This window comes from Ciconia boyciana, chromosome 3 (genome assembly GCF_034638445.1).
Source record: "Ciconia boyciana chromosome 3, ASM3463844v1, whole genome shotgun sequence".
Taxonomy (NCBI): domain Eukaryota; kingdom Metazoa; phylum Chordata; class Aves; order Ciconiiformes; family Ciconiidae; genus Ciconia; species Ciconia boyciana.
Window position 1 is genome coordinate 91,847,481 of NC_132936.1, and position 246,494 is coordinate 92,093,974.

Sequence of the window (246,494 nt, forward strand, 5' to 3'; positions counted from 1 at the left end):
CCAGTGCTGCTGCGATACTACAGCCCCGTGAGAAGGGGAACAATAACACACGCTATTGTGGTACAAAGAGAGTACACAAATTAATTTCTGCGGCACAGGAGATTACAGGAAATAAACTGCTTACTCCTGCAGAGACGAAGCACGTGGCACCAGCAAAGAATTTCGGTTTGCACGTGGAACGGACAGCCGTGCCTGACACCAAAAATCAAGGACTTAAAACCTACACTTCTATCCGAAAATGTTATAGTGACAATTTACATGGATTTAAACCATCTGTTTGCTTGTAGCATGTAGCAGCTCTCTCAGATCTTTATAAAAGTCAAGCTGCTAATAAAAGGTCAGTATAAAAATCTCACTTTATATGCAGAAAGAATAGTTTGCTAACTCTGTCTCTTCCCTAACATTCAAGATTTTTCGAGTATTTGTGGCAGGGAAAAAGTAATCAACATTCTTTCAAATAGGCATTTGATTTTAAAAGGTAAAATAGGATCTGCACTGGGAAACACTGAAGGAGGGGCTTCTTACTAAATTTGTACTTGACTTAGCTGGGATTTAAGCACGTGTTAATGTAATGCATATACTTAACTGCTTTCCTGGCATAAGGGTAACTTCTGCTATGGCAGTCTGAAGGATACAGATGGGAAAATGTACTCTGATAAACAGAGATCCAGCATATAGTTTAGGAGATTTAATACTGAGTGGTCACTAGTTACCAGTACTGACTGGGACTGCAAATACTGAATTAATGGAAATCTGACAAGGAGAAAGCTCAGCAAAACTCATACTCCAGCCTAACCCAAAGTAGAAACTTTTGGTTTTGTTTTAATGGGATCTATTCATTTGGTAAAGGAACAAAGGAACAATAGCTTTGTGTTTAATAGTAAAGTATCATTCTTGATCTACAGATCATTCCCAAACCTCCCAGTGGATCTACACAGACTAAAAAGCCTGTCGTATGCATGGATTGGAGCCCTGCTTTCCCTTTGCTTCCCAGAAAAACAAAAAAACCCACTGTTTCATTCCAAGCTGTTGCTCCCTTTACCAGTTTGAAGTAGCGGATGCCATGCTAGTGCACAGTATAGGAGATCTCATACGGCTTAAATCAGGTGACTCCCGAGCTCAAAATACAATGAATGCACACAGACTTCCCACAACGGAAAGCTTGGAGCCTCTAAGCTGGACACTTAATGGTGGGCAGTGTAAATCTTCTTGCCCTTTCCCCCATGTGACAGCCCAAGGTCTGAAGGCCAGGACCCCCCTTGAGAGTGTTGCCACCAGAGCTGTGTCACAGGATGTCTGTGCGTTTTTCCTGGCATGCTAATGCCTAATGTAGAAATTAATATAGCGGCAAAAATAAGTTTCTTTACTATTAGAATTTATTTCCATCAGGATACTAGTATAAACTGCACCAGCAAAAGTACAGAGTCCACAATAGGATGCTTTTGTGTGTAGCTATGACAACAAATCTGTTAAGTAAATCCAACAGCCTTGTCTAAATGCTTCTGTTAACTCTCTTATTGATAAAATACCTGTTATTGCAGACGAAGGGGTCTGCTGAACTCATTTGCCCCTGACAGGCTTTACATATGAACTCCATTTAGATTTCTTGGCCTCTTTCTGTAGGAAATTCATAATATTTTAGGAAAAAAAGCCCACTTTCTGTTGCCTTGAACAGCAATGCCACCAACAGACTAGGTAGAGATTGCAATTGCAGCCAAGCCTGGGGCAGTGCCACCCAAGAGGACCGGGACGGCTCCTGGGGCGGCTGGCCTTGGCCGGGGGACAGCAGGGCTGGGGGATGGCAGGGCCTTCAGAAAGCAACGAGAAGGCTTGCGCAGCACTGGTGGTACAGGTGGGTATACATTTTGTGAGACAGGAAAAGTTAAGTGGTATAGGACTCTCTCCACAAAGCACACAGCAATGCACCCATGAAGCTAGCTTTTACATGGATCCTGTACCATCTCAGACCTTTTCTACTCTAATTAAACTGGAGATGAAAATCCCTCAGCACTGAGCCAAATACTGTCAGGACAAATTCTCACAGATCTCTTTAAGTAAAGATGCCACTGCTGAATTTATTCACTGTAGATTTTGGGAATGCTCATATTAAGATGCGTTTTCCAAAGCCTAAGTCAGTGCCAGTATAGTCTTTAATGGTGCATGGTGGTGCTGCAAGTGACTTGCAACTCTGATTCTGCCTCTTTTTCTGGGATTGACCTGAAGTGAGAACTCATTGCAGGGGGGCAATTTTTGGATACCTCTGACGTGGTGATGGGTTGAGACATATAAGTGAAAAGAATAGCATCTGAGCGAAGTTCCTCTGAACTCTCTTCTACAGCTTGTTACTATTTCCTTTAGCAGCTTCACAGTGGAAATACACTGCAGTAAATGCTTAAAATGGATTTTTCTTCCAGGAGATGGGCAAGGTTTTTTCACGGAAACTAACAGTGACAGCAGAATATTGCCACATAACTGCTCTTGCTGCTATGGCTTGTACAGTCTGGGGTCACCCCAGCTGCACTGTCCATCGTTTTGCAGAAAGACACAGTCACTGTGTGAAGCCACTTTCCACACCCCCAGGATTCAGTTCGGTGTCTTCTGAGCAACATCTGTTGCTTTCAGCTTTAGCAGCCTAGCAGGAGGACTGTTTTAGGGAGATCATTAAGGAAAGACATAGTACTATTAGGAAGTGATACTGTTAGTATGTCCTGGCATTTGAAGTTCTCTGACCATAGCACTGAAGCAAAAATCAGAGGTGCAGCTGGTCCATATAAAAAGGGTTATAAATTATATAGCCCTAGAAGCGGCTGAGCTCAGTTTAGTCTAGGATACCATTTTAGTCATTCCCACTCAAGAAGCATGTGGCTTGCTTGAAAAAGAGGAGCAATTAAAATAAAAAATGTGGAAACATTGTATATGAAGACAGATTGCAGATTTTTTTCTCTCTCTCCTGTATCTGCCTTGTCAGTCTAAATTTCTTTCTGGGACAGCTGAAGCCCTGGTTCTGAGTATACTAATTGCTATGTGAAATCTGCCACTGCCATTTTTCCAGGAGGCAGATATCTTGCTTTTTGTGATCATTTGCAGCTTTAACATTCCATATATTTTCTTCCTTGATAGCAAGTTAATTTTTATTTTAGTACAAAGCTTTCCATTTGTAACCATGTAATCAGTTTCTTTGAAGACCAAGTTTATTTTGATCCTTGAGTGTTTCCTGTACAACACACAAATATTTTCTCCCTCTCAGACTTTTTACTCTGATATTTGTCAAGCATCTTGTAGTATTTTAATGATTAAGATTAATTATGAGCGCCCAACCCAGGATTCCCTCAATGATCACCAAATAACTGCAAAAGCAGCATGGGAGGTGACGCTCAGGAGGAGCTGAGAGGGTTTATCTCTGATAAGTTTGTGTTCTTGTAGCCTGGACAAGAGCTTCAGGTCTGCAGGGGTCAGGAACCACATATGCAGACCCAGAAACAAACATTGTCCAGATGTTGTGACAGAGTCCTCTTAATTTCAGGTGCTCACATGCGAGCACACACACACATCCTCAGAAGAGGAAAGAAACCAGTAATTTGGCTCACAAATGATGGCATGATTGCAAGATACTTCATGAAACATCCTTCAGGAGTGAACGGACTTATATTCCCGGTATCTTTATGAGATTACGTGGTGCGGTTTGATGTGCAGACAATACAATTCTCCTTATGTCTTGAAGAGTAGTGAATGAACTTGAATAGCTGTCAGAGCATGTCCATACCCATCATGCCCTCTCCTGCCACTGGCTTCAGAAATAAGTATGTGGAATTACATCTTGGTTTCCTGAGGCAAAAGGCAAATCTTAGACAGAAGTAAAAAATTAGTCCATGGGAGTGCCACAGCCCAAACATCATCTCCTCTGGGACATCAGCTACTCTACAAAGCATGAGAAGAGGATGCAGCATGTGAGGACTGTGAAAGGTTGAAGAAGAGTGAACAGTCCCTCTTCCCCCACCATTCCAGTGTCATCTGCCATATCTTGGAATGCAGCGTGATGTACTCTTCTTTTTCTTTACAGTGCTCCTTAGTGACACATCCAGATTTTGCTTTACTCACCATGAAGGCCACAGTCATTGCAATCTTCTTTGGTAAGTACAATTGATGTGCTGTAATTAGTAGTTTGTGGGTTTGTACTCTCCTGTCCTGGCTGACCAGTGGCCGCTGGGTTCTTCTCTTCCCTTTAGACTCCATGGTTGATGAAGCTCTCAATGGCAGGTGACAAGCCTTGGCACAGCTTGTCAGAAACGGGCTACCCAAACTTCTTCACTTTGGCATAGAAACAATATTAATTACTTGCAGAGATCTCTAAGTACATGACCAGCTGCATGCAGTCCATATCAGATGGCACAACTGGGCCTGAAAAATGTCTGTAATGTAAAGATTTCCTCCAAAGAAAAATCAGCTGTTTTTTACATGGGAACATCCCTTCCCCATTTTTCTCTGTGTTCTTGCTCTTTCCATGAACAAGAAGGTGCCAAAGGAAAAGGGCTATAAACGTGTCTTATTTTCTTTCCCCTGGCAGTCAGACAGGATCTTGCTTTTTGGGAACATGTAGAGACTCCAGAATTTGCAATTCATCTTACATGAACACTCTGGTTGATCAAGCACGACTACTTAGTGTACTTTACTTACATGTCTCCCTTTGATGGAGATCCAGCCACGACGTAGCCTAACAGTGCCGTATGACTTTAATTGTGATATTCACAGGCAATATTCCCTCTAGCTGGGATCCTCAAGTCCAGCAGGGTAGCCATTCTTAGTTCAAATTAATAGCTAGCTGTGTAGTTCTTCTGTCTTTACTAAGAGACCAAATTACTTTCTCCACATTAAGTTATGCCCTAACATTGCATGCAGTTGGGACTTTGCATTTTATTTTCCATTGGTTCACTCCTTTTTTTTCTAACTACACTTTTGCCTTGGTTACACAACTGCACCACTGACAAAAGGCCCCAATACTGCATTTGTACACTGTTGCTTCAGACACTGTGAGACTGATTTTTCTTTTGAGCAAGTTCTAGGAATGATTAAGTCTGCAAACTCTCTTCAACCAGTCTAGGGGTAGAAGAGCATAAAACAAAGAAATAAGACTGCTGTTGCATATTCTGGTAGGATTAACTTAACAAATGATGAGAGGATCAGCCACCACATCATAGAGACTTTCAATTCCCTCTGAAAGCTCAGAGAAGGGAAAGGTGAATAGGAAAGTCAAGATATTTGTAATGAAGTTATTAATTACCCATAACATAGTGCTTATAAAATAAGCACAGAGAATGAAGAGGTTTTGTATGTCATGTACTTAGCAAGTAAACCTAAGAAGGTAAGCTATATGCATATATTGTGATGTATGTTTTAACATAACAGTGTATGTCTCTTTTACTATGACACTTCTCAAATCATAAATTCTACTTACTGAAGAAAACCAGTGCCCTTGCTGGGACAGGATACTGGGACATGCCACACTAGAACCTCATATGGTCTGTAATGCTGCCCAGTATCCCATACCCGCTACCACCAGTGACTGAAATGCCACAACGCACGATTACAGGATAACCTCCCCGCTGGGCTATTGAGAAGGATCTTCCTCTCCCTAACTTCCCAGTTGCTTTATGCACAGAGCATGTTGTTTCACTGACACCTCTATCACAGCAATTACAAAGAGTTTCCACCGCTTGTGGAAATACCGGGGCCTTTTGTGGTTTTCTGGACCACATGGACTCAATGGCATCTTTTGATAGTGAGTTCCACAGATGAATGTGTGAGCTGAACCGCTCTTTTAATCGCCTTCAAAAAACTGCCCCACAGTAGATGCCATTTTGACTGTGAAGTTAACCGACAAGTGGAAACCTAGCTGTGGCTGAGAATATTCCCATTTCATTTTCTCAACCTGTTGATTCAAATTTGGGAAATCTCACGCACAGGAGCTTGTGGTGACTGATGTTGATAGTTCCCCCTTTTTCCTGATACTATGTTTTCTTTGTTTTAGGTGTGTTTCTTATGTGTACATATGCAGCTAAGGAAGCCACAAAGAAGACGAAAAAGGCTAAGCTATGTAAGTGGTCCCAGTAGTATTTTTGGCTGCTTTACAGCAGGCATGTCTGATGCATAAAAAAAGTGCAAAGTGAGGTTATATTCTGGTAACTCTTCAGAATTGTCTGCAGAGTCAATGGGAGCATATGCTAACTAACAGATTCTTTTATTGAAATCAAATCACTAACTAAGTAAAGTGTGTGATACTGAACGTGTGTAAAGGGGAAATTGCGTACTTCACTGCTAGAATGTGTCTTCATAGGTCATTAGGTACCACACAGGGATCTAAGCAAGCACTAAGGTTTTCACGGAGAGAGACATAAGTGTGTGAAATGGACCTGCTGTAACACAAAGCGTATGTAGCTGATAGCATGAGACAAGTGGTGCATGTCCTAAGCACTAGGATGTATAACTTTTAACTATACTGCTGTAAGAGCATTTCTGTCCACAGATTATTTTGTTCATTTAGTTGACAAACAAGCCTGCTGCAAGGTTGTGAACTCACACTTAAACCCCTTGTCCAAAGTAAATTGTACTCAGCAAATAGTTTTAAAAATCAAGGAAAAGATAATGGGCTGTGGCTGCAGCCTGGCGCTACAGATGGAGCGGAGACACATGAGCACAGCAGGAGGCTTGGGAAGCATCCTACCTTGTGTGTGCACAGTTCGTCCCAGTCCTGACTCACAGCCACCTCTCCCCCTACCCCCTCCTTCCCACGTGTTAACCACAGCCTGGGTGACTACATTTCTTTCTCCAGCAAAGTGTCATAACGAATATTTCCTTCAAAGAACCAAGCATTGAAGGTCAGAAATATCCTCAGGCTTCTTTATTCCATCCTTAGTTCAGCCACATCCCTCAGTATAGGGGTTATTATGTGTTATATTGTAGACGCAGAACACATCGACATGTCTTGAATCCCAAAACCATTGATACGAAGGCATAAGAGGAGGGCATCCCTGTCACTCAGTTACTCATTGTTTCATGACAAGATCATTCAGCTATGAAAACATTCAATCTGACTTTACCAAGATTTTGCACTCACAGATGTACCTCAGATTGATTGCGATGTCAAGGCGGGGAAGATAATCAATCCAGAATTCATTGCAAAATGCCCTCCTGGATGTCAAGATGTAAAATACCGTGTTTATGGCACGGACATTTATGCTTCCTTTTCCAGTGTGTGCAGTGCTGCAATTCACAGGTGAGTGACTTTAAATGAGCAAGGCACTCGGACAAAACCGTCATTTCAGTGTAGGGAGCTCTCAGCTTTTCAAACCCTTTAAAGTTCCCACTGCCTTGTAGGTTTGATTGCAGGCTGCTGTTCTAGTAGAAAAGCTGCGAGAAAGACCATGTGTGATGCAATGGATCCAGTCTTACAAAGTGCTGTCAATCCTGTATTCCTATTGAAATCAGTCATGTTTGAAGATGTTTCTCAACCTTTGGAGAAGTGTCTTGAGATCTGCAGATCTCTCATTCATGCATAACAAATTACTATTGTACTATTATTATTCAAGTGAAAGATAGGGATGGAGCTGCTGCTACTAATAAAGCTTCAGAAAAAACCAAGCATATCACCAGTGATGAATACATATAACTCTCATACTCCTGGGATTGGTTTTGGTTCTCCAGTTTTTAACTGTCCTTGACATCAAAGGCTGAGTAATGTGCTTTCCTGCCACAGAAAAGGACACTGGACAAGAAAATGTATAATACAAAGTTTATAGCACAAATTTTGCTGAGTTTTATTAGCCATGCAAAAATGTGCATAAAATTTTAATGGAGAATAACTTCACAACCAAAACACACCATAATTGTAGGCAGGATGCAGAGCCAGGATTCAGCTGAATCCTGAAATTCAGGATTCAGCTGAAAATGCAGTAAGAACTTATAAAGCCTGATTGACAACTTGACTCCATTCGGAGTTATTCGAGCTATTGCAGTGCTTCCAGTTCTGTGAAATAGCTGGGATCTCGAGTAAAGCTGAATAGTTAAGGCTGTGGGACTTTATACCTTACCTCCGCCCTGCGCAGCGCACAGGCTACGTGCCTGTGGGCATAGGGCTGCCACCTCCTGGCTGCAGCCCCGTCTGCTCAGCCCCTTGCTGGGGCGATGACTGCCAGGTCACTGGCTGCCAAACGACAAATTCTTCCTTCAGATGCTAGTGCATAATGGAAGTTGTTTGTCTCTGCACGCAGAGCTTGTCCCAAAGGAAAGTTGCAAAATACTGATAGCGACTGCAGTTTCCCCCGTAGTTCAGATGCTGGCTGCCTGTCTTGTTGCAGTGAGGGCTTCAGTTTTCCTCATTTGCCAGCTGCGTTTCGCTTTGTTCGCTTATATGTTGCATTTCCGCAGACAGTGACTTTCCTTACAGTTATTTTACTAGCCCCTTCTTGCAATCATCAGAGAAAGCTACAGCTCTAACATGTTCTTCACCATCGCTTGCTGCCCGTTACTTATTTTCCTGCCCGGTGTCATTACTGCCAGTCCTACCACCCCTCTAGAGTCGCAGTCGCTTCCCGGTTTGCCTGCTTTCCTAATGAGGCCACAGCAGGTTGCGTACACTGATGGTTTTCTGTTTGTCTTGAGATACATGTTATGTCATACGTCAAACACCATTTAATGTGCACCGCACATGGAGCCTGCCAGGTTTTCTACAGCTTCCAGCAATATTGTGTTCAGTTTATCCCAGGCTGAGGTGAGAACCAGACTTAGTTTTTTTCAGAAGCATACTGGAACTCAAAGAAAACATTAATTTTTTACAAAAGAAAAAGTCAAGCGAGTGGGAGGTTTGCCTCAAATTTGTATTTCTGTCACATGGTTGGCCCAAAAACTCCTCTGAGTACCTCTCCCTGTATCTTCAGTCATTCGATCAAGCTCGCAGGAATTTTAACGTAGGTAGTAGCTTGTTCTTGTGTGCAACCTTAAACACAGGACCAGCAGATCAGCGGGAAGAGCAAACAGATCCCGACAGCACTTTGTAACAAACTGTTCTTCTCTATGTGGAAGAAGCACAAGTATTTCTTAGCAGCAGACTTAGTAGTAGCATCACAGCTCCACTACAGCCCTGGTTTAAAGGCAGAAGTGAACACTTCATACCTCTTGCATTGCTGAACAGTTTCTAAGTTTTGGGGGGGAATTTCCGCCTTCAGACACCATGTTTTCCTCTTGCAGTGGTGTAATCGACAACACAGGCGGGAAGATCCTCGTCCAGAAAGTCGCCGGCCACTCCGGTTACCGCGGGAGCTTCTCCAACGGGGTCCGGTCCCTGTCACTGCCGCGCTGGAGGGAGTCTTTCCTCGTGTCAGGTACCGTGGCGGAGCGCCCGAGCCCCCTGCCCTCCGGGGCTGCTCCCCGCTGCCCCACCAGCCAGGCAGCAATGGACGGAGGGGGAAGCCTTCGCATTTTAAAGACCTGTTTAGGCACCGCAGGCCCACCCCACCTAGCTTTAGCATGAATAATGCGCTTGAGACAGTTTTTATTCTGGGCTTCCTGTATAGCCCACAAAGAGACGTACACCCCGCCAGCAGTGTGCTCAGTTCAGTCCAGTGTGGGTCTGAGCCCACTGTGGGAGGTGACAGGCGGTCTGGATTGACTCTCTGAGGGCACCTTAACTCCTGCTATTGATGCGTAAAATCCGAGCCTCACTTCTCATGGGGAGGTGTTCCTATTGCACTTGCTCTCTACCCTGGTAAGTAGTGCTGCTAAGGGAACTAAAGGGCCTTTTGGCCATTTGAAGCATCCTCAGCCTGCACCTGAGTTCACATCTTCTGAAGCGACTTCTGACTTCTCTCAACCCATCTCAAGCCACATATAGCTATACTGTATCTATGCAAACCCTGTATTAAGCAATTCTAGTGGTGCATCCCAAGTATGTTATGAATTCTCTCCACCTCTGTTAGCCAAACAGTGTTGATACCTACTCAGTGCAGGGAAAGCCATCTCAATTTAATGCTCATTCCTTTTTTCTCCCCATAGTACATACAGCAGCTCACTTGCATTCACTGACAAAATCCACTTTTTTTTTTTTTCAAATTAAATCCCCTTTACACTAGCTTCAGATTATCTTAAACCTACTTGTACTCATTCTAACTGTGTAAAAGGAAGGTCTAATTTACATTGCTTTACATACAATTTCTAAATCTAACTTCTTGCTGCATCCACACAGTGGGTCAGTTCTTGCTGGTCCGCACTTTAGAGGTTTAGGATAGGTATGAGTAATTGATGTTAGTCAACTACATAATTCCTGGCAAAATCAGCAGCTCAAGCAACTGAACAGCCACTAAAAATGTAAAAATTTGTGGACAGCAAAGGAAGTCTCAGAAACTGACCAAAACGAACTGTCATCTGAAGCTTGCATTAATATATTTGGATGCACTTTTTACAGCATTCTGCTATGGGTACACCACATTATGAGAAGGAGTTATTCTGGATGAGTAGGAATTTCCTGGAACAGCTGAATTGCTACTTGTACTTGTTGCTGTTTTTTTCCCCAACAAACAGCACATTGTAATTCTGGTACATAAATGGGAAATAAGATTTTTTTTTTTTTACCTCAGCAACTGCTCAGTTGTTATCCCACAAAACTGTAGGAATTTTTGATTTATAGTAACAAATCTTTATTCTTAATTAATGAGACACTATAAAAGAAGATACAAAAGAAAGTTACAGGCACATGTAAGAGGGGATGATGAGAAATCTGGATATGTGTAGGCATGAAGAGATTTGTCCCTCATGCACTTAATTTTATGCATGCTGAGTGCTCTCACTGATGTCAGTGGAACAACTTAGCTTATAAACTAGCTCAAGCGTAAATCTAACATAATGTATCATATATCATATATCATATCATATTTCATATATCAATAGGAAGAAAACTCTCATTATAACTACTGAAAATGTGGGAATTTTGGCATTTTAGAGACTTCTAGAGAATTTTAGAATTAGAAAAATTTAGAAGACTGAAACCCCAGGAAGGCCGTGCTATTCATCTCAGCAGCCTGAGGCTGAATGCAGACAGACCTCACTCTCAAAAAGAGATGAGTTGGGTTTTTTTTACAATTATGAGTCATAAAAAGACAGAGCTGCATAAAGCATTCCCCAATAAAAATACAAAGTCACCTAAGGCATTAATTTCAGGACAGCTTTAGAGCTTGAACTGAATCCCCTATTCTCCAGCCAAATTGCCTTTCAGCAGACCAGACCCATATGCGCTACGGTACCCTGGAAATGTGCCAACAGTTTATTCCTAGTTAGGATATTGTCACCAAGAGTTTGTGATGTTTAAATTGTGAATGAGTATCCACACAAAAGAGCACAGAAGAGGAATCCTTGGGGGACCCAGGCAATGAAGTGGCGTGATTTAGGGGCAGAGGGGGACGAGGTCTGTCCGCTGGGATTAAAGCAGCCACCACACCAGGAGGTATGCAAATGCGCTGGTATTCACTTTCAAGCACTGAAATGCCTTGGCACTCAGTTGAATGACTCCATTCAGTTTAGTGGGAGTTTTGCAGCTAGTGGGTTAAGAAAATAGAGTCCTAAACCTCTGGGTTTGCTAGTCACAAATAAGCGTGAGAGTGTGAGCAGCCACCACCCCATAGCTTGTACTTCAACGGCCAGAATTTGAGGTTTTCAGCCCACATGTAAACCCATTTTTAAGTATGCTAAGCAAGCTCCAACCTAGATGCAATGTTTTCCAGACAGTGGACAAGACATATTACCATTGCTCCAGAGAGCAGGGCCACATTCTGGTCAGGCCTCAGACCTACCTCTTGATCACATATGGGATGCAAGTTGCTGTTGATCAAAAATCCCAGAGTCCGGGAGCAGCCAGCCCCCATACCAGCTACTTTATTTGCACAGCAGCGGGCTTCAGGTTTGCATCAGAAATCAGATTTGCACAGAAATATTCTAAATTAAAATCAGATTATTATGCTATTGCTGCATCTGTGTAACAACCACTCATACCTGACAACTCTGCCTCTGTTGGGGATAAAGAAATGCATTTAGAAATAATCTGCAATCCTATAACTTTTCTGTCTTTCTACCAAACTGGCAGAAGAGCTCCCTAGTCCTGCTTGGCTCTTGATCCCAGTTTTGGCTTGGAGGGAAGTGGAAGTGAAGACCTGCTGCCCTTCACTTAGTCCAGCTCTGTGAGAGACCCAAGGGCCAGGAGGAAGCTATTTCCAGCTTGTCCTTGCATGCTAACTTGCCAGCTCTGATCTTTGGCAGATCTGTGTTGACTTCAGTGGAGCTGCTCTCAGTTTATACCACTGTAAATGAGAAATGGATTAGATCCTTACTTCATTAGTATCTCAAACTAACTTCTTCATCTAGGGTTTTTTAATGACATCTGAAATTTCAGAGAGGAGTACAACAAAGGAGAAAGAAACATGAAAAGGGACAAAGGACAGTGTCTCTCCAGCTCTGTGGCCATCCCGGCACATAGAGGACCAGTTCCTCTGGCATATACCCTTCTTTGTGTGCCATCACCAGGGAAATAGTCCCCAGTTCCCAGGAGTGGCTCAGTCTGTAGCAGCTAATTCTGTTCAGTGCCGTTGGTCTCCAGATTAATCACCCAAAATGACAACTGGCATGTTTGCAGTGCCGTATACACCTTCTAAAAGAATCCACCGAAGGAATAAAGGAAAGCAAACCTAGCATCACCATCATGACTCAGGTTTTGCAGGAGGTGGAGGTAGGTCTCACCTGAGGTGGTCCAGATGCGTGACACAGCACAGTGTCTTGTAGAGACAGTCACCAGGGTCCAGAAGTCCTACATCCACCAGCTCCTAGAGGCCAGAGCAGTCTTCCCTACACTGGGCTTCTCTGCAACACTTTTCATTCAGTGATATATGGGAATATAAAAACTGCCCCCAAGAGACGGAATTGCATGGCCACATGTACCAACAGAGATGACATGTGATGTGGCCCTAAAAAGATTTGCAGTTCAAAGCTTAACTGGGAAACGTACCTCATTGTTTTAAGACAGGACCCTCATTTTAGATCTAAATATAGGTACCGTATGTTCCCACACACAAGCACAGCCTTCTCCCACTGTTATTACTGCAAAAGACTGTTGCCAGAAATGGCATGTTGCAAAAGTGAGGTCAGAGAAGAATGCCGTGTGCGTGACGAAATGAATCCCACATCAAACATGCTTTCTAACTCAACTGCATAGCCAGGCACTGGAAAAGGCTGCCTAGGGAGGCAGCGGGTTTAAGTACAGGTTATACAGATGTCCTTCAGGAACGGTACCCTTATGCTTAACATGATTTGAAAGCAAAGGAATGAACTAACTGACCTCTTCAAATCCTTCCCAGGACTGCATTTTTATGCTTTCTAACTTTTTGGTTTATGATGCTGGATTTAGGAATTGGTATTTTTAGTGGCATGGTTTTGAGATTCTGCCATCAGATGAAAGAAATCTTCAAGAAAATGAGTTGGGCAGTAAAGAAGTGGGGTCTGATTCTGAACACATATGTTAGATGGGAGTTTTGTTGCAGGAAAACTTAGAAATTTTTTGTGATGCTTTTTAATGATTTTTTTGTAGAGGGCAAGCCGAGAAAAGGTGTAACATATCCATCAACTCTTGAATATTCTTCTTCAAAAAGCACAGCTGTTAAATCAGGCAAGTAATTATGACTGACTCTCCCTTACATCCAGTCACAACTATCTGTTGTAGCTTCTCAGTTGTGTAATACAAAGATATAATTATTCAGAGTCAGAAGTCAATGCATCCCTTAGTATCTCATCCAAATCCCTCATGGTATTTTTTTGTGTTGAGCATATGGAAATTATCCCAGACAATTTCTGGTTTTTGGTCATACCATGTTTCACAGACTTCTGTTCCCAAGTACTCACTGTTAATGAGTATGATGTTGAACTGATTATATGAAAGCATTTGAGGTTTTACATGTTGACTTTCTCCTAATGTTATTTATGTTATCTTTTGGGATATTCAGTGTTGAGAGTATAATAATAAATAATAATATAATACTAATGACACAGATGGCAATGCACTGCAGCTTTAGCTAAGGATGATATGATAAGGAACTACTCTGTATAACCATTTTAGTCAGCATCCTGCTCTGTAAGACTCAACTCAGTTTAAATAATTTAGGTGTTTTCAGAGGTCTTTGATCAAGTCTCACACCAGGTGGTAGCTGATATTCAAGTGTACATGAAGTGCCTCCATCACTGAAATGACACTTGTTTGTGCCCCCTGTAACAACCGTGTAATGTTCAAACTCTTCCTTGGGGGTGTGAACGAAAACAAAATGAATGTCTCCTACTACTACACACTTCCCTAACACGGCCCTTTTGCTGTTTGCTGAGCCTGAGCCTTCCTGAGCTTATCCTCTGTGAGCTGTGGTATAACAAAATGTGCTGTATCTTCTCCGTGAACTCAAATGCCTGTCAGTGCATCCATCCAAGGCCACACAGAGGTTACGTGGAGTCCTGCTCTTCTCCTGCCCATTATTGTTTGGTCCATGGAAGCAAAGTACAGAGCTCTTTCCTCATCTTTAGGCTTTTACTTGCACAAAGGCACATTTTCATCTGAACACTGTAGCTGTTCAGACGGAATATCCATCACTCAAAGCCATGACTTTAGTTTGCAATACCTTTGCATTTACAATCAAGCAGGTAGATTTGTATATGCATCTTGACCAGGTACACAGAAATTACTGACCCGGATATGCACTGCTAGAAGGGAGGCAGTACCTTAGAAATTTTGGCTTTTTCTAGGAAACAATCACAAACACCACATCTCATCATTCCCAACTGTACCCACACGTGAAGTATCAGCCCAAATGTCTCACACCAGACCAGGGACAATCGCAGCCAGGGTAGAGCTCAGCGGCCTGCAAGCAACAATTTCTTCCACCAGTGCTAAAACCCACATTTCGTGATAATCAGTATAGGAATGGGGAGTGTCATCAAGTCACGTCTCAGACACACAAACTACCAGGACACTGTTCCTGCAGCAAACCAAAGATGCAAGAGGTTTCCTTCACTTTGTTCTTGAATCAAACACTGTGAATGAAAATGTTAGGATCCTAGCAAAAAAAGACTGTGCATTCATGCAGAGAAAAACCAGGATGAGCAAAGGAGCAAATAATAACAGTTACATCAAACTCAGTGCTTGAGGATGCCACTGCCTTGCTTTGCCCAGCCCTGTCCCACAGGTAGCAAAGAGATCTGATGGTCACAATCCATCTTCCCCAAGCCCCACTTGGCCCTGTCAGCCCTCCTTAGTGCTGCCGCCCGAGCCCAGCAATCTCAGCTGGACTTTGCTAGAAACAGCTTGTTCTTAAGAGAAAAAATCCCTGTAATATGGTGCTGGGGCCATCTTGTGATAGAGGATTTCCTACCTCTTTCTTAAGTTTAAAAAAGCTACCTTTTTCTTCTGATTTAAATTATAGAGACCACATTGCACACTTGGATACTTAAACCCATCATTTGTAGGAGGTAAAGGCAGTCCTTTGAGGATTACACTCACTTGCTGCCAGATTAGTGAAAACTTCAGCTTCACACCTGATCAGCTGTCAGAGATGCAATTTTGATCCTCATCCCAGGCATGCCAGAGATTCATAGTGCCTGACATTTCTTTTCTTTACATGCTGCTGGTGGTTACACTGCTTCCCAAATGCTGGGCACAGCAAGAAAAACCTTCCCAAAACTGTAACTATTCACAGTTGGTAAACACAATCAAAAGCTGTTGTTTTAAAAAATAATACAAGTTTTTAGGAAACCATTAACCCTGGGGTAGTTTCTCAAATAGGTCAATGCTGCCAAAATAGCTAAAGAAGAAAAAAATATGGAAGATCAAAATCCTCCAGTACTCAGTCAGACATAAAAGCAGAGGCAGATTCTTTTGCAGGGTAGCAGTAAATGAACTATAATAAATGTTCCAAGTACTTTGATGACTTTGGGTCTTGGAAGAAAAAAAGGACCAAAAAAATCTTCCTTTTCCTTCTAAGCCAGTCCATGGCATTCAGGATTTGGCTCCATGATGGTCTGACAATGTCAGGCAAGGAAGAACTACATCTGAACGTGAATTAGTGACTGAAATATTGCATGTTAGCTGGTATTCCCCAAACACCCTACACACACCGTGACCCTGATTCTCGGGACACGCTGCTACTCAGAGGAAAAATCAACAACATGATGCATTAATCTTATGAGTATTGGTTTATTAGTGGTAAAAATCCATATTTATTGCTCACTTCAGAAATTCTGTTGACATTGGCAGGAGCTTTTGGGCAGTAAAAACGCCTAAATTTGGCACCAAATTATGGGGTGACTACACTCTAGAGGCACCCAGCCATCACTTTTTCTCGCTTGGTGAGAAAGCTCTCATTAGACTGACTGACCTACCTAATGCCAGGGGATGGGATGCCCTCCTTTGGGGATTTATAATCTCCTTAATAGGAGACTATTATGTCCATAATAGTCCATAGTCTCCATATGGAGATTATAGTCTCCATAATAGGAGACTATAATCTCCATATAGGAGACTATAATAGGAGACTTAGAATTATTTTCTTCCAGAGATGCATTTCCTAATGTGCTTAATTTTGCTTCAGAGCCTAAAAAGCCAGAGCAAGACCTAAAAGCCACGAAGAGTGCAGATACCACTAATGCATCAGAAAAAGCATCAGAACAAGGTATGGTTGGGGATCTCTGTGCTCTTTTACGGTATCCCTCCCAGTCTGATCTGCCTGCAGTGCTTATAGGAAGCAGTTTGACACTGGTACCACATACAGCTTTACCTCCCCTGTCCAACCTCCTCTCTACCACCTCTTTCCCACCAAACCAACCCCATTACATGAGCGCCTGCGACAGTGCTTGAAGGGCATGTGCCAATTCAGAGAAGAGAGGGCACCCTCTCAGTTTAATTTCTGCCTGCACTTTGGGTGAGTTGAGGTGCCACGAACTTCAAAAGCCTGCGTTACAGCTCTTGGCAATTTCCTATGCAGGGCATGTGCCCTGCAAACCCTTTGAAGATACCGTGAGGGAGATGGGCACCCTGCCTGCAGGAGCACTGGGAACGGCTAGCCCTCGAGAGCCCTCCTCTTGTGTTAAAGGCTCCACCAGAAACAGCCAACATGCACCAAGGCAACATCTTTGCTCTGCTCTTACTGTGCTGCTTCCTTGGGTTTGCTGCTAATACTGCTAGCTCCCAGCTTCCTTGCTCCTTGCAGCCTGGGGTATAAATCCCACCGATGTGCCTGCTCCCCGCTCCAGCAGCACCCAATCTCCGGGGAAGACTCACTGTGTCCTCTGTCTTCTTTCTTTTAGCGCAGCAGCGTGGAGCAGGGCACCGTTCAGCCCAAAGAGAGCCATTCATACTGATTTTTTCAGCTGAGTTGTTTTGTTTTTCTTCTGAGCTCTCTTTCAGCATTATCCCATTAAAACTGTCTGAGATCTGAGTTTTTCACTGGCTAGCATTAGGTGGTAATTAATCCACCAGACAGTTTCATGATGATGCTTTCCAAAAGGAGAACATCCAGCAATAAAATACAAGCTTGTGCTGTGCAGCAATGAATAGACTGCACACCATTCCCTTTCAGCGCACACAGCGTGTCAGGCCATCCCCAGGGCTATGGGCAGGGAGGAGAGGAACGAGACCGAGGTGAACATGGAATATATTTTAGGGCAGTTTTTTGTAGATAGATGGAGGAGAAAACGGTGAAGGCTCTTTTTCAAGACAATGACTTGAAAGAGCTGTAAGCATGTCAAGAATTTCATATAAGGATATTTAGGATGCAAATTTTGCAGCTAGAATTGTCTCTGCTCTCACAACAGATGATACATATTAAAAGTAGTAGCAACTGTGAGATGAGTCAAAGTTAGATGAAATCGGCACCTCCCATGTGGTGCTCCCCCCGGCTCCCCTCAGCCAAAGCCCTAACGCTCCCTGCTCCGACTCTGATCCGCTGCCCAAATCACCATTACCTGAAAGCTGTCTTTCTGCCAAAAGCATTTCAGTGCTGTGGTGGGCAACAGATATTTTATTCTGGTCTGTGACTCAGAATGGCCATCTTTTATTTCCAGATATCAGCTGATTTCCGTTTATATGGACTTTCTAACTGCTTAATTACACTGAGAAAAGATGATGACAAAATGGAAACTGCAACTGCAACTGGCTGGTTGAACCATTTCATAGGTCTGAGACATCTGTCAGGTTGATAGGTGTTCCGGGCCAAAGCAGAGAGAGTATAGGGGAAACCCTAAGGCTACAACAGGCTGCTGTCAGCACCCTCCAGTGCGCGGTGTGACGCTGCGCCACACAGGCACGCGTGCTACGCATCTGTACCGCAACGGAGGCACTCAGGGCTCCACAGATGAGCGTGCTTGTAGACATCCTGAGGAGAACACCGGTGTCTGGGTTGCCTTAAAGAGTGAGCACTATTAATGATGCTTCCATGCGTGTCACACATCCAGCCGCAGTGATCGTGTCAATGTTCCTACAGGGGACACAGTCCGCAGAGAGTATCGGACATCTTCAGTGCCGACACCAGCTACACAAATGGCCACCACAACCCCAACACCAACGACCACGACGACGGATCCTTCCACCACAACACCAAAGCCAACCACAACACCTGCAACAACCAGAACCACAACAGTTGCAGCTGCAGCCAAGACTCGAGCCGGACTGCATAGGGTCAGAGATATAGGTCAGTAGCGTGGATGTTTGAATTGCTTTCCTCCTGACCTATAGCTTTCCTAAAATTTAAGGAACAAGAGATGCAGTTGAATATACCCTGATTTAGTAAATCATGAATTCAGCAATTCAATGTAGACATATTAGGAGTGGATAAAGAAATTAATTCCAGCAGATGGGCTGGAGTTAGAGTTGTGGTATAGCCTTCAAGATACATACAAACTCAGTGTGTCTCACATAAACCCAAACGTGTGTAGATTCTCCGAGATGAGAGTTCATCTGCAGTAAGCAGTACAACAAGCAGATGGTCTTTATACTGGCATATAAATTGATTCCTGGGGGAGTAAGCTCTCCATCCCCATATCCTGTCAGGATTTTCAGGTATAGGAATCAACAAATAGTTCTTTGATTCATGTGTCTGGACTGAGAGTTCAACAAATAGGTCAAGACTCATTTTAGAATTAATTTTGTGATAACTTTCAATAAATGAAAGTAAATGGTTTTTTGTAAGAGCTTTTGGATTTTAAAGATTAAAACACTGTGAAGGAATTATCATGATTTTTGCACACCTGGTTTTCCTTCACCTTTTCTTCTCTGTTTATTCTTATTCATTAACATTGGGGTTTTTTGGTTCAATAGCTGAAAATTAAAATCTCTTATTTTTAGGTTCTAGCAGTGTTCACCCAGCGTATTCATCTGTGGTAGCTGCAGCATCAAGTAAGTATGGTGAAGAAGTATGTGCCACAAGGCATGCAGTACAGTGTATTTGAAGGCAGCAATGATTCAATAACCTTTCAAGCTGCAGCAAACTCAATGACTGCATCCAAGTCTGTATTTAAACTGAAAAACAGACGCTTGGCCTGAATGTCAGAGATGCTGATCACCCACGGCTCTGGGGAAGCCTTTCTAGTGCATATCTGCACATTTCAGCCTTGACAAAAGCTGGGTTTCGCAACACTTGAGACAAAGCTTGTGCTATTTGAATCGTGTTTTCCTATTGCTTCCTTCTGTCTTACTCTCTCAAAGGGAGACTTGATTTAGTTGGAAGATACATGATGCAGAGGGCTGCATAGCCATCTAAATTTAGGGCTGAGAGATCTGAAATTCCAACTTTCGTTAAACCAATGCTCTTTCGAAAACCTCAGGCTGTGGTTCTGAGTCTGGCATAAATGTGATGTTATTCCTGGCATGCCACTTGTGTTATTGACAGCAGAGTGGCAGCTGCTCAGAGCTCTGCATCTCGCTCCAGAAGCCTGCTCCCATTCCAGCCCACAGCCTGCAATGCAAGTATTTAGAGGTGTTTTCCCGTACAATGTGTAATTGCTCAGCTGTGTGGTCAGGGAAAGGAGAATATTTTTAACTGTTTGCAAGTTTCTGAGCATAGGGATATGATTGCTTCTGAGTGAAAGGGGAGCTGGGCCATCATTAGGTTTTATGCTTTGTCGCTGTTTCTGAGTGCCTTGGCTCGGCTTTGCTCTCACATAAATAACTGTGGCTGTCCCTGCTGCCAAGTAATTCAGAGTCAAGCACATGGCAGGGCAGGTATCTTTTGGGCAATTCAGGTCTTGAAGGAAAGCATCATGAAGTCAAATTCAGCTGTGAGCCCAGAATAAGTGCAAGGGCTGGAGGGGTTAATCTTACCAAGTCAAATGTGCAGGTATGTGTATGGCAAGATTTACAGAAGTGCCAACACAATTCAAAGGGGTTTAAATTCAGAGGGAATGTGCATCATTCGGTACCCAGTGTGCCTGTAAACCTGGTCCTGCTTGTTGCTCTCTTTTCTATTTCCTATTCTCGCAGGCTGAGCACAGAAGACGCCATTATTGTCTTTCCTAGCAATTAGGAAACCCTGTTTGAGGCTCCCCAGTCAGTGAGAAATGCCTGTTGAGGGTAAAGTTCTGGCAACACTGAAATCAGTGGGAAGGTTATATTTGTCTTTAATAAGACCAAACCTTTAGTCAAAAAATAAAAAAAATAAAATAAATAAAATAACTTAAAAAAAACACTCAATTTTTCAAGTCTTTCAATGGTCACTTCGTTGCAATTTGGATCCCTCTTTCCTCACAATTTTCTTTACTGAATTTCTAAGCATAAATTAACTCCCAAAAGATTAAAGTGATCAGACTTAGAGACAGGTTATTGTGAGCTGGAAGAGTGGTGGAGACCTACTTCTGATTCCACAGACTTCATTTCTAGGACCATGTCCAGCACGTGTGCACTCAGTATCTGGCTACCTGAATCCTCCTGATCTCTTGATTCTAAAAGAGAAGAACTGGCTAAAAAAGAATACAGAAAGTACAAATACAGTTTTGAAGCGATGACCATACACAAACCAGTTTATCAGTTTTCTCTGTCTGAGGAGCCTTTAGGACTCACTCCTATTATTCAGGCCAGAGTTTCTGGTGATGCTGTTGGCCTTAACCAGAGTTTGGCTTGACTGGACAGAAGCAAATGTTCTCCTGTCCATCTTGGCTCACAGGGACTTGCACATCTGCCTCGCACAGGGCATTGGTAGTTTGCCTGCAAAAGATACCTCAAAAGTAAATAGCCTTGAAATAGAGCATAGTCAGAATGAGCACGGCTGTGGCTGCTGCTAGCTCCGGCATTTCCATTTCCAGCCACTGGCGCTGGCAAAAGTTCACAGGGGCAAAAGAAAAGCAGGACTTGCCGCTTAGAGCATTAGAGCAGGGGCAAAACCCCTCCATCCTAGCTCTTGCTCTTCTTTCCCCTTTATCTTCTGTTTGTCAAAGATACAGAAACAGGAAAAATATCTGAGACTCTGCTCCATCATAGGACCCCTGCTTTAAAGACTCGATGCGGCAAAACTGCTAAATGAAAAGTCTCTGATGCAACGAGCATGACACTTGGCAGCTTATTCCTATCTGCCCTCGTAGCGAGTGTAGCACTTCACCAGTGCAGCACAGGGTAAAGGACAATCCTGAGGGGGAAGCGGCAATGGCGGCGGGCTTTGAAAGTAGATGCAAACTCTCCCCTGCTCTGAGCACAACTTTAACTTCAGCCACGCTCTGGCACAATGACAGCTTCTGCCTCTTTCCAACAGCAGCTCGCCAAGCACGCTCCCAAGGGCCGCAAACCCACCTGCCCTCTCCCATCCCAGCTCTTCAAGCAATCCTTTCTTGCACAGCTGCTTGGACCCTAGATGAGGATTGGGAATAAATCCAGTGCTCCTGTGAACACTGCGATCGTAAGCCATGTCGCGATGCTCGGTGCCACGCTGAGGTGCTGAGCTGGCAACCAAGCCTCAGGCAGCGAGTGCCTGGGCATCCAACCACCCCCCTACCCCGCCCCGTGCTTGCCCCAGCCAGTGAAGGCATGGCAGAAACCAGCTTACTGGGCACACTGGTAACACGCCTTTGGGGGTACACGAGGGAACAGCCCTGAGGCCCAGCGCAGTCAGAAGGAGCAGAGAGAAATCCAGGTTGCTAACATGGGTGTGGAGGGTAGGGTTAATTAATTTAAAAAGTGGCATAAAATACTTCTGGTACTGAGCTAATCTCTCTCTTACCCTCTTGTACTCTGTCCCTGCTGACCTTGTAAAGAGTGTTATATACACATTCGGGCTTGGTTGGGGCAAACCCGAAACAAGGCGAGCTCTCAGGCTCAGAGTTCATTTTCTTCCACCTCTTTGGCACGTACCGATCTCCCGTGTGGAAAGCGTGCCCTGCACAACCCCATTCAACACTGCTGCACAGACAGACTCTTCCCTCCACAGCCTGAAAACTCAGCCTGGGCTAGCCGTGGTCCATCTGGAGCCAGAGCTACAAGCTTACAGAGTTTAAAAGCCTTGCCAGTTTTGGCAGATGAGCCTGTTATTTCCTTAAACAGGATCTCTTTGGCTTCTGGGGTTTACAAGGTCTCTCAGGACAGCTCCTAGGAATCCCATCAAAGGGCTTCCAGTGGCCTGTAAAGGTTCGAGTTTGGGTCAAACGCAAGCTATTTGCTGTCACCTAATTTTGCAATATCAAGTTCCCAAGGAGCAGCAGTTCCTGTTTTCTGAGACAACCATTCAAAATGGTCTCGTTTATGATATCTTATTGATGAAAATATCTCAAGGGGCCCCTGTCCAGTGTTCACAGGACTCAGCTAGAACATTCCCACTGATTTCGCCAGGCTTTGAAATTAATCGTTCTGGGAAAACTAATGAATAAAGGCTTGTTCAAGGATAGGTTTGTTAACAAGCTTCTTAAGAATAATTAATGAAATGAAAAGCATGATTAAAGATGTGGTTTTCATCTGCAAATGCTTTGAGCCTTCAGTATTTTTGAACAATGGGAATTTAATAACCCAATCACCTTAAAAAAAAGCCTTTTGTGTAGAAGGTGGTGAAGACATTTCAGACACATGAATTCTCCTACATTATTTTTGTCATTGGCTCATTGTTTACAGTCTGCCTGCTTGCTTGTGTCCACTCACTCTCTGCAGAGAGGGTAGTGTCTGGTCTGGGGGGGTGTTTTGGGTTTGGGCCTTTTTTTAACCTTCCTTACACAACCAGCACAATTGGATGGTACTGAAATAGAAATAAACATAGATAACCAGTGTGAGTGAGAGAAGGGAAGTTATAAGGGAAAGCAAACAACAGCAGTAACAACAAACCTTTTAAATGCAGGCCAGAGACCTGTAGTATTCATAACTGAAGGGAGTATTAACTAGGCTAATCTATACGACAGACAGAGCAAGGCAATCCTTTTTTTAAGCTGGCTCAAAATATACAGAGTTAACATCTGAGAACGTATATTAATGAAAACTCTCTATATATGAACCATTAACTCTGACAGCTATAAAATGAGACTCAGTGACAAAGCCAGGTAGCAGTAGTCCTGAACCAAACATGGTATATAAATCACACTTTTCTATTCTGATGTCTACTTAGGACAGGTTCAGGCTGCACAAGGAAGAGGACAGAATACAGGTATGTCTTAAATTAATAATAACTAGTAATTTGTATTGCTAGAATACTAGAAAACCTTGTGTTTAAGTTACATGTACTAACCAATATAATATTTTCAAAGCATTCAGGGGCACTTCCACCTCTGCAAGCAACAGGAATGTTTTACGTCCCAGTACAGGTAAAGGCATTACAATCCCTTCTCTAATTCCTCCCCATAGCTAGTTCCACCACTCGCATCTACTGAGTCACGCAGTAATGCACTTTTTCACTCCTAACCACATTTGTAGCAGGATGCAGTGAGAGCAGATATCATACTGGTTATTGCGTGACAATAGTGTAACTTTTAGGAAAAAAAAGAAACAGGAATAATTAAAATTAGAATTGTTCTCAAAATAGTATTCTAAAACCATTTATAAAGGTCTTTTACAACATTTGCTGTTGCAAAATGAGAAGGGAACTTTGTGTCTGTGTATGTTTGGGGGCTGAAGGCCTGACCCTGAGAGGAGATGTGTGCTTTCAGGTTCCAGGCCCTGGGCACGATCAGCGTCTCAGGACCCACTACCACTTGTTCCAGTGCACAGGTGTATAGCTACACTGCTCAGCACCTACTAACACTTAAACTCTTTTCTTCTGCTTCTACCAACCTCTTTCAGCTTTTAAATGCCAATTTTTTTAAATCCATGGTTTCCATCTTCCTTTTCCGTTTGGTTTGAAAACATGCAGAAAGACAGTTCGGGGCCACCGCATCCCTTGCAATCGTGTTTCTCTCTCCTCGCCCGCCGTGTCTAACCTCTCGTCTCTTTGTCGGACCATGCAGGTACTCAGCGCCAAGAGCCTGTTGCTGCCTTCCGGAGGGCCGCCGGCTCTCCAGCCCACCTGGGTGAGCAAGATTGCTAGCAGCAGATTTTCTGCTCTCTTTCTTAGTTTTAGCAACCCAAAATTAGCCCTCGAGCAGTACCGCAGATTGTTTTCATGTGTCCTGGAGGAGGACCAGGGCAAGCCTCACGCACTGAATGCCAACTAGCAGCTTCCTGAATGTGAAAGGCAAAGGACAGCTCGGTCACTGGCAAGCTGTTGTTTCAGGCCGTGGGAATCAACATCTACCGCAGTGTTTGCCATTTTCCTTATTTGTTAGTCAAAATTAGGAACAAAAAACCAGCTCTGTGCAGGCTATCAGGTCTTTGGAGCTAAATGTTCTGTTCCCGTTGTTCCCAGGAGCCTCCAAGCTGATTGCAACCAAGGAGGTTGCCTTTAATACTGAGCGTAGAAACATCACCTGTAGTTTCTTTCCTCCCTGGCTGTGCAGTTCACCATCCCTCACCAGGAAGCAGCCCTGTCAGCAGGCGCTCTGCAAGGCCACTGGCAACTTCCCGGGGTTCCAGAGCGCCCTGTGTGCACACAAACACTAACTCTCCCTTGAGAGGACAGCAAAGTTTCTCAGAGACGGATTTTGCCCGGGAGCAGCCAGAGCGGGGTGAGGGACGGGAGCCGGGGTGGCAGCAAGGGCTGCCTCTCCCTGACAGGGGCTGCAGACCCACAGAGCCCCAACAAGAAGAGCAGAACGGGTCCAGCAGTGGTACCTGGGGCCAGCTGACAGCCCAGGCTGCCAGGCAAGTCCCCAGCGATGAGGCAGGTCTGACCAACTGAGGCAGGACACCAGACCAGCAAGGCAAGGTCAGGATCAGGATAGCAAGGTACAAGACTAGGCACAGATGCAAGGAGCAAAGGCAGGGGTATGCGCTCATGTGCTGTCCCCGAGAAGCACGGGTGGAGGCCCCCCCAGATACTTCCCACAGCCCTTTCTCACACACAGCCCTTGCTCGCTCTTGCACCCAAGCCTGGGCCAGGGTGACAGAGCTGTGCTGGGATGCAGCTGACCTCGAGCACAGGCAGCCAGACGCCCTGGGGAGGGAGAGGCTGCAGAGCCTGAGGGTGACCCGGGGCCCTGAGGGCTTTGGTGAGAGCTGGGAAGCACGGGAGGAGTACTGCGAGAGGAGGGAGCAAAGTGGTTGTTGATGTTGAGGTTAGAGGACATTATTATGCAGTAGGACTTTCTGGATAATACGGGCCAAGTAAGTTTACCCAGCAACCTCCCCATCAAAATGATAATTTGTACTCGACCTAGTTGCAGCATATTCAAAAGGGATACGCTCCTCCTAAGATTTACTCTGTTCCCTCACTTTTATGCCTCTCCTCCTTGTTTCAGTCTCCTTCTCTTCCCTCTGGTTTCCATTCGTGTTTGTCTTTCTCATATCCTTTTGGCCATACCCGTGTCCCAGCCATTTCTTTTTTTCTAATCTCACCATTCTTGTGCTCCCCCGACTCCCTTTGCCCTTGTCAAAATCCAGTGCCCACCTTTAGAGGGGAGGCAGCGGGGCAATATTTGCCTGTGCAGAACAGCAGAGCAAGCATGTTGCCTGTGAACGTGCCAGTCATGGCAATGCACTAATTACATGACAGTACATCTAGGGCAGGGATAGCCTGTGGTGACAGACCTGCCTTCCTGGCAGGGCTGAATTCGGAAGAGCCCTAACATCTGGACTAAAGGATGTGCTGGCTAACCCTCAGGCTAGCCAAATCTTTGCCAGAGAAGCAGGGGAACACAGTGCTTGAGTCTTGTTTAAATCAAAGTCAGAGTTTGACCCCACCTAATCGCTTAAGGCATCTTAAGGTCCCCCTAAAGGTGATTACAAAGCACAAATTTTCCATCATGAATGATTCTGTTTTCTCCATCACAGAACAAGAAGGGGAAAAACCCACAAACACGCATTTGCTATATTCCCAGTGAGTCCTGATCTTTTTTCAGCCCAGGTTTTGGCAGCTCGGATGTGTTGCTTCCAAGCAGCCAATTTTTGTAACCATCAAAGGGAAATTCCTGAACAACTCCTTGCTTTCTTGGAAAGGAGACTTGTTTTTCTTGATCCTACCAAGTGTGTGCATACTGCTCTGCAAACAACAGCGATCAGTTCTGCGGGTTTGGCCGGGCTGTCGAGGAGCTTCCTCTTCATCGGCTCAGGTTAGCAAAAGGGTGTGCTGGGAAAACACCCACCCCGAAACTGCACACCGGTTGCCTGTGCAGCTTCTCACTGCACATTCTTCAGAAGGTCCCAACTCTTCCAAGCTCTTGACAATGCACAGCAACTCTCTTGAAATCCCATACTCACTTGGCCCAGAATTTTTTCAAGATAATTATACTGAAGAGTTGTGGTGGTGGTGTCTTCCTTTTTTTTAAAGACCGGTCTTGGAGTATTTTAAAAATCAACCCTTGATTTTTATGGGCATCATCAAATGAAAAATAAAAAAAAGCCCTAGCTACTTACAAGAATAATCATTTCCTTTTCAGATAGACATTTCATTGAGAGCTTGCTTTGTTATGTGTCTAGGACTACATGCAAGAAATAGAGCTTTTGCCTGGATTTACGGGTCACTCAGAAAGCTGTATATTCTGCATATTTATAGCCAGCTACCCAAAATCCTTGGCACTTATCTAGTGCTTTTCTTCATTAAGAAGGAAAAAACAGGGGCTTTCTCACCACAGAAAGTTTTAAAAGGGTGTGAGCCATGAGAAGACTGCTCAAAGCAGCAATAGGCAGCCCTCACCCCTAGGGATCTGGACAGACTACAGCACCTGTGGTCATCTGAGTTGAAGTAGTTCTTGAGAAGAGCGAATCTAGAAAGACTTCAGCATTGCTCTTACTGACAAAAAGCAGTCTCTTCCTGGAGTTACCAAAAAGCATCTGCCTGTCTTTTTTTGAGCTTAAACAGTGAGAGAAGTTAGAGGAGCCTGTGCTGCAGTCACTGAGGATAGTCCCTGGCAATGAGCTGACAGCAGACGCAGACCTGTGATAAGTGGGACAGGCATGTTCCCTTGCTCGTGTCCTTCAGCTCACATCCCTGCTAACGAAGAAGAGCTGGTAGATCTTTGCACCTTTTCCTCCTGCAACTCACAGAGCAACATATTTGTACAGAAGACTCAAGAAATGCAGGGTCGTCTTCATTATTTGCTCCTTGGCTGTTTTTTTCAGCTGGTGAGGCTGAAAAGTAGCTTCATATGAATCTTTTATTTTCGCAGTCCCTGGACACTTCTCTGCCCCAGGAGGGTGAAGCACACCTTTTGAGATTATCTACTCACAAGTTAGTCTCACTGAAATCTGTTGTTCTTCTCAGTGACAGCGTTCAGGAGACACGTTGGCCACTCTGATGATAACAAATGAGCACCAGCTCTTCTCCATGGATAGGGTCCTCCTGCTCTGCAACCACCACCCCTAGCTCCAGTTGCTGCTGTTTCCTCATGACTCTGCTGAGGGCTGTACAAAATTCTGGCAAACGACCCTGCCCAGGTGGATGATAAACTAAGAATATTCCTCCTGTCTTTCCTCCTGTTTCCCTCCCCGTTACCAAGGCCTGCCCTTCCTTCACCCTCCTTCTTTTCCTAAGCAAAATCACAGCAAAACTTCTGTGTATATCATGACCAACTTCTCAGCCCTTTGTTTTCCTCAGTTTTTAGATTCTTCATAGGGCGTCTAAACAGTGCTCAGCATAAGGAGGGAAAGGGGTCTGGAAAAACCACCTTAGGAATGAAATATGACGGGGTTCTTCCTACCCTAAGGGAGACCACACATCTTATTCAGCCATCTGCCTCATGCAACAGGTCTCCCTCCCAAAGAGAACCTGATAGCTCCTCGCTGGGATGGCAACCTAAGGGCAAGGTCAGTTCTCTCACTGGGCTGGAGGACACTGGCAAGCCCACGACTTTTTCCAAACCTACACTGTGGTTCACCCACCGGCTCTAGTCAAGAGCACACCAGCTGCCAGTCTGGGTACGGAACTCAGGCAATGAGCAAAACTCAATGGGCCTGATATATATGTCTTTGTAAACCACTCTGAACAAACCTGGAGATGGACTGTCAGGGGCCAAGGATCTCACCAGTGCTCCTTGGTACTGTTCTTGTCCCAGTCTGCTGCAAGGGCTTTCATCTGGCTGTAACCCAGAGCAAAACATCACTTTTTGGGAAAGATCTTCAGCAGGCTCCAAAAACAAAGACACTTTGAGGTTTATTTATGAAAGCAGCAATTTTGATTAAGTTTTCCATGCCTGGTAGGCTACAAGCAAAATGTAGACAAGTTCTTTGTGTTTGGACAGGTTGAGGGGATAGAAAAATCCATAGATGCTTGTACATACTTGCAGATTTTCAGTGGAAAACAATCTAAGGCAAGCAAAAGTATATGGAAGTCAGTATACTTGCCTCAATATCAATGCAATTTAGAGGAACAAGACCAAAAGAGATCTAAAGAGGCGTATTTAAACTCGTAAAAAAGATTAGTGCTCTGGAGGCAGTGATACGAGGCTCTTAAATATGGCTTGAAATGTACGCATATAGGTTTCCAGTTTTACTGATTTCCTTAGGTCCTAGTTGTTAATGATAATTCACTGTATGAATTGACCTTTCTAAATTGAGTCAGAGCTTTGTAATCTCTAGTAATTCCATTATTTTCAGTAATAATTTTTCTTCTCTTTCATGTGTGAAAGCAATGGAAACAGACTTGTGGAAACCTGGATTGAGCCTTTTTGACACAGGTAAATATTTAAAGTATCCAGTAACTAGTCTGGGAATAGTTGGTTTCCATCACACATGGGGAAAGCTAACTCTATTCACCAGGCCCATGACATTGCTGATAACAATCTTATTTTAAGGAGTAATTACAGTGTTTAAAATTATAAACGAGGTATGTAGTTTACATCTTAGTAGTTAAAATTATTCTGTGCTTGCATCAGTCTCAAGTTCCTGCCTAAAACAGGAGCAGAACAGATGAGCTCTGGAAAGAGTTGGCAGCTACACTGCAGGAAAGGGGTTCTAACTACTGAAATCCATTTGTAAATAAGAAGGTATTTTGGGAATGCCACAGTTGGGATAGCAGTCTAGAGGTGCAATCAGTGAAGAAGACGACAGATTATTCTGATGTCAATGTACTTAGGAAAGACATTCAGATAAGAAAAGGAGGGTCTAAGCTGAGCGTAAAGAATAATGAGCATCATTGAAATTTTTGGACATTTTAGCCTTAAAAACTGACAATATGGAGAAGACAACAGTCTTCTCTTTATAGTTACTGGTGAGTGAAGGGAAAAAAAACCCCTACATTTGTAGCAGGCTCAAGTAGCAACAAGACCAAGATTTGCACAATCCTTAATCAGGAGCAGTTACCAACTGCAGATTCTACATGTTCGATATTTAAGGGATCCCTTTCCTCGGGAACATTTAAAGCACACTACACAAACTACAGGCTGATTTATTACAGGGTACTCTCTCTCTTATGAGGGGCTGGACCATCCGATATAAGATGTCTTTTCTGTCACCGGTTTTGTTGCTAGAGAGGGCTGTGCTGGTGGCCCTTGTAAAGGCCATTCCCTTGAACACTCTGCTTACTTCAAAGCTGCGGCATGACTAATCCTTGCACTGGCTGTGACCAGCAGCACGGCCCACACGCATTAGCTTGCAAATCCAGTGTCAGCAGCCACCGTCAAAATTTGCATCATCCCAAACATGAACAGATCTCCCTTCTCCAGCAGCGGCAGACTGAGCCACAGAGAGGAGGTGTTTCTATCTGCTGTAGCTTAAGCCTTTGGTGTGCTTATTTAGAAAAAGCTACAGCACGAGGGCCAGGGGTGCAGAGGGGTATTTTGAGGCAGAAAATGACAGATTGCATTAGATGCAATGAGAGGTTGGGCATGGGGGAAGGGCTGTTGTATTAATAGTTTCTCAGCAACTGAAGTGCCTGCATAGACTAGTGTGATAAAGTCTGATGAATTCAGATTGTCACTTCAAAGGAATCGTTTCTAGCGTGGATGTAGTCACTGCTGTCTTACTTAAATGAATGGGAAGTTTAATCAGCATGGACAGCTGTGACAATCAGTGAAGGGAACTTTAATTAGCATGGAGTGGACTGCCCATGCAGCGAGTTGAAATTCCCATGGCAGTAACAACATTAAATTGGACTGGCAGAACAAGGAGGCCCATAGAGCCTGACCACCTCCTCAGTTAGTTGGGGAAGATTATTTGGTGGGTGACCTTATTGTTACACTAAGCACAAATCAGCCAGCTGACCCACAGCCTTCAACAACTGGTAATTGCACTGGCAAACAAAAATGAAATCGCCTACACTTGGGTTTTCCATACCAACAAAGCTCACGTCAGCTGTATGCCTGGGTAAAGCATACAGATTTTATTGGATGCAGGTAAATGCATGGGGCAGATAACTATGAATTCGCTTCCCTATACAATTTAATTGCTAAAACGAATGGCACATGTTAATAGCTAATTTCACTATGGTGTTAAATCCACCTACTTTCTGTTCTGCAAATAAGGCAAGTAGGGGGAACTGCACATATGGGATACCAAGCTGGCACATGTGAGGTATGTGGTGTGCAGGCTGCAGGATGAAGCGTGGCTTTGGTCTATTGCTGAGAAACTGTTATGTGCCCGTGTAATTAAAGCCTGTACTGGAACATACACAGTCAGGAGGGCAAGCTGCCGGCTATTTCAGGTTTTAAAGAAAAAAACACAATCATTCTCATCCATGTGGTTGACAAAGAGGGGCTATGTACGGGTTCAAGTCATTGCTGCCTTTGTCTCTCTCTCTCTCTCTCTCATGTCGCCCATAATCTCTGCGTCAGATAAACCCACCATAAGCCAGTGCTGCCAGCAGAAAGAGCTGTCGTGCCTCCCAGCCACCCTCTGCCCAGGCCTGCATGGCTGGAGGGTGAGCTGCCTCAGGGAGCCGGTCCAGCCCATCATTAACCTTCTTCTTTCTTCCCAGTTTAATTCCTCTCTTTCCCCCCCCTCCTTGCACCCCGCCAACACCGGGTAGGCACAGGAGCAGGGCAGGAGCAAGGCAGGAGGGTGCCTGGCGAGAGGAGGGCTCTGCCTTTGGGCGGTGCGGCTGGTTTGCACCACCTGAAAGCTTCCGTGGGACTGTCCCTGCAGGCATTTACAGAGGCAAAGCAAGGGCAAAGAGCGGCATTGCCCAGTCATACTGGTGAGCTTTTCCTCTCCCGGGTTTGGGAGGCCGTGGCTGCTGGTGGAGCAGCACTCGCCCGACGCGAGTGCACAGCCCAGCCTCAGCCTGCAAGAAACACTTGGCCCTGTGGCCACTTCCTTCAAAGTGCTCTCCTGCAGCTGCTGCTCTTTTGCTTTACTTTGCCTGGCTGCTAAACCACTCTCCTTTGCATTTATCCAAGGAGCAGCCATGGACACACATCAGCCTAAGCCCAAAATTCACTCTCCTCCTCTAACTCCGTCCTGTTTCCCCTCCCTGCGCCACCGCTGCTCGCACCTCGTGCCACTGGAGCCTCCGCAGGTCACACTCGTGCCCCTCCGTGCCTGCAGCTGCTGGGCTTGCTCCCATCAAGTGTTTTCAGTTAAAATACCCCTCGGTCACCCATGCCCACAGTGCCTCACACGGCAGAGGGTTTATCTCCCGGGAGCAGCAGCTGCCCCTGTACAGGATTTGCCTGTGCCCTTCCTCAGGCCAAAGGCAGATTTGGTCCCTGGCAGCAAGATTTCAGGCCTGATACAGGTCAGAAATGTTTGCTGCAGCAGATGTCACTGGACAGAGCTGTTTTGCATCACTCCTGTTCCAAAACCATCACTTTCCTCAGTCAGGAGCCAGTGCCCAGCCTCAGGCAGTGCTGCCCCAGCTCTGATGCCTCCCCCACCCAAATGGGGCTCCTGCGGGCAAGCGCACACTACGTAACTAGAATGGAAATAGGAGTGGTGATGGAGGGAGCTGGGGCTGGTGTTTCCCCCCATTTTCTTGGCTGTTTCCTGCATTATTATGGCTTGGTCATTAATAGCTTCAGCAACCAGCTTAGGCAGTGCATGCACCCAGAGCTGTTACACCTCCCGTCATATTTTGGTGGTGACCTTCACTGATGTCCCTTTGCCGCCTGCTCTCTTTACATACAGTGCTGCTCTCAGGCTTGGCTTGCTCGTGGCTGGCTGCTGTGGAGGGACAAACTCTGTCGCACTTAGTAATTTCATCTTTTTTCTATATTAAGCTCACACTTTCTAAAGGTACCTTTTTACTGTCTCTCTGAAGTCTGTAGTCTTTCCTCGACTTATTTGGTGATGAAGATTTAAAGAAGCCTTCCTCCTTTTTTTATAAAAATGAATATGCAGTTTACAAAAATAATAAGCCATTCTGCTGTTCTTTTGACCAACTGCTTCCTTGGTGAGCGTTCAGTTTGGGGCTTGTCTGATCATTGCTGTCTCTTCTGAGGATTATCCCAGCTAAATCCCCTTAATCTTGCTGTAATGAAAAGAAATAGCTCTTTGCCCTTCCTCAGGAGGGAGATGCTGTACTGTAGGAGACTCTCACCAGACATTCAAGTCATGAGTGAAGTTCAGCATTTTCAAACCTTCTGACGCCAGCCCGATGATGCCCTGTGAGTCAATGCATCTCATAAGGACATAAACTCATGTTCCCAAGGCTGCTGCTATCCAAATATCTCAGCTGGGGTCTCAGCTAACATCCACTAGTGACCCGTGAGACTGTTTCCCATGACTTGACTGTAGCTCTCTGCTACCATTTACCCTGTTTCTTTTGTGCTTTCCAAAATAACCCAGTCCTCGGGGAGCACCTGAGAAGCTGTGGCTTCCATTGCTTCCCCAGCTGTAACACAGCGGGGTGAGTCGCTGCCCGTGCCTTCCTCTCCAGACAGAAAAGCAACACGCTAAATCTGTCGCTTGTCTGCTTTGGACGTTGTGCAGCTCGTTGTAAAGCATGGGTGAAGCACGGCGAGCCAGCGGTGTGGCAGCGCCGGTTCTCTCGGGGGCAAAGCGCTGGGACGTCACCACCCCGCACCATGGCCACCAGCCTCGGCACCTGAGGAACCCTCTACTTGTGCATGCTGCTCTCAAGCGCTTGCAGCGAGGGGACTGACTGGCAAAGGGCAGTCAAAATTGGTGCTTGGAGAGATTTTGGTGGCACTTCTAGAAATGCCTCCACTTGTTTTTTATCCTAGAAGCAACGTAGGTGGAAAAAGGTAAGCTCCCAGGATGTGCTGCCCACACTCGTTTCCCTCCCACGTCAATCCTCAGGCCCGGGGCACTCCGCAGCCACCCCGCCACCTGCTTCCTTCCGGAGCGAGGGCAGACTCCGAGCACACACTGATGGAGCCTTTCCTTCCTTTCTCTAGGCTTCAGTTCAAAGGAAGAATTGAATACGAAGCCACTGGAGTCCACCTCCCAGGGGAACCCCAGTATGTACTTCAGAATTAATTTCATAATTAAGCAATACCATTTTATTAATTACACGTTGCTAGAATGCATTCACATTAAATAGCAAAAGGTAAGTTTTCAAGAAAGCCTAAGAAACTTGAGGAACGCATTTTTCCCTTGCAGAGGAACAGCGAGCGCTCTCCGCCGACCCCTCTCATACGCGTAATTGGTTTTTGCTTCTACAGGGAATGAAATAACAGCCAAGGTTCAGCTTACCTGGGCAGGGAGATGGTGGCTGCTCACCGCTACCTCTTCCCGGGCAGTATCAGCTCCACGTTCCTGGGGCGCAGGGCTTCACTCAGGGACTTCAATGGTGGAGGACAGCAAACCAACGTGTTGCGGCTGGGGTTAGATAAGCAAGCCCTGCTGACCAGAGCAGGCTCCCGTGGCTATGCTGAGTGCAGGCACCCTTCCCACAGCAGTGGGTGGGAGGGAAGGAAACCACCTGAGAAAGGGACCGGGCGCCTGCTGCAGCAAGGAGAGAGGATGCAGAGAGAGCATCGAGGATCCCTCAGCCAGGGATGGAGATGTAGGGTCCCCTGCTCTGAAAAGGAAATCTTCTACAGCCCTTTATAATGAAAGGCAGATTCGCCCATTAACTAATCTTTAGATGGGGCCCAGAGTAGGAGAAAGAGAAAGCAAGCTCTGAGTGGAGAGACAGGGTCATCTGCCACCTCCGCATGGGAAGCCGCCCTGGAGAGGGGGCTTCACCCTCCCACCGGCACCCGGGTCCTCTCTTGCCCATCCTCCAGCAGCTGAATGCCGTCTCTCGCAGAACTGGCATTTCAAGGACTCTTTACATTAACTACTGAACCAAATGTCTATATATTCCCAGGCACTCCTCCTAATACTTAAAAGTATTTTTTTCCCTATCAAAGATGTCAAATACACCTAAAACTGATACAGAAATAAGGGAAAGAAGAAGAAAAGGGGCAGGATCTGCCCTACAGACCCAATTGCACTGCAGGAAAGCAGAGCTGATCGTAGCAGAGACACAGGCAAGCACAGCTGTGTTTCCAGCGGTTGAGCTGAGCTAAGGCACACCAGAATCAAAACTCTCATCCTGCTGATACTTCTAGGACCATAAAAGCTATAACTCAGATCTTGCCTCCCTGCAAATCGGAAAGTGCTCAGTTCCCTGCAGAGCACTTTTTTAGCCTGTGCTCTTGCAGAGTCCCACTAATGTCCCAGCGCCGAAATACTCCTGCTGTCTGAATCCTCCCCAGAAATTAAGTCTGTATATAAGTGTATGTAAATCTTTGCATGCTCGGACCCTGCTGGCTAACAAACTTTCCACATATAGACCGCATGGCGTAGCTCCCTTTGAAGGACAGGAAATTCAGGAAAACTTGGCCGTTAATTGAGGTATTATTTGTTGTGGGTTCCCGGCCTTGCCTCACGATCTGCTGTGAACGAACACGGTTCTCAGTCACGCTTCTATAATTCAGCATTATTAAAATTAGAAAAACAGACAGCTACAGGAGAAAAAATTGAAGGTAATGAGATGGGAGGCAGTTGCATAAGCCAGTAAGAACAATTGGCGCTTTGTAGCCTTCGGGCTACCTAATGATTAAAACACACTATTTTGGACAGTCTGATTGGTAGGAGGCATCATCGGAGGGAAATCAAGAGATGGGGATGACCCTGACGCTGGAGGGGGAAAATGTCAATTAGCGCTCTAGTTAAGCCAAATTTTGATCCCGCTCCTGGTCACAGTCCAGCCGATGAATGTTTCACCACTAACTTGCAGAGATGTAAAAGCCGGCTAGCAGTGATGAAGACAGCGTTTGCAGAAGCACAAAGATGGGGTTCATCTGTGTAATTAGGGGGAAGAGTTTGTTTGGGTGCAGGCGTAGCTTTTCTGGAATATCGCTTTCAGCCCAGAGAGGCAATACACAACAGCAGGCTGCTGCTGCTGCACGCACAGCTACAAGCCTACAGCTACATGTGAAAAGAGCCCCTGCTCAGTCTGAACACACCAAGCGAAATCATCATCCCCGATGTTAGCTCCAGCCCAAAATTAAGCTGCTGAACGATTCTCGCTCAGAAGCACAGAGTGGCCAGGATTGCTGCCAGCAGCTCCTTGAAGAGACCCCACGATGTCCTTTGCCCCAGGGCACATCCCAGGCATCACACATTTAGGGAACTGCGTGGGTCTTCCCTCCCTTCTGAGCAGCATTAACAGTGTGTGAAGAACTGTTCCTGTTATGTCTATTATACCTATTAAGCCCACAAAAGCTTAACTAAGGAAATCCCTGTAGTCTGTGCTCTGCAGGTGGCCAGACCCCAAAATCCAAGGGTCACGTCTGACTTTGCAAACTCTCATCACCTCTGGGCTGTGAATAAAGCGGGCCGAGCCCAAGCCACAGTTCTGAGGGCACAGGACACGAGCCAGCTCGCTCCTGCGTGGCTGACCTCTCCTCCCTAGCCCCCAAACGCGGTGCTCCCAGACTGACCCCTGGGGACAGCTTCTTGCCCTTTTGTCACCCAGCTGGGCTTGAAGTTGTATGGGAGAAAATCATGCCAAGGACCGTGTTTACCAATGAGCAGGACAGACGTGAGCCCCCAGCTGTGACTTGTCCTTGTCAAAGTCTTTGTGGCTTGCGCAGCAGGACAAGTCACTGGATGCAGACTTTTTAGGCCTTTGCTCCTCACAAGAAGCACCGCTATCAAAGGACTACAAATATTTTCCGTGTTTCTGTGTCTCTCCTCAGATTGCAAGGTTGATTTGTCCTTCTTGATGGACGGGAGCTGGAGCATCGGTAAACGCCGCTTTCAGCTCCAGAAGCAGTTCCTTGGTAACGTGGCTCAAGCCCTTGGTATCGGCAGCGCTGGTCCTCTGATGGGCATCGTTCAGTACGGGTAGGAGCTTCTCGTGCAGCTACTCCCATTGCCGCGGGGCACGACTGCACACTCTGGCAGCTGTAGCCCTGCGGCTGATGGGTGCTAAAGGTCTCACTCCAGCTCGCGCTCAGGAGCTGGGTAGCACAGACGGGTCCTACAGCTTTTGTATTTTTGCATGTGAAGCAAAAAGCTGACAATTGCTCTCATTTCTTCTTTCAGTGATGACCCTTCCACAGAATTTAACTTAAAAACTTACGCCAACTCCAAGGACCTAAGAAATGCAATTGAGAAAATCCCACAGAAAGGTGGACTTTCCAACGTTGGTAGGTGATGGGGCTGCTTGCACGTCTTCAGCTCACGGAGGGCTCCAGAGCCTGGGCTGTAGTGAGCCCACACCTCCTCACTGGGTACGGAGGCTGTGACCGAATGGTGCTCGGTGCTAGGGCAGGGCTGGCAAGGGGGTACCGCTCCCACCGTGACCTGCCTGCGTTGGTGCAGGGTGCTGCAAGTCCGTCGCAAGCGGACAGGATTTACCTTTCTCCTCACAGGCAGGTCCCACCGACATGCTGGGGATCCTTGCTAACCCTGCTTGTCACCCCTAGCCCCTCTGGGGCACAGGGAGGGGGCAGAGGGGGTTCAGTGCAGGAGGGCTCAGGAGGCACCGGCACCGACAGCAGCGACCTCCCCTCCTGCTCACACAGCCACGGCTTTCCCCAGCTCTTGGCAGGGCTCCGACACTTGAATCAGCCCTCTGCCTACCATTTCATGAGATATTATAAGGCAGAGTGCTCCCAGACCGGTAACTCACCCTCATCTCCTCTTTTATTCCAGGGAAGGCACTTTCATTTGTTAACAAAAACTTCTTTTCGGATGCTAATGGAAACCGAGGTGGAGCACCCAATGTGGTTGTAGTGATGGTGGACGGGTGGCCCACCGACCAAGTGGAGGAGGCCTCCAGGCTGGCCAGAGAATCAGGGATCAACATTTTCTTTGTCACTATTGAAGCAGCTGCTGAAAGTGAGAAGCAGAACGTTATCGAACCAAACTTTGTGGACAAGGTACTTATTGGGCTGGGCTCTGGCTAGGAGTTTGGCTCTGGCTACATTTTCCAAGCTGTTTCATTCAGGGCATTTCCCTTTCCTTCTTACCACTTCGGTTATTTCTTGTCCTGCATATACTGTCTTGAGGTCTCCTGTACAAAGAGCCAGGCAGCAATGCTGAAGTCAGAAAGGGGATGACGTCAGTAAAGTTCTGGTTTGAGGTGCATCATGGAGCAAATGGCTTTTTACTGACTAAACATTGGCACAAACCTGCAGTCATACTGAACCGAGAGGTTTTCCAAATATACAGTAGCATAACAAAGCAAAATTGCAGCCAGAGCTTTCACGAGCCTCCTATGCATCTCCCACCCGGCAAAGGCTGAGGAGCCCTGTCAGCCTAGTGTCAGTGTTGCATTTACAAACAGGTCCCATACATGCAAATGTTGGGACACTCCCAACACAGGCACATCCCAGTTGTTCAGCTATACTGGATAACTCCAACATTTTGTTTCCACTGTTGATCTGATATGGGTTATTTTTCTGTTATTTCTTTCTATGGCTATGGGCTTCATGGTAGGTCTTGGAAAAAGAATAAATCCCTGCCATGTGCAGCAAAAAAAACCCCTGCCATGTGCAGCAAAAAAAAGAGAACACAAGCCTTGAACCATTTGTATTTGGCACTAATGGTAGCTGCCTGCTCAACAGTGCTTCAGGGCAAGCTGGCCCTCAGTTACGGCAGGAGGTATCTACCAAGTGCCAGACCAGGCTGGGCTCAGGAAGCAGGGTCAAGTTATCTGGTATTTTCAGAAAACAGATTCCCATCTGAGCTGTGTCACTCTGCCATGAAATAATCTCCCATGAGTTTCAGAGCTGCTCCACAGAGCTGCACTGTCTCCGGTCAGCGTTTAATTGGATTGTAGTCTCCTTTGCATTTAATGTTTTTCAAAGGGCAAAGCTACAATGAGTCTCTGCAAACCTGCCAGGGACACAGCAGAATTGGGAGTAGAGTGGGCTCAGAATAGGAAGGTAAAGAGGGAACAGTGACTTGATACTGCTGCATTGTAACACTAAAACAGCAGCAAGACAGTAAGAACAAATGAGAGCAGGACATGGTGAGGAGCCCAGAGTGGTGGGAACTGTAACTCCCTTGGAGCTGTTACGCTTTATGCAAGTCAAGACCAGGCACCAAGAAAATAGTGCCTCGGTCTTTTAAAACACTCAGAAACAGACACAAAAAGTTGATGGATAAAGCCTGGCTTAACAAAACATTCTTACCCAGAGACCTGAGGCATTAGCATTTAGAAGGCGCTAAAGCGAAGGACAATTTGATCCAGCCTGTCCCCACCGCTCCCCCCGCTTGACTTCTCCCACTCCCTCTTCTGTGCCACCCCTACTTCCTACCCACACTCACCACAGAAGCCTCCCGCAGGTCTGCGCCCTACAAGTATTCAGTTATAAAAATTAATGATTTTTTTTTTTTACTATTTGGCAGAGCCAGCACAACGGGGAATCTTTATGGGCTTTTTGCATTTTCACCAAAATTGCCTGCATTTTTTTCTGCTTAGAAGGGTACGAGCCAAGGGTAACCCAACATCAGTCCCAGGTTTCAGTTCAAGGTAGTAGGGTTTGGCAGCAGGCAAAACTTTCCTTGTTGCCCTGAACAATGGGAGCTGAAGTTCCCACCTGGCAAACACACAGGCTCTCACAATGCCCGCTGGAGCCACGCTAACAGCAGCTCTGTGGTTTGGATGCTTTCTCTGCAAACGATATAACTTATCTAAAAAGCTTGACAGGTGGCAAACTTTCTTATTACATTTCTTTCACTACTATAATATCAGCTCCATCCCACAGCTTTTAAAAAAAAGGCAGGAAAAACTGGCTCGTTACACAAGTATCATCTGTGATGTTACATTGACGTCATTTCCCAGGGAAGCAGATGGTGACTGGAGGAGAGGCCACTTCAGACTCCAGCGTTGCTCTTTCCCGGAGCCTATATTTACAGTTTAGCTACATACCCCAGCTGAAACAGGCAGACTGAATTTCCATTGCATGCGTCCTTGTGTTGCTTTGCAGGCAGTGTGCAGGACAAACGGTTTCTATTCCATCAACGTGCCCAGCTGGTTCAGCCTACACAAGGTGGTCCAGCCCTTGGTGAAGCGGGTCTGCGACAGCGAGCGGCTGGTTTGCAGCAAGACGTGCCTCAATTCAGCTGACATCGGTTTCGTAATCGATGGCTCCAGCAGCGTCGGCACCAACAACTTCCGCACTGTCCTCCAGTTTGTAGCCAACATCAGCAAAGAGTTCGAGATTTCAGACACCGACACCCGCATCGGAGCTGTTCAGTACACCTATGAGCAAAGGCTCGAGTTCAGCTTTGACAAGTACAGCACAAAGCAGGATGTGCTGAGTGCTATTAAAAGGATCAGTTACTGGAGCGGTGGGACCAGCACGGGAGCAGCCATCAGCTACGCCTCAGAGCAGCTGTTCAGCAAATCCAAACCCAACAAAAGAAAGATCATGATCCTCATTACAGATGGCAGGTCTTATGACGATGTTAGAGTGCCAGCCATGACAGCTCACCAAAACGGTAAGCTCTTCTATCGTTAGCTGCTTTTCCTATGTGCCTCAGCTTTTATCCAGGTCAGAGAAATGCAGTTTGCTACGATTTGAAGGCACTGGATGGAACTTTAGGAAGGAAGAGTAGCACCTAACCCTGGGGTCTCATTGAGCTCTAAGCAAGACCAGCGTCTTTTTAAAATCTGAACGAGGACCTTCCACAAAAATTCACATAAATCTAGCAAAATGCAGCTATGTGTAGGAGATCTCAGGGGATTTCTACTGTCTTAATAACACATGAAGCCTCCTTTGGCTTTCCAGCCAGGATAATCATACATCTTCCAACACAATTGTAAGACATTTGCATTGGAGCAAGAACCTGTTGTTCAGGAGCCTGTTGTTCAGACCCAGAGCTAGAGCTTTATTATTGTTTAAACCTTTTTGCTGTTGGCAAAAGGTACTTCCAAAGCACAAACTAGGCCTTTCCTCCAATTTGAAAATGTCATTTTTAGAGAGAGCGCACACTGCAACTCGCTTACATTGCAGTATTGGTCTTAAATCAAATTTAAGCAATGACAACTTTTATGCTCACTCTAAACTCTGGCTTTCTTTCCAGGAGTTATAGCTTACGCTGTCGGAGTTGCTTGGGCAGCCCAAGATGAACTGGAAGCCATCGCAACAGACCCCGATACAGAGCATTCCTTCTTCGTCGATGAATTTGACAACCTCTACCGCTTTGTTAATCAGCTCATCCAAAACATTTGCACAGAATTTAATTCCCAGCCACGGAACTGATGGACTCGAGCAAGGCAGAACCCTCAGGTGCCGTGCTGAAGGCATGCCAAGTGCTACAGGAGTAATGCCAGCCCTCAGTTCAAGAAATACTGGAGGTGTTTTTCTCTGGCACTTTCCAGTCAGCAACATTGATTGCAACTCTGTCCCTGTGCATGATAACGCTCTGTGTAGACTATTGATTTTTTTTTTTTTCCCTTGCAGGCTTCAGAAACTCTGATTTGGATGGATAGCAAAAGAGGCAATAAACATGGAGGAAATAACTAGACCTGTTTGAAAAGCTGCTTCCAGCAGAGAGGCCCAGCGTGTCTGATTCCCACCTTTGGGCACACAAAAGGTCCTTAAAGTGTACCACCTGCAGTCCTGAAATGGCCAGGTCCCTTCAGGGAGCAGCCACGCTGCCTAACTGCTGTGGCAGAAGCACCTCCGTGTGGCACTGCCTTCCAGTCGGCACCCAGGTCAGGGCTGAAATACCAGACACTTGGGGGGGGGGGACACAACTCAAATTTGAGTACCTTCTTAAAAGCAGGCACTCTCTCTCTCTGTACAGCTGCCTAGCCAGCAAGTTAAGCTTCAGCTAGTGTAAACTCAAGCATTGGCATTTATCTAAACCCAGAGACTGGAAAGCAAGCGAGAGGAAAGAGTCAAACTGCAGGACCCTACAATCATTTGTCAACCCTAATAAAGCCCCAAATCCACAAAGCAGCCAACATGCAGGAACTGGAACCTAGTCTACAGCACTGCATTAATATTTGATTTTGAGAAGTGTCTTGTCCCCCCAGCTCACTTGCTCTGCTCTTGTGCGGCTCAAGGTCTGCAGGACCGCAAGAGAGCTGCCAGGACAGAGGATACTCTGAGAAAATTGTGGGTTTAATTTGCTTGCAATCAGAAAAGCATTTGAGACCCACCACTCTACCATTAAACCAGAGCTTGGAACAGCTTATAGCAGTTTCTAGTGTGAGGAGAGCTATTCAAGAGCCATTAACAGGATTTAAGAAGGAATTGTCTAAGTTCTGTATTATACACTGGGAAAAGCAGCATTTCGAGCATTTACAGACACCCTCTCCCAAATCTGGGATTGACTTCTGGTTTATGGATTGATTTCAAAATGAACCTACTACAGCCCTGGATTATTCAAAATACACAGTTGTTTCTTCAGTGAAGAACTAGCCGTATCACTAGTCAGTAGGGGAGGAGTGACATATTAAGAAGGTCAGAAGAATTGCACTTTAATGAGGCAGCAGCAGTTGCTGGTTATGTTTCCATCCAGTGTAATTTAAGAAAACATGTTCATTAAGCAAAGTTATCGAAGGAGAGGGATGGAGTTTCAGAGCCAATAAAAACATGTGTGTTCATGCACCTTATGGCAATCAAAACCACACCACGTCAGGCTTGTGGAACTAAAAGGAAATGGGAAGAAATTAAACCTCAAATTTCAGATCTTACTCACAAAGCAGACCTTTAATAGCTTTTATAGTTTTAATAAATAACCATGACCCAGGATGTTTATTATTCACATAAAAACATTAATTGAAGTAAATTGCCATAAGGGAGACTCCTTTCTGTCAACAAAAGTAGCACAATCTTTGAAATTGTTATGTTTGGAAATATGTCTGAAGTAGCTCAAAAATTACCAGTGAAGTAAGCATAATGCAAACTAATGAGAATGGCAGATTCTGCATGATCTCCCTGGTGTGGTAACATAAGCCAGGCTAGGGTCCTCTCAAGAGCTCCTCAAAACTAATCCTGGATGAAACAGCGGTTTTACACAGGGAAGGTTCAGATCTTCCTCTTAAAGAAACATCTAGTTCCAGCTTTAACTGGACATCATCAGTACAATAATGCTACCCAGACAGAAGATGCAGGGCACTGCCAGCTTCCAAAACAAGCAAAACAAAGACATAAAATGTATTTGTATGCAGAGTTTTTAACACTACTCTGTGCTGCTGCACTTCCACAGCAATAGCCTCTTGGCTTGAAAGAAGTAAAGATTAAGGATAGAGAGTTAGGTAGAGCAGAGCAACCCCTGACACCCTCCTCACTACCATTCTGCTGAAAGCATCTTCCTCTGTCAACAAGGACATTACATGGGCTGGACAAATCTCAAACGCATAAACTGAACTTACTGGGGACTTGAGACACCAGATTTATTGTCTGAAAACCTGTTTGCTTGGGGTTTATTTTGGGGCTAGCTGAGAAAAAGACCTAAGTCTTAACTTTTAGCTACTCTTAATATTGTAGTTTAATTTTTAATGCAACAGCTTACCACCGCATATTGTTTTCCATACTGGCTGTACTCTTGCAGCACAGGAGACTGGTAGTCTGCAGAGACTCCCCAATGTTTCGCTTGTGCTCTGCCGAAAGCACAGCACAGACGGCCGAGACATTAGGAACAGTCAGACCCACACGTGTTCTTTAGGATATGCATTTTAATTTCTTCTGAAAGCTTAAACTTCAGGCAATGACAGTGAGCTTTCAATGCTCTTTCACATGGAAGTTGCACAGCTATCTTCTGTGGCAAGCATTTATAAAGGGCACTTCAGGGTTTGCTGTCGTTTAAATCGTTTATCTTAAGTTTACAGAACTATGGCACTTGGTTGCCAATGTGCATTTTTATTAACTTCTTGGGATGACCTTGAAATTGTTGGATCTCAAAGTGTGAAAGTGGTTTAATGTTTAATCCGACTCATCTAAACTTAGATGTCCTATTCATAACACTGTAAACTTAAGCATAAGCCTCAAAACTTGTAAGAATACACCCTTCCATTAACAAAAGCAAGCGAGCGGATCAGCACAGAACACTCTCCTCTTAACCTTTACCTTTCATAGCAATCAAAATACTTGCCAGCTACTAAAGTCTCTAAATACTGTTTTATTAAAAAACAAGATAACTTACATATAAATCTTCATAAATGTTTGAGGCGGTATATTTGTTTGAAGAAAGCAGCAGAACTCCTTCTGTAACATATACAAGCTATTTTGAACTTATCAATACAAGTTGGTGTATCTTTTGCAATAAAATTGTCCCAAAGGCATATGTCATCTTGTATGTGGTTAAAAAATAAACACCAAATATGGTCCATGCCATTTTAGTTTCTGAAACACAGCTGAGGTTCTTACTAGATTATGGAAGACCTAGCAAGGTTGGTAAAGCCCCAGGTGTTTCAATGTCATCCTTTTAAATGCTCAGCTGAAAAAAAAAAGCCTAAAAGTGAGCTAGCAGAGGAAATACCACCAAATTACATATCAGAAGAATCAGTCATTGAAGCAGAGTCTAATGGCTGAAAGGCATCAAAATCATACGTACTTTCCCAAGTCTGCAAGATCACGTCTTACTTGGAAACAGACTTCTTTTGGAAGCTGAAAAAAGTTAACACAGTCTCTACGCACTTTCTAGATGCAGGGCTGAATCAAAGAGGATCTAGATGTCCAGACGCTTGATGCTGGGCTGCTTAGTTTCAGATGACTGACCAGTGCGGTAGAACCTGCTATCTGGCTGACACATCCAAAAGAGAAAGGCACCAAAGGGTTGGACTTGGAGGCAGGCAGCCAGCCAGGGCTGGGAGCTGTCTAAACTAGTCACTGGATACATAGCCAAAAGGGGGTTGTCTGATCACCTTCTCCCTAAGAAATAAGCGTCTTTGCACTCAGGAGTTGGGCTGGTGGCTTATCACTGCTCAGCAATCACAGTGCAGAACACCCACCTAGAAATAAATACAGATATCCATGCTCTGAAAGCCATGGGGGAGCTCTATGACAGCACCTCTTGCCTCTAACTCCAGCATTAGCTACTCGTATCAGGTGAATAACCAAAGTTCAAGTCAAAGTTCAACCATCTCTTCAGAGAGAGGTAACTCGAACCCCTTGTTTCCCAGCAGTATCTTGCCTTGCTAGTCCAGAGGTGGGACACTCAGCACCTCTGCTGTCACTGCCACCCCGCACAGAAGGCATCGCCTGCTGTGTGCACCCCTCTTGCTCCTCAGCTGCTGCCACTTTGCTGGTTCAGCAAAAGGAGGGTTTCCCCATGGCAGCTGCTGAATTTTGCTTTTCTGACAGGCGGGCTGACAAGCTTCCCCTTCCTCCTTGCGTTCCTCCCCCCACAGCTCTCCAGCACATGAGGGGAACCGTTCCAGTAACCAGGAAAAGCTCTGGAGTTAAGCAACCAGACAAGACCAACCCAATCTAAATGCCCTTAGTGGATTTAACACCCTACCTGTAAACCCCACAGAAAATTATCCATGTTATCTACTTGACAAGTCAAAGCAAGCAGTACATATCAGAAATACTACCTAGACACCAACCACTAACTCAGTCTTCTGTGGTATACATACCTTAAATTACTTCACGGTTGAACAAAGTCACTCTATCATTCCTCTAGTTATTTTTCTCTGCCCATCAGCAACATTATGTGAACAACTTGATCCCTTTTCCATTTCAGTTTGAGAAGTCTTGGACAGTATCAGGCCATCTACATTTGCTAAATCCCCTACATATTGAAAACATTGCAACACCTATATAGCTGAGTGCCTCCAATTCCTCAAAGTAGTCTTTTTTTTCCTCCTTGTTAAAAACTTAAACTGTGGGGTACCACAGGTTTTAGCACTGCATCAGCTACCTCGCTCACAATGAGCTGTCAGACATACTGAATGGCAAGAGAAGCAAGTGTTATTTCCTTAACCCAGTTTAACCCCTTCTCTGATTTCTCATAAAACCTCTGATAATGCAGTTCGAGAACTCAACACCCACTCAAAGAAATTACTTCTTTCTAAGCACAAAGAGAAATGGTAAAGTTTCACCATATGGCCAAAGAGAATATGTTCACTTCTCTCACACCCAAATCATTATGGCGACGTCTTGTTCATAGGCAAACACATAAGGATGTTAGGAAGGCCACTCCTACATTGTTCGTGAAATCTTCTTTCTCCCTACCTCAGGAATCTTCTACTGACCCTCTCTGGAGGCAGAACATTGGGGTGAATGCAACTGTATTGCCATTTCATAAAGCAATTCCTCCTTTCCTATGAGGAGGGAAGATGAGTAGGACGAAACCAGAAGGCTTATTTTACCTACCATGGAGATAAGAACTTCACTTACCCCACCTACAAGCTTAGAAAAAACAGGATGGACTCGCTAACAAGTTGTTCTGCTCAGTTCTGTGTAGGTTCCCATACCACCCCCTCAACAGTGCCGTTCTGAGCATCTTCCTGTAGCAACACGACTGCCATCTGTGATGTGTGGTTTGCTCTCCCTCATCCTCTCCCCAAGGGCAGAAGTGTGCACTTATTTTTATGTTAAATGAATGTTCTCCCCAGGAAGTGCACCATGTCTCGCTGCAATCAATGCACCGCTGACAGACCCACTCCTGCACAACGGCACTGCACCCACTCTGCACGTCTGCTCACCCCATGAAGGCACTTGGGACTGTGTGCCTGAGTGCACGGAAAGATGTAGGGTGCCAACAGTGCCAAGATGGCAAAGCAGTACAAAACCAAGACATATGGAGGATAGAAAAAGTGAGACACGACTGTGAATGGTAACGCTTTGCACAGCTCAGAAGGAAGTTCACATGAAGTTACCTCATGCCCCTCCAAACACATGTCTACTTGTCCTAGTCTGAGTGCACTCCCCCATCCTCCCAGCCAAGTACGAGTACACACATCTTGGGATAAAATGCAGAATGATGAACACAATACAAAATGTTGAAAAATAGTATTTATTAGCACCCAATTTACATAATTATATGGTACAAATGACACTTACTTGCTGCTGTAACATTAAAGCTGCTCTTAAAAACCATTGCTTATTTCTGGAAGTCCATGTGATTTTGCTCAGCACAGAATGCGGGTACAGTATACAGATACCCCACTTCACTACTGTCATACCAATACAAACACCTGCATGGTTACCTCAATGTGGTCTCATTTTAAACGGCACACTAACATAAGCAGATCTATATAATTTTAATGACAAAGTATTTACTGGATTTATTCAGGCAAGTGAACGTAGCTTTAAATATAACCTATCCAAGAAGTTTCACAAAATAGGAATTGCAGTGAAAAAGAGAAAATTCAGGGCTGCAATTGAGAATCTCAAAAATATACTGGCATATTTTAAAATAATCTCCCTCTGAATTTTCTATCTTTGCCATTTTAGATATTTATCCAGGATTTTAAAATATTGAATTTTAGTATGAAGTTTAATATTAAGCATTCAAAGCATTTTCATTTAAAGCAAAAATTTATACTTTTTATAATAAATGCTTATCAAATCTTTGGAGAACGAATCACTTTTTCACTTCTCTCATGTCCCATGATTAAGAAGCCTTTCTGAAATCATGAAATACACCACATTTATGGATCCTTACTCCCAAGAAAACTATTTCCTTCACAAGTTCGAAAACAGAGTTTCTCACTTAAATTAACATTCACTTTTGTACAACAGTAGCATTTAAACAAGGTAATTTGGTGGTACTGAAATTCTGACACAGTCTTGTACTGAGCCATACACAAACTGACAAGCAGACTATTACTCAACAAGTAGGTATTTTTCATTTGGATCCACCACTTTGCAAGACACTTGAAGCCCAACATTGTTTCAAAGTAGTCATTCAAAACTGGCGTGCAAAATCATAACCTCAGCATAATTCTGAAGGGGAGTCTTAATTTCCTTTAACTGTTTATATATCAGTCACAGTAGCCTTTTCATGTCAACTATCTGTCATGGAAGTGACCCAAAACAGAAGAGGAACAACTGTAATTACTAACATTTAAGTGGTTATCACCTGTGGTATCTTCTCCGAAAGAGAACCATCAGGTAACTCTAAGTTCAATAGTTATTCTTGTAGAGAGGAAAAAAAAAGCACATTAATATAAACAACAACAAAAAAAATCCAAACTACGGTCCATAAGGCAAAGAAATTCATCCAGAAATTTTTTTTAACCTGACAGTTTCTTTTAAAAGAAAGCAATTGAAGATATTTATACAAAATACAATGCAGGTAGTTGATATGCTGACAAATATTGACAGAAAATCTTACAGCAACAATAGTCTTCTCATCATGGATTTTCTTCTACAAGTTTTTTCAGATGCATGATTCAAGGAAAACACAGCACAAGACAGCTTTTCAGTCTGCTTGGGCTATAAAGGTATAAGAAATTATTAACTAACATGCTCAGTTTGCATTTCCAGAAAAAGTGCTAACACATATGAGACAGTTTTCAAAACCTATGCATGTTTGTAAATGTCTGACTGCAAGGAAACAATTCTAGGAGCCATACACCTGAAAACAAGCTACATTCAAAAAGCACTATCTTGATGACAGGAAGAATAAAAAAATAAATTCTTAATGGAAAAATATTAGCTTGAAGTCCATCATTTATCCCTTATACAATGTTTTTGGCTGCTTTTAGTAAGTAATCCAAAAATAACGAAAATATTTGGCTTGGCAACAAGTTATCCCTTTCCTTTCAGAACAGTACAAATCCAGCTGCATAAATCTTTTCTCAAAGTCACAGTCTAATACTCTGGTGTGAGGACCAAGGGTTCCTTGAAATAGCAAGGAAGTAATTTTGGGAGCCTGCAATTCAAACTGAGGGAATGCAAGTAGGCCAGGCTTGAGGACCGTGTCAACACAAGGCTTTGAGCAGCTTAAAGAGACACACGTGCAGGCATGGTTTAAACCTGGTGTGATCTCCCACGATCACAACATGGCTTGGCAGCATGAGCAGGGCAAAACTAGTTTAACACACAATACCGCAACCCAGGCTCAATCAGGAAGAAAGTTGAGCTAAAAAGCATATATTATTATTAAATGCCTTTTTAGTTCAGCCACAGTTTGGATTTTGTTACCCAGCAACAAATCTCTCCTGACAATGAACCAGCTGAGATCCACAAATTGTACTATTCAACTGGATTTACACCTTCTGTAGTGGAATTCAGATTCTCAAAAACACCTTAAGCGATAGAGCACTTCATAAGTTTTCAGAACAGACTACAGAGCAGCAAAATTAAGTCAGTGGGTGGGGAAGAGATAACTCAGTAGAATTAAATGAACTGGGAATAAGGAGGTACAAATCAGCCCTTTGGTGGTGGGAGGGGTAGGGCTGAAGCTGAAACCCCACCATCCTTCAAAAAAACACTCTAAGAGAAAATCAATAGTTCTTTATGAAGTTTACCCTGCAATGAGAGTCCACTGCAGACGGGATTTTAAGATTCTGAGAAAAAATAGCCTAAAGGAGGATTTAAGTGGGAAGATAAAAACCAGATGTCAAACGGACAGATAACCTGCATAACAGGTATGTTCATCAGCACAGGCAGAGACATCATTTTAAAGGTCTTACTTCCCACCATTCTCCCTCCTGGGATTAGTCCCACCAGCTGAACAAGAGCACTTGCCTGAGCAAGGACTATTTACACGAAGGTCATCCTAGTCCAACCCCACTCCCCAGGTGTTTGTTCATTTCCTCTGTTGTATGTAATACCATCTTTTACAATATGGGTTATTTCTTGTAAAACACCCCCTATACAACTGGATGGATTAACACTGTGGTTTTCATCAGTTTCTCTGCTGCTCAGTAGAAACCCTGCAGAGGTTTTGACTAGCAGTTTACAGGCCATTCGTTTCAGTAACGGTGTTAGTCTCTAAGCTTAAAGACACTGATGATGAAAGAGTCAAGACTGTTCACCTATTGTAACCCTCTTCAACTAAATACATCATCAGATTTAGATAAAATATTCTCAATGCCTTCATGTCCTTATGGGAAAAGGGAGCTTCCTGAAACATCCGAGTAGTTTTTTCAGGGAAATCTTTGCTTTCTTTCTGTCACTCAATACTAACTGCTACGCTGAGCATCCCTACGATGCTCACCAACAGCAGATGCCCAAGAAAACTCAAATTACCATGTCAAAGATTGCAACATCTTATACAAACCAATTTACCATATGTAAATGGTTTACTATCATATTCTGATTTCTTCATTCTTAACAGTGTAGTCCAAAACAATTTCCACTAAACAGCCACAAATTGCAGAATGTTTTTAAATGCTATATTATAAGCAGCATCATGTTTTCACAGTTATTTCCATGAATCTTATCAGCTCACCTATGAGAAAGCTGAAAGAATACATCCTAAGTGAGTCACAAATTACCTGGAACCACCGGTCCCATTCACATCTCATTTCTATGAGAAAGTACTGACGGAGTATTTTTTACAAAATGGGATATTTAATGTGAAGTGAATCATACGGATGACACTGTATGTAATACATACCAAATATGTAGATTACGACTGAAGGAAAAAAAAAAGAAAAGAAAAATTAGAAACAAGCCTAAAATTCTACTCTGCTTCCCAAATTTTGTGGCTTTGATTCAATACTAATGGACATAATGAGACAAAGTCTTAGTCCTGCAATTTTGTTTACAAATAAGCATTTATCTGGAAGCAAAAGAGCAGTCCCACTACAGTGTCAGAGGAACTTATCATCACATAACTGGGTCCCCAACATGAAGACTATGTTAACAGAAGAGTAAGTTCTGTTCTTAGAATTTAAGTAATAAGCTATTACAAATCTCCTGCCATCTCCTCATCTAAAGTGACATAGTTTTGAAATTTGAACAATCTCCAGCTTTTACTTTGACACAGGAGTGCATAATTTAGAATCTGGATATATAGTAGATTTTGTCTTTCATATAACCTGCAGCCAACGGATGAATGAATAAACCTGAAGAATCATTATGGGAAAGCCTCACTAAACTTGCTACTCTAACCTTTTAATGTTTTGCTTTGTGATACCATTGGGCTAAACTCCGCACTGCTCCCCCGCCCAATTCTCCTAAGATGACACCAGTCACATGGAGGGCACATCAGTTCTGGCCATTTAACCTACTATCTGTCCCCTACAGATATGGTCAGCAAATGGTCTCCCTGCTTCCCTCACTGTTCAGCACACAATCCAATGACTGCTACCTACAGATCTTCAAAGTAAAAATACAAACAATCTCATTTGCAGATACTCCCACACTGCAGAAATTACTCGTGTTAGACTGCAAACCTGATGCTTCAGCAAAGAGGACTCCAAGGAGAACACTGCTATAGCCTCTTGCCATACAGGCATAATGGCTGCATTTTCTTCCTTAACTCAACCCACGTTACTAGGTTTTACTAGGTTTACCAGATATTTCACACGGGTGTCAAGTAGGCTCCCTCGGACAGTCTGCAAAGCCACTGCCAAACCACAGCCTGCAAATGCTTCCAAATACACAACTTGAAAGGCATTAAAAAAACCCAAAACTTGCTTATCTGATGGTTATGCCCGCTTTTTAATTTTTTGTTTCCTTTGGGATGGCCTAACACTTCCACCAATCAAACACTGCTCAAATGACACATCAGTTTATGGAAATTGCTGCTCCCCAAAATTACATTGTTAAACCATGAGAAAGGAGGTAGGGAAAGGGGACACTTCTGTGATCGAACAGGTGTACTGAAAAAGGTGGTGTAACTAAGTCCTTTATCTCGTACATATTTATTCAAAAGGACAAGTTTCTGGTTACTTTAAATTCAGAAGTGCAAAATGGTGTTGTATGACCTAATCACAAAGCTGTATGGTGAACATCACACACTTATTCAAACACATTACATATGGGACTGCTTTAACTAACATTATTTGAAATCATATGGCCTAATAAATAACCTACAGTATGTGGCATATAGTTGTACAGGCTTCTTGCTAAAGAACATTTTATCAAAATAAAGATGAATGAGATCCCAAAAAATCACCTGATGGATATTCTTACAAGTAATAAAATCTTTTACTTGGTACGTCAAAAGTTCTCTTTGAGGCACAAAAATAAATGCAGACACTAGGATTTTGTAAGAGTGAAGAAGATGTTTTCCACAATATAATTATATCTAGAGCTTCTTCCAGGCCACTCCAAATCATTTTGTGCAAGTGTTTTGGTAACTGAATCAAATATGTGAAAGCAAACAGCACAGTGAAGTAAATTAGAAATAAAAATGAGAGTATTTAAAACTAGTGGACCAATTTTCAACATACAGAAGGACTGAAAATTCTCCCATTAAATTACTTAGTAAAACCAAAATCAGTAGCACAGGCTAACATACACAAAAAATTATATGAGTTAACCATTAAAAAATGTACCATGTAAATCAGATATGGGAAAAATAGTAATGGTAAAATGCCATATACTGATGTTGCACAAAAATGCTTTTTTGCAAGAATAAGCATTAGGTCCAGGTTTGTTTACATCTTCAATAGATGTTATGTATCACATTAATGAAAGTTACCAATTACATTGAACCAGGAAGAACTGCACATAAAAGGAAAAAAATAAAAATCATTTAGTGCTCTCAGAGATCAGAAGTTCAAAGCTTATAAAACCCAGGATAATCATGAAACAGGAATTAAGTATCTAGCTGCAAAAGAATCATAACAACATACTGAAAGTGAAGAAGAAACTTGAGAAGCAGCAATGCTCCAAGTTATTTAAAAAAGTTGTCAGAAGTAAAGAAATACAATTTGGGTTTGTGAGACACTAGCCAGAAGACCAAAAGTCTGGTCTTCCTACACAAAAGCATCATGTTACAGAGGAAAAAAACAAACAAACAAAAACCACACTTAAGAGATGACCTTCAGACTAAGTCCAACAACTCATGCATGTGGAATGGTGTTGTGGGCACCAAGATATGGAGAACTGAGCTAAAAAGCTAAAAACAAGAAAAAGTTGTGTAAAAAGAGCAGACTAAAAAATAGCTTGAAGAAAGTGGAAAGGAATGGACATACACAGCTAGAATCAGTGCATGCATGCAGCTTCCAAATTACAAAGACGATGAGGAATATGTAAAATGGCACAAAACATGGCTTGGAATACTGGCATGAAGTTACAAAAAGAACTACTAAATATCATGTAAATCCTCCTGTCACTGAGACGCAATCATTTAAATAATCCTTGAAAGGAAGCCTAATTGTTTAGAACATATATAAAACCTCACTGGCCAAGACAATATTAAAATGCACAAGTCTACAACCCTGCTTTAGCAAGCAGATGGACTAGATAACCTAAATAATTTTTTCATCCCTAACTCCTATGATGATGTTCAGAAGATCTGACAGGCTCATGCACAATACCCTGCAGTCCTACAAGTATGTGAGCAAGTACAGTAAAAAGACATTGACATCAATTATGAAGACCAGCACAAAAATATATATACTCCACAACCTCTTTGTAAGGCTACATTTGTTTTGTTTTTTTAAAGGCACCTCATCCTCTAGCTATTGCCAGCTTTTAAAAAAATCACTTTTCAGTTTGAGCAAGAGCTCAATAGCGAGAAGGAAACATCTTTCAATTCACATTTGAACAGCCACTTCTTACATTCCAATTGTAATCAGAATGACAGTCTTTAAAAACAAGCATGCCGGCCTATTAGTTTTATGTACAGCAATTTAAACAACTGTAACTACATATTGTATTGTGTAAGCAAAAGCACAACATTCATTTCATACTCACATCATTATCCTTTGTATACACAAACTCAAGAGAACTCTTAATACTAAAACATTAAAATGCACCCATAGAGTCTTCCCTTACTAGACACATTTAATACATGTTTACAATATATATACACATATATAATATACATAACTTTTAGAATTTTTCAAATAAATCTTTGTAATTTCCTCTTCAAAAAGAAATAAAATAATGACACTGAAAGAATATGTCAAGTACACAGAACTCTCACAAAGTTGAATGCTCAGTTTTGCAGCCAAGTTTCTCCCTTTCCATCATAACCAAAACACTTTATAAAAACTAAATAATCTGAATTACTATTGTAGTCATCTGTTTCATGGTAAAGGTTCTAATCTTATCTATGGAAATATATTGCATATCAATATAATGAAGTGACATATCTGAATATTCTGAGCAATAAAAGGTATTCCAGGATATTTTAGCAGTAAATATAATGTGTTGCAGGCTCAAACAGCACAGGTCAACCTTTTATTCTAAATAATATAGTTGATTTAAACTCTGAGATCAGCTTCAAATGTGGTCCCATCCCCAAATACCACTCTAAAAACAACACAGTCAAACCCTATGTTGATATCTTTCAATGACACTGTTTTAAAAAATGTCAGTTTAAAGGTAAAGATTTATTTATCAATTTCCAGTCTTAACCTCAAGCTGGTATATGGAGGAGTTGCATTGGGTTCTTTCCTGTTCACATCAGCACCAGAAATCATCTCCAGCAGAAATTCTGCCTTGCATTCCCATTAGAAGAAAACACCAACTTCAGGCTTATGAGCAGTAATAACTCTGATGATGACACATAATAGAAAAGAATCCACTCACCTTCCTTTAAGAAGGGATAAAAAGACTAAAAGATCGGATTTAAAGTTATTTGTCATTCAAATCAACAGAGAAGCTCTGAATAGATAAACAAAGCATATCTGTTGAGTAATTACAAGAAGCACTCATTCTTCAGGTAATCTAATCAATGGCACGATATGCCCAGTGAAGTGGACAAGTTAAAAAAGTTCCACAAATGGTGAAGTTGGGAAATACTTCTAGAAGTAGCAGAATCTCTGAAACTGATGGAACTTTGTATAGTTCCCACCTATTGCACTTAGTAGGACTCATACAAAGCATCAGGTATAGGTTTAACCATCAAAAGAAGTATTTCACTGTTATCCTTAATGCCCAGAATGATACCCTTTTTAGCAGGAACAGAAAGAGGAGATGAATGTTTGATAGTTAAATTGTAGGACAGCTTCTTTGGAAAGCTTTGTGATAATTTCTTGTGCCAGATCTCCAAGAATAAACAGCATTATAAATCTGAATAAGTTAAATCTGCTACTGCAGTATACACAGACTGCTTGAGTCTGTTGTTAATTGGGACTAGACTAAAGGCTCAGCTTCTAGCCACACGCTAATACAGTCTTTAAAAAATCATATAAATTTTTTTGCAAACTAAATATTTACTGTATAACACAAGATGTAACAACAACTTTACTGCATTTTAATTTATGTTAGTAGTTTGCTTTCCTTTAACTGCATTTATCTTAGGCTGGCAGCCAGGTGGCTGAGATTAACTATCCACTACTGCTCTCTGAACAAGATCTACTTTATTAATACCAAAGGGATGACCAAAGCGCCTCCCACATGACACAGTAATGAGCATGTGAACTGACACTTTTTCCAGGTGATTTAATTTTAAGTACATTAAGATTCCTCAGTAAGAAGCATCCTAGGAAGTTTCCCTCTTTTCCTACTCCCTGATGCAATTAGACCCCTTCTTTCCAGCACTCCATTTTATTAATAGAGAATACATAGACCTAGTTTCACCCAAGGCCTGCCTGGACGAAAATTCACACCCTCCAAAATAAAAGCATTTCTTTTGTTTTTTTAACTATTTGAAACTGAGAGTTTCCAAGCTCTCAGCACCAGCTGAGCTCACAGAAACCAGAACAAACGTCAATTTAGAAAAGAGCACCCTGCAAAACTAAACACTTACAAACATTCTCTGAATTATAGGGCAGGATAAGAAGACTCATGCCCTCCTCTTCTCTTTTGTGCAGCTGGTTAAATATATACAAAGCTAGAGTTGAAAGGGAAGCATTCTGTCATACAAACACTTTAGCCAGGGCATCTGCTCCTGCGCTGGCAATATAACATTTGGAGGGGTGGAATGCCACATCATGAATGGACTCATCAAATTTTTTGCGATGAGCAGTAAATTCTTGGATGCAGGTCTTGCTTTCAAGATTCCACAAGCGAATCGAACAGTCATGACCTAAAGAAAGGGGAAACAGTTTTCTTTATAATTCTTATGTCTGCCGCCATTATGAGAAAAAGAAAATGAAATCTGAATGTACTTACTGCCAGACATCAAATACAAGCCATTAGGATCAACAGCTAAACTTGTAACTGCATCTAAGTGAGCTACCATGGAGTGGATCAGTTTTCCTTTGAAAGAAAAGATTTATTTAGATTATTTTCTGCAATTCACTTTGTTATCTGTATTCACTGCTTAAACACTACCACAAGCCCATATTATAAATACAAGATCTTGTCCCATGACTGAATCATTAAAATTACACAAGAAGTCATTCTTTCAATGTTTACAGTCTCAGGAGAGCCACAGTACCAATATCACCAACTTTGTCAGACCTTTGTTTTATGTGTGCAAAACCACCACGAAGCTGCAATCACTGTGCATTTTAAATATCTGTCCCTTAAGTGAATTAGGTGAGTTCAGGAGTGAGATCTTGACTGGGAAGGAGGAAAGGGGCTGAGTATACTAATAAGCAATGACTATAAACTACATAAGGATGTGGGATAATTTTAGTCTTATTGTATTTATTATATAAGACTTATTATAGTTTTATTATAGACTATATTATAGACTAAGACTTATTATATAAGTCTTATAATAAATACAATAAGACTAAATATAATAAGACTTATTATAATTACAGTAATGATTTCATGTTAAAAATAAGAAATCATGGGGTTTTTTTGTTGCAGAAGATAATAAAAGACACACAAAAAAGAGCAGCTGTTTCCTCTACTATTTATTACAGAACTATATCATCAAACAAATCAGCTATTTTCAGCTTTTTCCTCAGCTTCCATTGGGTCCTTTCACCTCTTCTTATTTAACATACATCTGGGGAGTAGCAAACTTAAAATCAACAAGAATATTGAAAGATCTCAATTTAACTTTTAAGACAGCGTGATCTGGAAGCAGAGAAGTCACAAACTGAAGATTATCAAGATTCATAGTCAGAATACCAGATTAATATGACCATTCCTATCAAAAAGTCCTTTAAAACCTAAGAGATTCATAATTAAACATCTCAGCACAACTCTCACTACAAATTAGAAAAAGTATTATAAGCTGTCCAGCTGTTTCTGCAGAAGTAAGAAATTTGGAGAAATACAGCAGACCAAATTGAGAACGATGCCTACAAGGGAACTTCTACCTCCAGGCCATCAGACAGAGGTCTTGGAAGCACTAAAGGAGAGCCAGAGCTTCCTGCCCTCAGATCAAAGTAACACAGACAACACAATAGAAGAAACATGAACATAAGCACATGAACGTTTTAAAAAAGCTTCCTTTTATGTTAAATATTGATAACTCCCATACAAAAGGCATTTTAAAAGAACGGACGGAGAATGATGCAGGTTCCTTATCACTGTGCCAATAAAGTTTTAACTGGGCTGGCAATCTTTGGGCTCTCCTGGTGCTGAGAGATTCCTGTTTCAGAGGATATACAATTCTTAACATCCCTCAGCATTTACGTGAATAATATTAATCATAATGAAATTCTGTTTATGTTCTACAACCACTATGACTAGGACCTGCTGAAAAGATGCATACCTGTATTGTTGTCATAGAATTTGATGTGTCTGTCTTCATGAGCAGTGATACTAATTGGAAGAGTTGGATGGCTGATGACTCTGTTTATCTGGCAGGAGGAACTGACTGCTAAGAAAAAACCCACATATATCAATACGTGTAAATTGCTAAGTTCTTTGAAAGATTGCTACTAAGAAATAAATATGTAATCAATCTTATCTGCAAAATAATTCATACTGTTATATAATGGAAACTCTCAACTAGCACCTTATGTAATGTGGTTTACTCTAAAATACTTTCCAAATTACACACACAGAGAGGCATAAATAAGCCATATGTATGAGTGTAAATACAAGCAAATAAGGTCCAGCTTTTGGCCACAGTTTTAGATGGCCACATCAGCCGAGAATGTGAAGCCAAAAACTTGAGTGAAAATACCTTTTTTGCACTTCCCCACCTCCACATTCCTCCTCTGGTCAAGCCAAACTTTCTCCATAACATACAGACAGTACAGGAAAACTAACATTGCAGGCAGTATGCTTCCAAGCAAACAGGATCCTGTGCCCTCAACCTTACAGAGCAAAACCCACCTACTATTATTTGATATACACAGATTAAAATTCTTATTGAAGAACAGGATGCTAGACTATTCATAGGAGAGCTATTTTCCTAGCCTTCAAGGATCTTGAAATATCATATATATACATACACACACACACAAAAAAGTACAGGACTTTTTTGGTTAGAAATCTAGGCATTGCTGTGACTAGCACAGACAAGTGCAAGAGTGGTCTTAAGAGGCATAGATTACCACAAAAAAACACAGATAGCCACTCCACAGAACATCAAAATACAACTATCTTCTTTCATGTGGGAGTTGACTGTTTTTAGTTAAACTGCTACCAAAGAACACTCACATCATCTAATCAAAATTCTCACTAAAATAAACAAAATAGAATACTACTATAGGATCACTTGCTACCAAGGCGGTAAAGACTTCAATTTACATCTTCTATAAAAATCTGAACCTTCAAGTAGTGTCAGCATCCACAGGACACTTAAAAATTATGAAAGTGTAAATTAAGGAAAAACACATCCATATTAATAAACCCCCCTAAAAAGTACTAAAAGCACATGAGACTGCATCACAGCCAGCTATCCTCACAGTTTTAAAATGCCAAGCAGAGCGAGGCTTATACTGAACAGTGGAGTCCCTAAAGTGGTGGTGGTAGGGCATTTCAGGTGACTCATTTTCCTCTTGCCTAGTTCTTGCAGAAATAATTACTTTTTTTTTTTTAATATATGTAAGCTTTATCGTACTGTTACATAACTAAGGATACTAAACAGGGACTGCTGGTTGCCATACACCAGTCTCATTTTCTTAAAGGAATATTACTGAATTACAGTAAGGAGGAGGAGGTGAAAAAAATAGAAGGAAAATAAAAAACAAGAAGAAAGGTAACGTCCACTGAATACAGAACTGATTTAGGACTATTTTTTCAGACAGGAGCAAAGATGTGGGTTTAAAAAAATGAAATCCTGCACAGCAAAAAATAATATAAAGAAGGGAGATGGCACTTTCCATTCCCTCTTATAAAACGACAGTCATTCAACTGTTTAAAAACAGACAAGCAAAGCCAACAAGAAGGGCTTATTATGTTTTGAAAATATAATTAGACAGTAGAATTCACTGACATAAAACTTTTAGGGGAAAAAAATATCAACATTTTAAAAAAGACTGAATGTTTATATTGTTAACAGGTTACCATTTTGGCCTGAATATGAAACCTCATGCTTCAGCTCATTCTGGTCTCTTTCCTAATGCTGGGGTAAAATAATTTACTGATAGCAGGCTCCTTACAGTTTCCTCTAAAACTTCTGATATTGGCCACTGCCATGATCCAAGGCATTACACGGGACCTTGTGAATACCCTTCCACTGGAGCTTTGCTTTTCTCCTACAGTGAAAACTTCAACTAAAGCCCAACTGCAAATGAGCCAAAAGTGTGTATAAAACTTAGAAAAGGGATACCTCGGGGGGGGGGGGGGGAATATACACACACTCCCAAATTTTTAATAAATGCAACTTTAGATTTTCCTGATATTATCTCTATCTTGCAATTTTGGACTGAAGAGACAATGGAATTTTGAAGCTGCAAAGATTTCTGGGCTCTATTAAAGAAACCTGTGCTTTGCCTTGTGCTACTATTCCTTAAAGAGGAATTCAGATAGTGTGGGCTTGTTTCTTCTACCTTCTTTCAAAAGTATGTGCACCCTTCTGCTACTGAAACACCCACGAGGTCTGTTGTAGTAGTGATAATTTACTGTTACATCTCAAAACACAGCTTGTAACATCATTCATGTTATAATTTATCATGACACTGCCTAATTGTTTGGAAACACTGAAAAGACTATCAACAGTATCAATCTTAAACAAGCAATTCTTTTGTTTTTGAGGGTTTTTTGATACATACTAGTATCTACACTGGACTCCAGGGTAAGAATTCGTTGTCGTGTCTCCATGTTAAAAATGCTAGTGTGTCCACTGTTAAATGATGCTACCATGAGGCTTGGGTCACTGCTCACAAGATCTACTGATGAAGGGATTCCCATTTCTAGAAAACAATGTAGAGAACATTTTCATAAGATTTAGTTGGTGTGAAGAAAACCAAAAAAACAACCAAAAATCTCAACCAGTAAGCACTTTATTATGAAAAGGATCATGATTATGAAAGGAAGTGTTGCATTTTAAAATCTACATTATACCAATATAAATAGATTGCCCTGCATGATCACTATTTTAATGCTATTTTTCTGATATGTCTATCAACAACATTCTTTACTAAGATGCTGTAACCGGAACTGCAGCTGGACAGAAATCTACTTTGAAATTAAGAAAGCAAGAACTCCCTGCCCCCTTTTCCTTCCTTTAACTGCAAGAGTAATTCTCAACCAAACCTCCATTGCATCAAGTAAAAGGACATGAAATTGAAGTAGTAAAATCATTTACATGACAGATGATTAATGTTATTATTAACCTGGGCAAATTCAGAGCCTAAAAACCCCCAAAGCTTTCCAGGTGCAAATTTTATATGCTGACACTGTCAGCATGAAAAGTTACATAAATACATTATAAACTCACATTACAAAGCTTCTTCCATCCTGCCTATTATGGTATACATCCTATCTCCTAACACTGTAGCTATCTGAACACTGCACAACAGAAGGCCAAATCAGCAGAGCTTTGGTACAGGAAATATCCCTCAGAAGTTTTCTCCTTGAACGTCCTGTTCACCACCCGTTATGTGAAAGAACAACACCGGTTGCAACATATGCCAGGAGGAGGAGGACGAGGTAGAGAGTGAGACACTGAATGTTAAGCAACCTAATGTCCGTGGATCCAAATAACGTAGAAATATCATCACCTCTCTCTAAACCTAAGATTCATGGGAGAAACATCTTTCTTGGAGATGCAACCTCAGGAATGGTGGTACTTACCTAAAGACACTCAAAAAAAGCCAAAAAGGATTGGTGTGAGAAGAAAAAGTATTGTTTCTAAAGTGACCTTTCTACTACCACTGCCATGCCCGCTTATCTGCAGCTTCCTGGTAAGCCTACAATGGTTAATCTAAAGGACTTAAATGATGACTGCTAGATATTTTAGAGAGTTTGTTCAAGGTTCTCAATAAACCATAGGAAAACTCAGTTTCAAAGGAGGATCTTTGAATTTCACAACTGGGTTTCATTCCAGTTTAGAACACAAAAACCCCAAAGATTAGGTCTCTGATGCAACACTACTCCCTCCTCCCCCTTAATTTAATAATTAGAACCAAACACAACCAAACAAAAAACCCAAAAACCAAAACCAAACAAAAAAACCACTACCAGGAAGTTTACAAAGTCAACAGGTAGGCAAGCTGGCAGCAAACCAGTTGTTTTTCACAGAACCCTGCAGACCTTTGGAAACATAGTTCTGCCAGAAGTAAAATACATGTAAGATTTCTATTTTGCTCAGTCTATTTTAACTAAGAAGTAATCACAGATCTGACCAGCTTTACGCCATAATTCGATAAGTCTGTTCAGTGGCATTCCTCAGGGGTCAGTACTGGGACCAGCGCTGTTTTACATCTTTGTCAGCAACATGGACAGTGGGATTGAGTGTACCCTCAGCAAGTTTGCTGACAACACCAAGCTGTGTGGTGCGGTCAACATGCTGGAGGGAAAGGATGCCATCCAGAGGGACCTTGACAGGCTTGAGAGGTGGGCCCGTGTGAATGTCATGAAGTTCAACAAGGCCAAGTGCAAGGTCCTGCGCATGGGTCAGGGCAATCCCAAGCACAAATTCAGGCTGGGCGGAGAATGGATTGAGAGCAGCCCTGAGGAGAAGGACTTTGGGGTGTTGGTTGATGAGAAGCTCAACATGACCCGGCAAGGTGCGCTTGCAGCCCAGAAAGCCAACCGTATCCTGTGCTGCATCAAAAGAAGTGTGACCAGCAGGTCGAGGGAGGTGATTCTCCCCCTCTACTGTGCTCTCATGAGACCCCACCTGGAGTACTGCATTCAGCTCTGGGGTCCCAACATAAGAAGGACATGGACCTGTTGGAGCGAGTCCAGAGGAGGGCCACGAAGATGATCAGAGGGCTGGAGCACCTCTCCTATGAAGACAGGCTGAGAGAGTTGGGGTAGTTCAGCCTGGAGAAGAGAAGGCTCTGGGGAGACCTTATAGCAGCCTTCCAGTACCTGAAGGGGGCCTACAAGAAAGCTGGAGAGGGACTTTGTACAAGGGCACGCAGTGATAGGACAAAGGGTAATGGCTTTAAACTGAAAGAGGGTAGATTTACATTAGCTATAAGGAAGAAATTCTTCACTGTGAGGGTGGTGAGGCACTGGAACAGGTTGCCCAGAGAAGTTGTGGATGCCCCATCCCTGGAATGTTCAGGGCCAGGTTGGATGGGGCTTTGAGCAGCCTGGTCTAGTGGAAGGTGTCCCTGCCCATGGTAGCGGGGTTGGAACTAGATGAGCTTTATGGTCCTTTCCGACCCAAAGCATTCCATGATTCTATGACTGTGCCGAAGCTTATTTTGCCTCAAAGTTGTTCTGAAGAGCTAAGGTACTGTCTCAGTTCACGGGTTGCCTTTAGACCATCAGCTCTAAGAGAGTCTGGCAATGTCAATGGGCTCATTCTAGAGCACTTACTCAAACAGCGACTTCAAGAAATTAGGCTCTAAACAATAGGATTTTGATTTGTGCGTGACATTTCAGTAAGTAAATCCAAAGGACTAAATTTTTTCAACTAGCAGTGTTTAGAATTACTAGCTTATTGCTATTTAGTTAATGCGCAAACTCAGAAATTCAACTAAAATCTCGGTGTTAGAGACACAAGGAACATAATCCAAGAAGGTACGATGACCTGAAGGTACTGGCCTGAGCCAAAGCACTGGCTACTCCAAACCTCTGTTGGGGGAAGAAAGGGTTTTTTATTCCAGACAAACCAAAAGCAAGGGCCTAATGGAAACTCAGCTTGAATCTGAACAATGGAGTTGATACAGTATAGTCCATGGTTCTAGTAACATCAGCAGATCATTTGCAGCAGTTGGGTTTTAGATGTGTGTGACTGTCCCCCTGCATGTAGGTATCTATTCAGCTGGTGTCAAAGGACAAGGGACCCAAAATTTACTCTTCCCATAAACATTCATAACGATATAAAATCCAGCAAAACAAACAAGAAGGATTTCTATTCAGTAGCCAAAATTATGGCAGTCTGAACAGTGATGCTTATGAACTTTAAGGTAGGGCAATTTTCTGTACCTTGATTATCATTAAATATATTGAGAGCTGGAGCAATTTCTGTAGCTTTCCATAGCCGTATAGTGCCGTCTGCTGAACAGGACAGCAAACGCTGGTGTGCTCCACTGTAAACCAGACCCCACACCGCATCTGTATGGCCTACAAAAGCACCTCTTAGAACAGAAGGATCTGTGAACAAAACACAACAAACCACATTTCAAAACAAAATTTGAATTAAGTCAATAGTTCTGTCTTGGTCTGTGTTTATGGACCAACCTCAAGAAGCTAGTCCATAAAAAAACCCAAGACCAATCAGGTCATATCAATACAGAAGTCTCAATTATTCCTGTATGTAGATGCTTGAATTTCATCAGCATACATAGCATTCAGTTACCCAGTTTACAACTAATGGAACAAAACAAAATTCCAGCAGAAGGGATAGTGTTAAGGTTAGCAAAACACACTTTGATTTTAAAATTCACTCTCAAACAGCCATTAATGGCCCATCAGTCCCTTTTTTCCTAAAGCCAGCTTTGAGGCCAACTGCATCTGAAGCTACAAGAAGTGAAAAATGTTTTAAAACACAGACACAAGGCTGACATCCATTCAGATCTGGTAAATCTTACCGAACTGGGCCTTTTTAGCTGTTTGCAGACAACATTAACACCTTTGGTCTCAGACTATACAACCTCTTTTTATCCCAACTGCACAGAGATTTGTTGAAGAAAAGAACATTAAAATACACATTTGCTGTACTTGCCAAGTATCAGGTTTAATCCTGTACTTTTTCAACCTAGCTGTTTCTCAAAACTGTGATGAGATCAAGGCCTTTGTTAAGAAAAAATGACAAATGTTATCTTCTCATCAACCAGCATCAGTATTAAAACAGAAATTTATGTAAAGTAATTGAAGCCAACATTCAATTCTCTCTTTTAAATTTTCAAAGAAGCATTACCTACGAATTATACTATTTTAGCCACATAACATTAATGTCACTAAATGTATCATTTCACTGGTGTGTGTGACAGCAACGTACCATAAGAGTCATAGGGGTCGATGTTTGGGTTGGTTGTATTCCAGCCATGGATGAGGCCATCTGTTCCCCCACTGTAACACTGTTCACCATTACTGCTCATCACCACACAGAGCACTGGTCCGCTGGAAGAACATCCCCCCAAAGAAACTTTGACTTTTAACATTTCCGTTACATGGAAAACAATATCAACAGAATCTTCAAATTTCCCTGTTAGATACAATTCACTTGCTGCATGGACTGCAACAAAAATTCTGCATAGTCAGATCATATGCTACAACACTTCCCACAAAAAAACATCCACAATATTTAGTAACGTAACTACAATCAGGACAATTTAATCATTATGCACATGAAATATGATAAGTGTCACACTTTTAAACTACAGGCTTTGTTATTTTGCATAAACAGCTTTTTTCCCTTTTTTAAATATCTAAGGCTCTTTCATGAAACTGATTCAGTAGATTTTAATTCACTGCAAACAGCTTCATTCTACAGATGCACATATCTGACAAAAAGGCAAGAGCTGCAATGATGAACAGAACACCTAATTGAATTTGAACTGTATAATTAGTAGATTTTTCTTTTTAAAACTGTGGTGTAGCTAGCTCCAGACATAAATAATTATGCAGAAAGGAGATGAACATATGCAGATATTTTAAATAACATGAGAACTAAAAGCATCACATGAAATCACTAGTTGACAAGGTGGAAATTACTTTTTAAAAAAAAAAAAATCTGTGTTTGCTTAAAAATCATATATTTCTCAAAATATGATAATGTTTCTCAGGAAATACTCACTTATGTGCTCTGAAGGTATATATTGGCTCTACATCAAGAGAAGCACTCCTAAATGAAGTACACGAAAATGTTAACATGTATGTGAACTTACACAATGCTTTACAAAAATGTGCCAGAATTGCTAAATTCTTAAAATCACTGCTACGTCTTTTGAAGTGTTTCTCCCACAACTTCCTCTCCCAACATGATTTTTCATATGTCTAAGAATTCTTTGCATTCTTTCAAAATATGATAGGATTTGTTTGTTTGGTTTATGTTTTGTTTTTTTGTTTAAAGACCTTCAAGGTAGAGAGTCCACAAACTCTCACACCCCAATCAAACCAGTAGGTAGGTACATCAATGGCGGGGAATGAGTGGAGGGCCATCAGTATCACATGGACTATATCATTAAGCGTTCCCAATTCCTATCAGAGGAAAGGAGCTTATGACACCTTGTTTTTATACCAATGCTGTAGCACAGTTACAAACCACTTGAAAAACTGCTGCTCTGGACTTTACCAATCAGGTGCTTGTTACAGACTGCAGGAAGACCAGATGCTTTGCCCAGTCCTCCTAAAAGGTATGATGTACTCCCTTACTATATTAGCCCCGCTAAGAATTTGCTCTCATTTCTGCAAATCCCCAGCAACATGCAAGACACAGTGTACAAAGGAACCTAGCAACATCTCTGTCAAAGTTTAAAGCTGTACACACGTATATGCATGTATGTGTATACATATATATGCATATATATATAAATGCATTTTTATGCATTTATATACACATGCAAGCACATTAACAGGCCACATACAAATATTTTCACTAGTAAATTAATTTGCCATGTTATCTACAGGAAAAATATAAAAAAGTGAACGGTTTTCATTTTCACAAACAAAACACATTCACAAACATGCATGGATTTCTTCTGGCACTCTTTAAAAGTCTCTATCCTTCTCTAAGAGCTTGTTTTCCTACTCTTAAATTCAAGGAAAAATTTCCATTAACCCCAAGGGCCATCCAGTGAAGTGGCATCTACAACTTTTTTTTTCTTCATAAATGAAAATGTTCTTTGAAACAAAGCAAAAAAAAAATCTTACTTTTTTGCTGGGGCTGTTTTTTGTAAATTCCACATTTTTAATGTATGGTCCTCTGAAGCTGTTATTAAGACTGGTTCAACCGGATGAAAAGCGAGACCTCTTATTCCATCAAAGTGACTTCTTAATGTGAATTTGGGGTTCCAAGTCTTTCTCAATGCATCCTTATTGTTTGCTATCTAATTAAAAAAAAAAAAAAAGAAGTCAAACTTGTAATTAATCTGGAAGGCACAAGGAAAGGAAGAAATCAGAAATTTAGTTTAGCATTTTCAGAAGATGTCAAATTACCTCACCCACTTTTCATAACGACCTGCTCTTGAGAAACAGGCCATTTAACACTGATCAGGCAATTCAAAATGAGAAGGAATGTAGATGTATTCTACAAAGGCAACAAGTAATGTCGTGTCCACAGTAATAAATTCCGTGCAAATCTGAAATACTGCATGTCTGTTAAATTACACAATTTAAAAGCTGAGAAGTACCTTTCTGATTGATACTGCTGTGAACTCAGTTTGGTATTTGAAAGTTGATCTATATCTACTGGCTCATTCATTAACACTGGGCCTGACTCAACCAAGCTGTGGTCCCTGAATATCCAAAGTACCACTGACATGGCAACTCTGAAGTAAAGATCTAAGAGAAACAGAGAAGTGTCTAGCAGCACAGAAAGGAACACAATCTAACTTAGTCACCTAAGGCAACACAAGCTCTGCAATAATGCAAGACAAGTAAAGCTTGCCAGAAAAAAGAAAAGAAAAAAAAAGGGAGGGGGCAAAAAGGACTTGGCTACACACTAAGAATAACTGGCAAGCAATAAGCTACCGTATACACGGACACAATTATTTGGCAATAAATGCATTTTTAGCAGATCCAAAAAAGAAAGCCCTTAAAAAAATAACAGTTTCTTCAACATTGCTCCTCTGAACAAATGTTGATGTAAAATGCTGACGAGACTTTTATCACTCTGTCAGTCAACACTGTCATAGTTAAATTTACTGTCCCATAACCACTGCTGATGGTGGTTATGGAAAACCAGGAAAACAAACAATTGTAACTCAAATATTGACATAATTTCATTTATGTTGAAACCTGCAGATAAACCCAAATAATTTAGCCTCATCAACTGCAGAGACGAGACAACTGTTTTGAGCCACTTCAAGAATCTACATTTTATTGGGGGGGGGGGAGGGGAGGCAGTTAAGAACAAAAGTGCTTTTTCTTAAGTTACTTCTGGATTTAGTAATAAAAAATATGCTTCAATTAAGAGGTTCTATAGATTTTAAACAATAAGAAAGGAGTCATAACAAACAGCAGGTTTAGTCTCATCATATTTCTTAGTAATTATGCACTGTCTGCTCAGGGAGACAGCTCACTTTTTTCGCCAGTTTACTGAGCTAAGTTGGCTCAACAAGGGAACAGACAAATGCTGGAGGTGGTGCAAGGATGGGGCAGGACTGCAAAGTTAGCAGCTCTGGCAGATTTTCTGGAGAGTGGCCAAGAAAGTCTCGGCAAAAAGGGTACAAGACATATAGAGTATTCACAGATATCTGGAGAGGAATTTGGTTGCCTCAACACAGGCATCTAATGCCAATTAGGTGACAGAGGGAACCCTGCCTGCCCTCCAGCTGCCATACCAGCAGCACAGGTCCCGTGTCACATCTGCGAAAGCCACACAGACACCTCAGATGGCCTAACAGTGCACACCAGTTCTGGCAGGATTAATATTCTCCGTTTGCTTCTCATTCATTCAAAGATGTTCTTCCAAAGGACTCCAAGATGATTAGCTTCTAAATTGGGAAGTAGATAGAGGGCAGTCCCAGCCAGCAGACCAGTGGCAGAGGTGGAAACAGATCCTAGCCCTGACGCACCGCCTGCCTGGCTGCACCACCATCACTCCTTTTCACCCACCAGTCTCTCGCAAGCTGCGAGAGGCTGGGTTACCAACATGGCAGCCGTCCTCCTTCTCTCTCTCCCCACTAAAATACAACAGTGAGGTACTCTGACACTTGAAAAACAGCTGGGGGACAGGGGGAGGAGGGGGAAGGAGGTTCAAACCCAAAATTAGCACCTGATCTGGATTTGCCAGTAATAGTAGTATCTGCGTCCATACAGACAACTTGAAAAACTCCAGAAACAGCAATGACATGCAAGTAGAATTATGGACGCTTCTCTTGTTCAAAGTTGCAGGTAATCAAGAAAGAGCCTACTGCAAAGTCCAAAACCTCCAACTCAGTACACAATATTAAATGTAATGATTTTGTATGATACTCTTATGTTCAGTACTCAGTCTATTATAATTTTATGAAGCTTCTTAATCTACCCAGGTTAGGGAAAAAAAACAGAACCAACCAAAGTGAACGTTTGTTAATACCACAATGTGTAAAGGAAGCAAAAAGAAAAGATAAACTTAAGATATTGGCTAGCAATCTGGGAAATTTCATCTTGTTAGATACTCTACAAACTTACCCACAAAAGGAAAATTTTCTTTTTTAAGTAATAAATTCGTATTCTCCATTACCAAGTGAAAACCATTCTTTAATTTACAGACAACCAAAGCAACGTGTTAGAAACTTAAACCATGAAATGAGGTAGGCTAATGCTGCCATGTTTTAGAAGAAAAGAATCCAGTAAAAGTGTCAGTGGAAAGAAAGGGACTGAAAATAGGAAAGTGTCTGCAACTCTTGAGACCAAATACCTTTAAAGACTCATTCACATGAAATCTTTCAACTTCATTCTCTGTATGATTCAAAACTGACACTTAAAAAAACCATACTAAGTTTCCACTAATCCTACCTGATTGACATTTGACAGCTGGAAGAAGGTATGAAGTAGTCCAAAATAAAAACAGATTATATTATTTCTAAGCTAAACTTCCAGTGAAATTTGAAATGGAAAAACTAGCCTTTCATTTTGCTTCAATAAAGAGCACAGTGACAAGAGCAAGGAGCTTTGTAAACAATTTTTTTAAAATTGTCAGCACTATAAAAGATAAGAGGTGCGGTAAGCATGACTGAATTCCTGATCACAGGACTTCATAAAGGCATTTAACAAATGAAAAAACAGAAGTTAATATTCTCAACCATGCAGAAAAGGATAGGGGTGGATAAAGAAATGCTAGATTCCATAAATGAAAGATATTAGTTCAGGATATGGAGACGTGGATAAACACTATAGTTTACATGGACACTTGAACAATGAAGTCAAGCAGTGAAAGCATTAAGCTCTTGTACAGATGGGTTAGGTTTGTCATGACCTCTGAATTTAAAAATTCAGCATTGAAGTTTTAGGTGTAACTGTAAAAGAAATGAAATTTGTACACTATCTTACCCCTTTTTGGAGACAAAGTTATGGAAGATTAGCAAAAAAATTAAAAGCTGAGCCCAAATTAGGAGATAATGCTAAAATACTGATTTTTAGCAGAGATGTTCTACACCATTGCAATCCTGATGATTCACAACACATCACATGCTCAGAAACTTGCTATTAGTAGTACAGCACGTCTACACTGTCACTCTCAAAATGTGTGTAAACCTTTATTAACTATGTAATTTATTGCTTTACAAGTACATACAAAGGTAGAACTTCAAAGTAAGGACCTGCAGGTTATTTCTGAAGTCTCAGATTTGATTTGTGGTAGTAAAATCCCAGATGGCAATTACTTAAGAGTCAGATTTACTGAAGGGTATGATTCCTCCCCAACACGCAATGCTAAAAATTAATCTCTGAAATCCCTCAACCTTGACAGAGCTGGACAATGCAATAGCAAGATTAATCTGAAGTTGACAGATCACAAAGGAGCAGATGATTAAAGTAATACCTGAAGTATCTTTTTCCAAGAAATCAGAAATACAGACAAAAATTGCATATGACTGCAAAGAAGCAATTTTAAGAAAGATTTTTCATAAAAAGAAAAAGAAGCCATAGGCTACACACATAGCCACAGAAGTACTAGCCACAAAAGCCTCCTAAAAAGTCTCCGGTCCAGCTTCCCATTTGAAATAAGACTATTGTCCACACCAGGTAAAGTAAGCCACAACTCTCCCCCAGCCAAGTCTTGAACATCGCCCTGGAGAGGGATTCCACAGTTTCTCTGGGTAACTTGCTTCAGTACCACCTTCTACATAACACTTTTTCCCATAATGTCCAGCCTGAACCTCCCAAGCCATAATTTGCTACTGTTTCCTCTTGTTTTAATACCTGTCACTATGGAGAAGCTTGGCTCTGTCATCCTTGTAAGCATTCTTTCAATATCTGTAGGCTGCTATTCGAGCACCCCTTAGCCTTCTAACAACTGAACAAGACTAGTTCCTCAACATCTCCTCATCAGTCACATGCTACTGGACTCTCTCCAATTTCTCCACAACCCTCTTGAAGTGGAGGGGTGCAAAACTGCATGCAAATATGGCCTCACCAGCCCTCACATTAACTTCCCTCAATCTGCTGACCATGCTACTCCTAATTTTGCTCAGCATCACTGGAGCTACAAGTACCCAGCTGTACCACTATCACTAATTACATTTACTTTCATCTTTCAACTATCTGAATGACATAGCAGGCAAATGAGAGAGAGAGGGAAGGAGAGGAGCTTGCAGAGAGCTTCAAGGCTGCTGTGTATGGGAAGAACAGATATGTCAAGTAAAAATTTGTGACATCCTTTGGCAGCATAATTTTAACAGGAAAATGTTTTCTGCTGAGTCTACACACATGTAACTTGCAACTGCCTTCAGCAAGTAGACAGTAGGACCTTCAGTTACCATTAATAACCACTTACATCATAAGTCAGTGAATCTGCCTCATTGGCTACTGTAAGGCCTGCCAGTTCTCCAAGACCCAGCTCATTTTCAAGGGCTTCATCTGTTCCCATAATGAAAGATTTCCCTGAAGAAGGAGGGAATGTTAAGGCTTCCACTGCAAGAAAAAAAAAAAAAACAAAAAAAATCTTGAAACATGGCTTTATGCAACATTGATTAATAGAAGCATATTTTCTGCTTCCAAAATACTAATCATCTCTCAAGTAGCTGAGGGCAAAACGATATAAAAGGATGCATAAAAAAAATAGCTATTCTAAAGATAATCACCATACTTAACAATAAACGGTATCCTCTGAACATACTACTTACACTTGAGGTGTGCATGACTCAAGACAGGAAGTGTAATTAGCCACAGGAGGGAAGAGTACACTACCATCCACCCGTACATAATGCAAAAGTAACACAGAAAAGCTCAGGCCCTTCCTCAACTCCACTATAAAATATGCAAATAGTCTCTGGAGAAGTAGCAAAAATGTAGACATGAATAGCTGGTGGGAGCAGCTGGACTCTTCCTTCCTAACACTGTATCCACACACGTCCAAAAGCATGTCTGCTAAGAAGCTGTTTACATGCACTCCAATCTAGCAATACAACTGAAAGCTGAGAATTCATCACTACTTGTAAAGTCAGTTTAACTACTAAACAGGTTAGTCAGCACAGGTTTTCACTAGCAGTACCCAAACTTACTAGTTTACAGCTGCTATAGCATGCCTATAGGAGCTCCAGTCACTGCAACACAAACACATCCATAGGCAGATTCACTAGAAATGGGAGGATCAAAGGCTAAGAGGAATACAGTTCACACACTTATACCACATAAGGCTCTGCGTCAAGTGGTAGGACTTGAAAGAAGCTGTGCCTTTACCAACTTCCCTGTACAACAGCTCTCCAAGTCTATACATCACAAAAGGGGGACTGAATAGATGAAAATGTGTTATCTTCTGGACACAAGAGACTTCACTCAACTTTATACACCTTTTGTCCCAAATTACAAGGATCTTTTAGTAAATTACAATTTTTTCCCCCTTTAGCTCCATTGTAAATACAAGCCTTGGCAAATACTCAGTGTCTTATTCAGTCTAACAGCACCAAGCAAACTATGGTTTACAATGAATAGCCTGATCTGTTCAGGCTGCTTCACTCTTGTCCCGAAGGCATCAGGTTCAGATGCTATTCAATTCCCCTCCAGTCCACCCAGCATAAAGTAAGCTAATCTTTCCATGGTCTTTCCGTTCCACACTCATACCTCTACTGAGTGTCCTGTTTGCTTTCTACTACTTTTTACAACCAAATAAAAGCCCTTCAAGCTCTGCCATTTGATTAGGTCTCTTAGTTATTACCTTTTAATCACAAACACCTCTTACCTTCTTCACCCTGAAATCTAAACTACCATTCTCTTTTTCTCTCTTTTGAACTCATGATGTAATAGTCTACTCAACATGCAATACATACAGGACATCAAATTTTAAAAGTTACTAGAATAAAAAAATTGTATGCCAAAAATATCAGTCTCAGATTTATAAAGGTAATAGTTTGTAATACTGAACTCAGACTGTTAACAACCAGTTGTCCTCTTCTGTTTTTGTGAGAGTCCATCTGAATCTCTGAATTAAAAAACACATGCTTGAAAGGACATGAAAATAGAGCTCTGTTAATATGGCTCTCAGTACATGTGAGAAAAGTTGGAAAGGAAACATTAAACAAAAAAATTCCTCCACTTCTCAAAGTGTTGCTAAGTTACCCCCTTCTTCATAAAGAAAATCACTAAGCATGTAGGAAATAGAACTACTGAGATCTTTGGTAACTATGCCACACGCCAGGGCTTTTTGTGCATCTTAATTATAACTTGGCCGACCTACTTTTTCACACTCTCTGAAAGACTGCTAAGTGAAACCCGTGTTTTGCTCATTTTTCAAAAGACATATTTACCATTTAAATAAAGAGCACATGATATGATCTTCTACAAATTAACATAGCCTCATATATTTATTTTATTATGCTGTGTATTATAGCAATTCAAATGTTGAATCAAATAGATGATTTAGCAACTTTCAGACATAGTACTAATGAAGGTAATCACATGCCTCATTGCAAAGATGCGTGGCTTTCCATACTTGGACTAGCTGCTATGAGAATTTTTTTTTAATTTTTGGAACACATTATGGAAATTAATACACTGGCAAGCCGTAAGTTGTTTGGTATGATTCACTACACAGTATACCTAGTCACTTGCGTTTACCTGCAAAACCTCTATCTTTGCACTTAAAAAAAGAACACATACATATGTGTATGTGTATATATATATGTATATATAGATACATTTAAAATTACATTCATGGGGAGAAAAACAGATGCTCTTATGTCCTGAGAGTTTATGTTCCACACTTGACTACCAGGCCTGAGCACAAACAAAAGCAAGTGACTTAAGATCCTCATGTTACAAAGCCACGAAGTGCCAAATGAGTTTTTTCCATCATGTTCAAAGTCATTTAGTCAAGACTTTACCTAGGCAGGTGTCTTGACCTTACTAACAGTGACCGGAAGGGAGGAATGGGAATGCCATTTATCGCACTTAGACAGAACTCATAATGCTGAATCAGTATTTGTAAAGTGCTTGGAAAGTCTTAGAGGATAATCTTCAAGCAGAAGCTACTATAAACATCTACCCTTTACAAAGGCGTACACACATTTTTAATACTTACCTTCATCTGTCCTGTTTATCTCATGCTCAATGAGCCTTGAGCTACTGGGCCTAGAAGAAGGTGCAACAGATGGCTGTAATGAAGGAAGATCATCAACATCTCTCAAGTTTGCAAGCATATCTTGCAGCTTTGACCTGTTGGGCCCTAACCGGAAAAAAACAAAAAATTAAATGGTTTATGCATAGTTCATGACGGCACTACTTATATCAGATAGGCTACAGCAGCACATGCAACAATGGATCCTACCTTGCATTATAACATTACCACAGAAAAACTAATGAGCACCTATTTTCAGCATTAACTAATCATTCAGCATGAAATGAATTTCTTGAAAAGAAAGTGACAGAAGCAACTGAGAACTGTGAACACACAATTTTCCCGACACTTATAAACTCATACTGCTACTTGCATGGGATGCTGAAGAATGCCTCCAACTGAGTCACACTGATTATTAGAATATTTACTTTTCCAAAACAATAGCTGACATTTCTGACTATTTTAAAATTTGTGCATCAGGTACTTTGTGCAGCATATTCTTATGACAACATTATTATTTTAAATTTATTTGTGCAGTAGTGTAGTATCGTGAACCATATAATCCAAAAAGTTACGTTAAAATATAAATGCAACTGGATTCACTGGCCTAATTCCTGAAGCTACATACGGTGAAGACCCATGCCCTTCTTGACACTTACCTGTGCTTTGCTCCATCATTTTCCCACATCCCTGTTTTGACTGTTTTATATAGGATTGAGGCTGAAACATATCTTCGGTAGTTTTTCCTGTTGTAAGTTTAATTAAGAATGGGAAAATGTCTTACCCATAGTCCATTATGTTTTTTCCTAGACCAGTAAATAATACAGCTATTTTTAAGCAGCTTTAACACAGAAGTGTACTCTAATATATGTATTCTCTCATAAAACCATTTTATGATTCTATGATTCTCTTCTCTTATTACTTCACAGGAGCATTTACTACAGCCTTGCAAAATCGTAAGTTTACTAATGCAGTTGCAAACTCTACTTTGTCCACCCTAACCATAATGACAGATAATAAATGAAATTGTATTTAACTTGTCTCTCACAAAAATATTACTTGATTCAGGAAAACAGTAAGGAGGATTTTGCAAGATTGTTTTACTATAATATCTGATTTATAAAACCAATATTTTACTTAGTAGCAGTTCAGTGTCTAAGCACCATTTATGACGAGCTTAAAGTCATAGAAACAACCTTTGTACAATTTAATGTGAAGATATTTAGTCCCTTCTTTCTCCCCGGACTTCCTTCCTCACATTCATCTTCACTACGTGCAATATCATGAATAGCTGAAAACAGGCTGTGATTCTTCCTGATTTTTCTGCATTGATTCTTTTCCAACGATGGTTTGTCCATGGAAAGATGCTTAATTTCTGTACTGCAGTAAACCATTTAGTCTCCCAAGATCAAACAAATCAAATCAATCCAAAAGGTACTGTAAATGTACTAAGCAGTAGTTATCTTCATGAGGGAGCACTGGATGTCCAAGTGCTGCCTTACATCAGGAATTTTTCTTCTAAACATATAAAACATGTTCCAATAATATCTATGTCAATATTAACAATTAAATATTAAATTTTATTATAAAAAATAAAAAGGACCCAACAGCTGTTCAAGAATATAATTTCAACCGTTTGATTAAATAATTTCTGCTAAGTCAACCCTACAACTATTTACTCTGAACTACATAGCACGTCTGTGTATTTTAAAAATAACAGACAAGTTACAAAAACCAATTTCACTGAAGTCATACATCGGTATGCCCTCTTATCTTAATTATAAGGAAATCTAGAATCAAGTTTATGAACTTGAACACTTTAGTTGGCCAGCTCAGCTTCTCGTCAGACTTGCAATTAATTTCCAGTAACTTAAGTGATTCCAAAGATGACAAAAATATCACTTGAGAAATTTAAAGCATGGTAATGATTTACTTTTTTTCATAAAAAAGAAAAAAAGGAGGTTTAGTTTGTATATTTGATAGCATAATTTCAGCAACATAACTAACTGCTGAGCAGCAGCTTATCACAGTATCAATACAAAAAGTAACAAAACAAGTCAGCCTCAATGATGTGAGTATCTGACACCTTTTGCATCGTTATGCATGTCTCTTTGGAAGTGAGAGTTTTCTTGGTATTCATAAGCATCTTCCCACAAAGGGAGAAACATCCCTCAAATTTCTTACTGGGCTACATGCAATATTATTAATTTACATCATTCACACATGAATGCTCAATATGGCTAGATGTTTGAAATATAGCTGTGAATACAGTGTTTCATTTTAAACATGTCATTTGAGTTCAAAAAGTTTTAAGGCTTACTTGTGAAAAAACACTGATTTTACAAAACAGATTTGTATTTCAAGAAACGTAACAAAAAATATAATACAGGGCTAGAAACTGTATTTCAGAGACTGATCACAGTTTTTTGTTTGGATAGCAATATCCAACATTTTTAAAGGCTAGTCCCACAGGTATGAAAGTCAATAAATAAATCCTGTGATTTACAAATAAACTGATGGTCAGAGTTGCTTCCTATTTCGAGCCCTGCATAACAAATTATGATGACAGCATGACTTTCATGTTGTGAATGTTAAGTATAAACAGGGGTAGAAATTAACTGGTTTTCTCCCTCTGTCATCTAATAGCATACTCAAGACAGTTTCTATTTTGTTTTATTTATTTGTTTATTTACATACCAGACTTTAACTCTTCCTGTAAAACTGGCATGTTTCCAGCCAAGAAAGGGTTCTGAAGTCTTCTATATTAAAAAGTGTGAACTATTAAACCAATGCCTTTTACAATTTAAGTTTCTAAATAACAAAAGTATAATCCATGCTCAAAGCAAGAATTTTTAATTAATCCAACACCTGGTTGGAAGAAGTTATATCTAATCCAACTATTTATCAGGTAACTTGATTGACTGTCATTAATTTCAACCCCTGAAAACTGGTGAACAGGAAAGCAGTCAGGAGCAGCAAAGTAAAAGAGTAAGTAATTTTAGGAAAACATTGAAAGAGAGATAGAATTAAGGGTGTGAAAGATGTGGGATTTATGATTTTAAGGTGCAATGTTTTCCACTTACTCTTAACCCCCTTTTTCCCCTTGCGCTCCTTTTTGTATTGTTCCTTGAGTTTGGTTATTACTCCCTGGTCGACATTCCAAGCTTCAGGCATGAGACACTGGTCTTCCTTTTCTAAACAAAGTGAAACAAATGAAACATCCTTTTTCAATAATGTCACCAAGTGATCTCCACTGAAGGAGGTAACAGCTGCTGTCAATGGCATTTGTCTTTTATTTTAAACAGACAGAAATAGCACCAAGCTTGTGAAAGCTGCAAAACTGCTACTCACATTCCACTTATTTGCTTAGAATTTTCTTAACAAAAAATTGAGAAGAAATTTCACATGCCTAATTTCTATAACCAAGCATATAGCTATGCATAAATGTAAGCAACATTTACTTTATAATAAATCAGGACATATTTTTCAGGTTTTTCTTTCCTCCAGGGAAGGAATTATTATATCTAGAAGCAGCAGCTATGTTACCGGTCAACAAAACTTTACAACTCAGACATTGCATCACTGCATTTCAAATTCTCATTTCATTGTCTTTGTGCTATGCTGTCATTTATACAAAGCAGCAGCACGTTTAAATCATTTTGGAACATAGTATACATGTCACCAAGATTTGAATAAAATCTTAAAGCACTAAAGCCACGAAATTTCACAAAAAGGGAAAGGCCCGAGTTATTAGTCTTTGAAAAAATACACAAAACATTTCAACATGCCTAATGAAAAGAAAATCCCCACTTTTTTTTTTTTAAAAAAACACATCTCTCAAATTGCTTCCCTTGTGACATGATACAGCAAAGAAGTATTCTTCCAGTAGTACGGCATTTGGAGATTTTGAACAAAACATGTTACATGAGTTCAAATCTCCCAAGTCATTTTTTCCATATATGGAAAGACTGTACTGAGGCAGCTTAGAAAAATAACTTGCAAGAGGGAGGGAGGTAATACAGCTTTTCTTCACATATATTTATTTTCATGACCATTACAGCTATAAAATTTTTTGAAATGCATTATCTTTTTGCTTTGTTTTACTCATTAAAATCTCAACCTTATTATTTAAAAATTAATTCCTTTCAGACGAAGTTCGCTTTGTACATCAATAAACTGTTCTAGACCTTTTAAAATACAAACAATAATAAACTTATCCTTAGACTAATATGCAGAAAGGGTTATTAAAATGTCTGTAGAGGAAGCACAACAGTATCAATCACAATCTGAAGGAGTCACTATGATTGGACAGAAGATACAAAACCAGACATGGGTTATTATGGGGACTGACTTGTTAGAAATTAACTATGCTGAAAAAGACCTAGGGATCCTCCATCAACATCAAATTGAACAGTTGTCAGCAGCATACTCTTGCAGCAAAGGCGACCAACCATATCCTGGTTAACCATATCCTGTATTAACAAGAACATAGCCATATTCCCCTCTGTTTGGCACTTGTGAGACCACACCTTGAGTACTGCATCCAGTATAATATTTTTTATACTGGGAAACCTTGTAAGTATAATGCTAAGTACCTAGTATTGATGTAGTATAGCAAGTCCAGGGGAGCCACTAAGATGGGTAAGGCAGCTGGAGCAGACGAGCTACAACAAGGGGCTGAGACTACTGTGAGTGTTCAGCGATGGCCAAAGAGGCATCTTAGTGCCGTCTACAACTACATAATGGGAAGGTGTAGAGAAGACAGAAGTAGACTCTGCTTGGACTTGCATCACAGAAGGACAAAATACTTTTTACCACAAGGACAGTCAAATACCAGAATACTGCCCCTGAGAGTTTATAGGAACTCCCTTCTTGGAAGATATTCAAAACTTGACCAGAAGAAGGCCAGAGTAACCTGCTGCAAATGGACCCGAGCAGGACTAGATAATCTCTCACTCCTTTGAACCCTCCAGTCACGATCCTATACTCATGAGTGACAGATTAATTCAAGACCCAAAGTCTTGAGACATTAGTCTTTTTGCAGCAGCTATGAAAATAGAGAGGTATTAATAAGCTGAAGAGAGACTCTAATAAAATAGACGGTCTGTGGGTTAAGTCATGTCCTCTTAATACATATGCCCAATTAACTACCAGTAATGATCAAAAATTGTGTGAAGAACTCAAAAAAGGTAGGAGAAAATCACACTTGAAAGAAACAAGTATGTATGCTTTCTGGGACAAAGTTATAAGTTTTAATTGTGCTTTTCCTCCCTGGCTAGACAAGATTTTTTGCTCTGCTCCAACAAAAAGTTTAAACAGATTTATATTAGATTGTATTGTTGCCAGGAAAATACTTAATACATTAATTTTCTACAGACTGTCCCAGGATGCTTCCTGCATGCCCCACAGGTTCTGTTCAACTTCACAAGTGGATCCTGAACTACTATTGTGCAAGTTCTTTATAGTTTAAAAATTACCTGAACACTTCTGAGGACCTTTCAAGCCAAATGCGTTCAACAGATTACTGTAACTGATCAGTAATGCTTGGTATCCAAAATGAAGCAAGGATTTCCTCTTTTTGCTTCTATCCTCACTACACAACATCACTCTTCTATGCTACATTTAAGAGTTTCACTTAAATCAAATTAACGTGATTCATAATGGCAGTTCCTTGAAGCAGTTTATTCTTATATGCAGTTTCCATAACAGACATAGGTTGAGAAACAAGTAACTGAAAAGCATGAATGTCCATAACTCAAAAAACCTTAATATTTCTAGAAATGAAACTACTACTTCCCATGACAATTTATTTTTAATGTTAGACTTTTGCTCATTTGTACTCATCTGTCATCAATGAAAGTAAAAATAAACCAGAAGTGTGAATTTGAGAACCAAAAGCTCCTGTTGCCATACTAACTTTTCAGTGAAACAAGCAATAGCTACACTTATTAAGCAAAAATGGATAAAATTTTAATGTTAAAGAGAAGTATCAGAACAGCCTAAGAAAAATATTTTTCATAAAAAGGAGTAGCATTCCTAAATTTTTGGTGAACAGAAATTGTTTGGTGAACAGAATACTGACTGCTGTATCTAACGGTATTGAGACACATGCTCTTAAGCAGAGAGACTTCATCACACTGAACAATAATTTGGAGTCCAACCAAGAGCTGGACATGGCTTCAGTGAAATACAGCATCTTGGAGCTGTTAGCTCACGTGAGAGCCACAGCTACCATGGCTTATTTGTCTGTTAAGGTTTCAGTTCCATTATAAAGCTCAATTATTTCCCATTCATCTTCCATAGCTCCCTCTGTGTCCACTTATGCTTAGGACTTTACCCAGTGCAGCTTAAGGAGGAAACAACTCCCCATCAAGATATTTAACCAGTTCTCTTCCTTCTTCCCTTCCCTATGCAGTGGGTTTATGCGGAATAATTACGTCAAGGTAAAGTGGATGCTGGCATTCTGGGTTGCAGGACATGAACCTCAAAGGACAGAGAACAGTTTGTGAAATGTCTCTCTATGACTAGGGGGCTTAAAGATATAGTCTTCTGATAAATTATAAAAGAAAATTTGAGCAACTGAATAGTTCATATTGCCCACATTGCTAACACACAATAAGAGTACAACTAATTCAGTCTTTATGACTCACATTACTGTCTGTATCAAAGTGGGAGAAAGTAAAGAAGATGAAATAACTTTCATGTCATAATTGTAAAATACAGCTTTATCAGAGCCCTTCATTAGCATGGGTCACTGGAAAAACACATTGAAATTCCACTCATAAAATTCAAATTCTATCTGCCTTATTATTAAAGAAAAAGACAATGACCAGAAGCACAAACCTTAAAGAATCCTTACATTAAAGCAGTATACAGAAAAATGAGACTATTCTGTCAAGAGGATTTCAGTCTGCCAATTATTTACTGTAAGAATATTCAAAAGAATATCCAATATGCTGTGATTGTGAAAGAGATCTCAATCAATCACTCACAATATATTCTTAGCACAATTTTTTTTCCTCCTGGTAAAATCCATTAAATTTCCTTACCCCAGTCTGTTCCATCTCCTGAACTTCTTGATTCCCCATCACCTTCATCTGAGGTAACCAAAAAGTCAAACTCTTTCAAAGCTTCTTCTGTATCTCTGTCTTCACTGCTGTCAGACAGCACTCTTTTCCTTACAATCTGAAAGGTCAGGAAGGAGAGAAAAAAGCTGAATTAAGTTACACGCACATCTTTATACCGAGCAGTACTGTCCTGTCTTCTATGCAAAATCCTAACAGGAAGCTGAAGCAGCAGCAGAGGTATACATTAACAGGCAAATCTGGAATAAGCATACAGATTTTGTTCAAATTTCTAAGTCAAAATGAAATTTGTCTGTAGATCTTTCTTCTTGTGACCACCAATAATCAATAACTTGATAATGAATCTACACTGATCTGGACCACTACTACTTTTTAATACCAGAAAAGTACAAACTTTCTCTTTATACAGATTAAAAAAAAACCCACACAAAACCCACAAACAAAAAACCCAGAATGCTGTAGAAAGGACTTCATCAAAACCAAACTCACTCTGCTTCTCTGAAAATAGCCTTTTTATCTCTCACCTCTGAAATCACTCTACACGTGGACCAAAAGACAAGTCTAGAAAAAAAGCCCCACAACTGACAAGAGTTAATTTGCTTAGATTTGGCAAAAATCAATCCATCCTGAATACTTCTTCAGGTATTACTGTTATTTAAACATGGTACTTCCATGCTTAAACTGCATTTCCCTTTCAAATTCAAAAACAAATTTGGTAAAAAAAATAAATTGCCAAATTTTGGTAAAAGAAAAAAAAATACATGTTTTAATGAAGGACCTCATTGTATGCTTTCTGCAATAAATTTACTTTTCCCTCAATAATCAAAATGGACTAGATGCTTTATAGTTATTTGACAAACAGGTGAGCTGATGCCATGACACATGAAATCCGTAGCATAAATTTTACTTCTACAGAAAAATAAAAATTACATTCATCACAATATTTTGACTTGGAACCTTGCTAAGGGTCAGTCTGAAAAGACCACACATAGGCCAACATCCCATAGTTCATGAGGATGAATGACTGTTTGCCCTAAATACAATGAACCAATTTCAAAACTTGGAGCAATTCTAAACTTCAAGATTCATTCCTTCAGCAGGCTTATGGAACATACTGCATTACAGATGATTTTACAGAAGAGTCTCAGACATTAGTTCACAGCCCATGGATGACAGGAACAAGTTTACAAAGATCCTCTTTACAAATTCTTTAAAACTGATGGTTTTTTAAGTGTTCATTCTTAAAACTGATCATAGACACAATCACATCCATCATAACTCTTATCTGCTTTAATTGTTAGGAAACACAACTCATTGAATAAATATTAATTTTGAAAAGAGGAGGATAAAATTGAGTACTGAGTTTATGTATCTATTTTATGTGATCATATGACAAAATCATATAGCAAAGTATAGATCATGAAGGAGTTTCAGGGATTTGACTGAATAAACAAACAGAAAAGTTCATTAACCACATGTTAAGAGTTTTTCCAGTTATACTTTTTCTTCCTTCCACAAGCTATTTAAAGAGAAATGTGGTATTTTAGTTCTGTATCCTACAAGGATAAATTTCTACAAGTCATTTTAAATATCAATACATTTATATAAATATTCAAGAAACAATGCATTTTTGACATGCAACATTACAAACAATACCTTCAAACTAAGCTGAAAATTGTAAAAAAGGACAACTGCTACCTTAAAAATTGTATCCAATAGTATCAAAAATACTAGGTAGTATGGAATAGTAGAAAGACAATTTAAAAAATTTTCATCTGTCACTGCAAACTTAAAGCAATAAAGATAGCAAAGCTTAACTTGTATGCATGAACTCAGAAATGCATAAATAATTCCTTTTATGCACACATGCTTGGACAGACCATCATAAAGATGCATTAATGATTTGCACGTGTACATACATAGTCATATACTTTGCATATAGGCATCTCATTAATGTCACTTTTTCTGTTCTTCGTAACTTTTTCAATTATTTTTTCCACTCACTGTTGCAGTATCAATGATTGTTTTCTCTCTTCCTTCAATATCTTCTTCATCTTCTTCATCACTAAAGTCTGCAGCTGCATTTTCAAGAAACTTGAAGGTCTCTAGCAGAGAGGCAGAGTCAGTCAATTCAGGTTTCCTAAATAACAACAACCACCACCATCATGAGTCAAAAGAAATCATAACAATGTCACTTTTGCAATTACCAGTCTGTTCTGTATTATGATGTCCAACAACACATGAGACTAAAATAAGCCTACAGGTAAAAATGGACCATTACAGGTAAAAATGTTTGTGGATTAAAAAACTCAACATTATCCATAAACTATCTTATTAGAACCAACAATTATTCTTCATCCAGCTGTAATTACCAGGACAGACACTTTAATTTTTTATTTGAAAAGCATTTTAAAGCAATGTTCATCTGCTATGTGCCCAAAAGCAACACCAATACTGATACACCATCACAGAAAGCCTCAGTAACAAGGACATGAGTTACAGCTACTAAGTTGGCCTCCCATGTGTATATCAGGGTACAGGAAAACTTTGCTGCTGCTATCTGATGTTCCTTCACCTTGCGAGGAAACATCAAACTCTAGATCTATCATTCATTACCTTTTGAGACGTGGTAAATTTGCCACTACAAAATAATATAATGGGAAAATATCATTGATGACTAAATAATGTTAACGTAGATGTCAACATTAAACAAATAAGGAAATGGATGAAGATTGGGTAAAATTATGACTGCACTGGCACAAATTCAGGCAGTGCCTCAGAACAGGAAGCATAAGGATAGTCATATTAACAACTGAAGAGGAAGAATCCAAGAAGCAGGACTGTAACCATTATTAAAACTCTGATTAAAGTACAATTAAAGCAATCCTAAAATTAGCAAGTACTGTGTTTTCTATGCAGAAGACGCACTTCTCCATCAATCCCTCAAAGATAAAGTGGTGGAAAAAAAAAACTATTCAGTTTGAATTGTAATGATTACTTCCAGTAAAACCTTGTACATTCTTTATATGACTTTACAGCAGCAAAGACAAGCTTTATTTTTTTCTTACCTTTAATCAGTAGTCTGTTTTTCATAGTTCATCACTAAATGCACGTCATCTTGATTTTCACAACCACTGAAACAATAGAAGTCTCTCTCCCTCTTTTCAGAATTGTAGCTCTAAATATCTTGTACAGTCACCCTTACTACCAGCAAGTGCCTTGCGAATGCTATATTTTGGTTATGACCCATTTCAAAAGGTTCAATCAACTGACAAGCCTATGCAGTAAGGCCTTTTAAACTCCCTGCAGTGTAAACACTTGATTATCCATCCACCACCCACTTGTTCCAGTGTTTCTTCATAACATTTTTCAAAGGTTTATTACAGGAAACATCGAAGGGCAAAACCTCTGATGCATAATAAGGCATGATAAGCAGCACACTTCCTTCTTTACACAGTCTCTGCTCAAGCAGTTCTATGCTTACATGACAACAATTAGCAGGAGTGGCTTCTTCACAGTCCCAATATGTCTGCATCTCATTAAGATAATTTGCTATTCTGCCCTTTTTTCATTTACTCATCTTTACGGCCCAAAAATACCAATAAAGATTTCCCTTGCCATTAGAAATTCCATATACACAGCATCATAATATACCATGATGCACAGTATGTTTTCATGGTCACTGGTTTTACCGAGAATATTCCTTCCACTTTCCCATATCTTATCTCAGATAAGAACAGTCTCAAACACGCTTCCAATTTGCCTTGCTTCCTGCAGTATTTTGACCCTCTTGTTTCTCTGACAAACCTGAAAGCACCCTGTAATATCTTTTTTCCCTTAAGTAATCACTATTTTGGCAGACTATAATACCTCATGAATCTGTAGTAATAATGTACATTTTCACAGAAATTCTATGGTACTGTTATTTCGCTGTTTCGAACACACAAATCTTGGTAAGACAAAACTTGTAATGTGCTTCACTTGACTAACATCTTGATTGTCAGCAAATTTTGTGTGTCCTAGTCAACTTTTAGTGGACTAAATTATCCGACCACAATTGTGTTTGGTTTTTTTCCCCTGTATTTTGCTGTGTAAAAATCTGCCACGTAAAAACATCATGGCTGCTGATCTATATTAGCAACCATCAGTCATGCTACAGTAAATAGCAGCGTATGAACTAATACTAAATACAGAATATAAAATTTTAAATCAACAGAACGTGTTATTAAAAGACAGATATTCTTCTACAGGTACAAGTATTTGCATTAATTCATACCTAGATTTGGTTTTGTACTCATTTGATCTTAAATCAGGCTCTCTAACACTGAAGTTCAAAGTGACCACCAAAAGAGAAGGTTGTATCTTTTTCAAGTAACTGGACTGAATTCAACTATCATATTAATTATAACATACTTTAGTGGGCAGGATATATACGCAATTGTATATCTCCGTTTACACAGGGGAGTGAAAGGCATCTCATGCATTGGAAAACACAGTAGTTTATCATGTATTTCAAAACTCCTGCACAGTACAAAAATGTACGAAGTCAGCATAGTACCACAGAAGATTACTTGTGCTAAGGCACAACTTCCAAGAAAGAATTCATAAGAACCAAAAAAAGAAAACAGAAGTGACAGAATATTTAAACTATTTAAAGGTTCTACAGGGAAAAGAAGCTTCAAGCTGACAGACAGGTTGATTGGCTATATTGTACCCCAATACACTTTCACAGTCAAATCAAAAGTAACTCAATAATTTAGCTATTTTTCATCCTTTAGCAGCACATAAACATATTGCATTTTAGATATTATTGTCAGCATGAACACTTAGGAATACTGTAAAATATACTTAAGAAAATGTCTAGCCTTAGCTAATTCATGTTATGTACTTTGACAGCAATTTGAAGCTTGCTTCTTTCATTATTTTCCATCTGTTTAGTTTGTTTCTCTTATGAGGTCATTCACAAAGCAACATAAAAAAGCAGAAGTGGCAAAAATACATTCAGAGATAGGGTAGTACAATAAATTACTATAAATTCCACTTTAGAAAAAGAAACACAACTCAACATTGCCAGGGCTTTTGTAGTCTAGAATACTTTTTAAAAAATTAATGGGTGAAAACAACAGAATGGAGCTCCAAAGGTGGGGACTGATACATGAACTGTAGTATTACAGGAGAGACTATTACAGGCATATTATAGTATGGTTCAGGACCTGTTACAAATAAAGGAAGACCAAAAAAACCAAAAAGGTCTCAAAAAGGACAATTCCTCTTTACTGGACTGTCCTGGATCAAAACATATGTAAGGGAGAACATAATTTTCAATGTGCAAGAACTTAGGTGTTGCTTTTTCCATCTTCCCCAGCCATACTGTCTAAAGAAAAACTGCTGGGCAAGAACAAGCCAGAAACCACAGACAGCAGGAGCAGCTACAGCAGCTGCCAAGGCATAGAGTAACCAGATTTTGGCAGGACTTCCTCAACCCTGTGCTCCTCAGCTGCTTGTTCTAAATCTCTTTCCCACTACTCCTTCCTCAATCGTACTCTGCAACAGCACCCTTGCATGGTTGTCTCCCCAGCACCTAACCTTGCCTTCTTTCTTTGAGAGTTTCATTGCAGTTACCGCTTCCTAACCAAACCTTAAAAAAAAAAATAATTCATGTAACCAATGTAACATCTTCTATTATATACTGTTAACTCTGTGCATTACATCCTCCTCTCCACTAGCCTTATTCAATTAGACAGGAAAGTCTTTGGGTCAGAGAGACTACCTGCTACTTGTCTCTGCACATGATTAAGTACAACAGGACTAACTGCTTGTCCCAAGCATAACAAGTACAACAAGTAGTGCCAGAAAGTATAGCTACACTAATGCTGCTGGGTTTTCCATCTTACTACTAATGCATGGGCAGCGCACAGACTTTGTGAATATTACTCTTGACACCAGGAACTTCTGATCCCCAAAGATAAGACACTTTTTCCTGTTTAAAACACAAAATTCTTGTTACAAATGGGCTGGTAACTGAAGTACTTACCTCCCTTAAAGCAACATAAACCTGAAATTATATGGATATTTTTCTCCTCAGGAGAAGTTGCCAGAACTTTCTGCAGCTGTGACGGGCCTGAAAATCTCATCCCAACTTGTATTTTACAGGCTGTTCAGTTATTCAGATTTGTCTTAACCCCTTGGCCCCTTTAAGACTAAAAAGAATAATAATCTCTTCCCATGAAATCTAAGAAATATGATTTATGGATATTCCACATGTACTGTTTTTAAAGCAAGCATGGCTCTCACTGGGCCTCAGTGGGCCATACAGCCAACTTCATTTTCTGCCCTACAGTCACATGGCTCAAGGCAAGTATTTTGTGTAAAAATCCAGCTGGCCCTGACATTGAAATATTAGCAGCTTTACAAAATGTATAGTGTTCAGTTGGGTCTCAACATTTAATATTCAGGATATTAACATAAATCCTGTTTCTCACTGAGTTAAAAGTAGAAACCATAACCTATAGGAAAGGTGAAGTTGTTATGTGGAAACTAAAAGAGCACATTGATGATACCTTTCCTGCTCCCAACATGATCAAGAATGTTTCATATTGCAAAGTCAAGTTTAACTTAGACTAAAGCCACATTACAGACATGTATTCTCTTTGTAACCAACGCATTCAATATTTCTACCATTACCTTCTCCTTTGTTGATAATAACTCTTGGGAGTCTGTGGTCATGTCCAGGGAGACTCCCAAACTTCTCCCATGAAGTGCCCAACCACAAGGCCATTAACTGCCTCGGTCCTACTCACTCCCCCAAAGGAAAAAGTAGAGGGGTTTTTTGTTTGTGTGTTTTATCCAAGACATACACAAGTTACCTTAAATAAAACCAGATTTTATTGATAAATTCAGAAGCAGGAAGAAATACCACAGTAAAGTTAAATAAACACAAGTTCAGCTTAGGCTGAGAAATGTTTCTGGGGGTCTGTACAAGGAAAAAGCCTGTTGTGACCCAGCATTCAAAATGCTATTCTAGCATACTCTTTCTTGAGCCATTTTCTTTGGCTCAGTTTTCTCCTACTATCAAAACGTGCTACTGCAAGGTCATAAGTTTTATTAATTCCCCATAGAATTTAGTTATTTCATGTTTTAACACAGTCTTTTCAATGTGGCTAGTTGAGTTCTTTCAAACTGGACACAGTAAATAAATGCATGCAAATTCAAATGTATTCCTTTCTGTGAGGACTTATTTAAGAACAGTTTGTTAAATCTTCAATACTGTGCAAAATCTTTCATAATGCAGCACAGAAAATATCAAACTAATAATTTATAAAACTATGGAACACTTACAATCATCAAAATTTACACACAAGGAACATGGGGCAGGCTAGACAGTCTGTTACAACCTTTGAAACCTCTTATGAATTCACACCACACAATGCAAGAACCAGTGCAATACATACTACAACTGGTAAGCAACACTTACAAAATGGTTTGGATGTAAATTGAAATCGCAAAGGAATGCCATTTAAAAAGAAAAGACCACTTCTCTTGCCAAATCTAGTCAGATAACTATTAATATGTCAAATAAACAAGCTTTTGAAAGAATAAAAATAAAAAATAAATTCAATGTTTGCAGAACTGAAGTAACTTTTGTAAGTTATTTCTCCATTCACCTTCCCTCTCTTTGCTTCTCTCTCTCCCACAGCACAACTTTCTCTTTCTGCCTCTTCTCTGCCTCTTTCTCCCCATTCCTTCTGTATCATGAGTCTTATGTGACATTTCCAAGAAGCATCCCTCAAACCCTTAAGCCACAGAACTGTGCCAATGAAATGAAAAGAGTGGTCCATTGGTACTACTTTCTTCACACAAAACCCCAATTTATCTATTTTTTTTTTCTGCTTTAATGCATCTTTTGAAAGCATCCAGGTCTGGCCTAAATCAGGTATCTTTAAAATGCCTGTTAGGTCACTGCAAGATAGAGGCAGGGATAAACAGGAGAAAGGTGGAAAAAACCACCCATAAAGGGAATAAGGCAAATAGATTTTGGATTTTTTTCTTTTTGTAATTCATTATTTTAGTCTCGCATACTATTTTGGAAATCTTTTTCATGGTAGGTGTTACCTCAGGTTGTTAAATTCAGAAATATTTTCCCAAATAAACCATTTTATAAGCTAGTCAACACACAACATTCATCAGGCAGTACACAGCGTTTTCATTACATGGGTCAGTGTTAATAGGATTTAGAGATGCAAAACAGTTATTCAAGGCCTTCTGGTATAGAAAGACGTTCATTCACTGAAGTGTCAGTTGGAATGATTTGTTATACATCAGAAAGATAAGGTCTTCAAAATGTTTAATTTTAATCTTTGAAAAGGTCTTTGGATTTGCTCTCAAATGTTGAGGTTTGATGCCTTTTTGCTCATGTAAAGTATAGGCAGTGGAAGCCATATGCGGTTCAATAGGAAAAAAAGGGCAGCAGATCAGTTTCAGAGAGAAACTGATATATCATTCAGGATCATTTTTCTTTAAAAAGTTTCTACTGGCTGTTTAAATATAGTTCTAATGATCAAATCCTTAACAAGAACTCAGATAATTTATCTATATTGTTTTTATATATACACACATTCATATATATGTGTGTACATACATACGCTTGCTATACCCTCGTTCCTTTCCAGTTCTATTCCTTTATTATATTTGCTTCCACTCATATCAAATGGTAGTCAAATACACACCTTCAAGAAGGTAAACTAATTTGACTGTTCAGGTTTCAGTCAGTAAGATAAAGCTATTAAAAAATGAGGTAATAAGTGAACCAAAGATACTTAAATACTCTCAAGTTTTCAAGGCTACAAGTGACATTTGCAGGCAGCTTTCATTTCTGTTTCAGTCTGTTGGGGGAAAGCACCCATTCCTCTCACTGCGGGTGTTAAGAATTTCAACCATTATTATAAAGTTATTATTTTAGTATCTATTTTTGAGTCCAGTCATGCCAAGTGGTACTTATCTTTGTAATGCAAGTGAGCTGATTGAAGAAACTGAAAACAGATTCCCTTTTAAATTCCATTAAATAAGTGGAAACAGGACTATAGCTATCTCAGGTTATCATATTAACATTTCATTTATGGAATCAAAATCTTGCAGGGTGCATTCAAAATCCACATGATGTCTTGAGTGCTAAAGTTTTCAAGAAGATCTGTACATTAGCAAATAAATAGGCAATGTAAGAATACAAGTTTGGCCACAGATGTAGCAGCTAGCAACACATAAAGACTGAGGTTACTTCACCTAATAGTAAGAAGAGAAACTGATTTGGCTTTTGAAGACTTTCAGACAACAGTAGTTTGTTCATTACTGTACCAAAAGAAGAAAAACACCAAAGAGGTGGGGGGAGTTCTCTGATGTAACTGCAACCCTCCAAGATATACAAAATTAAGCTGAGAGGTATGAGGCACCAGATGGCAATTTTCTAAAATAACTGGAGCCTAGCGGAATTCAACTTACATATTGTCTGCTGCAAATAAATATTATTGTCTTAAGTATTTGCACTACAGTAACTACTGTACACTTCTACATATCAAAGTAAACAGCAACAACTTCACAATAATCACCCCAAACATTCTCACCAGCCTTTCCCATAAAAAGGCTTGACTAACTGTTGATATCATAGCACTGAGTGTCTGAACCCCAGCTGCTGAAGTAGGTATAACTGGTATAACAGGCAAGTTCTGGTATCACAGTCAACTTTTAAAAATTTGTAAAAGATGTAGTGAGCTGAGCAGAGGAGGAATATTCTCCCTACCCACCATGAAGTATACACTTCACACATCCCTGGGGTCAGAGGAAAAATGCCAGGGCTTACCCTTACAACAATCAAAGGCATTAAAAAAAAAAAAAAAAAAAAAAAAAGAAAAAGCATGGGTGTCTGCTGTTGTCAGAAGTACAGCCAGAGGTATTGCTGAAGGAGGCTGAGTAGCAGCAACAAGCACTATACACAGATTAATGGGCTTACACAAAAACCATGCTAAAATCAAAATCAGACTGTGTTGAGAAGTATGTCAGCTCTTCTGTTCTTTTACTGGAATTTCTCTCAGTACCAATTTGTTTTGTTCTCCACCACTTTCATTTCACTGAGAAAGTATTGGTTGATTACCAATAAACGATAGTCAAAACATAAAGGAAGTCTTGTTTCCTGTTTCCGTTACCCCCTCTCTCCTCCCAAAGAGGTAACCATATGGCAGCGTAAAAGCATCAAATACCATGTTTTTACTTTCTTTGGGTTTTATCACATGACCGTTCAGTTGTACAGAAGGCAATTTAGCCAATCTGTTCTTTCTGCAATTTACATTGCTATATGGAGAAATCTTTAAGGAAATTTAAAGCTAATGTGCCTTCCATTTTCCTGTTCCTGAAATGCATCATTGTATCCATTTTCCTTCTGTTTTTCACTGTGCCGTTTTCCCCTGTGCTGTACGTTATCTTCATCACATTCACCCACGTTCTTTCCAAACTCCGATTGATTTGTCTTTATTGTTTCTCACCCACAAGCTTTCTCTTTATTCAATCCCCATACTCGGCTTCTGACATTCTTCCTTCCTTGTAAACATTTTTCTAAAACTCATACTTAAAATCCCCAGTCTCAGCTGGGCCGACAATATTATGCAGTTCTTGCAAGATCAAACAAATCAAATATTCTACGAGCTGCGTTTTCTCACTTTAACAGAGGTATTGTTTGCTAGACTACATTCATTTCCATGCATTACATTTTGGCCAGCACTCTGCTCTTCAAATTAACTAAAACATCTTCAGATTGACCACTAGCCTCAGACTTGCTAGCAGATATTTGACTATATAGCAGACTATAGCAGATATATATACATATATCAGACCTGACTATAGCAGATATATGTTCATTAAATGTTTTGAACCACAAAATTTGCCAAACTGCATTGGCTTGAGCAGTTCACAGGCTTCTGTGGTGATAGCAAAGCTTTCTCCTACAAAGAGTTTCACTGTATCCGTACAGCCAAAGAGCGTCTTCCATCTGCTTTTTAGTTTGCAACTGTCCCAATGTCTGGTGATCCTGGCAAACACACACGCGTGTCCTTAAACTTCCTGGGATTGCACTAAAGTTTTGGCTGGTTTCTTGTTCTTCCAATCTCTCACCGTAACTTTCCTCCTCTACTGCCAAACTGCAGGCACTTGTTCATCGCACTCCTTCCAATCATACAAGCTTGCTGTGGCCCCAATCCTCTTCTTACTTTACATGCACGCTAGGAATAACAAGAGGCTGCTAACAGAACCGCCAATCTTTTTGCCCTCCCAGTAAGTAGCCTAGCACTGGTGACGTTGATTCAAAGAGAGTCCCTACCTTGACTGTGAGCCAGAATTTAGCTGAGCCACCTAAATTTTTCCCAGTTCTGCCAACTGGGTAGAAAAGCGTTGAATTAAGTTTTCAAAGACTCAGTAAGAATTCCAGTTGGGATCAGGAGCAAGATGCATGTGCCTTAAATCTTAGTCACCTATTCAATGCTAATACTCTTCAAAAAGAAGCTGTTCTATACATGTTTAAGTAATGCTGACAATAGATGAGGGAGGTAACAGGTGAGTATGAGCTAATCGAGAACAACATCTCATCTCATTTCTGATTTCCCATCTGCCATAAAGCTGCACTTTGAAATCTCAGAGGCAAGCGATGATGCAGTTGGGAGGAGGTGAACAGTGCCACATGCCACAGAAACAGTGAGGTGTAACGTTTTACAGTATCTAGGAGCACAATATGAACTAGCTGTTAAATAACAGGCAGTCTCTGCCAGGAAGAAAGCCACAGAATGCCTCCTGCCTGGAAAATTGAAAGAGATGGTCTGAAAGTGTATTTGAAACACCCAGAAGAATCACAGCATTAAAAGCTAGTCCTGTACTCAGACTGATCAAGGAATTTTAGTAAAATCCCAACTTTTTTCTCTCAGTGAGGGAGATCTCAGCTGACATCCACAAACTCAAAATCGCCCATGAAGACTTATCTGATGATGTTGAACAAGATCCCTGGAAAATTCTTCCACTGTAAAACCCTGGAGTCACTTCTTGCACGTCATGTACCAAAAGCTCCCTTAAGCTTTCTAATACAGTCTGCCATCTTACGCATCACAAGTGAGATGAAAACTGTTTCTCAAAGCATGCAGCCTGACCAGCCCTGCAGCTGACAAGCTCGCAGAGCCACAATGGAAGGGAACTTATTTTTCTCCATCAGTAAATATCCTCAGCCACAGGGTAGACTACAAAGTGTTAAATCTAATATCAGATCTACCCAGAAAGCAAGTAGATAGGAAAGAAATGCAAATGTATCCAAAGCTGCTATATCAAAACCACTGTCCAACCATTTCATCCATCAAATAACTACCTTATAAATATATCCATTTCAAAACTGAAGTAAACATTTTAAAGTAAATTTTAAAGTGTAAGAAGAGAAGCTTTATTTACCCACTTCCCCTGAGAAGAAGTGACACCTTCACCAGAAATCAAACTAAAATTGTTATTGTAATCTATCAAGCATTCCTTGTTCTTCAAAAACAAAGCTGTTGTACATAAACAACATGGCTTGTCAACTATGTAGCAGCGCAATATATTTTAGTAGCTTGTGGGTTTTCTCATATGTTCAAATTTTCCATCTCGCAGCATTAAATTTAATTACATAACAATGAACTTCTGCCCTTACGTAACTTGTTGGCCTGAAGTTGCTGCAGCTATCTGCTGGGTATAACGAAATTTTACAAATGCTTTTTAAAAGACAGAATGTATCATATAATAGTATTAGATCTTAGGAAGAAAAAGGTCTTGAATTTTGCCACATCAGTACAGAAAAGGAAAAAAAGAGGGAGAATCTTTGAGGAAAGCTGTGCTTGCTGATGCAGCACAAACTACTGGAAACAGCTACCTCATGTATTGTTCAAACAAACAATTCTGCACCATTTTCATTATTTTTCAAGTTTTGCAACTACAATATCTTAAACAAGAATAAACAGATTGTTTTCCTGAAGACTCTACAGTTAAGTTTCAGATTTAACTTTCTTTTTTTCTTTTTTTTTTTTTTTTTTAAGCTCTGCATGGAAAAGAGAAGAAAATGGAAAAAAGCCTCTTATGTTTTCAACATTACTTAAAAGCAAAAGTAAGCACAACAAGCTTTTACTCTCCTTGACTGACTTCTCATAGTATTAGAAATATTGAAAGACAGAAATGAATACCTTACATTTCTGTCACATTTACATATGTATATCCATCAGTGGAAAATCAAAAACTTACAGGAATCAGAATGTAATAAGTGACTTTGTTTTTTAGATCCAGTCAAAAAAATCCTCTCTCTCATATAGATTATCATGTCATAGTCAGCACAGACCGGAAGGCCAAAGCCTGTAATCGATACAGTAAAGTTTCCAGCAATACAAATAAACCGCTAACTTGAAACAATGCCGACCTCTAACCACTTAACAATCGTATCTCAAAGAGGCTTGATTTGACTTTGTGCTGCCATCCAACTGGAAAAAAAAAAAAATTACGGTGCTTTTAAGCTGTGAATCTTAAAAGGTACTTCCATACTTATTGCTTAATGTAATAAAATTAGTTAGAATTGCTCTAATCTCCAACTAGGGAAAAAAAAAATCCTGAAATCTCAGTAAACAAAAATTTGTTCTATATTTGTGCATTTATGCAGAAAGATAACAGTGTCATCTTAATGCTTACCCAATCATTGCGTTTTCTTTAATCTGGCCCTCTGTGCCATTTACCATTGGCTCTTGATTTCTGTTTTCCTTCTCTGAAGCATCACTTGAGAGGCCCAATAAAGCTCGTACTCGTTTTGACTTCACATCCAATATCGTGTCAGTGTAGCCCACTTCCTGTAGATACCTGTAGGAACAGAACTCATGCTAATCTTCCATGCACATCTCACTTATTCAAAACAGTAAATGAAAACTTCTCCCTAAACTCATCTTCAACCCCTTAGCTTAGCAAAGCACGGTGCTGTGCTAATGAAACATGCTTATAAATCATCCTGTACCAGCTGCAGAGGGATCGCCTCTTGCAGTACCAGCCTCTACAGTCACCAAGAAAAAAAAAAAAAACAAACAAAAAAAAAATCAAAGAGCCTAGCAGTCAGAGGTTATACAATACGTTATTCATTCATTTACTAAAATGGATGGAAAAGCACTTTCAATTAAAATATTTACAACTGGCTTATAAAAATCACCACAGTTGCATGCACAACGTGGCCATTTTATTCTTCAACATGTGGAAACTACACATGAAGCCTTACAAGAAGTATCAGATATGTTCTTTATGTAAGAATTATTAGAAGCCTAGAAAACAGAGGGAATAAAAACAAATTCCGTAGCTGTAACTACTAGCTATTATTTGTAACACACTAGGTTTGACAAAATCTTTGTCTTGCCTTTTCCTTATTCTGCAACAGATCTGCAAAATATTAATTTGTCTTGCATATAAGGGCTAGGCAGCAAGAATCCTGGACTAGCTTGTATGAAAACGTCAAGGTCTAAAGTTGGCTTTTTCATCAATATGCCATATTGCCTTTGGGGGAAACAGGGGGGAAATAATGACTTAAAAAAAAATGATTAGTCTCTGTCCTTTCCTCTAGAATACGGAGTTAATAGCACTGTCTTCTCAGGAGCACTGGACTGATTAAATGGTCAGTATTCTAGAGGACTCTAAAGAGGGGAAATGCTATTTTACAATAACAGCTGTTACAAATCAAGGACATGCACTTTTCCTGCAAGAACATTCTCTTCCAATTATTTAACAATATCCTCCTCATAACCACATTAGGAGAGAAATACTGATTGTTGGCTATGCAAAAATCAAACAAGTCACCTATGCAAAACAGAGTCCATCAGCAACACACACTCTGTATTCAGCACTGTGTCACTTATTTATGAATTGCACTGAGAAGGAATGACTTGTCTTCAAAATCACTGATCCGAGTCAAGACCACTTAATTTACATTTATTCAACCTACATGCAAAGATTTGAGCTCTTGCAAAAGAAAAGCATTTACAAATCATCCAACAGACAAATTTAACTTTTGTATAATTTATTGGAAAAAGGTCCTTTAATACAAGCTCCAGACTATCCATACTGTCTCCCTCCGCTCCCATTTAATCTTCTGTAACACACCAAAAAAAATTAGAAAGCAGAAGTTTTGCTGGCCGATTAGAAGACCTTAGAATCTAACTATAAGCACGGGGGATGAGGCAAAACAGATAGAGACACTCTGATGAGAGGTCTTTAAAAGACCTCTTCAATTTAAACCAAGGGTTGTAACCAAGGCAAAAAACCCCCACAAAAATATGACCAAATACCTTGGACATTAACTAACTCATTATGACCACAATTCAAAAACTAATTTAGATTAACAGACATTTGCTTCATTGAGATGAACTGAGAATTAGAAAAATTCTAGTCTAATCTTCTGAATATTAGTCTTTTCTGCACCTCGAGCAGGCCAAAATAAAAGTTATCCCTCTCCAACACCAGTTATTTTTATTTTACATAGCTCTTAACAGAATTACTTGTGTAGTTTTTTAATTGCAAAAAGAATTGCAAAGTGTCATGACACACTGTTCTCCCAAGCAGATTGTTTTATTATACACAGTGAAAGAAAAGCAAAGGAGATTAGGTGTTTGTGACTTGACAAGGCTTCTCATCTGAAGTTCTGAAATATTAAAATTTTTCAAAAACCTAGGAAAAGTAGGGCAGAGCTGAATGAACTTCATCACACACACTAACTTTTCTTGAAAGAAAATCTAACAGAAAAAAAAAAATCAAATACCACCATCATCACATTTCATTACCAGATTCTTTCCCTTGCATTCGTTATTCGAGTCCCTTTTTCAACACTTACTGTCTTAGCAGCTGTCGTCCTTGTTTCCATATTAGCTGACTGTTCTGTTGTGGCTGAATCTCTGTCTCATTCCCTTCATCTGGAAAAGATTATTTAATTATGAACATTTTTTTCCTTGTCCTACTTTTTTAAAAAGATGCCCATCCACTTGAAAAGACAAATGTGATTTGTCTTAAAATGATTAGGAATGGTTTAATAACAAAATAAAAGACTCAAAGTTCCAATAATCAATCAAGAGAGAAAAAAATGCACACAGCACGTAACTGTAGTACTACATACACATAAAGATTGTCAGGTACATCCTACTGTATGACAGCAAGTTCCACTAGTCATCAGTGCCTTCCCTTCTGTCTCACATCCAAAAGCCCCATCTTACTCCCTTTTATTTAAGGGCACATAATCACATAGATGATCTGGAGTTCCATTTTTGCATTAACCTTCCAATATAACTGCTGCTTATAATTTAAGTTTGAATACAAACATCTTTAACTGCTAACAACATCAAATGCAACTGTAGCATGGTATCTATTTACAACTTATTGTCCAACCAATTTCCTTAATATTTGACCGTTCAACATAAAACCAACAGACCTACTCACATCAACTTTAAATTCATCCGTATTTGTATTAGTTTTGTGGAAAGAAAAAAAAATACAACAGGGGTGGTTTGTTTATTTTTTAACCTGGAAAGCTGTTGAAAAATTTTCACTACATTTTCCACAACCATAAATTTATATCGAAACAGTACTACTCCAAGAAAATCCACAAAAAAATTATGTGGCTGTTCCGGTGAGAAACCTATCTGAATGCTGGCAACCAACAACTACACATTTATTCCATATATAGCTTCATACTACATGATGGTGGGGGTTTTTTCCCCTCCTCCAGGAGATACATAAGCATATGCTTCCCATGATAAAAGATCTTGGTTTATTATCTATGAAAGCGTCTACAAAACTTGAAACCCTGTGGTCCAAACAGTGAAGGATGAACAATCTTCTTGTGTAAACAAGAATTAAGAACCAGAAAAACCTGTGGTATAATCCTGTGAGTAACTTGATATGTGATGTGGGGAAGCTATTGTCCTTACCTGGAAGTCATTTACCTTTAAACAACTGAATTAACACCACACACAAAAAAACCCACCACCCACCCAAGAAGCTATCAAAGACTAATCAGAATTCACATGCAAGGAGAGCCATATGAATTCTATCCATCTCAAATTCACAAATCCACTTAATAGCAACCATAGGAAATAATCAATTGCACACTTATATTCTGACAACAGCTGAACACAGCTGGACCCAATGCACAACTACCAAAGCTCAGTCTATAAGAATCAAAAAATGATTGAGATAAATCTGCCTGAAAATTCCTTCTGAAAGCAAAAACCCTTCTTCTGAAGGCACTATTAAGTATATCTACAGGCAAGAATTCTCTTTTGCTTAGTCTCCTCAAAACTGATGACCGCTACAGGTAATAGTGGTTTACAGATGAGAATAAAGGGACTTGCATTATGAGCAAATAATAGCAGAAGATATCACAGGAGTTAAAAAAGAAAAAGGCATCCCTTTATCAGGAGATTGAACTCTTTCTTCTAAACTGTATTACTGACTCCCCAAGACATCATAAAGAAAACAAACAGGGACCCATTTGGAAGAACTACTAGAAACACTTCCATGTTTTTTCCTGACTGGGCAGGAAAAACAGGGGCGGGGAGTGGGGGGGAAGACACGGACATAAAAGTATCTATCAAAGACAACTCCAAAGGAGCATGATAATAAAGTTTCTATTTTAAGTGTGTATCTTTAATCAGTCCTTTAATCAAATCTTTTATCAGATTTGATATAGAACAAAAGTATACATTTCTGACAGCTACATATATAGAATGCAATGGGATAAATCAGGATACTGGAATTTCAACAAAGGTAATTCCATTAATGTTCACTTTGCAGAAGCAATGCACTAGCTGGGCAACCCAGGCCTTGCACTACATTCCTCAGCTGGAAACTGGAGCAACATGCTATAGCTGCATCCTGAGGAATTACAAAAAACAAAGATGTCTAGGATCTTGGTATGATCAGGACAAAGTTTTCTCGTGGTCCAGATACAGACTGGGTTCTTCCACTTAGTAACACCAAATTAAACTATTTCTTCAGTTAAGGAAATAACCTCAATAATAATGTGAAATATAATTTCTCAAAAAATCATTATATCTTGGACAAGAAAAGCCTGGTGTAAAGTTTCATCAGTGGTGTGGGGTTGGATTTTTTTGGTTGGTTGGGATTTTTAATGACCTTCTGAATACAATGAGATAAGAATTAACCATGACAGTAAACCAGACCATCCCTTCCACAAACCAAGTGACAGAGCTGAGGTCTGCAGACTTTCTGTATTCTTCCTTTATGTACAGGTGGTTCTAGTTTCGTTGCTGTAGTAGGAGCATCAGGGGACTGAGATATAAAAATCATCACCTGTCACTTCTCCTTTCAAGGGCTTGACCTGTAACCAGGCTTTTGTATCCCTCCTTTTTTTTCTGAGGAAAGGATAGGGAGACAGAGGGATGAAAGGAAGTAACTTAAATTCTTAATTCCTCAAGTTCAGTGCTTAAAACTATTTGTGGAGATGCAACCTCTAGAACAACAAATCAGCTTTTCAGAGACCAAGGTGAAAAACTGTCCTCTCACAGCACAGCACTGAAGTTAGTTGTATGCATTTCCAATGATCACTGGAATTTTGTAAATAAATTCCCCACTCTCCAACTTTCACTTATGTCTAACATGCACTTTCATTATTTTTCTCCTGGAATACCACTGAAGTAATTGAACAAAAAATTATATACTACACATTTCATGTCCTTTGCCATTAACTTTTTGTTCAGAAGAATTATTTAAAGATAAAAGGATTCTATAGCTATAAAGCTAGTACCTCACTGTTCCAAAACATCCATACATTACTAAGGAAGAGAAAAATTATTCTCTCCCAGAGCAGTTTGTTGGTTTGGGTTTTTTTAAATCTAAACTCATTTGATCTATTAATAGACTCTTTCAGAGCATTAGCATATATTTTTAATTTTACAAGAGTAAAATACAGTCTTTATTAATGATCACTATTCCCACTGCTTCCATTAAGTGGCTATTTTATCAACACTATCATTTCAGCATTTGCACAAACCACAGTTATGCTTTTATGCCAGTAATGAACTCATTCTTAATAAATTCTTACCAGAATCATAGTTTGGTGGCTTCATATCTCCCTGATTCAATTCTGTGCCATATTTTAATTTGTGATATTTAGCCCTGAAAGGGAAAAAAAAAAAAAAAAGAAGAAGAAGAAACTATTAGCACATTTAAAGGGTATCTCTAAACACATAAACGTCACCTGTCTTCACTTGAAAAGCCACTCCTTTCTTCTAGGCTAGGAACAAAACAAGTAATTTCAGCAGGACTTCAGATATGTAATTTTGCTTAATTATTTTTTCCAAGGTTGACATGTAATTGCAAAGCAACTGATGAAACACAGGGATCAGTAGACTGCAGATTTTACAAAACGTTCTTGCTACAGAAAAGGTTCCTTCCTTGTGGACATCGTCTACACTCTGCTTCCCTCCCCACCCCCACTTTTTTTTTTTTTTAGCCATCACTATGAAACATTTTTACCACCCATGTCAGTTCAGTGCCATCTACTGCATATTTCATATGGTCACCTCAATTAAGCCAACCTTAGTTTTATTCTTCGAAATGCTGTGCTTTCCAACAGCAGCAGGCCCTTGGTTAGAAGTATTCTAAATGAAATTTAGCACTGACAGTAGCCCATCTAAACCAGTTTCTCTTAAAGCTGCTAGATCTGCCACTTGACCAAGTTCAAAAATGGAGACTTCTCTTCCAAAAATATTTAGCGTACAGAAGGCCTATTGTAATAAACCCCACAAAGCGTGCTATATGATGACAATGAGTAGCTAGAAGAAAAGGGAAAATGCTTTTTAAATTTGAAAAGCTTCATCCTACAGAGTCAGTGTCTATAGACTTTTAAACATACGAAATAATGCCACAGTAGTACAGCATTACAAATGCACATATAAGTTATTAAAGATTCATTAGAGTAGTCTTAGAACACAGTAACAGAGAAACTGAGGCAGAGAGCCTTAGCCAGTTCGCAATCTGTTCCCCCCTTCTCTCACACTCACTGTAACTTTTGTCCCTATGATTGTTTTCTGCCAAACATGAAAATTTAGACGACTCAAAAAATCCTGATTCCCTATAAAGTTTTGTAGACATTCATAACCGGGTAGAAAAGCAGCACTCATACTAGTTCCTACCCTGAACGAAAGGCAGGGAAGAATTCGGGCAATGCTGGGCATGCAGTCTGGCAGTAGTGGGACAACCAACTAGCGCACACACACATGCAGCTCCAATGCAAATGTATGGAGCTAGGTGTAAGGCAGCAAGATACAGGCTACGAAAGACAAAAAGAAAAAAAACAAACCTCACATACACCAACATGAAAATGGGCTTCATTAGCTCCACTACTCACAAGGAAAATCTTGCACTTAAAATTTGTTTTTAAAAAAATTGATGGGTGTGACACTTCATAATTGTATGAGGCAAGTCTCACTAAGCTCGAATGACTGTATCAAGAACAACTGCAGATAATGTTTTCAAGTTATGTGCACCTCTTGATTGCTTCTCAGACATCCTTATTACATTACTGTTTTCTTTTGCCTTTTCCTATTTCATCAAGAAAACTCATTACTTCTAACAAAATGGTGCTGAGGGAAGCGATGCTTGGTAGTTCTTATGCTTCAGTATCAACAGTACTAGTTTCCTACTAATCCAGCTGCATTTTAACTATAATAAACATTTAATTCTGGATGAGAAGGGTAAGTGCAGAGTGAAGAAATGCCTCTTAGATGTAGCAACAAAGACAGATGAAGGAACTGACTTCCTCCTCAAGAGCTAGAGCACTAAGCTCTAACTCAGCTGAGCAGCAACCAGCAAGGAAAGGAAAAAGGATGCACTTGAAATGTATTAACAGCAATAAGTTATAGGGATAAGGATAAAGGATGTGAAGGATAAACATTGTGGTCGGTACAGAAAAGGATAACGAAGAATACAACAAAATTAAAGCTGAATGCTTGATCAAAATATTTATCTTTCCTTTCACAACTATCTGTTTCCTGCATCTCACTGGCAGAGATACATTACCCTGGTAAAACAATTGCATTTCATTATTGTTAAATACTGATGCTATGTATACTTTTTCCCCCACCACCACTAATAAAAAGTAATAACTAATCAAGAACTAAGAAATCCTCTACCCTGACACTAACCTACCACACCAACTTTAAACACTACACTTTGTCAAAAACTTCAAGTTTTTATGCAGTCAGCAATTCAAGTCACCCTACCTAATGTTTAATCCATTTTGATTTATCAAAAGTGAGCAAATGTTAATACTTTAATCTGGATTAATGACCTATACTGTGCTCTACTCAATTCCTGCAAATAATTTCAGCGCAGTTAGTTTTGTGGCATGAGGCATTTGCTTTTAGCTCATAGGTCTCATATAAAGTTCCATTATCCTCTATGCATTCACTAATTTTCTTATCAAAGCTTTGTTAATAATTTTCACCCTAAGAACCAAAGTAAAATATTTGCTAGGTTAACTGAAAGGATCATCCTTTATACCGTTCCTATTCCTCAGATCCCTTGCCTGTTCTCCAAAATTCATTTTTCAAAAATTCAGCCTGCATTTTTTTAAGCTTCTCAATATATTTATTCCAATCTGTTACATCTGTGTATGATTATTTTCTAAATGTCTTTCCCTCTTAAATCAACAGTAATATTCTTCTTTCTTCTTACTGAAGTTCCCCCCCCCTCATTAAAGGCATTATAAAATCAGTTCAGCAAAGTGAGATTATTCACTCTATCCACATTCTAAACTATTAGTAGCAGGTTTTTTAACTGGCTCCTCATAATGCAACAGTTTTTAAAGCCTTTGTTATTCTTCTTTACTTCAAGAGGATAACCTAGATTATATGGTCTTGTACACCACTGGCCCTTAAATTTATTTAAAGGCCAAGCTGGACTAAGATTTCATCTTTCAGAAGATTTACCTTTGTATATCACAGGCATATACCAGCAGAAATACAGATATGGCAGAAGAATCATGTCCTAACAAAGACAGGCAATTGAAGAGCTGACAATCCCAAAAAGCAATCCTGATTTTTAATATTGCTGGGAAAGTTAAAAACAAAAAGCCATAGACCTTTGCCTGCACAAAATGACAAAAAACCCAATGCCAAACTCAAATCTGAATTAATTAGAATCAATTAGTATAAATTCAGGTATCTGAGCAAGACACCAGTTAGATGTGAAACAGAAACATGAATACCATGTCAGAGTACTTGACTCGGTGAACTCACCTTCAGCTATGGTCAGCTTCTAAAGTCCGGAGGAATATTGAAAAAAAATAATCCATATAGATAGCTAACAGTCCATCAAGGAAATATTTTCTACACTTCTTCAGGCAGCAAGTATGAGATTTATTATTAGAAACTTTCTTATGGTACAGTTGAAAATGTCACAGGTATGAAAGACAATCTTCTTTCTAAAGCATACCAAGGAAAGGCCTCAACACAACAATTCAGACTCCAAGACTAGAAGGGAGAGTCTTGACCATTCAGTGACACATATTGCAGTCAAAGGCTATGAAACTTCTCGCAAAAGAGACCTTAATTATTTTCTATACAAATTCTGTATATAGCTTATTCCATTAGCATGTTTATATTTAATCTATTTCTACAATAACAGAATATCTCCTGCCCACCTGTCATGCTTAATTTCTCCGCTTTTTCAGAAATCACAGTCCAGCTATTAACAGCTTTAAACTAGCCCTCTGTAGTTCACACTGAACTCTAGTTCACACGTCACAGCAGTGAGATACTATTATCACAAAAAAGAGCAAATGTATTTTTTCTGTAAATAAGTACAAAGAAAAATCAAAGTTTCTCCAACCTTTGTCTCATCTGGTCAAAAACAAGGACAGTGGTTTTGGGGCAGGAGAAGAAGGAGGGAAACAAATCACAAAGATGAGCCTTTATTATCTGAAACTTGTTCAACTTGGATGATTTACCTTCAATTTCTGAAAATTAAATCTGAATTATTAACAGCATGCAGAGACTGAAAAATTACTTGAAAAATAACTAGCTGAAGGATATCACTTTATAGAAGGTATTTTCTATCTGAAAACTAGCCTTCAAGTTGTTTGGAAGAAAGCTATTTTGGGGCTGTGATACTGTATTACAGGGTAGATGCCCTTACTCAGGTAAGTATAAATATTACCACTGCTTTGGCTTTTGCACTTCATTATGCAGTTCACCTTTTTTGATTAGCAGTATTTTCTTTAAACTATGTGTCTTCTATGCAAACAGTGCTTGGAGACACTCAACATGGCTGCCACAACACTTCCAGAGTTGCTTTGGAAAATGCTAAAAGCTTTCATCCTTCTAAATTTCCTAAGACCGAGAGCAGTGAAACTTTGCTGAATACTTCACAAAGAAACAAGTTTGATCCCGATCAAAAAAGGCCACTATTTCTTGGAAATATCTGTCTCCAGACCTGAAGCATCTGATCCAGCTGTGCTGAGGGAGCTTGCCAAAACATCCATAGAAGATCTGGGAGCCGCCGCCAAACCAAGAGACATAAACAAGAACAACTGCCAGGAACAGCACGGCGAGATATTCTACCCAGGGGAGAAGGCGCCAGCCTTATGCTGATCAGACACACCAGTGCAGAAAACAACATAAAATTAAATCAAATGTTTCTAGAGACATGGCTCAGGAGTCCAGTTCTTTGGTTAAAATATGTTAAGACAGGAAATGAGCTAGACTAGATAAAATAGGACATGTACTTGAGAGAAACAGTACTACATTTCAGCTATCTCCTGAAAATCCAGAGGAAACAATGCAATTTACTGGTGGTGGAGCAAGTATTGATAAAGTAATAAAAAATAACCCTCAACTGTGAACAGCCTCACACTGCAATCTACTGGATGTTGGCAAAACTGTATCAAAACTGCTGTTGAACAAATGACAGTGCTTAACTATTTCCTATTAAGGTCTTTGCTATTTAGTGTATTAAGACTCTTCAGGAGAAATAACTGGGCTTCCTACACACGCAACAAAAAGGTAATCTTACAATTACTAACATAAAGACCGAACATTAAACTAAATTTGTCAGAAAAGCATGATAATCTGCAAGTAAAACTCATTTTCTACCTTACGTAATTTTATAGTGGGTAAGTGCCATGAAATAGAGAACAATGACAATGCTTCCAAAGTTGTTTATTTATAGTAAACTTTGAAAACATTTGGTTGATAAAAGAAATGCTGAACACCCACTATAAGGAACAGCAGCTCATAAAAGCATGTATCTGAGAAAACCAATGTTGCTCATTTCTTGTTCATGGTTTCCTGAGGGTATTGCAAACATGGACTACTCTGGGCCACAATTTCATATTCTGTCCCGTTACTCATAACTTATTTCATCTAGCTAAGAAAGATTGGGTGTGCTGCAAGGCCAGGGCAGAAATGAAGGAATACAGGAATGCTTCCTTGCTCCCTCTCACCCGCACCACCCTTCCCCTAACTTGATGAGAAATGTTTTCCTCCTACCTTGTAGGATCTCATTTTCCAGCTCTGAGATCCCAGTGGAAACAGCCAGCATCCCAACCGACTACTGCCTGAACTGGTCGACGGCTGATTTAGGAAAATGCTGGGAAAGAGAGCAGTGCTTCCAAGCTCAGTATGTTGCCATTCTTTGAAGTATCAAGCAAGAACACTGCTGGGAGACATCTCCAGCAGAAATACAAGACTATTTCTTCAGAAACTGGCAAATAATACTGCTGTTTAAAACCACAAACTCATAAATAGCTGTCTCCAGCACACACCATTCACAAGCATCACACTTAAAAACCATTGCACACCCATACTGAAACTGTCAAACCGGATCAGATCAGCTGTCTGCAGTCTACTGACCTGAGTAACGTAGCCTAATACCATACTCTGCAGAAAAAAACACAAGAAAAGATAAAAGATACACAAGTAAAAACTGCTAATAAGAAACCACCGGGTGTTTTTTCCTATTTCTGACAGTGAGTGCTGCATTAGGATTTATATGTCTTAATTTAGGTGCATTTTACTGAATGCAACTGAGGGACATTTTCACTACCCATTTTGAAGTTTGATTGTTGATTTTTTTTTTTTTAATCTACAAAGCTTCTCTGATAGCACACGGAAATGTCTTTACATAGTCTGGTAATTTTAGATCAATTGCTAATTTATCTGAGCTATGAACATTAAGTATTAGAGATATCCCTAAGTAATCAGGAATAGCTCCCCCAGTTTTGAAATACAAGAAATCTTCCTGAATTTATATACCTTAGAGCGTACCTTTAGAATCACAGAATGGAATCACAGAATGGCTTGGGTTGGAAGGGACCTTAAAGATCATCTAGTTCCAACCCCGCTACCATGGGCAGGGACACCTTCCACTAGACCAGGCTGCTCAAAGCCCCATCCAGCCTGGCCCTGAACATTCCAGGAATGGGGCATCCACAACTTCTCTGGGCAACCTGTTCCAGTGCCTCACCACCCTCACAGTGAAGAATTTCTTCCTTATAGCTAATGTAAATCTACCCTCTTTCAGTTTAAAGCCATTACCCTTTGTCCTATCACTGCATGCCCTTGTACAAAGTCCCTCTCCAGCTTTCTTGTAGGCCCCCTTCAGGTACTGGAAGGCTGCTATAAGGTCTCCCCAGAGCCTTCTCTTCTCCAGGCTGAACCACCCCAACTCTCTCAGCCTGTCTTCATAGGAGAGGTGCTCCAGCCCTCTGATCATCTTCGTGGCCCTCCTCTGGACTCGCTCCAACAGGTCCATGTCCTTCTTATGTTGGGACCCCAGAGCTGAATGCAGTACTCCAGGTGGGGTCTCATGAGAGCACAGTAGAGGGGGGGAATCACCTCCCTCAACCTGCTGGTCACACTTCTTTTGATGCAGCCCAGGATACTGGATTTCTGGGCTGCAAGCGCACCTTGCCGGGTCATGTTGAGCTTCTCATCAACCAACACCCCAAAGTCCTTCTCCTCAGGGCTGCTCTCAATCCATTCTCCGCCCAGCCTGAATTTGTGCTTGGGATTGCCCTGACCCATGTGCAGGACCTTGCACTTGGCCTTGTTGAACTTCATGACATTCACACGGGCCCACCTCTCAAGCCTGTCGAGGTCCCTCTGGATGGCTTTAACTGCCCAAAAATGTACTCCATTGCTTCTGTTTTATTTTAAAGTGACTCTAATCTTTATAATCATGCCTCACATGTAAGCCTTTCCATGGCTACAAACTACAATCTCCATTATGCATACGTTTGCTGTTTTTCTGTGCTATTTGATATAAGATCAGTGCCATAACAAGGCCCGGGCAAAAAGGGTATCTACCTTAAGCATTCCCCTGAGAACTCCCCAAAGGGGAAGCAAGTACGCTGGAGCCCTGAGGCTACTGCTGGCCAGGAAACTGTCTGCAGCTCCATGCTAGCGGATTAATTGGTTGCTACCAGAAAGAGCCAAACTGGATGGTGCAAGGCATATCCCATGTGCTAAAGCAGCCCACATAAGATGAGCAAATCTAAATGCAAAACAGTGATGTACAACTATTAGTGTCCTTTTTAAATTATCTAGCTGCAATATCCTATTCCTCATTTACATATGTATATATTTCTAATCTTATTTCTACTAATGCAAACTAATTAAAAGAGGTTTATTTTATTAATATTTTATTAAAGACAAGTAGGAATTATCTGAAAGGAAAATGGTATGTAAGCAATGATTGCTTTGCAGTAGTACCATAAATATACTCTTTGGTCAAGAATTTTAAGACATTTTACTAATAAAAACAATTTTAAAACTAAACTTGGCCTAAAATAAAGCACTTGAACAGAACAACTTCTGGAAACATGATTAAAAAACCAATTTGTTTGCCTCAAAGATTAGAACAACAGGAAAGTATAAGTAAGAATAAAATAGTAAAGTAGACTGGGGACTTCTACTGAAATCCTCATGAACAAAGAAACAGACATTTGATTAACTGGTAAACATGAAAATTTTTTCACTCCTCACACAATTAGCCTCCACAAGATATTCCTGCAGAGTCTATCATACTGAAAAGACTAAAAACTTAGCAAGATTAAAAACTAGTAATTACTAGACTGAAGATAGGTATTCAAGATTTCAGTTGTCAAGAGATTATTAAACAAAGCTAGTACTTTGAACTAAAAGAGAATACACTATAATTCCAGGGTATAATCTATACAGTTAGGTGGAAATTTACCAAGGAAAATGTATTCATCATTGATCAACTGTGGGTTTTGTTTGCATGTTTTTGAAACCATACTATGTTAGCCATAATGTGGACATTTAGACTACTAGGTTTATTTAGTATAATATTTGTCAATTTGAGATCTGACTATACAGAAGAAGTATATCTTGTTTTTGTCAAATACAAAGGCAAAAGAAAGTAGCAGTCTTCAGAATTTCTTCATCATGTACTCATCACTAAAGCAGCATACCTTTCTTGTTTAAGCGCATATTCCAGCATTTTGATTCTTCGCACTAGATCCTTCTTCAGATTTTCTTGTCCTTTCCTTTCACCTTGAAGAAAGGCGATCTGGGCCTGCAAAAGGAAGTGTTCAATTTAGAATCTGCTTCCTCAAAACCATTCAGCATAGCTCTTAAGTGTGTGTCTCCCCCAAGTTATTTTAAAACTGATTTGTACAGTTCAAAAGAAATTAGCTTACTGGGTTTCATAAACATTAAACGCTTAGACAAAACACTGCATAGATAAGCCTTCTAAACCACATGCTCATTATAGATCCAAAAAAAAAAAAAAGATAAGAAATAAAGCAATTTTAGTTTGTTTGACAGGGTTTATTTCCTCTCTCGGCTAAACATTCAATAAAGGATAAGGAATAGATAAAATAAGCATACGAAAAGCCTTCAGCAGATAAAAGCATTTACCAACAATAAGCAGAAGATGATAAAGTATTTCTGCTCACTAACTGAGGCAGTATATAATTAGTGTACTGTTTTATAGGTATGTTAGATACATGATACTAGTCAAAGAACTGAAGTACAACATGTTCAGCTAAAAGAAAAATAAAACCCTGTTTGTAATACAGTGCCAAGTGTTAATTATAATACTTACTAAAATAGGTTAAGGAAGCTCTCCAGAAATACTGTAATTAAGAGAGAAAAAAATGGAAAACAGGGAAAGGTACTTTGGTGAAGGAGACGAGGAGAGAAATGGCATAGAAGTAAATAAAAGTCAAATGGAAAACAGACACCTAACCTTTATCAACTTCCAGCAGAGAATAAGTATTTAGTTGTCTGTGAAAAATCTCCTTTAAATAGAAAATGATGATATATACAAGATACTCATTCCTAATCATAAAGGCAGAACTACCTGCTGCTTTCCTACCTCATGCTCAGATCAAGTCCCTTATAAGAGGCAGGTTCTTGTGCTTTCTCAACTCATAAATACACTTGTAGACAAAAATACCTACGGGCAGCCACCACTTCACACCTCAGCCTCACCTGCAGTGCAAGCTGCCTGCTATTTTCAGGATCAGAAGCCTTCTGCCGCCTTTGCAGCTAAGTCTCCAAGTATCTCATCTGTCTCTTGAGAAGCACAAACAGGATAAAAGGCAACTGGTCTAGACCATCAGCTGTTGAACGTGAAGACCAGTAAGCCTTTCATTTACATAAAAATCCATTGCAGTTCTATAAGCAGTGTTTTCTGTAGGTACTGCAAGCTGTACCAATCTCTAGGGAAAGCTTGGGAGAAACAAGCAGGAGTATCCTCTCCTCACCTGCCACAGCCTTGCAAGCAGTGCCCAGATATTTTAGTTGATGGAGACAGACACGTCTAAAGAATAACTTACCTGACTTCAGATTTTTACCCCAAAGTGAGAAAAACAGTGCCTGTAAATGCCATTTTCTCTCCACCAACTATGAAGGGAATGCACACAGCAAACTCAGTTAAATTTTGGAGATCAGACAAGATGAATCTTACTCCAAAAGGCCATTTGCTGGTGGCCAGCTATAGCAGCTGCCCTAAAATATGACACCAGCTGACATAATTTCATTGCTCAAGTACAGCCAGTAAACAGCTTGACAGACACCTGAAGAATCCTTACCCACCAGTCACCAACTAGAGCAGCCAGTTTATGACTAGTAGAAAACATTGGCGGCTCTCTAATGAAGTCGGATTTCACCTTCAATGGGAGAAATGCATTTGACTGCCAAAAAAACCTCAGCTGAATCAAAAGAAAGGCTTCTGTCGCTCTGGCATCAAGGTTCTCCTCACTTAACACTCAAACTGGGATAAATAAAAAACAATTGAATTCTAACGTTCATTTTATGCTCAGGTTTAGGGAAAGGCACAGAAGAAAGAAATGCTGGCACTGGAGTCAGCATTTCCTACCCTGAAGAATGTAACTATGCAAGAAGCATGTCAACTCAACGAGGTCACCATCGCTCTCAGTAACAAGAGGAACACCTCAAGCACATACAACTTAGTTTGCGGTAACTGTACAGACACCCAGATTATAATGCATATCACTGTGACAGTAATTTCTCTCTCCCTGCCTCCAAACAGGCCCAGCGGAAATAAACAAGTGCCCTTCTAGCCAAAAAGTGAGAGAACATCAAAGCACTCTATTAAAAATAGTAGCACGTGATGTAAATATACATTTGGCTGGAATGAAAAAGATCATTCAATGCCATCAGGACACAAGATGAAGTGATCTATGATGTGACCTGCTGTCTGCAAGCAATTTCTAGCTAAGAACGAACTGACTGAACAGCCTGGAATGAAGCATTTTTAGCTGTCACGTTGGCAAAGGACAGCCAGTAATGGCCTGGCTCACGCACTGCTCTACTACAAGGGTCAAACCAGCATTACCATGCTAACAATTGAGGTTAAAGTCATCTTCCACTGGTAGCAGCCTAAACAAAGAAAAAAATGCAACTTCTCAGTAGTTTTGGCAGCTTACTTTTGTAAGAAAGAGAGACATAAATGGATTTGATTAAGAAATATCACACAGCACCTCCTTCATGTGAGAATGAGCAGAGTCACGCTTCCAATACAGCGCAGGCCTGGCTCTGTGACTTGTCCGACTAACCATTTGAGAACCCAGATTCAAAACTGTTACCAGAAACTTCTTAAGCACATAAAATAATGTAATTATTCCTAACTCTACCTCTGGAGCTGAAGCATCTACTTCTTATGATTCACATGAAGGAAAAGGATTGTGCTCTACCTCCTCTGGGCCACTAGCAGCCTGTATGTATTCCACACATATTGCACAGGAAGAAAGAGCACTGGAAGAAATATTAATTGATTCTTTGGACATCTTTTATTGTCAGTGGTATGCCAATGTTCTTACTGATGCCTTATAACTTTTCTTCTTCCTGGACTTCCAAGAAATCCTTGTGTTTATTACTCGAAAAACATGCAGCAACAACAGAGTGGAATTCATGGCCCAAGAGCCATCTCTCCAGCCCTACACAAGCTTATGGCCAGGATCTTTCAAGGTTACTATATACTTTACAGATCGGCAGTTTTATTGGCAAATCAAGAAACAGGTAAGTGCACCAGAGTGCTTGAGAACAATTTTGCTCTCTCCTTGGAGGCTGCGCAGTTTCTAGCATAGTTTTTTCATGCTTTTCTTCTGAGTAGCATCCTTATGTCCAATACTCATTATTTTTGAGAAATCCTGGCTCTGAAAATGAGAATGCTTACACTTGGTCATTTTCATAATATATAAAAAGTAAGGAGAATATTCCCCCTCTTTCCACAGGATGTTAGCAACCCTTATCCTTCATTTATTTAAGTACTGGATAATTACAATTAAGTCAGCCTCAGTGTACAACAAAACATCGGTTATATATGTAAGCTCGAATTTTATTTTGGAAATTCTTAATGATAATATTCAGGTTTATTTGTAATGCACATAAGGACAGCATTAAAATAACTACTGAAATTTTATACTAACAATAATACTGTAACAATCCATATGTCATAAGCAGATTTCATTCTTTACAATGTTTGGCAATGAACTGAAAATATGCCAAGGAACCTAAATGTTCATACCATAAATTAAACAGTTTGTAGTATAAATGAAAACTGAATAAATTAATACACTGAGTTTAAATAGCTAAAATGACAAATGATGAGATCTAGCAGTATGTTCTGTCTCTAGAACAAAACAGTGATAACTCTAGGTTCACTGTTTCCGATCAAAATATTTAGCCAATACCTGTCTAAATGTCTGTGCAAACATTTAAAGTGTAAGAGGTCTGGGTTTAAACACAATGAAAAGTATAACTGAACTGTACAACTACAGTTTTCTTATAATTCAGATGCAAACAACAGAATTTTATCAATAGATTGAGACTGCACAGGCCATTTCCCATGGTTGCAGCTTTAGCGCAAGTCACACTTGAAGCCTGCGCTACGTGAGGGAGTAGGAGAGCAAAGGAGGATCGCTTCCACTTTGAATGATCTGCAACACTGTTCTATGCTTGTGCTTTGGCCAATCCTGGGAAGCTTTGCCAAAAATTTCAAGAATTCACAAATATGCCCAACAAACAGGTTCTGTGACAACTGACCTTCTAGCTAGTAAGGTTAAAATGCATCAAGTTGTAGGCTAGTCGTCAGTCACAAACCTCTAAAACGCCTACGGGGATCACACAAAAATTCGTATTGTTCCTTGCCTTATGGGTGGGGCGCATCGTCTCCATAAAGCACCCAGCCCCGCTGGCTCCGCAGCAAGGATCAAGGCAGTGTCCGCCTCAAGTTTATTCCAGGCTAAGTGCTACAAGTTACTGTATTACAGCTCAACTGTGAAATTAAAATCAAGAGAGTGAGAAGGAAAAAAAAAAAAACCAAAAAAAAACCACAGAGAATGTTGGGAAGAGAGATGCCTGGAACAGTCTATTTCAGCTACAATTGTACAGTCCGTTTTTGTTTGGTTTTTTTTTTCACTTTATCTGTTAAAAGTTTTTAGTATTACCAACTGCAACAAAACAGAAGTTTCATGAGCATTCGGTCTAAATTAATAGCACTGTAGTTACCTTAACTATTCCACTTCTTTACCAAGTGGAAACACCAAGTTTAAAAATAACATTCATTCTTATGTTAAAAAAAAAAAAAATCTCATGTGCAACAACATTGTTGTTTTAAGAAATTCCCCAAAAGACTCTAAGGTCACATTACTGCAAAGTAGACAAAAGGGTGAGGCAATGTTTTAGGTAGAAACTGAGTTAGAAACAACATTTTTTAGAATGTTGTTGACTTCCTAATACAGGCTTAGCAGCCATAACAATATAATCAAATAATTCAATTGCATCTTAATAAATCTGGATTTCACCAATGTTTAAAAAAGTAAACTGAAATTTACACTTCCTGGAATCAGCAACCACAACGACAAGGATGTTAAAAAGTATATCTGCACACCTTTTTAGGCTGACACCTTGACATTACAGAAAAGCAAGAGATTAAAAAAAATATTTATCTTTAACAGAAAATATTTAAAAACAAACAGACCTATGGCTGATAAACGATGCATGTTTAGTATCAACTTCTATGAGTTCCTTAATTTTGCAGCTATTTCAACTTAAAAGGCGATTTTTTTTTTTAATTCTTAAGACTCAAGAACTAGAAAAAGCCTTTCCGTTCTTTTCTTTAAAATATTTATCTCAATATTTTAAAGTAAACCTCACTTCAAATTTATGGGCACTTGAAGGTCAGCAGGCATCATTTGACAAAGTAAGAGCTACTAAGACATGCAATTCTGTATAGGCTGCTTCCATAATTCAACAACAAGGTCTTCTTCACAGATTGAGAGAAAGAGAACAAGGGAGGGAAAAAACTGCAAGAAAAGTATTGCAAAAAATACGTAGATAGCTAAAATAACTAAACACATATACGGATGAATCAGCCTCAAAAAGTCATTCTAACCAGTCTACTGAGAACTGCCAGAAGCATTCTGCAGGCTGCTGGGGTGCTCAGTATTTTAGATTATAGTTGGCTCACTGAAGCGCTACGTATTTAAGTATTGTAAATAACTGTAGGTATGCCCGGGGCAGGGGGGCAGAGAAGAGATAAAAAACAGGTACAGGGGAGGGGGGAAGGGAAATATCAGCGGTCTAGTACAACTGGAAACAATTTTTCAGGCACCATACTTAACATTGCAACACACACCCACTAAGCACGCTGTGCAAAGAGAGGCTAGGAAGCTTTTGTAAGCGCCTGTAGCCATTTACAGTAACACAAAACTGAAACAGGGCCACAGGCTGAAACAAGTGGCTAGCACCCAGGCGTATTTAGCTTCTCTCCACACAGAAGAGCGTCATCCCGTTTATCACCTGCACACTCACACTGGATGATACCGCCTCGTGGGACTAATGCACAGCACAATCTGCCACTGGCAAATTATTTTTGCTGGACTTCAGAGATGTCCTAAAACTGGCACCAGAGCTAAGCCCTGAAACAATTAAACCATCCAAAAGAGATTAAAGATTTAGCTTACAGTAAAAAAAGATGGTTGAAAAAGCCATTTACTTACATTCTTCATCTCTTTGAAAAGATTGTTTGAAAAACAATTTATTATCAGTGAATTCAAAACGCCTTATAGATCATCCAGAATCAAAAATTATTTAGTAATTTATTCCTGGCAATACCTTGATTACTAATTTAAGCATCTCAACCAACAGGAAGACTTTTCTTTCTGCAGTTTGAAGTGTTTTACTAGGCAGATCTCTGTTCGGATAGCCAGTTTTTCTTTTATCCACTCTTCAGTGCTGTCTTTCAAGCAATGTATATTCAGCTTATTTAATCATTCTTCATAAGCAAAAATTTTCTCTAATCCTCCAGTCATTTTTGTAGTACACTTACTTAAGTAGTGAGTGTTAACCTTTTTTTCTTCCTTTTGAGTCCCAGGAGCATGCTCCATGTAGACTGATGTAAGGACAAAGAGAGCAAGTTTTAAACGTAGTTTAATTCTATAGGCAACACTGCAATGACATGTCACAAAATAATCGCATATTATGAGCTGGAGTCCAAATTGAAAACGCTCAAATATAATTCCATTCCACTTTCTGTACAAGAAAGGCAGAAATGCAGCAGCAGCAGTCAGCACCAGGACTGATAAATAGACTTATAGCCCACATTTAAACTGAGACAATGGAAGTTCACAGGCTGAATGAATCACTTGGGGTATAGCAAGACAAGGGAGAACAAATCTGAAGGAGATTTTTAGATTTGGCTTTGGTAACAAAAAGAGGAGTGAACCAGACTTGACCACACAAGCATTTGCAAAGGCAATCAGCACACTCCTATTTCTCGCTCCTACAGCCAGGATATACTTGAACACCCCTTGTATTCAAACATCCACCACCACCCTGAACTGACTAGAGCATCAAGTGAAACAGATATAAAAATAACTGATTTTGTTCTCACCTCCTGTTTACAAGCTTGGATATGAATATCGTGCATGCCATTTTTGTTCCGATGCTTTTGCAATCCTGCCCTATGTGACTGCCCTAAAGGGAAACATATTCCTGGCTAAGAGCACAAAAAAATGCAGTCTTTCCACACTGCGATCTTTAACTTAACTTCTTTGATGCTGGGTTAGTTTCAAAATATTCAGTATTAGTTAGCATATAGCAAACTCTTTTCAAATAGGAAAAGACCATCTTCTAGATTAATCCATCTACAGGCCCATACAGAACAGGTCACTATGATAAGGTGAATCTTTTTTTCCACATTTCAGAGTATTTTTATTTCTAGTGTATTGTCCGCAAAGCTTGGATCCTGAGCACTCTTAAGTGATTCATAAGAGCTGTTTCAAATATCTAAGCATTTCTCAGCATTTAAAAAAAACAAAACATAACCATCCTTCATCAATTTCTAAGTCAGTTCTTGCCACTTTTTAGCTAAGGAACTTAGAAAGGAGGACTTGACAAGGCCTGGCAGTGTTGTGAAGCCAAATATGTGAGTAGGTTGCTGACCAATACCTATTTTCTCGGAAAACTGTACAGATATCAATTTTAGTTGAGGCTTGGCATTTGTACAGTCTTACTTCTTTTAGCATTAAATTAAGATGAACCAAAAGGCTCTGGAGATGCATGTGTCCTTCCTTGGGGAATTTTACACAGTCTATTCTAAAATTAGTAAATACACTTTCAGTGTCTACTGAAACGTCAATAAAGGCTGAGTTATATTTGCAACTTGTTGTTCAAACAGTGCAAAGTTACTTACCCCGACGCAATAAAACTGACATGAGCCAAGACCTCCAGCAGAAAAAGGAGGGCTACAATTTGAGTAGGACACAGAGACACTGATTTAAATTATAAATGTGCACTAGTAAAGACACATAGGATGTTTCACCATATGCTAACCTGACATCAAAACCCAAAGTTTTCCACCTAGAACGTAGCAACTTATTTCATTTTTGCTTAATTCAACAATTCTATAGCAAATCATGAAAATCAGAAAATCCTCTTCTTTTTTCAAGTTTAATTTTCTATAAAAAGTGTTTGTAAACTTTAAAGAACGCTTGGAGACAATGTAACATTGCAAAACTCTGTCTGTTCATGCCACCTCAATATTTACAGCAGCACTTTCCTAGAAGAGTTCGGCCCATTTAAGAAACACATTTTCATTACACTTAAACTGAATGACAGGTTTAACAGATTTGAGAAGAATGGGAAAATCTGATGCTGAGAAATGCTCAGATCATTTATGCAATTAAAAAAAAAAAATCAAACTACTATAAAAACCAGGTACAGACCTGCAAAGAACCAGTCTCATAAGTTTCTATTTACATTCTACTTCTCTACAAAAGCTACAAATTTCTCTAACGCACCTCCTTCATCATGGAACATTTACTCCCACTAGTCCTCCTGGCTTAAATAAAACAAGCCATGACAGTTTATCAATGAGTATACTGGGATTAGCTGGCAATCACACGTATAAGCAAACAGGAAAGAAGAGTACAGAAGCTTCTATTCTTGGCTTCACGTGAATTTGGCGACTAGAAAGTTTGCTAAAAAAAAACTTAGCAAAAGAAAGGATATCTGGCAGTCACTGAGACCCATTTAGCATCATCTTTCCCAACTAAACATGCCTCAGTATTGTGACCATGGCTTATTTTCTTCTGCCTTTCTTTTGATTTATCTGATGTATTGAAAACAATGAAGTTGAAAATATTGTCCTTCTGGGGTGGAGAGGAATTTAACATTAATCACTGTTTTCCTTGTAATATCTGCCCTATGAGAAAAAATATTTTTATCGAAGACTTCTACAGCACTTCTGCCAATTCATCTTTCAGAGAGACACTCAAAGATTCGACCCACATCATCATATTTGAAAATCTTATACAAAACTTCTTCAAACTGTATTTTATCTTCTATTTTATTGAACAAACCAAATCTTTTGGGGTTTTCCATTAACTAAATAACTGATTTCATCAACTCACTGCTCATTCCTTTTTCTCTGAACAATATTTGCAGATTATTCAGCTATCAACGATTTTTAACTTAGAAACTTAATCCAATAAGAGGACTGTTATCTAAAAGCCAACAAACTGTAAATATCAACTATTTCTGAATCAAGTAACCAGTGTCCTAAACCACACTATAAATAGCCACAGCCATCTGTCTGATTTGCCCCTTCTCCTCATTACTTTAACTTGTCTATCTCCAAGGACACAATCTTACCACGTAACATGACTGGTTTCACCGCCTCCCTCTTGCCTCAGAAAAGCAGCAGCAAGGGGGAAGATCACCATCCCTGACCCCCCCCAGAGAGCGCTAACATTACTAAATCTGACTTCCATAACCCACCTCAAGTGCTTATCTATTATTTCCATCACATTCCTTCTATTACAGTTGTTTGCTATCACTTAACCACATTTTACCTCATTTCATTAACTCTTTCCCTACCAATTGTTTGTTGTTTTTTTTTTTTTCTTTTGGCACTGTCTTACAAGGAATATTTTTAATGAAGTTGTGGAAAGACAAGCACATTGTATCCACCCATTCTCTGTAATTTCCTTGCAAACCTTTTCAAAGGCAAGTTTACCCAAGAAAAATAATTTTAACGTAACCCTATCAGGTCCCACTACTCCAAACCAGTCTACTACTCTTAAGAAACAGTTATCAGTTAGAAGAAATTAAAACTTTAGTAAGCAAAGAGGACAAGAGCTAGAAAATTATTCCTTAGTAGGATATGGGGTGTCTATACACACAGTTACATACAGCATACACACAGTTACATACAGCATAGCAGTTTGTTGCAATTTAGAACATTTGTGAAATGCGGGGAAATGCCAAAGTCTGCAAATCAGCATTTTTGCCAGAAAAATGTTTGTCAGAAGCAAAACTTTCCACAGCAACATATGCATTGCTTGCAAAGACAAAATTTCTAGTCAAAACAAAAGCCATACACACACAAAAGCCTTCAAGCTCATCCAGCCCAGAAGCCGCAGAGCTCAACAGCTTTGTCACTTGCTGGGACAAGGACGTGCATCGGCAGCGCTTGGCTCCGCAGGGGTCCCAGCCGCAGGGGCAGAGTCCCCATCGCTCTCTCCCAGGGTGGCAGATGGCTAATTAAAAGGGAAATAACATCCGCAACAGAGAATCACCCCCAACCAGTCAGAAGACGTATGGTTCAGGCAAGACACCAATATGGGAGGCAATTCAAACCCTGCTTGCCTCAAGCAAAGATAAGAATTTCAGTGCCCTGCATATGCATTTGATCAAACTCTTGGCTATTTTGGGATGGGCTTGTCCAATACATAATGACAACTCTGAAATGCCTTGGAAACACAGTCCAGAAAAATGCAGAATAAAAAAAAAGTTTAAAACTTTTGCAGAAGAGGAAACCCTTTCTTGTCAACTCTCCCAAGCAGCTGCTAGAAGAACCTAAGAAAAGGAAAATTACTCATTTCTGAAAAGATATGAAAATAAATGATAATGCTATAAAACACAGTTTGTGAATACTAAAATGAGGATTCATAATGCTAGTATTTATTCTAGTGAATTACTTCACAGGGCATCTTGAAAGTTTATTCTTAGGATAATTTTTCAATCTGCAGATGTCAAAGTACTGTAAACAGAAAGCAAGCATTAAAAGTGAAATATGTAATTAGCAGATAAGCATCTAAGGGAATCCTGCATTAATCTGTTTTCGCTCTTATTTGAAATACACAGCTTATTAATGATACTTGCATAGATATAAATATTGACGTCCTCTTTCACCCTGAATGAGGAAGATTATAATAGAGGCAACAATAATTTCAAAAGGTTCAAGAAAATAATTAGAAAAATCAGAGGAAACATGAATATTTGCCAGCGAAAGCAAAATATAGGCACTTGATAGGAAGAAAAACCTTGGAAAGGCAGTACTAGACCAGTAACTAAGAACAGAGTAAGCTGCCTGGCCTGCTAACTCACATATATTATAAACTTGGGTGTGTGTCACCCGAACAAGCATCACATAATGCAACAGAAAGGTACTCTACCTGAGTATCACATTTAGTTCCACATAGTACAAGGAAAAGAAAAAGAGAAAATAAAAAGAAGCCCAGAGGAGAAGAAAAGTAAGATAGGAAATCACAGTGGGACTGATTTACGAGGTGTTTTTTTGAGAGAGAGCATAGCTTAACTAACCAACAACTACAGAGCAGAAGCCAAGCACGCTAATACTGTGCCATAAAGTATCTGAAGTATTTAAATATCACGGCAGGTAAGAAACTGGAGATAAAAAAAAAGTCTACCTCTAAGAAACAAGATGAATTGCAGAAAAAATTTATGGGATACTAAGATGACCATACAAAATAGGTCCTCTGCCACAGAGCCTCCCAAGAGAGCAGATAATCTAACACTGAAATTTACTTTGGATGGAAGACTAGTAAAGTACAATCAGGAGCACTGCATCTTTATCTCAAGAGAGAGAAACTGCCCAACCTCAAATTTCCATTATTTTGTTAAACATTTCCAAATATATAGGCAAACAAAAGGCTTCAGAAGAAGCACGGAACCGGTTTTTAATTAACGCTGCTCATCCTTCATCTGTACATGTACAATTTCTAAAAGCCATCCCGTAGTTGCTGAACCCATAACACAAACCTCTCACAAGGATCACAGAACATTCAACTGCACATGGTCACAGCAGACGTAACACCTGATGTCTATAGAGACAGCCAAGAATTTTGCACCTTTCTGAACGTGACTCCACAGCAGATAAATGCTGTTACAGCTCATGGCAATGCCAACCACAGTTAATTATAACTTTATTGAGATGTTCTGGCAAGAGCCAAAGGCATTCAAGCAAACAACTTGTAATCGGTTTATATTCCCAGTTCTGCCACTGATAACACATGACTTGATAATACATGCAAATAGTTTAAATACTCTGCTTCTTTCCTCCTGTCTCATCCGTAACACTTACCAAGCTTTCGAGGGATACCTGGGAGAGGAGGGAGGAGGAGGACTGGCATGATAGCCTCTGTTGAAGGGCACCATAAATATGCAAAGTGTCATTACTATTAATGCACCGGCAGAATTTCTTAGGTCCTGTAAAACAGATTTTTTTTCTCCAACACAATTTTTGAGATCGTATCAGCTATGAAAAAATGTCAAGATATGTCAAGATATTTATAAGACTCCACTGGATATGTGACACGTGATGTTGTTCTTATACATAGGTAAGCTAGTTACTTTCTACATAGTATTTACTGGATGCAGTGAATAGAAACATGATTCTGTTGTTAACGTATTTTTCATCAAATCATTGAAGTTAAAATAAAAACATTACTCTCTTGTCCTCATGACCACTTCCTTTAAATTCCTACAAGGGAACCCTCAGCAAAGAATGTCACATCTGCCACTCTTCTCAGAGCAGTTGTTTGATGTTATCGTAGAAAGTACAGTTTAAAAGATTACTTCCCTACTAATTAAAAAAAACAAGCAAACAAACAAACAAAAAAAACCAAAACAGAGAAGTGGTTCGCATTGCTAAACAGGCTCAAGATTCTCTTGACAAAGATGGTACTTTCAAGGAAAGACACAGAAAGGAAAGACATGGACAGGAAGCAATAAACAAAGAAAGGAGACCCAGAAAGGAAGCCGAGTAGACACTTTTCAGCCTCAAACACGGCCAACTGAGAACCAAACAGTGGGCTGCTAGTAACGTGGACAGCGTTAAGGTTAACAACAGAGATTTTCTTGTAAACAAAGCCAAAGAGGAACAAAAACGAACGTTGCATTACCGGCTGTTATTAGAGTTAATGTAACGTCAGTTACATTACAGCCAGTGCCCATCACTGAAGTGTCCGACAGTAATGGCTCTAGGCCAGCAGCTCACAAGTTCTTTAACCACAAGATCACTATCAGTCCTTTAATGCATTAATGAGCGTATCAATCCTACCGCTTTTCAACTGAAAACACTACGTAACGTGTCCCGTAATACCAAAGGAGTTGCAGCCGGTCCCGCAGGCCTGGCCAGGGGGCCGAGGGCCCAGAGGGGCTGCGAGCCAGCACCGAGGGCTGGGGGGAGCCGCCCGCTGCGGAGGGGCAGCGGCACAAGCGGGCTGCGCAGCCCGCCGGAGGCAATTTTTAACAGTGGGTTATGAAACTGGTGACAAGTTTCGGCGGCCGGCCCTGGAGAGGCACCCGGAAAACTCCGGAGACGCGGCGAGAGCCGCGCGGCGGGCAGGGGCCGCTCCCCTCAGGGCCGGCCGCCATGTCACGCCCCTCCGACCGGCAGCGGCCGCCCTCTGAGGTGGAGGGAAATGGCCCGCGGTGGAGCCGGGCGGCCGTTCCCTCACGGGGAAAGGGACAAGGGGAAAGCCGGGGCAGCGGCTAGGTCGGCCGCTCCCCTCCGGCTGCGCGGGGCCTGGGCCCGGCGCAGCCGGAGGGGAGCGGCCGCCGGAGCAGGGCGGCGACGGGGGGGGGGGGGAAGGAGGTCGCGGGTGTTACCTGCAGCTCCGCCCGCTCCGCCTCCCACTCGGCGCGCTCCGCCTCGAAGCGGCCCCACTCGTGCTGCAGGAAATGCAGGATGCCCGGCACGCTGTACTGAGCCCGGGACGCCGACACTGGCGCGGCGGCTCCGGAGGCCGAGACACCCCCGCCGCCACCACCTCCTCCTGCTGCCGCCGCAGCGGCCGCTGCTGCCGCCGCTTCGCCCGGCTCCAGCCCCGGCCCGCCCGCCGGCGGCGGCAGAAGCAGGGCGTTATTATTGTTGTTGTTGCTGAAGAAAACGCCGGGCCCCGCTTGCTCGTCCATGGCCGGGCCGGGTCTGCCGCGCTCCCCGCCGCCGCCGCCGCCCCCTCCTCCGCGAGCCGCCGCCCGCACCCAGCCGCGTCCCGGCAGCAGCAACAACCTGGGCGCGTCCCGCCCGCCGTCACCGCCTGACAGCCGCCCCCGCCGACTGCTACGGCGGCCCGGCGGGGACAAGTCCAGACAGCGATTCGCCCCGGCCCTCCTCGCGGCATTCTGGGAAATGTAGTTCCGTGGGGTGGGGGGGCGGGAGGGAGAGGCGGGACGAGGGGGAAATCGCCTTTTGCTCCTCCGCGCGGCCCTTATTTCGAGGAACGACGTTACGGCGAGCGAGACCCATCCCCATGACCTGCCATCCAGGGGTAGAGACCGGCAAGCCGTGGCAGGGGCAGCTGGCAACGCACCCCTGGGCCCGGTCGGCTGGGCAGGGGTGAGGGAGACCGCAGGGAGCCGCCCCGGCTCCAGCCCCGCAAAGCCGCGGCAGGAGAGGCAGGGCATCGCTGAGCAGCAGCCAGAGCACAGATTAATCGTAATCTCCACCTCAGAGCAGGATTTAAATGGCTTTGGCATACTCGCGACCCACCCTGGGGACATAAAAAGGGCAGGTGTCTCCCAGCAGTTCCACAAACTTCAGCCGAGCCCTGCCCTCTCACCCCCGGTTTGTCTGTTTTGCCCATGTTCTGAACAGTGCTCGGCCTCAAAGCGCCAAATACTATAAATCCATCCCAGGATGGGACGAAACGGAGAGCAAACCAGCATTTTTCGGGAACTACCACGCTGCCTCTTCTGCAAGGAAAGGGAAAACAAGATACTTTGAGACTGGCAGCAAAGCCCTGGGCTGAGGGCGCAAGCCGTCAGCAGCATTGCTCTCTCCTACTTCTCCCAAAGACACATAAAGACAAAAAATTAGGCTTACTTTCGAGGCTACATACGTACTAACGCCAGAGGCCTGCTGAAGACCGTGACAAACACACCACTAGCAACAGGCTGAACAGCAGGGCTAAGTGCTACCAGCACCCCTTGCTGCCACTCGACCCCAGGCGGGTGTGACAGATGCTGCATGGCCACCGAGGCTGCTGCGGTAGGGGTGCTGCGGGTGCTGTGAAGGGGCCCCGCCGCCCCTCACCGCACCATGGCTGCACCAGCGGTAAGCCCTGCTGCTTACTCAAGCGGCGCTTCCTGTTTCCTCGTGGCTGTTCCAAAATCGTACTCGCCCGCTTCATAACCCTGCCCTCAGAGGTTAGAGCTGTAGCTGGTGGGTGACCTCTTCATGCTTTTGAAGAGGGAGAGACAACTAAGGAAGCCTACAGAGAGTGTCGCAGAGCAGAGGGGAAGAGGAGCGACAGCACAGAAGAGGGAGCATGCTCGGGGGGACCTCGACAGGGAACCAGGGTAGAACAACAAGGCCCACCCAGAAAGGAAGGAAATGGCAGAGAGAGAGGAAAGACGTGAAGGGGAAACAGAGCAAACGAGCTTCATGAAAAAGCACATTAAAAAGGCCATTAACAAAGAAAAAGATGAAAAGGAGGGTGACAAAGAATAATAAGCACTATGGGCATTTCAAGTTATTTTGGTTTTTTTAATCAAATGAAATTTTATGCCAAAATATTATGTAAAACCACATGGTTATACCTTTAGTATCAGGAGCAAGCAAAGACGCAAACGAGGACTAGAAACCGGGGAAGGATGTATACAAGTGAAAAGTTGAGCATGTTGTATATAGTCACACAGTATACAAAGAAAAACCTCTCCCTTCTCTATCCCTCTACATCTGTCTAGTGCTGTTTTCCCTTCCACTAACTTTTTTCTACCTACTTCTTAGTTATGCTTGATTGCTACAGTTCCCTCCCCCAACCCCTTTTCTGAGTTTTCCGACATCTTGTAAACTAGACTAACCAAAACATAAAAGTGCTGAGATAAAAATTAAGGTAAATAAAACCTGATTATAGTCAAAAAGTTTCCAACAAACACTTTTTCCAAAAAGTCATTAATTACTAGACTACCTGGAGGGGGGAATGGGACAGGACAGACACGACCTAAAACAGGTTATAAAGTTTTCTTAGTTTTATGTGTTTTAAATTTTTTTTTTTAAATTTTACAATTTTTAAAATTTTACAAATTTTTGTGTTCAATTTTGTACTGAAAGTTTCCTTAATACTTTCTCTCAAATGTTAAACAGGTTCGGAACTTCTTCTGAGCAAAATAGCTTTGTAATGCTGGAAACACTTATTAGAAAGTAATATATTTTAATCAATTTAATTCCCACTACACATACAAAGATGAAAAAACTAATGACATTACTTTTCTCCTCATCTACAGCATATTGTTTTTACTTTAGCATGTATCTTTACTCCTGTAGGACAATGGAACAAGACTTGGAAGTTAACAACTTTATGAAAAAAACATTTGAAAGTATGCGCCACTTGTTATGTCCTCACTTTAGTACTGAAATATTCACAGTGAAATAGAAGCTTTTCTGATTTTATATTAAATATTTTGCACACACCAAATACAACAGGGCAAAAGAGCATTGCCGTGTCCTCCGTTTTGCATAGGTACTCCAAGGGTTATATAAGGTCTTATGGGGAAAATAGAGACTAGTCAAGTGACTATGCAGAAATAATGATCTACAAATATTTCAGCCAACTATTAATCATATTGAATTCTATTTACTATCCCTTTGTTATATTTGGGTTGAAGTAGAATCTTCTGAAATGCGCAGTTTTTACAGAGTATCCAGAAAAACATCAGAGATTAAACTCAACAGGCTTAGCTGAGGCTTCTAGTTATGTGGCTTCTCTCTATAAAGCAAAATGTATAGAAAGATCCCTATAGAAGCCCATAAATTCAACAGCAGTGTCATGTAAGTCAGTCTTGTATACACAAGAAAATACACGGTTCTGCACTTCTGCCAATAGGAAGGGTGAGGTCTGGCAGCAGCCAGCCATTGGGAGTCACTGGCTCTGTGCTGTAGGGTTAGCACAGCACTTGAGCTCTAAGCTCCAAAATCTGCAGATCAGACTCACTCAGATGTGAGGGGAGCCACGTACTTTTCAAAAAAGAAAAGACTGGTAGGGGAAGGAAAAACTGGAGGAGCCTGGCTCTCACTTGTGTTCTGCTCCCTTAGTCAGTACAGGTGCAAAGCGCTCAAGTAATTTGGCTCTGCAAACTTTACCAAGGACTGCAGGGAAGATATATCCACTGAGACTAAAATCTTGCAGGAAGGTTAAATACCTAGGAGTCTGGACAAAAGAGCAGAGCATTGAATCATCATATTCAACCAGCATCTGGCAGAATAGGAAGACCGCTAACACACAGCACCTTACAAGAGCCAAAATCTATACCTACAAAAATGCAGATAGCAGGCAGTTCTCTTTATAAACTCAATTTCCAATGCATTCTTTAAAATTTATCTTAGAAGAGATAGGGGATTAGATTCTTTGCATCCTTTATTAATTTTCAAGCATGGAAACGGATCTGAAAGAAATATACACCACATAAATAAGGACAACTCATGAAGACAGCATGCTTGATTGTTCACCTTGAGAAAGGCTGAAAATTTTCAGTTCTTTTTCTCATGCAAGCGGAAATGATCTACAAGGTCTGACAATCCCCTTCCCTACTTTGTTTTTAAAACGAAAAAGTGCACATTTCTACACTTGAAATTCCCCATGGTACATGGTAAGTACTGCATAACAGTTTCCCCTCTTCCCTCCATCCCCACTGTGTTAGTGTGTTGGCACAATGGTGGGATAACAATCACCAGATTTCAAAAACCACTCAAAGGTTTAGTGTAGCTTTTAAAAATAAATAAAACTATTTAGTCAGATAGAGAATTTTTTTTTGGTGGATAATTTATAACACAAATTCATAAATATGATCACATTCCATTTCCTAAAAATCTATACAAATACAAGTAACACCACTTCCTTTGTAATGCATGGATTTCAAGTAATTACACAAAGCTCTATTAGACAGCCTTTCACATACAAATTACACAAAATTACGGACATATATGCAGTAACACATTGGGGATAATGTAATGCTTCTGACTACTTAATGGTCCAAAAATAATAAAAGTAATTCAAAAAAAGCTAGTTTTCAGTTTAATTGTTGGAGTGGAATGTACTGTGGGTGGTGGTTGCCTAGCAGCTGCTTTTGCTTTGCTGGCCTGACTTGCTCGGACTGCAGTTTCTAGACGTGTTTTTAATTCAGGAGCAGCTCCCATTACTGTCTTGAAAGCATGTGGGTAAAGTGGACCAATGTGCATTAGATTCTGAAGTGCAAATTCATGAAGATCCTTAGATGCTGTAGATGCAGAAGCAAAGGCATTTTCATTCAGTAAATAGGAGATCAGAGTGGGAACAAGAAGGGCAAGCAACTGGACTCCTAAAAGTGAAAGAAAAAAAAAATCATAATCATATCAGAGAATAAAACAAAAGAAAATTAATTTTATCAGTTACTAGACTGGTAAGGGTAATTTTGTTTTCAGAATTGACAATAAACACTGTAAGTAGAAATGATCAAATAAAAACCAACTGAAATGTAGATGGTTTCCTGTCCTCTGGTCACTCAAATCTTTCTTACCAGGATTGTGTTTCAGACTTCTATTATTGTTCATCACAGTTACTTTGTTCCTGACACTTCTTTAAAGATGCCTTTGCACCATCTGATTGCAGATCATTGATAAGAGATTGTAAGATGTAGAGTGCCTATTATCTAAAGGATTTCAAAACACTTTTCAGGCAGACAGAAACATTATTCAATTGAATCTGAATATTAGCCTCCCCAGTGAGCAAAACAGAACCGCTATTAGTATGCAAGCGTTCACAAAAAAGTCAGGGGCAGTTATCTGCTATATTACTCCATTCTGGAAGATTCCAATCCAAAAACTAGCACTGCAGCTATACTTGGGCTAGCACGACCTAATGAGGCCACAGCCCAAAAGGGCACAGGGATCAAAAGGGTTTATCTTTAGAACAAAAGAGCAGCTGAACTTAAGCAACAGAGCTAATTTTTGTATCTAGCAAGGATACAAGTATGCCTTTGAAACGTGTAATATGTTAGTTGTAAATTTTAAGCTCAAAGAACTTAAACATTAATGGTAACTCATTTATCTAGAATTTTGTAGGTTATCAAAGTATTAATGATTTTCCCTTGAAGGTTTTTACTAAATTCATACTCATGGGGTGACTGTCTCCAGCCAGGATTAGCAAAAATCAGATGTTTTGCTTCCTCATTCGCTTCAGTTACTCTCTCATTTTGCATGTGTTTCAAACAACTGTGCCAGAAGCAGAATGGGGCTCAAGAAAACATACATTTAGTGTTTCCTCATCAATGAAGAGAAATACCAACAGGGAGTATGTGGGGGGGACGAGGACAGATGGAGACACAAACCCAACAGTAGTATTTTTACAAGGAACTTTATCAGAACTGAAAGCCAAATGTCTGCAGAATAAGTCTTTAGAAAATGCATTGTTTCAGTTAGAGTGTAACTGAACTTAAAGATAAACTATAAATACTGTATTCTATCTACTGAAGCAAACAGGAGGCTCCATCTACAATCAAGATATTCTGACCAGTACAATTCAATTTCTTGGGCTTTTTAGATAAACTTTGTTGAACTGGTAGAAGCAACCTGATAAAAGTGATGAGTCTGCTAAAATAAATAAGAGTTAACAATGGGAAAATGTAAATTTAAATGGTGTGAACTACTCATTTCCAAACAGAAGAAAACATCACTCACTACTGCAGTTCATGTTTAGATTTTTTTTCCTGCAATCACCAGAAATGCAAAGGCTACAGCATATCATACTATATGTGCTATACAAGTCCACGTATACAAAAGTTCTAGTACTGGAATTACAAACGCATGTTGCACAGATGTGGTCTATTTGTGACTATGCCATCGAGTTCCTAACTGCAAGATTCCTAATGTTCAATATTCTATTTTAGCATTACACATTTCTCTAGAAAAACTAAATACTTACTATTCTGCTCCTCACCAAGGGCAACCAATGTTTCAAGGACTTTAATTCCTTCCTGGACTGCTAACAGCTCCAGGTTGTTGTTCGGGCGGCTCCTTTCCACAGCTTTCAACTTCTCAACCATGATAGGGGCCAATGAATGAATATATGGAGTTGACAGGGCACGATTGGTGTGTTGGAACACAGAAAGCAGAAGCTGGTAACACTTGGCTTGAACCTAATCAAATCAAGATAACAAACTTTCAAGACAATGTATTTAACTCAGGGAATTCTAATAAACTCTGTTGTCTATGTATGTGAGATACATGTGATGCTAAAAAAAAAAAGATTACTAAAGGGAAGGAAACATACTGAATAAGAGGAAAGCAGCAACACAGCCCATCTGCTAAAATAATATTAGCCCAGTTTTCAATAAAAGGAAGGCCAGTTAAAAAGAACATGCAAGTACTAAATAGTAGCAACAATATAAACTCAAAGAAAATAAAGGAATAGTTAACGTCATACAAGTCAGTCACACAGGTCCACAGAGAACTACATCTTTAAGTGTCAGAACTACCAGCACTAATAGTAGATGTATCTGCAAAATCATGAAATTCTATTCCAATCTCAGAAGGGTAAAACAGCCCATAAAAATTACTCAGATCAAAGTGATCTTATTGCTCTAACATAAGCCAAGGCTGTAGCCAAAAGCAGCAGGCCTGTCCATCCTTCCTTCTCATTCTCCATCTTGTGCTGGTAGTAGCACAAGAGTATACGTGTAACCATACAGTGAGCTGGATCACAGAACCCTCTCTTTGTCTTCCTTCTATTTTCTTTTTTTCTCCTCCCTCTTTTCCCTGGAAAGCAGGGATTATTAAAGTCAACGTTTGGTAAAATGACTCACATATGATCGTGTTTAGAGGAACACGTGAATGCATTTTATTTGGGTGTACAAAGATCTCCTCCAAAATACCACACAAATAACCCCGAACTTTTCAAAAGGTAAAGCCCCACAACAAATATGAGGATAAAACATTGCACATGCTTGCAAACTGCACTCAAGTCTGAACGGGATGAGTTACTGAGCACATGCTGAACAAACATTCTAGAGGAAGTATTATTGAACACAACGATCTGTGAGGAGATCTGGGGATGACTGGAAACATAGATGTATAAATAAAAATATTGAATAAAAATGATAGATAGTAAAAACTAATAGTAACAACATACAAGTTATGCAGCTCAGGTCACTGTTAATTCACTAGTATACAGCTGCAAGTTTTATGTACAATTCAATTTTTAAGGCCTGAAGTAATAACATGTCTTCTAATACCATTTGTATGCTTTCTAACAGAGCTCCACGGAAGAACATTTTCTCCTAATGCCTTATTCAGCATCATCTTTGACCTGTTTCAACAAATTATTCCTCTATCTCTCCATACCACTCCAAATAATTATCTTCCCTTTCTGTCTACGTTCTTTAAACTTTACTCCTTATTAGCTGTTAAGATTATTAGCCTTTGAAATAAGGAGTAAAAGTCTCTTTTCTTACATGCATGCATAACTCAATAAAGAGTTTTACAGCTGCATCTGACAGCAGAATTTCATCCAAACTTTTTTTATTCCATCTATATAATATAAAACTTTTGACTATTCTGCATTCACAGAAGTCTACAAAAACTCCTATGAGGTAAAATCAGGGCTTCTTCAAAGCATGTAAGGCACACACTCATGTAAAACTTACTCATTAGCACTGAGACAAGGGTCTCTCAACTGAGTTCCCTTGTTGGGGCAAAATGAAATTGAGCTCACCAGCCTTCTGGTTCTTACTATACATGATATCTGACCTTTCAGACTTTTGCAGGTGGTAATAGTTTCACAAATACTCCTGTATTTCTCATGAGGCAGTGGTATTTCTTTAGAAGAGTTTTTTTCCATAATTGGTTCAATGCTTTTAGTACAATCAGTATAATGCTTTTAGTACAAACAGGCGTCTAGTTACTGACCCCAACAATAAGTGATTTATATTTAAAAAACTAGAATGAACACACAGCAAGTATTACAAAGTATATGTTCTGCACAACAGCGAGGAGAGTGGACACAATCTGGCTGCTGTCAAAGCATTCTCTGTGAATTACAAAAATAGTGGTAAGTTCCAGCTCACTGACAGCTTTCCAGCAGGGTGGTGGGCAAAGATGTATTGCTCTCACTGTTCTATTGTTTATACTGAGTTCTCAAGTGTTTATACAGAGCTGAGAGACAGTATGACATAAGTTTCTGCTTAATACAACTGACATTTCCATTCACACACTAAAATTTTAAGTAGCTTTCCACCCAAAGTCAGGCTTCAGAACCAACTGAATTTTATGTCCACACTGGAAAACACCAGTCCTGCTGCAGAGAAGAATTATCAGTCTAAACAGATTTTAAATGCCTCACTGTGACCCTAACACATCAGCATTTTTTGCGTGTTTTTCTTCTCAGGAATTTCTGCAGCACTCGCTTGTGGCAACACTACAGATTTTTCTCTTAGCTCCCACCTGCAGATCTGTATACCCAGTCAAACAAGTTGATGTATACATGGCTGGAACAGTCAAGCTTAACTATACAGCGCATTAGCCTGCTTGAACAAAGTCACATCTACAACTTTTTAGTTTCCCTCTTTAGGGAGAAAATAATTTAGAAGATAATTCATAAAGACAAACCAAAGGGCAGAAGTGAAATCAGGAGACAGATGATTCACAATCTGTAGATGTTCTGATGGCAACCACAAAATTACAGTTTTGCACTCAAACTGAGTTTTCTGTGAACATGTAAAATAAGCACAGGTTTTGCACAAACAAATATAAAATTCATCAGAAATGTGAGCTGTAATTTTATCTACAGAGAAAGTGGTTTAGTTTATATTACAAAAGATCAGCATTAATGTAGAAATGTCACTACTCTCTGATAACCAACCTTTTAATTTGCTAAAATTTCACATATCAAAGATTTTTTGCCTTTTAAAAAGCTCCAAGTCAAGAACCTGGCACAAGGCCATGAACACACATTATCTAGAAGCACTTAGTTTGGGTTGTTTTACTCACTAAAGAGTTTCTATAATGCACTGTTGAAAATTCTAGTTATTTTGACAAGCAGTATCTGTCTCTGAAGTAAAGGCATCACAAAGCATTCAGGAAATATGGTAAATATATCACAATTAGTTTTTCTCAGCTATATATCATTCACATTCCTATAACATGATCTTACCCAAGGATCACAGGAATTTAATGCACTTTTAAATCTGTTCATACATCCATTTTGTAAAGACTGCACTCCAATTATTTCAGTGCTTGCTGACCAAAGGAAGAGAGCAATAGCTGTAAGTATGCTTACTTCATCAAGAATAGGCTTAGAGGCTTCTGAAAAACAAAACCAAACACACTGTTAGCTTAGTCCAAAAAGGGTTTAGAATTCATTTAGTAAAAGCCAGTGAACACAGATAAACTTAAAGAGGAAACAAGCGTACTTGAAATTCTTTGCAACTGCATACGAATATACATCTACTTATTACAGAATCACTCTATCATTATTGACTGTGACTGACAAAAAGCTGAGCAACTCTATTCTAATAGTTGTTTTAATAAAGTAAGTCAAACTTTCTGAAACTTAAATATCAAGGAGCAAACATCACCCACGCTTTCTCTGACCAAGTCATATTTTTTGTTTTCAATGTGTAAACAAGAGAGGAAAAATGTATTTTTTAGATCCTTTCCCCATTAAAAACATACTTTGGGTTGTTTTAATCTCTTCAGCTGATACAGCAGAGTAAGAAACTGATAGCCAGCATGGCAACAACTTTTACTTAACATGAGGTTTCACATAACAGACTAGCTGATCTGACAGCTACCTGTCACCAATCAGAACAGTCCTACTTTAACCTTTCCTCCTTTTCAAATAGTCTGTATTTGCCATTGTCATCCTTTTTTTCCTTGCACAAGCTCTGTCTTCATGATTCTCATTCATGGATTTACATCAACAGGAAAAAAAAAAATATATTTATATATAATTATTATAGTGTGTATATATATAAAGTACTGTTCTGCTGGTTTTGTTGGCCAGATTGGTTCTGCTCTCCCTTGAGAGGCACAAAGAAACAGCAGATATATAGTCGGCAAAAAGAAAAACAGCATGACTGCCCTTTACAGATGTCAGCTAGTCACTCGATTGGCTTAGCTATGATATGAAACCTCCCTTCAAAAAACTAGTCAAAGCATTTTAAGTGACCAGGTTTTTTTTTTCAAAAATTCTTAATTTTTCTTTTTTTTTTTTCCATTTTACTGAATTATGAGACTTGAAATTGTATGGAGTAGACCTTGCTTACATTCTTGTGTGTGTGTGTGTGTGTGTGTGATGTGTCCCACTCCACAGAAGACTGGAAAGGAAAACATCCACTCTTGCAAGGAACTGAGAAAGATTTCTAAAGTCTGCAAAAAATCCTAAGGCCAGCAATGCTTCTAGAAAGAGGGACTGGGAAATCTTCACAGTAACAAAAGGTTGGACGACAAGAGTGGCTGTGACAAATCAAATTAGAAGTTTGACTTAGTTAACACAAATCTATTGATCCTTCCCCTTCAGACATTTTCAGGATCGTTTGCAATTACCTACTCACTCCCTATCTCTCATATGAGTAACTCTATTCAAGCCTCTCTTCAGTCTCTATAAATGACTCCTTGGGGATGTAATGGGATGTTTTTTGGCTGAACTACCATTATGCAAATGACAAATCTTTGTCTCTCTCTTTTGCTAACTACGCAGCTGAGACTGTATATCTTTTTTGCTTTTCGAAGGACAAGGCAAAGTACGAATGTGAACCAAGAGAAGTAGTCTGCAGTTCCCTAAAGAGATAGTAGACATCCTGCTGGTGGGTAACAGATTTTTTTTTGGCAGGGGTAGGATTTTTTTTCTCACCACTGAAAGCTTGTAAGAGTATTGTGAATATATTCCAGTATGAACCTTGCCACAATTATCCCTTGCTGTCTTCACACTCATTCGCTTTAACACTCACTGTCATTAAGACTGTATGAATTGTGTCAGCAAACACTTAAGATAAACCTCAAGAAAAATGGCAATCAGTGTAATTCAAGGTGTCGAGTCCATGTCCAGTACTGAATAATTACATTTTCAGTAAAGAGGTCAGTGCAAAAACTGTTTTCAGTGCAAAACACTGTTTTGGCAACTAAAATCCCCTTTCCTTTAAGCTAGCAGGTATTCTGTGGAAAGAGGAAAAGAACAGTGGAAATGATAGTTTGCTCAGGCCTTGCCAACATGTCTAGAGTTGCTAGTAGTCACAGAAATTGAGACATAGTCCAGGAAGTAAAGTGAATTCACCTTGGAACTCCTTTAGATTTTACTTGTGAGACATTCAGCAGATGTCAGAAAGACTGATCGATATCAGAAGGTAGATTTCCAAGTTCCAGAAACAAGTCACTAGCTGAAACTATGAAGACTGGTAAGGTCAGCCGGAGGAAAACGTAACGCATAAAATAATCACATCATAAAGGGATTCAAAATGGAAGAGGAAAGTCTGAACTAGTACAGAAAAATACCCTACGGAAAGGACCTGAGAGAAAGGGGGCTGCAAGATGAGTTGCAAAAGGCAAAATTTCTAACAGGAGGTTATGATCAATATTGTCAAAGTAAACAGACCAACAAGGACAAATCTGGGATGGGAACTCCTGAGATGTAACTGTATTTTCTTAAAGCCAATGCTGTGCTTGTCTTCAACACAGCCTATTAAGTAACTCTAATTAGTTATGCTGTGTGCACTCAGGTCTTCCTCCCATTTCAATTTTACAAGCAGTTCATCACCACTTTTAATCCCCAACCCTCAGATGTGAAGTCTATTAAATTATAGGCAGATACAATACTTGCATTTTCATTAGAGCAAAACCCAGTTCTCTTTAATTTTAACTCTCCTGCACCGGGAAACCACTTACCAGGTTGAGAGTATTCCAAGATAGATGCCAGAGTGCTACGGATAAGACCTGTCCATTGTTTCTGAGTTTCATCAGTCTTGACTGTTGGAAGAGTAACAATAGTTTTTATTCCTTGAAGGGCTGCACTGACTGGAGGTGGGACCTGATTATCTGCTGATTTTACTGCTGTTTCTTTCAATACTCTTGTAATCAGAAACAGGATAGTGGGTAATATTGTCATACATCCTAAAAAAAAAAATAAAATAAAATTTCTGAAGTTAATTCCAACAAGTGTTGTAGATAACCTCTTTAGCTTTCTGAATATGGATATATGGGGCTAGGAGACAAAAGAGACACCATGATAAACTGCAATTCAGGTAACAAGTGGTATGTGCCATTCAATATTTTATCACCAAATTCATTAATCAGTACTACTGAAGTGTATCATAACACAAGTCATACAAGCCAACACTTAAAATGTTGCTGTCAATTCATGAACAGTGATTCAGCTATTAAAGTTTTGCCCTGCACGGCATGTGATACATGGTATGTATCACATTGAACACATCTAGATTGTTAAATATCTTAAAAGAGGATCTGCTTATCGCTAGAGTCCTATAAAATAAACAACAATAAGAGGTCTAGAAACAGGTATCCAAACCAAGTTATGGCACTTTCCAAGGAAGCTGGTGTGTAGTACAAGCTCCAGAAGCAAAGGAAGGAAGTTATCTGGGTGTCTTACATCCTGTGCAAAAGCTGTAGCCATCTGGCTACTCTGCAAAGGAGACAAAACGATCCTCTTCCTACTGCACTGCTTTTCTTAAGAAATCAACACCTATCTATATGTTTTGTGCAGCCAGTCCTGCAGATGCAAGTTAGGCATACTCAAGAAGTATTGGTCAAGTAACACATAACCTGACTTTAGACACATGGGAACTTTTTTAGAAGGAGTTTCAAAAACACATGTAGACTTTAAGCCTCTGTAGGACTGAAAGAAGGGTGCTATTGGTTTTAGGCACATAACATTAATCTACAGCTGACTTCAGACAGTCAGGTCTCTTTCCATATCTTTTCTATGCCTCATTTTGCCACATCCGTGGAAACACAAATCCCGACATTTTCCTACTTCTGGGATTGCTGTGAGGATCATACACAAAGTAGAATAATTACGACTGGAAGGGACTGCTGGAGGTCATCTAGTCCAACCCCCTTTTTCAAAGCAGCAATTCCTCTAGGTCAGATTGCCCAGGATCTTGTCCCATGGAGACTGTAAGATACTCATGTTTTACAGAAAGAGGAAGAAATATAAAAAAAAAAAAACCACTCAGTCACAGAAAGTGATTAATTCTCTTTGTTCACAGTTTCCCTTACACCCAAAGTTCAATCAACACAAATGTTTGTGCATGTACTATCCCCCCCTCCCTACAGCTATCAGCTGGCTACATCTTCTGGATGAGAAAAAAACCAAACAAACAACTCTAGCAGTCTCTGTAGACTAACAATAGTTTCTCAGCTACTTTCACTGGTCACTTGCCAAATGCTGGGAGTCATGCCTTCACTCCAGTCAACACAGAGTAGTACTGCTACTGTTTTTGCCCCCACCCGAAAAAAAAGGGAGAAAGGAAAAACAACGAGACATCAAATAAAAACAGTGCAGGACTCTAGATCAGCTCAAAATCTACTATTTTTTAAAGAACTGTAAGACACAAATTGTCTGTTTGAAGATAACCCATGTTGTGTTCCGAGTATGACTTTGTCCAAATATGTTATTTGCCATGCATCTCATTAAGGGACCAACCTCTAAAATGTCTTATCTACATCAGTGTGTGAAAATTCCCAGGAGAACCACCAAACAACTCTTAAGCAATTTGTTCTCTGAAAAGCAAAACTCAAAAAGCACAGCTTCCCATGCAATTGTGTCCTTTACCCCTGAACTCCAGTCAGTGCAATTACCCTAGTTTACACATATCCTTTGTGACAGTCTCCCTGGGCAGAAGAAAGCTCCATTTAGTTTACAGTCACACTTGGGATGACTGACAAGCAACGGCTGCAAAACCAAGTGTACCACAGCTGAATTGCGCTGTTTTTTCCTCAGTAGGATTCTCTTTTCATCCAGCTGCTGCTTTTCATGAACTTCTCAGGAATTTAATTATCTCTGAGATGTCTATGTTCTTTTACAATATGATTAAAATTAGCCAAAAGGTTTCAAAATCATGAAAAAAGGAAGGGAAAAAACCAACAATAAAATCATAGTGATATAGAGTTCATTTCCTCAGCAAACTTGCGGCACACAATGCAAATTTAAAAACAAATAATTTCCTTTACGTTGCTCACTGGAAAAGCCTGAATTCTTAATGTATTTTAGAACCTAAACATACTTTTCAATAGATGATCCTTAAAGTATCCCGTAAAAATATATTTACAGTTTGCTTTTAGCATTATATGCTCACTACACTTCCCCTACAGTAACCACTCATAGGTATTTTGTTACAATACCTTACCTGCTGGAGAACACAGAGAAGGCAGGTCAGACAGTATAGTAACAGTGGCAGCCACAAGACGAGCACTTTCCTCAGAGAGGTGGGATTTGGCAGAAATGTGACTTGGAGAATCTGACACTTTTGAACTCAGATGGGGCATGTGCCGTACTAGGATAAACATGAGCAATTCCATGGCTGCAAAGACTAGAGATTTTCCAGGCACAAGACCACCACTCTCACCTCCCTCTCCTAAAGCAAGAGGATTTTCTTTTTCCTCAATATCATCTTCATCTGAAAAAAGGAAAGAAATGTCTGAGGAGACAATTAAGAAAGATCCCACACCAAAGATTACATGAAACACTCTTTAAAAAAAAAGTTAAAAATCAAGAAGAAAAAGTTGCTTCAACAGTAAGATATGACAAACATGGCTCATATCGAACTAAATGTTTTAGTTAGAATGACTTAAAGGGGTTTAAAATGCTTTAGAAGTATCATGATTGCAACAGTACTTATTAAAATCCATCCAGAACTAGAAAAAAAGTAGTAATACTTAAACAAATTAAAAACGCAGTAATTATTTTGCTTCTTTTAAAACTGATTGTAAAATTAACAGCAATGACTGCCAAATAAATAGGCATGACATTTTTTAAATTTAATGGCTATTAAGTGTTCCACCCTGACAAAAATCTTATTTCAGCCTAAATTGATTATAAAATAAGAGAACAGAAAAGCATTGTAGGATTCTATGTCCGAGTTCATGATTTCAGTGCATTCAGTTCAAAAAGTCTCTCTTTTGAATGGCAGCTTGGCCAGCTGCAGTCTTTCCTTCTCCCACTAAACAGCAACAGAGATTCAGTAAGTCAAAGCTGGCCTGAACTACCCCTATCGAGCTCCTATGAATTTAAATGATTGCTAGTGTTATCACATTCACTGATTTGAAAAACGCAACTTACTGGGCCTACAGTAAACAATTTCATTAATTCATATGAAGGAACAGAGCTTGCAATTTTAGCTGCACTAGTTCCTCAAGCTCCAGCAAAATCCTCTCTGTGTTTTTATGTGGAAAACGGGCAAAAGCTAACAGTTGTTTTTTCTTCTCAACAGTATATTCTGTCAGACTAAGATGGTAGTTTTCCACCCAGTAAGAGAATATTATTTGGGTTTTACTTTACTTCTTTCAGGTAGAAGAAAACATGGCAGACCTAACCTAACCAGATGTCAGTGAACTATTTGGCAGGTTGCCACCTGGAAACTAATTTACCTGGCAAAGATGGAAACAGTGCATCCAATGCGAGATTTTTAAAGAAATGGCAAAGGGATGATTGAACAGGGAGATGCTCTCTTAAAAGGAAAAGGTTACTAAAAGTACCTCAGAAAGTCGCTTTCAGACTGATACTAATACCCTTTATCAAGGATATTCTTACATAAAGTAGAAATAAACTAACAGAATATGCTGATGAAAAGCCAAGCAAAACATCAGAAGCTGAAATATTGTACCAGAAGAAGCGGGGATAAAACAAGAAAGAACGAATTTTACTAAAGCTCAATAAAGGCCACGTAGAGGAACAGGATTTAGGTATATCACCTCACAAGAGAATCTCAGAAAAATTTAAGTTGAAAGGGAGCTCCATAAGTCATACCAGTCCAATCTCCTGTTCAAAACAGGGCCAACTTGAAAGCTAGAGCAGGTTGCTCAGGGCTGGTCCAGTTTTGAATATCTTGAAGCATGGAGATGCCACAACATCCCTGGCCACCTGTTCTACTGCTTCACCACTCCCATGGTGACAAATTTGTTCCTTGTATCCCATCTGGATTTCCGCTGCTGCAACTTGTGTCCATTGCCTCTTGTCCTTCCACCATATGCCTTTCAGAAGAGTCTGGATTGGTCTTCTGTTTAAATCCCCTTTAAGAAGGGGGATTGCTATTTTATCCCATATTAACCCTCTCTTCTGCAGGCTAAACAAGTTCAGCTCTCTCAGCCTCTCCTCACGTGTCACGTACTTCACCTCCCTAAGCAGCTTAGTGGACCTGCACTGGACTTCCTTCAGTTTGTCAACACCTCTCTTATTCAGGATGAGGGGGAAGGGTGAAGAAAACTAGACACTACTCCAGATGCATCTTCACAAGCTCAAGTTGAAAGGAAAATCATATCCCTTAATCTACTGGTCATGCTTTTCTAATGCAGCCCAGTAAGTCTTCAGCATTGCATACGCGCACCATAGATTCACATTCAACTCATCATCCAGCAATCTGCTGTCCAGTCTGTCCGCTCCCCAGTCTATACCAATGCACAGGGTTATTCCATCCCAAATGCAGGATTTTGCATTTGTCTTTGCTGAACTTCAGCAGGTTCTCAGTCCTGCAGCTCAAGATTCCCCTGAAAGGCAGCATGCCCTCCAGTGTATCCACCACTTGCACAATGTGATATCATCCACAAATTTGCTGGGGGTGCATTTTGTCCTATCATCCAGGTTGTTAATGACGATGTTTAACAGTAGCAGACCCAATACTGAACTCTAAGGAACATCAGTTGCAACCAGCTGCCAGTTAGACTTCAATCACCGAACTCCATTCAAGCACAGCAGCCCAGCCAGCTGTTCTCCTACTTTTCAGTCCACATTTCTCCAATTTGACAATGATACTATGGGGTACTGGGTCAAAAGCCTTGCAGAAGTCAAGGTAAACAATATCCACCACTCCCCCTTCATCCAAAGCCTGTTATTTCTTCACAGAGGGTGATCAGGCATTATTTGTCCTTGGTAAGTCTGTGCTCACTATTTCAAATCACATTCTTCTACTTCATGTACTCAAAAGTGGCTTCCAAGGGAACTTACTCCCAAAATCTTTCAACACACACAGGAGGCTTACTGGCACATAGTATCCCAAAACCTGCCTCATGTCTTCACTTACTGGAAGTTAGACATAGCATCTACTTTTTGCCATTCATTAGAAAGCTTTCTTCAGCACCACTGCTTTTCAAAGATGACTGCAGCAGCCTTAGCATGTCATCAGCCAGCTCCCTCAGATGCATCCCATCTGGTCCCAGGGTATGTCCAGCTTTTACCTAAGCAGTCCCTAACCTAATGCTCATTTACTGGAGGTAGCAATTCTCTCCCCTAAACTTCCTCACTAGACACACAGACACAGGAGGACTAAGCAAAGAAAATAATAGTGCCTCAGTTCTTCCCCCAACGTTTTTTGTCATCAGATCATCTGATCCATTCAGCAGCAGGTCCAGATTTCCTTGGTCTTTTTGCTGCCAACATAGCTATAAAAGCCCTTCTTGTCACACTTGACATTCATCACCAGTCTCAGCTCCAGCCAAATCGTGGCTTTCCTAATTCCACTCCTCCATACCTGAACAGATGTCTTCAGTAGTCTTCCTGGGCAGTTTGCCCCCACTTCCACCATCCATACACTTCCTTGTCACATTTGAGCTCAGTCAGAAGTTCCTGTTCAGCCAAGTCAGCCTCCTGCCATGCCTGTTTGGCATCCTGCACTTTTGGATGAGCTATTTTTTGTCACCGAAGATGAACCATCTCTCTTTCCTTTGCCCTTCTGGGAAACTTACCACAAGATCTCGTCTGCAAGCTCCCTGCACGTGCCCAAGTCTGCTAAGTCAGGCCAAAGCTTTGGCTCTGCTACTTGGTTTCTTCATTTCCCTCAGGACCATGAACTCCACTATCTCATGGCTGCTACAGCCACAGCTATCATTAACCTTCATAACCATTTCTTCTGTATTAGTGAGGAGCAGATCCCTTATTTGGACTGTCCAGCACCCAGACTGGAAAAAACCATGCCTCATACGCTTCTGAAAGCTTCAGATTGGTAGCATCCTGCAGCATTGCCCGTCCAGCACATGTCTGGATGGTAAAAGTCTCTCATGAGACTCCCATAGCTTGTGATTGGAAGGCTTCTTCCAGTTGGTTTAATATGGCTTCACCCACCTCCTCTTCTTGATTAGGCAATCTGGGGCAAACAAGAAGAGAGTTCCTGACTGGTATCTCCCTTCGCCTCCTCTTAGTGGTACCAGTTCCAACCTGTAAAAGAGGGATGGCTGGCCCAGATACCCACCCTGACAGCTTGTTCCTCTTCTCCTCTTGCCAGATCTCTATAGTGTTCTCCAACTGGATGTGTGGAAATAAAGTCTTTTGTTGCTGGTAGTCACAACCTGGCAACCTTCACCTTCGTGGGAGTCCCATCCTACAGGGCAATATTCCAGCACAGCCTATGGCTGTTCCTCCTTCTGTGACACATGGGGCTTGGGCTTCTGCACCTGCAGGATCTCTGTGAAGAACACGTCATTCTTCCATTTGCCTTTCCTGACACTACACAGTCTGCTCACCTTCACGTGCATTTCCTTCACATGTCACAGGTGAGACCAATGTCACCTCCAGCCCTGGCTGCACAGACAAGCACCTGGAGGACAGTCACATCAGGACTTTCATCTGAATTTCAAGCCACGTCATTAAACCTCTGATGTGCCAGAGGTGATTGCTCCTCAGTCAGCAGACTGTGTCTTGCTGTATGTCACTGCCATCATTATGCTGACTCGAGCAGTCTTGTACAGTCTTGAGCAACACTTCTGGGCTGCATGAGCATGCCTTTCCATGCCAAGTGCCTTGCTCCTCTTTGCACACCCTGTTTCCAGAGCTCCTGGTTGCTGACACGCCCTGAATGTCAGTGAAGTAAGAACCCAGATGCAAGTCTGCTCCACTTCCTGGCAAGATCTGTGCAGGAAACTTTTCACACTGGTTCCAGTAGCAGTTCACTCACGTCATGAATGCCAGTTGTGCCAGGGATGCATCACAAGACTCTACCTTGGGGGCTGAATCCTTAAACTTCAGAAAAAAGGTAAATGAAGTGCTAGGAGGCAGTCAATAGAGGAACATCAATGAAACTGAGCAAGGTATTAGTAAGACCTTAAGTGGTGGTGTTGGGTATAATTTTCATAACTCATATTCAAGAAAAATGAATGAAACCCATGACATGAAAAGAGTAACTGCTAGAATGCTCAGAGGAAGAAAAACCACATCTTATAAGAGTTAAGAAATCAGCAGGTAAGATTATGAATACATCAAAAGTATCTGTGGAATACACAGCATTTTCCTCCTCACTTTAACCATACTCTAATGTATTTGAGTTCCTTTCCCAATACGAAAACCTGTTGCTTATTTACTCTGCAAAGCAAGCCGTGTTTTCAAAATCTTACTTAGGGTGTTCCTTTTTTCCTGCAAATAATCTTGAGCTGCTCTTACTATCTGCTGGACAACTCCTGTGACCAGTAGCTGGACTGAAGCAGGATCCCAGGTCAGGAGGAGTCGGTGAAGCACACTCAAGAGTTCAACACCAAGAAGCTACAGTAAAACAAAACACATATTAAAGAAATTAATTAGGACTTAACAATTCCTAATTGTTATGTCACTTGCTTATGATGAGCAAATACTTTTCTCATGCAAAAATAATTACAGCTTTTGTAATCATCACACATGAAAGACCAAGACCTAGAAAAAGCCGATTGTTACAACATGCTCATACAGTACCTGATCCTCTGCAATATGGATCCTGGCACAAGGGGAATCCAATAAAGTATGAAGTGCTTGTAAACAAGATGTAACATGCTCAACAGGCTCTTCAGGTCGTGGGGAACACAGAAACTGTATACTAACACCTGAAAAGAGCAGTAATTAAAAAGAACGTTCACATAATCAAAAAATCAAGTTGTTTTTTTTTAAATTTCTTTGTAAGTATAGCAGGTTCTTAGTAACTTCAGAGATACATGTTTTTCTCAATTCTTCTTCCTTTAAAGGAGAAGAGAGTTTATGTATTAGGAATAGCAGAATTGTATTCGCTTTCTCTTCTCCATCACGTCTTCCCCAAAATTTGTCAGGGAAAATAATAAACAGTGACAGCAAGCAACTTACGTTACTGAATGGAAATCCACACTTTGTTCTAAAGATCTGTAAGTCAGACTTCTGAACCCTTCAATTGTAAATTGAGTTTTATTTTGTTGAACTCTTTTAAATGTAAAGATAACTGAGATTAAGTTAAGCCTCAAAAATTATGCAATATTCATATTATACATATGACACTTAATTCTGGTTTTAAATATCTGTATATCTCAGCAAACTGTTGGCATTCCTCAGAATAAGTGATCACATCCATCTCTTAAAGCTGTTAGATAACAACAAAGGGAAACAGTGAGTGCTACTCACTTATGCAAAAGCTACTCCATGTGACTTGTCAAATATCAGTCTGTACTGAACTGTGTTTTTATGAGGGTGTGTATTTTAATTAACCTTACAGTTTTAGTGTCTTTGAACCATAACGTTTTGTATCATCTGAATTATATTACAGCATAGAACAGTTCCTACTCATTTTATTCAATTACATATAAACCAGATATACAACTTGTCTATAAAAATCACAATAATCACAACAACAAATATTCTGGTAAAGCTATAAAGAACACAGGAGGCAGAGAGATACGGAGAGGAGGAGACAGAGATATTTCAAAACATTACTGTCCAGACATATGATGCATTTTAAACTTCCCAGATTTCAAGCAAAGTATCTTTTCTTATTCCCATACCATTTCATACGATAATGTGCTGGTACTGAACTCTAAACTTGTAACTCTTACCCAAAATTAAGTGCATTCGATCTTTGTTTATCTCCGGCAAAGATTTAGTGGTAGGTGGAGTTCCAGGTGCCTGGTTTAACATAAAGGATGTAGCACGTTTCTGTGAATTTGGTATTGCTGCAGCCGTCTCTTCTGTTGACTCTGAAGCGTTAAATCCTGTACTGTTTAGCCAAAGTGCCACTGCATGTAGTATGGGAGCCCAGGAGTTTCGGTAATGCAGTCTAGCTGTATCAATTGTTTCTGGAGTGTAAAATGCTCCCCCTGTTAAATTAGCAAAGCAAAGGTAAATTCTGAAATTCTCTGCAAATAATAGACAAAAAGCACGTACTCTAAATATATTAATTATTTTCTCTGAGTGTATTTGATCATGTACATATTCAGATGTAATCCTTGCTAGTGACAGCGCATCCCAATTCTGCTTGTGAAGGAGCAACATTAGTACCGCTCATCAGAAAGTGCAATGGCCACGATGGAACAGTAAGCAGAGAGCAAGAAAGGCAGGCAAAGTCATCAGGTCCTGCAGCATTTTTCATACAGAACACTCATTCTTAACTCAGTAAAGTATCATCAGACAGTATCCGCTCTAATCTCAAGGGCTATATTTTTCTTATAGTAAACATCTTTTTACACTTGATATCAAAGTATTAGAGGTGTAGAAGTATTCTTAATTCTACAAAGACATGGTTTTAATGATCTCTGTGATTCAGATAAAGAATTTCTTCATTGCAGATTGAAGGAAAAAAGCACACTCAAACTTCAAACAGACATTCCTCTTAGGCAGAAATTTAGCACTTGCATAAAAAAATGTGCCTGCCAAATAATTCACAGAATAATTCTGAAGTCTCAACTAAGGGTTTATTTCTATTTTTCACAACAACACAAAAAGAAATTCCAGTGCTTACCATCTGGTGGAAGCTGGGTAGCAAATTCAGCTGGTAAAGTTAAGAGAGCATAATCTTTCAGTGCAGCTAACCAGAGACGGCTAAGTGCAGGCAGCTCAGGTTGTACAAGTGTTATCAAACTGTCTGGTGGCAACTCATCTATAGTACCAAAATCATCCTCATCCTCCTCTGTGCTCTTTAAAACATGCTTTGGTTTGGTCTCTGCTTCTTTCTTAATTTTCATGGCAACAACGTACACCTAGAAGAAAAACAGTAAAGAAGAAAAACATGAAAGTACATGCTGTGAGATCCTAAAAAGAAAAAAAGCAGCAGCCTTTCCCATGTGAAAGTAACAGATTCCATGCACAGATGACTCAACGGAAAATGACTGGGAAAGAGAGACTTGCAATACAGTTACCTTTTATTTAAATATTTTTTCTTTTATTTCTACCAGTATGTAACACTTAGGGGCATAAATGGCACTTCCCTAAAACAATCTGGCTACACACTTTTTTCCTAAAAAAGTGTCAATTACTGCTGCTCTACACAGACATATTGATTTAAATAACTGATTTCATTAAATCAATGCATCCTTTCTGCAAAGATTTCTTTGACCTACATTAAGAGCTACTAGATAAATTAGAGTAATTTTCACCTTCCGGGAGCAGATTAGGTATCAAAGGCATGAAAGTGGCTTTGAATGTCTTACATTAATACAAGAACATTTATATGTTTGTCTTTGATAGATGCTATAAGAGGATAAAAGGATTTTCAAAACCAAATAAATATGGGAATAACCAGAAATATCAGGAAAAAAAACAGTAAAAATAAGCATTTTTAGAAATTAAATAGAAAGAAATAAGTGTCTTCACACAACAGATGCTCCATATCAAAGCTGAAAATTACAGTATGGGGTGATTAACATTACACAGCTGAAATGTTAATACTTTCCTTTGTAATTTCAAAAGTAACTTCCAAGAAAATTCAATGAAAAAACCCCAAACCTTAAAGTCCTACACTAAAAGAAACCTAAATACCATTTGTGTAATTATATGTAGAGCTCTATATTATACAACTAACATTTCAGGAAGCAAGGCAATGTAAGTAGTGCTAGCTCTGTCTTTTGTAAATAGTTGACTATTTCTGGTATTCCAGCCATTCCCCAACAATATCTACATTAAGCCTGGAATTTATTATGAACACTTTGACAAACTCCTAGTTAATTAACTGCAATATTTTACCAGAATATATTTTAAGGTTGTTTGGTTTTTGGTTTTTTTTAAGTTTAAGAGCAATACGATGGGAGGAAAATCAAAATCTGATAGGTTTATGAGTGTATACTTTAATACCGAAAAGTGCAGTAAAACAAAGAACAATCAAGCATCACTGTAGATATGGATCAACAGAATGGCAGAAAAAGGAACAAAGAAAGATACAGAGATGGAAACATCCCAGGAGTGGGACTGCAACAGGAAAGAAGGAGGGCAGGTGCAAGGCTCACTGGCTGAACAGCCAGTGAGGTGTGAGGCTGCTATTACGCTGCAAAACCTCTTCAAACTTCTAAAGATTTAATGGTCAATGTTTACCTCAGCCCATGCTTTCAGAACTGCAAGTTTTTCCATAGTAGTTGCACTCTCTCGGTAAAGCTGGCTAGAAGATCCCTTTCCTGCTTGCACTTTATCCAGGGAAGAGACAAGAAGGTTGTGAACTCGGCGGAGGTCATTCAGGTCACTTACAACCCCACTTCCTATCCAAGCGCTACATACCTAGACAACAAAGTTTAGAATCATTCTAAACTAGCAAAAACCCCAACAACCTTATACATGAAAAAAAAAAAATCTGTAAGAAAACAAAAACCAAAACAACCACTACAAAAAACATTAGCAGCTCTCCTCCTGCTTAATATCAAAAAATCTGAGGTTTTCCTTTTTTTCTCCCCACCCATGATGACAGAATTGCTCAGGTGAGTGGTTACAAAGGCTGTACTTGCAAAGCATAATACAATGGAACTTAACAGATACATGGAAAATACTTAAAATAGTTTTTTAATCCTCCATAAATAGGTAATAACAATTTTTGTGTTCTGTTCCCAAGTGTCTGGTCAAATCATTCAAGTAATGGGTCACTGCATTCACTGTGAAGAACATATTGGACAGCAATCAATAAAAGTACATCTTTAAAACCCCACATCGCTCAAGTTATATATTAAGGCTCCATACTAATGAGAAGCTTTCAAGATCATTAATGTCAAGAAAACACCAAAAAATGAGTGAGAGAAAAATGTTTAAACAACTGGGCTCTGATCTGGAACCAACAGTACCACATTCTGAACAATCAATACCAGACATGGTGGACAGACAGTTAGGTCCCCACTTTTCTTCTGAATTAAATGGAACCAAAACAGGTACTTAAAATCCAAATGTCATACAGATCAGCTGCTCCTGTCTAGTGCTATACATTGGCATTCATCCTCTGAAACACATTAACGCCCAGACATGATGCAGGCAATAGAAGAATTCTGGTGCAGCTGCTCTTCTACAAAAAGAAAAAGTGACAAATTCTTCCAGAAAAGCTGCCTTGATTCTGGTGGTGATTCTACAAGGATAAGGAATAGAAGCAAAAAAACCCACAGAACTCAAGCGGTTCAGGTTTTACAAACTCTTTTTTCATGGCATTTTTGTCCTATCTCCAATTTATTTATTTTGCTTTTAGAGAATCACTTCCATGAAAGCCTTTGGGGAAGGGCCTCTCATGATCTGGAACACAGACATATTTGAAGTAAACTAAACACAAACACAAAAAGTGTCCCGAAGGTGCACAGGACAAGGCTGCTGAAAATCTGTCACAAATCCGTAATTCATTCACAGTAGGACTAAGACCAGCTTCACTCCTCCTGCTGGGCAAGTCAACAGCTGTTTCAGTAATGACATAAAACTATAGTGACATAAAACTGTAACAACTTCAAACTCATTCAGTGCAGCTCATCTCTGTCCATATAACTTCTAGAGAGTGAGTTAAATATCCAAACCTAACCTCAAATCATTTGATCCTGTAAGTGCACACATCCACTTTGAAACTGCTTGAATAGGGAAGATTTTGACAAATTACAAAGAATGTTACATGTTTTCACAAAAACTGCCTCTTCATCTAGCTTTAAATGCACAGAAACTTTCCATAAGGTAAGATGAGCATATTCTTTCCTATGTATAGATATCAAATTATGCCATATTTGATCTATCCTTACAAGTTTTGCTGGAAATTAAGAGTATAAAACAACAACACAAAATCACAGTCCTGCTGGACCAAGTTTTACTAAACAAAACTCACATACACAAAATTATCATATTAAAACTGATGTTTGCATAACTAGTTAAACTGCTCCTTTAAACTACAGTAGTAAATTAGCTGTGTAAACCACATACCAGATACTACTACAGCCATGTGCCTGATAGCTGATTTAAACTACAGTAGCACAAGATCATACACAAGAGAAAACACATGCAAAAAAAATCCTTCACTGAATTTTCACTGAGAGGTTGTTACTATGACTGTAATAAGAATGCTCAGAGCTTCTAAAATCTAATTAATCTGAATGGAAGTTTAGTGTTTAAAGGTAAATTATCAGTAATCCGAATATTTGATCACACTGAAAAGTATCTCAATAAATACATTACTATTGATCTCATTAAGCAAAGGGGTTTTTTTGGGATTTTTGTTTGGTGGTTGTTTGTTTTTTTTTCCTTTTAGCAACAAATGCAGAATTGACATGGAGACATAATTAGTTTCAGAAAGCCTAAATATTTTCTGATATAGCTCCCAAAAAGGACTTTTGCACTTCTGAGGAACAAAATATATTACTAGGAGACTCAAAAGATGTTACTAGGAGACTCAAAAGATCACGGCTTAGGTTTACAAAATTTTCCAGCCACTTGGTACTACTGCTCTTCTGCATCCTTCTTTCAAAAAGACGGAAAATTAGTTTGGCTTATACTATCCGAACATTTTCCTCTGTACCTGGCAGGCCTTTGCAGTTATATCAGACGGTGTATCTTGGGAAAAAGCTGGCCTCAGAGCAGCTCCAACCTGTTGATAGGAAGAAAAATAAAAAAATCCAGTTAAAACAATAGTGACACAACATTCTTCACCTCACCTTGTTTAAGGCTCAGGCACATATAGAGAACAAGCAAGATAAGATTGTCAATTTTGGCATTATAGTTACATCCCAAACTTATCCTTGTTGTCTAGCAGACATTTGCAATAGTATTCCTTAAACAACAGCAAAAAAGTCCTATTTTTTTTTCCTGCTTGCCCATTGCCTTTTTAAGCCTCATCTATCTTTGTCAAATATGTGGTATTATCCTTCTTCTGTTAATGAGTATCCTTTTAATAATGAAAGTATTACAGGTGCAATTTATGCTAAGGCTCAAGAAGCCAATTACTTTTTGATGTCCAAAGGAATAATGACGTGAAATCAAATGTTTATGGTTGGATTTGCATCAAGTTCCCAAAATGACAAATCCTGACAAAAAGTCTTTTAGGCAGTTGTTATAAGGCAGCATTTTTCAGAAACAAAAGGAACCAAGTCAAAGAGACAGAAGCAATGGTTACAGCACTACAGAAGGAAGAAGAAAAAGGCAGGAAGTGAAAAGGATGAAAGCCTGCCTTTAAAAAGTATTTGCAAAGATTCTGAAGACACAGTGAAAACAAGGGAGGTGAAAGAGTCAAGCTATGCAACAAAATAAAGCAGTAATACCCTAAAGCAGTAGTTTTAATTTAAACAGAAGTATATTCATTAATTCCCAAGAAATCAGATTTATTAGATTCAATCTGGAACTGAATCAGCATCCAATTCCTAATTCTACAAATGAAATGGCACTTTTGCCAAATATTAAATGTAACTTGTAATATTTGGCTTTCAAGAATCAATAGCTACTGAATTTTTAAATTTCATCAACTACTAAATTATAATAAATAGGAAAAGATAAAAAAATAAATTTTGAAGAGGTAAACAAACATCTCCTCAGTACATTTTCACACACAAAAATCTCTTCACAGGTCTTTTGAAGTTACAAAATGTTCTCAAAGCTAATACTGGCATATTGGCATAAATATACAATTTCCTGAACTTATAAAGGAGGTCTCACATTAGCCTGATACTGTTCCAGTATCACATGGCCTGGAAACTCTGGCTCAGGAACCGATGCAAATTTCTTGATAATGTCTTCAAGAGCTTGAAGACCCGCCATTCGTAATTGGTTGCTGTGATCAGTCGCAGCCATGAATGCCATTCGAATAAGGTCAGAGAGATGGAGTACTAAGAAGTCATCTTAGAACAAAACAGAAAGAACTATTTAAAAAATAGCTAACATCACATATTTGTAACATTTTCCTCATTGACATATTCTTTTTTAAAGGTCCACATTTAGGGTATGGAAGAAGGCAGGAAAGAATGTAACCTATTTTACCCCTCCCCCCCCCCCATGATACAGGGGGTTTTATTCCTAAGACAACCTTAAAATTAAGCACAAATTTGAAACAAAATGAAATATATGATATACAGAAATTGCATTGAATAGGGTATGTAAATGTGGCTCAGTAACTTAGAATAGATTAGAATATTTAGTAAAGCTAATTTTAGTGATCCCCCAAACCTACAAAAATATCTTCAAGGTAATTAATTTTCAAGTCCCATGCTTATAGTGACCCCTGCTGATAAAGGAAAACCTCGCCAAGTTTAAACACCTAAAAAATGAGTATGCCTCTAGTTCTGGTCCAAAAAGCCTCATCCAAGGCTGTAAGTAAGCAGCAGACAACATGCAAAAAGAACAATACATAACTCAGTAACATTTCTGAAAGGATTATTCTTCTCTATTTTTATTCATTTTCTTTCTTTCCTTACTCCCAATTTGAAGTTACCAGATGTTGTACAACTAATACAAAAATAAATTATTTAAAAACGTAATATCCAGGGTGACTAACAAAAACCACAAATTATGAAAGCTCTACATATTTTTCAAGTCTCAAGGTAAGAAAGAAACGTTTATTTTGTAGCTGAAACTTTTCAGAGGCATGTCAGTAAAGAAAGACTGGAGGTCACTTAAAAACTAGGAAGTGGTAGTCTGCACTTACTTTTTCAGACCATCACAGATGTTAGCAAAATTTAAATATTTTGGAAGTTGAAGTTGAGGGGGTAGAAGTTTGCTGAGTTTTCCTTTTCACAATGATACCAAACACATCAAGTTCACTTTAAATAAATTCAGAGATGTAAATTCTCAGGATTATTATATGCAAGCCTCTGCAGGATCCTATAAGCAGCAGTTATTTCATGATTTTCTCTATAATACAACACCATCTCAAAATAAACTTTCCCAAAACTCTTCCCTTTTAGTCTTCAAACAGTGACCTCAGCCTCAAATCAAGTCAGAAACAAGATTCTCACAAAACCAATGCACAGTGCTGGAACCAGACTGCATCAAAGCAACACAAGCAAAGACCTGATAAATCTTCATACCATAACAGACACCCTCAACAACATAGACAGTAAAATCCATTAATCCCATGCATTCTAGGATGCTCATGATATTCATCCTACATACACAAAGTCCTCATGAGTGCTACATGGGTGAAAGCAAACAACCACTATGCACCAGAACCAATACACATGGACAACTCACACACAGAAACCTCCCACTATCTGTCAGAAAAAACGTTTCTTCACAAAACAGCTATGTCATCTCTGACCTCTCAATTTTGATCCTCTAACTCATAAAAGTATCTTCAAAACATGAGCTTTAAAACTAATATTCATTTCTCTCATGGATACCAAAAGAATGAACTTCATAAAGCAGCTGAGTTCATGTCTTATTATAACTCCCTCCCATACCCCTCACTCTGCAACCAATGCCACAACAATAATTACCTGGCTTTATCTCTTTTTTCTTTCCTAGCATCCCTTCAGTCTGGAGATGCTAAAATAATCTCTGAAGTCTAATTCATTGCTATCATGTTAAACTCGGATAAACTGTTCCCACCTCACCCTTAGCTAGAAATTTACTGCTTCTATTTCAGACTGGAGAAAAGGTTTGCAAACCTAAAGGGTTTTTTTTCCAAGCAGATCAGTCTGTCAGAATTTATATCCTCCAACAAACCTCATTCTTTGTGTTCATGGTACAGTAACTACAATGGTTATACAACTAGAGTTTTATTGCCTTTTGCTGGCCATTTCCTTTGTTTTTAACCATTTGAGTGAAGGATAACTGCTTATATTTTTTTCTTGGTTGTGTAATCTTAAGCTGTAAAGACGTGTCAACAATTAAAAAAAATTTAAAAAACAAAACAAAACATGCACATTCTGTAATTACTTTTTGGGTTTTTAAGTCTGGCTGAACGAGCCAGCGCCAGATCGAAGTGCGCCTTGTTCGCATTCTCACACAGCATGATAACTCGGCACAAACAGTCTGCTGCAAACACACGAGTTGCCCAACGAGGTGCTACAGAAGGCTTGGATTTATCCTCTTCACCCAAGGTGGTAAACATGGTATCATCGTCCATCTCATCCTTCTTCTCCGATTCCTCATCCTTCCCTCCTCCCAAGGGAGCAGCAGTGCTCATGTCTACAACAGAGAACAATAAAAAATAATAATAATAAAAAAAAGAATCCCACTGTTACAATCCACAGAAGACAGCTAAGGACATATTCAAGCCTTTCCTTACGCTCACATTCAAAACAGACTAATTCTTCTGTTGAAACAACAACGTTTGAAAAATGTAGAAAAGCAGAGGAATATCAGTAGAAGAAATGTTTTTCACCTCTAATCTGGGCTATATGACCCTTTATTTGGCTTAAATGATATGAAATACATTCCTGTAACATTAATTCTCCACACATACCAACTATAGCTGAATCCTGTATTAAATTTCTCACCTTTTAAAATTAACCTACTAAATTGCCAACAAACACGGTAAAGAGATTACCAGGCTCAGAATCAAAGAATCAGCTTGGCTTTGAACTATTCAGCTCCTCTTTCAAGTAAAAGCTAGGGTGCATGTTAAACTGAAACAAAACTACAAAGTTCCATGCCATGGGACAGATATGCAGCCAAGTTGGCAGTTTATAGCACCCACAAATGTGCTTAACATACAAAAAATTCTTTTCTCTAAGTGTGGCTGTGAGACTTCATTTCAGAAAATAAAAATACTTCAGGGATCACATTAAAAAACCAACAAATCCAAATAGGGACAAAAACCAACTCACCAAACATGCATATACACTTCTGCTATTCAGAAATGAGAACATAAAATCTCAATGGCAAAGTCTAAATTAGCAAAATGCCAAGATACTGACGAAAATTACTCTGGCAATAATTAGAGGAGAACGAGAAGAAATTATTGCAAGGGTAACCCACCCCAACTAAGGCATGCTTCTTAGAAAGTCAAAATTTAAGAAGCTGAAGAGCTAAGACATTCAATAAAGACAGAAAGAGGCTATGGCAAATCAAACATGGATGAAGCCAATTCACAACACGAGTGTTTTGAGAAGGCATCCAGGACCTTATGTGGCTGATTTGCAAATCTCTGCTTAAAAAGCAAACCAGATTTTGTTCATATGCCAATTAGTTGGATCAAAGGAGTTCAAAATGAAGTTGCTGGCTTATTAAAGTACAGCTGAGAGAAATTTATTTAAATATGGTTATCTCAGAGATTATTTCACATACTAATAAATAAGAGATTGGACAACCGTGTTAGAAACTTTAAAACCCATCCCACATCAAATAAGAAAAGGACACGCCAACTTCAAACTCAGGAAACAAGGTCTTTCTCACTGGGCAGATATATGGTAACTACATTGCATAAAGAAATCACTGGTAGAATTACTCATCAGTAAACATAAAGCTGGCAACATTTAGAAAGAGCTTCAGGATGAACTCACAGTATGCCAATAAACAAGTATAAATGCAAGGGAAATGAGCAGAATCTGTATCACAACCATCCCACAAGCTGAAAAACAGGAATAAGGTCTCAGAGGACAAGATCTTTGCAAACAAGTCTGCAAAGCTGAACAACAAGCAAAAGTTTCATCACCATGGTAACCCATCATCACATCAGTAACTCACAAAGCCTCATAAAAGAAAGGTCAGTGTATACAGCACTCTTCCTTCTGTACGGTCCTGATGTATAAAGGCTAAAAAGAATATGTCTGCTTTCACTAAGATACTGAAATGTCAGAATAATAATCACACTGCTTCTCTGCTGGAAATCCTACTATAAGGCAGCTAACCTTTTAATCTTAAAAGCAATATTTTAAAACATAACATAACATTGATGATTTCTTTTTTCTAAGAAAGTTTTAATGCACTATAATCAAAGTTCTGTATACAATATAAGCTATGTCTTAACTAGGATAAAAGACAAGCTCCAAACAAATATTGCCAGAAGATGCTAATACTAAGGACATACTGTCGTTTATGTGAACACTATAGAACACTTACCACTGGATGCTGCAAGGACATCCTTACAAAGCATTAGCCAGTGAGAAAGGTTTTCTACTGCCAGTGATGAAAGCATATGTCCCAGAGTATCATGGATATCTGAGCACAACTTCCGATCAGTCTCCCGATCCAACATTCCAAAAAGGACACCTTCGAGGCCTGTCTCTGTTATATTAACCCCCTGATGTCGGGAATGAGCATCTCGCCGAGAACCAGCTCCTGGTGCAAAAGGATTCATATCTGCAAAATGATAATGAGAAATCTTTTCTGAAATCAGTAACTCAGTTTTAAAATTTGGAATAACAGACTAGAACTGGGCATTGTGTATTTGTGTGTGTGTATAGGTCAGGCAATGATACACCAAAATGTTACTGAATTTCTTCCAAATTAACACTAGAAAGATTTTAATACAGCAATTTATTTAATTTATTTACAAGGCAAATAACACCTCCTAGTATTACTTCCAAAAAAAAAAAAAAAAAAATCTGTCTCTCCAAGATACTTACCCCATGAATTTGTAAAAACCCCTAATAGTACTGGACTCTAAAGAATCTTTCCAGAGACAGACTGAACTGGTGTGATTTAATATGAGTAAGCTCACAATTTTATGTTCGTATGAAGACTGTGCTGATCAACACTGTTGAGCCTCCTATTTTCAGAATAAAATGATACATGTAAGAATTGAACCAGCCAGCAAAGTCCACAGGCTAGCAGACGTGCTGCTAATAGAATAAAACACAACCAGATATCTCAATCAAACTGCATACAATGAAGTCAATTTTCAAAAGAGCACGACCTAAAATACCAGAAAAACTGTAAAATGTTTCCACTGTATATACACTGCATTCCCTATTTGATTGCCACTCTTAATGGGGCAGAGAAGTTTAAATCTGAACGTTAGAAAAAGTTAAATTATAAATGAAATGCAAGAGGTAAGCAGGACTGTGGCCAGAAGTTATTGGAGCTGGAAGGGACAGTTTTATTTTTTTATTTTGTTGTTTGGGGGGGATTGTTGGGGTATTTTTCCCCTCTCTAAAGGCAAACCACACATATGCCCACATATGTGCACTGAACTGTTACAAAAAGGCCACATGAAAGAAATACTTACTGATGCCACTGTTTTCTTTGTCTCCAGCATTTTTTGCTAAGCTCATGGCGTATTCACATACTTCCGCTGCTTCCCTCTGAGCAAGCTGTCGTAAACATGCAACTGCAGCCCGGCGAAGCAGCAAGTGGGAGCTGCACAAATGAACCTAAAATCACAACCATTACAGGTGAGTGAACTGCTGCACCCCCATATCAATAAATCAGTGCTGCTAAGGACTAACAGCATTCTACTTTTCAATTATATGCCCATGCGTGAGCTGTTGGGTACCAAGCTCTTTACATGACCTTGAGAGTTCAGAAGTACGCACTTTTTATAATGTACAAATGTGAAAATAAAGCTGACGTTTACAGAGCTGACAGTTGTTATCTGATTGAAGAGGTAAGAGCTTAAATATTGGAACTACTGCACCAGTGTGATTTTAGACTAATTATACTTTCCAATCTGTTACACTCTTCAGTACTACTCAACCTCATATTCTGTTACAGCTGTAAATCACATTCTTTTAAACAAAAATCCATCATCAGCTGCACCACACATGACAACTATCACAAAAACTTTTATTTCAAACTCGTAACAGAATTTATAGCATAAGTTTTTATAAGTGCCTCTCAATAAGACAGCTTCAGATTTCTTTGCTAACCAGCACTGGCTTCTAATTCCTTTTGAATCACCTCAAGTACAAGCAAATATTTTTCTTATAGAAGAATTGTGCATGGTCCCTATTTTCCTGAGAGGAAGTAGCTGCACAGAGAACTGTATGTTTTTCCACAGTGGAAGAGATGAAGAGTGCTCTTTAAGAAACTCTGATTCTTTATTTACCCTAGGGAATTTGTTTTTAATAAACCGAATACACATTTGCTTTCTCAGTGTTAGGTTATTATGTGGATGGAAATTGCTTTCCTAAATGAAAGGGTTGTATAGTTTATAAAGCATTTTAACAGTAGATCTTTATTCCACAAATGAATATACAAGATTTGAGTCCTGAAAAAACAAGCAGACTTTAAAGAACCTCTAAATATCATGCTGAGGTTGTTTTAATGGAACTAAAACAGAACATTTGGGGGATTTAATTAATGGAAAGAGTATTTGCTGTTTCAAGTTACAAACGAACCAACTAGTGGCTATGAAGCCAATGCAGGAAGAAGAAATGAAACTAGACTGTGGAACTGTGTGGTTTAATTTTGATACCTGGCATTAATTCCATTCAAAAGTAAGTTAGAAAGCAATGAAGAGTCTGCTAATGGGGCAGGTAAGGCAGACCTTGCCTATGTATCTATGTATTTGCAGTATAAAGAAATGCACAAAACAATTCAGAGGAAAACTTATCAAACTAAGTATGACTTGGAAGTAAGGAATATGAGAAAAGAGAAGGAAAATAGCTTTTGTTTAGCAGAGGACCATAAAGGAACAGGAAGGAGACCACAGAAAACCTTGGGAAAAGTTTTCAAAACTGTCATTCCTGTATGAACCTCATTGTCTGTAATATTACCCACTGGTACTTACAGAGTAAATGGCTATAGGGATTGTTTGTCATGTCGTACATAGTATTCATACAAAAGGACCTACCTACTTTTGGGTACGTTGCACTTCTTTCATGCAAAATTTTGTGAAAGGAGAAGTGACAGATTCTGGGAACACACTGTACTCCCAAGGGCGCTCCAGGGTGTGTGGGGGGGAAAGCATGTAACAATGAGAGGATGCACTAGGGAAAGTCTGGATGGCAGACTAAAAAAAGTTCCAATGTTGATGTTAAGTAGGATCGCACTCCTTCAGGTAACACAGAACCACCGGTTCCACAAAGAATGACACAAAGAACTTTGCAAAACATCCAACAGACATTAGGGAGAAGCTTTTCAAATTTCTCAGTATTGGACTGCTGAACTGTCTAAAAAATAATTTTAAAAATAGTAATAATAAAAAAAACCCCCACACCAAAACACACACCCACACACACCACCTTTCCTCTTATAGTTGTATTTGGTAAGTTTTGGGCTCCAGCCTCTGCCTCACTTCCAGGCTTAAGCCAGGTTTTGTTGACAGAACACTAATGGAGGGAGAAAGCAACGCTAACAACAGCAGCACAAGAATTTGAATGTCAGCATCTACTATGCTGACAGTGGTGAAATAAATCCAAAATCTCCCACCTTTTCCCAACTCACTCACTTCCCTCTATGCATGCAATCAGTTGGAGGAAACAGAGCGTTTCAGCATCTTTTTACTCACTTGTATTATATATAAATGCTTGCTATCTTGTGCTATCTAGGGTGAAAGAGAATCAGACCTTATGGCTTCAATTTGGGCAGCACTCTGAAAAGATCTAAAATGGCTTGAGGACAGACATCCCCTTATTGCACTCCAGTGTTTTTGCAAATGTAGCTTGCTTATTACATACAGGTATCCTTGACATCTTGCTAAGTGCTTCTCTTGTCCTCTGCTAAGCACGTACACAAAACTTTGAGGAACAAAAGGGATGCATTTTGTACTCACACAAAGACTGGGAACCAGACTGGACAGGTTGACATGCCGTGGTGCAAACATATGAAGCTGCTGAAGGCAGGATATGGCAGCTGCCTGAACAAGCGAGTCTGAATGGTCTTGTGTGATTGCACATCCCACCAAACAAGAAGAACGGATTGTTGAAATTGTAGCTCCGTTACCTAATGATGTAATATGACATCCTTAACACAGCAAAATTTTTGTATGACAAAGAAGAATTTTTAATGCTTCAAAGTTCACAGATTACCATGCAACTTTTCTGAATTTCTACCGCAAATTAGTATCTATACAACTTCAAAGCAGCACTAGAGTGTGTTTCAGTATCTCTTTTTTAGCTCAGTTAAACAGTATCCTGTCCAAATGAAATTTTGGATCAACAATCTTCAGTCAGAAATATTTTGATAATATCTTCCCAGGACATGAAACCAGTAAAATTATAGAATGAAAGAGACTTTCAAAATTTAAATTCAGATACATATGGGCAACACTTCATGCATCAAACCTTTTCCTAAAATATCAGATAACACTTAAGCAAGCATATACGCATGCAGGTGATTTTAGTTAGCTCCATTAGATGAGTTGCACTGCTCTAATAGGACAAGCATTCAAAAAACATATTTAATTTGAAAAATAATCCCATTCTGTATTTTAAGAATTAACCTGCATCAGTTTTATAAAAACTCTTGAATTACAGAAAAATGTAACCTGCAGAAGACATTCTACATAAGTTGTTGTTTATTTAAATAGTTAATGACACTCCAGATCAAAAGGTTAACACACAGCAAGTAGATACACAAGTTCAATTAAACCATCTGGAAATTTTTCATAACTAGAAATTTAAGTCCAGTTATTTATAGTTAAAATTTCACTAGTGACTGGCTCTCTGACAGTGCAAAGACCATCCTATAAATATTCCTAAAAAATCCCAGTTAGACAAAGTTACAAATCCATGTTTTTGCCATCTGAGACACAGAATTTCAGATATAGTGTTTGGCATTACAAGATCTTATTCTCTACAGTAAGGTCCAGTGATCTAAGAATATCAAGAATGAGTGAAAATGAGTTATAGTTCACAATATTATCAATTATGTCAAACTTAAGCTCTTGCCATCAGTTAAAAATAAAATCAACATGTGTTGAAAAAGTGGAGGAAAAATCTTGCCTCTTGCCCCACCTATACACAAAAATATATGTGGCAAAATATGCAGCAAGGATGTTTTTCATCTGTTACCTACAATGGAAATTTGGTATTAGACAGAACACCATACATCACTGCAACTTCTTTATACAAATCTCAAACTGCAGCCAAAAAAGCCCCAAGCAGTCATAAGTAGGATCAGAAGTGAGGTTGCTTGCAGGACTGTAACTGAATTTGTCAACATCCCCCCACCTGCAACTGCAACAAACAAAAATTTATTTTCTTCCGTTTAAGATTGTGATATATTAGCTTTATACAAGTTAGATTTTTTGTTTTCTCTTCAAATTCCCACTAACCTTGCAGCTCAGGCCCAACAGTAGTTATTATAGCTCCAAGACATCGGCCTAAGCATTGATGTACTTCCGTATGCGATGGTGGAACAGTTAAGAGCAGAGTAAGAACTAGAGAAAGCGTTGGCTCCACATATCCACGGTACATTGGTCCACTAGAATCTACTATCAAGGCAAGTGAATGGAGAGACCAGGTCTATCAAAAAAACAAGGGAATATTTTTCAGTAATACATTTAGGAAATTTAAACAATTTTGTATGCAGACTGAGCCTAGCTCTGTATGTCCTTGCTTAAACATGTGTATAGTTAGCTACTCTGACTCCAGAAGTGTTTCAAAGGTCTCAATCTCAAGCAATCACCTGGAAGTTTAAATATCTCTAGCATACTCTTTGGCTATCAGCAGTTTTGGGGATAATGGAGATGAAGATGACAAAGAATTTAAGCCAAAAATGGTTAAGCACTTTGAGGAAGAAAAATACAAACACAAACAACACACTTTAAAAAAAGGCGGGGGGGGGGGGGGGGGCGGGGAAGTGACTCTTAAGACAGGAGAAAGAGATCGTTCTGCTGTAAAACTGGGTGTACAGTCTGAGATGGGAAGTTGACAAAGTCCTTAGTGGTGAGTGCTTTTGACATTCCAGTAGAAACTGATTTTCATGACAAGTTGAAAGGTTCACATGCATTTTCTAATTCATTTTCTTATTAGAGGGTGCAAGAGAAGAAAGCAGTGCTGTTCCCAGTGTACTACAGGATGAGAAAAAGAATGGTGAAAGATCAACCTATTTCAGTTGCAAGATAAGTAAATAACAAAAGAGCAAAATAATTTATTGTAACTGTCAAAGCAAGAAGTAGGTGAGGGGACAGTCTTTTTGGTCACTGACATTTCATAGGAAATAAATTCCCCTGATAGACCTGAAAGCATTAGCTATCTCTCCATAATATCCTACTAAATGATCTTATTTAATGGAAGAAAATTCTGAAACAAGTGATGCAATTGCACTGAAAAGACTAAGTTAAAAGAATATTACTGTTACAAAGCTAGACTCTTAGGAATGAGCTGGAAAACCTGCCTTTAAAACTGCTCCTTTTTAATCCTCTCTGATGCAACCCAAAAAACATTAGCACTAGCAATCACGTAACTACTTCTATGGTCCTAACCACATGGTAGCACATTACAGCTTATCCTTTCATTCCTGCAAATTTCCCTTACTCGTATTCCCATACAGTTTCTGTGTATCCACACTGATCTAGCGAGGGATGAGGTTTAAAAGCTTAGCTTTTCACAGTGGCCTGGTGTCGTACTCTCAACAGAAAATAAAGTAGGTATGCAAGTTCTACCTGGGCTTCCTCTTTATACTTCACTTTTTTTTTTTCATAAAGCAGTAACCCTTTCAATTTTGTTTTTTTTAAATGAATGATACACAATTATATGCCTCAAAATAACTTATTCATACATGAGGTAAGTTACATATGCAAACTGAACTTTGTCTTACCTTAAAAAAACTAAGGAAATTTAAAAGATATTTTAAATTGTATTTATAGATTATTATTTTTTAAACATTATCTCCAAACAAAACTAGGCTTGTTTTCCCAAGTGATAAGCTTGATTATTTTGATTATTTTTTTTATTGCCCTGATGAAAAGAAATAAGAAGGTACTCTATTACATGTAAATTATTTTATATGGAATATAAAATATTCCATATATTTACATACATGGAAATTATTTGGCAAAGAAAACTACTGCTCATCACCTGAGACTCCAGTAACCAATCACATGTTAACCATTAGCCAGTTATTAAAAACTTTAGTTTAGGCACCTAAGGTACAACTAACACATTTTGCTTTACAGTTACAGTCAGTTAGGAATATGCCCACAGTGAATTACTTTGGCTCAGCTGACAAGCAGACTTGTCAGTCTGACCTAACGTGACCACTTGCAATTGCCTCCCTAACTAACAGTAAGGTTACATTTTAACCGTAGTACATATTTGGGAATCTGTACTGTAAGAGTTTATAAGGAAAGTTCCACTTTCTTCATGCTCCCTGGCACATGCTGCATCCATATGATTTGGCTTACATGTGACAATCTCTATTAAAGAACATCTGAACAGGTAATTTAATTTTTAATTTTAATCCTGAACATTTTAAAGTAGTTTTGTGGTGACTGTGTTTTTTACCTGGACTTCAGGAGAGGTTCCATCTTGTGCCAAAGCCAAGAGAATACTGACGCTAGTTTTCAGATGCTGTCCAGAACCTATTCCACCAACATACCGATGGAGACAGCCCAGAGCCAAAGAATGGCCTGTTCTTGATACAACGTCTCGAGCAGATTTTAACCTATCAATGTTTAAATAAAAGGAAATAATGTAATTCACTAAGTTTGTTACAAAGAACCCTTCAAGTACCATAACAGTGCAAACGACTAACAGAATTTTGCAGGCCACCTTACAAGATCTTGAGAAGCCTTAACAACAAAAGCAAAACCAATGTACTTAATCTATATTGCTATTAAACCTGATTACATATAAAGCAAGTGGAAAAAAAAAAAAGATATTTTAATAGTTATTGTCTTTCTTCCTGGTCAGAACTTGACATTTTAGATGAAGAGCAGCTTTGGAAATGAAAGAATTTAGGAAAAGTATCTAGTGCTTACCAATGTTTCACAGCAGACTATTTCAATAATCAGAAAAATCACTGCTACACCACTGCAGTGAAAAGGAATCAAAAATGGAAAAATGACAACACGTATTGAGAAATGACAAAGAAATCCACAGCTGCATCTTCCACTGCAAAGTCAACTGAGTAACTTTTTAATACAGCTGTTTTCTTCTACAGCTGAGTTCTATGACTTTTACAATAAAGCTTTTTTTTTTTAAATAGTGTTTTATTAATTAAACTAAAACAGCATGAATAGCATTCTAAATGACCTAGTTGTATGAAGCATGAATAGCATTCTAAATGACCTAGTTGTACGAAGCAGTGACTTGTTGAGCATTTTCCACAATATTTCTGCTTCTGAATACACATCACATACATAACTTTTTAATTAAAATCTTTTCGGGGGGATGGGGAAGAGAGAGAAAAGAAGGATATCCTAATCAGAACAAAGATAGAATTTTTTTTCCCCCCGGTTGTCTATATATGAGAGGCAAGCGTGCTCTCAGCCATCAGTGAACAACAAATTAGATGCTAATCTCAAATATAAAAAAATTACTTGACAGTGTCAACAGACTGGCAACCATTAACAACTTGAGACCTAGATAGGAAACCAAGGAAATAGTCCCAGTAACAGAAATTCAGGGAAAGACAGTAAAGATTACGTATTTTATTACAAGATGAACTGATGGGAAACATTGAATTACCCAGAGGTAGGAGAGCTGGGCTGAGGCTATGTGCGTGCAGCCTGGCCAGCCAAAAACATGTGCTGCAGCCCTCAGACAGGTGCACTCTGATTCACAGATAGGCTGATGTCTTAAATTTAAGCCAAAAATTGGGAAACATGTGGTCTTGTTATATCTACCAGACATCTTTCTAAAGACCTGATATTAACAACAGAATATGGAAAAAATTATGGGCCAGTAGAGAAGTTAAATCAATATGTAAAGAGATGTTTTGATGAAACAGAACCACCATCACACAATTCATATTACAGACATACTTAGTGTTAGCTGCGTTTATCTATCTGAAGCAGTTTAGTCACCTTCAAGTAACTCATCAAAAACTATTCATTGGTATCATTTCACGTTCCAAGTACTTTAGCAACTCAGCTTTTATTCCTGGAAGAATCACATGAAATAAATCAAAAGAGAAGACTCTGTTCAAAGGTCTGTTAGATCTACAAAACCATAGCAAACAAGAATGATGAGAAGAGAATAATCAATACGGTATTTAGTAGAGGAATCTTGCAAACTATGTTAAATTGTATTTTTATTTCCTTTTCTGAATCAAAACTTACTTATCAAAACTGTATTGAGCCATTCTAGCAATGAAAGAAGCTTCTCCAACCACTTGAGCCATTCTGCCAAGAGCTTCACCTGCTGCACATCTCAAAATAGGGTTAGGATTATCAAGGGCACCCATTACCAGTGTGAGAGCAGATTTGCGGACTTCTTCTGGTCCCAACGTGCTTTTATTCTCAGCTAAACCCTACATGAAAAAAATATATATTAAAAAAACATTCCAAAGCAGGGAAGAAAGAGAAGATATAAGAGCAATTTTACTACAGTTGAGATCTTCAATTAAAAATGATGCACTTCTGTTTAAATTTGTGGTCATTTATCCTAAAATATACTGGTTGAAAATATTTAAAATTCAAAATCAACAACATAAGATTATGTTTGACAACACTCTACCTATTTCACATACAGGAAGACCTGTTGCACCAGTATTTTTTATCAAACGCATTAGTGTGCTACATGCACCCTAGTGCTACTGAATCTGAGCTAGCTTTACACAAGATACCCCAGAAAAAAAGAGAAGCTTTAAAATTTAATTGCAACATCTCTTTCTGTCAGACAGGAAAACCACAGCTCAGTTATGTTTCTGCAAGGATCACTTAAATTGAAGACGTTTTAGGTACATGAAAATATTTTTTTCTTAATTATCACATCTTTGAAAACATTTATACAGCCTGTTTTATGAACATTCTACAGAACAACAACACTAAACACTCCTTCTGCAGCTTCTTTGGTTCCCATATTTCATTAATAGTACATCACCTTTCACTACAGCTTTCAAGAAGTCTTTTACTTTGGGAAAAATAACTAAACACATGTAAAGTACAAACACTGCATGTATTATAGAGGAAGAAATTGATGGCTCTACCACAGATTCTCATTTTCTGTTCTGAAATCCTAATTTCAGCTCAATTTTAACAACTCTTTGGCCATTTGACATGGCATGGGAAATTCCAAGCATCTGTCTCAGAATCTACTTTTCAACTTGTAGCAATGTGGTTCACGTTTCTAAGAATAAAGCAAGGAAGAGAGGTGCTGTTTTGCCAAAATATTTTGCCCATCAACCAAGGACATGGAGCCCCAATAACAATTAGCTTAAACTAGGCAGCCATTTTTTGTATGGCAGAAGTCAGACAACAAGAAACTCATCTGATCTTTCATTACAGGCTGGCACTTCTATGAGGGTAGCTTCATCAGTGCACAGGACTTAGTTGCTCTGAAGATGAACAAGGATGACAATGACAGATGTTGTCTGACAGACTCATGAATTGGAAGCTATATAAAATTGCGTCAGGAAAAAAACCTAGAAATGCCTTAAGAAATTTGACTATTAGAAAGAAAATCCTACACTCTAAGACACTGTTCCACAAAGCCTTGAGGCAATACAAGTCACTGAAATGAAGTATTTATTGGGAATATTATTTGTGACTTGCTGTCTAGCTTCCTGACTTCATAGCATGAGGTTGGATTTCCAAGCGTAGATAGAGAACGCAGAGCTGTAACTGAAGTCAGTGGGACTGGACATAAGCATCTAGAATTCTATGCAATATTATTTCCATGAGCCTCATCTGCACAATAGTCTATAACATGAGGGGTTTTTTGAGTATATATGACAAAGTACTTAAATCCATGAGTACAGTGCAAATAAAGCTACAGGACTGAAAGAGAGAAAGAAAAAAAGAAGGACAGTCTGAATACTATAGAATGCTGACTACATGAGCCTCATCTGTTCTCTGTACTGATGCAGACAAGAGCTCACGCTAATACTTGGAAAAAATTCAATTTTGGTATTTTCAAACTTTTGAAAGTTTAAGTGGTAACTTTAGTAACGTTCTTCTAACAGCCTTTTGTATCACATACAAATCAATGAATCAAACTACCGAATTTTGGCATCCATTACAAGTTTACAAATTTTACCTTCAAGGCACTAAGAACAGCAGTAAAGATATTCAGCTGCACAGCTTGCTGGCGAACACCTTTAGCTTGCTTGACACATTCAGCAAAGTGATCCAACATCTGTAATCTAAAACAAAGGAAAGAACATCGTTTAAGTGATATTCTTTCAAAATACAAACTAAAACACAGCTGGTAAAGAAATGCACACAACAAAAGGGCCTTTTAAGTTCAGTCACAGAATTTATGCTTCAGGTGCTGCAGAAGGTATTCACTTTAGGTAGAAAGGGTAGAGTTATTCTGAACATCCCTTTGCTGGTTCTTTTAGCTCATCCACAAATGTTTACTATTCCTTTTGAAGAAAACACCACCAAGAGGAAGTGAGTCTTCAGATACATTTGACTGTATAACTAGAAAGCTATGAGAACAAGAGTGGAAAAATGCTACCTCTCCACTATCATTCAAAATAGTGTTATACTTCCACTCCATATTCCTATTATTGTTCCTATTGTTTTCCCCATTTAACCTCCATTTTCCCCATATTTAACCATGCCAGCAAGTGTTACTGGGAGGAGAAGTACTCCCTAGAAGATACCAAGAACAGGAGTGCAATGAATAATCTGCATTCTTAACTACTCAGCAGATCCCCAGCCAAATCTTTCCGTAGCTAACAACAGATATAGACCAAGTGGAATTACTGCAAGCTGGCCTCAAGTCTGTCCTGCGCTTACTGCAAAATGAGATTGACTGCTATGAAAAAACTGTTCCCATCAGGATTGCACTGATAAATTGAAGGATGATTTTACTTTGAAATGCATCTTAGAGCTGCTTTCACTCTGTGCTCAGTAACGAATTAGCTAAACTGAATGACAAAAGTAGTCCTGACAACTCATAACTCTGCAAAGGTAATGTGGAACACAAAGGAAAATATGATGAATTCCATTCCCTCTTTCTCATCATGCATAAAATAATTTGCTGAGTATAAATCAAATGGTCTTACTCGTGGAAGCCAAATGAAATTCAATGGATGCCACTGCTATGTTTTCAAGGCTGATTTGAAGTTAATTGCAATGGATATTTTTGCAGGAAATTTTGGTTGCAGAGATATTACTACTGTTAAATGCAGTAAGAGGAGAGAAAAATCTAGTCTCCACCTCTGAACCCTAATCTTCAAAACTGATAAAGCTGAGGAAATGCCCTTATTTCTAAACTGAGTAGACATATTCTGGAATCCTGAGACACAATGAACACCAAATATTGAACTCTGAATTTAAAGACAGTTGATATCAAAGTAGATTCTTATTTCAAGGAAAAAAAAAATCGAAACATAACACTATCCAGAGAAGGTGTTAGATTCTGAAATTGAACACTGATGTAAACTGACCTATGTTTGTAAGAGACATGAGGAAAAACCACACCAAAGAGAGCCACAGATGCATCGATGACAGATACTCCTAAAGGAAGGGGACCAGGTACAGCTTCACCAGCAGGGATGCGCAAATAAATAGAGGATGGATCATGTTCCAAAGCACCACTTCCAGACGCACTGTTTGGCTGAAGCTGCAAAATGCCACATCAGAATACCTCTGAATACACCTTCGCACATAAAATTTGGAACTAGAGATAACCAAAACACGTATGCAGTAGCTTAGAACAACAAAATAGTTTACAAACACCTGAATGCAACTGCAGTGTCCCCATGCATAAGCACACTAGCATTTACAGGGCCAGCTAAAACAGAGGGTCAAGGCAGTTAACAGCTGCATAAATGCACAAGCTATCACTCCTGGTAGTAAGAGATGGAAATTAGAGAAGAGCAGATTAATCCTGGTACTAGTAGTAGCTTCTAAATCACTGACTACAAAGTGACATTTCAGAAAAAAAGGTTATTCATTCACTCTCTGTTTGAGCATTGGGTTACAATACAGTATATTAAATGATCAGTTTTGGCTGTAATGATTCCCTACACAGAAAGATTTAGAAACAGTACCAAAATTATTAACATTCCTATCATCATGAAAATACTTCCTAACCATCATTCTTTCAGGAAACACAATGAAACAATCATCTACTTTCTCTGAAGAAAAACTTATTTTCATAACTTGTTAATTATTTCATCATGAAACAAAATTAGAATCTAGTACCTCTGTATTCTTCTTAAAAGGTCAGAAAACAGAGCAAACATTTTTTGAGACCTCCATATCACAAAAAAATAAGACGCAACCAAGCACAAAAGAATCCTGTGATGCACCACAGGGCTTCAATTACCAACAGTGACACTGTTTTACAGGTTAGAGGTTAAAAAATAAAAAAAGGCAGGGGCAGGGATTGAGAGCTCTGTGGATTGAAGACTGCACTGGAAGTCTATGTTCACCACAACAAACAAGGGAAGTTTATAAAACCTTTTTGCTTTCACACGCTGATCTTTTCTCAGAAACAGTTTCCCCTTGGTTTCTCACACTTGCTATCAGTCTTGGCTTTTGGAACTGCTCAGTCAAGACAGCTGCCTTCTGGGAAACCTTGCCATTATTAGATAGGCTGTGGCAGAAGAGGCGTTTTCAGCTCCCCACTTATTCTTACGCCAAGAAATTTCTGAGAAGCTGATTTGCAAAGTTTACGATGGCACAGTTCAGCAAATGCTCGGAACAGTTAGTTGTCTAGGGAATACAGTTCACTGAGAAATCAAAAATCCGAGCAGAATTATGAAGGCAGATAGGTTGGTAGGTATACCCAGATGGACAAACATTTTTTCTCCATGTCATTAAATCCTGAAATATATGAGGGTAAAAAGCTTGAAAAGAGGTGACCAGCCCCTTTTCCTATTCATCACAAATTAGGAAAGCAAAGAGAAGGCTATTACTAGATAGTTTCCTAAACTATTTAACATTAACAAATTGTTCCCTGTACTACATTCCTTCTCCAAGGGCCATATGAAAAATGATAACTGGATCAACATTACCAGTTGATCTGAAAAATTTTATTAAGAGAGACCCCCATAGAAATACTTGCTTCCTTTTTTAAAATTTTTAATTCCTATATTTCAAAGACTCACTTTTTTAGAAGTGCAGTAAATTCCTTATAATGCCAACAAAATTGTGTCAACACTTCCAAATGAAATGTAAGATTTCATACTACACCTATAAAACCAGTTAAATCTTGTTTTGCTCTAACACTATTTGCAATACTGATATATTGACAGCAGTTTCATTAAAAAACATGTTAAATGGAATTTACATTTCTCCTGGTTTAAAAAAATATATGAGAAAACTGCTAGACTAGGAAGATCGGGGGGAGATGGAGGGGTGGGGAGTGTTGTTTTGTTTTAAGGAAGTTAGGTTAGTTCACTAACCACAACCATATGAGTAGCATTATGCAATTTACATATCTCAGCTGTAGGCAGTTTTTAATCAAAACAGTACACTGTAGATGGTAGGACTTACATCTAACAAACCTCTGAAATAAGACTAAAAACAAGGCACGAAGCTTCAGTTTTAGAAGGCTTCCCCCACACACACATCACACAGATAGTGCAGATAATTAGTTATTCTTCTAGGTTTTTTTATTACCTGGTCTTCAATTGACTTATGATCCGTTTCCTGCAGCCAAGAGCCAAGAAGAACACTATCATCATAATGACAAAGAGACCTTAGGAGTGATGTGGTTGTATTAGCAGAGTTGTCTGTCAAAGTAAATTCTGCTACCAACTCTCGAAGAAGGGCATTAAATGATCCTAAAAGGATGGACATTAAAAAGAATCATTGCTGCTTCTTTTCCAAAACATTTCAGCTAGTGATCAGAAGTTATAAATCAAAGCACATACCATTACCTCGATTTTACAGGTAGCAAACAGAGAAGTAAACCTGACAAGATTGGAGTTGAGAGCAAGGCTTCAAACAGAACCCTGGGCTCCCAATTCCCAAATCAATGTTCTAAACAACAGATCGGGCCATCCCTTCCAGGATGACAATCCAGATTTTGCAAAAATTTGCTCAGACTCATGATCGTGTAAATTTAATGAATTAACAAAAACAAACAAACGAAACCCAAAAAGTTAATCTGTCAGATCATGCGACAATGCCTGGCAATTTAATAATAATAGCATAAATCCGTCTAATAGAGCAAATCAGGTTAAAAAAAAAAAACAAACCAGAAACCAAAACTAAATCTTTGTTCTCACATCTGCCCTTTCAGTATAGTAAGAAATAATTTTCTCTTTTAAGTAACAATGACATAGAACACCTAAATTGGATTTCAGAACATCATCTCCATACCTCTCAATCCTATAAATGGGGCTGTAACTTTTATACTCTAAGTGCTACTCTAATATTTTGCAATATTTGTACTCTGTAGTTATACTGTGAAGATGACATACAGAGGATGAGGAATATAGTACAAGACTCTCAGAGATTCCTAGTATTGTATTTTGAATCTTATATCTGCTTCAAAGGCAAGCACCAAAAATACATCAAAAGGAGTAAGTAGAATTTTACTTTAATAAAAATTGTTAAAAATGTATGTACCTTCATATGTCTTCGGAGGTAATAAAGCCAATATATCATAAAGTCTTAAACGGACCATAGCTGCACTAGCTTTGAGATGAGCTCCGTGGGCTTTAATTACTGATGGAATGCTATAGAATCAAAAGAGAAAAAGAGACAACCAGAAATATTGCAGTTACTGAAAAGAGTATTTTCAGATTTCTTTTCACAAGATATGTCTCTAGCCAAGACAAGAAAAGTGTTCAGAGAACTACTCTGAGCAACATTACTCAATTATTAGTACATTTTCAGAGGTAATTGTATGGAGCAAACGATTTGGGGGGGGGGGATCACACACAAAAAAAACCACAAACAAAACACACACTGCTGTAAATCAGAGACATGTACCTCCTCAGAAGAAACTCCTACTTTAATTGGAGGGGCGGGGTGGGTGGGAGGAGAGAGAAACCAAACCACAAAACCCAACCCAAAACTGTGGTTTTTGTTTTATTCTGTAAAACGTTTAAAGTCTTGTCATTAGTACATTTCATAAGAAGGGAGTTTATTGATTAACATCTAGTATACCAGCATCTTAGTTTTCTCATTTCTTGCACAAGGATAAGCAAACCATGAATTCAAAACTCATTGAACTGGAAATCCAAAACACAGTTAACAAAAGTTACCAAGGTAGGCCCTTCAGCACAGGCTACACAATAATATACTTTTACAAAGCTAACGACCATAAACACAATGCTCATAAAAGTTTTTTTCAACATGGAGAAACAGCAACAGCACAGTACTAGGTCAGAATATGAATTAAAACAAATTATTTCTAGTATTTCAGGTCAGAGAAAAGACAAAAGTGAAAAAAGAGCAAAAACTGCCTACTTACTGCGACATCATTGTCATGGCACATTCTATGGGTGTCATCAACTTCCTGATCACATCCTCAGTAAGGAGCTCAGGACAGTGAGCAACAAAACTTCTCATAGCTAATAACAAAACAGTTTAAATTAAAATTTTACTGAAACAAACAAACATAAAGCATGAGCAAGATACAGATCCTAAGAGAGTATCAAAAAAGCAACAATTAAAAATGTTTATTCAAAGACTGTGCGACATGTTCATAAAACTATAAGCCAAAACCAGGTTGCATTGCTGAAAATCTGACACATCTTACTCTTTTTCAAAGAAAGCAGGGGAGTTAACGAGAGTTCTCTCTATAATACTTGGCATCATGTTTTGGTTTACTGCACACTTGTAATCTCGAAATTTGAAATTCTTACCGCACAGAGCTCCAGCGCGGCCTTCCAGTGTTACTTGCCAGGTGAAAGAATCTCCTCTTGCCTTCTCTGCTTCCAACTCCTTCAGAGAACGTGGAAACACATTTCGCCACAGCAGCAACATCTTAGGCAGATGATACCGAACAACAGAAGGACCTATGCAAAAAAGTAAAGTGACAGTATAATAAAAACTTGTATTTAACCAAGTGTGAAAAATCTGCCATTAAGGCTTTTGCTCTTTAAGCTATTTTTCTCTTATTTCACTTCTCTTCCTTTTCTCCCTACATGAACAACAAAAAACAAAGGAAATTCTTTCTCATGTCTAGGTTGAAAGCATGGCAAATAAATAGCATAGGTAAGTCTGTTTGTTGATATCAGTACTAAAAATAGGCAATTCTATACAGTCATGTAATATGTAACCACTGCCAACTGACTTTTTACTATCTTTTTATTCTGACTTCAGAATTTTTTTATATTACTATTTTGAAGGCAAGCTCTTTAGCCTATCCTAACTTGTTCATAAAATGAGTAGAAAAATAACTGACAGTTACTGATTATGTAACTAGTTTAACGGTCAAGTTTAAAGAAAACTTCTGAAAAAGCTCCAGAAGATCCAGCACAAATGCATTACAAATATATTGGAGAAGGACAACCAAAATAGGGCTACACTGTTAGAAAAACTTAACAATAAAGCTGGCAAAAAAAAAAAGAGACAATTTAGAGAAGCAAGATGAAACACAAAATGGCATTTGCTGAGAGATCAAAATACCGCAGAATGCATCAGAACTTTATAATATTTTCCAGTATAAAAAGCCCCAAACAAAAAAAAACCACCATTGCTGCAAAATTCAAGAGTATACTTAGAATCTCTCAATATATAGGTTCTGGTATTTCTGTGATGGCAGATATGAACATGAGGCTGGCTTTTTTAAAAGACAACTGAATGGCTTTTAAACCGATAACACTTCTTATCAGTACTGTTGCTTATCCAGAGGCACACATGCAACTTGTTGGAATGCTCATTAAACTTTATTTACAGTCCACTACTTCTGCACCACAGTATTAAGGAAGGAAAGACTATGGGCAATTTTGCCCTTTTCATAGAATGACTAAAGGCTAGGTTTCTAAAAACAGAGCAAAATTTTTTTTTTAGGTATGACACCTACTATCCTTCGGCTTACATAAACACTAATATATCACTTCTCTCCAGCATAAACAACACTGCTGAAATAAATGCACTACCACTCTGTTTCCCTTGGTATAAATACTCTTGTGCTAGATACTGGACTGATAATACGTAGCAACCATTTGCCACAGTGAATAATCAGACACCTTGGACAAGCATTAAAATAAAACAAAAAGCAAGCATTTTGACAAACCTAAAGTCATAAGTGCTCCAAGTAAAAGCCATCCAGCTTGAGTCCGCTGCAAGGAGAGTCTGCTGTTTTGTGCAGCAGTGCGTAACAGATCCTCAGCAATACTGACCACCATCTACACCAATGACAAAAAACCAATGGATTTTAAAAATATAAGTTAAGCCACTGTCAGCTGCTGCTAACACATCCACCCTTACAGACTATATATAAAGGTGTTCTCAAATCATTTAAATTGACCTTCCATAAAGAATGAATGCAGATTATACTTCATGCAGATTAGTGGTTTGCATATGACAATACAGACAGTGATATTCTCTTCAGCAGTTATTCATTAATATGCCAAACAAGAATGCAAATTTGAAAGAGAGAGGGGAAAAAAGCTGGTAAATATTGCAACTGAAATACTACAAATCCATGCTCTGGCCATTGCTCTCTCTTGCTAGACGCAAGTTCAATTTCAATAATGCTTTAACTTGTTACCATGTCACACATTTTGCAAAGCTATTACTTCTAGATTAAAAGGTATCTTTTAGTACACTCACAGATTAAACGCTCATTATCTCACCTTTCCTTTGGCGTGAGGAATACCTAAGGGACACTGATGCACACCACCTAACAAAGCAGCCATTGCAAAACTGTAGCCGCTAACAGCTTCAGGGGAGGTCTTCAGATTGTTGAGTCTTTCCGCACATCTGTCTAAAAATGGAGTCAACTGAAAAGGCAATGCCACAGCTACACACCGCAAGCACCACGCAGCAGCAAGTCGAGCAGCCATGCTGGGATGAAGAAGAACTGAAGTTACTGTCTCCAAGAGACCTACAGAAGAGAGAGTTTAGTCTTAAAGTTACAATGTGCTTTTTAATATACATGGACAAGTAAACTGAATCAATACTAGACAGGCAACATGAAAGTTAAGAAAGTCAGAATTAAAGTACTTGAATTTTATGACTTTGCCTTTTTCTTTAAGGAAATACAGAAGTGTTGTTAGCACTATGCTGCTCCACATCAGGTTTTACCAGCAAAGCTGGAGCTTCCAAGAGCCATACCACTGACTTCTACTACTTGACCAATTGAAAAGAGGCAGTAGCCCTATATAAGGGAACAGGCACTGGATGAGATGATTCCTACAATCTGCCCATCTTTTACACAGATTGCCAATAACAGAGGAACAGCAAGACTGATCTTTGGTTTTGCTTCACATTGTAGACAAGCACATGCTATAGATGTCACTGACCACTGTACTCTGCTTTTGACACAGTGCTGTCTCCCCTGCACCAAGTTACCATCCTTCTACACTTTCCGAACCTCCATACCTAGCTAATCCCACTTTCTAACTATGAGCTCTTCAGTCCAATCTGTCTCCATACCAACACCTTCCTTATTCCAGATCTCTAACTTTGCAAACTCCTACTTCAAAGTCCCCACTGCTGCCTTATCCCTTGTTCACTAGCTACAGAGAAAGCAACTTCTACCTGCTTACTTCATAGCAGCTAGCAGAAATAACACTGAGATACGGTCCCCTCTGTTCTTATGGGGCACAGCAGCCAGAAGGAATAAATACGAGCACAATCTTCCCCATCCCATAGTTGGGCCAAAATCAGTATGAGAAGCATGTCATATGCATCAAGACAACAATCTACATAATGAGATGTCTAAAGGAGCTTGCACTTCCATTGGAAAAAACACAGGCATCCACAAACTGAAAAAACCTTAAAACTGCAACGCTACAGTATAAAAGTGTATTCAGGTGTTAAAACAAACAAGAAGAAAATCCCACACAAACCCTAGTCAACTTAAGCCAAATAACTGGCTTTTTAAAATGGGACTATCCACAGCTTCATCTCGACAAAATACTCTTAACTTCCCCACAGGAATTTGATATCTGAAGGCAATAGAGCTTTCCAGGAGCAAATATTTCAGACCTTATATAGCAAAACAATGTATTTCCTATAAAACCATTATCGGAAAAAAATCAATGCTAAAAATCACAACTTTGCAACTTTACTCACCCTTAAAAAGAGCTTTAGGCAGACTTCTATCAAAATAGTTCCTTAATACTTTGCCAAACTTGAACTAAAGTTAGGGTACTAAACACAATGAGCTGGACAAACTTAGCTATCTGGAGTACTACAGTGAGTGCCAGTTTCATCAATTCGTTTCTTACATATTAATTTATTATTTAACTAGATTGAATGATATTTCATATTTATTGCTCAAATGCCTCATTTAATCTATTTAAATTTATTTGCATACCAATAGAGGGTTCTTGAATAAGAGGAGATGCAGTGGCATTCAGACTCTGAACCAGACTACCCAGCTCCTGGAGGGCACACACCATTACATGCTGGCTTGCAGCTACATCAGCAGCTCCCGATTTATTTTCACTGTTAGCATCATTCACTACTGCTTCTGCAGAAAAGAAAACAAAAGTATCTTGCTTAACTACCATTTGAATCACACCTGAATATATACAGGATAGAAAGGGACAGTTTAACTTTGACATCAACCCTATATTAAAACAAAACCACAAGTTTGGTCATAATGTGAACTCGCAAAGCAAACACATTCTGAAGAGAAATAGTTTTACAGCTATCAGCCAAACACAATCGTCCAAAGACCATGAAAAACACATGTCCAGCAGTTACTATGGATGGCAGTGCACTAAGAGGTAGGATTAATACTGTAACACAGCAAAAGCAAGTATACACATATACAGCATGTGTGTATCGTATCTATACATAGTAACTAAAAATAAAATCTTGACAGATATATCTAAGTTCTGCACACAAATTTACATGCATGTATATGGAATAAAAAAAAAAAACAACAGACCTTTAGTAAATAATTAATCACAGCCTCTAATAATCTTAAAGTTATCAAATTAAGTTCCTAGATCCCACTGTAGGTTCTTTCTCCTACACAATATCCCAGAAGCAGCAACCGTCACTTCGAAGAAAAGTGACTTTAGTATCAGCTTAATGTTTATATGTCTACTACAGTACAAATTTAGAAAATTTTCCCCCTTATATGAAGGGAAGCAATCATTAGCAATTAAAAATCCTTCCAATTTATCATCAAATTCATCAGAAATGCTCAAAAAATGAAATAGTTATTCCGATCATCCAAATACATAATGGAATTTCCTGCAACTTTGACAAGGTGGCAGGAGGAGGAATTTCTGCAACTGTTTCATCTCAGAAGTAGCATTTCCAATAGACTTATTTTCCTGGAAGTAATACTTATCGTAATCAGAACCCTTTTAAGGTTCCATACCTACCCTATCAAAACATACCTACCCTATCAAAAAATAGTTATGAGAAGAACCTGCAAAAGTTTCAAAATCATTTCCATTTCCATATGTTAAACATTACTTTAAACTCAAATTACATGGCAGCAGAAAAGAAGAAGAAACAGATGTTTGGCAAATGCATTGTGCAATTCCAGTTTACTTTCTCAATCTCCAGCTGAAATTAACTCATTTCGTAAGAAACAAATGCCAACACAGTTTTGTTAGTCCTCTTAGTGATTACATATTCTGCAAAGTTCTGCAAAGGGGCCACATTTATCTTCTCTAATTCCAGTCTTCAGACTACATCTTTATTTGTCACCTGTAAAATCCAATTGGATAGCAGCATGGATATTAGTAGGGGACACACAAGGACCTACAAGATCCTGACCTACAGGATCTTCAACACTGGTAGTAAAGAGCTCTGCGTGACTTTCAATACAACCTATCCCAAGATAGATTGCAAATGCACACTTTTCTCCCCAATTCCGTTCTAAGCAAATGCAATGTCAATAGCCATCACAGGATAACAAACCAGTTTTACACAATCACTTTTCAAGTAGAACTTACATTTTGGATATCATATTTCAAACAGAAAGCAGCTGAATTGTCTTTTACCATAACAACAAAATTACTCCTCACAGTAGAAGAAAGCTGAAAAATGGCTGACCCAGTATAATGACAGTAACTTTCAACTCGTCTCAATTAAAGAAAAATGGTTCTCACCCACTGCCTTCATTTGTTTACCAATGGCTTGACATATATCTTTGGCAGCTGCAATCTGTGCTTTCTCCCCAAGTAAGCTGCCCACAGTTGCTCTCAGGATAAAGGACACACATCTTCGAGAGTAAACTGCCTCCACATGGGTCTGAGTTGCACGAGGATGGGAGACCAGATCAAGTACATGCGACAAAAACGTAGCAAAGTTGCGCTCCAACCACTGACCTCCTAATGTTGTAACAAAGACAACGTAGGCCTGCAAATTCAGAAGTTACATACAGATCCAATTAAAACGGAAACAAAAGACTATATTAAGTCACCAAAGACTAGAGACTACAGTTATATTCACGCATAATGCAGTGCAGTAGCAATACCAGTTAGTAATAAGCAACCCTAATGAGGTTAAGCAGGATGAATCAATCCATTAGCCAGGTCTTTGTCATTGAAGCTAAACTGTTTCCAGTGCCAAGAGTAGCTCCTATACTGCTACATATACGGTGAAGCACAAAATACTCTTTGGATGACAGCAAGAAAACCCAGTCCATTGCTCTAAATGTGTCTTTTTAAAAATTTTAAGAACATAATGTCAATAACAGCAGCAACATGAACGTGTTCTAATTCACAGTGAAGACCGGGCATTTTCACCAAGTTCACCTGAAAAAGGCTGAGAAAAATAAAAGGGTTTCACAAAATACCCTACGATCAAAAAATCTGGATTCTGGCAAGTTACTGCAGCATATTGAAATACATGTCAGAGGAAGAATGCCTGAATTTGAAGAGATGCTGCTGCCACCTTTCTCTACCAGACAAGTGGAGCTTTCACATTCAGCAGATTTCACCTACTCAAGACAGACATATGAAGAGAAGAAACGTAGTTTAACAAATCAGGGCTGCAAACTTTACCCAGCAGCTGAAAAAAGAGAGCCAGCACACACAGAAGGACAACAGTGTCCTCTCTAAAGAGAAATAAAATTTAAATATGGAGCTAAGTCTTTAACATGCTAAGTTTTCAGATATTTTTGCAAGTTAATCCCACTTAATATATACTGATCAAATAAGCTTTCCTTAGCACATATTTTAATCTAGTTACTGCACATCAATAATAAAAGAAAGTAGCTTAGGTGAATGACACCGCATGAACATCTCACAAAACAGGCGAGTCAAACTAGACTTGTAAGTTAACTTATAAACAAATAAAGAACAGAAATGTGTATTTTTCCTACTAAAAGGGTTACAGTTATGTATAAAAGTTACTTTATTAAAAAAAAATATTACAGCTTATGACAAACCTGGGTAACACCAACTCGCACTTCCCTATTGACAGATCCGCCTACTTTTAACATCTCTCCACCACTCTTTAGGAAACCAGACCCTCCTCGCAGAAATCCTGTGGCCATGAGCTCCAAGACCTCCTCAAGCGTGGCTCTCTTCACATTCTGTCGCATCACTTTTGCAAAAAGAAAAGTAATCATTTAATCCCAAAGTTCCAACCCATACAAGCAATGATCTTGAAACCAGACTTATCAATTCAAAACTATCTTGCAAACATAAATCTAGCCAACATTTCAGACAACAGCTTGTTTTCATGCTTAAAAAATAAGCTACTTTCCTAGGTGATTTTTGATCATTTGCTCTTTCTTTGTATGACTACAGCAGGGATTCTGCACTTTTTACTCTTTTTAGCTTAGAGTTTATAAAACCGAACAATCTACCTACAAGCTTCCATCTACCAGAACAACAATGTATCATGCAACACTGTCACGTAACATGGTACTGAAGGTGCAGTTTGTCCTCTTGGAAATGGAATCCAGAAGGACTTGTACCTGTTGCTTGTTTTGGTATCAGTGCTGTAGCCATGACCGTCCCCAAAAGCTTTGACACTGCAACTCGCACACCATAGTTTGAGTTCTCCAGAGCTTTAAAGCACAGCGTTGCAACATTCTCTAGTTCAGCTGTCCACATAAACACTGCTTCATTCTGTAATTCCAGCAGACACTGTAGGAAAAAAACCTGCTGAGCACCAATGGAAACCACTCTTACCTTTTATCTAAGTATCAGTGTAATTGTCAGGTTTATTCAGCAAATATTTTAATACGAATATCTCAAGAGTTTATTTCCCCACACACACTCTCCCACTTACCCAATAACTTAGCTGAGGAAACAATCAGAAGACTCATGGAATAGGTTAATACATAAATAAAAATTAAAAGAGGAAAGCACAATAAACGAACTATGTTACCAAAAACCTGTCCCACTGAGGCTCACAGCTAATATATTCTATCTCATATTTGTTTATGAAGTGGGGAAAGACAGTATTACAGTACCTCCGTTTACACGATATAAGTCAAATGCCTGAGCCTTCAGTGTCAACTAGTAAGGACTTACCTTGCCCAAGTAATTATAAAATTTCCTATCATAAACAACAGGTCACAGTTCAACTGCAGGTACTTCACAGTCACAGCACAAGAATTTCTAGGACTGGTGAGAAACACACCCACCTTAGCCACTGCGCATCGTACAGCCATAGATCTGTCCGTCAACAGAGATCGGGCATTCTTATAAATATCACGGTGACAAGAAGCTGCTGCTCCTCCAAGTCCATTCAGGACTTTCTGTAAACTCATCAGAATTTCACTGCGGCCCTGAGACTGCACACACACACACAAAAAACATTTATGCAAAAATGTGGCCACAGTACTTATATCAAGAACCAGGTGCATAATTCTGCATTTTCCTGCTTCTGTGCAGGAATATTTTTGGAAACATTGATAATATAGTTCACTGAAGTCATATACAACCGATATCTAGCGGTTTTTAGATAGCAGTAAGCACTATACACAGCTTTACTAAAACTGCCTCAGTTGTCACATAAATTAAGATGAGCCCAGGCAATCCAACAAATGGGCCCTAGACAAGATGCTTCTGTCCTGCCTCACCATTTATCTACTGCAGCCTCAGGAAAAAAGAAAAAACAGTTGATATAAGAGAACAGGAAGCCCAAGTAGTCAACAGCTTCCTACTATACCTGCACACAGGCAGGAACTTACAGTTGGAGGGCACAAAAAAAAAAAAAAAAAAAAAAAAAAAAAAAAAAAAAAACCAACCCCCACAGTTACGACCACATAGCCAAAGAGAACAGCTGCCAGGACAAGATCCACACAATCAGTACTCCCTCCAACTTGTCATAGTTTTCAAAAAAAACCCCAAAACAAAACAACAACAACAAAAAACCCCAACAGAGCTACTTGCATCAACCCACTGACAGCCCAGAACACATTCTCTCAATGTCATGACGTGCTCCCTCTTTTCAGGGCACAATGTATGGTGCTCACATGCACAGTATCATCTTTGTTGCAAAACTTAAGTATTTGTTATTCAAACAACTGAACTCAGGGTACACAAGCAGAAATCCTAACATAGAAGTTAGAAATAGTACATACAACCATTTTGCAATTTTAATTATTGATGCTGCTATGAAGCAACTATTATAATATTCACATGACAAAACTCTAAACTCTCTGCAGTAAAAACACATGCACATGTTTAACTTGATACTAACTATGTAAGTGATTTGCATTTTTCTAAGGCAGAAGGCAAACAATTCAGGCATTTTGGCAAACACCTTTGGAGGAAGCAGGTTTCAGTTTAAATGGAATCAAGACCACATAATCTGAAACTTACCTCTGCACTTTTCAGAGACTTTAAAAGATTATTCACTGTTTCTGGGAAAGAACTACCCAGCATTCTGCCCATTTTTTCATAAAATGCTCCAACACATGCCACAGCAGCCCTATGAAAAAAGACATTAATCGGTGTACTCTTTTTCCATATCATCTAAATGAAGACAAATACTTAAATAGAAATGTATGTTTTAATCATCACTGATGAATAAAAATCTATTTATAATCCACTAGTTATATTGGCTGTTTAACACTGTGCATTTAAATCATTTTTTTGTTCACCAAAAAAGTAACAGAAAAGTTATTAGCTTCTAAGAATACAAATGTATTTGACTGGGTATGGATTACAGGATCTACACAGAGAGAGAAAAATCCTGGACAAGACAAGTATATGCTGAAATCTCAGCAAGATTAGGGTTTTGTGTTTCAATAAACTGTCTCTTTTTCAAGTACCTGTAAAATAATCCCTGCCCCTTAATATATCCTGACACATTTTTGTAGATACTGAATGATTGGGGTTTTTTCAAGCCTAAGAACTTAAAATGCATAAATTATTGCATAACACAAGAAAATTTATAGGCACTGTAAAAATCCCTGGATCCATAAACAGTTATATATACTTTTTCCTTGCCCTGCCATTTAAGATTAGGAATATTTTAAGTAACACCATACTGCAGTTATACACACAAATTATTCCAGGACAGTCACAGAAGCAGCTCCTGAAAACATGCACTTTTTTGTCACAAAGGAAAAAGGGGTTTTTTTAAACCTGAAATTCTTGGGTAAATTACTTCTTAGCAAAGCTGTTTGTTACAAACTCATTACAGCCTACCCCTTAACAGGCATGTCTCCTACACAATTCTTCTACACAAACATCAAAAACTGAAGTTTGAAATCATATAGTAAAAAACCTTCTGGACTACCACTTGAGTGGGTAGCATAAGTTTCAGAGCACGTTATAGTACAAAACCCTTCCCACTTATACAAGTTCCTCACAGAGTTGCAACAGCTTCAAAGAAAAGGAGGAGGACAGTATTTGCCCGAACAGTGACTATTTCAGATTTTATTGTTAAATCCTACTGTTATGATAATGTCTGAAGGCAATCCCAAATTGGGGTTCACTAGACACAGTGAACATATGAAGCAGTACGTGTAGGAAAGTACTAAAAACAGTTTCAGCAGAAGCTGTTTGTGGCATTAACCAAATTCCTACCAGTGAGACCGCTCCTATAAGAAAAGACAAACTGGATCACACATACGTGCACACACACATCCAAGTATACAGACTCCGAGAGACTTGTGTGGTATATCACAGTAGGGGAATATAAACAGGCAATGTTTGATGGGGGGGGGGGGGGAACTTGAACATTTGGTTACAATTCTCTGGGCATAGATAATGCTTTTGTTTGACAAATCTGCAGGTTCCATCCTAAATGGGGTACCTGAGCACAATCAGCAATAATCACACTGGTAGAATTTCTTTATTGCATTACTTCATCAACTGTTCTCTTCCCCATGACATAAGCATGTAAAGAAACAGAATAGTCCCTTGCCTAGAGGAAAGCATCTCACTTTCAGATAGCCATATATGTGTCACCTTTGAGTCCTGCCCTCCACATTCTCAACCCTGCTCTTTTCTCTGCTATATGGAGCACATGTGAACTCCAAATAAGCACGCAAAATATAAGGAAACATAATATGCACATATACAGGCAGATTACTCTGTAATATCCAGGACTACCTTACTTAAAAATCATTCCCCTTTCTCTAATAATATTAAACATACAGTTTTGTGGGCAGGTAGGCTGCAGTGTCATCTTTGCTTTTGATGATATCATTACACTTGTCAAGCGTCTGAAAAACTGTAAACGTGTCTCCAATGCTGTAGAGAGCAGCAAGATTTTTTGCTAGTAGTTTTCGTGTAGGTGGCCCAGGGGAACTGCTGATGAGTCCTGTTAGCTGTTCTACAAGTTTCTTCTGTTTTTCCTTGACATCTGTCTGTTAATGGACCAAAAATAAATAAAGTAAGTAATTTAATCCTGTGTCTTGCCTCCAACACCCAGAAAAACCTACAAGAGATTGAAGTAAATCTTATACCACTCCCACTTGTATGTAATTCAGCAAATTGCTTGTCTCACAGAGATTTGAGATACATTCAATAATAGCAGAGACAGATGCTAAATGCTCAGAACTAGCTGTTACCCTATTTAATTTTTACTTTTTAAAAATACTTACTAAAAATACAGTAATACCTGCCTAGAACATCTTTTAATCCTCTTTACCATCAAGAGTCCCTACTCTGGGAGGGAAGGTTTTGCCTTCCAAATTTTTATGACAATTAAGAACTCAAAGCAAGCTATGTCTTATATAACAGAGAGTCATACTGACTGCCTACAATTAAATACTTGAAAGCTACCAACAAATACAGAGGCTATTCAGGCTGAATGTGAAATCATACAATTATCACTTGGCTATTACCTGTCAACTTTCTCTAGCACGAAATTAACACAAATGTTTTAGAAAGAAGGGGGGGGAGGGGGGAACTACCATTAAATTACCTTGTTAGCAGCTACCAGTACTTTATCCAAAAATCTTAACCACTCAAAGATAAAGACTGGTCTCTTTGCTTCTGTGATTTGAGCTAATGCTTCCTCGTTCAGTAACAAACTATGAGCCAGCTCCATAACTGGTTAAATTCCGGTTTTATTGTAAATTTGTGTAGCAAATCTAAAATAAAAATGTAAATATTAGTATAAAGTATAGTACAACAGTACAAAGCTTTGAAAATCAAATGAAAATATGAAGATGAAATCTGTATACAGTACCATGGTTCCAGCCTGTTTAGATTTGTCTTAGCTAAGCAGTCCCCCACAAAAACTACTCACATATTTATAACTGAGTACATCCATTAGTATTTCAGGGAACAGAGTTGTTAATTGCAAAAATAGCACCTACAGGGTGCAACATCAGGGTGCTAACTCTTAGCCAAGAAAAATATACCGAAGTCCCTGTTTAAACGAAAAAAAACACACAAAAGAGGTAAAGGAGTCATCTCACTGTCTCCTCTTACATAAAACAGAATAAGGATTGTCCCTAATCAAGACCCTTGACCACACTCCCAAAGCTTGGGCATGAACCCGGCCACCTTCTCAACCTTCAACAGACAAGGTGAGAAGGAGATGAGCCTATCACAAGTAGGAATTTCCACCCATCACAAATTTGAGAGAGGCAGGAACAGTGACAGCATTTGGCATCGCTGACCTAAGACCATCTCAGATCCCACTAGCCTTGCTTTATGTGCTGGAAAAATAACCCCTCTGAAACCCAGCAAGTATTACGTGCAACAGCCTGGAATACAAGCAGCAGCCAAATGACTGCAAGTCTCCCCAACAGGCAAAATGCTACAGATCAAACACTGGAGATCCTGCTCAAACAGTGAATGGAGGGTAGCCACAAAGCGCTACCAAAAGCGCACTATCAGTGTAAGCAAACACTCTGCAGACAACTTAACCTTAGCAAACCACATTTAAACAAAGTGTAGCTGTGAAATGCAAAACAGATAGAAAAAAACAAAACTTACATAAAAATCCCAAAATTAAGTCAACCACCTTCAGCCAAAAGAAACCCAAAAAAGCAAAAAAACACAAGCCCAAAACCTGAATGCAGTGATGCTGAAACTAGGATCTCAGGCAAAACAGAAAAAGCAAAGCAGCTAAGGAGGATTATGTAAGACATTATCTTTCAACAGCTGCACCATTCCACTTGTGCTCTCCAGTGCTCACAGCTGCTTCCTCATTCGTGGTCAAACTCAACAAATTCTTAAAGTCAAATGAAGTGATTTAAATTAAATACTTTTAATTTTTTTTGAAAACAGTTCCCAGATTAGACAGTAGTAAAGGGTGAAATATCAATACTACAACTGTATTATGGTTCTAAATTCACCTTAATGATTTGGTGCTGATGAAACTAAAGCATCACAGTGTCTGTAGTACTAAGCTTGTTCCCTGCTCTTTGGTACTTTGCATTATAATATTTTTTCACTGCATGTTGCTGTTTCTCCAGCAACAGAGCAGCAAAGGTGGAAGAGCCACATATGGAAGAACGTACAGCCCCCCCTCCAACACCTCCAAAGACATCTTCTGGCGCCTTTTTTTTTTGTTTGTTGTTTGTTTTTTTTTTTAAGTTACAAAGAATTGAGGAGGTATTACCTGCCAATAATGCAGAGACACATCACCTCAAAACACCTTTACGTGACAGCAGAGAGAAACGCAATGAATGACGGCACTATGATTCTTCGGATATCATCCCAGAGATCTACACTGCTCGTCACACCCGCACAGCACAGGAGTACGGGATGACAGCACAGCTCATTACTCCTTTTCCTCCCCAGATAAAAGTTTTAATTTTTCCCTGGCCTTCAGAGCCACAAACCCCTTATATGCCTTCCACACACTCCCTTACCTCTTCATCTAAATTTAGGAAGCGCAAGCTCTCAGCTAGCAAACCCGCACATACATTCAGCTCTGCCACTGAAGCACAAGGGATCAGATACAAGAACAATTACATGAATATTCAGCTAACTGAAGACTCAGAGTCCAACATACAGCTATGCAGGTAGGCAATCCAAAGCTCACCTACATTGGCCAAAGGTTTGCTCCAAAATTCAACGAAAAATGCCTACCAAGTTCTACTGATTCTGGCAAGGGCTGGGTCTTACTGTGCATGTTACAAGTAATAAATACACCGTTATCTCCCACAGGATGCAGAGCAACAGCCTACCAAAGTCCACTAGCATCCAGGAAGTTATGTTGAAGCATTACAGAGATTATAAAATGTTCAGATGTACCAGAGTTCCTTTCTATTCTCCAGTTATTTTTCTGCAGCCTAAATCAGCTGTTTGGATCTTCATCACACATGCATTTCAGCGGACTAACCGAGAAAGCTGAAAAACGGGCAAGTTTAGAAGTGGCATCCTCCTGAAGAACTGCATCAGGTGAAAAGAACTTTGTGCCTGGGTCCTTCTACCTGTACCGGTTATTTAATAAGCTGGGGCACCTCTCCCAGTGCATCTTGCCTGTTTCAAGAACCCCTCAAGAAGTCATGCCTCGAGACCGCACTACAGAGCCAGCTATACATCGACACCTCAGTAAAGGAATAACGCCAAAAAACAGCCAGACGCGTGCTGCCTTCCATACACACCCCCCCCGCCCACGGATGCACACATGCATACCTATCCCCCCCTCCACGCACGCAAACGCCGGCGCCTCTCCTCTCGGGGCAGCCGGAGGCGGCAGGCAGCGGCGCCGAGCCGCGGAGCGGAAGCACGGACCCACCGGCCCTCTCCGCCACAGACCCCCGGGCCGGGCCGACACGGCCCGCCCGCCGCCGTTAACGGTCACGGCGCGCGCGTTACGTTCCTACCGTGCGGCGGCCGCGTCCTGCCACCTCCGGACTGCGCGAGGCGTGACAATGCGGCCGCGGCCCCCGGGCGGGGCGGGACACGGTCACGGACACGCGCGGGCACGCTCCGCCGCACACGCCCCCTCATCCGCCGCGCCCGCGCCTCCCCGGCCCGCGCAGCGAGGCGCCCGCCGCCACGGGGCCATCACCGGCGGCCTTCGCTGCTTCAACCCTCGCCGTGTCCTGGCCCGGCTAGCAGGGAGGGAACCGGCGGAGCACAGAGGGGGGACACGGGCGGCTTCGCCCCCGGGCCCGGCACCGGCCCCGACGCACCTCGGCAGCGCGGAGGAACCTGCGGCCGCGCAGCAGGAAGTAGCAGGTGCGCAGGCGCCGGCGGCCGTGCGCAGGCGCCGCGAGCGGGCCGAGCCGAGCGGAGACGGGTGAGTGCGCGGGTTCCCCCAGTTGCCACCTCCGCCGCGGCTGTGCGGGCGCCTTGGCAGCGGGCGAAGGCTTGCGGGGCTTGTGAGGCGTCGCGGCCGCCGGTGGTCGGCGGTAGCGGAGCCCGGAAAAACGCGCTGTGGGCGTGAAGTCTGGCGCGGGTGCCCCGGGGGAGGGAAGGAAGGAAGGAGGGAAGGAGGGAAGGAGGGAAGGAGGGAAGGAAGGAAGGAAGGAAGGAAGGAAGGAAGGAAGGAAGGAAGGGAAGGAAGGAAGGAAGGAGGGAAGGAAGGAAGGAAGGAAGGAGGGAGGGAGGGAGGGAGGGAGGGAGGGAGGGGGCGGCCCGGCCCGGCCCGGCCCGGCCCGGCCCGGCCCGCCCCGCTCCGCTCCGCTCCGCGCCGAGCCGTACCCTTTCAGCCTCCGGCCGGGTACCAAGCGCGGCAGACCTGAGCGGCAAGCTTTTCTTGCGGGTTCGGCATTTCAGGTAACCTGCAGAGAAATAAAATGCGTGATAAAACGTATTGACGGTGCTTATAGCAAAGGGGTCGGAACAGGGCATGCGTGCTAAACATGGAGGAAGATGAAGAGGAAGACTACATGTCTGATTTATTTATTAAGTAGGTGTCTCTTTTTTTTCCCTCTTAAGTGATTGTGAACATGTAAAACAAAAAAAGTTCTAATATTTGCTGGAATTGTTAACTCTTAGACAGGATGTAAGGCCAGGCTTGCCCATGGTGAGGCGGATGAAGGAAGCTATTCAGAAAGAAGAAAGGCAAAAAGAAGCCAATGAGAAGAATAGACAAAAGAGTATAAAAGAAGAAGAAAAAGAGAGACGTGACTTAGTATTGAAAAGTGCATTGGGCAATGAGAACAAAGGCTTTGCTTTGCTCCAGAAGATGGGCTACAAGAGCGGCCAGGCCCTTGGGAAAAGCGGTAAGCTTGTCACTGTCTGGAAGAGTGTGCCTATATTCAGGTGTACCTTTATATTTTACAGACTGTAGCTGGCACTTCATTTGTAGACAGGCTCAATAAATGCCTCTCTGAGAGCCCTAGCGTTACTGAACTGTGAATGTGTTGTGGCAGAGAGCATGATGAGAGCGAACATGAGAGCAAATGTCTAAAAACTGAAATAAAAATGGTACGGATTATCAAGAGATGCGAGGGAAGCAGCAGTACTTGCTGCTCAGTAAATGCACTTCCATATGTGCATGCCTACAGGAACTGCATTAAGGATGTTTCGATGGTCTTGCAAAGCTAATAGTGTTCAAAAAAAAGTCAACCCCTCACTTTGAACTTGTAGTTGGATTCTGAAGAATAAATGGTGCACGCTGGCTTACCCTTACGAAGCCTTAATAGATGAAGTAAAATCAGTAAAACAAAGCAGCGTTGAACTGCTGTGCTGGTTCAACGTGTCTCTAGCAGACAATCGGCAAATGCACTGGCCCAGACAGATTCTTTTTATTCCTCATCTTTGTCAAGTTGTGAGATTCTAGAATGAAAAATGCTACAGAAGGCTGTAACAAGGCAGTCTTCACCACAGGTATGTTATACCCATCGAGTCAACACGATTTTCTTTCAGTTGGGTAGTGTCCTGGAAAAAGTATATAGCAATCCAGCAGACAAGCCAAAAAAGAGAGGGAGTTCCAGTTCAGCTGGGTCATTTGTAATGCACTAAATGTACATTGATTTGGGATTTTTCAACATCCAAGCAACAAAATCGCAAGAAAATTTACATATTTAATGGCAAAAGCAGCTTGTCTAGTTGTATATATTGCACAAATCATAGTTTGAGAAAGGCCTGATTTCTTAAATTGACTTTTTTTTTCCTCACAGGAGAAGGCATTGTTGAACCTATTCCTCTGAACATAAAAACAGGTTTGTGATACCTCCTAATTTACTTAGTTTGGGTATCACACCTTCTCAACTGCTTATATTAATCTTTTGAACTTATGTAGGCAGAAGTGGGCTTGGGCATGAGGAATTAAAAAAGCGAAAAGCTGAAGAAAAACTGGAAAGCTATAGACAGAAACTCCATATGAAAAAACAAGCAAATGAACAAGCTGCAGATCAGTTCAGGTAAAATGGTGTAATTGATATTCCAAGCAATGTCTAAACCACGATTCTTTTTATGCTTTAAGTTTGGTTACTCTTTTAATGTGTTGCTGTTTTTGAATGTTTTGAGTGAGAGGTAAGAGTTGAAATACAGAGTAATTGTTTCTCAGTTCTAAAGCAAAAGCAGATGAACACTGTAATGCTAAAAGTGTGTGCTGCATCATTTATTTTTGTAAATGTTAATAACGCAAACAATATACATACTAAGTTTTCTCAAGGCATGTGCAAGTTTTTATATCAGAGAACCATGTCATCTTTTTTTAATATAAAATCCACAGATAATCCTGAGCAATGTTGCTACAATGGTTTTAAAAATCAGGGTAAATTTGTTTAGGTTTTATTGTTTTTATTTTGTCCTGATTTGCTTGTTATATGTGGAGAAGGAAAGCCTAGGGAAGGCTGTATCTTTTGCAGATGTTTAGTGAACCGCTTTTTTTGTGTCTTATGAAAACCTGGTGAAGAAACAGTGTTCAGTGTAATGTGATCAAAAAAGCACTGTCTTGAAGGTATAATTCCCAAAAAATACACGTGTGCTCTCACAGAAACAACATCAGAAGGACTTCTTAACTTCAACGTTGTCCTGGTCTGAGAGAATTAGTAGGGCTAGAATCTTAGATTTTCTGTTTTAGGAATGCTATCGACTGTAATGCATCTCAGTGTTTGTCTACCTGCTTATTTTAGCTATCTACTTTTTCTTAACAGAATAAGATTCAAAAACAAACAAGAAGAACGTAAGATGGAAGGGGACCTCCGAAAAAGCCAGAGGGCCTGCCAGCAATTAGATATGCAAAAAGTGAGACCTGTATTTTTTGGGGTTGGAAGGAAGGCTTATACATTAGAGATAAAGGCTACAAACAAAGTAGCAATTCAATTCTTGGAAGTTCTCTAAAATTGTGGGATAACTAGCCTGAAGTCTTGATGTTTGGCAACACTTCAGTGCTCTTAAAATATTTCAAAGTGTATGTTTGCACCATTAAGATAATTTGAAGGTGTACACCAACCTCATGGTAACTTACATGAGGACCTGTGTTAATTTGCATCATCAGAGCTCACCTGGTTTTGCTCCTGCATTCTTGTGGTTACTTTTGAGCTGTTTGCATCTTTCCGTAGCCAAAGTCAGGCTGTCCTAAATGACGGTGCTGTTTGCCTCAAGTGAGGGAGCAACATCATCACAGAATGGTTGACGTTGGAAGGGACTCTGGAGGTCATCTTGTGCAACCCTCCTGTTCAAGCAGGGTCACCTAAAGCAGGTTGTCCAGGACCATGTCCACACAGCTCTTGAGTATCTCCAAGGATGGGGATCATCATTGAGGAAATCAGCAGATTCACCAAGGAAGTATTTAGACAAAAAACAAACCCAAAACAAAGTACCTTCCACCCGCAAGGAATAACATGGGTAATAGCAGTGAACTACTATAAATTTTTGCCACTTGAAAACTTCAGGTATTTTTCTTTTCCCTATTAACCTGTCAGAGGTTAATACCGCCCCACAAGTTCTGCTGAGATTGTTTGATACTGCTTCAGTCTGCTTCAAAGCCAGCTGAATTAGCTTAGATCATCTTTTTTTGACTCTTATTCCTTTACCTGAGGTGGATTAAGAAGCACTGTGTGTTCTCTTGATAACTTGGGGCAGCACATCTTCAACTGATAAAAAAGGATATCTGTTCACAGCCTTGGTGTGAAATTATGTTGCTGTGTAGCCTTGCACGCACATATACTGAACATAGGTGGAATAGAACTTAATGTTAGCATGCATTTACTTGTTTTAAAAAAAGTGAGTAATCCTTGTGGACCGCTGTACTTAGTTTCCCACTACAGCTTTAGTAATTCTTGGTTATGCTATACAGGAAAGTTTTAAAACCTAACATCTCACCTATTAGAAATTGTTTTTATCCAGCATCTTACAAGAAAATCTACAAAGCCAGATAATTTTCATTTAAATCCTTCATTATTTAAGGATATTGATGTTCCCAAGGAGACTTGGTATTGGCTAGAACCTGAAGAGGAAGACAAAAAGGATGAGGAAGACAAGGAAGATGAATGCACAAGCTCAGACTTAAGTGTAAGCCTTGCAACTAAGTTAATGGCTTGATTCAAAATTAAATGTAATATTCCTTTAAAAAGTACATATGTATATGTACATATATGTATAAAGGATATATGTATACATGTCATTTCCCAAGCTGTAGTGAATGGCCTCTTTGCAATCTTAGAGCAGTGATTTTTATAGCAGTTACATGACAAAATATAAAATATTAAACCACTGATTTATTGCTCATGTTTTGAAGCTGATCTTTGGAAAAAGTAGCCTAGAAATTAAATTCTAAACATTTTTGTGTCTTAGCCAAGGTATGCAAGATCATGTATTTGATCAAAGTTGTTTGCTTTTGAGTTTTAATTTTGGATGCCTCATCTCATGTCTTAAGCTGAATTTTAGAATCACTAAGTAATTTCTGAAAATGCTTCACAGATTATCTCAAGATAGACACTGGAAATTCACATTTTTTGAGAACTAGATTACACAGCTGTTGTTAGCCTTATGTGTTTGATTTGCAGAGATTAGGTGTGAAAAATTCCACAAAAAATATCATATACTTGAAATAAGGTAGCTAGGTAATATTTTTAGCTCTCTCCAGTGCAGGTTTCTTAGCTGGAAAGAAGGATGAGCAAACACCAGCCATTAACTTTCCAGAGATCATGCATTCCTGTGCCGTACGTTACAAATTTGGGAATCTTCATGCCTTACATAGCTACAGTATTGTGTAGCTTTTCCATAGCAAAAGGTTAAACAATCTATTTTAGCGAAGCTAGTAGCTCAAACTGGTTTGTGTCACGTGAGCCCTGGATCATTGCATACCTGTACATATCTCTAGGTATCAGAAAAGCTACACATCCTGACAGCCTATTTGAGAGAAGAACACTTTTATTGCATTTGGTGTGGAACAACCTATGAAGGTGAGACTAAACCTATCTTGTAAGTGTTTTACTTTGCTTATGCAGCTAGACCCAAATAGTACAATATATCCTTTATGTTTCTCTTATTGCAGTCTTTTAAATCTACATAGCAAATTTTCCTTCCAGGCTGCTGCTGGTTTTTGCACAAAGCTTTGTACGTTTTGATTATAAGCCAATTTTTAGGTGTTTACATGCACAAAAAAAACCCCAACCAGCCATACTGGCATTTATTTGAATTGGTATTCATATTAATTTTGTTTTGAGAAAACAAAATTCAGATATTAAAACTAGTACCATAAAAAGCTGCAGAACCTTGCAGGTGTTTCTGAAACAGTTAGAACACTATCCAGTTTCACTGCACCAAAGAGGGTAGAATTTGTGTTCACTGTTTTAAAACAAAGTTTGGAATTAATAACTTGCAAACCTTGAATTCTATTTAATCTGCTTTAGATGGATTATTCAAATAGTTCTAGCAGCTGTTTTTCTTCCATCCTCTGAGCTGGAATTACTCACTTTTTCTCTGCTTATCCTGTAGACTCTGAAGATTTATCTTCGAACTGCCCTGGGGACAGTGCTGCAGATCATGACTAAAGCCCTTCTAAAGGAAGGAGTCCTAGATAAGTATGTGTAGTTCATAATATCTTTTATAAGGTTCAGAGCTGTGCCATACTGAAGAATTCACACTAAAGTATGCAGAAGAATAGTTATGTTGACAAGTTAAACTCACATTTCTGAAGCATCTTACAGATATTCCGCTTGATGCACAATTTACTAGGAATTAAAACTTTGCATTTTTAATTGAATTACGATAATTGAGATGCAGGTTAAGCCTTCCACAGTCTTTGATTATGCCCTGCCCAACTGAACAAGATCAGCTGATAATAAAATTCAAGTCTGAGTACAGGAATAAATATTGGCTACTTACTCTGTTGTATAATGTATTAAACAGAGGTGACTAAACATCAGACTTTTTTTTTTCCTTACTATCTTAGACCAGGTGGGGAAAAAAAGCTTGTGAAACATTACATTGACATTATTTGAACCAATATTCTTTTGTATGTAAAGGTGCATATTTTGCATAACTAAATAGTACCAGATCATGTTGTTGGTTTTTTGGTTTTATATAAAAAATACATTTTAATAGACCTCTTATTTTTAGGGAACAGCAATTGCTACTGTAAACAGTCACTAATAGAAAGGTACTGCTGAAGTATACAAATACTACGAGAAAAAAGTATCAAAAACTACTGGGACAAGCTCAGTATTACTTAACAGTAAGAAGGTAATGGTATTATGGGTACTCTGTCCAAGAACTGTAAAAGATATTCATCCAAAGTTTGTCACATACCAATTTTCATATTATAAGGGTAGTTTTATGGGTGAAAGGGAAGAGGAAGTGGAACTAGTGGTATTTTGTCTGTCAGGATATAATTTCTCCCAGATCTTGACCACTGCAAAGAAATACTAATTAGTCCAGAATAGTGAAATGCTCTATGTATTTGTGATTCATGATAAGGAGAAAAAAACAACTTCAGGCCTTACAGAATAAAATACAGATTTAATACAGATTTTACAGGTAAAATCAGATTATTATTTAGCAACAAATACTTGCAGCAGATCAGCAGTAATTACCACAAGAATATAAAAATTAGTATGCATTCATTTATATTATTCCTTTCAACCAAGCACCCACTTTTAACCCATTTAACATTTCAGAAAAAGCATGGGTACTACATGTAATAAAGTACTGTATTTTTGTGCTTCGAAATCTCTGTTCATTTGCCTTTATGGAGTTATGTGGGCTCCACAGCAATGACTAGTTTGACAAGATACAGCTCAAAGACAAGTATCTGAAGGCCTAATGTGCCTGTCTTTTCTCCCTGCTCCCCACCACCACACACGCAATTCTTCCCATCCAGGCAAGTCTGAACTCTTTGAGGCATGTAACTAAAGAGTAACAGGCAAACTGCTGTTACCTTTTTTGGGGCTGGCCATCAGAGGTATTCAGTACACTTGTTAGGGCTTAGGCATGCCTCAGTATTACAATAAGGGATTAAAACCTAGCAGTATGGGAGAGAATGTTTAAGGTGCTCTCTCAGCATAGGATTTCACATGATTACTACTGAGGAAACTCTGGAGAACTTTGCTATGTTAAGAGCACCTTAAGTGTTCCTTTCAGAAAAAAACCACACCTCAAAATCTAAGGTTTTCAAAAGTTTAGAACAAATCTAAACTAGATTTCCTAGAAGCTGAATGCTTAACATTTAAATTCTCAAGGAATGCTTACTTTAAAAGTATGTGTTTTTTAAATTGTAGAGCACTGAAGGTGCTAGGTGTTCAACAGGTGTAGAGATAAGAAAGTTCATCTTAAAGAACTGAAATTCATTGAAGAATAACCCACACCTATTCCTAGTATCCTTTATACCAAAATTAGTCTTGGTATTAATGGAAGTGTCCTAGTAATTATTAAAAACATCACTGAACAAATCAGAAAGGTACCCCAAGACAGCACTTCTTCCATGGAAAGCAATAGATAACCTCAACTGATAATGGATGCAGCACGTGTTAAGAGCGCGCATAGAGGGACTTGCGACAGGCCAGTTAGCACCACATCAACTTAATCTTCTAGGAGACAAGGACTAGGTACCTGTACTTATTGTACAATATAGTTCAGCTTCTCCACAACTTGTGTTTCCAGGTAAAAATCACAGATTGTTTGCAGAAGTATGCTGTCGCAGTCTGCAGCTGGTGGGCGTGAGTGGTGATGTGACCATTTTGGCTGATGAGCTCCTCCATGGCAGGAGGGTGAAACACCAAGGAAAAGACATATCCTAAGTCTTGCTGTTGCTTCTGACATTTACTGTTATTTCATCAGTTTCAAGAGATATCAAACTGGATTTAAACACAGTCTGAAAGCCTTTTAAAAGGGCATTTACCGAGTATGATTTTTAAGTGAGTTGTCTTTATCAACAGACATTAAAAACTTAAGTATTTCAGATGCAGAGTATCTTCCTGAAGGGTCTCTTGAAAGCATCTTTTTGATCATGGGTGCCTGCAAAAAGAAATTAAATGTCAATAAATTATTTTTTATGAGTAAATAAACTAACTGAACTAATGTATTAAAATCCCATACCTCTGTTGGAAATTGATTGGTGAAGCTCTCCAGAAGTTTACCTTCTCTAACATCATGCCATAACTGAAATTCATGAGAGAGATCAGTTTCAGTATGTTTTCATTGATTATATTTTGCATCTCACTTTATGATCCATATAATTTACTGAAGCAATTAGGAAAATACAAATCTACAAGAAAGGTAAGGCTTCAAAAAGAAAGTAACTGTAAACAGCTTGAAAATTTTTTCCGTTTAGTTGTACTTTGTTTTCTTTTTATGGTCTTTTCATCAACTGTTGTCTCTTTTTAAGCTTAAAAGCTTCACACTCTACAATTATGTGTTTGTTTCAGCAATCCTCTCTATTTCAGAACCATTATCCTTCTTTCCTTAATTTAAAAGTAGTGGGTTTATGTCCTCTTACCACATTAAAAAACAATGCAAGATGACTAAATTTCCTACTTTGGATGTTACTATTGGCAAGCCAAGCAGCTGTGCTTCCTCCCTTTTACCTTGTTCAGTACCACACACTTATTTCTGTGTCACCGCAGAAAATGCTATGTGGAGTTCAAAGCTACTAACATATAGAGGATTTCCAACTGTATGCTTTCAGAAACTGTTTCTGGGTAACAACTATTTTTTTACACGTGATGTAGCTTTCTGGGTAAACAGAGCAGTCCACATCAATTATTCACTCTGCTGTTAACTAGTGTAATGTGTGCCTGAAGAAGATGACAGAGTCGTGCACACTTAGCTATGCATCCTGAATTATTAGCTGGTCTTATGGATGCTATAGCCTGGCTTAGGAAGCCCTTATAACCAGTTTCCAGTAAAACAACAGCCCCCATGAACTTCAAGCTTTTCCCCCACTCTTCAGCAGTAGCTTTAGGCCTGTGACCCTACCTGCTGGTGATCATCAGCTGAACCAGTTACTCAGCTCATAATCAACTTTGCTTTTGCATGATGTTCTTTCAGCAGGGCTTGCCAGCACCATACAACAGAGTTTATCGTGCTCCATTAAGTGAAATTATTTTTTAAGTTGATGGAGCAGCTGAAGACCGTCCTAGGACCTTCCATTCACGTGACTTCCCCACCTACCTACAGACACAAGATTTTTATGCTTTAAGGAAACAAGACTAAATAATTGGTCTTGCCCTTTTGACTGTAAACGCTGTAGGACTGTGGACACATTTGGACCGTCAGCTGTGAGGAGGAACAAGATGTCTTAGAAAATACTACAAGGTAGTTAAACAGAGCCAAGCTGAACCTGTGAGCCACACAGACACATTGGTATGGTCTTCTTATATTGGCAAAAGGGCCCAGCTAACAGTGTTCAAGAGCTTCTGGGTCCAACCATGTACATTACCTTACAATTACTTTAGACAAGATACTCAGAGCTACATCGCTGTCCTACAAATGTATAGGTTTGAGCATATGAGCCGTTACACTAGTAATGTGCAAAGAACCAAGAAAAAGCAAAAGACACATAAAAGATACCTTTTCAAAAAAAGCTTAAGTAACACTGGTTTTCTTTTTGAAGTAACATCTTTTTCAATTAATCCTACATATTCCAAATCACTTTTGTTTTCATTTTGGAAAACTGCAAGTGTTTTGGCTTTATAGAAACTTTGTTCTTGCTCCACTGTGCAGTGAAGACGAGCATGGCAGAGACAGAACTCTCCCATTCATAATTCTTGTTTTCTAAAATTAGAAAAATATTCCTTTCAAATACTCTGATCAAACAAAATGATTTATCAGAAATTAAAATCTTTTTTGCTAGACTTTATTCTTTAGCATGCTCAGGCTTTAATGTGTGTGTGTCACTAGGACATAAGTGAAATAAAACCAGGAATATTTCTTTACTTCAGTTATTGCATTTCAACTGAGGTGTGAGGACTTATGGGCCTTACAGAAATTAATCAAGGGGAAAATGTAAATAGAGACAGTACTCTAGATATACAGATTCCTTCTAGCAGGCAGTCGGCATGCTATACTAGCAGCAAGGCAAAACAATGACAGACTTTTTTTTTTTTAATTTAAAGATTACATACCTTACTTTTCTCATGACAAGAACTGAATGCCGAAAGCATTTCCAACCAAATTAATCCCAGTGCATAAATATCTACTTCCTTTCCATATTTGGTCCCGAACTACAAAGATTAGAACAAGAACAATATAGGCGTCAAATCCAACTGGACAGCACTTCTTAAAGCAAAATTTTAAGTCAGTAGAAATTTCCACCCCAAGGCTACAGGGCTGGCCCTACCTGATCTTCTTATTAGTCGTTAACCCTTTCTGCTACAGACCTGTTAAACAGTGACTATTATGTCGCACATTAAGCACACTGAAATCAAGACTTCTACAGACATATACATCAGGCATGCCAATATCTCTCTGTCACAGATAATGAAACAAATAGGACTCAAATGCCACAGTTAACAGAGGTCCTAAATTCAAATTGAAATACATGGCTGGCAGCCTGGTTTTGCAAGAGCATTCCGTACAGCATGCAGTGTCAGACGCTGTAGGTTAGCACAGCCAAATAAAATCGCCACACTGGCAGACAGCTTTCTCCAGCATACAGTTATCCTTGTATACAGTCATACCAGGGAACTTTAGGCAACTTGGTTTAGTACTGAGATTAGGACTGAGAATATCCAATGCTGAGTTTATAATGCAAATCTAGTTACAGAGACACTAATATAGCAGGATAATTACCTGTTCTGGTGCCATATATAGTCTTGTTCCTCTGTCCCCAGTCAGAGTCTCACACTCCACAGAAGTCACAAGACCGAAGTCGCCTATTTTTATTTTATCTTCATGTGATATAAATATATTCTGAGGCTATATATATATTTAAAAAAAAAAGAATCACCATATGACCAAGGTTTATCTTTGAGCATAATCAGCCACAGAAGTGCTCCCCATAATATTTGATAATTGTTCACAGAAATTAGCATTAAGAAACTGATGAGGTGGGAAACATGAAAAAGTTCAGTTAATTTTTAAAAACACAAACTCATTTAAAGCAGCACATGCCACAGTAACTGCAACTTTTTTTTCCACTAGCTCAGTCATAACTATCATGGTTTAATGCTACTCAAATACATTGTGCATGTAACATTTCGTATCCAGAAGTGCTTTTTAGTCTTCGATCCTAGCCCTGGGATGTGATAGACTTGGGCAAAGCATTTAGACTCACATGGAATTTCACTCAAATCATAGTTTCTCCTAAGCACAGCAGGATTATCTGTACTAAGTCAATTGCAGAGTTAGGGCTTTCTACAGGCATCTCACAGTATCACTTTTAGTTTCCATTGAACCTCCCATTTTTAAATTCAACAAAGTCATAAGAAACTAAAAAAAGAATTGTATATGCTTGGATGAAGTTTCCCAAAGAAGATAGAGAAACTACATTTCTGAATGTTATTAAAAGAAAACCAAATAGCCTCTCATTCTCTCTTTTACTCAAAGAAGCTCCACTGGACTGTAAGGCCAGGAGAGACTTAATATTTAACAGGAAGAGATCTTCGTGTCAAGAATGCCCAATGCAGTTCTTCTGTTCAAGTTTGACCATGTCCACACACATTTAATAGAGTACCTATACCTGGCTACACTATTTGAAGACTCCGTTCATACCAGGCACAAATGGGATTCATCTCAGCCTGAACCTATCCTGCAGCTTTGATTCTGGGACATGGGGATCTCAGATGGCCAAGCATCTAAGTTGACAGCAGATTAAAGTGGGGAGAAAAGTGCCTAAATTCAAATGCAGACAGACAAGTTAGCAATAGGACTTAGAAGCAGGTTACAGCCAGATGCCATGGATAAGGGTCCGGGGCAGCAGATTCATAGGAATACGAAAAAGTAGGAGATTGAGCAGAGATTAAAATAAAGTAGGACTGAAGGAGCAAGAAAATACAAAGCATGGAGTGGGAAGAGCTAAGAATTAATGGGTGAGGAGAGAAGGCATTTATTAGGCCTCTTCTTCCCAGGCATCTAGGGAAAATGATGAGTGTATATTTGTGGTTCATTCTGGTATTGTAGCAATAAGCCTGATAGAAAAGCTCTAGAAGATACGAACGTATCTGTCCATAAGACAAGATTCTACAAATGGGCAGTGAACATGATCTGGAACTACAGTGAATGCAAAATGCAAAAGATTTCCATTTCTGGCTCAAGAAGTCCATAAACTTCAGGTTACTGGAAGTCTTGAGAGGAAGGGAATATGCATCAAGGACAGCATCACTGTATCATCTCTCAGCTCTAATACTCTCTAGGCGTTTGGAATTAGCCGCTATACGAGGAGAACAGCATCCTAGATCAACATTTAATGTGACCCACTACAGCCGCTTTTAAGGAACACCACCACACTAATGACTTTTTCACAAAGCAAGTGATTTAAAACTCTGTAAGCAACATTATAGCTGGCATATGAAGTCTTGAAGGCTTGCAACTTTGTCATTTATAATGTTTATATTGAAATAAAATATTTTTATGATTGTGCACTTGTAGAGACTGAAATTCTATCCAAAACAGTAGCATTCAAATATTTGAATGCATACGTGATACAAGAGCAACTAGAGTATGTTGTTATCAAACACAGTATGTATTAGGATAGATAAACTATTCCCTTTACAATATGGCAAGAGCAAACTTCCTAGATTCAACTCTTCACTTTCTTTTAATTATTTTATCAAGTAAAGTTAGTATTTCTTTTTCCAATAGGCAGTCTTGTGACCCAGTAACACATAATACACTGAAAATGCCTGTTAACTGATGACTACTGATGTTGAACTGCATTCTGAGATCCTCCAGTTTACCTTCTGATTTTAGGATGAAGTCCAGCCAGTTACTGAAAAAAAAGTAATCACTAGCAATATCAGAAGAGGCACACTACGAGGGTACATAACAGACTAAACAAAGACTAGAACAATTTAACATTTTCTGAAATTCCAATAAGTACTATTTTTATCGAATTTTTTTTTTTAATTACCTATCCTACTTACCTTGAGGTCTCGATGAATTAACCCTTTAGAATGAATATATTCCACCCCTTTCAGTATTTGTAAAAATTTGTTTTGTACCATCTCTTGATACTTTCGGTCTTGTCTGTTCTTTTCAATCCAGTTTCCCAATGGCCCTTGTTCACATAATTCCATTTGGATGAAAAGACAGGGCATTTCTTTTTCTGACTTCTGCCTGCAAAAGAAAATTATATACCATATTGAAATTGGCAAGATACAATTCCTCCCAAGCCATCAATGATTCTCAGGTTCCTCTTCTTTAAAAAACCTTTTTGTTAATTATTATTTTTTGAGTTCCCCAAAACAAAGTCTGCAAGTCTCTTGATTTTAAAAAAGATCCTAGACCAATTTGTACTAGATATAAATAAATAGAACGGCAAACCAAAGAATCCCTGCTCAGTTGCTACGTACCCCTGGAATATTCTTAACAGTTTGCTTGCTTCCTTGTTCACACTGAAAGTTTTCTGAGCACCCAGATTCTGCTCCCCTCATATCTAGAGGCATGTCCTATACAGGAAGAAAGAGCACTGTCCTTGGCTCCCATCTTGCCTTCTAGGAACTCCTGCAAGTCCCTGGCAGGTATTCTCTATTCTGCTCAAACAACACAGCACTAGCCTTCCTCCTACCCAGAATGATCACATTCTTTCAACCTCTGTCCCTTCAAGAAGGTCGTGCGGTGACCATCTTTGACACCAGTGTGCAAGTTAGAGAAACCCTTCTGAGAGCTGGAAATCCTGATGAAATATATTCAGCCACCTGACAGCCTCACACTTCCCGGAAGAGTTTCCTCACCATCAGCCCATAGGATAGGCTGAGGCTGGAGATGGTGAGGGGAAGGACAATATGAAGAGGAGGAGGCACCACTTTTTCCTCCTTGCACTGTGTGATCTGAGTGCCCTGGAATAAAGCCACCTGAGGCACTGAAAGAACAAGCATTAAGTGGCTCGGGACTCTCTGTAGCCTTGAGGTCAGGGCACTAAGTGGAATTCCAGGCTGGGACCTCAGCTTTGAGGACTTTTTTTCTGTCTTTTACCCAATAACTGTTCAATATAAAACACATAAGTGATATTGAGACTCCAACATATTAATGGTTGGGTTTTGACAGGAGACTTCCCCCCCCCCCCCCCAATTTTATTCCTCATTTACTGAGCACACTGGACAGATATCTTGCCAACCATAATTTTGAATCAATTAAAATTTTATGGCTCTAGGTAAGTGTGGCAACCTATCTGAAGGGTATGAATTTACAGCTAGCGAAAAACGCTTACCACAGATGCTTTGAAAAGTTAATAACCTAACTTACGAGTAAAACTCTCACCACCGTCTTCCCAGAAGTCTTACTGTTGAAAGACTGCCTCTACATGAAAGAGCATTTCATTTTGTACTTCTATTCTCAACAACAAACACTGCTTCAGGCATCATGGTTAAAATGCTGAGAGAAATAATTAAATCTATGAGAGCTACTGGCTGACCAGTACTTATTAAAAAAAGGAAACTTCTGATCAGGAATTTGGCAGCCAACTGCCAGACAATTTTTTAGTTTCTGTTGTTAATTCTAGCCCCAAATTTTGAGTTCTGCCGTCTTACACTGCTCTATAGATTCAGCAAATTCTGTATATTAAGAGGGAGGAGAAAGATAAAATTACATAATGTATCTTATTCATCAAGGAAAAGAAGATATAAAATATACTTAATTATATACGATCTGCTTCTGAAAAGTACTGTGCCCTTTTTCCTAACAGTAAGTATGTAAGTATGTGTATGCATTTATATTTGTATAATGATCTATAACCAATCATTAGCCTTTCTTTTGACAGCACAAAATTCACTATGGCAAACAAGTTTGTGAGTGCAAACTACTATCTTGTAGTTACCTTGAGTCCGGATAAGTTACATAATCTTGCCCTTTCCAGCTACAATAGTACCGCACTATGTTTTCGTGGTCAAGTCTTGCAAGTTCTTTTACTTCACGCTTTACATTCCTATTTGGCAGGAGAAAAAAAAAAAAAAAAAAGGCCTTTCCCTATAAAAATTTAATACTAAGTTAAATAAAAGACATAATATCAAGTAGCATTATACAGATAGTTTTACGTTAATTTAGAAAAAGGAACATAATATTCTCCTTCATACAAGTTCAAAATTGTAGTTACAAATTCTGTGGGTTTTCTTTGATCTGCACAAAGTTATTCAAAGTGCAAAAATGTTTTAACCATATTAGAAATGAAAGCCCCACCCAAAAAAAGCTGAAAAAGCACATAGTTGCAATGCATACATTAGGTAGCCAAACACAGTGTAGCAAACATCCATGTTTTCTTTTCACCTCCAAGAAGTTTGTTTACATATACAGAAGTCAGTGTAAATACTCATGAAGAACTATTACTAAATTTGGCCTGCGCTTGTTGTTGTAACATTGCCTAGTGAAGTAAGTTCAAACCCATCAGCAGACGAGCAGTCTTTATTTGAAGAATCAGTAGAATGTTTTTTCGTATAGTTCTCAGGATTGCAATACAAATGAAAATAAGATATGTTTGTGAAGAACACAACAATTTGAAGGGCAGTTACACAATGTAAGGGACAAGTATCTCCAACAACTTGAAACTTTTCAAACAGATTTCCTAAAAGAAATTCAAGTTTTTCAGCTGCTCATAAAATACTCCACTAGGTACTGGTTACAGAAAATTACTTTAAAAAAAAAAATTAAGATCATCATTCTCTGTTGAGATTTATAAAGGACAAGTAACACAGTGTGAGAATAATGACTACATGGATCATATATAAAACATTTTCCAATTACAAACCACAAAATGTATTACTTCCAGTACGCATTACTGATATGTAAATTTTCCATGTAACCTGTCAAAAGCAACAGTGCTGCTTTCAATGTTTTATTAATCAGCAAGTTGTCTTCAAACACATTTTGCAATATTAATAACCAGAGCACTAGTGTGTTCAGGGAAAGTAGAGCTTAACAAATCTGCTTTTTTTACAGGTGCATCTGAAATTATTCCAGTGCATGCAAAAATTAACAAAGTTGCATGCCGTTTTCAGCTTCACTTAGAAATAAAGAAAACAGTTTACCAGAAAGAATGGACAATTAGTATTGAAAATTGCATAAATGCTCCTGGGATTATTAAAGAGACAAAAAAAAGTACTAAAATCTTGATTAAGCTCATCCTAAAATAAAAAAACAGAAGCAAACATACAGTACATACATTGTGAAGCGAACTCGTTTGACTGCATAGGTTCTCTCATCAAGCTTTGCTGTTGCTTTGAAAACATTCCCAAAACCACCTTTACCAATAGGCTCTATATTTTTAAAACTCTCAAGAAATCTTAAAAAAAAAAGAAAGAAAAAGATATATAACTTAAGTATACTTAACATTAAATTTACAAGATACAAAAATGATCCTGACAGATCTAATACATCTGCTGAAATATCATTCTACAGGGATCACTGAACACCTATACAGGTCTAAATCATAGTCTTGAAGATTAAAACACAAGGGAAACTGACCCTTGAAACCATGTAGGGTAATTACCCTCACACCTTCACACAAATGACTTTTGGTTGTAAGCATTAAATATCATTGCATGTCAGTTGCTGTAGTATATTTGAAATTTCCGGGAAAAAAATAGTATCTCAAATACTAATTTTTTTTGAAAGTTATTTTTACAGCAGTATTTTCCCACATTCTATTATAAACAAACAAATGTAGACCACTACGTACTGCAATTGCCATACAGATCTCATTTAAAAAAAAAAAAAAAAAGTCCTTCTTACCTTTTATCCACAGTGTGTGGACTTTCATTCTCCTCACTGCTATTTGTGTCCAAATCTGGCAAACTTTCATCTGAATTTGACATCTTTTTTTCCTCTTCCTTGTTTCTTAAATTAGCAAAATTAGCTGCCAATTGTCTTTAACAAGGATAAAAGCAAAACTTATAATGAGCCATTTTTCTAATACGTGACAAGAGAAAAGAAATGTACTTCCTAATAGTGGCATTTCTTTGCTAGATATAGAAATGCTAAAGTGGTTTGCAATACAGTTTATGGCAGATAGCAACCTAGAAATAAACACATACCTCCTTTGGGGTTTCAGGGCAGGACTCTGTGCGTTTCTCTACATGAAAAAGAGAAAAAACCTGAGATATCCTGAATATTTTCACTATACTTAGTTTAAAATGTGTCTGAGAATGTACCTAGGAATTGTCTATAAATGTGTTCATACCTTATATAAAGAATGTAATAAGAATGAAGCCATATCTTAGCTTAAAATTTTTCACATATGCTATGTATGACATCATCATTCTTCCCACAGAAAAATATGACCTTAGTTTGATCCCCTTTCTTGGGAGTACAGCCCACTTGGTCAACAGTACATAAATTGGGTCCACAGTACAGAAGTAAATGACTAATGATTAACAGTAAGAAAGTACTGAATATTCTTAGGAAAAGTACATGTGCTTTCTAGTGATTAGTGGATAAAGGAAAAAACTGATGCTACACTCTGACAAGAAGCTGTCTCTATTCAGGGTCTAAAATGTAATTATGAGGAAGACCATTTTCATACTATACCTGAGCAGGTGAAGGCTTTTCACATGCCATGTCTTTCATTTTTTCTGCCAACTTTGCACGTGAGTCTTCAAAGCAATTATTGCTGTTATTGAAAAATAATAGACTAGTTTTAGGTGAAAGTAACACGATCATAAATAAAATGATTGCCACAAGAAAAAAAGAAGCATTAAAAAATACACAGTTTTTAAAAGCAAAACCTGAAAAAGTATTAACAGTCATGACTGATTTAAACTACAAAACTTTATGCTGGAAAGCTAATAAAACGGTAACATTTTGTAATATACTCCTCTGTTTCTATGATATGATATCATGGTATCTAGAGATCTATATTATAAATATTCTATTATATCCTTTAATTAAATAGGTTAAATATAGATTTCTTTCAAGGCAGTGCAGCCACCTCTAGCATTGTACATATCAGCTTGCTTTACAATTGCATAAAGAACATAAAAGAAGTAGTAGTGGCACTACAGTCAAATTAACTGCTGGACACAAAAGGCTTGACCTAGGCTTCCCAAATCACAAATGAAACTTTATGCATGTTCACTTTCTTTTGCTAAGCAGATTTTCCCTTTGGTGGAAATGAAGATTTATGAAGAATGAAAAAGGAAAAAAAAAAAACAGAGAAGAAAGCAGAATGTGGAGCACAGGAAAGTACTAAAATTGAATTATATTCAGTTCACAAGAGTGTCGTGATAGGAAAATTAGTGTTAAAAATGGCATGAAATAATGCTACTGAATGAGGTAGGTTATTCCGTTTACACCACAGTAAAAATGCTTCTGAAAGAACTACTTATGGCAAAATATAAATATATCAGAAAGCTCTAAAATTACTATAAGCTAACCTGTAAGGACTCAAATAAGATTGCACAAGTACGACAAATTTTGCTGTGAAGTCTAAGAAATATAAGCTCAAATTAAATGGCTTTATACTGCAATAAGGAAACTACGACAGATTTTATTTAGAACTAGATCACATGATCCTCTAAGATTAGTAAATAAGTTTTGTTATCACATTATCAGTGAACCAAACTTACTCCAAGTTAGGCTGAGTTGACAGTTGAGAGAAATTACTATGTTCCCTAAATGTAGAATTGCCGTTAGATTTTTCACTTTCCATCTGGAAAAAGAAAAAACAAGAATGGTTAACAAAATCACGTAAAAAACCCCCCTAGTGCAAAAGATGCCATTCAAGGAGGGGGGAGGGAAGACTGCAAGGTCCTAAGTGGAAGCTGTTAACTGCAGTGAACATTCAAAGCCCCGCAGAAGAAGGGCATCTGCCTAACTTCCACCCAGAAGAGTGAAACACTGGGCCCTGTCACAGTGAGCGTTTTCCCACTCATATTGAGACTATGTAGACACATTTGCAGAAGTAGAGTCTGGGATCTGTTAGAAATCAGGGTGAGAGTAACAGTTATTAAAAGCAAATGTTTTCATTGTTTACTGCATATGTAATTGTGTGGAAAAGGAGATACATGTAGGCTTTGGTACACGTCATCAGCAGAACTGAAAATCTGAGTCTGTACAAAAAGACATTCAGTGTCTTCAGTGTGAAAACCCTGCAAAACCTGGATTACTAAATGAGGGTCGACTAAAAAAATTAATCCTAAATACTTAGTAGAGGTTCTTCCCCCCATGTCGTAAGAGCATATGTATAACATTAAAAGCAACACCTACAATGGTACAGACCATAACCTGACAAAAAGTAAACAAACTTAAGGGTTTATGTTCCAATGATAGTCAACAAACAAAACCCATTTTCTTGAATTCAGGAGTACTGAGCCTTTACTACTTTTTGCTAGTTACACTTTGTTTGTTACACAGACACCGCTGGGAATTAATAAAAATTAAAACCAAACCAAAACAACCCACCCCAAATTTAGAATAATTGCTACAGAGGTTCTGCTTGAGGTAGTAAATTTCAGACTTAGATGAAAATGCAAAGACCCATGAGCTCGCAACAGAGAAAAATATTAAGGAAGGATCCTAGGGCTACCATTAATTACATGGTTAACTTAAAAACAACAATAAAAGAAGCATTTAAAATTAACAGTAAACAGCCAAATAATGAAAAAAGTACTTAAAGTAAAAAAGATTTCTTTCCTCCCCTGTACTGCCTGCCTTCCTTTCAAACTACACTTCATTTAAGTTAGTTCATAGTTCATAGTTCATCTATTATCTTTTACTGTTCTGTGCATTTCAGAAGTGGGTTTGGATCACTATTAGAATTCTGATAAATTTTGCACGTATGAAAATACGATCACCAACATGAAGACAACAGCTCTGCTCTCCAGAGGATGGTGTTAGCAAGTGCTTCACTAGACTCTGTCTTGAAACATGACAGAAGGCAAGTCCTGTTGATTCTCACTCCTGCTTTTGCCTTTCTCACATTTCACAATAGATTTTTGATCCAAGAGAAGGCAGTAAGAGATTTACGTTCATAGCCAGTCAGCTCGACAACACTTCACACAGGAGACAACTAGGATATTAGAGTAGTCGGGATTCAGAAATTTTTAATGTATGTGCATCCTTGAATGACAACATATCAGACCATATTCTGAAATACACAGAGATATCAACTGTGATATTTTTTAAATCCAGCAATTGAATATAGAAACACAACATACATCTAACCAACAGAACCCTGTAGCCCAACCAACCCACCAAAACATGGACTGTTTCCCTCTTAAGTGGAGTCCATGGAATATCCGCATTTCAAAATATTTTTAAGAAATCCCAAGTTTGCATTAACGGAGTCCCTTGTGGCAAAGGACAGCCATCCCAACCCAGAATATTACACTTTGAATTTCCAAAGAAATGTAAATCCAGTTTTCTAAGTATTGCACCAATGTCTTCAACAACCTATCACCATGTCTCCTCCCACCTCTTTTAAGAAAAGACAGGGAACGAGCTGTGAAATGTCTCAAAGAAAAAAGCGAATGCTGCCTTCTGAATTTTCTCACAGCCTGCCCAGAGCCAAGAAAAGGGATGGCAGCAGAATGCCGGTGATGCTGCCATGAGCAAAGGCTGCAAATGCTCCTGCGCATGTACAAGAGGGGAAAGCAGGACTTTGCAGCTGTCTTATGACTAGGCACCATTAATCATATATTAGCAAACATGCAGCAATTGTGTTAAAGTAATGATGGTGACACAGCATATGGAAACAGGTAAGGAAAGATTTCACTCAAAAGGTGCTAAGAAGCATTCAGAGTCAAAAAGAAAAATAAAGAATGGCTACCACAAAACACATGGCAGAAAACAGAGGAACAAAATTCAAACCTAAACTAAATCAAGGAAGAATAAGGAGTATAGAATCAGCTATACCATAAAGAATATAATGACAAGGAAACAAAGATGAATCAGACCAAGTGAAAGTAAGCAATTTTAGGAGCAGAGTGGCAACAGACACACTGAACAATGCCCTGCAACCATTTTGAAGACATTGAATTACTGAACAGTTGTCAAGACAAAAAAGGAACACTGCCCACTCCAGATATACCAAGGCAGCTTAACAAAGGCAAATACGCTTCCTCATCCTCCTAAAACAGCAGAGGAGGAATGACTCTTGATGTTACATACCAACACTGTAGTAGAACAATAAGGAAAATAGCTCACTGGTAAAAAGTAGAAAAGCACTGAATAAGACAGAACAAAGACAACTTAAATAAATAAGTAGAAACTTCCAAATTAAACAATGATATTTTATTGGCTACTTTTAGAGATTCATCCTCAACCTTTACTAGCAAAAAAAAAAAATTAAATCCGACAGTTTACTCACCTTTTTCTCAATCATTTCCCAGGTTTTTTTTGCTGCTACTGCTTTTGCTTCTTTCTTATTTTTACCGGTGCCTCTACCATATTCTACATCATCTATTTTAACCACAACTGTGAACCTGCAATGAAGGAAACTTTTCTAAGACACTGTTACATTTTGTCTCATATATACTTAATAACCTTCTCAGATTCAACTTTCTTTTTGTTATCTACAAAGTGCTGTAAGTTAACTGTGGACATATTTAAGTATTCATGTGTTTTTATTATATCTTAACTCCTGATTCCGCAATTCTTCAGTAGAAATATTTCCTCCCTAGTCACGCATGTACTTTATTAGTTCTAACAGTATTTTTAAATGTTTAACTGCTTTTTAAAAGCAAAATTATTTAAATTTTTAAAAGCAAAAGAATGCATAAGGTCAGCATTGTTACAGGCAAGGTTGTGAAGCCCTAACACCAGGACACATCTCAGCACTGCAAAACTATATGGAGAGGAAAGACTAGCTTGGTTTCATGGATCCTGAACATGACATTACATTGACGTTTGATACACTGCTACATTCACTATTTAGAAGTGCAAAAAAAGTGTCTGGTGCTTCCTGAGACAGGAGTTTAAAGGCAGTCGCAAAAAACAAACAAAAAACCCAGTCCTGCCCTTCCACACACAACCACTGACCCCTTCCCTCTCCGCTGCACAACTGTGCATGCACTGCTTCCCATACAGCAACTCCTGCATCCCGTTAGCAGGCGGAGCACCGGGAAAGAGCACCGCAAGGACGCCGATGGAGGTTTACACCACTCATCACTGTAGCCAGACACTGTACATTGCACTCCTTGGAACAGCCCAAGTTATCCAGGATTTTCCTAGATACCACTATCACACCTCGCATCACTTACAGATACAAGAGAATGGGTCAAATTATATTTGTGAATGTAGCAGAGCACCCAGCCAAAATGAAAGAGCGCAACAATGGGATAAATGAGTAACTTGGAAATGTGTGTAAATTCTGTTAGTCCCATGCCATCACTTTTGAAGCATGAAGATGTAGCTGTGTGACCACAGCCGTGGCCACTACTGCGATAAGGATTACTTTTTTGAATTACCTGAGCTGCAGGGAGGAAAAATTAAGATAACCGATTAACATTTGAGACCCAGATAATACTTATTAATTTATGCTGGGACTATGGTCAGGTCTAAGAATAAGCACAGACAGTGCTGGCTGGCAACATGGAGGACATTAAAAGAAACATACTAATTATTAGCATAAGGCTTGTCTTCATGCAAACTAGCAAAAATAAAATTAAAAAAAAATCACACAAGGAAACGTCATAGATCTTGAGTATCTATGATCTCTGCAAGGGAAAAAAATTAGCAAAGCACCATATTTGTGTCAAAAAATAAAACATACTCCATCACCTGTAATTGTCTCTAAAAGTAAAAGCAAAACAGCTTAAGCAAAAGACCCTTCTCTTGTAACAGATGTTCAGAAGTTAACCACACATAAACCGTGTTGGTACCCAATCAATTAATATACAACCAACCTTTATGGTTAGAAATTAACAACATAGATCACAAATCATTTCCATGCTTTGTAAAACAAAACAAAAAATCAACACACGAAGTTAGCATAGATCATAAACTGAAGTACTTCCCGCAACCCACCCCCACCTCCTGAGAGATTTCATGGCAGACGCATAACTTACTTACAGTATAGTTACCAGTAACGTGCATTGCTGTTGCTTTCCAAAAAAGGGCCATCAACTCTGAAATAAGTTTTCTCCTCAAACTCTATCACATGACATCCTCCCCAGCCACCTACCACTCAATTTACAGTTTCAACGAGCTCTCCTGCCACATACACACTTTCAGCAAATTAACTGTTATGACTGCAAGCTCTACCCGGTTCGTTCATCGCAGGAAGAGTCCTGATGTTGACTGACATGCATAGTGAACTTACTCAGGATCGTGAGGTGGGCCCGTCATCCTGATGTTGGCATAAACCAGGGTAGATTTCTGCTTTTGACAGTAATTGTTGACCTTCTCCATAGACTCACGTTCCATTTTGACACAATCTCAAAAAGGCTCTGCAAAGCAACATTCAAATATATGTCTCTGCCTCCAGGCATAGCATACAGACAGCCCCTAATCCTGGCAGACCGCTGCTATGATATAAAATAGAAAACTGGTGCCAGTAACGTAACGTTCACAGAAACCTAATTCTAATTTCTAATTCACGTGATTGATCCGCAACTGTTTTGGAAGACTCACTGCTTGGAATAACAGATTTAGAAAGCAGAGCAGAGCATTTAGTGATTCGAGAAGGTTTCTTAGCAGATTTCTTGGCAGGAAAAGGCCGAATCCTTCACCGAACCCTGTGAAAAAGAAATCAGTGACGTTTCTCCAGGCAGAAGGAGAATCGACTCCTTCAGAGGGGCACCAAGAGGCACGCTAGCGTGCCCTTTCAAACCGCGATGACTGCCAGGCTCCGTCAGGCGCGCCGAAGGCGAGCCCAGGCTCCCGGCCGCCGAGCCGCGGGCAGAGGCCGCCGCCGGGCGGGCCGCGCCGCTTGAGCCGGGGCGCGGGCGGCCTTGCCTCGGCGGGACCGGACGGATCCCCCGCCCGCCCCGCGCCTCCGCCCCGCCGTTACCCCCGCCCCGCCGTTACCCGCAGCCGCGGCAGGCGCCCCGGGACCCCCAGGCGCTCCAGCAGCCGGCGCGGCCCGGCGCAGCACGGCACAGAGGCGGCTCGCAGGCGCCGCCCCGGTTTCGTTTCCGCAGCACCGCCCGCTCCACCTGGAAGCGAAACCGAAAGGGCGGGAGGCGGCCGCCGCCGAGCTCCGGTTCTGCGGCCGAGGGCTGGGCGGGAGCGGGAGCTCCGCAGAGAGAGGGCGGCCGCGCCCCGGGGCCGCGGGAGCTGCGCTCTGCCCCCGCCGGCAGCCGCGGCTCTGCCCCGCCGGCAGCCGCGGCTCTGCGCTACGCTGCCTCGCTCACCGGACGTCAGGGCTGGAAGGCGGCAAGGCAACGCAGCGGCGCCTCCAAGATGCTCCACCCGCCAGCAGTGTCAGCCCGGCGCGGCATTTCCCTGGGCAGCCGGCACCAGTGACACAAGGGCGGCGTGGTTTAACCCCAGCCGGCAGCTCAGCCCCACGCAGCCGCTCGCTCGCTTCCCCCCCCGTGGGATGGGGGAGAGAATCGGAAGAGCAAAAGTGAGAAAACTCGTGGGCTGAGATAAAGACAGTTTGATAGGGAAAGCAAAAGCCGTGTGCACAAGTGAAGCAAAGCAAGGAATTCATTCCCTCCTTCCCACGGGCAGGCAGGTGTTCAGCCATCTCCCGTAGAGCAGGGCTCCAGCACGCGTAGTGGTTACTTGGGAAGACAAACGCCATCACTCTGAACATCCCCCCCTTCCTTCTTCTTCCCCAGCTTTATACGTTGAGCATGACGTCATATGGGGTGGAATATTTCGGTTGGATATTATTTTATTTGGTTGGGTATTATTTTATTGCACCGTATTATTTTATTGCATCCCATTTTACTGCAATCTCTAAGTTTTTCCTCATCCCTTAAACATCTTCTCTACCCTTCCAATTCTACATCTGGGGGAATTCTTTACTGAGGTGATCAGTAAGCACCAGTCATTCCAAATGAAGCTGTACTGCTAATGTAAATTAAGAAAAAAAAAAAATCAACATACATTTTTACATGGTGCTTTATCACATTCCTCCTGTATTGATAAGAGCTGATTTTACAGAGGTGGTCTTCCACTTTTTAGAGATCACGCCAAAATGCACATACCGAATTTAGAAAAGTTAAAAAGAAAAAAAGAAAAAAAAAAGTGTAACTTAAGGGTTTTTCCTTCCAGCCTGGATTGTCTGCATTTATCAGAACTGAATGTTGTTAGTCAATCCACTCAGCCTGCTCAGATCTCTTTAAACTTCTCACAGTTCTGTTTTGGTCTCAGCCAACAGATAACTTTCTCCAACACAAGAGCAATTTCTCATCTCTCATTGTTTAACCCTTCTTTAATCTTAAAATATGTTATGGGTATCACTGAACGTTAAGGTATTTCATAGGAAATCTCTTACTGGGATAAAAAAAAAATCAGCCACCAAATTAATAATATATTCTGGAGAAGCAGGAAAGAAAATAAAAGCAGAAAAAAAAAAATCTCCAAGATTAGTTTCCAGAGGCTGTTTCTAAAGTATGGAGCAGATGTGTTTCACTGTGTGCACTCAATGTCTACCCTTGATCACCTAGATACACAACCTACTGGACTGTGCTTTGATTCCCACCCCCAACCCCTGCAAGATTTCCCTCCAGTAGAAACCAGACAGCTGTAGAAGAGAGAAGGAAAACAGCAGTAAGCTTTAGGTCTCGTCCTTAGTATAAGGAAATGACTTGGGCACCCACTGGCACCCAGGAAGCACACCTGCTCTCCCATAGCACCAACACAACCAACAAGGAACCCATTCAGACGGCGGTGGGGATGCAGAGAAAAACATCAGAGAGTTCAAAACGCTAAACTTTTAAGTATAATCATCTTGTAGAAAAAAAGGACAAACCACGATATGAGTCACATAATTCACAGATTATTATTTCCATATGTATGGACAAAACAAATTTTCTTTGAAAATGTTCGTGACATTCTTCGTTGTTAAACCCCCCCTAGAGCAATTCCATAATTCTATGTATGGACCTCATTTAAAGATACCAAAATGGCATTCTTTCCTACATTATCACTTCTAGAATGTGCAATACACCTCATGTTTCAGCTTGGCTCCTACTTCGGTTTCTGATCACCGTTCTTCTCCTGGCTCTGAGCTTCTGTGAGGCATTTCTAGTCTCTAGCAAGCGTGCAGAAAGAACTGCAGAAAGTACTGCACGTGTCTGAAAGCGTAAGATTGCACACAGATCACATGTGCTGAAATGCTGATAGAAGAAGCTGTCGTGAGTGGCCTTATCTGCTAACCATGGGGTTCATACAAATACAGCACGGCAAATGGCTGTCTGAAGTTAAACAACCTCGCAGTGACTTTACAAGTATACACAAAAGCATATTTTACAATTGCAGCCCCACTCTGAAGTGAACGTAAGTTTTCCATGCACAGTCAGTTGACGAGGAAAATAAAAAAATAAAAATAAGTTTAAAATACAATTATAATCCATGGTTTAACTGCTTCAGTTCCATATCTAAAAGCTTCTAGTAAAGACATATATCTTATAACATCTTTGAAGACACTTATTTTCCAATTATGACCTCTTTGACCAACTGTCAAAGAAAGCACAAAGATTACTTTTATGTAAGTGTACCTTTTCTGAAAGGTACACATTTCATAGGATCCACCGCTCACTGACTGGAACGCAGGGCTGTCTGAAACAGATGCCATCTTCTTAAGCAGAGAGAATCCTAAAAATTCAGCTACTTTTAACCACTCTTCTGTGTAAATTCTGAAAAACAGTAATTCAGTAGAGGCATGTGAAATGCCTAACACCTTTTCCATCTTATCAAATGAAAGTAGCAGATTTTATTACAAGTCAACTAGAGCAATTTTATTAAAACTCATCCTATCTCCTTAACTACAGGATCCTTACCCATGTCTGTTTCTTCTCAGATTCCCTCCCTCTCCTTAAATGTCTGCCTTCTGTAGTTTTACTTGCCAAGCTCTTTGGCACAACTTTTTTTGGCCTCGTGTGTGACCCAACGTCTCTTATCAGACATGGGGATTGCTATCAAAAGGTGCAGTTTTCAGAACTGCAAGTGGCCTGGAGTGAACCTCCATTTTCTCTGGAAAGACACAAAGTTTCCTCCAGCTTTGCGAATCATATTTAACTATTAATGTCTGATCGACATTAGCAGTATCAACAGAAACCAAATCAACAAAATTTGCTTGCTGGCTGATGAAGACAAGATACGGTGTTTATCAAAACATGTTGTCAGAGAACAACAGGAACGTTACTTGAGCAATCAAGTTAAGTTTCACCCTGGGGAAAATGATCTCTTCTGAAAGAGCAGTTGGTACCCACACCTGTAAAACCTGCTCATGCCCTTCAGGCCTTCATCCGAATGCCTTTCGGATTCATCTGCTCTAGAAAATACTGACCGTTGGAATTTCAAATATTCTAATATCATACCAGTTCCCCAAATACCGAAGTATTTATAGTGGGGTCATTGGCTCTGACTTTATCACGAACAAATCACCCCGGTGCGGCGGAAGGGACCGTGGCTTGCTTTGCCCGCAGGCGACTCTGCAGGAGGACACGCTCCAGAAGGCAACAGCGGAGCCGGAAATGGCGTCGTGCCTGACGCCGAACCGACCCGCATCTCTGGCGTCTCTACCCTCCTCCCCCTCCTCCGTGCAGGTCCCCTTTCACCAACGCCTGCTCAAGGAACGCTCCGGAGCGCAAACCCGCGGACTTCGGCACCTTTGGGCGCCACGCAGCCGCACCGCGTGAGGACTCCGTGCTGACGGTGCGTCAGGGCGGCAGCTGGCTTCACCTGTGACGGCAGCCGCGGCCACGGCAGGCAGCGAGCCCCAGGGCCGGCACCGGCAGCGGAGCCGGCGCTGCCGGCCGCAGCGGGCAGGAAAAGCCGCGGGGGCCGCCGCGCAGCCGCTGCCGGGCGGGAACGCTGCGGGGGGAAGTCCGCCCTCGGCAGAGCCGTCCCCTGGCAGCGTTTCAGCGGATACTTGCAGATCAGACGCCAGCCCTCGGCTGCCTCACCCAGAACGCATTCCTCCACAGAAGGAAAAACAGGAAAAAAACAAGAACAAACCAACCCCCGAGACCAAAGGAGCGGCCGCGCCCACCGCCGCTTTCCACAGGCCCCGCTCCCGCTCACCCCTCCCTCCTCAGGCAGGTGCCTCCTCCTCCTCCCCGGCTCGGCAGCCGCCGCCACGGCTCCCCTTCCCCTCGCGTACCGCACCCCGCCCCGCGGCCGGCGCGGCAGGAGACGCGCGGGACACCGCGGCTGGCGGGGGCACGGGAGCTCCCCTCGCGGCCCTTCTCCCCGGGGATCCGGGCGGGGTCTCCTCGCAGCCCCGCTCCCGGGCCCTGCGTGATTCCAACCCCCTTCTCCCGGCGGGGCGCCCCGCGGCACCCGGGCATGCGGGGCTCCACCGCAGCCCCGCGTCTACGGCGGCGGGACGGGGCGGCCGCTCCCTCCCCGCCTCAGCCGCCACCCGGCCCTCACGCAGCGGCCCGCGGCCGGCGAGGCCCCGCCCCGCGCCGGCGAGGGGCGGGGCAGGGGGCGCGGCCCGCCCCGCCCCGCTGTGCCCCGGCGCGGGCGGCTGGGCGGCGGTCGGGGCGCTCCCCTCCGCCCTGGCGGCGCGGCCGTTAGAGCGGGGCGGCTCTGGCGAGAGGCGGCGCCATGGGGGTGCACGGCGTCAAGGCGGTCTTCTTCGACTTGGACAACACGCTGGTCGACACGGCGGCGGCCGGGCGGCGCGCCATCGAGGAGGTACTGCCCTTGTCCCCTCACCGCCCTCCGGCACGGGGCCTGCGGCCGCGGGCCCTCCCGGCCCTGCCGCGCAGGATTCTAACCCCTTCCTCCCGTCCCTTTCCCCGCCTGCCCGGCACTGCCGCGCAGCCGGAGGCCCGTCGGGGGCCGCTGAGGGAGGCGGCGCGGCGCTGGGAGCGAGGGGGGTGCGCGGCGCCAGGCTCCCTGCGTGTCGCGCAGGCCTGAGGGCCTCTTGTCTGTTAAAGGTGGTAAGCGCCCTGCAGTCGAAGCACCACTACGGTGAGGGAGAAGCACGTGTCATTTGCGACAAGGTCCAGGCCAAGCTTCTCAAGGAGTGTCACGATCCCGCCAAGATGTGCATCACCGACCTGCGGATTTCGCACTGGGAGGAGGCGATCCAAGAGACGATCGGTGGCGAGGCGAACCGAAACCTGGCCGCCGAGTGCTATTTCCTGTGGAAAACGACCCGCCTCCAGCACCTCACCCTGGCCGAGGACACGCGGGGCATGCTCACCGAGCTGCGGAAAGGCGTCCGCTTGCTGCTCTTAACGAACGGCGACAAACAGACGCAGAGGGAGAAGATCGAGGCGTGCGCCTGTCAGCCCTACTTCGATGCCATCGTGGTGGGAGGAGAGCAGAAAGAAGAGAAACCGGCGCCATCCATATTTCATTACTGTTGCGATCTCCTGGGGGTGCAGCCCGCAGAGTGTGTTATGGTTGGTGACTCTCTAGATACAGATATTCAAGGAGGCCTGAATGCTGGCTTGAAGGCAACTGTCTGGTTAAACAAAGCAATGACTACCCCAGTAGATACCTCCCCAGTACCTCACTATATTATTTCTTCTGTTCTGGATCTTCCAGCAGTATTACAGAAGATGGAGCACAAAATTAATGCTAAGTTAGGAACTGACCATATGGCTAGTAGTAACGAAGCACATTGATGGTTCCAGCATACAGTCAGAGACGTGCTGAGCTGTTAGGTGACTCACGCTCTTTTAAAAAATCTGACCCTAGGATTTTGAACTCGTGTATGGTATGCTTTCTTAAACAGCAGATGGATGGGTAAGAGCACAGTTGTCAGTGAAAACAGGACAGAAACAAAGAATTAGATTAATTTAAAAGGTGCAAGTGCAGTTAATTCAAAACAACTGCCTCTGTCTGGAAATTATTTTGACGGACTGTGGATAAAGTGTAGGTGTCTCTGACCTAAGTTGCCAGTCTCTTGTTTTTATAGTGGAAAAGAAAATTTGGATGTTTTGATCTTTCACATGCTTTGCTGACTTGTGAGTTTAGCAGAAGCTTCAGTTCAAACCTTGTTTGCAGTGTGTAAAAGCAGGTGAGAAAGAGAGTGTGGTACAATCTGGTAAATCTTCACAATTGATCTGCAGTTTATCTCAGGAACTGGAGTGAATTTTGCTATTTCTAAAACCAGAATTCATTGACAGAATTTATTATGTATCAGATCATTAGAAAATGCTCTACCTTTGACCTTTTTTCAAGTTTTAGAATTTTTTTCAGACTTTGCAGTGACTTTTCTTTTATGGAATCTGTACCTCTTGCCGAAAGTACTTAAATGTACATTAAAATTTGCATAGGGGACCATTTATCAGAGGGACGTGATGGATAAGTTTTTACTTTATATTATCGTGGTGCTTATGCAGATATGCAGTATACTTGTAATTCAGATTATGATTTTTGTTGGAATGTAATTGATAAAACAGGGATATTTTCAATGGTCTTCTTACTGTACTGTCAGACTCTTTAAAAGCTAATATTATTGTTCTGTCTGATTTTATTAGTGAATTTTGATCAGACTTTTTGGAGAAACTGTTCTTGGTCTTGCTCAGGTGTATGACTACTCAGATTTGACTGCAGGATCAGTGCTTTTTTGACTGTTTTAATGGCACTGCTATACAATCCCTCCTTACTCCAGTTTCTACATGTATTTCATGTGATTTACTCTGGAGAAAATATGAGCTGGTTGTTTGTAAATGGCTTTCATGACTCTCTTCCAGGAAATTGGAAAATTATGTCATATGTATCACGGTACTGTGTACAACTTTATAATGTGTATGTGCTATTTCCACTAGATGCAGGAGTTGACTCTCTAGAACACTAAGATTTCTCTTTACCGGATCATTATCTTAATAATTTAATTTTTCTGTACTTCATATTCTTACTATATAATGGGAAAGTATTCACATATTAAATGGAAATGTAAGCACTTGTTGGAAAACCTGTGTTTTTCAAAACCTATTTGCTATCTATACATTGGGCTGAATATCTGACCATATATATCAGCAATCAATATATGGTCATATATTTTATATTTTAGAATAAGTTTTGTATTTTAGAATAAATCCATGACAAATCTTTTGAGAACAGGGATGTTGAGGTGCTGACAGAAGAGTGTCTGGCATGTGGGCAGCAATAAAAGATCAGCAAAAAGTACAGAAGCCTATGAGGAAATGGGTGTGTAGAAGGAATCCTCTATACAAGAAAGGTTCCTTTGTTTAGCTTGACATGAATTTAAGTTAATGTAGTTCAGCCTTGCATAGGATGACAGATTCAGTTTAGAGGAGGCTGTTACTGATCTGGGTTAAATTATTTGGCAAAGAGTTTAGATTGCATCAAAATATGTTGCCCCTACATTGAGGGGAAGAAAAAAAGGAAATACTCATTAAAGTTTGAACCCCCTTCATCCAGTCGTCCCTTAAAAAAGGTAAAGCAGTCCAGGTTCTTCATGTTATCTAGCCAGGACCTTCGAGACATCAGGCTCAATGAAGAGAACAGAGGCAGGCCCCACCTGTACCTTTGAGGAAATGGGCATGTGCTAAAAATGATCCAATTCCAGTGGTATAGTAAGTTGCCACATGTAACATGAGGCAGTGGGACTGACTTGACACACCTTTGTTACTGAAGTAAGAGGCCCAAGTTAAGATTTTATTTTGCATTAGAAGAGCATGAAAACAGTCACTGGTTTAGCTGATGAGCAAAGTGTTGCTAATAACATTCCTTATAACCAAGGATTGAGAGAAAAATAATAAAGATCATTGAGCCTATGAGGAATATTGTGTAAAAACAGAAATGTATCCAAAAGGTTAGATGGATCCCTGAAAAGATAATGTATTTGAAGTAATTTGTTTTAACCGTACTGTCTGATACAAAAGCAACAACTTTGCTTACAACAGCATCCCAAAGGAGCTGCAGTATAACTCTGCATTGTTTGCACAACATCGGGGTAAGAACTTAGGTCAGAATGAGGTTTCTGATACAGCTGAGATTTAAAATAACAAATAGTAATAATTCACAATTCTTTCCCTGGGCTTGAAGGACATATACACGCCAGGTTAGCATTTTTTAATGTAGGTTGAGGCTCATATTCTCTTGCCACTGCATCATTCTGAAGTGAGATGCTGAGCCTGCTTATTGTATAAAGGGTCTCTTGTTTTAGAAGAGACCGTTCTTTGTTTTTACGTGGCCAGTCATTTTCTTAAATCTATGAATCTATGAAAAACCACTGTAACTGAACACTCAGGTGATAGTGTGGTCTGTAGAGGCCGCACTCAAGTATATTTTTTCCCTTGCTGAGTACTGTACCAGGCTGGATGTGACTACCAGTGTCCAGATAGGGCAATAGTGTTATGATGCTTCTATAAAACAAGAAGAAACAATAGAAGGCATTTCTCTATCTAGGGGTCTTCTTACAAGCAGTTACCCAATAAGCTGGATTAGGTATCTGGAGTATCTCTAAATACTCAAGATGTTTTTCTTGGATGGAGCTCTTACAGAAAGCCTAATGAAAAATAATATTTAATGAAATGGAAACATAAATGTAGTGATGGGATAATTTTCACATCAGAAGCAGGAATAGATCAATAAAACAGTCTGTATTCAGTTCCAGTTAAGTTCTGGTTTTGCTTAGTGTTATGCTCTATTAGCTAAGTCGTCTAGTTTAAATTATATTGTCAAAACACACTAAATAAAAAAAGGAAAAAGAAATTCCATCTATATTTTTAAAAACCTTTTTTTTTTTCAGATAAATGTTACCTCCTGAGGTTAATCTACAGTAACTTTGACTTTAGTGAAATGTGAACTTTCAGTGAACTGAAACAATAGTTTAATACCAACTATAATTCTTGATTTAAAATAACCCATGTACTAGTCTAATAAAAGTATTTTGTTTATAAAACATTTCTTTCAATGTTCTGTATTACTGTGGATAACTGTTTGTGACCAGGTTTACAACAACGGGCAAAAGTTCTGTTTGTTTTTTAAAATAGCACAGAATTAGGCTTCAAAATCTGTAACCTCACGTTTAGATGTGGTGACTGGGTGTAGTTTCCATCATTTCAAACAGAGGCTGGAATATAATTACGTATTTATGAAGCTTCTTGGCCGGACTGTGTAAACCCTGTTGAATTCCTAACTGCAGTTCACTGCCAGTTGATCCTGACTTGCCAAGCTGAATGCCAGCGCAGATATGCCTGTGTGTCCTGACGTCATGGCACTGGCTGCTGCAGCAGCATAAGAACAGACTGCAAAGCAGATAAGATAAATACAGTAATATCAAGTCCGGGGGACCCATTTCAGCAGGTTATGGGTGCACAAAGCCGTATCTGAGCGATTGCTACACTCACCTCTGTGTGACCTGGGAGAAGGGAGAGTGGGGTGTTGCTCGCCTCATGGCTCTCGGCTGCAGAAGAGCAAGCTGTCCCCTCATAGTTTTCCATTGGGTAATGGAACAAATTGTCCATCTTCTGAACCTGTGGAGACAGATGGAGAGGTGGAAAGGTAGTTCAAGGTACTCTAGATGAGGGTAGGGTGTTAAACTGAGTAAAGGGGGACTCGGCCTCTAGCGCGGGCACTTGGCTGAAGTATCAGATGGCTGAAGTATCAGACCTGCACACCACAGCATCTCTGTTGTTGTTGGGGAAGCTCTGTATGTGTAAGGCATTAAGCTGGACAGTGAGAGCCTCAGAAATGAGGACATTTTCTTACGTGCTTGAAAAACTTTTGCACAGTTAGAGTTCTTAGAAGGTGACCTGAATGTTTTATACAGGAGATAAGTACCTTTCATTAGAATACTGAGTTGATGCAAAGAGATAAGATGTCTGGATGGGGTAACAACTAAAGGTCTTCATATTTCCTGAAATACAGCCAACGGACAACTTCCTGTGCCCCAGCTAACCTGAACCAGTTCTATTTGTCTTTTCTTCTGAAGCTTCTGTTACTTGACAACACCAGTAATAGGGTTTTGAACTAAATTGGAGTAGTCTGATCCATCAGAGTAATTTCTCCTGTTCACATATGTAGTGATTCTTTTTTCAACTTCAGCTCTAAAATGTGGCGATTTTTACTCCCAGGTTACCTTGAGGCCTTTAAACAAAATTTAAAATCCGACTTTAACTCTGTACTAACAAAACTCATCATCTGGAAATCATTTTGAGCATGTTGAGAAGTACAACAAATAGAAACGCAATGTATCTCTGCTGTATGTAGCGGTATACTGTTCTTTTGTGCACAGCTTTTACTATCAGCCTTGCAGTGGGATTGTCTCCATTATAACTCGCTTTCTAGATCACGCTGTGCACATACAAGAGACATAACAATGCAGAGATGATGTCAGCTGTGTCTAAAGCAAAAACTGCAACTTTCTGCCTATGTTGCAAGGGACCTAGACACAGAGAATCACGTTGCCTGCTCCGTATAGCATATTTTGACCTTTTATTTCATCTACTAAAAACAAGGTTACATGAGAGTCTTCTGCTGAACAGTCCTCAAATGCCAGAAAAAAGATGCGTTTTTAAAAATATGAACTGAAATTATGGTGCTAATACATGAAATGTCAGTCCTTTAGAAGTGCAAGCCATATTTCTCAAGTCAACACCTAACCAAAGACCAGATGGTAACTTCGCATAGGGTCTAATTTAACATAGGAAAATGTTGCCATTTACATCAGTGGAACTTCACAAGTTTAAGTAAGATTTGTAAGCTCATTTCTATAAAATCATCTGCAAGTGACTTCTGCCTTCCACTTCTCCTCCCTCGGCTAATTGATCTCCATAATTTGTTTTGTCGGTTGTATTTCCATATCTTTCGGAATCACAACAGCCTCTAGCATTTGGGACAAAGTTTGCAGAGGATTGCAATAAAAAGTAGTGGAAGAGAGCCAGCTTTTCTAGCAAGATCATGTTAAGTATATACATTTAGTACCAGCTCCTTGGCAGCTGTGTGCTGCAAGCATGTGTTTGGGCTGTGTTTGTTTTAAATGGCCTTTCCTCCAAAGAAACTTCCATTCATATCACACAGACTAGGCAAATTTGTCAATTTGTAAAAAAAAAAAAAAATTTAAAATGGGGGGGAAAAAAAAAGCCTCCAAACAAAATAATCTGTTAGTCACCTATGGATATTAAGGCTTATAAGGCAAGTTTAAAATACTAAATCTGAGATACTTTTCTCCAAGTTACAAAATAAATGTTGATGATTAGTTGACTTAAGAAGTGAACGTTGTGAGGAAAACAAAACACTACTCATCATTTCAGCAGTTTCGCAGTGTCTGTTCAGTCCATTCATCACAGGCTCTAAACGTTTGATTTTTCTGTCAACTATATTCAAGAACAACTTTGTCACATTGAGAAAATCCAACGTCTTTATATTTTGGAAATAACATATTACTAGGCAACGTGGAAGAAACTATGTATGTAGCTTCAACTACATTTTAATATACATTTTATTTAATGTATTTAATGTATTAATGCACATTTTTGTTAGGTTCTTTCTTGTATTTTGTCCTGGAAATGTTTATTTTGCTACACCATCACTATTGCAAAAATGCAGTAAAATACAGGGCCAGTAAGGTACAGAGATGTATCCGAGGATATAGGACTGTGGTCATCTAAGAGCTATGCTTTAGATCATGGATTTAGGAAATTTTTTTGTACTTCTCAATGATTCTAGGAAGTCACTTGGGATAGTTACGGCTCTGTTTCCCCAGAAACAAAGATGGAAAAATGAAGTGGAAAGCACTTCAATTTATCTTGCTTTCCAGTCAAAATCCAGCCTGGTGAGCATCAGGTGAGCACATTTTTATTTACTTGTGTTGTTGCTGAGTCTGCGCAGTGGTACTGCGTTCAGGCAGATATGGGAAGAGCATTTTCCCGAGCCAGTGACCAGTGTAACAGGAAGGTCCAACTGGAAGTGAAATCATCACATGTCAAAATACATCAACTACTCAAATATACAGTTTATTGGTTCTTTTGCTATGCGAGTATTAAGAAGCTCAGTAAATTCTTCTCTTTTCTTCTTTTCATGAATTAGGCCAACAAGCATCCTCCAAGTTACCGTGCCGTTTCCATCAGAACACAATGTGTTGTAGGTCTGTCCGTTTGATAAAGTCAGGCTTAACTGGTTTTGGTTTGCTACTGGTTGGGTGGTCTTTGCTGTTAACGGTGTGGCCTGTTAAATCTCACTGGGGTTAGGATTGATCAGGAAGTCTGCAGTGGCTGGACTGACAGCCTTTGTTTTCCAAACTGTTGATGCCTTCCATTGTGTTTTGTTTCAGACATTTAAATGAGAAGGGTCCTGAACGTTCGAAGTCCTTTTTTTCTTTTCAGGAAGAAAATGCATCAACAGCTTGTTTATTTTTCTTTCAGTAAATGTAACTGGGTAAAAATACTTTTTTGCTTCCATCCCTCTCATCTGAAAGTATTTTAAAAGCTACCTCATAACTTAATGTCTAAACTACTCTGATATATTTGTTATCTTTATCCTGTTACTTTGTGAAGTTACATGTCTGTTTCAAAAAATGCTACTGCTCCAGCCAGAGCTTCATCTTAATACTGTATTATTATAGTTTTACACTGTACTTCTGTGCTGTATCTCAAAATGAAAACAAGCTCCTACCTTGGAGGTATTTTACTTTGAGATAGATCTACCTAGTTAACCATTTCTTTTTGTTTTATTTTGAATACTGTGCCCCCTGTTTAACAATGTTCTGTCCACCCAAACCACTTCCCGTTTGTTTTTCTCTCTTTTCTGTAGAGCAGCAGTGTTTGTGCATATTTGCAGGGTGAGCAGCATGCAATACATGTACGCAAAATGCAGAGAAAAAAGCCCTTTGGCTTCTCATATCCTCTGTGTTAGGATTTGCATTCCCAACGTTTTACGGGACTTGGCAGTTTTTAGGTTGATTTAATAGCCTTCTCTGCAGCTTAAGTTCTGTCACCAGTGAATGATGAGCAAAGAAGCTGTTTCTGTGTACTACACAGTAATTTTATAATACGCTGCCAGGAAGAATTGTCATTGGCCTGGATTCTCCATTTTAGTGCCACAGTACAACTGTTCAGATATCAGCAGCTTCATGCTGGCATAAAACATTTTAAGGATATTAAAAAACAGCCTCACTATTTTTCTATTTCTACTTTCTATTACAAAGGACCAGTGCTGTATTTGGGGTTTTATGCACGTGCTCTATAATGGGGTTTGGTTAAGAAATGGCTATTTTTCTATATTGCTGGGTGCTAAAGTGGTGTCCTTAAGGAGTCACAGTGCTGCTAATAAGCTATCCGTTCCACATTAAAAGATGCAAATGTATTTCAGGATAATTTTTGCGTGGCTAATTTAGGAGTGAAGAAAGAAAAAATTAAAGTTGAATAATAGGACCATTTCTTGATTACAAGGAGTTAGTGTCTGGAGTAGGGTTGAAAAGAAACTCCTATCATTTGGGTATTTAAAAATACACCCAGTTTATTATGCTCACAGTTGCTCATCTAAGTTTCTTAAAATCCTTTCAGTGTTTTTATATAATATACATTTTTAAAAAAAATCAATAACCGGAATAATGCAATTAGTAGTCTGCTGGAGACTTCATTCTCATTTTCAGTGTTTCCTCAGCAGGTGGCATCAGAGGTTCATTAGATGTAGATACAAGCATAGTTTGTTTGGGTTTTTCTCCTGTTCTCCTTATTTTTTCCTCCATCGTTTTAAAAATAAAACATACCTGGTACCCATAAAGGAGGTCTTCTTTTCACTTGGCACTACCTGCCAGACATCATAAATGATGATGAGATCCTATTTTACTAGGCATTCTACACATACATGGCAAAATAGCTCTGCTTAGAAGAGGTTTTGATCTAGGTAGATAAGTATCATCTTTATTTTAAGTATGAGCATCTGTGGCATATTTTGCAAAATGCAGGTCAGTTGAAAAACAGCATGACTAAGAGGATCAGCAACAAGTTTGTTATCATGGTGCCAAACAAAATCCAGCCTTCTAAGGTACAGGTGCGTTGTGCTTGAACTGAATTTTATTGATATCATGTCGGTACTGGATTTATTTAAGAAAAAGGAACTTTTTTCCCTGCAGCTCATGCTGCAGTGGCATCTTTATGATTTCAGAATTCTCCTCATGAGCTCCCTCCTCTTTCTGTGATTAGACAACACACCAGCACTTTATATCTATGACCTCATGGCTTGACCTGCTACTACATCGTATTTTTCTCACTCTCTGGAGTTCTTGGCTGCGTCCACAGGCCAGCAGTTCAGGCCATGGCTGTAACGTCAGCACCCCGTTCCTGTCCGGGCACCTGAAAACGTGGGCTGAGTGTCACTGCCAAACCCCGTGACGTCATTGTGTTTGGCATCTCCCCCCGGCCCCCGGCTTGAATTCTGGCGCTCAGTGACGGCTTTAGGTCCCCGCATGAGGAAGCCTTGAACACCGGCAGGAATTTCTGCTGCATTTTTCCTCAGTGCTCAGCAGGTGGCAGCTGAGGATCGGTGTGCAGCAGAACCAGCCACAGGCTACCAGACCCCTGGGCAACTGCGGTAGCCCAGCAAAGGGTATCTCCGCCCCAGTAATCGCATCGACCCTAGGAGCACAGAAAAACTGGTCAACACCTGCAGTGGGCTTCTGCGTTTCAGAAACTTATACCACAATGTATAGGGCTCGCCCAGTGCATCTTACACAGTATACGCTTGGCACTCATCAGATGTTCGGTGGGTGTGTGGGCAGGAGGACTGCCCAACATGCGTGCTGTGGGCCTCTCTGTGCTGCTGTTGAGCCCTCTGCAGCTCCGGGGCTGCCAGGCCACCAGCAGCACGGCTGGATCTGCTGCTACTGCTCCAGTCAACCCGAGTAGAAAAATGTATAAAAATGACAAAGAGAACATGCCCAGGGAGATAAAGGGTGGCCCCACTGTGAGGTACGGAAATACTGCTGTCTCCGTCTTAGCAGAGACTCAGAAAACCGGAGTGACTGGCTGATAGTCACACAGCAAGCTTGGGATGGGGACAGGGATCACCACCGGCTACGTCTGGCCCTGGATAGTGGCCTTGGCCGTTGAACCTGAGGCAAAGCCTCCGCTGAAGCTCTCCTAGGCCAAGAACGACGGCTCCTCTCTCTTGTTTCATCCACTTTTCCGGATGTGTTTGTTAAGCTCCCTTGGGTGAGCAGTCTTACTACAAGTTTCTACAGTGCCTAGCATAAAATAAGCCCGGGAGGCTGGCCAGCACATCATGCCCAAAGTAAGCACAGCTAATAATTGTTTGGTTTAAATTAATAATGTTTCTTCATTATGCAATGAAAAGCAGACCTCCTAAAAGCTTCAGTGCTTTTCCATGCACCGAAGACAGCCAATTTAGAAGGTAAAAAGGCCAAAATCCAACATGCCTGCAGATTTCCACAGGTCATACCAGCGAAATAACTGGTATTTGTCCTGTTCTTACTTGCTGCCTTTTTGGCTCAGACTTCGGTCATGCTTTCACTGGGGTGGATAGAGAAGAACTCCATTAAGAGCAAAGCATGTATGACTAAGGGAAGTGGTGGCAAAGTCTGGCCTGCTGCTTGTGAAGTAGCTGCTATCACACGTCCTTGACAAACATTTTAGCTCATGTCTGTTACCTCACTGTAGCGAAGCAAACCAGGGGTGATGTCCTCTCCTGCAGATCAAAGTCAGTGGGAATTCCCTTTGAGCGAAAGTAGCAGCTGCTATCTGCGAGAGGCTGAGGGATCATGTTTACCTGGAATTTCCCAAGACAAAACCCATAGCTGCTGGCAGGTATTTGTCAGCATGCGGCAGTCTGGCGTGCAGAAGATGAACACGGTATGTAGAGTAGCGAGTGCTTTAACCTGAGCACTGCTGGGAGGAAAGTGGAGAAATCCTGGGCAGTGATGCCCCAGGATCTCTGCAGATGAGCACAAGGCAAGTGGGAATTACATCAATAGCAGGAAACAGGGACATCCGACATGTAAAATGCAGAATTAATTCCCCCAGCATGTTGTGACTGCCAAAGTATAAATGGCTTCAGAAAGATTAAACCAATTTGGGGAGGATGCATCCAAAAGAATATGCTGGACAGAATGGTCTGGATGCAGCTTATGCCTCTGGAAGTCTCTGCCACACCAATGGCCAGCAGCTAAAACTGCTTACCAGGGAAAGGAGCACCCCAGAAAATGCCCCACTTCCTACCCTCCTCCTCAGTCGTCTCCCGCTTGCCACCCCTGCAGACAGCACACCAGACTGACTCACTGAGCTGGCCCCAAACAGATGTTCTCATGCAATATTTTCTCCCCCAAAATCTCACGAAAATATCCCCAGAATTAAGATAAAACTTATATAATTTGCATATAGCTTGCATCTCTCATTTAGAAAAGATTATGACACTTTTGGGACCTGCCTAGTTCAGCAATCACATGAAATCTCCATAATAGTTATTTAAAATATCCTGTGGAACTATGTAGCCCAAATAAAATACCTGGGATAAGTCATACGGAAAGAAACATCCCACCCCTACCTTACTACAAAACTGTAATGCACATCCCTAATTGAGAATAAAATATAGCCCTCTACTTCTCTGTGCGAGGATACTTCCTTCAGCCAGTACTTACTGAGTTACAAACATCATGACTACTGTCCTTATGTTCTTTTAAGTCGCATTTGTTATGTTTAGTATACAAGGTACTGCTGGCGATTGGAGCCAGAAATAAGAATTTTTTTAATAATGCTTTAAAATAATATATTTCTATAGGTGGATACTGAAATTTTACCTCTCTAAATGTGACATTACTGGATTTTACAGCTTTTGATGTGAAATTTGCCCTGGGAAGAAGTTCTGAGTAAAGCTATGCACTGCACAAGTTTCAGTCTAAAACCATCACTCACAAAGCAAGGGGAGCCCCTACAAGGTTTTCAACATGTGCAAGGGCCGTCGGTCTGCTCTCAGGTTTAGAGTTAGATTTGTATCTTAGTACCTGCAGAGCCTGGGTGACGTGTGTATGTGATAAGAACAAGCACATGCAACTGCAGATGCCCCCCCCACTCTGCTCATTGATATAGTTCTGATCATCTTCATATATATTTTAAACTCTCACATAGACCTTTTTGCCCCTCCCATTCTCCTCCAGTGCCCCCAGATATTTTTCCACTGAGGTTTTCCAACAGCTTCTTCCTAAATAGGCCAGCCAGCTTTCCCGGGTTTTATATTTCTTAGGGCTAAATTGTATCAGAAGTTTTCTCTATCAATCCTTCAGAAAAAAATGCAGAAACTAACACAAACCAGCACTTGTGAAATAGATGTCATTATAATACTAGTTGATCACATAGTAAGCAATCCTTCGTCTTAATGAACAGCACTAGATGTAATATACTAAGCATAAAGCACGAATAAATAATATAATTTTGATGAATAAACACAATAGCTATTCTTTCTAGCATCAAGTATTGGCAGGTGTGTTTGTCAGTCTCTGTTTGGCGTGAGACTATGTGCCAGAAGTTCTCTGAAAATATTTACACTTTCACATATATTCTATTTTTTCTTATTTGGGCACTGTAACCATCTCAAAATTAGTTTCTGCAGACCCCTGTCAAAGCTTACTAGTCCAATTTTGTGTTACTTGAGACACAATGATTCAGCAGTAATGGCTTAAAAAGCTTTTTTTTGCATACACAAAAAATCAGTTCCTTGCCGCTGCTAGGCTAAACAAACTGTGGCCTCTTTCCAGAAAAAAAGAAAGGAACTCCTTATTTGAACCCAAGATGTTGTTGTAAGTTTATCTTAATGAGGTGGTTACGGTCTTCAGCATTCGTTTTTTAATTATTTGGGGAAATCCTCTCGGACACAGTGAAATGGCATAGTAGGATATTAATCTGGGCTAGAAAAATCCAATTATCAGAAACAAGCCGGCAGCTTTTCTAAACAACATCCATTACATTCTACAGGATCCCAGTTTTAATTAGAACAAACAAAGCTCTGGTGTTCTGGCTACAAAGAAGGACTCCAAACTTTCCAGTCCGGTTCAGGCTCAGCTGCCAGTTCTGTTTTCCCTTGGCTTTATCTATATTCAAAGTCATACCAATTTAACTCCCAAGCAGTATTTAATCACAATTAATGAAATAGATGCTAACCGCTGCAGAAATGCACTTAATTTGATTTAAATAAGGTTTAGATCAGCCTAGTTAATTGAGTTTATCGCCACCTTCAACTGGTATATATAACATTTAAAACTCAATAAAGAGTGTCTTCAGATTATATGACTAAATTTAAATTATACAGCCAACCAGCATAATTTTGAAGGTAAATGTTACCTATGTTAGGGAAACCCAGTTTTGGGAGAGGGCTTAGGCAGCCACAGTCACCATGGAAAGACCCAAAGGAGAACTCCACAAATCACCAGCTTGGGGCTGGGGAACATTGGGGCGTAGGTTTGCATTGGGAGCCGCTCCTTGTGCTGTGAAACCATAGTTGGACAGGAATTTAATGTGCCGTTAATGTACTCAGGATGACATTTCAGTGAGTAACAAATAAATGAGCTGCATTCTGTATTAAAAAGACTGGATAGAATGTTAAATGAAACCGGTGTGCCATGATAGCATAGCTGCAAAGACAGTTGTTTTCAAAAGCTGACAGGCACTTCTGTTTTATACAGCAGAAATAAAAATGAAGGTATGTGCACATTCAATTATACCTGGCCCTAAGGAGATATGGTCCCTACCCAAAGGAGCAGAAGTTCTAAAGAAACAAATTGCATAAGGCAAAATTCAGTGATTTATAAAAGAATAGCCCTTAAGTGATGAACTGGCCCTACTGGTGACAGGATATTGGCAAGATATTCTGATGGGTACCTTCTTCTGCTAGAATAGCAAAATAACTTCCTTATCCTGGATGCAAGCAAATCTCATATTTTGAGATCTTAAACTAAAGGGCTTGTTCTCTCACAACATGTTGAAAATGTATCATCCAACTCAGCTGAACAGATCCAGCCACAAGCAGAGAGACCTTTTTAATAAGGATGTCTATTTAAAAAGAACTTTAATGCTGTGGGTCATGAAAACCTAATCTGTTTTTAAAGAAAATTATAATCTGATATTATTAACAAGATTTTGCCCTTGCCTGTTCAACCACAAAGCAATCCCAAATGTTTTTGCCTGTATTTGGAATTCCCCCTTTGTCACCAACTCTGCACGCTCCTTTAAATAACCCATTGTCATTGTAGCCAAGACACTATTTGTTGTTTTAAGGATCCGGCAGATAGGACAGAAATACTACTGCAATAGATTACAACAGCAGATAACTGTGGTGAAAGAAGCTACACAAATGAGCAGCAGAGGAGTTTCATTTAGTGAATTCAGTGTGTCCAGAGACTGCACCGCCACTCACAGCAGCTAGCAGTACTACCCCTCCATATCCCAGGTCACAGATGAAGCAGCTCCTGTTTTATTTGGGGGCTCTGATCACCTGATTACCCACATTGCCTGGGTTTTCATTTGCTGCTGGGCTTCAGACTAGGACAAAACAGCTAGTTCCATTGGTGACAAAGCCCAAACATTTTTCTCTGGAGACCAGCAACAGTGCATAGTAGTTAACTAACTAATTAGTTAGCTAGCTGACTATATTAATTAGTAGCTGCCAAAAGACATCCTTCAGACTCGGCTCTCACCAGGCTGAGAAGAGGACACTGCTTCCTATGTCTCTCACCCCACACCCAGAGGAGGGTGGCCCGAGCTCTACGTCCCAAGATGAGGCACAGATTTACAGGACTCCTAATTCCTCCACAGTAACTGAAAGCTGCATTTACCATTCCTCCTTCTCTGCAGTATTAAACTTTGACTTGATTGGGAAGTGTAAATGTCACGGGTGAGATCCGAGCTGGTCTCAGCTGGAATAGCCCCACTGAAGACAGGGAAGCTCTGCTGGTGTACGTCAGCTGAGCATCTGCCCAAGCTTCCATGGTAGGGATGTCTCTTCAGGTTCATAGTATCTCCAGCTGGAGAAGAGAAATCTTGTTTCGTCCTTCATTTTCTTTCTCTTTTTGCTGTTTCTCCTTTTCTCTCTCTCTCTCGCTTTCTTTCTCTCTCTCTTTCTTTTTCTTTCTCTCTACACAACTGATCATTTGGGTGTTTTTTGACTTCTGCAATGGCACTGCAGGAATTACCACCGCAGATCAGAAGAACAGTCTACTAAGTCCACTCCACTTTCCCGACTGCTGTCAATACCAGGTATTTTCAAGGACAACGTAGGAGGGACACTCAGCAGTTCCCACCACGCTGGAGAGCACTCGGTTGTGAATGCAGTGAAGTGAGAGGACACAGACCCCTTATACACAGATAGATTATTTCAGCTCTCTGTAATACTTATTTTTATTATGTAAGTACCTGATTTGATTTTGGATTTTGCTAATTCTGTTAATTCTATTCCTAGAGTTCTTTACCAAACTAAGATGCATTTTAGTATTTCCTGTACATATGCACTGTGAAAATAATGATCAAATGAATATTTTTAAATAACTTCATGTCATTATTCTTTTAGGAAAAGATCCAGAACTGATCTCTAAACCATGCTTGGCTGTATGTATCTGTAGTATTTCACCTCGCATACACCTCCTCTTCAAACTCTAAGTCATATTGTCATCTCTACTTTCACTTCAGATGAAAGGCTCTTAATTTCCCTTACTATTTTCATTATTCTTTTTTTCCATCTGTCTTATGTTCTAATCGAGATTCTCATTATTGAACTCCCTATTCCCAGTCCTCTTTCTTGATTTTTCCTAGTTCTGTTTTTGAAAAGTCCTGAAAAAAAAGTCTCTGAAATACCTAATTACATGAAAGTGAGGATAATGCAGAGATTATTACACTCTGGCATGATTTACCTAGCTTGGAGAAGTTAGCATTTTCTGAGAATACACTTTGAAGCGGCTATGTTTCATGGGAAAATTGAAAGAACTTAATTACATTGGAGTACAATATCATGTTGCCACCCTTACCATCATATTTAATAACACAAAACTGTTTAATAGTTTTTGTCTTAGAAATTATTGAAGTGTTGCATCACTTTTAGATCTGAGCAATTTTTTTAACATCTTGTTTATAAAAAAATGCAGTCTCAAGTCTAACAGTTTGGAGAAGATTTGAGAATGCTGATTACATCTGGGAAATATTTTGGAAAATTTGTTTTCCAAAGAAAACTCTGAAGCTGAATTTGGCTAAATTATCTTTAAAAAGTAAGAAGTGCTGAACCAACATATTTCATTCACTGTGAAGGCAATTGTGCGTTCATTTTTCCTGCCCAGCCAAAGAATTTAGAAACCAGTCATTCACACATTTCTAGTTTCTTTTCTCCAGTCTAGTAAACACTTAATTTAAGGAAAACTACATTAAGACAACAAAAAGCAAGTGAGTAGTTCCTAGGCTATGGACTGCAGAGGCTTCAGGAGGACATGGAAAGCAGTCCCCACCTTGTACTTTCAGATAAAAGCATGCTGGCAAAATAGTTCCTCTTCAACATCTTTGTGGGGTGACAATGGCCATTAATGCAAAAAATCCTTGAGAAGCACTGGGTCCCCCAAAATGCCTGTTTCGCCACAGGGAGAAGTTTTCGTCCCAGCGTTATCACCAGGGTGCTCCTTGCTCTCCTCAGGCTCGATGACTTTCCCCATAATAGGAGAGCTCACCGTGAGGATAATGAAAGATCACCCTGCTCACTTGAAGAGTTAGACTGAGTCATCTCCTGAGAAAGGGACAACCGCGTTTCGACCTTTTCATCCTAGGAAGGCAGGACTATTTTTCACTGTTTTGAAGATGATGATGATTACTATTACTATTATTATGACTATTATTTAATTCACATTATACCCACGCTTAGGTCTGCTGCCACAGGAGGGGAGCGAACGCAGGAGAAGAGCCAAGGTCTCTCCTCCATCTCCCTGCCCCTTGCAGTCGCCTGCTCCCCAGGGCAGGCATGTCGCAGGGACTCAGACAGTGCCTGCTCCTGAGCTTGCACCCAAATTTCAGGGAAGCCCAAAACCTTCCCTCCACAAGGGCTTTGTTTTGGAGGCAGGGCTGAGGGTTCCTTGGCTGCAGGCACCCAGACAATAAGGCTGGCTAATGCGCAGGCTGTATATTTAATTTCCCATGGGAGTGTTGCTGATGAGGGAGCGTTGTACAGGCAGATATGGCAGAGCTATTGCCAAGGCTTATTTCATTTAATTGCGGTGCCTCATTACTGACAAACATCCGTTCCAGTTCATGAAAGGTGTAGGCTATTTTATAGAGTGCCTTATGGCTCCCATTTATGTTCTCCCGAGTTTGATCTCGCTAGGTATTTGAACTAGATGCCATCAGAGACCAAAAAATGCTTATTATATATAACGAAGAAGGAAGGCCAAGCAGGAGGTGGCAAATTTCTGAAACAGCTCCTTAGCTGAAACATGAACTAAACAGGAGAACTGAAACAGTAACGTGTGCAAGGTATATATATATGTGCGTGTATATATATGTATATACACACACCCCCATATTCAATAATTAAACATAATTTATTTTTACAACTGGCTACCTCAGAGCTGGGTTTTGTTAAAACACTTTGGCTTTGCGAGGCCGCTGGGTGCTCACAGAGGCCTTTTTCTTTGTAAAGTGCTGCTTCTCACAGAGGGGTCGTGCCACTGGGTGCAACTTGAAAATTAGGAGTAGGAGAACTCTTCCAAGGAGCACACCGTCATGGCTCTTACTGCATAGTCCCCGGTGGGGAACACTGATGATGGACTATCTACTGCCATGCTGGTTTATGACTGTTGAAGTATGGTTACACAGTTAACAGTGTCATTGTGCAAAACTATTTTGGAGTAAAATGTGTACCTGTAATTTTGAACTCACTTTACCCTTCCCTACAGGCCTTGTGGGTCAATGAAAATCCCGGGTTTGTGAGTATCAGCCTGTCCCCAGCCACTCTCAAACACTGTGCTCGTGCTCTCAAGACCGCAGCAGTGCCGAACTGACTGAAGCTCCTAAGGATGACAAACCCTGGTCCACCACACGTCAGATTTCCTGCCTCTTCTGCTTAACATGACGGAGGTAAAAAAAGCACGCACTGCAGGGCAGTAAAAAAATAAAACCACAGTACGGCCAACTTGATCCTACAGGTGATGCAAGAAGGTCTCATGTCAGAAGTACTATTAGTAGAGAGAAAAATAAATATTGGAAGGAGTGTTTTGGATTTACCAACATGTAATTGAAAGCAGGGACTGGAGTACTAGCAGCAATACCATGAGCCTCCCTAGCAAATTGCCTGTGTGTGCATACGGTGAGCTAAGGAAGTAACCCGCATGTTTTAACGCTGTTAGCAGAGGTGGGCAATGGACCAGTAATCTGGGGAATAGGGTTAAGCTGAATGGGGAGAGGAGAAAAGGTTTCGTACAGCGAGTCAGGATTTCGGAAGAGTATATGTCACATGAATCTTACTAAAAGCTATATGTGAACTGGTTTGAGTACATATATGGCAAGGTAGGTTAAAACTAGCTGAAAGCGATTAGGCAGGACGTTTTACAGACCTGGCACGACAGACCCAGCGAGGCTGGAAGAGAGAGGAGGAAGCGGTGAGTGGGCAGGAGCAGGCACTGCCCACAGCCGCACGCGTGAGTGCCACCGAGCTGTGCCCTGCCTGGTGCACACACCCACAGCTGCCGGTGAGGGGACCACGGTGTCTGGGAGAGCCCGGGATGCCTGGGAAAGCAAGCGGCCGATCCAGATCAGCTCTCAGAGCAGAGGGAACGAGTGGGGCCTCGCTGGCATCAGTGAGCAGAGCTGCAATTGGGGAGAGGAGGAGGTAAGGAAGCCTCCTGAGCTACAAAGTCCCCTGGAGCCCTTCCACTACAGCTGATTCCCACTCGTGTGCCTGGGAAAGCCCTGAGCCCTGTGCCGCTGCTCCCTCTGTCCTGGGGCAGAGGAATTGGAAAGCTATTTCCATGTTCGGATGTCGGACCTGGACTGTAAGACAGAGTCCCAGCCGCTGTGTCACTAGCATGGAAATGCGAGAACAACTTCTGCTTCCAGCAGCTTTTGCTCAATCCACAGAGGAGCTCTGCAATTCCCGGCACTGCTCTTTTGCAGATGTTTCACGGCACATATCTCATGCCCCAGCACCTCACGGGCTATCTCGCAGTGGGTGTAAAACACTTACTTATCCGATGGCAACTACTGTCTTTCTTCTCACGCACCTTTTTACGTCCTGACAGCCCACCTCACACCATGTCTTCTGGCTCTCTCCAGTCACAAGGTGGGTATCCAGCCGACATCAGCTCACCCTTGTGTGTCATCCCACCGAGAGCATGTAACAGGCAGCTGCCTCTCCTGCAAAGCCTGAAGCACGAAGGGGAGAGTTTCTCAGCTGGGAGCTGAGGGATGGAGGGATTAAGCAAGGTGCCAAGACAAAAACCACGTCAGCACTCGCAACGGAGCTCCTGCCGGGCTGGACCTGGGCCAAGGCTTGGCTCCCACTGCTGGCTTTCCTCCTCTTGCCCTCCAGACTTGCTGCCTGCACAAGTGCCAAATATTCCCTCAGCCAGAGGAAGCAATGCTTGATTTTTCCATAGCGGAGGCAATACTCCTGCAGTGACAGGGGACAGCCATTAGAGCAGTGCCTTTACGGCACACATTGACTTTGGGAAGCAGAAGTGACCCATGGGCCAGCCGGTGCTGCAGGACACAGGCGCAGAAGCCGACCCTTCAAAGGGGGACCCAGTGTGTGCAGAGGGGAGCGCATGGCACGCAGGTAGGTGCTGTCGTGCTAGCAGCTATTTCAAAGCTTTCAAAAGACTGAAAATATCCTGCATTTTGTGTTCCTTATCGCCACTGTCACCATGTTGGCAAAATCAGGCTTTCACTCACGACTTGCCTCAAGAGGCAGGGGCTCTGGGAAGAATTTACTCAGGGTAAATTTATAGGATGGGTGGGAACTGAGCTAGGTTACAAAAATGTCTCAGTTTGCTGCTGTGCACTTGTGAAAAACGATTGTCCTAAGAACAGTGGGAGCAACAGCAACAAGAGGTATTTAAACACCAAAAGGCAGACCCGTCTCAAAAGCATCCCCACTTGTTGTGTGTGCACTGGTGTGTGTGACCGTGTAAAATAAATGGCAGCGTTTGGGTTTTGCTTTTGCAGGGAAGCCACTGAGGCATTTCAGGGATCATTTCATGTCTCGGTCTTAGTTTTAGAGAGGTGCAGGTGTGACCGTGAACCCACCTGAGCAGCCATCTTCCTTCCCCTCGCCCCTGGAACGGGGACAGGGCTACTCCCCTCTCCTTTAGCTTTTAAAAGCATCTCTCTAGTCACACCTCTCCCTCTTCCCCGCCCTCCTCTTGTCTTTTTATCCCATCTCTGCTCTTCTTTCGTATAACCGACCTGCCTTTTCCTCTCACCCAGCCCCATCTTTCCTCTCCCTTTCCTCACGCTGCCTCCTCCCTTCACAGCCTCCTCTCCCATCCTCGCTCCCAAATACCGCTGACAGCCTCAGCCCCTGCTGGGGGTGAAGGAGTGGGGTTGGGCTGCCAATGCCGAGCCGGGCCATGTGCCGCCGTCCTAAGACTACCGCCGTCCCACTGCCAGCACCAGTGGCACTGGCTGCTGCACCGGGGAAATGGCGGCACCGAAATCCTGCATCGCCCACAGCCACACCTCTCCCGAGCCCAAGGAGGAGAGCAGAAAACACCTTGTTCTTGCTACCAGCCCACAGTATAACCGCAGCTGCATATTTGTCTCTCGAAATACATAGGAAAGGCTGTCCAAGCCCCAAGGCCCATCACCGGTGGTCCCGGGGGTCAAGGGAGGCACTGCTGAGTTCCCGAGCACTTCACGTTTGTGGCAGTGGTAGCTGACCTGTGTCAGCCACCCCAGGGCACGGGGTGCAGCTGGAGATGGGTACCTTTCCTTCTATCCTGGGGGACCTGAGGCACGAAGGGCACTGGGAGGAGTGGGTGCTCCTCTCAGGCGGCACTAGGGATGAACCTGCCCTGTGCCCCAGCAGCATGGCCCTGCAGCCAGCAGGCCCCCACATGGGGGTTTCACCCTGGTAGCTTGTGCACCCCTTTCCTGAAAGTCAGAGGCGGGTTTTCGCCTCACCCCTCTCCTGACTTGCCGGCAAATCTCGGGACGGGCTCTGCCCTGGGGAACCCATCGCTTGCAGTCAGCAAAAAGCATTCGGCTACATAAACAAGGCGCCCCGATCTCCAAGTTGTTGGCACCACCAGCTTTAGGAGCTGAGTAAGCCATTAGTTTCTCCCAGAAATATCACTTTCCCTTGGTAGGTTTCCAGGGTAATGTTGCCAAAGCCTTCCTGGATGGTACAGGTAACACCCTTTCTCTTTTATCTTCATTTCAAGTTCCCAGGCCAAGCTGTGAGCCGGGGACAGCTCCCTGAGCGTGATACCGCTGTCAGCAGGACCAAAGCTTTCACAGACTCTCTTTCCTCCCCCAAAGCCTAGCTCTAATCCTCAGCAAAAAGCTGTAGTCCAATTTACAGCATATTTTGTCATCCCTAAACAGCTGGAGTGTCAGGTCCTCCTGCAAATCCCACACCATTACAAACCAATGATACATAATGAAATAACAGTGCCAGCTTATGACAAACAAGCACCAAAAGCACAAACCCATTTTTTTCCTCAAGAGCATTTGTCCTCTTCACTGATGGGGCAGGTTTTAAGAATCCCCGTCCTTTTTCAAAAATCACACATAAAAATATGGGAAAGCATCTGCAAAACACATAGTGCTGTGTTAAGATGGCACATTCTTAGTGGTCTTAAAACACTGATATTTTTTTAATGAATGCCCCCAAACAATTGTTCAACTTGTCTTGCCCCTAGATAAGACAGGCACAATGGGAGAACTTGATTCATTTTCTTGTTCCATGTTTGATCAGTATTGGACAATTTGACTTCCTAAATCCTTTTCCTTCACTCATCACAATCCTCCCCCTCTCCAGTTCTTCCCATTAACACCTTCTTGTAACAGCTCAGGGCTGATCTTGGCTTCTGAAACCAAAGGCAGGGCTCTTATCAGCATGCATTTACCAATAGATGAGAAAAGAAAGAATGACTGTCAGCCTTCAAATACTCCTTCTAACGAAACATTACTGTTTCCCAGCTAAATGAGATCACGGTCCCATGTGGGCCAAACCACATGGTTTTCACTACAGTCTGTGGGAATTAAATGTGTCAGATATCTTCACTGGTCCTGGTTCTGTGATAACTGAATTTAATTTCATTTTCGCGGATATGAGGATTTGCCCCAAGTGACTCGCAAGAGGTTGCAAAATAAACTCATGCAGTATAAAAAGGTGGGGGAAAATACCCACATTCTAAGTCCAGCTCTTTGCATGAAGTTTCATCCCATATATCAGCTCAAACCTGCCATGAGCGTTTGTTACATAAATGACATTTAAGAGCGTGAACATTAATGGGAAAGTTACAGTCACGCTAGAGTACTGTAGCTGCAGTCAGCCCATTCACTTTCTCACCAAAAGAACCTAAAGCATGTTTTAAACAGGCATGTCACTGTTTCCTCACATCACATATTTAATTAGAACAGATAAATTAAATTACTTCCTTTGCCTGTACAGCATAAAACCCCTGTATAATTACAGAAGAGAAGGCCATCCTGCAGGCCATTTTCTGGCATTATAACTGTGCTGATTCACCTGATCTTGAGCCAAGCTCCACTTTAATCTTCCGAGTCTTGTTTTAGTTTGAGGAACAGCCAAACACACCCAGTTGGGCAGTATAGATTAGGCTTCCCACTATTCAGTTAAAAAGGGAAATAAAGATTAAGTTACTTTTCTGACATAGGGGTTTTTTTCCCGATAGTAAACTAATGTGATCCATAAGGGTTTAATGAAAAAAGAGAAGAGGGGAGGGACGATCACTAGGCAATTTCTTTTATGCATTTTATTCATTAACAGGCAAGAAAATTTTCTTTGGGTCAGGGAACACTGTTGCTCTAGTTGCCACAGAGTGTCCCTACAGCCCTCAGTACAAAGTGGTCCTGATCTACAGTAGTACAGATAATAACGGTAGTAGGAATAGGGACAATGATAGTGATGATGATTCTAATAATAACTTTCAGCTGTGACTGCAACCAGTGTCCCAACCAGTACTGACCAGTGGACTTGATCCTGGTTTCAAATGTCCATCACAAATCCAGACACAAGACCGCAGAGACTAGGTGACGGTGTAGCAGGCTTTCTGGTACAACATGAGCTGTGGACTCTTGGTCAGCAGCTGAGATCTTCAGTTTCCATCCATGCCTGAGAAATGGTCTGTCCCTGGCAGAAACATCCAGCTTTGGCGCGGGGACTCCGAGTGCTGGAGACTTTCTCACCTCCTGCCATTTCAGCAGCTAATTGCACTCAGTGCTAAACTTGGCTGAAGTTTAAACTTGGCTCAACTTTGAGAAACTAAATCTTGTTCTTCCTTTATTTGTGAGATTAGAGCCCCACAGTTTCAAGTATCCTCCCCTCCCCTTTGCTTACCCACTCAGACTCTGACTGAATTCCCCTTCACTTTCTCTGCAATTAGTGAAATGGACTGTGCCCGTCAGCCTCCCGTTCCCCAGACCACTGCTCTCTCCCCAGCTCTTTGCAGCTGGCCCCAGCCCGGGGGCAGACACTGATGGCAGGGGGAGCTGCCGCGGCTGTGCCCTCCTGTCCCATCCCACGCTCCTGGCGCTGGGGTGCTCAGCACCCTGTAGCCTCCACGGGCATCTCCTTGGGCATGGGCACCCCTGGCACGACACCCTTCGGTACGAGCCTCCTGAGCACCCACAGAAGTGATACGGACCCCTTGGTCCAGGCTTTCCTGCTACCTCGTTGCTCCTATCACACCAAAGGAGCCACAATGTGCTTATTTCCCTGTGGCCTCCCTTAGCTGTTAATTCCTCCTCCTCTGGTTTTTGTGCCATCTGCAATTGTGTCTTCAGTCAGCCAGCAGTTTGTGTTTCCTCTGTACCACTGGTGAATTCCAGCCAGCCTTTTCATGTGACTCGTTCCCCATGAAACACATTTTACCAAAATCCCCTGTGGGCTGTTAATTCCCCACTAACACTTTGTGATCCCTTCAGGCCAGTTAATTCAGCAGATGACTTCTTGACTACTGTCTTTTAGGCACTGACTGCAACAGGAACAGAGTCAATCCCCCAGAGCCTACGTCCACCTCTGATTTCTTAAAAGCAGATGTCCTTTACCCAAAAACATTTTTTGCCTTTTAATTGGAAATTGAATCTTGGAATCCAGTCTTTAATTGGAAATCTTCTTCGCAGAAGACAGCGTACACGAGTGCCATGGGGTTCCCACTGTACCTGGGTGGACCAGCCTCGTGGATGTTCATGCTGTGTGTCCTACAAAGAAGTCTGGGGTGGCCTGGGGGTGGTCAGCCCCCACGGGGCACAGCAGGCAGGCCCAGGTGCTTTAGAGGGAAGCCACATCAGCCTTTGCATGCCGTCTTTTTAACTGTTTTCTGTAACTCTTACATCCAGAAAATATCCTGAGTCTTCAAAGGATCAGTCCTATGGTTTTGCTTCTTATTTTAGTAAAGTTCACAGAAAAATTTTTTTTTTTTCCTGGTCAGGCACAAGTCTCAACCCTAGCACAAAGGCAGACACATCTTCCGTGAAATTCAGAAGGAAATCCTGGTTGAACAAAACCAATCAGAACTATCAAAAAGAGTAATCAACAAGAGAATGTTTGTATTTATGGATGACATTGCCTTTCCCTGCCTAAAGGAAGGAACAGATTAGAATCGCTGGAGTTCATGAAATCTTCTTCTTACCCTGTATATTCAGTGGTGAACACTGAAGAATTGCAGTCTCAGTTTATGCCAGGGGACTGGTTAGCTTCCAGTCTCACTCACAGGACCAAGATGAGCATTGGCTTTCTAGTCAACATAGTCACTTCTACCGGCTAGCATTTCAGAGGTCCAGTGAAGAAAGTGAAATACAGCTCCCCTGGGAGATGGAGCTGAACATCGTGCACTATGTCCTGCAATTTCAGAATTGGCATGCAGTGAAGGCTTCCTTTGCTTCTGCTAAAGACTGGCTAACCACACAATAGGCATGGAGGATGCACGGTACAAAGAATGGATACATAGCAAACATGAGAGTATTTGGTGATAGTGCCGTAACTGGTAGACAAAGTAAGGCAACAAGAAGCAGCCAAACCAGAAGCTCTCTGCAGTGCACAGATAGATGCCTGTCAGTCCTGGGAGCAAGTGGACAGTGAATGGTGAATGAATAATCATTTGGTTATGGAAAACCCATATTTCTGCAAGTTTCACATCTGAAGACCTGCAGTCAATATTTTCATTTCCTCACAAGTCCAATCACCAATGACAAGAACAACTCTTTCCTCTGCCCGTGACCTTAGTTTGGGACATAAGTTGCAATACATAAAGTTGCAACCATTTCAGTGTTCCTAAACCTATAATGAATCAAAAGCAAACATCACAGACAGGAATACATCCTGTAATGCCTAGTTGTTGAAGAGATAAAGAAACCACTTTCTTTGCCAGTATCCCATGCATGTCGGAACTTAGTAATAATATGTTTTGATCTACCAGCCTGTTATGTTGACATACTGAAACAAAAAGTGCTTCCATTCAGCCAAAACCACATATCTTGGCAGTCTACATCCTGAAAGACAACAAAGACATAGTCTAAAAACTTGGCAACTGTCCTGGCACGCTACACCTTGGGCTTAGCAAGTCAGTCACGCTATGCTGGCTCTGGTTTTACCATAATGCAATAATACAATGGGAAATTTTGGAGTTTTGGTCCTCAACACGTTGTCTCTGCTGGTCTTCAGAAGCTGCTTCAGAAGCAAGGTAACTCCCTGAGCTAGGAAGTCATGCTCCTTCCTGTAATCCACTCCTGGTGAATGAAAGGTGTTAAATGGAGAAAAATACTTAGCGCTTACTGTAACTCCCTTTCTCTTATTTGCCTATTCACTATGGTAGGTGTTTTCTAAGACCTGAATAATCACACCATGAACATAATGCTTGCACACTTCTTTTTAAACATTAACCAACAAATTAAGATATCAGATTCATCACATTCAGCCGGGGGTCCTGGAGGCAGATTAACAGAGGTCTCTACCCTTGGTGAAAAGTCACTGCACTAGCATGTTTCTAGTGGGATACTAGGCTGGAGGAGAGCAAAGGAGAGAAAATGGGGAAAACTTCGGGGTTTCAGGAGGGGCTTGGGCAATTTCCAAACAGGAGGTAGTAATCAAATATTATTTCTTATGGATGGACTGTGATACCCAAATTAAAAACTCATTGTGCTAACTGCATAGTAGGGGAACTAGACACCTCTCGGGTTAGCTTAATTAATTCTAACACAATGCTGAAAGCACCAGAGCTATGTTAATCTGTGCCACTTCAAGATCTGGCCTTATTCTGCAGAATGATGGCTGTGAAAACATTAAATCAGCTTTTGAGGGCTTGAGAAAATATAAAGAATCTACTGTAAAACTCTTATAACACAATGAATCTCACCTCTTTGGGCTAAAGCCAGTGCATAAACAGTGTACTGTGCCAAAGAAATGGTGCTGGTTAATATGGGTACCTGCAAAAATCGCTTGTTTCACTGGAGATGCAAAAAAAAAAGAATTTCAAGGCAGATCAGGGAACCGTCAGAAAAGCAAACCTGACGTCTACATCAGGCAAAACAGCAGAAATGTTCTGAAGAGCACAGCCACTAGGCACGTGGATAAATACAGTATACCGATGAAAAGCTGTAGGGTTTCTGCAAAGTGAAGTCGTATGTCACAAATCTACTAGGGGTATCTGAAGGCAACAAACATGCAAACAAACCAGGTCTCACTGATATTGTCTAACTGGGTTTCTAAAAGGCATTTGAAGCAGGTCATTCACAGAAGGCTCTTAAAGAAATTAAACTGATCTAGAAAACGAGAAAAAGACAGACTTCTAAGATGGATAAAGGCTGTTAAAAGTTAAGGAGTAACAGTGGTAATAATGTGGTGGTTGTAAAGATACTTGTCTTCTCTTCTCACAGTCTTTTCTCCCACACCCAAAATATACCCAAACCTTCCGCCCCTCACTTGAAAATTGGGATCAGTCAGCCACAGTTTTTTTCATCTATTTTTCCCTTTGAAAACCAAGATTTTGTTAATAACTTGAGAAGATAGTACTGTAGATATTTTCCCTTTTCAGTGACACTTCAGAGGGAAACACTGGCACTACTGAAGACAGGAGGCAGTGAGAGTGCCCATTCTGTTGGCAGAAGATCAAACGTTGTGCCTGTCTCCAGCAAGGACTTGGCAAACAGTAAATCAGTGATCCTGCCCTCAATACCAGCAAGAGCTGTAAAACAAGTGACTATACAATCAGTTTGCAAATACTTAGAAGACATCAACAAGACAGAAAATGATCAGCATGGGTATCTGAAGAACAGAGTCTCTGGCTTAGTGGATAAGTTGGAAGCATTAGATACAGATACTTCTTGACTTCAGTAAGGTTTTTAGTAGCATCAGATGATACTCACAAAAGCAAATTAATGGACATCGGTATAAACATAATGCACACAGCTGGTTGAAAAAACACTTTGAAGGAGCACTTCTCAGGAGCTTGGTGTCTACCTTTATGTGTGCTCCTGCAAGGGCCTTTCCTGAGCAGAGTTGTAATCAATATTCCAGTGAACAGAGAGGACAGAGGAGAGTGGGCTGAAAGGTGACACACCATGCTGGAAGGTTTTTAAAGCATTTTGGAGAATGGGATTAGAATTCAAACTGAATGTGAGGAATCAGAAAGAGCAAAAACCAAACAAGGATGACATTCAGTAATGACAGTGCACGGTGCAACACTTGCAAAAGAAAAATCAAATGCCCAAGTAAGTGCTTAGTCAAAAAGAGAGGCTGGGGTTGAGGCTGGGGTTGAGGCTGATTCTAAGCTGAATATGAAGTAATAATTTAACGCTGTTGATTCATCTCACCTGTACTAATGGCAGCTTTACTAATGGCAGCATCATACATATCTCACAGGAGATAATGATAGCTTTCTTCTCTTTGCTAGGAAAGACCTCAAATGCCACCCAGTGTTTGGTTATAAAAGATGTGGAGAAACTGGAGAGGGAGAGTCTGGATTACAAAACGTTGAAGTATTGACTATGAGAGAAGATTAGTCTTGCTTACCCTAGATGTAGGCAGGTTTGGGGAGGGCGATTAGATAGTAGTCTTCCAATGGATTGCTCTAAAGGTTATTTGAGAGAGGATTGTGATAAATTTCTCTCCACAGCCACTCAGAGAAAATAAGAAGAAATTATCTTAATTTGCAGCAAAGAAGATTTAATTTGGATGACAGGAAAAAACCCAACCTTTTTGACTGGAGTTCTGAACTAGCGAAACAGACTCATTAGGGATGTTGGAAGTTTTCAGAAACCCACTGGACAAACCCTTTTAGGGAATGCCTAAATGCCTAAATGCCTAAATGCTTCATCCTCTCTCGGTGAAAGGACTCAACATAGATCTTCTCTAAGACCTCTTCCAAACACTGTCTTCTGAGTCTGCAGTTTCATTTTTAAGTAGTGGATCTTTGTTTCTGAAGTTATATATGTATGTTCACCACTTTTTATTCACACTGAGATTGAGTCAACTTTATACACAGTAATAGCTGGTCCATATGTTGCATGCTTCACTGATTTGTATATGACTGTTATTATATTTGCTGTTCTCAGCTCAGCCAAATAACATACAGACCTTATATGCTTTACCAATCATTTTTTTACCATCCACCAGTAAATGAGGAAACAAGTATGAAAGGTGATGATTCCACAGCATCTGCTGTCCGTGCTGTGATACTGCCTACAGGCTATAACTGACAATCCACCAAATGAGTACAGCCCGTGTGAATCACTGTTACGAGGCGTTCAGTACGTTTACAGTTCCATGAACCCCTATAAAATCACATCTTGGTTGCCAAGAAAATGTCTCTAAGCTTTAAAGATTTTTTTTTTCCAACTACTAGGGGGAAACAATAATCTGACAAAAATTAATTCATACATGTGAAGTTCTGCTCAATATTTTGTGACAACTGGTAAGAAACCTCTTGGTATACTGTGTGGCATCTGTACAGAACAGAATAAACTGCATACAAATAGGAAACAGATGTCTTCTAAGTGAAAGGATAAAAGGATAAATTCTAATCTCAGTCATTACATGCTGACTTTTTCTCTTCCCCCACAGAAATCTGTTCTTTAGGTTTTCATTTTCTTTTTTTAAACTACACTACTTTTATTACTGATCGCTACAGAATATTTGTGAAAGTCAGGGTTGTTTTCTTTTTTCCCCAAAGTACATGTGAAGTTCTTGTTCAGTGAAAATATAACCTTACTGTATAAAAAAACCTTCTTAAAATAGCACATTCACCTACCCTAATGACCATCCCTACACAGGCTGTATGTCAGCTACTACCGTCAATATTTATTCACCCAACACAGACTTTCTGTTTTTCTTCACGGGCCAGGCTTTGGAGAACAGCCACAGAGGTAGTACCTGTAGTATCTCTGCTTGTCCTGTGTTAGGTCTCGTGACAAGTGCAACATCAGCTCATTCACAGACGGGGCCCCTAAACATTGGCCACCGTTAGGAGGTGGCATCCAGAGAATACAGTGCTGCCCTTAACATGGAGCATACAGTAATGGAAAGAAGAAAAAAACTCAGAAGATTAAAGGAAAACATTTTAAAGTACCTACCAGACACAAATGGACATGAGTGTCAGAATAAGAGGATGTTGAAGCAAAAGGAGGGCATGAAACTAGGTTAATAGTAATAGTCAAAGTACCAGTAATGTATGGTAAGTTCATTTCTTTCATTGCTTGCCTGATTGTCTTAGGGCAGGAATCTGTCACCAGAGAGTAGTATTAATAACATCAGTCAGGCATGGCCCAATTACCTCTTCGTCTGATTTAATGTGCTATAGGAGACAGGGACAGCTGGAATCCCTTGCAATTCTCAGCTGAGTGCTAAGGAAACCTAGCTGGTTTTCATCCAGATGTGTTCGGATGTGAAATTTATGAGTTTAGGTGGAACACATCTGAAACTCAATGGTTTTTCATGGTATAAAGCCTTCTGTCTCATTTTGGCTAGACTTGCTGTTTGGAGATTTTGTATTAATCCCAGCCTGTAAACCAGAGCAACATTAGTGGGTGTGAACCTGGAGGAACCATCCAAGCAGAAAATGGTTTTCATGAAAACCCAAACCATCACGTTTTGAGCAGCTCTGCTTTATTTCAACAATTTTGGGCTTAAGAGATTAGGCAGGTGGCTAAAAACCTGCTGATCTCATGCCCCCTTGTCTGCAGCCACTTTCCAAAGGAGAGGAATTATGTTTGAATTCCAATTTCGTCATGCACCCTCCAACACACAGGCTATCAGCCAGTTCAGCAGTTGTGCAAATAGACTCCTGCCCATTAAAAGGCTACAGAGACGTGCCACTCATGCCAAGTCCTGAATTAACCCAGTGATAAAATGGTGTCTTCATGGATTAGTTTTGTGCCATTTATTTTATTGGAAAATGTCTGAAATAATTTCAATGTGTTAGGACATTCTGCCTCTGAATAGAACATATTTTAAGAAACGCACAGTGTGGGAACCTGCTATGCATCCTACAGACACAGAGAAAGCACTCAAAAAGGGGAGAAGACGAGCAGAGATAGCTTTGGCCTGTCCTTATACCTTCCGGATGCAGCGTTGCTCCAGCAGTCCAAATAAATCTTCGCTGGCACTGCAAGGTGCCCTAAATCACCCCACTTGCAAAGAGCAGCATTTCTGGACAGGAGTGCCACCACGTGATTTTACCGCCTTCCAAAGCCAGCCCCGCTTCTGGCACGCTTCCCATGGCCAGGTCTGGGAGGGCTCATTAGATGACCCCTCCTTGCCGTATTAATTCCTGACCTGCAGTGTCATTCCTCTTCATTTTCAAAGCTATTAGATTCCTTTTATAAATCTCTGTCCCCCTCAACTAAAGCACAAACCCATACATTCTTCAGTTTCTGGGTAATACCACTGTGAAGGTGAGTATTTTGGTCCACTACACATAACTGTATTGCAAAGTGATATTCATATCTTACCAGATGATTGGAGTAAAATGGGTGTTGTCTTTCTGGACAGCCAACAATGGCAGAAATGTATCCATATGATAATCTGATTACATTTCTCATAGTGGAAAAAGTATTCAGTTATGTGTTTACTTCTATTTAAACTTATATTCTTCATGAAAGATACTAGAAAAGTTTTATTTAACATCTGTAGTAATAAACTCTGAGAACTGAGAAACAGTACAATGGGAGCAGAGATAAGAAATGGGAAGGAAGTAAATCAATAGGCTTACTCTCTTACTCAAATTTAAATATTTACATTTGTGGGATTAATGCCTAATTGACATAAGAAAAATGTTGGCTTTCTGTTGGGGGAATACCATTCATATACATGGTTCATGAAATGAAGAAATGTGGGAATATGTGATGCTGGAGGAGATGTGAAAAATGAGGACTGGTGTAGAGGTCCAAGCTGAATATGAAATTGCAGTCAAGCTGCCACAGTGCGGGGACCTTGTAGCAGAACAGATGATGGATGCTCCTACATTTTGCTGAACTCACAGAGGGGGCTGTAGCCTGGGCAGAAAGGCAGCAACATTTCATTTCTGCAGTGATTGCAAGTTTATAGTCCTACTTAGTCTGTTTAAATGTGGTAGGTTCCTGATTATACTACATTATTACGCTTCAGCCGGGTGGTTGTCAATTCTGATCCTGTAATGGCAACTTTTCTTAACCTGGAAATACCTTACACAAGATGACCAGCCTCAGCTGCTCCCTTTTAGCTAGAAAAGTCTCACAGATGCCTGATGCTGCAGCTACAGACTTGTCCTGGTGACTTGTCATATGAGTACAGCTTTGCAAACAAATGTATTCAAATACTCATTATACTAACTATGATGATTTTTGTCCTCTAAACTTGATTTCCAGGGGCAAGCCTTCAAGCTGTCAGTTGG

The 246,494-nt window shown here is 40.2% G+C and overlaps 6 protein-coding genes across 20 annotated transcripts; 3 read left to right on the forward strand and 3 right to left on the reverse strand.

Annotated features, from left to right (window-relative positions):
• Positions 1-4,099: 4,099 nt before the first annotated feature.
• VIT (vitrin) lies at positions 4,100-41,160 on the forward strand. Of its 3 annotated transcripts, none has more exons than XM_072858129.1 (18): positions 4,100-4,130; positions 6,026-6,091; positions 7,099-7,270; positions 9,241-9,374; positions 13,619-13,696; positions 16,656-16,736; positions 18,546-18,752; positions 19,406-19,456; positions 23,631-23,669; positions 23,770-23,826; positions 24,466-24,528; positions 29,179-29,226; positions 33,844-33,906; positions 36,640-36,787; positions 36,989-37,092; positions 37,601-37,827; positions 39,883-40,396; positions 40,982-41,160. In XM_072858129.1, the coding sequence occupies exons 1-18, from the start codon at positions 4,100-4,102 to the stop codon at positions 41,158-41,160; spliced, it is 2,262 nt and encodes a 753-aa protein (XP_072714230.1). The 3 variants fall into 3 exon arrangements, with proteins under 3 accessions (XP_072714230.1, XP_072714231.1, XP_072714232.1); XM_072858130.1 differs by having other exon boundaries at positions 7,114-7,270; XM_072858131.1 differs by lacking the exon at positions 23,770-23,826 and having other exon boundaries at positions 7,114-7,270.
• A 5,697-nt stretch (positions 41,161-46,857) lies between these two features.
• On the reverse strand, positions 46,858-122,275 carry STRN (striatin). 3 transcript variants are annotated; one of them, XM_072856566.1, is made up of 18 exons: positions 121,854-122,275; positions 108,377-108,480; positions 99,983-100,056; positions 96,758-96,836; positions 94,585-94,749; positions 82,861-82,996; positions 80,821-80,956; positions 76,855-76,965; positions 73,736-73,879; positions 70,994-71,130; positions 66,226-66,401; positions 65,150-65,197; positions 64,352-64,473; positions 63,337-63,504; positions 60,003-60,143; positions 57,551-57,655; positions 56,047-56,133; positions 46,858-55,960 (listed from the first exon to the last, which is right to left on the reverse strand). In XM_072856566.1, the coding sequence occupies exons 1-18, from the start codon at positions 122,157-122,159 to the stop codon at positions 55,791-55,793; spliced, it is 2,409 nt and encodes an 802-aa protein (XP_072712667.1). In that variant the 5' UTR covers positions 122,160-122,275; the 3' UTR covers positions 46,858-55,790. The 3 variants fall into 3 exon arrangements, with proteins under 3 accessions (XP_072712667.1, XP_072712666.1, XP_072712668.1); XM_072856565.1 differs by having other exon boundaries at positions 57,551-57,658; positions 121,854-122,270; XM_072856567.1 differs by lacking the exons at positions 108,377-108,480; positions 121,854-122,275 and adding an exon at positions 105,432-105,456 and having other exon boundaries at positions 57,551-57,658.
• A 1,489-nt stretch (positions 122,276-123,764) lies between these two features.
• HEATR5B (HEAT repeat containing 5B) lies at positions 123,765-185,390 on the reverse strand. 3 transcript variants are annotated; one of them, XM_072856569.1, is made up of 36 exons: positions 185,068-185,390; positions 181,893-182,061; positions 181,121-181,332; positions 179,336-179,444; positions 178,153-178,302; positions 177,478-177,649; positions 176,944-177,101; positions 175,661-175,910; positions 173,902-174,057; positions 172,214-172,464; positions 171,652-171,763; positions 170,276-170,428; positions 169,882-169,981; positions 169,032-169,141; positions 168,078-168,241; positions 165,896-166,071; positions 164,536-164,641; positions 162,618-162,808; positions 160,840-160,999; positions 158,667-158,856; positions 157,164-157,333; positions 154,677-154,821; positions 153,569-153,808; positions 151,442-151,693; positions 149,225-149,406; positions 148,095-148,163; positions 145,667-145,846; positions 144,102-144,339; positions 143,200-143,460; positions 142,100-142,227; positions 141,769-141,913; positions 136,578-136,847; positions 134,098-134,322; positions 131,369-131,520; positions 128,144-128,357; positions 123,765-126,542 (listed from the first exon to the last, which is right to left on the reverse strand). In XM_072856569.1, exons 2-36 carry the CDS (start codon positions 182,016-182,018, stop codon positions 126,238-126,240), a joined length of 6,222 nt encoding a protein of 2,073 aa, XP_072712670.1. In that variant the 5' UTR covers positions 182,019-182,061; positions 185,068-185,390; the 3' UTR covers positions 123,765-126,237. The 3 variants fall into 3 exon arrangements, with proteins under 3 accessions (XP_072712670.1, XP_072712669.1, XP_072712671.1); XM_072856568.1 differs by lacking the exon at positions 185,068-185,390 and adding an exon at positions 184,756-184,896; XM_072856570.1 differs by lacking the exons at positions 123,765-126,542; positions 128,144-128,357; positions 131,369-131,520; positions 134,098-134,322; positions 185,068-185,390 and adding an exon at positions 184,756-184,896 and having other exon boundaries at positions 136,668-136,847; positions 141,815-141,913.
• GPATCH11 (G-patch domain containing 11) lies at positions 184,789-193,366 on the forward strand. 4 transcript variants are annotated; one of them, XM_072856579.1, is made up of 10 exons: positions 185,044-185,174; positions 185,654-185,786; positions 185,876-186,102; positions 187,003-187,044; positions 187,125-187,245; positions 187,984-188,074; positions 189,239-189,343; positions 190,155-190,236; positions 190,772-190,857; positions 192,935-193,366. In XM_072856579.1, the coding sequence occupies exons 2-9, from the start codon at positions 185,740-185,742 to the stop codon at positions 190,825-190,827; spliced, it is 771 nt and encodes a 256-aa protein (XP_072712680.1). In that variant the 5' UTR covers positions 185,044-185,174; positions 185,654-185,739; the 3' UTR covers positions 190,828-190,857; positions 192,935-193,366. The 4 variants fall into 4 exon arrangements, with proteins under 4 accessions (XP_072712679.1, XP_072712680.1, XP_072712683.1 ...); XM_072856582.1 differs by lacking the exon at positions 185,044-185,174 and adding an exon at positions 185,230-185,311; XM_072856578.1 differs by lacking the exon at positions 185,654-185,786 and having other exon boundaries at positions 184,789-185,174.
• On the reverse strand, positions 191,775-213,889 carry EIF2AK2 (eukaryotic translation initiation factor 2 alpha kinase 2). 6 transcript variants are annotated; one of them, XM_072856575.1, is made up of 14 exons: positions 213,639-213,889; positions 208,680-208,806; positions 206,727-206,841; positions 203,986-204,068; positions 202,949-203,036; positions 202,456-202,493; positions 202,154-202,288; positions 201,585-201,704; positions 200,247-200,354; positions 198,355-198,547; positions 196,064-196,189; positions 195,397-195,495; positions 193,370-193,432; positions 191,775-193,288 (listed from the first exon to the last, which is right to left on the reverse strand). In XM_072856575.1, exons 2-14 carry the CDS (start codon positions 208,781-208,783, stop codon positions 193,169-193,171), a joined length of 1,392 nt encoding a protein of 463 aa, XP_072712676.1. In that variant the 5' UTR covers positions 208,784-208,806; positions 213,639-213,889; the 3' UTR covers positions 191,775-193,168. The 6 variants fall into 6 exon arrangements, with proteins under 6 accessions (XP_072712676.1, XP_072712674.1, XP_072712675.1 ...); XM_072856573.1 differs by lacking the exon at positions 213,639-213,889 and adding an exon at positions 212,032-213,478; XM_072856574.1 differs by lacking the exon at positions 213,639-213,889 and adding an exon at positions 209,713-210,083.
• A 56-nt stretch (positions 213,890-213,945) lies between these two features.
• On the forward strand, positions 213,946-218,337 carry NANP (N-acetylneuraminic acid phosphatase). The gene is made up of 2 exons (XM_072856583.1): positions 213,946-214,177; positions 214,423-218,337. Exons 1-2 carry the CDS (start codon positions 214,088-214,090, stop codon positions 215,116-215,118), a joined length of 786 nt encoding a protein of 261 aa, XP_072712684.1. The 5' UTR covers positions 213,946-214,087; the 3' UTR covers positions 215,119-218,337.
• The last annotated feature ends 28,157 nt before the right edge of the window (positions 218,338-246,494 follow it).

Coding starts and splice junctions, on each gene's coding strand:
- HEATR5B (XM_072856569.1), bottom strand. CDS start 182,018: ATGGAGCTGGCTCATAGTTTGTTACTGAACGAGGAAGCATTAGCTCAA. Junction 136,848..141,768: donor GGAAAAAAGGAACACCCTAA/GTAAGATTTTGA, acceptor TCCTTTTTTCAG/ATGAAGATGATATTGAGGAA. Junction 134,323..136,577: donor TTCTCTGTGTTCTCCAGCAG/GTAAGGTATTGT, acceptor TTTTTTTTTTAG/GATGTATGACAATATTACCC.
- EIF2AK2 (XM_072856575.1), bottom strand. CDS start 208,783: ATGGAACGTGAGTCTATGGAGAAGGTCAACAATTACTGTCAAAAGCAG. Junction 196,190..198,354: donor TAATTCATCGAGACCTCAAG/GTAAGTAGGATA, acceptor ATATATATATAG/CCTCAGAATATATTTATATC. Junction 193,433..195,396: donor CTTGTCATGAGAAAAGTAAG/GTATGTAATCTT, acceptor CATGAATTTCAG/TTATGGCATGATGTTAGAGA.
- VIT (XM_072858129.1), top strand. CDS start 4,100: ATGAAGGCCACAGTCATTGCAATCTTCTTTG. Junction 6,092..7,098: donor GACGAAAAAGGCTAAGCTAT/GTAAGTGGTCCC, acceptor GACTTTACCAAG/ATTTTGCACTCACAGATGTA. Junction 19,457..23,630: donor TGTGGTAGCTGCAGCATCAA/GTAAGTATGGTG, acceptor ATGTCTACTTAG/GACAGGTTCAGGCTGCACAA.
- STRN (XM_072856565.1), bottom strand. CDS start 122,159: ATGGACGAGCAAGCGGGGCCCGGCGTTTTCTTCAGCAACAACAACAAT. Junction 56,134..57,550: donor ATTCTATGACAACAATACAG/GTATGCATCTTT, acceptor TTTCTTTCAAAG/GAAAACTGATCCACTCCATG. Junction 55,961..56,046: donor CTTGTATTTGATGTCTGGCA/GTAAGTACATTC, acceptor CCCTTTCTTTAG/GTCATGACTGTTCGATTCGC.
- GPATCH11 (XM_072856578.1), top strand. CDS start 184,804: ATGCGGCCGCGGCCCCCGGGCGGGGCGGGACACGGTCACGGACACGCG. Junction 185,175..185,875: donor GCCGAGCCGAGCGGAGACGG/GTGAGTGCGCGG, acceptor GTTAACTCTTAG/ACAGGATGTAAGGCCAGGCT. Junction 190,237..190,771: donor GTGTGGAACAACCTATGAAG/GTGAGACTAAAC, acceptor CTTATCCTGTAG/ACTCTGAAGATTTATCTTCG.
- NANP (XM_072856583.1), top strand. CDS start 214,088: ATGGGGGTGCACGGCGTCAAGGCGGTCTTCTTCGACTTGGACAACACG. Junction 214,178..214,422: donor GGCGGCGCGCCATCGAGGAG/GTACTGCCCTTG, acceptor TGTCTGTTAAAG/GTGGTAAGCGCCCTGCAGTC.